At 39.6% G+C, this 288,358-nt stretch overlaps 1 long non-coding RNA gene across 1 annotated transcript; it reads right to left on the bottom strand.

Moving 5' to 3' along the window:
- Nucleotides 1-27,293: 27,293 nt before the first annotated feature.
- LOC117063378 lies at nucleotides 27,294-28,305 on the bottom strand. Its single transcript, XR_004428887.1, has 2 exons — nucleotides 27,991-28,305; nucleotides 27,294-27,877 (listed from the first exon to the last, which is right to left on the bottom strand). It is a non-coding gene; the product is annotated as an uncharacterized LOC117063378 (long non-coding RNA).
- Between the last annotated feature and the right edge of the window lie 260,053 nt (nucleotides 28,306-288,358).

The following is a 288,358-nucleotide window of genomic DNA, read 5'->3' on the forward strand; positions in this document are numbered from 1 at the left end:
ATGATCCTGACAGATGCACATGAGCTTTGAATGAAATAATTGTCTCTTGAGGGTGGGACCTAGATCTCTTTTTCTCATTATTGCCAGTCACCAACAGAGTGCCTGGGACAGAGCAGAGGTATGTAAATGTCACATACAACAGAGTTCACTGACGTTTATATCCTGCTGTATAATACTATAGCTTGTCTTAGCAAAACACATTTTATTAGCAACCTGCATATCTGCTAATTTAAGCAATTCTGATTCAGGATTCCATATTATCTTCATTTTCCCATGAGGAAAGGACCCTAGTGTATCATGACAAGGTGGTTATCACAGAATCCCCACTGGATCCACCTCTCTTCCATTAGGCCCAGTGCGTTTCCTTCTGTCTCATATGCCCTCTCGTCAACGTTCGAAGCTGCCAGGGGTGTCCCTTTTCATGGCATTGACTTCGGTATTCTCAGGAGAATTTCACTGTAATGAAAAATACCTTATATCAATGTTTTACGTGGTATGGTATGTGAATTACACTAACCTGCTCGAGTTTTAAAAAGAATGTATACATATTAGGAAAAAAGTGCAGCTAGCATACAAAATCCAGGATATTTTACTAGATACTATTTTGCCAATATTTTATCAATATGTTATCAATTATACTAATAGTTTTCCTGAGGCTGACGTGGACAATTAGATTTCTAAAAAGTGGTCTGCTTTAAGGAATTATATTAAGAAGTAATAATGTGGGTGTCACTGCCATACAAAAGTTATGTGAATGTTTATGTTGGGGAAGCATTGCTTTGTATGATAAACAGTAATATTGTGTTTAGACAACATGGTCTTTAATACGGCTTAGTAAGTGGTGGGTTGTCAGAGAACATGTACGTGATTGACAGTTACTTACTGAGGAAGGTCTAGATTTCCAATATTTCTTGAATTGTGTGTGTGTGTGTGTGTGTATGTATATATGCGTGTGCATGTGTGTGTAATTTTCCTTTGACTTCTAAGAGTTTGTGTTATAGAAGCTTGATGAAATAGCCATGATTAATTACAACCCTTTTTATGAACAGGATTTCAATGAAGAAGCAAGCTTTCTTTTCTTCTCTTTGTTTAAAGGAAGAGATTTCTTTCTAAGATCAAGACAATATATTCTTTTAAAGTGGTATTTCTTGACATTTATAGTGCTGGTGACAAGGTCATAATTTCCATCGTAATGAGATGCCTTTTAATAATGCATAACCCCTAATGTAGAAAGCAGCGCAACATCTCACAGGCTGTGTTCGTGGTGAATATTTCCTGCCGAGGTCTGGGAGAGTCTGAGTAGGTCACATGTTGACTTAGCAGCTCCAGTGGCCTTTCCTCTATGGTGTGCCGTAATCCAGGCCTCTTCCAACTGTGTTTGAATAGACCGAGATGCTTTGAGCAAAGAATTCTGGATTTTTCTGCTTTTATTTCAGAGAATGGTTAACTGTGAATAAAGGCTCTCAGTGAATTCTCATGAGTTTTTAATGGTCATAGCTGAGAATGAGGAGGAGGTGATAGGATTGGATTTTGACTTTAGAAACACTCAGGTTTTTGTTTCCCCCAGTGTTTGAATAATATCTCATGCAGAGGTATTGCCACTGCCACAAGGGGAGAAAGAAAGATTTCATCCAGTTATATGCGCGCGCACACACACACACATACACACACACACACACACACACACACACACAAAGTGATTAGGAAGTAATGCATACATATAGTAAGTTTTTAAATACATAACATGTTTAAGAAGGAGATGAAAACAAATCACTCATTCTTTCGTGGCTGGATCTGAGCCTCTGTGTGTGTCACTGCACTGGCTGTGCCTTCTGAGGACATTATCGCTCACCACATTTGTACCTGGCGGCGTAGCTGGAGTATTGTACTAAGTGTTGTCAAATATTCTTTTCAAATGAGGTTTTAATATTCTGCAGATAGGAATAACAAAGCTTTCCTGTGAGTTTCTAAAATCCACTCGAGTCTGAGGTTGACTTGGTGTGGATAAAGCCGCTGAGATAGTATTAACCTGTCTTTTAAACACATACAGGAGCTACAAAAAGTGCAACTTGGAAGTGCCCAGCACAATGATGGGAGGTCATAGGGTTTCATTTGTATTTATTAAATAACCACGAAAAACATCATTGTAACAGAATAATTGACACATATTATTGGTCAAGCTGTGACATAGTACGCATATTTTAGGTAAGCACCTTCTATAATGTAAAAGGAATGCAGTTATTACTTTAAGATGGCCACAGTAACTAAAGCCAGTCCCTGTTCACGTCGTTGCCTGCTGCTGTGATTTAAGAGATTGTGTACTGTATGATTTGCGTTACGGAACCACTTCTCTTTCTAATATCTGTAGCAGATTTGAATTATACAATAAATTTTGCTAAATCGCCCTTGTCTCTCCCACCTATGGCTGTACTTTCATGTTCACTGGCTTTAAAACGTGAATGATGAGAGGAAAACTATGGTGCCAAGTATCTGCCTCCATTTGTCAGCGTTTACATTCTCCGTTAATTACTGATGTTGTGCAGTCAGTAATACACAGCACCGGAAAGAAACATAAGCTTTGTTAGAATAGAACATCTTTTTTTTTTTCCCCTGTGTGTTTTCCTATAGATTTGCTAAACATCTTCACATCTTCAATCCATTCCATGGGATGTCATTTAATTTGGTCTTCGTGTTTGTAGAACATGCATAGCATAAAGGTGTTAAATGTTTTTTCTTTGCAGCTGTCACTTTGTGTTTCTTATTTATTTCCTTGGATAGGTATCTTCCCCCTTGCAGATGTTTCTTTGTGTTTCTTCTTGACTTTGTTTTGTTTCTCAGGCAGATCATCATTTCCTTAGCAGAGACGGAAGACAAGATCTGTCTTGAAGCCACTCTGCCTTTGCTCTTCCTCCCTGATGGGTCTGGCTTCATGCAGCTGCCCGTCCCTTCTCTGATGCAGTGATGGTTAACTTGAAGGCGCACAGCTGCCCAATCTCTTTTGATGTTTCCTGCTTCACATGGGGACTACTCTTCTTATTCCTGTTTTGAGAAATTTAAGCAAGACCTGCCATTGAAGCAGCATTGTGTAACCTGATTTATAGTAGGGGTATTGTTATCACTTCTCTGGAAATAACCTCCAGTTCTTTTAATTAAATTAGTGACTAACTTCCAGGAAATAACCCAAAGGTCATGATTATCATTGCCGTTCTAAAGGCGTATGTATAAGGAAAAACAAGTCAATTATCCTTTTGGGTTTCAGTTAATTTGATTCACACATTGCTCTCTATAATGTTGTACAAACAAAGGAAAGCAGTATTTGTTCTTCACATAATGCGGATCTCTGTTCATCCCCATTGCTATGGATAAAATGTCCTATGCACTTAAAGCATCAGCACACAGTACATAAAACAACAAAACCCGAAAGAGGTAAATTTTGATATTGGCTTTATCCCTTTGACCTTCGACTCATTAACTATTACTCAGTTCCTCTATCTCCCAACATAAATATATATATGTATATTTTATTTATCTATTAACATACATACATTTTTTACATGAATTTCCAACTTTTCTGGGAGAATTATTATTTGAGACTACTCTGAAGCTTAAAAGTGCTGTTAAAGAAGTATTTTCATTTATCATGAATATGGTTTTAAGTCCTTGCACAAGGAACAGAGGTAAATGTACATTTAAACATTCCTCCTAGGTATTGTGAAAAAAAGAGTGTTATTTCAATTCTGCAAAGCAGAAAAAGTGCTCTAGCTTTCTGGGAGTTTGCAGTTTGAAACTTACACTTTTTCAATCCATTCTGAAGTCCCCTGCAGGCAGAGCTGTGTCTGGGTATTCAGCTGATAGCAGAAGCATTCTTCCCTGTCATCCTCACCATAACCAGACCCTGTTGGGTCTGGTTCATAATTTATCTCAAGTTAGTCCATTTGATAGAACTGTCTCTTCTAATGCCAACCAGGGAAGGTCATGAATCCAAGTGAATTTGTTAAGGCCTGGACAAGACAAGATCAACAAGGAAAATCTTTGCTATCTTACCAGCCCCCAAACTTTACATTTCCTGAGGCCACTTTGCACAGTTCAGCATGCTTTCACCAGTTACAGCTGGGAATATGAATTTCTTTGATAACACAGGACAGACATGGGGACACCTAAATGGGAGGGTCATTCACACGCAGCCTTTCACCTCCTTCACATCTATCTGCACGACAAAATACTGAGAAAGTGGAACCTGTTTCCACAGGGTTTGGTTCTATTATTTCTATTTGTACCACCATCAAATTTCAGATATGTTAGGAAGTTCTTTCATGTAATTCTGAGACATCAAGTCCTATGAACACCACAGCACTATTCCTGTGGTCCTCCCTCTATGGGAAATACTTTCCTAGAGCTCAGAAACTGGTCTCTATGGAGACCAGATCTAGAAATGATTTATCTTAGCATAACACATTTTTAGGACCAGACTTTTCCAGCTAAATGCATAGTTATTTCATATACCCAGCAATAGAAATGTTTCCAAAATAGTACTTCCAATTAGGTAAAAATATTAGAATAACGGAGTGGTTAACCTTGTATTTATCAATATATTTTTGTCACATATCAGTATCAAAAGAACTATTACTTCAGTGGGAAAGAAAATTGTCCCATTGGCAATTTGGGTTAAGATAGAAACAAAAGTGTTCCTGACTTACTTGGGAACAAAAGATATTCTGTAGATAGAGCTGAACCCACAATGATTATACCAGTGCATTTTACCGTAAAGTTTCTAGTTTACTTCTCGATTATTCCTTTGAAAGATTTAATGTAATAATTCCCATATTATAGGTGAAATAAGGAATAAGAGTGACATCAACCTCTTTAGTAATCATAGAGTAAATTTCTCATTGGCCTCACTCATATGTAAAGCCATTTTCAGTCCTGGAGCATAAGAAATATCTCTCTTAGTATTAATAAAAGAACATGAGTTACAGAGAAAACAATGGCTTAGCTCTCCAAGGGATGCTGAAATAATGAAAGGGATAATTTTTATAGGATTGGGAGTATAAAAAAATACAATAATGCAAGGAGAGTAGAGAGACTTAGAGTTTACGACAAGACTACAAAATCTGTCTTTTTCCTTTTTTTTCACTTCTTGCAATGTATCGATTATATCTTTGTGTGGCGGTGATTTGGGTAGAAATGGCAGTTTCAGTGCCTTTTCTGTATCTGTTTCCAATTGATTGTTGCTCATACTTCCTGGGGTTTTGCTGGAGTCTCTCTGTCATGCGGCAGGAGGAGAGGGAAGAAACTCGCCTGGTTGAAATTGCATTTACTCTGCTCTAGGAAGAAATGAAAAGATCCATCTAATTGCTACTATGCAATTGTAGGACTGCCCATCTGGCCTGAAATATATAGTATGTTTTCATTTCGCCACGAGGCTGACTCCTGAGGGGAATTAGTTTCCTGATGAAATTATAGCCCCTGCTCTTATAGGTTTTAAAGCCGCGCTGAAGTAAATCTAAAGCGCTAGCCACTGAAACAGAGCCTCAGAGATCACTGGAATTAGGTCAGCTTTCCTAGGTTCATTTTGAAAAATCAGTTTCCAAATTGAGATTTGTGGACCTGGAAAAGTCCAGTTTGTTCATTTCCATAACTTTAGGAGAATCCATTCAGTTCATCGTCCTGGATAAAAGCTCGCTTTACCTGCCTGTGCTGCAGCTGAGCAGGGGCCATGTATTTTCCTAGAAAGAAGAACGCAGATGTTATAGCTGACTGGTTTTCTTTTCATGAATTGTATATTGATTTATATTTTTAATGAAACTTTGGCCAGTCTACTAAATGTAAGTTTCTCAGAGACAAGATGTTAATCTGTATTTAATGCATGTATCATAAGGTTAAATCTGGCATGAAAGGCAATTGAGATTACCGCAGTTCTTTGGTTCAGTGCTTTACGGGAGAGAACAGAAGCACAAATCTAATTTTACAAGGAAATTGCTGAAAGAATTGATGTAATACAATGGGTATAATAGAACAAGGTATTTAAAATGTGCATGCTCAGGTGGGTAATAAGCGCTTACAAATTATCGGAGGCCACTGAAAAAGCACAGTTGCTGAAAAGACCCTACTGTCTTTTGATAGCCATATGTCAGGTTATTAACTTTGTCTTTTTTCAATTTGATTTTTTACTATTAAGGTGACTTCAAGCATATTTTATTTTGAATGATCCAAACAAAAAGTGTATGTGTGTGCATGAATTTGAATATATAATTATATATATATATATATATATATATATGGCACTGTGCACAGGTATACAGCGGAACACTGCTGGAATGCTGGTGTTGGGTGAAATGGAGCTCCAGTCAGAGCCTGTGACTGTTTCAATGAGAAGAATGTTTTACAGATGGGCAGCACTAATAGGCAATTTAATCACGTGTATATATGTGAATGTGTGTTTATAGAAAAATAAATACAAATATACCATTTTATTATAACATTAATTAGAAAGGGCATGCATTGCCATCCTTGGAATTTCCTTCGCATTTTAAAATAAATTTTTAAGGAGGGAGAGAAGGAGTTGAAAGTGATTTACAAAGTTTAAAAAATGCGAAGTTAAGTGGAGGTGGTGAGACCAGCATCCCACTGAGAAGCGACAAGAATGACAGTGGTGTCTGCTGCTGGTCTTTTGGGCAGGTGTGGCCACACTTTCCCCACTTTTCTGATGCCACCTGCTCATGGTCCATTTGCTGTAGTGGGTTAGATCCTAAGAAATAAGGAGCAAAGTAATCAATGACCCAGGTAAGCCCCAGAGACTGCAGGGTGACAGAGGAAAAAGATAATCGGGAACCAAGGCTCTGATGGAGCAGAGACCACCTGTGAGATGGCCTGTGTGGAGGGACTCATTTTGTGGATTTCTGGATGAACCCAAAAGCAAGAGAGGGCAGATCGATTCGATATTATAGATAATTACTTAACTATCTATACTCTCTCTGATTGAGCAGTCTGGGTTTTGCAGTGGGCATTAACATTACATTTATGAACTTAATATCAGTGATCATTAGAGAAATGCAAACCAAAGCCACAATGAGATATCATCTCACACTAGCCAGAATAGCTATAAGTAAAAAGTAAAAAATAACAGATGCTGGCAAGGTTGCAGAGAAAAGGGAGCCCTTATACACTGTTGGTGGGAGTGTAAATCAGTTCAATCATTGTGGAAAGCAGTGTGGCAATTCCTCAAAGAGCTAAAAACAGTTCTTTGAGCTGTTTGATCCAGCTCTTTGATCCAGCAATCCCACTATTGGGTATATACTCAAAGGAATATAAATCATTCTACCATAAACACACAGGCATGCAAATGTTCATTGCAGTGTTATTCAAATTACCAAAGACATGGAATCAACCTAAATGCCCATCAGTGACAGGTTGGAAAAAGAAAATATGGTACATACACATCATGAAATACTATGCGGCTATAAAGAAGAATGAGATCATGTCTTTTATGGGAACATGGATGGAGCTGGAGGCCATTATCCTTAGTGAACTAACACAGGAACAGAAAACCAAATACCACATGTTCTTACTTATAAGTGGGAGCTAAATGATGAGAACTCACGAACACAAAGAAGGGAACAACAGACACTGGGGGCTACTTGAGGATGGAGGGTGGGAGGAGGGAGAGAAGCAGAAAAAAATAACTATTTGATACTGGGCTTAATACCTGGGTGATGAAATAATCTGTACAATAAACCCCTGTGACACTAGTTTATAGTTTACCTGTGTAACAAACCTTCACATGCACCCCTGAACCTAAAGTTGAAAAAAAAAAAAATAGCATAAATTCCAAAAGGACATTTGCAGAAGGAGGTGCCTTTTTTTTTTTTTTTTTTTTTTTTTAGATAGAGTCTCGTTCTGTCTAAAAGTCACTCTAGCACTTCAGGCTGGAGTGCAGTGGCATGATCTCAGCTCACTGCAACCTCCACCTCCTGGGTTCAAGTGATACTCTTGCCTCAGCCTCCTGAGTAGCTGGGATTACAGGAGCCTGCCACAACAACTGGCTAATTTTTTTGTATTTTTAGTAGAGATGTGATTTTACCGTGTTGGCCAGGCTGGTCTCAAACTCTTGACCTCAAGTCATCTGCCTGCCTTGACCTCCCAAAGTGCTGGGATTACAGGCATGAGCCAAAAGATGTCCTATTTTAAAAGCAGTATGTAAATAGCATTGGAAGAACAAATTAAACATCAAGAAATACAGTGAATTCATTCCTAATAATTTATAGAACTTTCAGTGGTTAATGCACAAGAAGAACATGTGTTGTTCTCTATGCTTCCCCTCACTACCATCAAAGGCCACTGACAAGATACCTTTTTAATAATTGTATTCTATTTCTTGCTGTGCGTGTAGGCTTATGCCTGTAATCCCAGCACTATGGGAGGCCAAGGCGGGTGAATTACCTGAGGTCAGGAGTTCGAGACCAGCCTGGGCTATATGGTGAAATCCTATCTACCAAAAATACAAAAATTAGTTGGGTGTGGTGATGCATGCCTGTAATCCCAGCTGCTCCAGAGGCTGAGGCAGGAGAATTGCTTGAACCTGGGAGGTGGAGGCTGCAGTGAGCTGAGATTGTGCCACTGCACTGCAGTCTGGGTGACAGAGTGAGACTCTATTTAAAAAAAAAAAAGACAAAAACAGAGAATAAGGAGGAAAATTGTATTCTATTTCCTAGAACTATTTTAGATGATGACATATAATCTGCTATGGTCTGAATATTTGTTTCCCTCCAAAATTCATGTTGAAACTTAACCCTTACTGCAAGAGTGTTAAGAGATGGGGCCTGCGGGGGGTCATCCGGTCACAAGGGCTCCACCTCATGAATGGGACTAGTGCCCTCATAAAAAAGCTTCAGGCCGGGTGCAGTGGCGGACTCCTGTAATCCCAGCACTTTGGGAGGCCAACGCGGGCGGATCACAAGGTCAGGAGATTGAGACCTTCCTGGTTAACACAGTGAAACCCAATCTCTACTAAAAATACAAAAAATTTAGCCAGGTGTGGTGGCAGGTGCCTGTAATCCCAGTTACTCAGGAGGCTGAGGCAGGAGAACGGCGTGAACCCGGGAGGCGGAGCTTGCAGTGAACCGAGATCGCACCGCTGCACTCCAGCCTAGGTGACAGAGTGAGACTCTGTCTGAAAAAAAAAAAAAAATGCTTCAGAGAGCTGCCCGGCCTTTTTGCCGTTTCACCATGTGAGGATACCCAGGCAGTGCCATCTGTGAGAAATAGGTCCTCATCAGATGCTGAATCTGCCAGCGCTTTAATCTTGAACTTCCCAGCCTCCAGGACTGTGAGTAACACATTTCTGTTGCTTATAAATGACCCAATCTCAGGTATTTTTCTATAGCAGCAGGAATGGATCAAGAAAGAAACTTTATTTTACTTGGTGACCCTGACATTTTGCACCAAAAAGGGAGTGGGCCTAGGGATTTTGTTTAGTAGATGAGTCCTTCAAGTGGCAAGGCTAAAATTCTGTTTGAGATCCCAGCACTTTGGGAGGCCGAGACGGGCGAATCACGAGGTCAGGAGTTCGAGACCATCCTGGCTAACACGGTGAAACCCCGTCTCTACTAAAAAATACAAAAAAGCTAGCCGGGCGAGGTGGCTGGCGCCTGTAGTCCCAGCTACTCGGGAGGCTGAGGCAGGAGAATGGCGTAAACCCGGGAGGCGGAGCTTGCAGTGAGCTGAGATCCGGCCACTGCACTCCAGGCCGGGCGACAGAGCGAGACTCCGTCTCAAAAAAAAAAAAAAAAAAAAAAAAAAAATTCTGTTTGAGAATTAAAAGGTCCTAGATTCTGTGAGTTCTGAATGCAGAGTTGATTGTCAGAACCTGATAATAGTTTAGCTCTGCGTCCCCACCTGAATCTCATCTTGTAGTTTAGCTCTGCGTCCCCACCTGAATCTCATCTTGTAGTTTAGCTCTGTGTTCCCACCTGAATCTCATCTTGTAGCTCCCATAATCCCCTGGTGTTGTGGGAGGGACCCGGTGGGTGATGATTGAATCATGGGGGCGGGTCTTTCCCATCCTGTTCTCGTGATAGTGAATGGGTCTCATGAGATCTGATGATTTTAAACATGGGAGTTTCTCGCACAAGCTCTTTCTTTGCCTGCTGCCATTCAGGTAAGATGTGACTTGCTTCTCCTTGCTTTCCGCAGTGATTGTGAGGCCTCCCCAGTGATGTGGAACTATAAGTCCAATACCTCTTTCTTTTGTAAATTGCCCAGTCTTGAGTATGTTTTTATCAGCAGCGTGAAAAGAGACTAATACAGAACCTGTCTCCAAAAGGAGTCACATGAAAATGAAAATTCCAAGCTGCCCAGTTCCCTCTGTCAAAGTGCACAGGGCAGGTCTGCCAGTCAAAAGCACTGCGTGTTCTGTTGTGGACCTTCATGCATTAGCTCCTTCAACCACTGTCACCACGATTTGGGGACCTGAGCTGGGGTGGTCACTGGTACCTTACATCAATTACTATCCAAGTGAAAGAGGACTACCACGGCCTTATCATCTACAGTCTCAGAAGGAATATAGCTCACATCATGGATACCTCATGGCAGCGAATTTTAAGAGTTGACTAATTCTTTTTTTTTTTTTGAGAGGGAGTCTCACTGTGTCACCCAGACTGGAGTGCAGTGGCATGATCTCGGCTCACTGCAGCCTCCACCTCCCAGGTTCAAGCAATTCTCCTGCCTCAGCCTCTGGAGCAGCTGGGATTACAGGCATGCATCACCACACCCAACTAATTTTTGTATTTTTGGTAGATAGGATTTCACCATATAGCCCAGGCTGGTCTCGAACTCCTGACCTCAGGTAATTCACCCGCCTTGGCCTCCCATAGTGCTGGGATTACAGGCATAAGCCTACACGCACAGCAAGAAATAGAATACAATTATTAAAAAGGTATCTTGTCAGTGGCCTTTGATGGTAGTGAGGGGAAGCATAGAGAACAACACATGTTCTTCTTGTGCATTAACCACTGAAAGTTCTATAAATTATTAGGAATGAATTGGGTTCACACCATTCTCCTGCCTCAGCCTCCCGAGTAGCTGGGTCTACAGGCGCCCACCACACGCCTGGCTGATTTTTTTAAAATTTATTTTTAGTAGAGACAGAGTTTCACCGTGTTAGCCAGGATGGTCTCGATCTCCTGACCTTGTGATTCGCCTGCCTCGTCCTCCCAAAGAGCTGGGCTTACAGGCGTGAGCCACCACGCTGGCCCTAGGGTTGATTAATTCTTAAGGCGGGTGGGTTCTAAGGAGTATTTGACTTACCTGTAGGAAAATTTGGCACATTTCAGGCACCAGGGATGACCTGAAAGAAGATTTTGATACAACAGTAGCAAGGCAGATGAAATGGCTGGCAGCTGGTGCTGTGTGGAGGTGGTGGCCTGGGCCTGTGGGTTAAAGGTTCTAGGAAGACGGCCCATTCCTTTCCTTCTCCCAAATTTCTCAGCAGTTAGATGCTCACTTGTTGGAGTTAAGAAATCAGGGAGGACAAGTTTGCCTCTAGGCTTTTCAGTAACACACGCTGTGGGTTATCAGACAGTACAGCTGTGAAAAGCAGGTTTTAATGTTGGGGACAGTTCAAAGTGGGATGCACAGAATAAACCCTGCTTAGGAGGACAGGCCCAGGGGAGGCCCATGTGCAGAGAGGTGGTGAGTCATTGGGAAGATGCTAGGAACTATGGCAGTTGTATTAGTCAGTGTTCTCCAGAGGGACAGAACTGATAGGATATATGTATATAGGAAAGGGAAAAATAATAAATTTAGGGGGAATAATTTAGGGAGAATTGGCTCACACAATTACAAGGTGAAGTCCCACAGTAGGCCGTCTGCAAGCGGGGGAAAGAGAAGTTGGTGGTGGCTCAGTCCGAGTCGGAAAGCCTCAAAACCAGGGAAACTGATAGTGGAGCCTTTAGTTTGCAGTTAAAGGCCTGAGGGCCCCTGGGAAGCCACTGGTACAAGTTCCAGCATCCACAGGCCAAAGAACTTGGAAGCTGAGGTCCAAGGGCAGGAGGAGTGGAATCAAGCCTCTAGCACAGGAAGAAGAAAGAGAGCAAGAAGACTCAGCCAGCAAGCTTCTCCCGCCTTCTTCTACCTGCCTTGTTCTAGCAGCGCTGGCAGCTGATTCAACAGTGTCCACCCACATTGACGCTGGGTCTTCCTCTCCCAGTCCACTGACTTAAATGTCCATCTCCTCTGGTGACACCTTTGTAGGCACACCCAGAAACAATGCTTCACCAGCCATCCAGGCATCCCTGAATGCAATCCAGTTGACACCTAATATTAGCCATCACAGCAGTGAAATGAACTTGATTCCCTGAGCATCTCAAACTATGTTATGGATGGAGTTGCACTTGCCACAACTTCATATGTTGAGGTCCTAACTCCTAGAACCTCAGGATGTGACATGATTTAGAAATAGGGTTCTGGCAGTAATTAGTTAAGATGACCTCATACTGGAGTGGGGTGAGTCTCTAATCCAATATGACTGGTGCCTGCATATAAAAGGGAAATTTAGGCGCAGGCATGCCCATGGGGAGAGCGCTGTGTGAACATCCAGGCAGAGATGGGGTGAAACTTCTTCAGGCCAAGGAGCACCAGACATTGCCAGCAAACACCAGAAGCTGGAAGAGGGGCGTGGGACAGATTCTCCCTGCAGCTCCAGAGGAACCAGTTCTGCAGACCATGAGCCTCCAGAGCCGTGAGAGAAGGCAGGGTGTTGTTTAAGCCACCAGCCTGTGTACTTTGCTATGGCAGCCCTAGGTAGGACATAGTATTCAAACTCAAGCTCATGGAAGTTTCCTATGTTCAAATCTTCCTTTCTCCTCACGAGCTGTGTCGCCCTCTGAAAAATGAAGGTGATAAAGCATGCACTTCACAAGGCCATTGCAAGACCAGGATGAGACACTACGTCGCTAGGGTGCTCTCCGGGACCAACCTGAGAAGGATTTAACAAACACTGGGTGCTGTTGTGAAGATTTTTGCTTGATGACTAATGTTAAATGTGAGAGTTCAGGGCTCTAAAAGTTGGCATAGTTTAAGCAAAAGCTATTTGTATGTTTGTTTGTTTGTTTTTGGAGACAGGGTCTCACTCTCCCCTAGGCTGGAATGCAGTAGTGTGATCATAACTCACCGCAGCCTCAGCCTCCTGGGCTCAAGTGATCCTCCCACCTCCTGAGAAGCTGGGAACTATAGGCATGCACCATGATGCCTGGCTAATTTAAAAATTATTGTATGACAGGGTCTTGCCATGTTGCCCAGGCTGGTCTCGAACTCCTGGGCTAAAGCAGTCCTCCCTTGGTCTCCCACAGTGTTGGGATTACAGCGCGAGCCGCCACACCCAGCCAAGCAAGAGCTGTTTGAGTTTCATAAGCCTAGTTGTGTGTATAGAGGGCCCAGTGGGGTGGCTAATTTAAAAACTGGGTTTATAAATCAATTGCTTAATAGTGGTAAGTTCACCATGTGTTTTGAGTACTTTTTTGTAGACGGGCCTGTATTTCAGCATCAAGTAGGACCAGTTAAAATGCACAGCAGCCATTTCTCCTGTTTCAAGAGGCTTACATGGACCTTCACTTGATGTATCTGGAAGAATCCCCACAAATGCATCTCCAGAAACAACTGCATATAGGCTGCTTGTTGCAGGCATAACAGCCACCTTTACCAGCCTCCTTGTAGGGACCAGGAGCTCAAATCCCACTGCCTCTTCAGATTACCTAAAGATTTGCTGTTAGAACTTTAACATATGAATGGAAAATGTTGTTCTGTAAAATGTTGTCAGTAACACTGACTCTGAGCTCAATATTCGTGTGCCTCTAGAAAACCTAGTTGCCCTTTTCCATTAACTAATCGAAGGATCTTTTTGTGTGAAGAAGAGAAGGGAGAAGAAAAGGAAAAAAGAAGGAAGAGAAAACGGAGGAGGGGGGAAATGAAGCTTGTTTTAGTTTGCAAACGAGAGGACAGGCAAGTATGAAAGCCTGGGGATTCAAGCCTTCTCTCTGGGAGATTTGAAAGCAATGGAAAGAAAAGAGGATGTCATCATAACTTGTCTGGACACACAATCAGATAAAGCCAGGGCCCACCTCCAGCTTGCAAGTACCTGGCTGAAATGTCCTGCAGGTCAGTAAAGATTATTCAGAAAATGTGTCAGCAGAGCCAGCTCATCAACTGTGTAGATCGTGGTTCTGATGTGGGAAAAGGTGAAGGTTTAAGAGGGCAAAAGGTTTAAGTCTCGCTGGTTAACTAAGAGTTCCTTAAATCTAGAATAAAATAAAGATGTGCTGGCTGATGGCTCAAGAATTGAACCTCCTCTATAATTCTATAAAGTAATTACATGAAGTAACGACAGAAATCTGAATGGGGATGTCTGCAAAAAGGGAGTGGGCAGTGAGACCTTTGCTCCCCTTTGCTGGCAATCCGCTTGCATTCATGGTGACCTGGTCTTTACAGCTCCTTGGTTCGTCTTAAAGGATCAGTGGGGAGAGGTCTGGAGTGTGGGTAGTCATCACCAGGTGCCTTTCTTCTGGTAAATTTTGCAGAATTGTTATGAAATAGTTGAAAGAGAAGGTAAAAATATTCAAATTCAGTGATGCATATCATTTTTTGTTTCTTGAATTTAGGGAAGATCATGGAAAAGGAAACTTGTGAATGGAGTCTGAAGGAATGCAAGTCTGGGAAGCAAATGACTTTTGAACTGAGGTAAGTTGGCTCTGTGTATATTCTGTGTATATTACAGATGGTAATCCGCCAATCTGCCCAATGACAAGAAGCAAAACATTAGTTCTTGTACAATGAAAACAGCTGCAGCAAAAATTCTCAGGACTTCCTTCTTTTATGGAAATATTATAAAGAAACAATTTGCAAAGTATCTTTATATACTACCTTTAATATCCCACTTTTATTTGTCCAGTGAGTCTTTCAAAGTTTTAAGCCCAAATGAAAATGTGGCTGTTTGTCAAAGTACCCCTGTTCTCCCCACCTTTTCTTTTGTAATTCAATTCCTTTTCTTCAGGAAATTGCTGTGTATTGGTTTTCAAATATTTTGCAATGTGTTTGTCCTGTCCATAACTAGAATGGAGCTGTTTTTCCCCAAACCTGAGTTTCTGTTTACACCCACCTCCAAAGCTGTCTGAAGCAGGGCTCCACGCCCAGTTTTGTCTGACTTCAGTTTCCTTGGATTTCCCTTTATTTTTCCCCCTTAAGCCTTTCCTGGCTTTCCAGATTCTTCTTCCAGCCCTGACGACTGTGTCTCAAGGGTCTGCAATGGGGAGCATCACTTTGCTTTCATTCCTACCCATCCAAGTGCTGGTCGGGCCTGGTGAGTTGGTGGGTGCAGAATCCTGCTGGAGGCAGCTCTTAGCCCTTTGGAACCATGGCTCTTACCCCACTTCTTCTCCTTCCCCTTCCACAGAAAGACCTTAGTTAAGGTTATTAGTGTGACTGGCAATAATAATACCATTATACCGGTAAGGATGATCCAAATGGGCTCAGGAGGTAGAGGGTATGAGCGATTTGGATGAAAGGAGACAGCTGACGAGGAATGAAAACCTTCCCTGTGTAGATATGAGAGAACATGGGCCTAGGGACAGCAAAAGAGCCTTGAGTGATGGAAATAACAGTGTGGAATCTCAAGTTGCAGGCCTGAATAAATATGTGGCAATGTGCAGAGACCATGAGCGGATGCAAAGAGACATTTATAATTGCGTTGGATTGTTCCTTCATTGCAGAGGAAAGCATGTTTAAATAATAATTTTTAAAAGCTCTTGAGACTCCTTCTTGGCTCTTTAATTATTAGAGTCGTTGTAAGAGTGTAGAAGGTTGCCTTCTCTGACAACGTTAAATTTATAAATTTCACTGCTGGGAAACTTAAAGATTTTTCTCAGCCTTTAAAAAAGATAGCAGTGAGGATCACATTGTGTTAGCGTTTGCCTTTAAAATACAATTCAGCAAGTGCATGGGCATATTTGGATTAAGAAGCTGTCGTACCTGTATGATCTACTAAGTATTTTTCATAAAATTAAGAGAGAAGAAGATTGAAGGGGCTGGGGAGAGGGGATTTCTGCCCTTTATTAGAGTGAGCATATAATTTATCTTCCATACCTGTTCATCCTTTAACACATTTTATTTTTAAATAATTTCTAACTTACAAAACCTAGGTAAGTATCAAGCACTCACACATCTCCTTGACCCAGTGTGGTAAGATGAATAATAGCCCCCAGTGATATTCGGGTTCTAATTCCTGGATATTACCTTACACAGCTAAAGGGACTTTGCTGGTGTGCTCATGCCAAGAATCCCGAGATGGGGAAAATCTCCTGGGTGGACTCTAGATGTAGTTAAAATGGACTTATTAGCAGGTGGCAGAGGGAGATTTGAGACAGATGAGGAGAAGGTAATGTGGCCTCAGAGGCTGAGGTCGTATCGATGCACCTGGAAGATGAAGGAAGGGGCCATAAGCCAAGGAATGCTGGAGCCATTTGACACTGAAAAGGCAAGAGAACAGATTCTCCCCTTCATGCCTCTAGAAGGCAGTCCAGCCCTGCTGACCCTTGACTTTATTCCACTGAAACAGGCTTCAGACTTCTTATCTCAAGAGCCGTATGAGAATACATCTGTGACTGGGCTCAGTGACTCATGCCTATAATCCCAGCACTTTGGGAGGCCAAGGCAGATGGATCCTCTGAGGTCAGGAGTTTGAGACCAGTCTGGTCAACATGGCAAAACCCTGCCTCTACTAATACTACAAAACTTAGCCGGGTGTGGTGGCATGTGCCTAAAATCCCAGCTACTCTGGAGGCTGATGTGGGAGAATCACTTGAACCCCGGAGGTGGAGGTTACAGTGAGCTGACATTGTGCCACTGTACTTTAGCTTAGGCGACAGAGTGAAACTGTGCCTCAAAAAAAAAAAAAAAAAAAAAAAAAGAATATTTTTGTTTTAAACCACTACATATGTGGTAATTTGTCATAGCAGCAGAAGAAAACTAATAAACCCAGATTCACCAATTTTTAGTTTTTGCAACGTTTGCTTTTTCATTCTCTTGTTATTTCTCCTCTCTCTTTCTGTGCAGTTTATTATTATCATTATCATAAAATTATTATTATCACAAACCATTTGAGGGTAGTAAGCCAGGATATTTCCCATAGTGAAAAGAGGAATGACAATAAGTATAAGCCAGGACTGTCTTAGGAAAACCAGAATCCTAGTCAACCCCAATGCTATTCTTGGATTTCTACCACTGGGACCAAACAGAGACCTTGTCCCAGCCGCATGAACCCATGCTTCCAAGTTCTGCTAGTCCAGGGCTCTGCACATTTCCCTTGCGGGATCTGCAAGCACACACACTCCTCAGTCTACATTGGCTAAGTGCCTACACATCTCTAGGCTGTGGCCCGGACCTCATGCTCCAGCCTGATCTTGCATCATTTTATCTGGGTGTCTTGGTTTTCTGAACAATCCAGCTCCCTCTCCCTGCATCTCCCATTCACCCCTGCTCGTCTGCCTACCTGGCTAACATCTCCTCACCCACTGGGCCTAAACCTAGATTTCATTCCCACTTGGAAAGCCCACCTCTGCACCCCCAGTTTCCACCCCACTAGCACGGGGGTGCAGCTCCCCCTGCTTTCTGCATTCCCATCCCCTTGTGCTTTTCATAGCATCTATCACAATTGCAATGACTTGGCCATTTGTGTGCGTGGCATTCTGGTGAGATGGAATTTTAAAAAATTGCTGAGCTCCTGGAAATCTGGGGGTGGGCAGCAGGTCACTGTGAAGAAGATCTTCCTAATTATGGGACTTCCTTCTGTTTGCCTCGTGGGGGTGATGCAAGTAACCCTCTTGACTGGGCAAGTGAGAGGAGCTGACTCCCTGCATCATCTTTCATTTTCTTTTTCTCTGTCTTCACAAAGGCTATTCTTCTCTTGGGAATCCATAATGCTGGGAAAAGGAGGCAGAGATTGCCATAAGGAACACGAGGATGTTTTGGGAGGGGAAAAAATGAAGACCCTTACAATAGCCTCTCTTTTTAAGTGAGAGACTCTGGAGCAGATAAGTTCTGATGGTAGGCCCCCAGGAAGGTAGGAGATACTGAGCTGGCATAATTTTTGAAAATCACCAGTCACAGTTTGGCCTGAAACTGGACCTATGCATGGGCCCGGCCACCTGGACCTGGATTCATGCTTGGGGGATCAATGACTGGGTGCAGAGTGTGAAATAAGAGAGACGTTGTGACCTCGGGGTCCAAGGCTGGGGGCTCACCGCATGGGAGGGGCTAATGCTAGACTTTGTGGGTAAAAAGACATGTGGGTGCTGATGTGTTTAACTGGGAAATGTGAGTGTTACAATATATTTGTGCCCCCACCTAGTAGATCATACAGATGGATGTGTGTACTCGCACAACAGACTGAACTTATCTTCAGGGCAGCGACTGCCCTTACTTGCTTGAGACACCTCCTAGTCCTAGTAGGTGATGCTAGGGATGGTGCTTTGTTAAATGAATGAATGAAATGACATTTTATCAAGTTGAAAATATCCATTCAAACATTAGCTTCTCCATTGAACTTCACAACTAACCTAACTACCTGCATTCAGTTCAGTAAATATGCAGGAAATCTATCCAGCTCTCTGTCTATGTATGTGTATGTGTATATATTAGAGTCTCCATATATATAAATGTCTGTTTTCAGTATTATTTTTAAGTCCCTCATATTTTCACTATTTTTCTCCTGTCAACTTGACCTGCATCTCTATCAGACGACCAGTTCCTTAATGAGGCCATGCTGTTCTTTTTTTAAAAATTGCACTGCTTCACAACAGTTTCACATAAAAACCTCTTATTTTAATGGAAAAATTAAATGTCCAAGACCTCGCCTCCCTCCCTCTCCATAGGAACTGTATTCTCAGTGTCCTTTAAGAAAACAGATGCAAGCTCTGAAGCTGCAAGGGGTTCATGGTTCATTATTTGGGAAGCACCATTTCAGAGGAACACCTTGTAGAATTTTCTACTTTGGGACCGCCCTTCACGTGAGGAGACTTGGCAATAGCTTCCATCATGTAGTGTTGGCTGCATGGGAACTCCACCCCCAATACCTTCTTTTTAGCTGGGAAAAAATCTTTCGCTCCATAATTAGAAAAAAAAAAGTCCCTAGCCTACATTTGCTCTCTGTTGTAGATGACTGCCGTGCTGTGCTGGCATGACAGGAGTTACTCGTTAGTGGGCACAGGGATGACCTCTTCATGAAAGAGATATTGAAGCCTCAGGAGGGAAAAAATGAGCTGAGAAAAGAAACTGGGTGGTGCCATGGACAGAGTTCACCAGGTTCACAGTCCTGAGCAGGGCGAGGGCTGTTTCTCCCACGCCGAATGCTTCATCATTGTTTTTGGTGGACTGACGTGGAAGTTTGCATCAAATAGGCTTACTTAGTAAAAGCTGACCTTGATCTTTTTCCAGGACCACAGTGGAAATTTTCAATAGGAAAATGTCTGTTTAATAAATATACTTTGTAAACATTAAATCAAATTCACCAAAAGTTTCTTTTATTTGTGTGCAGCTTTGCACAATAAGTTCCATCTGGGAAAAGCCACATTGTCTGGAGGTGGGAGTGAATTTCTTCTATTTTCTTCCCAGGAAAGTCTGTGAAATCACCAATCTCTGGTTCTCTTCACCAGAAACATGAAACTTCAAGAAGTGTCTGGGGGAGGTGGGACTCCTATAATGAATAGTTTGCAGTTTCTGCGTGAGTATTCAACGTTCAATACCATGAACCCACTTTTTAGCCAGAGAGAGCCTACTGGCAAGTAGAGAGCCCTGAAGCATGTTAATGATCTAAAGTTAATGTTTCCACCTTGCAATAGCGTTTAATTCTCCATATGTGTTGTCAGGAAATGCTAGCCTCTGAGGGTGGGTTACACTCCTTTTCACAGCATAAAGGGCACATCAGGTGGGAGGAGGATCATGAAGAGCGTCCAGGAAGCGCGGCCTCTTCAAGGAGAAACGCTGTGTAAAAAAAGAAAAAACAGCAATCCCAAAGCACTAGCTGTAAGTGAAGCCGCAAGGAGCAGGTGCTGTTTCTCGGGTCTTATTTTCTCTGCATATTGGTAAAGAGAGTACTTCTGAGTTGCAGCAATTCCACAGCATCATTCTCTTGGACTTATTTTGTTTTCCCAGTGACAGAAAAATATTCACATCGATATCCAGACTCACAAATGGAATCCAGAAATTTACTGGAGCCTGAGGAAAATGCTCGATGGTAATAGCCAGGCCTCCAATTGTGGGAAAGGCAAACATCTCTTTAGCGCATAAAAGGTTTAGTGGTGTTCGAGGCAGGAGTTGTGTTGTCTGTCCATTCCCCTTCTCTATGATCCCACATACAGCCTCCCTGTACGGTGAGAGTATTTATACTAATATGTGAGCAAATGGGGCCCTGGCCCACCTCAGAGGCCTGATCACTGCCACTTCTAATGCCCCGGGCACTCCATTCAGCCCAGAAGACTTAAGAGATGGGATAACCCATAGGGAATGTGCTATTTACATATGAATCCCGGTCTCTGAATTCTATCAAAGCTGTAGGAGTTGTTTCTCAAACATGTAACCTTGTGCCCAGCCACCTTATCCTCAAGTGACCAAGCCAAGGTCTTGCTCCTGATCCCAAGTCAGCCATCCTGAGGCTGACCTGCGGCCAAGGAGCGGCCAGGCCTTAGACTCATAGGTGGCTGAACAACTGGACCCTTGTTCAGGGACCGTGACCTACTCAGTGACCCATGGGGAGGGAATTAGGAGTTTTCTAACACATAATAAACACCCAGAGAATACCTCAGACTCTGTAAGCCCTGTTTAGATGTGCAGCTGCTTTTTATTCTTTAAAAAGTTTTTATTTATTATTATTACACATAATAGATGTACATATTTTCAGGGTACATGTGATAATTGAATACATTCATATAACGTGTAAAGTTAAACTCAGTATAATTGGGATATCCATCACCTGAAATTGTCTTTTCTTTATGCTAGGAACATTCTAATTATTATCTTCTAACTATTTTGAAATATACAATAAATTAGTATTAACCAACTGCAGTTAACCTACGGAGATCACTTTTCTTCAAAAACATTTTCTTGACTTTTCTGTGTGTTTTATCTATTGTTGTACATTAATCTATTGCGACATTTAGTGGTTTAAAGTCATATGATTTCTCTGGATTCTGTGGGTCTGGAATCCAGGCAGGATCAGAACCCCTGCTCCACTGTGTTCTCAGCTAGGCTGGCTGATTCACTGCATTCAGCTGAGTGTTCAGCAGAGCTGTAAGTTCAAGCAGGCCTTACTCACATGTCTGACACCTCAGCGTCCCCCTCTTTGTGTAACCAGCTTGGACTCCTCACAGCTTGCTGGTTTCTGGGCAGTCAGGCTTCTTGCATGGTGACTGGCTTCTAAGTAGGACACAGAAGGCTTGAAGTCTAGGCTTGGAACAGGTCCAACTTCACTACTGCTACATTTCACTGTTGAAAGCAAGGTATGAGAGCAGCCGAAATATAAGGGAGGAGAAAAAAGGCCCTACCTCTGGTCATGGGGCACAGCATATACACAAAGAAAGGGAAGGAACTGCCAGCCACCATCTTGGTTGACTGGCTACCACCCAGTGCATTTGTGTAACAATAAACCTCGCCAACCAAGGTATCTTGAGCACACCTCTATTCCTTGCAATTTGACAGTATCTGTCTAAGTCATTAGCTCCTTTAGCTGGTCATCCTTCCTCATGACCAACACCTATTCACTGGAGCCCTAATACATGCAAACATTCTGGGGAGGATACACCAGCCAAAAAAAGATCATGCTCTAGTTGGGGATACATGAATACAAAGATTTAAAAAAGTTCTATGAGCTAGCTTTTGAACAACAACGCCTAAAAGTAGGGAAGGAATGAACAAAAAAAGAGGAGAATAAATTCAAAACATATAAAGTCAAAGTTTCCCGAGAGAAAGCTAGGAGGATATCTCATTGTTTATCTAATGTGTATTAGGGAAAGCTCTTTTTGAATTCCTTTTCAAGAGAATGAATTTCTTAAGAGACCAAGAAGGTAGGACTCATTTCTTTTGAGGCTGATCAATACGAGTCTCATAGATTCAGTGACTTGCTGATTCTTGGTTCAGAGTGCCTTCTAAGGCCGGCCCTATTCTTGGCAGTGGGGGCACCCTGCGAGTAATACACGTTGTAACAGGTCCATTCTCACACATTGTATTGGAAGTTCTGAAGGAAGGCACTTTTCTTCTGTTACTGACTTGGCTAAATCAGTGGAAACTCCATACTCTTTGTCTTCATTCTTCTTTCCTCGCCACTTCCTGCAACATCCCAGGTACACGAACCCACAGCCCACAAACAGCCCTGTGCCACCCACCAGGGGGAGATGAAAACAACTCTGATGACACACTCCCTTAGCTCCTTCCCCCTCTCACCCCTGGGCTCACTTGTCACCAGCTACTTCCAGCTGAAATGCATGGTGCCTCTCAGCAGGTGAGTTCTTCTGGCTTTATTTGAGGGTGAGGGCTTTTTGGTTTATTTTGTTTTTGTTTTGAAGACCAGCTCCCGTCTGGTGGCCATATGTAGCCATCTGGGCTTCCCATAAACCACCATAATGACAAGGCAGGACTCATAAAATCATTTTCGTTTTCCATAGACGGGCTAATTTGAATTTAAGATACGGTGTGTTCAGCATGTTCAGAAGATGGGACCTTCAAGTCAAGTTAACCTACTGTTAGATTTTTCTGCCATTCATCCACCCCGGGAGATCTCTCTGCTCCTGACCCTTTCAGCACCTCCTTGTCCCTGCGGTCCTAATTTGGGGGTAAGACTTGGCTCCCTCCAGGCCGTCTATCAATCATTTTTGCTCCTTATGCAAACACAGACAGTTTTGTCATTATTCTAAAAATAAATGCTTTTAAGGAGGCTGGGAACCAGTTTCTCTTGTTCTGTTCTATAGCCATTTTTACTTGTAGTGGCAGTAACCAGCCATGCCTACTGTTTTTCAATGTGGTAATACGGTTCTTTCTCTGATATAAACAACTCACCTTTTGGCCTTGCAGTTGACTCGCCGGGGAGCATGATTATTTTCTTTATTGCCTTGTAAAATAGCTTGCCTGTCACATTATAGCTTAATTGGGAACACAAAATAATAAATAATTTAAAACAAGGAAAATCGCTGTCTATATGGGGAGCTGAATAAAAACACGGCCCCGGCATACGTCCCTCCGGTGTCACTCAAGGGTTCTAGAACACAGGGCTTTAAATCATATTTGGCATCAAGCACGCCTTTGAAACTTTTCTGAACTTGTTTTTGCCTCCAATTTCCCAATAAAAATGGTTCAAATTATTTTGGGTTTTTTTCCAAAGCAGATTAAACCTTTCTTGTCATCAGATTTGTCCAACAGCAAGGATGCTAACGTTGCTCACCGTTGACCCCTCTGTAAAAGAGGGGACAGAATAGTAACTGCATGTCTGGGTGGCTGAAAGGACTGACAGGAGGAAATTCATGTAAAGTGCTGAACAGAAGGCCTGGCACAGAGTAAAGACTGCAAAGATGTGAAGAATAGAGAAAGTCTGGTGCTTTTTTACACACATAAACATTCGGATGCAAATAGAACCAATGCCCTTCCCTGAAAAGATGGGTTTGACCACTTAAAGAGCTTACCTCTGGGAAAAGGAAGGGAGGGTCTGGAGTGGGATATGGTCCCTGTCTCATTATTTACTCTGTGATGGCTCATTTCATGTGTCAACTAAAATTATGGGTAGGCTATGGTGCCCAGCTGTTTGGTCAAACTCTAGTCTAGATATTGCTGTGAATGTATTTTTTAGATGTGATTAACAATTACATTGAGCTGGTTTGAGAAAAGCAGATTACTCTTTACAAGCTAGGCCCCTTCCTATCAGTTGAAGGCCTTAGGAGCAGACACTGAGGTTTCCTGGAGACCAGGAATTTTGATTTAAGACTGCATGCGTGAGTTCCCAGCCTGCTGGCTGCCCTTCAGATTTGGACTCTGGACTGCAATATCAACGCTTACCTGAATTTCCAGCCTGCTGGCTTGCTCTACAGATTTCAGATTTCCAGCCCCCACAATCCCATGAGCCAATTCTTTAAAATAGGTCTCTCTGCAGATATACATATAGATACACATATACATCCTATTGGTTCTATTTTTCTGAAAAATCTTGACTAATCTGCTCCCCTTTTGTTCTATTTGAATTTATTTTTAACCATATTATTTCATAAAAGAAGATATTGGATTTCAGGGTACAGATGGATGTGGGGCAAACTCTTTGATACCTCCTCATTCAATCTCTGAGCCATGCAATCATGGGGACTGCTAGTAACACAGACAGTTTAGAAGCCACTGGAGTATGTCACCTTGTGGCTTCCAGCCAGGCATGTGCTAACTAAACTCTAATTCCAAGAGTTGCTATTGGCTCCCAAATTGTGTCAGTTGTCAAAATTTAAAATACCTTTTAGTGATAATCTGGGGCCTATCATATATCATCAGGAAATCATTAAATTGCTGTAGTGTAATATGTGATATTGTCTATACAAGCACTTAATCTTCTGAAATGCAGAGATGATTTTGGGGTCTCCTAAGCAACTGTTTAATCTGAGTCATGAGTAGGGGTAGATCTAGCTACTTAAGAGCTGTCTCATTCTGGCAAATCCCCTACCTTTCTGGGCCTCATTTGTTCTTGAAAATGAGAAAGGTAGAAGTAAATTGTCTTTTAAATTTACTCTCAAGTTCCACTAAGTAAAAAGCCCCATGAATATTGCACTGCCTGGTTCAGCTGCTGTTATACACCCTTTGCAGCCAAAACCAACTTTTTTCCTAGGAGCTTAGGCTCATGGGACTCACTTTGCTGAAGACAATGGGACATTGGCCCAGTGGTTCATTAATCCAACATTAAGTGGGGAAACAGAAGAGCCCTAAGGTTGGGGAACTTGGAAAAATGCCAAAATGTTGAACATGAGCAAAGTACAGATTAAGAGGAAAGCTTCATGTAAGAGGAAGATGGATTTCTAGACATCAAATGCCAGCGTGATGCATAATTGGCAGTCTGTGCCTTGATCTGATGAACTTTGCTGATTGACACCATTATGTTGGAATCTACGGTAAGGCTCCTATCTCCATTCTGTGACTGTTTTGTTTTAGGCACATGCATGCATTATTTTACTGAATCTTTACAACCAAGCTATGAAGTTGGTATTATTTTCCCTTTTTTTTCAAGTGATGATAGGTACTGAGGATCAGACTGTTAAGTAACTTTCCTAGGGCCAGATTATTAAACTGGTAAGTGGTGGAGCTAAGATTCTGTTTTTTGCAACCCCAAAAATCCATAGATATTCCTTCGTACATCTGTGTGATGAATGATTGCAAAAAATGAATGAGTGAATGCATAATTTGATTAGCTTGTTTGATAATTTGCAGCAATAAATTACTCTATTGTTTGTATAACACATTTTATAATAATTTTCAGAACTGTACTTACATGGATGAGGAGGTAGTCCCCAAAATGTGAAACTTTGGTATTGTAGGTTCTCTGAGGCCAGAAAGCGCGCAGAGCCAATGTCGTCTTTTTGAGTCTGAGAATTTGGTCAAAGAAGGGCTGTTGTCAGAGAGATCACAGGGCCACCCATACATAAATGTTCATTACTCTAAATTCTTTGTTCTGGGAATCCATGGTGAAAATCTCTCCCTTGAGTGTCAAGCTGTCACACTGGGTAGATGAGATAAGTCACATACACTTGCGTCATTGCAATTGTCTCACAGTTAGTCATGCATGCTTGTTTTTAGGAATAGGTATTTGACAAAAGAATTCATGACCACAGGGCCCAACTCAGGAGTAGGCAGGCAGAGGCTGAGGAGTAGGCAGGGAGAGGCTGCTGCAAACAGAGGAACCTCATGGCCACACCAATGGGAAAAAACAAAGTACTCCCAACCCTCTCCCCCACCCAACATCCTCCTCCTCCTCTTCTACTGAGAAAGCCTCTTTCTGAGAGATAGAGGAGGGATGTTGTCTCTAAAGAGTCATTGTTAATTACACAGTTTTTCCTAGAACAACACAGGATTGTGAGGAGTGAGTTGAACAGTGTCTTAATCTGTTGTGTGCTGCTATAACAGAATATCTGAAACCAGGTAATTTACAGTGAGCAGAAATGTATTGGTTTATAGCCCCCAAAGCTGGGAAGGTCAATAGTAAGGTGCCACCATCTGGCGAGAGCCTTCTTGCTGCATCATCACATGGCAGAAGGTGAGAAGGTGAGAGAGAGGTGGGGGAACTAAACTCACCCTATTATACCAGCACAAATCCCAACCATGAGGGGGGCCTGCATGGTCTTATCACCTCTTAAAAGTCCCACTTTCTAATACAGCTTAAATTTCAACATGAATTTGGGAGGGCACAAACATTCAAACCATAGCAGGCACCTTCCATTCTAGACTTTTGTTAGCATGGATTATTTTATCAAATTACATTATAGAATTGTACCGAGACAAGGGCCCTAATGATTAACTGGGTACAGTGTTGCGGGTGGAGCAGAAGAGCTGGGCAGCAGCAGAGAGCAGCATTAGGCCAGGTCCAGTGCACCAGTTGGGAGCTGGGCAAGAGTAGCCCAGAGTGTGCATAGATCCTTGGGCTTTTCCCAACAGGAAACCTGGGCATTCAATACTTTGGATAGTTTGAGGGGAGTAGCAAACTAAGGCAAAATATGTTAAACATTTGAACTTGATATCCATTAGAAGCATAGTGATCCTAGTTTTGAAAAACTTCAATCAAAATCATTCAGGTTTTTTAACAAGTTCTAGAAATACATTTTCTAAATGAAATATGAATTGGATGTAATACAGAAATGGCAACCACATGCCTCATCTCTTCCCATCTGCTGGGTTTTCTGCAGCGTGATGTGGTAGAATGCAGCCTGGAAGAAGTGTCTTGGGTCATGAGTCCCCCACTCACTTGCTGTGTGGTCTTGGGCAAGTTTCATTTTTCTGAGGCTCAATGCCCTCATCTTTAAAATGAGGAGAGTGAATGGATGATTTTTCAGTTTTTTTCTAGGTCTAAAACTCTGTAATTCTTTCAGAAGTTTTTTTGTTTGCTTGCTTTGTCCCTGCATTCTATTTCAATAGGAAAAGGGGACGAGGAAAAGCAGAAAGAAAGAGCAAAAAAAAAAAAAAAAAAAACTTAAAAGAGACCCAAATGTTAAATAAGCCTCAATTAAGTATCAAGCACCCTAGAATTAATAATGAGAAATTACTAATTTCCGATTAATTAATGACATTTATTAATCCTGATCATAATGTAGGAAATACACAGTGTTACCGTCACCATTTCACAGGTGTGGACTCCAAGGTTAAACATTTGACTAAGGTTAAGTAGATGTCTTAGTCTATTTGGGGAGCTATGACAGAATACTTTGAAGTGGATGGCTCAGGAAAAACAAACTTATTTGTCGTCATTCTGGAGGCTGGAAGTCCAGGATCAGGGTGCCAGCACAATTGGGTTCTGACGAGGGCCCACGTTCTGACTTGCAGGTGGCCTTCTCGCTGTGTTCTCCACTTCACATGGTGGACAGTTCAAGGGGTCTCTCTGGGGCCCCTTTTATTAGGGCACTTACGTGATTTTGAAGGCTCTGCCCTCATGAGCCACTCACCTCCCAAAGGCCCCATCTAGTCATACTATCTTATTGGCTATTAGGTCTTAGCATATGAATTTGGGTGGGGGACATAAACGTTCGTTCTGTAGCAGTAGCTAAAGTGATCATTTAACACAAATCGGGGTGACTTCAGAATGCGTCTTCTTTCCCACGCTGTCTTTGCCACACTGTCTCCCGAAAGGGGTAGAAAAAAAGAGGAATAAAGTTAGACAGTGGGAGTGGAGAGGGAAGAAGAGATGTTGAAAGATCAGAGGAGACACATGTGACACGGACTACTCACAGTGATTCCAGCAATTGCTACACAGACGCCTCCCACACAATGGTCGTAACCTTGGTTCTCATCCACTGCGTGGGAAAGCTGCAACATGCTCCCCGCTGGCCAACGGTGGTTCATCCAGGGTGACTCTCAGCAGAGAGGTGTGCGTGCTGGGTCCAGCAGCGTCCACCAGGGACACGTGTGGAGTTTCATAACAATGTCTGGGTACCTCTGATGTCCTGGCTGGAGAAAGTTTAGAGACATAGCAAGGGAGACAGATGGATTAGGGAAGTGGGGGAGGACCAGACAGGTCTTTATTTCCCTACTCCTCTCCGTTATATGTCTCTAAAATTAACACTGCAGGATCTATGCTAAGAAGCAAGCTTTTATGTTACAAGGATTAGAGCCACCAAATCAACCTTGTGCACATGGCACTTCCATCACCTCAGGCTGTGACCTCTCGTAGGTCTTGGTCCCCCAGGTTTGAGGAGATGAGTCCCCTTGGCTGAGGCATTTCTAACAGGGCTGGAGGATTTCTGCAGGAAGTGGTTACCGGTGAGTCAGGACCTGGCGCTCATCCCTCTGAGTCAATAATGAGCCGATTTCTCAGTGGGTTAGGAACAAGTGGAGGTGGAGTCTTAAATAAGTGGCAAACCTGACCGCGAACTCTCCTGGCACCTTCTCTCCAGGCAAGGAGGTTAATGCCAACGTGTTTCCTTAGTCCCAATTTGGGTCATTATGTTTTTAATTATCTCTTAATTATCCCTATAGATTCAATAGGATTCATTATCTTCCATTTCCTACCTTTAACTTGAAAGCACTGATGTGCTACTCAGGCTGGTGACTAATGAAGAAAGCCACATCTCCAAACCTTGCCTACCCTCTTCTCCACTCTCACGCAGAATTCCCTCACCTTTTCTCCTGACGTCTCTCTCTTGAGTCGTAAATAATGGCCTTAAAGAAAGGCAAATGCAGCAGGGCACAGGGACTCGTATTTGTAATCCCAGCACTTTGGGAGGCTGAGGTGGGTGGATCACTTGAGGCCAGGAGTTTGAGACCAGCCTGGCGAACGTGGCTAAACCCCTCTCTACAAAAATTAGCCGGGTTTGGTGGCTCATGCCTGTAATTCCAGCTACTTAGGAGGCTGAGACAGGAGAATCGCTTGAACCTGGGAGGCAGAGGTTGCACTGAGCCGATATCGGGCCACGGCACTCCAGCCTGGTTGACAGAGTGAGACCCCATCTGAAAAAAAAAATTGGAAAAAAGAAAGAAAGAAAGAAAGAAAAGCAAATGTGACTGGGCGCGGTGGCTCAAGCCTATAATCCCAGCACTTTGGGAGGCCGAAGCGGGTAGATCACGAGCTCAGGAGATCCAGACCATCCTGGCTAATATGGTGAAACCCAGCCTCTATTAAATATACAAAAAACTAGCCGGGCCTGGTGGTGGCGCCTGTAGTCCCAGCTACTCCGGAGGCTGAGGCGGGAGAACGGCGGGAACCCGGGAGGCGGAGCTTGCAGTGAGCCGAGATCCGGCCACTGCACTCCAGCCTGGGCAACAGAGAGAGACTCCGTCTCAAAAAAAAAAGAAAAAAGAAAGGCAAATGGCGGGTGTTGATCTCCTTAATGAATTCATTTGCCTTTTGTTGGTTCCTGAAGAGAGGGAGACAGAGGTCACAGAAAGAAAACCGGGAAGGGGAAGGCTGCGTGTCCCCTGCTCACCCTCCCTGCGTCCGGAGGGAGCGGAATCCGGAATCCCTTAGTGAAAGGCGGCACCCCCAGGACTGGCTCCCAGGGCTGGGGCTGGAGGGGACTCGGTGAATGACTGCTCTCTGAATCCCCTCCCTGCTTGAACTCGGGCCCTCCTCTCCTCTTCACGTCTCCCTGGGAAAGCAATACCAGGTGGAAAGGGAGAGCACCTCTGCTATCCGTGCACAGGGATTCACCCAAACCCACATTGTCCTGGCAGGAAGAGGCGAGCGCTGGGGTCCGGCCTGCTGGAAGGGAAGAATGGAGAAGAAGAAGGAAAGTCCAAGGAGAAGCCTCACCCTCATAACTCATTTTGGGAAAGCCGGCCTGCCCTGCCACACAGAGGTGCTGGGGAAGTGTGTCCGCTGAGGGACCCTTAGGGAGACCTCTGGCCACCGAATGAGGCTCTCAGCTGACTCCTCCTTAGCTTGTTGGTGATCCTGTCCCAGGGTTAACATAGACAGGGTCTCTCAACCTCAGCGTGATGGATGGTTCTGGGCCAGGTAATGCTCTACTGTGGGGGCTGCCTCAGGCACTGTGCCAGGCACAGCGGCACCCTGGCTCTACCCAGGACATGTCCTGAGCACCGCTTCTCCTACGGTGACAGCCAGAAGGGTCTCCAGACGTGGCCAGATGAGAAGCACTGATTAATATCTATTTCTAGGCCAGGCATGGTGCCTCACGCCTGTAATCCCAGCACTTGTGAGGCTGACATGGCAGAACCACTGGAGCCCGTGAGTTCAAGACCAGCCTGGGCAGCATAGTGAGACCCTGCCTTTACAAAAACGTAAAAATTGGCTTGCTGTGGTGACGTGTGCCTGTAATCCCAGCTACTTGGTCAGCTGAGGCTTGAGGATTGCTTGAGCTCGAGAAGTAGGAGCTTCAGTAAGCTATGATTGCACCACTGTACTCCAGCCTGGGTGACACAGTGAGACCCTGTCTCCAAAGGAAAAAAAATACAACAAAAAACAAAAAGAAAAAAAAAACACAACAACAACAACCAGAAACTAAAGTCCAGCCAGAAAAGAGAATTATTGCTTCCTTTCTAGACCACATGAATGGACTTTTCTTATTTAAGATGTATGCAAAGCAACTGTAACCATTCAGACCACTCTTCACTTACACAGAGAGGGATTAAGGACTTGCAAAGAAAAACCATCAGACCCGACGGCCCAGGGCTTCCTAAAGCAGCCTCTTGGGGCAGGGCCTACAGGTAAGCAGACATAAGGAAATGAGGCCCAGAGAACACATTCAAAGGGTGACTAACAGCCCTGGTTTGCCTGGGACTTTCCTGTGTTAGGCATGGAAGTCCCTTTGTCCTGGGAAGCCCCTCTGCCTAGGGCACATGGGGACAGTGGTTAGTGGGTAGGCTCTGTGTTTGGCTTCATTCAAGGTGGTTTTGGCTGCTTGCTTGTCATTCTGAGTGTGGGGACACACATGTTATCCCGGTAGTCAGCAGGTGAGAAGGGGACTTTGATCAGCTTCTCGCTGGATTTAGAGAAGATCAGATGCCCCAGGCTTGTAGCTGCCATTGCCTCTCTCTTTCGGAAAATGAGAGTTGCTAAGAGGTGAGGTCAGGTGAGCAGGGACCTGTTCTTGACCCTTGCTGAGATAATGCCTGGTGTCTGCTCATGCTGGGACCCAGGATGGCTTCCATGGGTACACAGGTCCACATGCGAGAACTGGTGGCAGGACGGGTGAGGAAGGCCAGCTGTGTGTGTGTGTGGTGTGTGTGTGTGTGTGTGTGTGTGTATTTCACAGGAGAAAGTTGCTTTGCCACCTGGCACAGGTGAGGCTGTGACTCCTCCTTGCCCTCCATGTCACTGAAGATGTGGTTGCAGAGGTCCCTCGGGGCTTGTGAGCTGCTGCAAGCACTTCAAGTCTGGGGACCGTCTGTTTCCTGTCTGCTATTTATGACCCAGAACATTGTCTCTAGAACTAGGCTGCACTTCAGTCCCGCGGGGAGCATGCTTGCCACTCATATCTTCCCTGCGCTATTTGCAGTTTTTGTTTGTCTTAAATATAAACTTTTCTTGGTTCTTTAAGTTTTAAAGAAAAAAGTATTCTCTTTCTTGAAGGAGAAAAGATTGATTTTTTTCCTCCTTAAATTATGTAGATAAAGATATGTCTGCACTTGGTTAGTCTCATGTGTACCAAAATGTCATTACTTATAGGAGAGCCTGGGATTTTCAAGAATAGTAACATGGTAATTTGTCTTTCAAATACTGTTTTACTTATAGCAGCAATAACAGGAAATGTGTACTATTTTTCAGTGTTATAATCTGATTCACCCTTTGATATAAACAGCTTTATCTCATCTCATTGTTTATATCACATTCCTATTCCTCTGGAAAGAACAATATTTTTCTCTTTGAAAAGTAATATATTCTTGTCTAAGGATGGCTTAAATAAGTAACAGATGGTCCTTTTTGTGTGAGTGTCCCCTACCCCCACTCAGTCTCAGCATTTGATCAGATAGGAAAATCAGTATTTATTTTGAACATTTCGTGTGCCTGAACTTACAGGTTTGTTACCAACCTGATGTCTTTTATTTATGTGATGGTGTTGTTACTTGGATAGTTTTAGAATATAGGCAATTAAATAAATGTATTTGTGCTTGTCAAGTGGAATGTGCTTGAACAAATCTCTTTCCTGGTTCATAGTTACCCAGGTCAGGTTAGTCATGGAAAAGATGGACTGGAATGCTCGGTGTGTGCCACATGGTCTTGGCCATAAAATAGAATTCACTGTACACCAGGCTCTCACCATGCAACTTATTTATAACATAGTTCTATTGTTAAAATTCATACTGGGACCAGGACTAAATGTTGCTTGTCAAAAAATAAGTTTCATTCGTTGGCTTGGTTCAGGGGAAAGGCATACAATTAGAAGCCGGGACATCTCCTTTGCTGCCTTGCTAGCTGGGTGAGTTAAGGCAAGGGCACGTGGCCACCTGGGTCTGTTTCCTGTCTACAGAAGGAGGACGCCTAACTTACCACAAGGGCTATTGAGAGTGTAACATGGGGTAATAGTTATGAAAGTGCTTTGAAAGTTCAAAAGCACCTAAAATAGCATTTTTTAAATATTAAAATCAAGCAATTAAATACGTTGCATAACAATAGACTCTTGTCTATAACATCATGGTTGATAGGTTGGCCTTGCTGTCAAATGAAATTCTTTGAAAAGACATCTTTTCTTTGTAAAGGGAGCTTCAAGGAAAGAAACACAATATGCATAAGAGCCCTACTGCAAACTTGTATAAACTGCCACTCTGACGGGGGAATGGTTTAATTCATTTTTGCACTTGAGCATCAGAGGCCTTTGAGCCTAGTAGGCCCTTAAGTATATTTTGAACAAAATCATGATTATTGTTGTGGATAAGCTATTTGTCCTCTCCGTAATTGTTAAAAATGATCTTTTTTTCCCTACTAGATAGAAAGTTGAGAACATGATCTCTTATGTTGACATCTACTCTATCTGCTTGTTTTTATGGTCTGCAAATGACATTTTTTGCATGCACCATTACAAAGTATAAATGTGATTATTGTTGAAAATTTGGGCCAGGCACAGTGGCTCATGCCTATAGTCCCAGCACTTTGGGAGGCTGAGGGTGGATGGATCTCTTGAGCCCAGGAGTTCAGGACCAGTTTTGGCAACCTTGTCTCTACTCAAAATACAAAAATTAGCCAGTTTCATAACCTGATCGCAAAATAACTAACTAACTAAATAAATAAATAGATTAAAATGTAAAATGCAAGAAAAATTGAAAAATAGAGATGTACAGAAAATAAATAAACACCCACTATCCTCCAGGTGTCATAGAGTCAGATCTCCAACATATATGGTAGTGTAGAAAAAGGCAAGTCACATAACAATATTTATTATGATAGCAATTACATAAAGAAAATATATGTGTACATATTTATACAGATTCTTATGCATCTGTATCTGTATGTGTATGTCTATGAATGGATAATAAACATATACAAAGGATCCATCAGAATGCACAGATTAAATCCAGAGAGAAAGTAGACAGAGACATTCAGAGGAGACAGGAATCCTTGCAGGCAGGAATATGTGGGAGCGTTATGGAGGAGGCTGCATTTGAGATGAGCCTGGGAGGACTCGTATGACTTTGATAAGTACAGAGGGATGGAAAGCATCTTCCCATCAGAGCGGTATATGAAGAAAGCGTGGTGTGAGGCCTCTGTGCGGCGTGTTTGAGGGTATATGAGTAGTCCAGTCTCTCACTGCACATGTAGAGAGGTGAGAGAGCCTCTTGAAAAGCTGGACTAGAGAGGCTGGAGGAATGGGAAAGCCAGTTTAAAGCAGTGGGAATCAACCTTTGAAAGCTTTGGGTGAGTGAAATGAAAAATTACGATTTTTTGAAGACCAATCAGGTGCTATTTAAGTAGAATGAATTAGAGTTGGTGGAGATGAGAGGTAGTAAGGAAAATAAGAAAAGGATTGATAATCTGGGTCTGAAATGACTGATCACTGGAGAAAGATAAAGCCACTGGAAACAGAATGGCAGACATTATGAAGAAGTCATCAAACTTGGTGCCTGGTAAGAAAGAGGTACACAGAAGAAGAAAGGACCTAAGGAAGGTGTGAGCTACAGCATTTTAAATCTAAAGGACTCTTTGATATGATGTTGCTATTGCCAGAAGCAGGGAAGACAGAAGTTGTATTCTACATAAAAAATGTATTATATTTTTTACTAGAAAAGATCTAAATGTCAGGAGTTGGTATGTGGTTTAAATTGTCAAGATTTTAGACTGCTGCTTCTTGGAAGTGTGATAGAAAATGCTGTACTGTGGTCTGTTGCTGTAAATTAGGTTTATTGATTTGGTATTGTCAAGAAATATAACACCTCAAAAATAGGCAGACTAGAGAAAAGGATACCTCTCTGGCAGGTGTGGGTGCCACTGTGTGATTTTCTGGCACCCAAACGCACAACAAGCTAGCAGTGTTGGTGGTGGTGCAGATTACATGGAAAGCAGCCTGTTGTTTTCCAAGCCCATTGGATGGGAAATCTATGTCCACCTGCTGTCCGCACCCTGACTCTGGCCATTTATAATGCATATGGTGATTCTTCATGGCATGTGGGAGAATAGATGACCGTCTCCATTTTTTGGTTTTTTTTTTCGTCAAATGGGTTTCACAGGTATATAATAAGATCTTGATTTACCTTTTTAAGGAAAAAGAGGACAATAATAAGAGGCTGTGATTTGAGGGTGAGAACCAAAAGGGCAGCCCCAGGGAGGGTGAGTCAGGAATGACCAAGAAGAAAGATCTGGAAATCTACTGGTTTCCTGCAGTGCTTGTGGCTTATTGATCCTGGCTCCATAGAATCTTCAGACTAACACAGCTGTCCTTTCATGGCAGGAGATGTTTGAGAATCTGGTGGGCAATTTTGTTTTTTAGTACACTTCTGTTGTTTGAGGCAGCTTGCTTCCATTTTTCTATCATTTATGTAGCTGAGATAATGTGAAATATTTTTCATCAATTAAATTAATATATACTATGAAACAGATACAAATTTGACATGTTTAACAATGAAGTATAGCTTTAAAATATCTTTTAAAAATCACAAGTTAGAATAGTTGTGATCACAATCAGAACTAATTTTTTTTACAGTAAGAATAACTAATATATTTATTGCTATTATCATCTTTTCCTGAACACAGATATTGGCCCTTTAAGAATTATACTTTAAAATCATTAAGATGAAAGTTGATTTCTTATCTTTTGGTATTAATAAAGAGAGTATTTCTGGAATTGTAAGTAGAAGTAGGCAAGGAATATGTTTCGATTTTTAAAGTATTTTGTATGATTTTATCAGTTACCAAAAAGCATGTGCTTTTGTTATTAACCAGTTCTGTTATTTCATTTATACACAATAGTAACATTCTGAAATTGTACCTGCAACAAGCCATAATTGACAACCTTAAGACCACATTAGGGGCATTATTGGATAAGAAACAAAAGTTGCTTTGAGTCCTCAGCTCTCAGCGTGCTGAGTTTCCTTTCCTGTAAGCCTGAGGATTGGCAAATCTTCAGCTTGACTTAGAGAGATACTCTTCCCACAGCTATCTCCCTTCAAAGCCCTTTCTTAGCGGAGCTTCTGTCATCCGGATTCTTCCTCTTAGAGCCAATGTCCTCTCTTTTCAGGTTTTCTTTCTCTTTTTCTCTATATTGAGTTGACCCTCAATTGGTGGCTTGAGAAAATACCAAAGATCTTTTTTATTTTTACTGCAACTGGATCATGAATACTGTTTTTCCATGTACAAACTGGCTGTGTGGGGCTGGGCGCGGTGGCTCACGCCTGTAATCCCAGCACTTTGGGAAGCTGAGGTGGGCGGATCACGAGGTCAGGAGATCGAGACCATCCTGGCTAACACGGAGAAACCCCGTCTCCACTAAAAATAAAAATAAAAAAACTAGCCGGGCGCGGTGGCGGGCGCCTGTGGTCCCAGCTACTCGGGAGGCTGAGGCAGGAGAATGGTGGGAACCCGGGAGGCGGAGCTTGCAGTGAGCTGAGATCGCACCACTGCACTCCAGCCTGGGCGACAGAGCCAGACTCCGTCAAAAAAAAACTGGCTGTGTGTGCATGAGTTTGTGGGGCAGGCTCTGCAGGATGAGTCGCCACTGCTGATAGCAGGAATGTGTACATGGGGAAAATCTGAGGGAGCAGTCCCCCCTTTTTCAGAAATTGTCCTTGCTGTTGACCTTCACCTGTCTGGGAGGGGCCTGAAGAACCGAGGTCTCCAGGTGACGCCTCGGGAGATGACAGGCTACACGTTTTGGTACAGAGTAGAAAAGAGGTCTCTGATGGGTGGTTATCATACACACCGTCCTTCGAGCTTCAGAATCCTATGCCTTGGAAGGAAAATAACTTTGGTTTTGGATGTCAACCAGAAGAGACAGCCAGGGACCCTTACTGTATCTGCATTGTTTTTTACTGACCAGTCCATTTGCTGCCCTGCCCAAAGACAGTCATAGCATTTAGTGAGATAAATGCCTTAGAATTCAGACAATCCTGGCAACATGCAAGAAAGCTTCTTAAATAAAGCAATCTCTAATGTGACATGCACCGGTAGTCACAGAAAGTGGAAAGGACTTTTCCTCAGCATGTTGCAAGGTTGTCACTGCCATTGGCTTAACTCTTTGAAAGATATTCAGATCTCGCTCATGTACATTTCAATCTGCTATCATTGCCTATTTATGGAAGAACATTTCGTATAAGAGGATTAATATGTACTTGTTTTAATTACATGTTAAACCATGTGAATATATACAGGATTACTATGTAGATTCTGAATAAATAAAGGATAAACTAAAATTATTCTCGTTAACCCAAGGTTCTAACCCAGAGTTATCACAGCTAATGGAATGTGTTGGGCTTTCCCAGTCATTCATCAGTGGGTAGAACCACCATTAAATTCACTAATAGCTTTAGTTTTAAGCTACAAACTAAATTAGGTTCAAACTAATTAGGCATACAGCCTTTTAAAAATTCATATTTCTTTGTTGTTAACTAATTTTCTTCCTAAGGATCAAAATAGCAATATCATTCATTTACAGTGGTTTCCCTCCTTTAAATAAATGATTTTCTAATATACCTCAAACAACTTTAATTTCTTAGCTTTTACACTCTTTTCCAAATAAATTCTGGGAAGTTCCCTGCATCCCTAAATATGAAGAAGCAATGATGTAATCCCAGAGAGTGTTCTCTTTGGCCATCATAGGCCTAGCATCTTACTGTTAATCTTTCCTAAGAAAAACAAGTCTTTCCTCTTGAAAGCTTGCGACTTTAAAAATAACAACTGTAAAGTGTTTTCATGTGGTAAATGCTCATCACAAATTATTATTTTTTCCCTGAATCCTACTGTGTTCCTTCTTGAAGAACGGGAGAAGGGGCAGAAGTTTGTTCTGTGGTCCACCCATTTAGGACACAATCATTTGCACTAATTTAACACTTCCTGGGGAGATGATACTAATTCTTTATTAGATGATCAGTTACGAAGACCATTGTTAAAAAAACAAACCTCTCATGGGAAATACAGCCCTGCTAGGCTGAAGCAGAAAGAAAACCTTAACTTTGTTTAGAATCTGGACACTTTGACCTGTGAACTTTAAGTTCCTTTCCTGTAGGGTTCTTTAAAGCCATGGTGGCTGAGATAGATTCCCAGTGCTATGCCTGAGTACAAGCAGCTGCAGGTTGACTTTTGAGAAGCTGGACTATGATTATGCTGCTACGAAGAAATAAAAAACAAAATTTCCCTGTGGTACATAACAGAAGTTTTGTTGGTGGTCTATAATTCAATTATTCCTGTCCAAATTATTCTGTTCTCTGATGAACAAAGACCTTATCAAGGATCTTTTCACAATTAAAAGCTCACTGAAAATAAGAGAAGGGCTAATAATATACAAACACACATATGTAGATACCATACATACATACACACACATACATATATACACACACACAAGACACACAACCTACAGCCATACGTAAATGAAGTTGTGTTTTTGCACTTGCTATCCTTGGCTACTTCAGAGGCTGTGGAATTCTATACCAAGTGATGAAATGGTCTTCAACTGGTAAAACGTCTATTTAATGGGCTTTGGGGAGCAGAGACAAAGATCATATGTGAGATAGTGTACGAGTACAATAAGAATGCCTTCTGCTTACTTGATTTGTTGATATTAGAGTCTAATAGTTCTGTTAGCTTAAATTGTGGAAATATCCACTTTCTCATCTACTCTGGGGGTCTTCAACTGAGCCAGGGTCAAGTCTAGACTCCCTGGGAGGAGCAGAAAGCCCTTGTGGTAAAAATAACATGCAAGCCAGCACTCTAAACTGAAAACAAAAAAATATATTAAGCTAACCAACTCAGTTTGCTGATTTTGTGCTCCGGGTCCTGGAGATAATTGTACTAATATCAGGGGAAACTGAGGGTTTTCCAGGTGTGCTCATGCAAAGATCGTGCAGACCATTAACATTAACTGTGAGGTGTGTTCACAGTTGTTTTTGGAAAACATATGTGAGTAAGGAAAAGACAATTTAAACAAGATGTCAAAATTGGAAGTCATAAAAGATGCGATCGATTAGACTCAACCAAAAATTTAAACTCCATTACAAAACCACCACAATGTCAACATACAAAAGGCAAACTAGAAACCAACATTGAAACATGATAGAGAACAATTACTATTTATGATATGCAAAGAGGTTTTAAAACGCTGTGATAAAACCTCCAACAGAAGAATGGACAAGTGATACGAGCAGGCATAGAAAACAAGAAATAAAAATACACAACATGAATATGCCAAACCTCACAAAATCTAAGTCAATACAAATGACATTTTTTTAAATGAAAAGGTAAATATTAATCTATAAGTTTGATCATTCTTTATTGTGGGTTTGGGGAAACAGACACTGTCATATACTCTTGGCAGGTATGCAAATTAGTACAAGAGGTTAACAGAGTAATTTGAAGAATAATACGACTTAAAACGTTCATAACTGAACTACTTTGTCTATTCCAATTCTAGGGATGATTCTATAGAAACTTGTGCAACTGCATAAAAGAGAATATATAACTTGCAGTAACTGTTTGTAGTGGTACAAAAATTAGAATCAATCCAAATATCTATTATTGCACAATATACAAAAAATGTATATTGGGATACCATATTGTCATTTACATAAGATACAGACCTTCATATAATAACATAAGAAAGACTTAAAATAAATTCTAAAAGATGACTTCCAGGGGAGTAAAGATCCCATTTTTCCTTAAGAATATATTTTTATATATTATACCTGTCCATTTTGGAGAAAATATTCCCAGCTTCAAATCACATCATCTGCAAATAAGTATAATTTTCCTTTGTCCTTTTCACTCTGTATGCCTTCTATTTCTTTTCCTTACCGCCTTGGGCTGTGTAAGACTTTCAGGGTGATGCTGAAGAGCATTGAGAGATATCCTTGCTACATCCTTGCTCTGTGGCTGCTCTTTAGGGGGCAAGTATTCAGTCTTCCTCATGCAGTGCAATATTAGCTAAAGTTTCATTTTTTTTGATTTTTTGATGTGTTTTTTTGTTTGTTTGTTTGTTTTGGGTAGGTGTCCTTCATCAGACATTCCTTTCTGTTTCTAGTCTGCTAGCAGCCTTTTTTTTTTTCTTTTTAAATTGTAAATGGATGTGGAGTTTTGTCATGAACAGTTGTCCCTCAGTATTTTGGGGCTATTGGTTTCAGGGCCCCCATGGATATCAGAATCTGACAGTGCTCAAACCTCACAGTCAAGCCTGCAGAATCCCAAACACAAAGAGTCACAAAGTCAGCCCTCTAGGTCGTGGGTTCTGCATCCCACAAATCGTGTATTTTCCACGGAGAGCTCTGTGTTTTTCTCTATCAACTGATGTGATCATGTGGTTGTCTTCTTTAGATGGTTAATATGGTAAATTACATTGATTGATTTTCTTTCTTTTTCGTTTTTGGTTCTTTTCAGTTTGATTGATTTTTTTTTAAATATTAAACCAAACTTGCATTCCTGCAATAAACCCACTTGTTTGTGGTAATATTCTTTTTATATATTATTGTATTTGATTGGCTAATATTTTGCATCTTTTTTTTTATGAAGTATACTGCAGTTTTCTTCTTGTAAAAAAAAGTTGTCAGGGAACTTCTGGCCTGTTAAATTGTTTCCAGATTTCCTTATTACCAGTAATCCGTCTATGAACTGTTTTTGTATGGATCCTTGGGGCACATAGATATGGACTCTCAAAGTAAATTTGAAAAATTCCTCACTAAAAGAACTCCATAACTCTACGGTTTGTGGTAAACTGTTGGCTGCCCAGCTGACATCTATTCTACCCTTTTTCCTTTGGTGGAAAACCACGCTTTTGTTCAAGAGACTACGATGTCCACTATGACACACTTACAAATTCATCCTCCCTTTAGCCACAGGTGACCATATAACCAGTTTAGGCCAACGAGATTCAAGTGGAAGTTTTCGGGGCACAGCTTTCAGAAAAACTTTTGTGATATTGACCAAAGTGGAAAATTCGACCAGGAAGAGCCTTTTCTAGTTTCCCTTTCCACCCGTAACTTATTACTGAAGCTTGGAAGTGGAGTGGCCACTTTTAACCAAGAGGATAAGGGTCTCCTTCTAAGGACATGGCAGTAAATGCCTGGCTCATGGGTGAGCAATTGGGCCAGCTGGGTTTCTGCCCCAGGACTTGGGTTTTGTGAGAAAATAACTCTCCATGTGCTTACAGTCCTACAATCAGATTCTACTCCATGAGGCCAAATGCAATGTCCTGCAGACACCAGGCACACTTTGACTTTTTTCTTTCTCTGAATATCTCTTAGGACAGTGCTCTATAGAAGAGGGTAGTTTAATTAGAAAGGGACTTGGAAGTCACCTTGTTCTTGATAATGTCTCTAACAAAGACACCAACATTAAGTGACTTGCTCAAAGTAAATAGTGAAAGTTGGAAAGAGAACCCACATGTGCTGATACTAAGTTACTTTTCCACCCTCCTGTGTGATTGTTTATGTTCACTTCCTGGCATCTCAGTGCCTTATTTATAACACATAGAAAATAAAATTTATCCTACTTCCTCATAGGGTTAATGTGAATGTATACAAGAGATTATTTTCCTCATTTTTAAAAGCCTTTATTTTTAGTAGAAAAATCAATAGACATATTGTGACTTGAATTAATATTAATTATCCTCACTGGACAACCATGAAGTTAGTAAACTATGCTGGCTTTCAGTTTAAAAATATTGACTGGAATAGCATCAGGTGGAAAACACTGTGCTTAGCTCAGGGGATATAGAGGTCAACCCAACAGACGAAGCCTGCCTGCCCTGGTGGGTACGACAGTCCAGAGGTGGACACAGATGTGAATCAATACATTGAGCAAACAATTACTCCATTATGATTGTGAGAAATAATGAATGACATTTTATCATATTGTTTCCCTGAAGACTCTTGAGCAAAGTTACTGGCATAGACAGACCCACGATCTGCTGTGGGCCCCAAGGGCTGACGCTACTTCTGGACAGCATTTTAAAGACACTGAAACTTCATGGGGACGTCATTCTAGGAAAACCTGGGATTGTACCAGGAAAACTAGAAATAATACTTCCAGCCTCAGAAGGCATCCACATATTCTCAAATAAATTAATCAAAAATTAACATTTTCTTAGCTTAGGTTTACCCCCAAATAATCACAAATATATTTGAGAAGCAGCATTATTTAGGTTGACTGTTTCTCCTTTGTTTTCTCCGTACTCTGTACATTTCTTCATGATTTTTTGAGATGTGGGTCCTGGGTGCTGACACCAGTGTTTCTTCTCCTCACTAAAAGTTAGTCTATTTTTCCTTCTGAAGGACTAAAATTGAAATGTACATGATCAGGGTGATGGGATTAAAGAATTTAATGAATTACAGAAGTATTCTATTAAAGAATAGAGAACATTCTTATAAACCATGAATTAATTTTTATGAATTAGGTCCAAAGAGCTTAAGTAAAAAGCTAATATTTCATAAGTAATTCCAGCCCTCTTTAATAGTACAAGTCTCTGGTGTGTAATATTTAGGTAATGATTATCATAAAATAGACATCTTTTGAGGGCAATTATGTGTTCTCAATACTTCTTTATGACAGAGCTGGGAGGAGGATGTCATTACATTTGACAGTATATTTATCTCACCTAATAGTCATGATATTCTGATGGAAATGCAGTTGTCTTACTATATGCGAGTGTATTTCTGGATGCACCGAATACTGATTGTGCCACTAAACCTGTTCCGACATGAAAGATGGCACATCTCAGTGCTCAAAGTATAGGCTGTTTCTAGCCATGTGGAGTCAGTGGTTTTGTTTATGAAAACAAAGCTTTACATCTGTGGGGTAAATTTTCCTGGGGGCAGACCCAGGCAGGGAAGGAGAGAGAACTCAGAGAGAAGAGCAGAAAGACGGCATGTCCAGGAAGTGACAAGCCTATTTGAAGAGAAAGGGGAGGATTTGTGCACTGGTTTTTTTTTGGTTTTAAGGAAATTGGGATTGACTGAGACAGGCCTCTAGGAGAAGCAATGAGCTAACCACATACTTCTACCTACATCTACATTTTTTAGTCTTGTTTTTGGACTAATTTAACATGGAGGATATGATAGTAACTTATATTGCTATAACGTTTTTAGGTTTTCACAACCATTTTGGAATATTTTATCTGAACCTCCCAATATTCCAATAGGATAGTGATGACTGTTCCTCAATTATGCAGAGCAAACAGAGGCTTAGAGTAGAATTCAGTTAGTGCAAAATGAAACCAGAACCCAGAACCCCAAACCAGGCTTCCAAAATCCAGGCTCTGCCATCGGATGACAGGACCGTGTCTGAAACATCCTGTGGACTCAAGGGATTGACTCCCATCCTGACTCCTGGGCTACTCATTTCTCAAAGCCTAAGGGGTCCAAATGGAAAAGTTACTGAGTCAGCTCATGGTTCGAAATTATTCTGGTTTCTGCTAGTGAACCCATTAAGTCAATTATCCAGGTATGAAAGAGTTGGAGTGGAAGGGGAGAAATGTGAATTTGTTTTTTTGTTGCTTTTTTTGTTTGTTGGTTGGTTTTTGTTTTTCTCAACTCAGGAAATAAGGCCCGTAGAATCCAGAAAGCTAAATATTTGCAATTCTAGTCTCCCTCAGTGAGGCACAGCCTCGAGAAAGCCCTTCATCCTTCACCTTCCTTCTTAGTTGGCGTTTGAACTTGATGGCTGGAGGTGGAGCAGCTGTCTTGTGATTCTGATGCAACAGTCATTCGGAAAAGTTCTAGGGAGTTAGGGAGGCACTAGCCCAGACGCTGAACCAAGGCCAGTAGCCACTGACCTCTGCATGTCGGAACCTGATTATGGACGTTCTTGTTAATCATGCAGTCTGTTCCAAACTGATACATGTGTCCAAAGTTTTCCTAAGCATCTATCTTTTTGATGATAAAGAGATACACTAGATAAGATGAAATAAATTACGTTAAACTGCATTTTTCAAAAAATCATATAGTTCAAGAACTTTTTTAACTCTAAAATTGTCCAAAATTCAATTCTTTTTTCCTTCTATTTTAGATTCAGACAGATGTACTCATTTCTTTAGTTGTAGTTGCCCTGTGAATGCATTACTGTCAATTGGTAGTGATGCGCCTCATTCAGTATTCGCATCAAAAACCACATCTCGCCGGGCGCTGTGGCTCGCGCCTGTAATCCCAGCATTTCAGGAGGCCGAAGCAGGTGGATTATTTGAAGTCAGGAGTTTGAGATGAGCCTGGCCAACATGGTGAAACCCCTCTAGTAAAAATATGAAAATTAGCTAGGTGGTAGTGGTGGGCTCCTGTAATCCCAGCTACTCAGGAGGCTGAGGCAGGAGAATCACTTATGCTTGGGAGGCAGAGGTTGTAGTAAGTTGAGATCATGCCACTGCACTCTAAAACAGAGTGAGACCCTGTCTCAAAAAATAAAGAAGCACATCTGCTACCAGAGACAAAGGATGAAGGCTTTCCTGCCTAAGGGAAACTGATATGGTTGATACGGTTTGGCCGTGTCCCCACCCAAATCTCATCTTGAATTGTACTGACATAAGTCCCACATGTTGTGGGAGGGACCTGGTGGGAGGTAATTCGAATCATGGGGCAGTTTCCCCCATGCTGTTCTTGTGATAGTGAATAAGTCTCACGAGAGCTGATGGTTTCATCACAGGTTTCTGCATTTGCATCTTTCTCATTTTCTCTTGCTCTGCCATGGAAGAAGTGCCTTTCGCCTCCCACCATGATTCTGAGGCCTCCCCAGCCATGTGGAACTGTAAGTCCAATGAAACCTCTTTTTCTTCCCAGTCTCAGGCATGTCTTTACCAGCAGTGTGAAAACAAGCTAAGATAGTCACTCAGATTAATCGTCCCACCTGGGGACAATCACGTGGGCCGCTTACCTTACTTGTGATGGAGGATTTTCTATTCCTAACGAATATGAAAAATATGATGTACTTTTACTCTGTACCCTGAGTTCTCCTCATGAGCCTGGGGAGATGAAGGAGGTCTCATGAAGAGTAACGATTCGACTTGGCAAACTTGTTTCCCCAAAGAGGGGGCACTGGTAGCTCACAGCCCTCCCTTCCCAAATCCCAGAGTCCTGTTTCTGGGAGTTATTTGTGGCGTTTCGCAGGGGACCTGGTGCAGTCCTTTCACCCTCTTAAGTTTTATCTTCCCTTACCTGTTATAAAGTGAACGCCTATGATGGAACAGAGCTGCATCCCCCACACCACCGACCAGAAGGTGGCAAGCAGGGGGCGGCTGCCTCCTGTGTGCATCTGCACGTGCTCCTGGGCCCTGTGGCTCCAGGACCAGGCTGAATTCTGGGTACCAGTGGAGAGATCCTTTGTCACCTACACTCCCTCTCTGAGTCTAGATCCAGGTTGGGACCAGTGTGTCACTTAAAATAATATATGCAAATAATAAATTGCAAATCAGATACAATTTAAAATACATGTTTAAACAATGGTATACCCTTGCACCCCAGTAGCTCCTCACCAGCAAGCAGCACCCCATTCTGTGGGGACATGGGATATAGGGCTTGTCCCCACCTGGGGATAATCAGGTGGGCTGCTCACCTTACCTGTGAGGCCAAACTTCAGTGGAGGACACCCAAGGGAAGTCGGTCAGGAGTTCTCAGAGATTTTGCTGATACAAAGGACCTCCTGAGGATACGGCCTACCCTACAGCAGCTTGTGGAGCGTGGAGGGTCCACCCTGACTCGCTGAGCCCTGTACAGCAGGTGTATTTGGCACGAGGGGCATAGCCATTTTAACATCCCCTCCCTGCCCCCACATACATACACTGGACACATATTTTTCTGCTATAATGATATTCACTTACAATCATATTTTCTTGATTTGTTCTTTAGTTTTGAGGCAACTATGATTTAAAAAATGGAGTTTTTATTTTAAAGAATGTATTCAATATCAGTAACATAGTTCATGTATGAACTAAAGTTTGCACTTACCAAAGAAAAATATTACACTTTTAGTTTGTACGATTTCACTGTCATAGATTTTAAACTTTCTCTAGATCTCCAAGTAGACTGAGAGAATTGAAGCATCTCTAACTGTGTCATCTACACGGTTGCTATGCTTTTACAGCTTATTTCAAAGCCACTGTTTAAATGCTGGAATATTTCCTCCCTCAGGAACTGGGGGCATGAGCTGTGGCTGAAGTGAACGCAAAGAATTCCACATTTTTAGGAAGTCACTGTTGAAACTGCCATGTGTACCGATTCCAGGTACACCAGGGGCCAAGCAGAACCAGGATTTCTCTGAAACTTTATTTATTAAAGGATAAGTAATAAAATGTGCTAATTTGAAGCTTATGTATATTACTAACACTTGACACTACTAAGTAATTGCTTAGAATTTACGGAACGGAAGTTTGTGTCTGGGAGGGTATTATTGTCACTGATACTGTTCAGCTTTGCAGACACATGGGAATAACCAAAAGCAGAGTTTCAGCTGGTTTTATTATTGTTTCCACATTCACTACAGACAGTATCCCCGTAGTTATTCCCTGAACTGGGTGGAGATCCCCCACCTGCAGGGTCATCTCAAAGTCCTGGGGAGCACAGCTGGCCTGAGGAAAAGGCCATCAGGTGCAGGGAGAGAGAGAAGGAGCATGGTTTCCTGTGGATTTTGTTGAGCTCCTGGAGGAATCAGGCCTCTCTTGGGACCTTAACCATGAGATAACACGTTTTCTTTGTTGGTGAAGTCAGGGTATATGGGTCTGTCTAGTCCAAACCACTTGACGTTTTAAGATGAGATGTGCTTGTTCTTCTTTGGGTCTCCTGCCCTGCCCTGTGCTCTATGAGGCTGACTCTGTGGATCGAAGCACCAGACTGTCTTGCCCTCTGGCTCCCAGCGGTTTTGACCACTGGGGAACACTGGGTGGTTTTGGAGGATGGGAAGGGCAGGGAGGAGGGGGTCACACTCCATTCACTTCCTCATTGCCTCCAGGGTTCTGGTGGATGCTGCCTTTTGCCCTGCTCACTCCAGCTTCAACCCCAGCCATCTTCCTGGTCCAGCTCTTGCCAAACTCTGCTAAGACCACACTCTCCCCTTGTATTAGTCCGTTTTCATGCTGCTGATAAAGGCATACCCAAGACTGGACAATTTACAAAAGAAGAGGTTTATTGGATTTACAGCTCCACATGGCTGGGGAGGCCTCACAATCACGGTGGAAGGTGAAAGGCAAGGACGAACAAGTCACGTCTTACACACGATGGCTGCAGGCAAAGAGAGAGCACTTGTGCTGGGAGACTCCCATTTTTAAAACCATCAGATCTCCTGAGACTTATTCACTATCATGAGAACAGCATAGGCGAGACCAATCCTGTGATTCAGTTATCTCCCACCGGATCCCTCCCACCACACATTGGAATTATGGGAGCTACAAGATGAGATTAGGGTGGGGACCGAGAGCCCAACCATATCCCTCCTCATCCCTTCAGGGATAGGGTGGTGACCTCTTCCCCTGACTTTGCTAATCCCTGGGTGTTTGAGCACCCCTGGATGTTTCCCCAAACCCTGCCTACACCTTCCGAATGACCTCTCCATTGTGTATGCTTCAGATGGATCTTGTGTTATGGAGCCTTTTGTTGCTGCAAACCTTCCTGATAGATCAGTTATTTTTCAGCCGATTCAGAGATCTCTTTTTCCACAAATCCTATCTTATTCGAAGACCCTAATTAGTAAATTCAGTATTTTTCCAGGTCTCTGTACATTTTAACATGATGTCAAATTCCTTGAGAATTTTAGCTTTTCTCTGACTTTATACTAAATTCCCTCTGACAATTTATTATCAAGATCTGCTAAAGGTATAACGTTTAGATCATCACTTCTGAGATTGTCCTCTTTTACTCTCTGCTTCCAAGGTAATTTCCCGTCAGACTTCAGGTCTATAACCCACTGCAGGCTGGCTGTCCTCATTGTTACAACTCCGAGGCCAATTCTGTTCATCTGTTTCTCCCCAGGGCCTCAGGGATGTGACGATCCTTCGCTCCTTAACTGCCTTCTTCTCTGTATTCTTCTCTCTCCAAGTCTGCAGCAGAGCAGGAGACACACTCCCTCCTTCTTTGCCCAAAGGTCTCTCATACAAGACACAGAGGTCTGTCCTGGCTGGGGATAACTGCAGGGGAGCAGACGGGATTAGCACAAATAATAAACAGGGAGAGGGTTAAAGAGGCAAGACATCCTAGAAAGTATTAGTCATAGCTCTTTTGTCTTCTTCCAAATAAAAATATCTTTGTTTGTAGCTGCTTTTCCTGACTCTCTTTACAGGCTTTCCCATGGGAGGATGAGTCTTGACTGGAGGGAGGTTTAGCCGGTGTGGTCAGGTCAGAGGCTGAATCAAACTGCAGAGGTGGTGACCAAAGTTAGAGTGGGGTGGCCCAGTGACTGGGGCAGGTGGGGGTCCCGCATTTTACAAAAATCTCCCTTGTTTATTGTTAGTCAGACTCTCGGCCCTGCAATATTATCAGTGTGAAAAGTGCTTCTCTTTTTGGTCTCTAAATTTTTCTTTCCTGGGCTTTAGTCCATCTCGGACTGGTGCCTGGTACTATCAGCCTTCGGAAAGCTGTATCAGTCTGCCATGCTGCCAGAACAAAATACCACAGACTAGGTGACTTAAATATCAGAAATTTGTTTCCCACAGTTCTGGAGGCTGGAAGTCTGAGATGAGGATGCTGGCAGGGTTGGTTTCTCGTGAGACCTCTCTCTTCAGCTTGCAGATGGCCACCTTCTCCCTGGATCCTCACAGGACCTCTGTCTATGGGAATCCCTGGAGTCTCTTTCCTTTTGTAGAAGAACACCAGTCCTGCTGAATTAGGCCCCAATCTAAAGGCCTCTTGTTAACTTAATTACCTTCTTAAAAGCCCAGTATCGGCTGGGTGCAGTGGCTCACACCTGTAATCCCAGCACTTTGGGAGACTGAGGCGGGTGGATCACCTGAGGTCAGGAGTTCGAGACCAGCCTGGCCAACATGGTGAAACCCCATCTCTACTAAAAATACAAAAACTTAGCTGGGCATAGTGGTGGGTGCCTGTAATCCCAGTTACTTGGGAGGCTGAGGCAGAAGAATCACTTGAACCGAGGAAGGAGAGGTTGCAGTGAGCCTAGATTGTGCCACTGTACTCCAGCCTGGGCAACAAGAACAAAACTCCATCTTAAAAAAAAAAAAAAAAGCCCAACATCCTAACATCCTAATAGTCACTTTGGGGATTGTGGCTTCAGCGTGTGAATTTTGGAAGGGACACAATTCAGTCCATCACAGAAACTCATCCCTGATGTCCCTGCTAGTCAGGTTAATTAGGTCATGTATCAGCAACAAGAATCACCAACATCTCAGATATGTACATGATACTGTGCGTTTTTCCCTCACTCTCCACTTGGTGCAGTTCTAGAAGATGCACCAGGGTAGCTGTCCTCCCCAGGGTGACTCAGAAGTCCAGGATGACTCAATTTTAGGGGCCACCAAGGTAGCACAAGGCCCCTAAGTCATGGCAGGGAGCAGAGAGTGTGAAGGAGTCACACCGGCTCTTCTGGGCTTTGGCTGGAGGCACTGCATATCACTTGCTGTCTCCGTCCATGTGACAGACTCGTGGTCTAGACTCGTGGCCGTGCCTAACAGCAAAGCACAGAAAAGTGAGATCATATGTGACTGTTACAGCAGCAAAAATAAACTAAGACACTGTGAACAAAGGGAACCTGTTCATATATTTATCCAACTCAATGAAAAGATTTTGCTGGACAGAATGACAATCTTCATCCCCTGGGAACACTTATATCAGTTACCTTTATTGATACAACCTGAAGACATGAGGCCCCTTCAGCCTTCTGATAGCAAATACGGTGGCTCAAGCCTGCATCCCACATAACAGAAGGAGTGAAACACAGGCCTGTGGGCGTATAACATTCAGAAAAAGTGAATGTTGGTGTGTACAGTCATGTCTATCACAGCCTCCTGGATGAGAAAGATAATTGTAGTATCAATTGCTATTGGGTATTGAGTGGCAAACACTGTGCTCAAAAAGTTATAAAATACTCAGTGTTAGCACTAAATTAAAAAAAAAATTACTTACTTCTTACAACAACCTATGATGAGGAACTATTAGCCCTAAATTTTGCAGGAACAAATTGCCCCAGCAGGAATAGTAAGGATGCCAGAGCTTTTATGCACATGGAATCAAGTGCCTAGAATTTTTGAGCCTGCTGCAGTCACTTTGTGAAGGAAGCTCAGGCTTAGAAAGGAGGTGAGAGAGCAAGGGATGGCAAAGGAGACCCTGAACTACAGGGAGCTGGTGGCAGCTGAGCAGTTGACCAGTGAGGCAGTCCCGGGGGTGGGGGATGGTACATACATTTTTAGTGTGCCTTCAATCATATGTGCAGTAATTTCCCTGCCTGTGCAGTAATTACCTGCTGTTATCCCAGGTCTTCGACAAAAGCCTTTTCTAGTGCGCAGAAGAGCCTTGTGTTAGTTTTGTGGAAGGAAGGAAGGCGTGGCCAGCAGTTTTGCAGGGGAGCCAGACCAAGGAGCATCTCATTGGACTGACTCACAACTGATGAAAAACAAACAAATAAAGGGAAAGTAAACAAAACACATTTATTTTCCAAATAAACTAGAAAGGTGGTCTCTGTTAGGGGTGCCTGTGCCCACACCCACAGAGAAGTGTTTCGCTTCTTCGGTTATGTGGGATGCAGGTTTGAACCACTATATTTGCTACCAGAAGGCTGAAGGGGCCTCGTGCCTTCAGGCAGTATACCCAGGTTGTATCAATAAAGGTAACTGATATAAGTGTTCCCAGGGGATGAAGATTGTCATTCTGTCCAGCAAAATCTTTTCATTGAGTTGGATAAATATATGAACAGGTTCCCTTTGTTCACAGTGTCTTAGTTTATTCTTGCTGCTGTAACAAAATGCCCGGGATTGGGTAATTTGTAATGAACAGAAATTTATTTCTCATGGTTCTGGAGCCTGGGAAGTCCAAGGTGGAGGTGTTGGCATCTGCTGAGGGCCTTCTGGCTGAGTCATCCATGGTGGAAAGGAAAAGTTGGGGAGAGAGGGAGAGAGTGTGTGTGTGTGTGAAAGGGGACTGAACTTCCCCGTTCTAAAAAGTCCTGCTCCCTCAGTAACCAAACCCCCTTTGAGATAACAGCATTTGTCCACTCATTCTGCCTTTACAACTTACCCGTCTCTTATTAGGCCCTACCTCCCAATACGGTTGTATTGGGGATTAAGTTTCCAACATATGCTTTTTGGAAGACATATTTAACCATAGCACAAATGTTTTTCCCTGCCACCAGTTAATGTTAAATAACGTGGAAATCCTCCTGCCTTCCCAAGCTCCAGGTTCCCACCTCTTCAATCTTCTTCTAGGTCAGTATCTGCTGCTTCGATCTGCTCATTACGTTTTTGCTGGGTGGTAGCTACTTGCTATAATTTTAGCTATCGGTGTACTTGTTTTAGAGGCAATTTCCCTTACTAGCAGAATGAGCAGTTTCAACATCAAATTAAAAATAATTCAGTTAATTTTATTATAATAAAGCAGATGATATGGTCTATATCAGTGGTTTTTCAAAAAAGCATTTTGGCAGCAAAGTCTTTTTTTTTTTTTAACAGAAGAAATTTTACTTGGAACTTCAATATGGAAAAATATAGCAAGTAGGATATGTTTTGAGCACCTTTCCAACTTGGGATGGTGGCTGGGAGTGGCAAACACACACAAAGTGGTAACCCCTGGGGCCCCTCTGCCAGACCCAGGTCTCCATGTAAAAGCCACTGGAAGTTCCTGCCCTGGGTTGTTATTAATGTTCTAGCAGCAGATTGGACAGTGCAGGACACACTGATTAAGGGTAATGAGGGGTCAACCTTAGAGAGATGGATAATTCATCATTGAATAGAATGATGGGGTTAAGAGCATTCTTGGTAAGGTTGTGTCTACAAAGTAATCAACTGTCAAAGCTGAACTGATTTAGTAGGGGCAAGTGGAAGGAATCTAATTTTGCTGGAGTTAGACTGGTAAAGGCAGGTAGGATATTGAAACATGTGTTCCTTTCTATAGACTATAAATCTAAACAAGTTTTAAGGTCTGAATCACTTATCTCTCTAATGCTAATCATTAAATAATTTATTGAAGGAAAATAATTAATGGTTACTCTGATATCCAATCAGAACAAAAAATATCAAAAAAATGCTAAGCTATTGAAGGCATATTTGTGGAATGACACTCATAGACACTTTCAATGACATTTTAACCCATTATTAGTATGCATTTTTAAGACTATTATTGAAAAAATATTAATACACTTTATGTGTAGAGTGGTTTCGGGTTTATGGAAAAGTTGAGTGGAAAGTGCAGGGTTCCCACGTTCACCCTCACTCCCCCAACTCCAATTTTCCCTATTATTAACATCTTGTGTTAATGTGTGTTGTTTGTTACAATTGATGAGCCAATAGTGATACATTATTATTAGCTAAAATATGTGGTTTACATTAGTGGTCTTGCTTTGTGGCTTTGCGGTGTACATTCCATGGTTTTGACATATATATAATGTCATGTATCTACCAGTACAGTATCATAGAGAATAGTTTCACTTTCCTAAAAAGTCCCCTCTGCTTTACCTATTCATTCTTCATCTTATCTTTCTAAACCCTGGGAAAATGATTTTTTTTAACTGTCTCAATAGTTTTTTGCTTTTTCCAGAATATCATGTAGTTGGGATCATATACAATATGTAGACTTTTCAGATTGGCTCCTTTTGCTCAGCAATATGCGTTCAAAGTATCTCCATGTCTTTGCATGCCTTGACAGCTCATTTATTTTTATCCGTTGTATGGATGTACTACAGCTTGCTTATTCATTCCTCCACTGTACAATATCTTGGTCGCTTCCACTTTTGGCAATTATAAATAGAACTGTTAAAAACATTCATGTTCAGGTTTTGTGTGGACATAAGTTCAACTCATTTCGGTCAATACTAAGGTGCATGATTACTGGTTCTTACAGTAAGAGTATGCTTTGTTTTGTAAGAAACCACCAAACTGTCTTCCAAAGTGGTTTTTATTTTTTTTGTGACTTTTTTCATCAGTGTAGTTATAAGCCCTGGTCTTAGTCTTTTTAGTAGTCAGGTGCGTGTAACATCTATGAGTGTTCTCTTAGTTCTCTTATATATACAGATTGTGTATCCCTTAACCAAAGGGCATCACAAGTGTTTCAGAATTTGGATTTTCTGGACTTTTAGAATATTTGCATTATACTTAGCTGATCAACCCTACTCTGAAAATCTGAAATCTGAAATGTTTCAGTGAACTTTTCCTTTGACTATTGGTGCTCAGAAAAGTTTGAATTTTGAAGCATTTTGATTTTCAAATTTTTGAATTAGGGATATTCGACCTGTATTTTGCTTTGTTAAACAGAGAGATTAGAAAAAAGAGAGAGAAAGATAGGAGATCTTAAAGAATATATATAATATTACTCCTTTAGGAAACTTTATATATATATAAATATAAATCTATATATAAATAAATATGTATTCTTTAAATCTTAAAGAATAATCTTAAATAATATTCTTTAATATATATATTCTTTATATATTCATTATTTACACATATAAAGAATATATATAAAGAATAATATATAAAATATATAATACAGAATATATAATATATGCATCTTCTAAAAATAAGAACTAATTTAAGATGAGAAAAACCCAAACACAAGAATTAAAATTTTATGCATAGAGTGATTGTTTATTTTAAATAAATGTAAGTTTAATTAAACATTTAGATTTTTTAGACATTGTTTCAAAAGTGCTTTCCAGACTGCTGGTAAGCATTTTCTATTTGTATTTTTTTCTTTCTTTTTTTTTCTTGCTTTACATGCTTGGTTAAGGAAAGACGATGAGAGCAAATTTTTCTAGTTCTCTGTGTTTAACATGATTGTCAAAACTAAGCCCATTGGTTTACAATTTGGCTGCTAAAACTGTGTCTAGACTTTGGGACTCCAGTTTCATTTTTTGGTACTTTATCAATTAAACTCCCTCGCTTTCCAAAAAGGAAGCTATCAAAGGTATATGTATAGTTTGTTGAATGCCCTATTCCTGATCAGAGGGAAGTTCCATTTCAGTCTGATAAAGTGTTATCTGGCAGAGAAAAACAGAACAACCAAGAAATTCGAATGATGAGATTAGCTGCCCTGCTGAGGAGATTGCTAATGATTTGCTAAATCTCTGAAAACTGTTTAGTGACGGGGTTCATCTCTCCTTGATCAGCGATAGTGATTTCTGCTCTGCTTGCGTGGGACCGTACAAACACTGGGTGGGCCAGTGGACGCCAGGAGTCTGCAATTAATCGACTGTGATCACCAGGGAAAATGGAAACTTTTTCACTTCCCGGTGATGCATTAACTTTGGAAAAATTTTCGGGATTTAAAGGTTGCTTTTTGCTAGAAACAGTTAACGTATCTAGAGAAAAATGAGATGTCTAATTTTTTCAAGAAAAGTTCAGGCCCTGATGACAACATATAAATAACATACAACTATTTGTTCCACCCAGGAAAAATAATAAGAAATCTACCAACGTGGTATCATCAGGTCTCAATGAGCTAAGTTAGTGAAAGGCTAGAAAAGGGGCAACAACAGGATCAGAGGATTCAGGCGTTTGAAGAATCCGAGTCCAAAAGACAAAGAGGTACAACCATGAGATTTGTGGTGAGCTAGGAAAAGCAGTTGCAGAATGACTTTGCCATCTGGAAAATGGAGCCTGACGACTTCTTCTATCTATTGTTTAATCTTTTGTTCTAAAAATTCAGAAATAATCTGTATTGCGTATCTTTTGGGATGTAAGTGAAGGTGGCTGTGAGTTTCCCAAGCGAGAAGCTGCCAGTGAAGTCTCAGCTCAATGGTGAGAGAACCCCCTCTCCACCCATTTACTTGCCATAATTGATCCCGTTTGTCAGTCATGTGAATCAGAGAGTGTGACTAAAACGGTTTCATGGGCAGCCTATTGATTCTGTGTAAGAATCCATGATTATTTTCTAAAAAGTATATTTTAAAGCATGTCAGGGAACAGAATTGCCTGATTGTTTTCCCAGAAGGCGGAGACTGAAGTTCCCGGTCTGGTGACAGCTTTTCGGTATTTTTCACTTCTGTTTCAGGGAGGCAAATGCATGTGCTTTGATCAAGTGTCAAATGTAGTTGGTAAATCTCACTTCTAAGAAGCCTCCCTTTATGTACTTTTCAGGCAGCCTGTGGGGTGGGGCGTGGAGGTGACCAAGCTCTGTTCAAGGTAGCACCTCCAGTAGGTGCTCATTAAGTCAGGGCTCACACACCAATCATAGGAAGGGAGCGTTGCCCAGCTTCCACTGCCTTTGATATAGATTTTGCCACCATTGTTCCAGTTATTGCCTGAGAGAGCTTATTTCCATATGTATAGAAAACCAATATACTTTCTCCTGCCAGTTAAACTGTCACCTAATGTATTTTTAGAAATATATAATCTAAAAAAGACAGAGGATGAGGCAGAAAGTTCTACAGTAGCGCCATTTGAACGTCCTCTACCACTTGAAGATGTTAATTAAAAAGTATCTTATTCTACTTGTTTTAATTGCCAAGCAACGCAATTTTTTTTCCTGACAAAAATTGACTTTAAACGAACTGTTCTTGTGTATAGCCTGTTTTGTCTTCTGCTAGGTATGTGCCTAATGAAGACATCGGCCTCCGTTCTGTGTAGGTTTAAGGAATGCCCCCTCCTCTCTGTGTAATCATTTGTAGTGTCAGTATCTTTCTCTCCTTCCAACAGCGTCAGGGATGCTGAATGGAGATGCATGTGGTTGTCAGAGAAACACAAGGAACATATTATTAGATCTTTCATAATTAGGCATTGCAGATATGTGCCAAAGATTTAGAGCTTAATCAAAAAGTTCTTATCACATGGGCTTCTGCTAGCAAGGGACTGGAAAGCCAACAAAGGCAACCCTGATGCTTGCTTTGCACGATAACAAAGGGAAGACAAAGGCAGACGTTTCTGCCCTAGGTTTATCACACGCTTTTTTTTTTTTTTTTAATCATATGAGTCAGGCAATTGTAGGGGAAAGGGGGTTAAAAAGCCCAGCTTCCCCGTGAAGCTCAGAGCCCCTCTTGATCCTGATGGCTTCCTTGTGTCTGAGTCATTTCACTGTGCAGGTGCTGACTAAGGCTGAGGGCTGTGGGAACCTGGGTTAATGTGTCTAGCAAGCCTTTTCCAGGTAGCGCCTGGGCTCCCCGGGGAGCGCTCCCGGTCCCTTCCTGTGCCATATCATCCCCACCTCACCGGGAATGTAAAAGAGGAGCTCTCCAGCCCTTAGATAAACCTGGCCGTGTACATTGGCAGCCAGGACCGGGGGCTGCGGGAAAAGCGAGCGCGCCGCGCTGATGGCTGTTTTGACAAACTGTTGTGTGTTTTTTCTGTCGAGTATCTGGCAGCGCAGGTGAAACATTGTGCTGCTGGTATCTTGGCTCGCCACTCGCTCTCAGGCTCTGCGGGGAGTGTCGGGCCATCCCTGCAAATGTTCCGGGCAAAGCTGTGAAAACAAACGAGGCAGATTAGTTGGACAGGCTCACCAGCTTTTGCGTGTTAACTGCCCTGGCTGCCCTGGCTTCTCAACCCTTTCCCATTCTTTTATTGAGCCGTGCACTTATCAATTAACACAACGGTTTCTGAGGTATTTTTTCTTCTTCTTCTTCTTGTAGTTACACAGTATGAAGCAGGATCTCTCCTCTTTGGACCTGAAATGGATGCTGTTTCTCAGATTTTAATCTCCAAACACAATATATGATATATTCTTTAAAAAAAAAAAAAGTCAATTTTCCTTATTGTTTTAGAAAGCAGGGCGTGCTTACCATAGAGATATTAGCGAATGCAGATAAACAACAGGGATAGTTTTGAAGTATACACATTCTGTGCCTGGGTTATTTCACCTGCCCATCAGAGCCGCACATGATCTATGCTACAGTATTTAAACTAAAATTCTTCTGACTTAGTCTCTGGCAGGTAAGGACCCTCAATTTCTTTTTTAAAAAGTATAGTTTAGTATGTGTAAATATCCCTGAAGTTTCAAGCATTTGGGAAGAGCCTTCACACTGCGGTAACTTTTTAAAAAATAATCTTTGGTTTGAATTAAGAGCCAACCTGGGATAAAGAGAACTTGGGCGTCCCTTTTGAGGTGAAATTAGAGTGAATTAAACGAGTGATTACACCCTTCTTTAATCAAAGGCTCCAGAGATGATGTTTCTTTTAAAAAAGAAACATCAAGGAATGGGCTTTGAAAATTACTTTCATATTTTCTGGAGCATTTCAGAGCTAGAGCACTTTTTAAGAGTTGTCATTTGTTCTTAAATATCAGACTCTAGTATCAGCCTTTTGTCTGCGCCTGTCCTTCAGTGCATCAGAAAGATTGAGCTTGCCCTTGCTTTGTTGTGAACAAGAAGAAGCTGTCAAATGACTAATGCTCTTGGAATCTCACGGAGGCATTTATTCTGCCTCTGTTGCTATGAGCCCTATGGTCTCTTTTGTGGCATGTAACAATATAGGTAACCTATCTCAAGTATGGACCTGGCAAAAAGGGACTTAGTCATAGCATAATGATTTTGCTTAAAATAATAATAGTACAATGACTACCTATACCACTAAACAGGCCTGCCATATACCCTTGGGTAAGTTGTACACTGCACAACGCTAAGATCCATTCTCATTTTAATCTGTGTGAACAAGTTTAATAACAACAGTATCTGTATGCTTGTAATTAGTCATGTGGACTAAGTACTTGAAATAGTGTTAAGGCAGTGAAAGAAAATGACACTCAAATTCACACAGCAAGTGTTTATCCAAACATTTCACAGTTACTAGAGGGAAATAATACTCCTTTAGGGAACTTTAAAAATAAGAACGACTTGCTTGAAATTATTTAATTAATTGACATTAACAGTATTACATGCTGAAATCCTTCACATGATTCAAAAATAAATAATCCAAAAAGAAAGGTGTCATCAGTTCTCAAAATTTTTAGCTTGGTAAATAGCTCTTAAAAATAAACATCTCCTGTCTATTTTCAACAAATTGATTGGCTTAACTCTTCACAGATATCAAGTCTGGTCCTTTAATTTGATGAATAATAGAAAAAGGAATAAAAAGTGTATTTTTGTCAGAAACTAAATGTGCGCTTGTTTCTTACTCTGACACATAAAAATTAATAGAAGCCAGAATCAATCAATAGTGCTAGATTTATATTATTATTGTTTTTTAGGCTCTTATTTTGCTTGTTTGTGCCCGTTCCAGTGAGAAAATAATACAATGACACTATTAATTTTACCTGACAAGCTCTGTTACAACTGCAGTGTTGGCATTTGTGGGAAGTGGGACTGGAATTTTTTTCTAGAGTAAGAATTCTTAAAGGCTAAAAACCATATTCCTCTTTGACTCTTTACTACTATAGATTATTGAAAAACCTTAAATAATTAATTTTAAAAAGAATACTTGAGATTCAGACTAAAATTTTTTCAGGTCCTGGGGAACTACAAGGACTTTGAAGTTAAGATAAAATATGACCCTCTTATTTCTTATTTGATATTATGCTGTTTATTTATCGGCCAACTTTTAAGCTTAAGCATTTTAAATATAAAGTTAACATTCTCCACTTCTGAATTTTTAAAGAAATGGTGCAAACTCCCGCACAGTTGTCAAAAGACATTTGTTAGACTTGCTAAGATGAAGATTAACATTTTTTAAAAATTAGGTATGAAAAAAACTAAATTTGAACCAAATGCTGCTATCAATATGGTTTCAATGAAACTGACCTATTCATCACTTTTATCAAACTCTGTGTTATTTTTTACAATTTTGATTTCGCTTCAGCTCACCCTTTCACTACTTGTATGTGAGATTTAATTGCCTTTCAACAAAAGACATAAAACAGCAACTTATAAAATCTGGGTATGAACTTTCCTAAGTCAATAATTAGCTTATGTTTTCAAATGAACTCAGAATTTAGATCTGAATTGTTTTTCTGTTTGTTTGGACATGGAGTCTTGCTCTGTCGCCCAGGCTGGAGTGCAGTGGTGCGATCTCTGCTCGCACAACCTCCTCCTCCCGGGTTCAAGTGATTCCCCTGCTTCAGCCTCTCTGGTAGCTGAGACTACAGGCACCCACCACCACACCTGGCTAATTTTTGTATTTTTAGCAGAGACGGGGTTTCACCATGTTGGCCAGGCTAGTCTTGAACTGCTGACCTCAAGTGATCTGCCCACCTCGGCCTCCCAAAGTACTGGATTACACTGTGCCCAGACCATATCTGAACATTTTTGATACTCTTACTCTTATTTTTAGTATTTCTTAAAGCTGGAGTTTAGATAAAACAAAAAATATTTGCAATTTTAATCTTTTTAATCAAATGCAAGACATTTATAAAGAAGAATTAAGATTCTTGGGCAACTTGATATTTTTGTTGGCTTACTTCTTGGTTGCCATTCCTGGTGTGCGGAGCTGCAGTTCATGCTAGGCTTCATTTTTACATGCCACTGCAAAGTGGATTTAAGGGGTTTGATTGGAGCAGATGTCATGCATATTTCTATAGAATGCTCATAATTATCCATTTTTCTTGACAAAAGTAATACGGTCTGCAATACTCTTTTTGTGTGTGAAACTTAATTCATTATTTTAAAACATATCATTGTATATATTTTAATTTTACAAAGTAACTTCTTAAGTTGGGGCTAACACAGAGTCCCTGGTTATCAATTCAGCTTATTTTATAAAATAAGGTCATTGCATTCTATTGCATTTTACCTGTTCACAGAACTACCTGAAAGCAAGCTGAATGCAAATTTCATTGCCTTCATATAGTGTAAATAAGGGTTAGAACATGTGTTCAAAGTAATTGTTTTACTTGACATTAATGACACGCTAATGATGTTGGAACAGTTCAGGCCTCATAAGTGACTAACTTTTCACTCTAAGTTGATTTTCCCCATGAATTAAACTAAAATAGCAACTATGTGGTGAAAATTATTAGGTGGGTCCACTAAAAGTGTTTTAGTTAACATACTTTCTTCTTTCAGCTATAAGTAAAGAATTAAGTAAATTATAAGAAATTTTGGTTTGGTTTGGTTTGGTTTATTTTGTGACAAAATAGAGTTTGTAAGTACCATAGCAAAGGTTTTCTCAGATTTTCGATGGTAGTCATGGTAAGTATAAATATATTTGTTGCATAAATAGATCCCACAAAATATTTCTCAAGCTTGAGATAAATTAGAATGTGTTTACAATCAAATTTATTTTTAATGTTTGAAAATTTTTAGTTATATTTTTAAGCTTTAATGTATATATTTCTTCCAGCGATAGACATACATTGATGGTGTCACTTCTGAGTTATCTGGTAATATTTTATTGGTGTCACAAAGAAATTTCCAAGGGGGATATACCATAAACTTCTGAAAAATGATCCCTCGAAAATTATCTTTTCCAAAAAAGTGGAATTCCAGATTTCAGGAAATGGCAAGCAATAGCAGCTGCAAATAACATTTAAGTTGAAATTTTGATCATCTTTCTATGAAAATGAACTGAAAAGTAATGTCCAGGTCATGACCAGATTCATTGGGCTTTATTTAGAAAATGGCTTTTCCTGCTGACAGGGCAGTAGTTCTTTATTCGGGTGGATTAATCTGCATTCTCAGCTATTCCTGTAATATTTAGAGGATTTTTTTCCCTTAATAAAATTGGTGCAGTTTTAAAGGAATGGCACGGTCTTCAAGAAACAGCCCTTGTATTGAGATTGGTAGTCGGATTTGTATGGCTCAATATGTTGCTCAGAAATTTCCCAGTGTCTTCAATCTTCTTCTGAAGTCAGGGCTGGGAGGTGGCCAGGAAAGGCCAAAATAGTCTGTTATATCCACAAGATGTATGAGACCAACCAGCCTTCTACAAAATAAAATAAGCCTTATTTATAGTTACAAAAACCCTTGCTATTTTCCTTGTCTCTGAATGCCAACTATTTTATAGGACCTCTCCTTTTACAAATCAAAAGCAGCATTTTTACTTGAGAACTCCTATAAACTCACAGCTGACTACATCTTCTCCTTGAGTCTGTTTTTCTTTACCCAGTGTTAAATTTTTATGGTCTTGGGTGATAACTTTAAAGGCCTATGATGAAATCAAATTTTTGTCATTCTGATGGGCTTCTCTTAGGAGGAAATGCAATGTATTTCTTTTTTATGTAACTTGGTTTTTTTTTTTTTCTTAAATTAGAGCTCATATAGATCCCAGAAAGTTAAATGTGTGTCTGCCAGCCCTGGCTAGACCTGAGCGTGGTCTCAGATTCGGCAAACTACCGAGCTCAGCTTCACAAGTCCTATTCATTCTAAAGTGACAACTTGATGTTTTGATTTTGAGACTGAAAGAAGACTAATATTAAAATGGATTCACACCCAGCCCCTCTTTTCCTTCCTCCTGGGGTTGGTTAACAGTCAGTTGTAGGTATTTGGGGCTCCTGAGGGACCACTGGGCTGAGAGTTTCTGAAGGGAAGGCCAGTGGGGCTACAGTCCTCCCACCTCAGAAGCTTTTCTTATCTTCATTCACGTCAGAACAGTATCTTGCTTACACAGCGAGGATCTGCGGCCACGAGTTTCGGTTGCCTGGCTCTATCTTTATTTCTTGTACCTGGATATCGGTTGCCTTTAAATTGGAAAAAAAGACTCTAATCTCATTTGATAAGGGGATTTTGGACATCAAGCTTCAGTATGCATGAGCTAGATAGATATCTGTGAACGGGACTTGCCCTCAGGGAATAGATAATGGGAAAAATCTACATTTAAAGCAAAAGGCTATGTTTAAAGTCAATAGGATAAGTGGAATTTAAACAGGAAAACTTAGCATCTAAATCAATTTTGTCTTCTATGATTTTTATATGCCAGTGGGGTCCTCCCTGTGTGTACAGAACATAGCCCATCTTTACGTCTCATCTCTTAGAGATCAAAGCCAACTTGAATAACAGCTGATCACAGTGGCAGATTTATGATGCCTATTGCACTTTATTCCTCCTTGTCCCTTACAGTTTTCCAACCTTCAAAGCCAATGTTAAGTTTGAAATAGCACCTTAAAAAGGTGAAGGCACCTACTGTGTGCTTTAGTGGTTGAGAGTATAGGACGCACGGTGGCTCAGAGGTCACCGATGAGCTCTGTGATCCTGTCCAATGTGCTTTCCCTCTCTGTGCCTCAGTTTTCTTCTCTGTAACAAAGAGATGGTAGTAGTACCCACCCCACGGGGCTTAAAGTGTTAGGTTATGCAAAGCACTTAGTGCAGTGCCTCTAAAATCCTAAGCACTCTATTTACGCAAATCATCTCATTTTATCCCTTTCCTACCGTGTGGGGATACCAGCATTCTTACTGCCTGCCTTAGCTCAGGTGATTTCAAAAGCAAAGCCCGTGACAAATAAACCATCAGAGAGAGAGAAAAGGATTGGAAGTGAAACAGGAGTGGAGGGAAAGCCAGTGCGAGGGTGCAGTTTGAAGTTGTCCACTCTGGACAAGGGGCCTTTTGAAAAGGCTTCAGAAATAGATCCAGGAACTGTCTCCTAGGCTGGACGTAGGAGAAATGTTTGTAGCCTTGTATACTCCTGTCAGGCAAGGCGAAGGGATGCTAACAGCCCCACTCATCCCCTTTGAACCTGTCTGTTTTCCCATGGGCACCACACCGAGGAGCTGGAGACCCCTTGACACAGGCCTGGAATGGGATGCTGTCACCTGTCCCTCCTTAGAGCTGATGAGAGCTGGGCCAAACTGCTCTCTTCAGCCATGGCTGGAGTAAGAGGTGAGGCTGAGAATATTTGGAGTCGGGTATCACTTATGTCCAGTACACTCCCATTTTATAGTCATGGAAACTGAGCCTAAGAGAGTAACCAAGACCACCTAATTATTAACTCCCAAAACTAGGTTTTAAATCCAGACCCTATGATCTGTTGAAGCTTCATTTTTTAAAATGATATTCAAGGTTAGTAGAGATGAAAGGAAATTCAATGAAAAGGATGGGAATGTTAGCACTGATTAATTTTTAGTCTGAAATTATAATTACTAAAAAAGTTTTCTCTTTCTCTTCCCCTGTTCTTTGCTCTCTCTAAGGTGTGTGTATTTTCTTGTTAACTAGGGAAGTAAGACTATTTCTCATGGAAACAATACAATTATGAGACTGTTTCTGAAAGACAGGACCGAACCCAATTGCTTTATTCTTGAGTCATGCTAATTTATGATTTTGTTGTAATTTTATATTCAACCCATTTGAGCAACATTTGAGAAAGGATATAACTAACATTATATTGGGTATATCTTTTCCCCAGAAACTCGAATATGAGAAAGTTCTAGAATTATAAATAATAGTGTCTCTGAACTTAAAAAAGTACATAAAAATATGAATCCGTGATCAGATTAATTTATTCATTTGTCCCAAAAACATTTATGGAAAGCTTTGTGCTGATTCTGGAGATAGAAGACAAAAAGGTGTTTCTTGCTCTCCAGATGGTCACTGTGCCACTAAAATGTAGACAATAATTTAATAGTCATAAGGCTCATCATATCCGTATTCTTATAATAGTTTTTTCTGGGACACATTCCTCTCTGGCTTTTGAACATCTTCTCCTCATCCCCAGCTACTACGACCTCTTGTTTTATTATCTTATTCCTGCATCACATTCTACCATTCCAAATACACCTACTTCCAGAAAGATGTTTTTCCTTTAACATTTGTTCATCCCATTTCTTTGCACAGAATTTTTCAATAGTCACGCATTGGATTCAGGGTTAAAGATGGAGCTCTGTGGCTTGCCACATGCTTACTGGTCCTGTCCCAGGTCTTCTCCTCCTGTTTGTTTCGGCACTAGACCATTGGTAGCTCTTCGTGTCCTTTGTATGCCTCTGTAGCTCCACATTTCTGCTTAAAAATGTGTTTTTACAGATGCCTGCGTTCGGTGATTTTGATGTGGAATTAAGAACTGCTCTTTTTCTGGGTTTTGGACAGCTTGAATGTGATGTGTCTAATTGTGGCGTTCTTCATGTTCCTTTCGTTTGTTCATCTTCATGAATGTGTGAGTATATGGTTTTCATCAAATATAAAATGACTTACATTTCTAATAATTTTCTTTGCTTTTTCCAATATTAATATAGTTAATTTAGCTTCCTCTTGATAGTATAGCATATCTTTTTCTATCTTTTTGTTTTAACCTACTTATGTTTTATATTTAAAGTGGGTTTTTTTGAAGGTAGCTTATAGTTGGCTCTTGACTTTTAAAATTCAATTCAACAATCACTCTTTTAATTGACCTGTTGGCACTATGTGTGTGTGTGTGTGTATATATATAAGTGTGTATATACTTATATATACTGTGTGTGTGTATATATATATATAAGTATATGTATATACCTTTTTTTTTTTTTTCTTTTGAGACAGAGCCTTGCTCTGTCATCCAGGCTGGAGTGCAGTGGTGTGATCTTGGCTCACTGCAACCTCTGCTTCCCAAGTTCAAGCAATTTTCATGCCTCAGCCTCCTGAGTAGCTGCGACTACAGATGTGCACCATCACACCTGGTTGATTTTTGTATTTTTAATAGAGACAGCGTTTCACCATATTGGCCAGGCTGGTCTTGAACTCCTGACCTCAAGTGATCTGCCTACCTCAGCCTCCCAAAGTGCTGGGATTACAAGTGTAAGCCATTGCACCCAGCCAGATCATTTATATTTAATGTAGTTATTGTTATGATTGGATTTAAATCTATTATCTTAGTTTTGCTTTCTATTTGTCTCATCTGTTTTTGTTTCCTCTCATTTCCTGCGTTAGTTTGCATCCATTTTGTGTTTTTGATGTATCTGTTTTATCTCCTTTTTGGCTTATAAGCTATAAGTCTCTGTTGTAATTTTTTTGTGGTTAATTTATTGTTTGTGAGTATCTTTAACTTATCACAATCTTTGGGTATAGTACAAGAACCTTGTAACCATCTGCTTACATGTATCTCACCCTGATCTTTGTTCTGTTATTATAGCACAATTTACTTCTACATATATTACAAACACCTTAATACATTGTTATTCTTTTTGCTCTAGTTTATGATCTTTTGCAATTTAAGTAGTTTTTTTCTTTCATTACTTTAAAGACACTGTTCCATTGTCTTCTGACTGACATTATTTCCAGTGAGAAATCTACTGTCTTCCTCATCTTTGTTCCTCTGGACTCAGTGTCACAATGTGTCCCTTTTCTCTGGCAACTTTTCAGAATTTGTCTTTTTCCCTAGTATTGGGCAATTTGATTTTGACACATCTTTGTGCAGTTTTCTTCATGAATTTTTTTTTTAGGCCTTGTGGCTTGCCGAACTTCTTAGATGTATGAGTATATAGTTTTTATCAAATTTAAAAGGTTTGGGGCCATCATTTCTTTGTTATTATTGTTTTCATTTTCTTCTCTCTCTCCTCTTTTCATGAGGACTCAGTCTTACTTTATTAGGAGTCTTGAAATTGCCCTATAGATCAGTGATGCTCTACCCTACAAGCTCTAGCTCCCATGGTATCTGCAGATTCCAGTTTTGTCCATTCAACCCATAGAGTCTTCCAGGCTCAGCCTGGGCTGGCACCTCCTCATACTCAGTCTAGAAACTCTGTCTAGAAGATAAGCTCCCTCCCTTCATTTGTATCCTTTGTCATCACTCTCCTTTGTTGTTTAATGTCCAGTGTCTTAAATATCATTGTTTCCTGGGTATGTTGCTGGTTACTAGTTGTTTCCGGTAAGAGGACAAATGTAGTCTCTGCTGCATTTGATTTCCATTTTGCTTCTTCCAACACTTCTTAATTTTAGGCCATTAGACCAACTTCTGCTAAAATTTTGACAGGTATTGAGGAAAGCTCAAACCAGTGAAGAAAGTGACTAAATTATCATCCTGGAATCAGAAAATAATCTATATTGTTTATTGTTAAGACTGTTTAGTTTGTGTGGAAGAGAATAATGGGAGAATAATGGCTATAGAATTAAACAGAGAGAAAATCAAATTCCAGCTTTAAGTTTCACATTACAGATTTGTAAAAATGTCAATATTCAGTGAAGATACATTAAGATGTTTCTGATCATAATGTGATTGGATGACTCTGTGCTGATGATTATTAAACTAATGCTGAGAGTTAACATAACAGGGTTATGGAGAACATGGCTCTGGACTCAGCCTGCCTCGCTTTGAATCTTTGATCCACCTCAGAATAGTAACGTGACCTGAATAAAGTCATTTAGCTTTAAGGTAGTTCAGTTTCTTCATCCCTAAAATAAGGTTGTCATGAATATAACATGATTTTATTTTGTAAAATATTTAGACAAGTGCCTGGCATCTGATTGGTGCTCTAAAATGTTCACTAACAACAACAAACAAAAGGCAAAGAGCACCCAAATAAATATAATGTTTCATGTTTTGCTGTTTTCAGCAAAATTAGTATTAGGAAACAATGGAGACAGACGAGTTAAAAGGCAATTATTATAGCAATCCAGTCTAGTGGTAACATGGCTGAACTTGCCATAGAAAGCAGGAATAGAAAGGAGATCATTATTGGAAAGACTTTGCCGAGGATAAACACACAGAATTATAAAGATCTGGAGTCAGGATGAGAGGGAGAGGGGACGGACCAAACAACAAATGAAAAGATGGAATCTACTGCCTGGGACAATGTAGGAACTGAAATTGTAGGTCAGAGTTCATTCAGTTTTATAGCTGTAGATACAAAGGACTTCCAGGGGAAATGCTTGGGGGAGCAGGGGAAGCAGGTCTGTATCTCAGGAGAGAGACCACAGAGTGAGAAACACTTATCTAGGAGATGATTGTATGGGGTAGAGAGAGGAGGTCCCAAGAACAACTTGTAGGGAGTGAGGCAGAGAGTTCTGGGAGCATAAAGAAGGACACATTAAAGAAAGAGGAGAATGAGGATAGCAGAATATGACACACTTCCTGGGAAAACAGGGTTTGAAGAAGGATGAAGCTAGTAGACCCAGGAATGACAAAAGGCTATGGCATGTGACTACTGAAGAATCACGGTGACACTCACAAAAATCACTTCAGATAGGTGTCAGTATCAAACAGATTGCAGTGGGCCTGTGTATTAGTCTGTTCTCGCACTGCTATAAAGAAATACCTGAGACTGAGTAATTTATAAAGAAAAGAGGTTTAATTGGCTCATGGTTTCACAGGCTATACCAGAAGCATATCGACATCTGCTTCTGGGGAGGCCTCAGGAAGCTTCCAATCATGGTGGAAGGCAAAGGAGAAGCAGGCACTTCACATGGCTGGTGCGGGGGCAAGAAAGAGAGCAGGGAGGGGCCACACACTTTTTAAACAAGTAGATCTCATGAGAACTCTATCATGAGAATGCACAAGGGGAATGGTGCTAAACCATTCACGAGAAACTGCCCCCATGATCCAATCACCTCCAACCAGGCCCCTCCTCCAACACTGGATATCACAATTTGACCTGAGATTGCGGCAGGGACACAGATCCAAATTGTGCCATCATGTGCGGATGGTGAAGTCATCAAAGGGTGAATAGCCTGTGTTTTAGAAGATTTTGCGCTGATTAAACAGCTCTGGAAAAGCAGATTGAAGGGTGAGTTTGATGAAGGCAAGATTTCTCTCTTCAGTCCTTCAGCATCACACTTGTACAAGAACATACTGAAGACAGAATGTCTAGCTACAGAATCTCAGGCATCAGAGCAGGCTGGTGAGGGAGGCCCCTTGTGCAGCAGGTGGTTTTTCAGCATTCTTTGTATTCGCTGACACATGGGGCCCTGTCAGTCCTGGGCCATCTGTGTTTATATGCTGCAGCAACTTTTTGCTTCCCTATGTGTGCATCAGATTCACGCCGAGAGCTTGTTAAAATGCAGACTCCAGGGCCCCACCTTGGAGATTCTGTTTTAATAGATCTAGGGTGGGGTCCAAGAATCTGCACATAAAAATACTAAGTTCTTGAATAGGCAGTACATTCACACGGTTCAGAAGGTACTAAGGACATAGGGTGGAAAACCACCTTCCTACACGTGTTCCTCTGCTGCTCCATCTCCCTATTCCAAGCCTTCAATTTTATTGGTCTCTGTTATGGTCTGTAGGAATTTAAAAAACGTTTTGGCTTTTTCTTGTTTTTGTTTTCAATGAATGAAGTGGCATGAGCTTAAATATAATTAGAGAGTAGAAGCTATAGCTGAAGGAGAGAATGAACCATATATGTGAGAGAGAAGAAAATCCACGGAGGATTGAACACACAGATATGATTTACAGTTCGTAGAAACATGAAGCAGAACCTCTTCTCTCTAGGCATCTCAGATTTCAAAATGCAAATAGCAATGGAATAGACCTAGAAGAACTTAGTCATCTTCAGATATTGGCCTCCTGTATACATCAGTTCAGGAGCAGAAATCTTGATTCTGTGCATGGGTACCATGGTCAATTGCTTGTGTGTTTCTTCTTTATTGTTAATCTTCTACTTTTTTCTTGATACCAAACTTTTTGAACGAAAAAAGTGATAAAGTCTTGCCCCGCTGGTTCACTGAACATATGAACTCTATGCATCCCTCATGGTTTTATTTTGGATGTCAGGCCATACAGACAGGCCATAGACAACTTTTAATGAATTTAAAAGATATAACTTCACAGCACCAAAATTTTAATAAATGAAGACAAGCACACACTGCTGAATTTCCTCAGTTCTGCCATGCTCTATTTATCTTTCTCACCCTCTGCATTTTAAATAACCCTTCGGTCAACATTGTAGGTATTCAAGTTTCAAATATCGTCTAAGGGTAAATAGCCCTCTCGCTAATAAGTTTTCCTGTACTTGACATAGTTTTTGGCAAAAGATTGTTCTAAATATTGACAAAAAAGAGTGAAGATTCTACGTTTTGTGTGCATTTCTTATTTTGTAAAGTTATTTTTTAAGAGAATAATAATTTTGGAAAGTCTGATTCAAATATCAGTTTAGAGTGAACATTTCTTGCCAACTTGAATTTAAAGTCTTATGCAAAAGCTCAGAATGCCACTAGCTCAGTTAAAGACTATCCCACCAAGACGGAACTAAATCCACCATGCGTGCCGAGCCCTGGGACAGAGCTACAGAATTCCTCTTTGAAAAGTGCTGGGATACAGATTAAGGCTGAAGAATATGCTTTAAAATAACGGTGACTGGATGTTTCAGTGAGAAAAAAGGAGGAGTGGGTGAGAGATTACAGTAACTAAATATGAAAAAAAAATCAGTATTCTTTTGACAGTTTCTTCTTTTGACGATTTCTTCTTTTGAATTATTTTGAAGACAATTCGTTTATTGATAGACACTGTGGCTGTGGATGTGAGCTTTTTTCAGCATGAATTAAGTTAGGTGAGTTTATGTTTCAGAATCTGAAAATGCCCTTTAGGGAGTAGTCAACTTAAGCTGAAGGTAAATAGAGGACGTTATTTCGGCTGACTTGCAGAGATGTATAAGAAACGGAGTGATTCTTTATAACACAGAAAAATGAAATGAATTTTTCTTATTGTGTCTTTGTATTCATTTTGACTTTGACATTTTTACTAAAATTAGCTATATAAAATAAGTCAGATAATAAAAGAAAATGGGTATAAATCCTTTGATAACTTTTTATGGTGATGTTTATTGGTATTATTCATAAATAGAAAAGACTTAAATGGGCATTAGATGGTATTTTAGAAGGATATTCAAAATACCCTAGCTTTCAGTAAGATATGAACATGACTAATTTGAATTGTAAAATGATTTTATTAGGCTGCTGCAAAAGTAATTGCCATTACTTTTAATGGCAAAAACCGCAATTACTTTTGCAGCAACCTAATAGATAATTTTGACTGCACAACTAATAGGTTGGTTGAGAAGTACCACTTCCAATTATATTAAGAAAACATACATGCAAATTTAGAATTCCATCTATCCTGTGTTAAAATATGGGAGGTAAACATACAAGATAAAAAAGTCTATAACTCCAAAATTTATTTATCTATTTATCACCAAAGTTGACAGAAATCCTTAAGAAATAAATGAATTCAAATAGTGTATATATTTAGGAAGAATCACAAAGTTGATACTAATAACTCTTCTTACCTTGCCAATTTAAAAAAAGTTACTAACTTCTGAATAGAAATAATGTGTACATTTAAAAAATGGAAATATGAGGTGAGGTGGCTTACCACGTTTCATTCAGAGCTCGAAAAAGTAAAATCAATATCTATAAAATAGCTAGTTGATAAGAAAAAATAACAAAAACATGTTAGATTTTAATCTGCTAGTAGTTATTACAGAAGGATATAGGTAATCTCATCTTAAATTATAGTCATTGATGGTTTTCAGTGTAAAAATCATGTTTTTTTCTGGAAGGTGGTGGTTATATCATTACACAGTTCCCTGTGATGAGAACGTAAACTTTCAAATGTTTTACTAGGTAAGGAGATGATCTTATGTATTTTAATAATTGTCCCTGAAGTTTAATTTTATTTGACGAATTAGGAAAATGTAAGAAACAAAGTGCTCATGCAAAGACAGGTCTGTACATATTTTTGTTGGAAATTTTTGGATTTGGTTGTATTCAAAAGGCCAAAGAATTACTCCTCAGAGATTGCATTTCAGGTTTCCCTAGGACATCTCCTAGAGTCATCTTTCCTGTCATTTTGCCTCATAGATCACATCAGTCTCATTTGATGGCAAAGATAGTCTTTTCTATAATGATAATATGCCGTTAGGAAGTTTATTTTATCATTTAAGAATCAGAAAGTGTTGGCCAGGTACAGTGGCTCACGCCTATAATCCCAGCACTTTGGGAGGCTGAGGTGGAAGGATGACTCGAGCCCAGGAGTTTTAGACCAGGCTGGACAATAACATGTGACCCCATCTCTATGAAAGATAAAGCAATCAGCCATGTGTGGTGCCATGCACCTGTAGTCCCAGCTACTTAGGAGGCTGAGATGGGAGGATCACTTGAGTGTGGGAGGCTGAGGCTGCAGTGAGCTATGATGGCACCACTGCACTCCATCCTGGGTGACAGAGTGAGACTCTGTCACAAAAAAAAAAGAATGATTCAAAAAAGGAGATGGGGAAGGAATGCAGAGTGGAATTCTGAAGTTCAACATTAAAATAGTTACTATTTAGAATAACACATTTGACATCATTGAGGCTGTCCTAGCTTCAGACTGACCTCAAAACACAGGAGTTGAGGGATTCAAGAATAAGAATTCACCTGCTACTCTTGTCTGGTCCAGTGCAAGAGTCTGGGAGAACTGGAGATCTCCTGGAGAGCAGGCAGAAGTCGTATCACAGCCGGAGATCTCAGTGGTTCTTTCCACTTCTAGGTCCTTGAATTCAGGTAAAGCCTTAAAAGGGCTCAATGGGTTCTTTATTCCTTTATTTACCTAATAAACTTGCTCTCATGTCACAGCAAAAAAGGTGCTCATTGTTTCCTCTAAAGACAGGAGACTGCTCATTGCTGAGTAAATGGAGGACAAACTCCATCTGAATGAAGGAAATTCACACACGAACCCGAGACTCTTCCTTGTCAATGACCATTTTAAAACCCAGGCAGTTACAAAACTTTATTATGGAACAAAGGATGGGTTTGGATAAGAAGATGATGCTTTTAAAAAAGACAATTTAATCTCGATTATTTTTTTTTAACGATGAGACAGAAAATTTTATTGTTATAAATACCAGTCTACAGGACCAATATTAATATTTTTAGATTTGTTTTATGGTGAATAGAAGTAAAATATTATATGTTTAGAAGAATATTTTATGTTTATAAATATTGGGAAACTTTACCTTTTAAAACACCGTTGTTTAAAAAGAAAATTGGAAATGTATTAGTCTATCCCTTTTTGAAAGTGTCACTCATTTCTCATGAAGACTAGTGACTTATTTGGTGTAAACAAACTTTGCCATTGTTCAGACAGCTGTGAAACATGCAAGTTGTTTTTGCTTTTCAACAGATAATAAAATAAATGCTTTGAAATCACTTTTTAAGAAAAACGATTTATTAATAGAAGGCATGGTCTTCCTTGGATATAAAGATGTCATCAATATTTTATGTTTTGTCTTCAATGTGCAAGTTCTAAATTTTTCTTTATGTATTTGAAAATAAATCTTGTGTAAGACTAAGAAAATATTTAAAATATGCGGGCTAAGTCATGACTATTTTACGCGCGTCTGTGTGAAGAGACCACCAAACAGGTTTTGTGTGAGCAGTAAAGCTTTTTAATCACCTGGGTGCAGGCTGGCTGGGTCCGAAAAGAGAGTCAGCGAAGGGAGAGAGGGTGGGGCCGTTTTATAGGATTTGGGTAGGTAAAGGAAAATTACGGTCAAAGGGAGTTGTTCTCTGGCTGCCAGGGGTGGGGGTCACACGGTGCTCAGTGGGGGAGTTTTTGAGCCAGGATGAGTCAGGAGAAGGAATTTCCCAAGGTAATGTCATCAGTTAAGGCAGGGACCGGCCATTTTCACTTCTTTTGTGGTGGAATGTCATCAGCTAAGGCAGGAACAGGCCATTTAAATTTCACTTCTTTTGTGATTCTTCAGTTACTTCAGGCCATCTGGATGTATACAAGCAGGTCACAGGGGATGTGATGGCTTAGCTTGGGCCCACAGGGCTGACAATGACTATTCAATTAAGTTATGTCTGTGTTTATTGGGGGGTAAATTCTCAGTCTTCTGATTCAAGGAACAGTGATTTCTCCCCATATTAAATTGTTTCTCGTAGTTCCACTCCTCATCTTGGAAATGTGCCTTCCAATGCCTTGTAATGTAAAATAGATACTTCTAAAACTTCTGAACTACACCATTAGTTTTTTCCTTTTTTTTCCTCTGTTATTTTTTACTCTGATTAAAGCAAAACAAACCAAAAGAAAAAAAGAAACAACTAAAAGCAACTGAACAAGCCATATTAACAACTCAACTTTTGCACTATTCAAGAAGCCTTCCATTGGTGAATGGCATGAAATGGCCAATTTGCATTAGAATGATCCTTCTTTGGTTTTCTTGTGTAACATGAAAATCACAGCATTTCCTTAGCGGAAGCCCAGACAGTGTATGGTTTGTAAAATTACCACAGTTTGTACAACTAGGTCTTTACTTCTGTATGAATTGGTCTCTTAGAATAGCTTTAGAATAGGCAAAGAAAGCAGTTTTCCCCCACCGGGTGTGTGTGTGTGTGTGTGTGTGGTGATGGTGGGGGGCGGTGGTGTGTGTATGGTATGTGGCGTGTGCGTGCATGCAGGCTTGCTATACAGTAGGATTATTAATAGATTTCTAGAATGTACAGTGTGCATACTGTATGCCTGGACCTGCTACAGACTTCACTGGTAGAGAATGGTAATTTGAAAAATGCTGTAAAATTGGATACACATTATTTAACATAGGAAATCTTTCTTTTTGATGCACATCACATACTTTCTGTTGTGTGTATCAGTAGTTGATTTTTTAAAACCATTGTAGTAAACTATAAATGACATAATAGTTATTATTTTAATTATTTGGATCTGTGCAATTCATTGGCATTAAATACATTCACAATGTTTCAGAAGCCTCATCACTATCTATATCTAAAACTTTTCATCATTTCAAACACAAACTCTGTGCCCATTAATCCCTAAATTCCCCCCACACCCCAGCTGCTGCTAACTTCTTGTCTACTTTCTGTCTTTAGGAATTTATCCAGTCAAGGTATCTTGTATAAGTGGAATCACACAACATTTTTTCTTCTGTGTTTGGCTTCTTTCACTTAGCATAATGTTTTTAAGATCTATTCACGTTGTAGCATATGTCAAATGATACAGACAAGAGACAGGGAAACACTGTGTAGAAGAAGGAGGTTCCCTGGCAAAGGCCTCACCCTCAAGCCTGGAGACCCACGGCCCTAAGTGGGAACAGCACTTTGGTTTTTGTGCCCAAAAAGTTGCTTTTTGGCCCGCCACGCCTCCGTATCCTATACCCATATAAACTCTGAACCCCAGGCTCCAGAAGCAAATGAGCAGAGGAGGAGATGAGACAAGCAGAGGAATGGCAGAACGATGTGGCAGAGAAAGAGAGAAGAGGAACGTCTGAACACCGAGAGGACTTCGTCTGGGGGCAGTTGGAGAAATCGGCTGCTTGACAGCCAAACTCCGGGGGAAGCTCATCTTCCCGCTCCGTCCTCCCTTCCGACTCCTCATCCATCCTGCTGAGAGCCACCTCCACCACGCATTAAAACCCTATATTCATCCTTCAAGCCCATGTGTGACCCAATTCTTCTAGGATGCTGGGCAAGAGCTCAGGATACAGAAAGATATCACACTGGCCCTCTGCCCTTGTGAAAAGGCAGAGGGTCCACTGATCTGGTAAACACGTAAGCTGTCTGCAGATGGCAAGGCTAAAAGCATTGTAACACAGGGGTTGCAGGCATCCACCCTTAGATACGACTGCAGGGCCAGAGCCCAAAGCACCTGCCCCGGCTCCTGCACCTGCCCCAGCTCCTGCATCTGCCCGTCTGTGTGCTCCCTGTCTTGTCAGGGTATGAGCAGCAGCAGTGACACAACAGGCAAGCCACGCCCGTGTCACATGTCCTGCAAGAGGGATCAGGGCACTTTCCTGTTTCTTATTTATTTATTTATTTATTTTGAGACAGAGTCTCGCTTTGTTGCCCAGGCTGGAGTGCAGTGGCGCAATCTCGGCTCACTGCAAACTCCGCCTCCCGGGTTCACGCCATTCTCCTGCCTCAGCCTCCTGAGTAGCTGGGACTATAGGCGCCCACCACCACGCCTGGCTAATTTTTCGTATTTTTAGTAGAGACAGGGTTTCACCGTGTTAGCCAGGATGATCTCGATCTCCTGACCTCGTGATTTGCCTGCCTCGGCCTCCCAAAGTGCTGGGATTACAGGAGTGAGCCACCGCACAAGGCACTCACCTATTTCAAAATTTTAATTTCTTTGTCTGGCTGAATAACATTCCATCGTGTATAGAGGCTACACTGTATGTCCACTGATCTGTTGATGGATACTTGGGCTGCTTCTGCCTTTCGACTATTGTGAGTAATGCGGCAGTGAACACTGGTGTGCAAATATCTGTTGGAGTCCCTGCTTCCCATTCTTTTGGCTATACTAAGAGTGGAATTGCTGGGTCATATGAAAATTTGATGCTCACCTTTTTGGATAACTGTCAAACTGTCTTCCACAGTGGTCACACCATTTTCACAGTAAAAATGTAGCTTCAAAGTCTGGTCAAGTTCTGAACTGAGTTTTTCCATTTCCAAGAGTGCCATCATTTACTTTCCTCAAAATACTTCTTGTGCCTCATGCTCACAGTATCAGAAGCGTTCTGATAGTAGCTGAATCTCTCATTTTCTGGGAAATTCATTTAGATTCTTGCCTAGCTAAAAAGGATTTTAATTTGATTATCCTATGGAGGACATTAGACACAGAAACACAGCTGGCTGGGTCTTCAGTCCTGCAGATTCCCTGCCTCGAATTTCCTGCCTCCCTGCTTTTCTCTGTGCTGCACTGGAATACTGGCTACTTACAGTGACTCTTCACTTTCTACGAAGTCAAACGCAAATCCCGAGCACAGTATTCATTGCCCTGCCCAGGTCCTCTAAGCTTGATCTCACATCTTATTCTTAACTTTGATTGTATGTATAGTCAAGGTGGAAGGCAAACCATGATTCTTGTACGTGGTTTTTGACATTTGGCCTTGCTATGCCTTCTACCTGGAGGAGCACACCTAACCTCTAATGATTCGTTTTTCAAATCTCAGGTGTGTGCCTCGGGATGCTGAGCATCATGGACAGGCTCCCAGGCCTGCAGCTTTCTGTTGGGGATGTCAGTGGGGAGCCCTGGCGGGGGCTCAGAGGAAGGGAACAGGGAGAAGTTAGGGAATTTAGTCCTCAGTGCCTGCTGTGAGGTCACTTCCTATTGGCTGCCTCCCTTGACTAAAGCTTGCTGCTTCTCTATGAGGCCTCTTTCGCCTATCCCCGTTTGCCTCCCCGTGACTGGGAAGTGCTCTTGGTGACACTTGTCACTTTGACCTTTGGCTGTGACGACTCCAGGTTGCTGAGTTGCAGTTGGCTTCCTAACACCCAAAACTCTGTTTACAGATGTCCCTCCATAAATAACCCTTCCTCAGGTTCCCTGGCTTGAGAGTGCCCTCTGCTTCCTCTGGGACCTTCACAGCCAAGTCTTCCTCCATCACACTGGGTGGAAACTGATCTCCCCTTCCCCCAAGTTCCTATAGCGGTTTGTAGTTCTTTTAACACATAACATATTATAGTGTTTTATGTGTATATGGTAGCTCTCATTTTAGATTATCAATTTCCTATGGGAGGATATTGTGTTTTACTTATTTTTACATTTCCTGTGTTCCTTCCTTGAAAGAATAATTTTTTGTGACTGTTATAAAAGCCACACTAAAAAGAATACCGTTAGTTTTAGGTAAAGGATTTTCACAGCCATTGTAGCTCTGATGTGGCCATGGAGTACATTGGAGGGTGTACTTTAAAAGGTTATCTCATTTCAAAGAATGAAAAATGTTGAAGTGTATTAAAAGCAAATGAAAATTATGTTATTGAAATTGCAATGATGACCTTAATTACATAGAGAATTTGAAAATTAATACCTGTTTCTGTACAAAATCATTAATTTTGAAAGAGCTTGAGGTGATATTGTTTTAGGACATAACAGATCTATAATTAAACCCAGAGAAGAGTATTTCTTTCATTGCAATATGTAGGGTGCACATGCATTTCAGACGCAATTTTATGAAGAAATATCTTGAAAATAACTCCATTCAAACTGGTAATTTCAGATTGTTTGCAAATTCTCATCCCCCTCTACCGTCTTACTCCTATCAGTAAACAAACATGGTGATGTCAGTCAAACGGCTCTTTCTTCACCTAAAATACTCTACAACAGAGATTGTCACGTGGAGTCTGCTCACTGTCACCCGTTCCCCAGCTCCTTTTTTTCCTTTAATAAATTCATTCTAACCAAGATTTTTCCCTGCCCCCTTCTCTAAGACAGCTCTGTCAAAATCACCCATAAACATCATGCAAATCTAGCCACCAATTCTCAGTTTTCCTCTGATGTGATATTTTGGAAGCCTCTGAAATCATAGACTAGATTTTCCTCCTTCCTTTCTTTTTTATAAATTTTTGTTTGTTTGTTTGTTTGTTTGGAGGCAGAGTCTCCCTCTGACAGGATCTGTACTCACCGCAACCTCTGCCTCCTGGGTTCAAGGGATTCTTCTGCCTCAGCCTCCTGAATAGCTGGGATTACAGGCATGTGCCACCGCGCCTGGCTAATTTTTGTATTTTTAGTAGAAACAGGATCTCACCATGTTGGCCAAGCTGGTCTCAAACTCCTGACCTCAGGTGATCTGCCTGCCTTGACCTCCTAAAGTCCTGGGATTACAGGCAGGAGCTACTATACCTGGCTGAGATTTTCCTCCTTCAAATATGGTCTGCACTTGACTTCTGGGACACTCCACTGCCCACATTGTCCCCTACATCTCTGGCCATTTCTCCATCCGCTTCAGGGACTCCTCTTTCTCTCCATCAGTTCTTAATGGGGTGTGGCCTTGGTGCTCTTCTTCCTTCTCTCCACTCTGCCTGTAAGTGTTCATTCATCCTGAACCATGGCTGACAACACCAACAGCACTCTAATGACATCGATTTCCAGCCTGGGAACTGTCCTTGACCCTGAGATTGGTACAAAACCCAGCCTGTTCATCAGCTCCATCTGGAGGTTCATAGGCATCTCTAACTGCTGGCATGCAACACGGGACCCTCGGTTCTTACTCCCTCCCACTCTATGCCCACAATTTACCCCTTCCTGGGCTCCCCCATCTTCACTCATGGTATGGCTATTATTCACTCAATTCTTAGTCAAAATGTTTGCATTCTCTTGAGTCCTCTCTCTCTCTTTTATTTCAAAATATTTTTATTTATTTAAAATTTATTTCATAAATAGTAGAAATTTTTTCCCCACATCTTTATTGCTTGCCCAAAGTTCCACCTCCTAAGAGTTAACCACTATGATTTATTTACCTATGCTTCTACAGTCTTTTTTAAATATAATTATAAAAACATGCAAATATAAATTCTTTTATGCTCCTTTTTTACTTCAAGGGTAACAAACTAAAAATGCTCTCTTGTACTTTTTTTGAAGTTGGGTTTCTTGAGGGGAAATTTACATTCAGTCATTTTATTGAACCCTAACCCTGACCCTGAAAATGTGTCTGGTACTATGAGTTTCAACAAATGCATACAATCATGTAAACACCACCAACATCAAGACATAGAATGGACCCACCACTCTTTGAGAGCATTTCTTCGTGCCTCTTAGAAGTCAGTACTGTTCACTCTATCCCAGCTCCTGGCAAGCCCTCATCTGATTTCCGTCTCGATGGCTTTGCCTTATGCAGGAGGTGACACAGATGCAGTCATGCAGTGAGCAGCCTTCTGGTTCTGGCTTCTTTCACTTAGCCTAAGGTGTTAGCTATTCATCCAGGGCTTTGCATGAATCAGCAGTTTGTTCTTTTCATTTCTGAATAGTATTCTGTTTAGAGGTTAGACCTTGTTTTTCTCATTTAATGTATCTTTCCTTGCCAGTCTATGGAAAGCTTTCTCCTTTTCACCGCCGTGACATCATCTACACACGAACGTATCATGCTTTAGTCAGTTTCAAGAGTCATGGCTGTCATCCATGCTTCCCCTTCTCCACCACACACCAGGATCTGAAGCTTTGCCTTCTCCCTCTCTCTGTGTACGCTGACTCTGATCAGTGCTCCCCCAGTGGCCTTAAACCTGTGTCTCAGAGACCTCCCACTTCAGGGGGTCTCACTGAGCAAGGGCCCAAATCAGCTAGGCTTCTCAAGCCATTGCTGTATTTGCCCCAAGACCAAGGACTTGCCCCTCAAGGTCAGCTCCATGCTAACGGTTGAGTGCTGCAGAGCACGGGAGCTGCCCATTCGGGGGACATATGAGATTCCTTGTTGGCATATTCGGCTCAAGGACTCCTTGCAGGCTTTTTTGAGCCACCTTAGATGGTTGAAAGGCAGTTTTACCAGGGCAGTCTAGGATGCTTCTGCCCAGTCCTTTGTTGGGTCAGACTTGCATGTCCCAGCATTTTCCAACTCCTTTCCTATTGCCTTCCATGCAGTCATCTCCCATAATAAAATTCTTGCCTAGTTAATCCCATTTTGGAATCTGTTTTTCAGAGAACTCAGATTAATGTTGTTCCCAATTTCCACTGCAACCTCTGTACTCCAGCTTCCATCACCTCTCTCTGGGTCTCCTAGTCTTCTTGCACCAATCCCTGTTCTTGGGTGTTCTATTAATATTATCGACAGATAATTATCTTCCAAAAATGTAAACTACATCACATCACCTCATACATACACCTAAAGGATTTCCCTTTCCTTTAAGTTAAAACCCACACCTTGATGCCCCTATAACATCTAATCCTGGTCTTCCTCTCCTCCCTCATCCTTTCCCTTTATCCTCATGCTCTTAGAGTCTTAATGGGGCTCTCACTCTTTATTTTTTCCTTTTTTTTTTTTTTTTTTTGAGACAGAGTCTTGCTCTGTCGCCAGGCTGGAGTGCAGTGGCATGATCTTGGCTCATTGCAACCTCCACCTCCCGGGTTCGAGTGATGCTCCTGCCTCAGCCTCCTGAGTGGCTGGGATTACAGGCATGCACCAGCACGCCTGCTATTTTTTTCTTTTTCGTATTTTTAGTAGAGATGGGGTTTCACCATGTTGGCCAGGATGGTCTCCATCTCTTGACTTTGTGATCCGCCTGCCGACTCAGCATCCCAAAGTGCTGGGATTACAGGCGTGAACCACCGCGCCTGGCCCGACTCTCGCTATTTCTGACCATGAAATGCTCCTTCTACAGATTTGCGAATGGTCTGCTCCTTCTCCTCATTCAAGTCACTGCTTAGATGTCACATCCCCAGAGAGCCCTTTCTTGATAACTTCCTCGGCCCACCTGCCTGATACTGTACATCTTTAACCATGTTTTAACTTTTTCATACATGATACAACTCTCTAAATTTATATTACTGATGATTTGTTTACTTGCTAACCCTCTGTCCTCCTCCAGGAAGGTAGCTTCATGTTCTGTATTCCATATTCATCATCATGAACATTGTCAGCACTCAGTAGATGCTCAATAATTATTTGCCAATGAGTAAGTGGATGTATTTTAGGGGCAAATAAAATGACAAATTTGATGCATCTGGTGGATCCTGAACAAGTCTTGGTGATCATATGACTATTCTTTATGCTGGCCATGGTTCAAGGAGGGAGCTGTGAGAACACAAAACAGTGTCTCTGCATCTCACATGAAACAATATTTCACACGACCACAGGATACCATTAAACACATACATTCACTTCTGAGTGTCCTGTGAATTAAAGGTAAAATTCTATCTGTGTCCTCAAGTGTTATCGTGGATTTGATCATGATCCTTTTGGTAGTCACAAATTTGCAGGTACATGCATGAGCAGAAGTACAACTAAGTTCTTGTGAATAGGGGATCCTGGCTGGGGAGCAAAGAGAGCAGGTATTGCTGGAATACAGTGGAAGACACTAGGGCTGGGAGCAAGTGTGCCAAGAATAAGATAGGAAGATAAAAGTAATTTTGCATTTTCAGTGGTCATGTTGGTCTAACAGAATGCCATAAGCAAATATCTGCTTGTTATATGAGGCTTTTTTCTTTTCCTTTTTTAACGATCGTGATGATTAATATTTCTTTATAAGCGTCAGTCCACATCTGCTACAAAGCTGAGTGGGAATTCTTACTCCCACTGATGTAACCTTTAGGTAAAGGGTAATGAATGAGAACTCATCCTCCTCATTTCTTTTTTGCTTTGTTTTGCTTTTTTGTTCTTTTGAGTCAGTAGAGAAGAAGCCAGAAAAATGGTAGCGATTAGACAATTAAACCAACTAATTATAGCTTTTAGTTATAATCCTTTTCTTTTTTCCTAGGATTGCAGAAGATTTTATTTATTAAAATATTTCTGACCCATAATTATATTATGACTTGAAAATTGTAAAATTTTTCTTTAATATTTAGCAATTTTCACAAATAATTTACATTCAAATATGTTCATTAAACTTTAGTTGTTGCTTAAGAACATTCATCTTTAAAAAAAATCATCAACAGTTTTTCCAAAGATTCTTTGGGTTTGAAAATAGGGGGTTTTTCTGGAATTATAATAAATAAAGTTAATTTGGCTTACATATAACATATTTTATATGTCTTCTAATAAATTCAGACATCCCAATTATGATACAGAGATGGCAACAATACATTTGACTCATTGGGGAATTGTATATTTAAATTTATTCCTTCTGCAAATGATGTGAAAAATACGCATGTTGCCTCTCTTAGAAATGCCATGAAGTTAAATTGAAATGTCATAAAAGAAGAAAAACATAGATCTAAGAGTATTATGAATTATCTTTGAGGAAAGAGACCTGAATGTTTCTTACTCTTTAAAAAGTGAGCAGCGTTTTTTTTTTCTTTTTTTTTTTATGTGTCAGTATTTATGCTCAATGTATTCTCTTATTATAACGTGGAACCAGAAATTACGTGCAGGTACATGCTTTCTCTAAACGTTAAAATGTAAAAAAAGATATAAACTTGTTTTTAAAACGATCAAGTCAAAATTAAAGTGTTGAGATGGGAGCAGTGGCACAGAGGCCGAATGCATCATTTTCTGAACTCTTTCTGTGGTCAATTACCTTATGATGCCGCAGAGTCTGGAAAGGCTTTGGCTGGGCTGAGTCAATGAAATATTTATGGATCAAAGGATCCTGGAGATGCTTCCTATGGGAATGCATATAATAATATAGTATTTATACAGTGCCGTCTTTGATGTGCTCAAAGAGTTTTACAGACATTCTGTACTTCATCAGCACCACCCATGAAGCAGGTTGGGGGTAAGAATGAATTTTGTTTACAAATGAGTAAAAGTCATACAGAGCAGAGATTCACAGGGGGTGGAAAAAGACAGAGCAGGAACTCCCTGTCTGTTCAAAGGTGCAAGGAAAGAGATTAGTTTCCTGATGTCCACAGGGATTTGTAACCTCTATACTTGTGATTTCCCTGGACACCCAATATCTTGTGCTTCATGACCTTTAAAGCCCCCTCCAGTTCTAAAATTCCACTGCTGAATTCACAGTAGCAGCTTGCATGGTGGAGGGAGAGAGGTCAGACTCTGGAATGGGATACTCTTGGGTTTGAATCCTGGTCTTGCCACTCACTAGGGAGGTGAACGTGAACAAATAAGTAATTCGTTTGAGCTTCAGTTTCTTCTTCATCCGTGGGATGAACATGTCATATTGGCCTCACGAGGCTGTATGGAGCACCACTTGAGATGGTGTGACAAAGCACTTGTCACAGGATCTAGCACACAGTAGGTCTCCCATAAACTGTGTGAGTTAGTATTTTTGGCAGAGATAAAAAGCAGTTTTTTGTTCCTTGCCTACCCTCCTTCACCAAAACGGAGTGACCTAACCACATGATAGGGTTCCAAATGCATGTGCTCCAGTTCAAGTTAAGTGTTGGAAATTCTGTCCGTTTTTGTTAGTAAATCAGATGTTTGAGATCAGTTTTCTTTCCTAGGCGTTGTTAGTGCAGGGATGTCTGAATTAAACACTTTAACTTTGAAGCCAGCACGTGTTGACAAAGTATGTGGACGGACAGTGCAGAGTTGGTGGAAGTGGCAACTGTGACCACAGTTTGCACGGAATCAGTGGCTGGAGTGAGGTACCATTCTAGGCTAGACCGTTCTCTGCTGCTTCATCTCCCCGGAGGGGCGTGCCAGCTGAACAGCCCCAAGGAAACGTGAGGTAGGAGAGGAGCAAGGACTTGCTGTGATGGGAAGATAAAGAGGGACTCGATCTAAAAAAAAGAGATAAAAACCATAGCCCATGAATACTAAAAGGGACCGTTGAGGTTCCTATACGGCAGGTATTATTTCTTTCTCTAGTAATGCATATTTACTCAAAAGAATGCCAACCACAGCTTATTAATAGAGGAACCAATATATATAATAAAAGACTGAAGGAAGATGGTCACTATGCTTATGATTTGTGATATAAAATATATATCAATTTTTACTATGGACTGGGTGTGGTGGCGCACATCTGTAATCCTTGGGAGGCCAAGGAAGGCAGGTCACTTGAGGTCAGGAGTTTGCAACCAGCCTGGCCAACATGGTGAAGCCCTGTCTTTACTAAAAATACAAAAAATGAGCCGGGTGTGGTGGCAGGCACCTGTAATCCCAGCTACTTGGGAGGTTGAGGAGGAGAATAACTTGAGCCTGGGAGATGGAGGTTGTAGTGAGCCGAGATCAAGCCACTGCACTTCAGCCTGGACAACAGAGCAAGACCTCGTCTATAAAATAAATAAATAAATAAATAAATAAATAAAATAAAGTTCTTACTATGATCATTGACTTAGTACTATAGATGTAGGTATTCTGCCATGTAATTTAACAGTAAGTAAAAATTATTTATTGAATTTTACATTTCCCATGTTTTTGCACTAATGGAAATGCATCTGTGTAACATGTAAATTTTTATATGAAAAACTAACGTTAGTGGCATTTTGGTTTTCTTGGCTATAATGCTATTAGGCACAGGATTGAATAAACAAATAGTGTAAAATTTGATCATCAGCCTCATGAATATTTGTATATTTTGATAACACAGATGAAGTAAGAAAAAATCTCTAAAGAGAAAAAAGAAGTTGTTGCAAAGTTTGCTCATTAAAGTAAATACACTTTTAAGATAAGAATTCATCATATGAATCTCTTAGAGATCATATTTTTTGTGAGTAAATTTCAAGAGGAAGGTGAAAAGGTGCCGGGCATAGGCAATGATGTGCTGAAAAAATAACTCCTCAAAAAGTAACAAAAGAAGTTCTGATTCATAGTCTTTGCCAGTTTCCATTGTGTAACTCCTCCCACCATCCACCATGATGCATTTCAGGCAAGTGGTGAATGTGGGGCATGGAAGAGGCACGCAATGAGCATTCAGGAGCCCAAGAGGTTGTCTCCAGCACAGCCCTGGACCGGTTCCCGTATGGACAATATGAGAGTGAGCTATATTGAGGGAGGAGATAGGAAAACAATAAAAACTGGCAGGAGGCCACAAAAAGCGAAGCATTCTGGAGTCATCTAATATAGGAGCAAATAGAGTTGTTCTCAGCACAAACCCAGCATGATCATTTATCAATGTGCTGAGGCTCTGAATAAAAGGCAAGGTCAACATAGCACTGAGATTGAGAGCTGCAGCACCAGGGCTGACATCCCGCCCTGCCAATTGCTATTTAGTTTTGTGACTTGGTGCTGGTTTCTGAGCCTCTCTGGGCCTCTCGGCTCCTTTTTCTCTAAGATCTGAGGCGCACTGCATCTGACTCAAAATGTCATTGGGAGGGTAAACTAGTTACTACTGGTGAATCATCTGGGAGTGCCTGACACGTAAGGTTATGAGCTAAACTGTGTTCCCCCAAATCCATATGTTGAAGTCCTAACCCCAGCATCCCAGAGTGTAACCCTATTTGGAGATAAGGTCTTCACGAATGTGATTACATTAAAATGAAGCCATTAGGGTGGACCCCCCATGACTGGTGTCCTTATGAGGAGTGAAAGAGACACCAGATGTATCAGGCCATTCTTGCATTGCTATAAAGAACTGTCTAAGACTGGGTATTTTATAAAGAAAAGAGGTTTAACTGACTCAGAGTTCTGCAGGCTGTACAGGAAACGTGGTGCTCTTCATCTGCTTGGCTTCTGGGGAGGGCTCAGGAAGCTTAAAATCATGGCAGATGGGGGAGCAAGAGAACAAGTGGGGAGGTGCTTTTAAATAACCAGATCTCAAGAGAACTCACTCACTATTCTTAGGACAGTACCAAGGGGGATGGTGCTGAACGATTAATAAGAAATGGCCCCCAAGATCCAATCTCCTCACAGCAGGTCCCACCTCTAACATTGGGGATTAAATTTTAATATGAAATTTGGGTGGAGACACACATCCAAACTATATCATTCCACCTCTGGCCCCTCCCAAATGTCATGTCCTTCTCACATTTGAAAATAGTGATGCCTTCTCAATAATCCCCTGAAGTTTTAGCTCATTCTAGAATTAACTCAAAAGTTCAAAGTCTAAAGTTTCATCTGAGACAAGGTAAGTCTCTTCCACCTATGAGCCTGTAAAATTAAAAAAAAAACAAACGTAGTTACTTTCAAGAGATAATGGAGGTACAAGAATTGGGTAAACATTACTATTCCCAAAAGGAGAAATTGGCCAAAAGAAAGGGGTTACAGGCCCAATGTCAGTCCAAAACCCAGCAGGGCAGTTATTAAATTGCAAAGCTCCAAAAAAATCTCCTTTGACTCCGTGTCCCACATACAGGGTAAACTGCTGCCCTGGGTCATGATAGTGTTGGTGGATTCCCAAGCCCTTGGGCAGCTCTGCCCCTGTGGCTTTGCGACGTTCAGACCCTGCAGCCACTCTCACAGGTTGTAGTTGAATACCTCCAGCTTTTCCATGTGCAGGGTGAAAAGCTGGAGGTCCCAAAGCTGCACAGGGCGGTGGGGTCCTGGGCCTGGCCCCTGAAACCATTCTGTCCTCCTAGGCCTCCAGGCCTGTGAGGTTGGGGCTGTCTGGGAAATCTCTGAAATGGTTTTGAGGCCTTTTACCCATTGTCTTGGCTAACAACACTTGCCTTCTGTTTGCTTATGCAAATTTCTCTAGCAAGTAGTTGAATTCTTCTCCTGAAAATGGGCTTCTCCTTTCTACCACATGCCAGGCTGCAAATTTTCCAAACTTTTACACTCTGCTTCCCTTTTAAATATAAGTTCTGACTTATTTCTTTGCTCCCACATCTGAGCATAGGTTATTAGAAGCAGCCATGCTACATCTTGAACACTTTGCTGCTTAGAAATTTCTCCTGCTAGATAGACTAGGTCATCACTCTCAAGTTTAATCTTTCACATATTCCTAAGGAAGGGTCACAATCCAACCAAGCTCTTTGCTAAGGTATAATATGTGTGGTTTTGCTCTGGTTCCCAAGCAGTTTCTCATTTCCATCTGAAATCTTATCAGCCTGGACTTCATTGTTCATATCACTACCATTATTTTGGTCAAGACCATTTAGTCAGTCTCCAGGAGGTTCCAAGTTTTCCTCATCTTTCTGTCTTCTTCTGAGTCCTCCAAACTCTTCCAACCTCTGTCCACTGCTCAGTTCCAAAGTTGCTTCCACACTTTCAGGTAAATATTTTACTTTCAGAGAAGTAAAATACTCATTTCAGTTGAGACCAGGACTTCTCAATACTTAGGGGGCAAAGGAATCCTGTGTGGGACCTTGTTAAAGTACGGACTTGGATTTGGTAGTTCTGGGTTCTGAGAGAAAAGGCTTCTGCATTTCTAAGGAAATGGTGACGTGCTGCTGGTCTGAGGACTGCACTTTGAGTGGCGAGGGTCTAGCAGCTGAGCTTCTTAAGGTCAGCAACTATTGCACTCATCGGTAAACATCCAGCATGTAGTCCAGCAGAAATCACTGATAAGCTGATCAACAAATGCTTGCAGGATGGGTGGATGGATGTATGTAAAGAAAAAAAAATGCGAAATGGAGACAAATGCATTGATTTCCCCTCCATTTTCTAGGTCTCCTGGCATGCTAAGTTCATAGAAACCTAAAAAGCTTGTACCATTCTCAAATTTTCTATGGGTAGAACAAGAACCAACAGTTGAAGGCAAAAATGGAGTTTTCCATTCAAAATAAGAAAGTGTTTTCTAAGAGTAAGAGCTTTCAAACGGAATGGTCTGAGGTCATGAGCTTCCTGACACTGGGAGTGTTCAGATATTGGCAGGACAATCATTTTAGGGGTTTATTATACTGCAGATGTCAGCGACAAGCTGACAGGACTAGAGAACATTTAAGATATCACCCAATCCTAAAATCCTACGGGAAAGAAAGAAGCAGATGGGAGAGGTTAGTGAGGTAAAAAAGACGACTGCTTTAGATTTTAAAACCCTTTGGATGTGGTTCAAATTCCAGCAAGTTACTTTTCTGAGCCTCAGTTTTCTTCTCTGAAAAAGCAGGTAATGATAATGCCTATTTTGCAACTTTGCTGTGAGAATTAAGTGCAATTATCTTTTTATGAAAGTAGCATATCATATAGTAAACACTCTTTTCTTCAACAGAGTGATGTGCTGGTCAATGTTCAGCAATGAATTCTCCTGTCCTCCCAGCCATAAAAGTTCTGGTTTGTAGGGTTTGCTGATTTTCATGGTGTGAATATTCCCATCATGACCTATTTTAAGCTAGCAATACCTTAACAGCTGGCTTACAGGATTCCTGAGAGTCTAGCAGCCAGCTCTTGTGAGCCACTGGTGTGAGTCAGCTCCCTTACACAACTGCTTCTGCTAGCCTCCATCTTACCTTAGCTGTGAGCCTTTGTGATACGGAGGCATAACAGAGCATTACTTTCCAGGGACTTCTATCCCATACTATGAAGCAGATAGACCCAGCATATTAATAATCTCTGCCTCTCATATTGGATGAGGAAGGAAGTGACTGTGGGTTGACTTAATATGTGAGAAATTGCATGAGGTGGATGAGACAAAGCTCCTACAGTGAAACCAGGAGCTGCACACATGTGTCCCTAAGAAAAGAGGGGATTACAAAATACTATGAAATAGGAGAAAAATTAGGATTGAAACCAACCAAAGAGTGGGCAGTTGTATTCGAACAGATGGCTTTTTTGAGTATGTACTCCTAACGTTTTCAATGTTTCAAACTCTCATGTGTTTCTCAGATTAAAGTGCAATCATGAACTTAATTACTCAATAGTTTTTTGTTAAGTGAATTTTGAATTTAAAAAGCTTATTCTTCCAAATTAGCCATTAAATATATGAGCATTTCTATTTAAATTTAATTCTATTACCTGACAAGTGTTAGTTCTTCATCATAATGACAAAAGTGTGATTAGATCATTAAGTTCAACACATCAGAACAATTTTCAAATGACATGCTCTTCATGCATTTGTATTAAGATATGGTCTAATATGAGACCAGAAATCAAATACATTTTAATCTTTGCTGAAAGAATGACATTCTCTGGCCAGGTAGATGTTAAGACATATAAATACTTTTCTTCTTCCACTTATAAAATTAGACAGTAATGGTTAATGGATGCATTGGACAAGTTAATTGTTTAATATAGCAAAAAATTATCTTGTAATGAAAAACACCATTCACCTGGCCTCAACCTTTTACATAAGGTTTTGTCAATCTTTAATTATTAATCCTAGTTTTACATGAAATAAGTGAATACAGTTATCAAATCCCTCTGATTGATTTATTCAAAAGTTGGTTAAGGGCAATTGTTTTACCCAATTTCTAATTATACAGTAATAATAGTACAGCTGTAAATTATAATTCAGTTTTCTCCATTTTGGAGTTATTTATAGATCTGAATCTTTTGAAGGTAATAGCTGACATTAGATAGCTGAAAGAAATTAATGACTTCATGGTAGTGTTGATGCCTTGAATACTCATTATAACCTTTTAAAAATATGTATACATAGGTTTGATTGAGTTTCTTCCTCCTTGAAATTCTATGTGCTGGTAAAGGAGGTGACATTTACTGGTGGAGACAGTCCCACATTAAACCCATTCTCTATGGTTCTACTTTGTATTTTTAATATGGACCCTAGAACGGCGATGGAAGTTGAACTAACTTTTTACTGTAATATCAAATGAGTTTTTTTAAAGTTGAGGTTTATAAGAAAAAAGGATGAGTTGAGAAGAATTTAATTCATGCTCTGAGTTGAATTGTACAGAAATACATAGAGGTTTTTAAGAGCTAAATCATGTGCAAATACTTGAAGAGAATTATCCATAATTTATGGCATAATTGCCCTATGAATCTTGTATTAAACTAGAAACTTCTCATCACTTGGGATCTGAAGCAGCTGTCAGATAGGATGGGCTGGGATTGTGTCCTGATGTGGATTCCCTGCTCTCTTTTTGGTTTTGAGGCACTTCTATTGGTGCCTGGCTTTCAAGAACCTCCATCTTGGTAGTTGAAAAATATCTTTCCTTCTAGACTATGCAGTGTTGTTTTGTTTCTCATGGGTTTTCACAAAGACAATAGTAGTGGTGTCTACCCCCTATGAGATGGTTTAAAACCAGGTCTGTACATTTTCTGAAATGCCTGCCACCATGGGGTGGCAGCGAAGACTCCTTCCTTGAAACTGAGTGGGCTTTTTTTAACGCCTCCCATGATCGAGTTTGGTGGAAGTGATGCCCTTGACTCCCAGAAGGTAGGTTAGAAAAGAACCTGAAGCATCTGCCAGATTGTCTGGGGACACTCACGTAGGAGGAAGGCTTACACCCCTGAGGGCTTCAGGCGAGCAGAGCACGTGCCTGAGAGGGAGCGACACCCAAGGTGCCCCAGCTGCCCCAGTCCCTGGCTGTTTGAGTTTTCTATCAGTGGTGTGCGTGAAGAAGCCCCAGACATCTTCTGACTGTTTTGACTGTGGTTAGAAGACCTGGAGCAAGAATTCAGGAACTACCTGGCTGAGCCCAGTCAACCCTTAGATTGAAAAGCAAACTAAAATTATTGTTTTAGTAACTATTTTACTTCTTTTTGTTTTTTGAGACAGAATCTTAACTCTGTTGCCTGGGAGTGCGGTGGTATGATCATAGTTCACTGTTACCTTGAACCCTTGGTCTCAAGCAATCCACCTGCTTCAGCCTCCCAAGTAGTTGAGATTTCAGGTGCACACCATCATGCCCAGATAATTTTTTTTTTTCTAGAGACAGGGTCTTGCTATGTTGCTAAGGCTGGTCTTGAACCCTGACCAACTATTTTTGAGTGGTTTGTTTCCTGCACTAGACAACCAGAATGCCTTGCAGCTTAAGTCAGATGGTGGGTCCTGTGTTATGTTTCCACATCCAACCTCTGCCAAGGAGAACCACTGGGAAGCTGCTGTTCTGATGGTAAGGTTGCCTACAGATCCACAGTTCCTGACCTTAACAATTCACACAATATCGTTTTTTGGTTCTGCTTCATTATATTTGCAGAACTGAAAGGGTGTCACTCAAAATGAACCCGATAAAATTTTTTTGATGAATTCAATTTGATAAAATAGCTCTTGGTTTCTAACAAGTAAGAGAGGCTTGGGAAGGTCACGTATTGAGGGTACTTTGGGCAGCAGTAAGTTTTGGAATTGGATGTTGTCATTTGACCACTGTTTAGCATCAAATGAGTTTCAAGCAAGTGCTTGGACAAACAGTACCCCTGGCACATGCTCCTCTGTTTTCTGGCAGACTGCTTTCTTCTTTGTGTCAATGGAGACAATATTTTCTGTCTTGTTTCCATTTGTGAAACTCCAGTCTAAGACTCAGAAACTCTTTGCCACAACTGTAAAACTTAATAAGCTTAATTTCCATTGCTATTATTTATGTTCCTAGTCTCTGCTGCATAAACTATATGTAGATCAGTGGAGAGATGTTACTCTTGGGCTCCCTTGGAGTGCAAAAGCTTTCCAAGAGGCATTTTGAATACACTCTGCACTGCGCCTCGGAGGCTGTAGTCAGAGCCCACAAATCTGTCTCACAGTCAAGCTTCCTGAAGGATCTTGCAATATAATGCTAGGTTTCTGGGGGCTTTGTTGTCTAACTGTTTTCATATCTACTAAGTATTGATAATTCTTGTTGGTTTATGACTGCTGTGTCAATACAAAAATGCCACACAAACCTTATCTGGAATAGTTCTGTAAGTGTAATTGATGGCTGTGTAAATAGGATTGTAGTTCCATTGTGCACGAGTCCTTCACCTCCACAGCTTGAAGGGTTACAGCAAAAGGTGCACCTCCTTCCACGTGGGGATGGGCTTCTGGGTTTTTGCATCTCACAAGTCTCCATGTGGTGAGTGGAGTGCCCCTGTGCTCCCGAAGGCTCGCACTGCAATCGCTGCCCGGCTGTTTTAATTAAGATGCTGTGCTGTGCTATGGGATATATAACAAATCATTTAACAGCTCTCCTCTCACTATTGCCCTAGTGAATACAGGACCTGAGTTCATCTCACCCAAAATATCTTCTGCTCAGATGGCAACTGACATTAGCTACCAAATGGCTGCAGAAAGAAAGGCTAAGAAGATACTCAGCTCTTGAGTCTAAAATTGAACTGTTTGGCAAAACAATAGCGTGGTAAAGTCAGCTATTGTTTTAAGAATGGATTTTCCATATTCATTTATTTTCACTTTTGCCATATTAACAACTGGGCTTGGAGACCTTGCTCGATAGAACGCTCCCTTTGCTGTTTAGAAAAGCCATGAAGGCTTATCTGGAGACAAGAAGAAGGCAGGATGTAAGAGAAATAAAAGAAAGGTCTCTTCCTGTTTGCACCAGGAGAGAAAGGGGGCAGAGGGAAGCATAGTAAGCAATGCAGTGTGGCCCAAGTTTCTTCCTTCTCTCAGCTCAGCTTGGGCCTGCAGTGGGGCAGCAGGTGCCACATTGAACCACCACCACCGCAACAAAACCCTGGGATCCCTGGACTAAGAGACTCAAGGCCTTCCTGGCCCGATGTTTCCAAGTTAGCGTCTCCTATCGATGCCTCATAAAAGCTTTTTGACAATGATAAAATTAAGCTTAGGTATTGTGTTCAAACAGGACAAGATTAGGACCCTTTGACAATGTATTAACCGTGATATACATTTTGGTGATTTTCCAGAATACATGAAACAAGCTAACTTCAGGTTCAGTCTCTTCGCTGTATTGGCACCTCGACATCTACCTTATTTAGCTGGTAACCTGTGGCTGCCTTAAAAAGAAACTTGATGTCACAAAATGAAGAGTAACATTAATTTTTTAACTGGTTGTTACAAGCCACCAGGGCCACAGCAGGACATAGAGTTGAGCTCAGAACTGATGATGAGGCTTTAATCATTTAAACTGAGAACAGGTGGTAGGAGTGTGAGTTAAGGAACCAACAGAGGGTGCTGAGATCCCCAGAGACCATCAATAGCTGGTGGCATCCTGAGCTCTAGGGCTGAGGAGGCAGGTGAGGAAATGGTTCACAGCAGGAAGCCTGAGGACAGCCCTAAGCCCACAGTAGTTGCAGAGAAAGGCCCACATTGCTGGAGGCTGACAAACTTGAACTTTACCCAAGCCCTGGGATTCTGGAAAACAGGAAACCTTAAGAAATCTTCTACCCTTCGCATTCTGGGAAACTGCTTACTGCAAGGAACTACCCTTCCCCGCATGACCTAGATAAGAATCAAGGGAGTCCCTCCTCCCCCAGTCACCACCTTGTTTGCCTGTGACAAGGCCAGACACAGACCCCCCAAATTCCCATTGTTGGCCTCATAAATGATTAGCCGAACTACTTGTCCTCACTGATCAATGAGAATAAAACGTTTGTTAATCAAACTTTGGTTAAGCTTTTCCCTTCCCCCAGGTCCCTGAACATAGACCCACCCTCTGTCTGAGCCAGTCTTCAGCCCCTCCAGGGACAAGTCTGGCCTTCGAGGAGAGCATCCGTGAGCCACTGCCCGTCACGTGACCCCTTCATCCCACTCTCCCGTGCTTGTTTTTTTGTAGCCTTGTTTCCTCCTCCCTATACAAGAAAATCTCCTTTTGCCCAACTCCAGAGATACTTGGCAGACATCATCATCAGAGCTTTCTCCCAGTGGGATAGTCTCTGCACCCCGCAATACTTCTTTAGAATAAAATCTTTCCTTACTCAACCTGATTTTTACAAGACACAGCGCCAAGACAGTAAGGAAGAAGGGAAGAAAGACCTTGACCCCTCTCTTCTTGCTGTCCGGTTCCCTGCCAGTGTCCCATTGACTGAAGCCAACAGAGGTCTACAGGGAAGTCTTTCAGGGAAGGCCAGGATAGAGCTGCACGGAGAAGAGGTGGCATGTGGTGAGGGCTGGGGGTGGTACAGGGAGAGGAGACGGCATGCTGTTACTTAGGTCTCTTTTATTTTTTGTTTTTATTTACTTATACTAGGTTGGTGCCTCTAACTGCTTTTACCATCCTGGATTGGTTCTTCCAGTTCACACTGCCTATTTCTATGCCTCAGCTCCTCCTGAAATTTCCTCATACTTTTCATATTCAGAAGTCATCACTGTAAAGAGTGATGAATTTTCCTTCAGATATGTGTGTATGTATGCTGCATGGACATATATACCTAGGCATATAAATAGTTTCTTAACAAAAATAGTATCATGTATCTAGTTTGGCAACTATCTTTTGTAGACTTAATAATAATGTCTTGAATGTCTTTCCATGTCAACATATTTAATTTTAATTTTTCTTCGTTGATAAAACTTTAATTGGTTCCCTTTTTTTTTTTTTTTTTTTGAGATAGAGTCTCACTTTGTTGCCCAGGCTGGAGTGCAGTGGTGTGATCTTGGCTCACGGCAACTTCCACCTCCCGAGTTCAAGCGATTCTCCTGTCTCAGCCTCCCGAATAGCTGGGATTACAGGCGCGGGTCACCACACCCAGTTAATTTTTGTGTTTTTAGTAGAGACAGGGTTTGACCATGTTGTCCAGGCTGGTCTCGAACTCCTGACCTCAGGGTATCCGCCCCGCCTAGGCCTCCCAAAATGCTAGGATTACAGGTGTGAGCCACTGGGCCCGGCTATCAGTTCCTAATTTTTTCATCATTATAAACCATGAGGCAAAAAAAGTTATCATTCACATTTCTTTGCATATTTGTGTGTGGAAAAGTTCTTAGATATGAAATTGTTAAAGAATATGAATATTAAGCATTTTGATAGATGTTTCCATTTTTCCTTCCAAAAAATTAGCTCAATTTTACACTCCCACTCACAGCACATGACAGAACTTGTTTTCCCGTGTTCTTGCCAATACCAGGTATTATTAACCTTTTGACCACTATCAATTTGATAGTTGAAAAATGATGTCTTATTGTTATCTGAATTTAATTATTTGTGAGTTCAATCAGCATTTCCAATGATTAATGGCCACTCCTCTTGTGTCCTCCATGAAATGAATCCTAACACTCCTTGCCCAATTAAAAATGAATCCTAACACTCCTTTCCTTGTTGACTGAGAAGAAAATGTCATAGTGTCAAGGAGATTTGCCTATTGTCATATAGGCTATAAATATTTATTTAGTTTTTTCTTTTACTTCTTAAAGTTTACTTATTTTCTGATGTAGGTAATTAATTTTCTATTTATAGTATTATATATCTCTATATTACATATCTTTATGTACAATAATTATGTTTTTCTCTTTCTATGTGTACATTTACTTTTTACTTTATAGCTTTTGCTTTGAGCTGAGAAAAGCTGTTGTATTTTTTCTTTTGAAACAGTGTCTCTGTTACACAGGTAAAAGTGCAGTGGCATGATCACTGCAGCCTCAACCTGTGGAGCTGAAGTGATCCTCCCTCCTCAGCCTTCCGAGTAGCTGGGACTACAGGTGTACACCACTGCACTCAGCTAATAATTTTTTTTTTTTAATGTGTTGCTGGTCTCGAACTCTTGGGCTTCAAGCAAGTTTCCCACTTCAGCCTCCCAAAGTGCTGGAATTATAGGCGTGAGCCACCATGCCCAGCCAGAAAACATGCACTGTGCTAAAATTATACAAATATGTAAGGGATTTTTCCTTACATTTTGCCTTTCCTTAAAACATTACCTTTAAGTAAAACATTACCTTAAAAGGTAATGTTTTACCTTTAAGTGCTTGTTCCATTTGGACTTGATGTTAGTGTTAGAAGCGTGTTAAAAATGCAGATTTATTTATTTTTCAAATGGCCAGTGAGTTCTGCCAACACTGTTAATAATAAATATCTTTCCTCCCATTCATTTGCAGTCCTGTCTTTATTATGTGCTGTATCTACCTATGTAGTTGTTTCTGATGTGAGCTCTATTTTCTTCTAGCACTGTTTCTCTGCCTCATCACCCTGCCACTTTAATTATTATTTTAAATGCTTTTGTTCTCTTTGTTCCTTAAAATTTTTCTGAGCATTTGAAAATATACCCTTCTAAATAAACTCTGGAACAATTTTACTAAATTCTAAAAATGTTATTTTAGAAATGTGATTATATTCACACTTAACCCAGATATTAATTAATGGAGAATTTTAATCTTTTATAACATTGAGTGCTCCCACTGTAAACAAGTCATAACCCCGTATGTCATGCAGCAACATTGTATCACGTGTTTCTCATCGTTTCTTTAACTTCCTCATAACCTGAGACTGGGGCTATTTATAGAAAGTATTCAGACAAGGCAGCAGAATTGAAACGGACTTGAAGATTTCACTTCTAGCAGTTTGCAATATTTTCTTTGTATAAGGTGGTTCCAAGATGATTTAGAAACGATGATTTTCATATGCGGGTCCACTGTATGGTTTGACATAGAGTTTATCTTGTGTAGGAGTGGTTCCTAAGTGCACTCCTTACCAATCAAGCAGAACTGTTGCCATGGACTCACCAATGTGTTAGCCATATCCAGCAACACAACTTTCTCCCATCCATCATGCCCAGGCATGAAGGAAAGGGTAAGGGTAGCGATCCTCTAGGGAGAAGGGGTTTACTCGGTGGCAAGCTGAGAGATGTGCTAACTATTCCTAATGTAGAATGGAAAGCAGAGAGAAGTTCAATACATAGGAAAATGGAGACAGGAGGACACTTTTCCAGCTACTCAAGACTTAGTGGTCCTTGAAACAGAGATCTGTAATTCTGTTCAAATGTTACGAATCACAAGAACCTCAGACACATGCACATTAAAATGTAAGAGTGAATTTCCATTCCAAATTCAGTTATATTTTGGATTATCCACTGTCTTTAAATATTTCCACAACTTCACTCTACTTCCAACTCCTTCATTCCCATTTCCCTACCTATAATTCTCTTTCATACACAAACATTAAAATATGTGCTCTTTCTCAGAAAAAAAGTTGGCTTAAAAAGGGTGAGTGAATAATTTTTCTTTTCAAGCTGCTCCTAAATTTCTATTGGATTACCCTTACATATCTGTGCCAACCATTTACCAGTGTATCCACATTGCAAAATCCACTACCATTAAAAAGGAAATTACTTTGAAAATTCATTATAAATTAGACATATTTTGTGCTGTCTTCTTTTAGTGTGTGATGATGTAACAGTTCATCTGCTCTTGCTAGGTTGTTAATTCCAAGCCAAAATATCTTGTGATGAGAAGGAAAAACAAGATCATACAAAATATGAGAGATCACTTGAAGGGGTTTCCACACTACTCTGAACCACCACCCTTTTTTGTTGCCAATAACTTTCTTTGCCAAAATAGACTCTGATTATGGCAGTAAATTTGGATAACTTATGTTATATTTTTTGGAGGAGAGAAAATTCACAAAAAAATAGTTTACAAAATTAAGAATGACTTGGAAACCACAATATGAAAAATATCAGAAAGCCTACAAGTGCTATATTTTATATCTCTTGCCATTGGTTCTTGAAAGATTAGTTCCTACAATTTTATCTCCATAATATAGTTTGTGGTTTGCTAGCCTGTAAAGTAATTTAATAATTGTCAAATAAGAAGGATGTTTTAAAAGTAGGAAAAAAAAGAAAATAATGATTTAAAAATTTTGGTGTGTTGTTAATACAGAATAACACAGGCAATGATCTGATATTAATACTTGTTTTTTTGTGTTTGTGTGTATCATCTTTTCTTTGAAGTAATTTTTAAAAATACTGTTTTTCCTTAAAACATGCATTTGGATCCAGATCTTTAAAAAATTGACAGACTAAACTCTTTTATTATAAGAACTTTGTTGCATTCAGAAGGAAAGAAAATTATAGTAAATTCCCAGAAAAACATGTGTTAGTTTCCTCTAGATGTTGTAACAAATCACCAAAAACATGGTGGCCTAAAACAGCAGAGGTTTATTCTTTTACTGTTCTGGACTTGGCTGAAGTCAGTGTGTTACCAGGACTGCACTTGCTGCTAAGACCCTCGGAGATAATTTGTTTCTAGCTTCTTCCATTTTCAGGTGGTTGGTGGTACTACTCAGCTTGTGACCACACCACTCCGATTTTCTTTCTTTATTTTATGTTATTTTATTTTATTTCATTTTGTTATACTTTAAGTTCTAGGCTACATGTGCACAACGTGCAGGCTTGATACATAGGTATACATGAGGCATGTTGGTTTGCTGCACCCATCAACTCATCATTTACATTAGGTATTTCTAATGCTAGCCCTCCCCCAGGCCCCTACCCCATGACAGGCCCTGGTGTGTGATGTTCCTAGACCTGTGTCCAAGTGATTTCATTGTTCAATTCCCACCTATGAGTGAAAATATGTGGTGTTTGGTTTTCTGTCCTTGTGATAGTTTGCTGGGAATGATGGTTTCCAGCTTCATTCATGTCCCTGCAAAGGACATAAACTCATCATTTTTTACGGCTGCATAGTATTCCATGGTGCATATGTGCCACATTTTCTTAATCAAGTCTATCATTGATGGACATTTGGTTCCAAGTCTTTGCTATTATGAATAGTGCCACAATAAACATACGTGTGGATGTGTCTTTATAGTAGCATGATTTATAATCGTTTGGGTTTGCTGGATTATACATCCAGGGATTGCTGGGTCAAATGGTATTTCTAGTTCTAGATCCTTGAGGGATCACCACACTGTCTCCCACAATGGTCGAACTACTTTACACTCCCATCAACAGTGTAAAAACATTCCTATTTCTCCACGTCTTCTCCAGCACCTGTTGTTTCCTGACTTTTTCATGATTGCCATTCTAACTGGTGTGAGATGGTATCTCATTGTGGTTTTGATTTGCATTTCTTTGATTACCAGTGATGATGAGCAGTTTTTCATTTGTCTGTTGGCTGCATAGATGTCTTCTCTGAGAAGTGTCTGTTCATATCATTTGCCCATTTTTTGATGGGGTTGTTTGTTTTTTTTTCTTGTAAATTTCTTTGCATTTTTTGTAGATTCTGGATATTAGCCCTTTGTCAGATGGGTAGATGGCAAAAATTTTCTCCCATTCTGTAGGTTGCCAGTTCACTCTGATGGTAGTTTCTTTTGCTGTGCAGAAGCTCTTTAGTTTAATTAGATCCCATTTATCTATTTTGGCTTTACTTGCTGTTGCTTTTGGTGTTTTAGACGTGAAGTCCTTGCCTATGCCTATGTCCTGAATGATATTGCCTCAGTTTTCTTCTAGGGTTTTTATGGTTTTAGGTCTAACATTTAAGTCTCTAATCCATCTTGAATTAATTTTTGCATAAGGTATAAGGAATGGATCCAGTTTCAGCTTTCTACATATGGCTAGCCAGTTTTCCCAGCACCATTTATTAAATAGAGAATCCTTTCCCTATTTCTTGGTTTTGTCAGATTTGTCAAAGATCAGATGGTTGTAGATGTGTGGTGTTATTTCTGAGGCCTCTGTTCTGTTCCATTGGTCTATATCTCTGTTTTGGTACCAGTACTATGCTGTTTTGCTTACTGTAGCCTTGTAGTGTAGTTTGAAGTCCTGTAGCATCATGCCTCCAGCTTTGTTCTTTTTGCTTAGGATTGTCTTGGCAATGCGGGCTCTTTTTTGGTTCCATATGAACTTTAAAGTAGTTTTTTCCAATTATGTGAAGAAAGTCATTGGTAGCTTGATGGGGATGGCATTGAATCTATAAATTACCTTGGGTCATTTTCATGATATTGATTCTTCCTATCCATGAGTTCTTCCATTTGTTTGTGTCTTCTTTTATTTCGTTGAGCAGTGGTTTGTAGTTCTCTTTGGAAAGGTCCTTCACTTTCCTTATAAGTTGGATTCCTAGTATTTTATTCTCTTTGAAGCAATTGTGAATGTGAGTTCACTCATGATTTGGCTCTCTGTTATTGGTATATAGGAATGCTTGTGATTTTTGCACATTGATTTTGTATCCTGAGACTTTGCTTATCAGCTTAAGGAGATTTTGGGCTGAGACAGTGGGGTTTTCTAAATATGCAATCATGTCATCTGTGAACAGGTACAATTTGACTTCCTCTTTTCCTAATTGAATACCCTTTATTTTTGTCTCTTCCCTGATTGCCCTGGCCAGAACTTCCAACACTGTGTTGAATAGGTATACCACTCCAGTTTTCAAGACCAGCATCTTCAACTCTCTCTTCTCTATTTTCCCATCACTTTCTCCACTGTGTGTGTTTAATACCCCTCCGCCTGTCCTATAAGGATACATGTGATTGTATTTAGGGCTGACCAGATAATCCAGGATAATCTCCCATGTCAAGATCCTTAAACTAATCACATCTTCAAAGACCTCTTCTTTTTTTTTTAGTACATAAGGTAACATTCACACGTCCCAGGAATGGCATGTGGATATATTTTGGGGCACCAACCATTTTTGAGCCTACCATAATACTACTACGTAGATCTAATTGAGGCAGGAGCATAGGGTCTGGAGGCAGGGTCTATAAAGCTGATTCATGCTGACTTCCTAGAACTGAATCCAAAGAAACCGCCCCCCTCCATGCCTAAGTATGGATCAGAGGATCAGAGGCTACTCCCTTTGCAGTCATCCCCCTACTTTTCACTGTGTGGCAGAGGAAAAATGGAAAGTACTTCTTATTGGTCTCCTCCTACAACCAATCAGAGTGGTCTCACGCCACTTGTTCATTTGCGTAGGGTATAGCCAGGTAACCAATGGGAAACCTTTAGGTGGTATTTAAACCCTAGAAAATTGCTTAACCAGCACTCTTGACCCGCCTGATTGAGCTCGCTCCCATTCTGTGGAGTCTACTTTTGTTTCAATAAAGCTCTGCTTTTATTGCTTCATTCTTTCATTGCTTTGTTTATGCATTTGGTCCAATCCTTTGTTCAAAATGCCAAGAATTTGAACAACTTGTAGTTAAGACCCTCCACAAGTAACATAATTTTTGACCATTTGTTTTGCTTTGTAAGTTATCGACAGCTTGGTATTTACCCCTGAATATTTTGGGTGTGTTGCAAAGAAACAAGAATATGTACCTCATAGTCATAATCCACAATGTGGAATTAACACTAATTTCTTATAGCATCTAATATTCAATCCATAATCACCTTTCCCTAATTTGCTCTTGAAATGTCTTTTACAGTTTTTATATCGCATTGGAAGTGGGTTCCTCTGTGCCTCCTTTTTCTCCTTTGACATTGATATGATGAAGAGATCTAAAAGATTTCCTGTATCCTCCTTCTGGATTTGGATGATCAGTTCTTCACGGTAACTTTTAACTTGTTAAACACTTGCTTTTCTGTCCCCCATATATTCAATTGATTGGAATGTAGGTCTATGAGTTTGAATGCATTCATGCTGATCATTTTGGCAAGAGTGTTTCATAGTTGATGGTGTGTATCCCATACTACATCGTGTAGGAGGCATATAGTGATAGTGGCTCAGCATTAATGATGCAAAGATTAGTCATTCCATCTGATGGATTTGTTTTAACTGCATTTCAGTCTCTTCCTTATCTAAGTCTAATGAATAGAATATTATCCTTGGCATCATCTGATTAAAAGATACTTATCCAACTGACTTTAAAAAATAAGTTATTTTGACTGTAAAAGTAATAATAGTTGCAAACATTCAGAGACAGAAAGGATGTGAAGAAGCCATTGGAAGTTCCATGTAATTCCACCATTCACGCTGTTAGTGTTTATTAACCACTGTGTGTGTGTGTATCTTTCCCATAAAGTGGGTGGTTAAATTGTCAAAATTTTTAAACTACCAGCTAACTATGAGTTTTAATCTCATGGATTAGTTCTTAAACATTGTTGACATCAAACATATAAATAATACTTGATATTAATTAGAAGAAGGTTTTTCTTGGTGATACATATGGAAATACATTAATATTAATATTAAAAATCACTCAGCTTTTTTTCTGGAATCAAAAATCCCTTTGGGGTTGTTGCTCTGTCACTTTGAAAAGAGCACGGGTTTGAAGGGAATCATGGTCCCGTTAACATAGAGTATTAAGAACCATTGGGAAGCAGATGCTAATTATGCTGGGGAAGAATGAGGACATGACAGAATAAAGGAGGCAGGAAGAAGTGCCGTTTGAGACAGAGCATAAGGCAAGAGAAATGGTGTGTCCAACTTTAAATGAGAGAATGGCTGAAACGGTCTTTTAGTCAGAAAAAAGTTATGTACAAAGGCAGAAAGATTTTTTACCTTTTTAAAATGTTTTATTAGAAAAAATTCTAAAAAGAAAACAATGTATCCAGCTCCAGTGTATCCATCTCTCAACTTCAACAGTCATCAACTCTTGCTCAGTCTGGTTTCATATATATCCCATCCACTACTAAGTCTCCTCATGCTACTTAGAAGGCAGTCCCAAACATTAGCTCATTTCATCCTTCAATCTTTAAAATGTTTCTCTAAAAGATAATAAAATAAAAAACAAAGCATTATTACGTAGCTAGAGCAAATAACAATTTCTTGATGTCATCAAATATTTAAGACTATTTCCATTTTTATATATACCAATATATAAGGTTTTAAAAAAATTAACTCAGGATCGAAATAAACTCTATCCATTGCTATTAGTCAATATGTCTTTAAGAGCCTTCCTCTTTTTTAAACAGAGAAATAATTACATACAGCGAAATGAACAAATCTTGAATGTGTGATTTGGTTAGTTTTACAAATATATTCACCCTCCTAACCTACACCTGATCAAGATATAGAACCCTTTCTTCAACTGAGAAAGTTCCCTTATTCATATCTGTCTCTTGCCTTCACAGGCAACTACTGCAGAAAACGGAAAAAACAAATCTTTCCAAAAAAATGAGACAGGAAAAACTCCATAAATTTATAGATAAACAGTGCCTCAACTCCTACTTCACAGAAACTTTCTAGGATTAGTGTCTGCACGGTGTGTTAGTCCCATGATTACACTTTTAACCTGTGTCTTCATGTTAAAGTGTGTCTCTTACAGATAGAAAATGACTGGTTTTTGTGCATTCTACTTCCCTCCTCCACAGTCTGTGAATCTTTGCATTTCAGTTGAGTGTTTAGTTCCTTTACATTTAATGTAACTCTTCATATAGTTGGATTTATGTCTATGTTGTGATGTGCTTTCTAATTTTTGTATCCGTTTTTGGTTTTCCTGTTTCTTCTTCCTGCCTTCTTTTGGGTTAACTGAGTATTTTTTAGCACTAATTGTTAATTTCTCTATTAATTTGTAAGCTATGTCTTTTAATGTTATTTTTTAGTGCTTGCTCTTGGGATTATAATATTTATATTTAATACAATCTACCTAGAGTTAATATTGTAACATTTCACAAAAAAATGTAAATTTTTTACAACTATAGAGTATTATTTGTTTATACCATAGTTCCCTTTGTTGTTTATTCTGTTGTCATATGTCTTGCAGTGAAATACATTAAAAGTGCACAGTGCAATGTTAATACTTTTGCTATTAACAATCAATTGTTCTGCAAGGAGTGGGGGCTTAAAAAACCAATTGTCTGTGGAAACAACTAAGAGAAAAAAGTAGTCTTTTATATTTACCCATGGTATTTACATCTTTTGGTGTCTTCATTTTTCAGTGCAGATTCAAGTTTCCCCTAAGCCTGAAAGACTTCCTTTAGCAATTCAGGTTTCTTGGTGATACATTTTGCCAGATTATGTTTACCTGAAAATGTGTTTATTTTATCCTCATTTTTAAGGATTTTTTTTTCTGGATATAGAATTCTGAATTGATAAGTTTTCCCCAATACCTTAAAGATGCCATTTCATTATCTTCTGGCTTTCTTTCTTTCTTTTTTTTTCTTTTGGATGAAAGTCAGTTGCCATTTGTATTATTATTCTTCCATTAGTTAGGCATTGTTTTTCTCTGAGTGCTTTCAAAGATAACCACACTGTTAGTTTGCTGTGGCTGCCATAACAAAATACCAGAGACTAGGTGTCTTAAACAATAGAAGTTTTCTCACAGTTTTGGAGGCTAGAAGTCAAATTCAAGCTGTCAGCAGGGTGGGTTTCTTCTTTTTTTGAAATTTGTATAAATATATGGGGTACAAGTGCAATTTTGCTATATGCATAGATTGCATGGTGGCCAAGTCAGTGCTTTTAGGGTATCCATTACCCAGACTACATACAATGTACCCATTAAGTAAGTTCTCATCATCCGCCACCTCCACCCACTCAGTCTTCCAAGCCTTCACCCTCTGTATCATTAGGGTGAGTTTGTTCCAAGGCCACTCTCCATGGCTTGCAGATGGCCATCTTGTGGTTGTGTTCTCACATCATCTTCCCTCTGTGCATGCACATGTCTGGTGTCTTTTTCGTGTCAAAATTGCCTCTTGTTTTAAGTCATAGTACATTAGGGATACCCTGCAGATCTCATTATACTTTACCTCTTAAGATGCTCTATCTCCAAATACAGTCACATTCTGGAGTACTGAAAAGTAGGACTTCAGTATATAAATTTTAGAAGAGAGCGGATACAGTTTAGCTCAAAACACACACGTAGGCATATTTAGATGGGACTCTTTCTGTTGTTTGCCTTTGTCACGATTAAGAATGCAAAAAACTCATGACAATAAGAAATGCTTATAAAACTTTTAAAAGAGCCACACAAATGTACTTTTGTTTATGCAATGTCATGATAAAGGAATGAAGAATGAATAATTTAATATTTCACCCCCAATCTGTTTCACTTACATAACACCAAACATCACTGTGTTTCAGATTTCTCTCTCCTTCCCTTTCTCTCTCCTCTTTCATATTTATGTGTTGACCAAACATCAAACTGACAGAATATACTTTTTCTTTCGAGATGTTTTGACAATGGACATACACGTCACCAAAACAGGCTCAAATATTAACACGAGACACTTTTCTCATTGTAATTGTGTTCAGTGATGGTATCAATGAGTGAGTAAATTTCTAATTATCCGGAAGCTTGACCATGTGTATTCCAGGGGACTGCACTCTTACAGGAATAGGTGTTCTGTTAGAAAGTCTGTTCTACGTACTGAATAGGTCAGAAATAGGGGGGAAAAAGTCCATAATTTGTTTTCAGTATGTCACAGTAGTGGACATTTAACTGGGTTTGTAAATTCTCTTTTTGAAATGCAATGGTCCTAGGAGGGTTAATCTCACTAGTAATTTACATCTTAAGACATCTACTCTAAAAAGACAGCTTTCCTCCAAAGAACCTTATTGAGCACAACTGCCCTGAACAGAAAAGTTGAGGAAAAGGTGTTGCCAAGAACTGAGTCACTTGCAGGTTGTTGGAAGAAGGCAGGTGTGTAAGCGACAATGTACTGTGCTTTGTATATCCAGATGAAAATATGATGGTTCTGAGTATTTGGAGAAGAAGCAAAGAAATGATTCAGGAAATACTTTTGCCCAGGATCCCACTGTATCTGAAAATCATATTTTGTGCCACTATTATTTGAGACACACCAAACATCTGAATAATTGAATGAGCACTGGAGTTTCCACTGATATGTCTGGCTGTTTGGAGTTTCCTATTGTTCAGAAAGCACTATGGAAAAAGCACTATGGAAAGAAAACAAATAAAATATTTGATTCCTACTCTTCAGGAACTTCGCCTATGCTAAAAAATGGAATCTGGGAAGTTTGTAGAAAGGTTTAACAAATTCAACTGTTTTTGTTTGTTTGTTTGTTTGTTTGTTTTTGAGACAGCATCTCACTCTGCAGCCCAGGCTGGAGTGTAGTGACACCATTATGGCTCACTGCAGCCTCGACCTTCCTAGGTCAGGTGATCCTCCCACTTCAGCCTCCCAAGTAGCTGGGACCACAGATGTGTGCACCACCATGCCCAACTAATTTTTTGTATGATTTTTTAGAGACGGGGCTTTGCCATATTGTTCAGGCCGATCTCAAACTCCTGGGCTTGAGAGATCCTCCTACCTCAGCCTCTCAAAGTGCTGGGACTACAGGTGTCAGCCACTGTGCCAGGCCACATTCAACAAGTTTTGATCTAGCTCCTTTTATGTGTAGTCACTATTTTATACTCTGGAGATGAATTGACAAATAGATAAACATTCCTACCTTTGCAACTCCTATTCTAGTGGATGAGATAGATTATAAACAATAAATAACTAGAATACACAGCATGTTAGAAATTGTTATTTCTATTTAGTATGGTAAAAACTATGTACTCTGGTAGGTGTTGTTAAGTGCTAACAACAGCATAAGGGTAACGGGAATATGCGGTGAAGGTTAGATTCTGTTATTAAGCAGGAGTCATGAAGGGGCTCACTGAAGGAGTGTCATTGAAGCTAAGACTTGATGGAGGTGGGGGAATGAGTGGTGTAGATTTGGAGTGAGTGTAAAGAGCATTCCAGGCAAAGGGAACATGAAAGAAAGAGCAAAGGTCGAAGTATGCCCAACCACAGTAGGACAAGCAAGTTGGCTGATGCTGTGGAGTTGGGTAAGGAGGGAGATAATTGAGAAGAGGTGGTAGCAAGATAATGGGGATAGACTGGGTAGGGCTTTGCAGGTCGTTGAAAAGAATTTGGAGTATTCTCTGAATTAAATGAGAACCCCTCTGGATGGTTTTAAGCAGAGGAATTACAGCAGTGGCCACCAATCCCCTTTTGGCACCAGGTGCCAGTTTCGTGGAAGACAGTTTTTCCACTGACCCAGTTGTGGGGGGGATGGTATCTGGAGGATTCAAGTGCATTATGTTTATTGTGCACTTTATTTCTATTATTGTTACACTGCAATATATAATGAAATAATTATATAACTCACCATAATGTAAAATCAGTGGGAGCCCTGAACTTGTTTTCCTGCAACTAGATGGTCCCATTTGGGGGTGATGGGAGACAGTGACAGATCATCAGGCATGAGATTCTCATAAGGAGCATGCAACCTAGATCCTAGATCCCAACCTAGATCCACAGTTCGCACTAGGGTTTAAGTTCCTATGAGAATCTAATGCCATGCTGATCTGACAGCAGACAGAGCTCAGGTGGTAAATTCAAGCCATGGGGAGGGGCTGTAAATACAGATAAAGCTTAGTTGGCTCCCTGGCTGCTTACCTCCTGCTGTGCAGCCAGGTTCCTAACTGGACATGGACTGTGACCCAGGGCTTAGGGACCCCTGAATTACAGGATCTGACGTGTTTTATGAGGCTCTCTCTGGCTGCCTCATGGAGAACAGAGGGTGAGGAGACAATGACTGGAGGCAGGGAGACATTAGTTGAAGGCCATTGCAGTAATCCTGGTCAGAGACTATGGCACCCAAGGATTGCGGCAATGAGAGAGAAGACAAGTGGTCGTATTTCGATATATTTTCAAAGTGAATTCAACAGAATTTCATTTGGTTTTGGCTGTAAAATAGGAAAGGAATTGTGTAGTCAGTGGGGATTCCAAGGAAGCTGAGGAGATGGAGTTACTGTAAATTGAGAGGGAATGTTCGGGGAAGCAGGACTGCAGGTCAAAATCGATGTCACATGAATTTTGTTTTTAATATCCATGTAAGAAGTGATTTGGAAACAATCTCAAAAGAACTAAAAGTAAGGAAAATGTGGCCCTGTTTGCAAGCAAATACATCTGTGTTTGGGATATAGTGAGCTATCTTTTGATGCATCTTGATCTGTGGTATTCTCTGCCTAAAACCTCAGAGTGACGCTAAGGTCTTCGTGGTCAGTTATGAAATGTTTGTGCTTGTCGGATTTATTTATCCTAAGAAAACACAAAAACATATTAAATTGAAGGTTATCCATTCAGTGGTAATAATTCAGGAACTGAAATTTTAAATTTCAGTATTTCAACACTTTATAATCTCTATGAGGTCACGGCAATCTGTTGAGTTCTGATAGATTTTTTAATATCTGCATTTATTTCTGTTTCAAGAATCCCTCAGAGCCCTAATTTTGTGCCCAGTTCCTGTAACTCTCCTTATACTCACCATCTGCTCTCATCTTTCATTATCTGCTCTGCTCCATGGCCTCTAATTTCCATCTTTACCATTCAGAAGATTATATATGCACATCTGAATTTCAGCCATTTCCAATCCTTTGGAAAAGTCGGGTTAAGTTGAATAGAAATGTTGACAGTGTATCCAACGTGTGTCATGAATAACAGGCTCTTTGGGGTTTTTGCATGCTTCTTATCATTAGTTTGGTATGATTAAATTCTATTTTCAAATCAGGGACCAAACTATACATTGAGATGAATTTCTAATTGTGGAAACACCGCATTCCCCGGGCTCCTCGGGATGTGGTGCTGGACGGGCAAAGGGACTCAGGGATGGGGAGCTAGAAAGAGGGGGTGGATTCGTTTTCTAAGGGCCGGCATGATGAATACTATAGACTTGGATGATAGAGACTGACTTCTTCATCATCCTTGGTGTCAGTGGGGTTGTTTCTCCTGAGGTCTGTCTCCTTGGTTTGTGAGTGGCCTTTTCTAGAGTTTTCACAGGGTCTCTTCTGTGTGTGTCTCTGTCCTTACCTGCTCTTCTTATAAGAGCACCAGTCACATTGGATTAGGGTCCATGCCTATGCCCTCATTTTAACTTAATTATCTCTGTAAATATCTTGTCTTCAAATACAGTCACATTCGCAGGTTCTGTGAGGTTAGGACTTCCACATGTACATTGTGAGGGGACATAATTCACCCATAATATGAGGGAATAGGCATGAAACCTTTCAGCTTCAGTGAAAAAGAGCCCTCGGAAATGAAAGCCCACACAGCTCCAAAGAGGAGCACACGACTTTAGCATTGTCAGGACATGTTCCCTGCCCTCTCACGCCTTCTGACACCAATTCTGAAATCAGCAAATCAGGGCACTTCAGTCCATTTTGGAGGGACCTCTTTTGTGTTTAGATATCAGAAAGCATAAAAAAAATTCAGTAACAAATGAAGCTAAGGGATTGATGACCTTGTATTAATGCCAATAACAAAAATTCATAATTGGTGAAAAATGTGTTTTGTTTTGACAGTTTGGCATTATATCTGTGATTCCTCCTTCAACATTAGTGGCACATACACTGTCACTGTTTATACTTTCCCCACGATTCAAGTAATATGATATTTTTAAGGGTATAATGATCTAATCTTAATTAAAAAACTACTTCCTAAAACAAAAAGTTCTTAAGAAGAATGACATTTTTTACATTTCTGCACAACTTTGTAATGTTGGGCTTCATTAAAAGGCCACTGAATTCCCACATGTGCTTCGTCAATTTGTTGCAGTGTGTCGCTTTGGTTGAAGTGGATGAAGAAAATCCAGCCTCACAAATGTGTGGTGGGAAGGAGGATTACAATGCCTTTCCCGGTAGTTAGGGAGTGTCCACTTTGATACTACACCAAAACTCAACAAGTGGTTGTTATAAAGATTAGTTACAATGTGGAATCTGAAACTATACGAAAGGACTTTTGGGGAGTTACATCAAAATCCACTGGTCTATCTTGTGAATGAATCTTTGACCCAATTTAAAAGTAAAAGTTATTTTCCACAAAGAATACTAAGTTAGTACACTGCTTTTTCATGAGACAACCGTTGTATTTGGGTATGCAACAAAAGTACTGTGTGCACACTTCCCATTTTGCCATATGGAATATTAAAAAAGGCAGAACCAGGGGTCAAGATTTAGAAAATTAATAGTTGTGTTACTCGATTAAGGCTATCTTAAAATGAAACTGGTGTTTTTCTTTTATTGCCAATGCATGCTGGTGAGGAATGCCATGTCTGCTAGCACTCTAGCTGTAGGTAGGTCCCACTGGCTTAATTCAGGCCAAGATGTTAGCAGTTTTATCCATCATTGTTTTTGGTTCATCAGAGCAAATACCAACACAATGTGTATTAGTCTGTGCTTGCATTGCTATAAAGAAATTTATAAAGTAAAGAGGTTTAATTGGATCCCAGTTCTGCAGGCTGTACAGGAAGCATGGGCAGCATCTGCTTGACTTTAATCATGGCAGAAGGCAAAGGGCAAGCTGGTATTCCTTACATAGCTGCAGCGGGAGGAAGAGAGAGAGAAGGGAAGTGCTACACACTTATAAACAACCACACCTTGTGAGAACTCTGTCATGAGAACAGCACTAGGAGGATGGTGCTAAACCATTAGAAACTGTCAATCACCTCCCACCAGACCCCACCTCCAACAATGGGTATTATAGTTCAACGTGAGATTTGGGTGGGGACACAGATCCAAACCATAGCACAATGGAAAAGATAAATGATATATTAGTATTATTATGAAGACAGTTTTATCTCCTGACTCCCCTAAAAGCATTCCCTGAAAGATGTCCAGGGATCACACTGATTTCTGTAATACTGGTTTACATCAGACTTGATATGTGTAAGGTAGGTGTTGTGCATAGATCACATTATCGAACCTTCAGGACAAACCTAGAAGTCTTCTGCTCTTATGACTTTGCAGATGAGGAATCTCAGGCACAGAGAGAATCTCAGGCATTACTCAAGGTTGCATGGCTCATAAGCGTAACATGTGCACCTGGGATTGGAGTCAGCCCTCTGGTTTCCGTGCATGTGGTTTGCATCTACACTGTCCTTATCTGCCTTTTGCTTATCTCCCCTTAACTAATAACAGCTTATGTTCGATTATGATGGTACATTCTCTCTCAAGCATTATTTTAAAATGACACCTCTTTTCAAAGAAATGAGAATGCTGTATTCACAGCGTAGCTTTTAAAAATTGTGTCCAGGTTTTCTAACCACAATTACTAAGTTTTGCTCTTTTTAATACCTAGTTAACGATGCTCTTTGTATTAATATATTTAGAGAGAACATGTGCTGAACCATTTGCTTTACGGCAAACTACATTTAAACGTATTTGTAAACAGATCACACAAACCCATGAAGAGAAGGTTTGGAATTCCTCATTCCACCTGGAATGAAAGCATTTCACTTGGATGTGAAATAAAAATAAAGGGAACAAGGGTACTGGTGGGAGGCCTGGGTTGCAGCACTCCCTCAGCAGAGAGTTAAATGCACGTCTCAGCAGAAAAGGTGACTACCTTGATGCAGTCTTTTAATCACACATTTCTGTTTTTTAAAGGCTTAAAGATTTTACTTTATTTTTTCCCTTTGGCGTGGACAGTTCCTGAAATCAAAGTGCTCAACCCAAGATCAGGAGTATTAGAAGTTCTTCCTCCTTCAACTGGGGAAGGAACACTGGGCTGCGGGAGGTTTTCGTTGCTTCCTTCCTCTAAGGAGCATCAACAAGGGTGCCCACTAATCCTCCAGCCCTGCAGCCTAATGCGTCACCAAGGTGCTATTGTGCCTGCCGGGCCAGCTTAGGAGGATTGGGCGATGGGGCTCTAGGCTGCCTGGACGCTGAGGAATAATAGCTGCAAATCCTCCTCTAGTGAACTCAGCTTTCAGACATCCTTTAAAAATCTCATTGCATCTTCACTGCCATACAGGAGTCCTGTGCTGAGAGACACCTTCATTTTAAGGACTCAGGTTATCCCTTTAAGTCAGTTACTAAATCCTGCTGCCTGGCGCTATGAGTTTCTCAGCTTACAATGAGGACACGCCCTGGAGCTCCTTTGCCCACATCTGCGGAGGAGATTCAGCTGAAATACTACCCTTGGGCAGGCAGCATGGAAGCACATGGGTGGTGTGGCCCCGTTTGCGGCCTGGCTCTCTTCTGTACACTCTCTTCACTGCTGCTGTGCCCTGCAACCCAGTGACTCCTGCTCTCATGCATGGCCCTGACTCCAGTAAACCTTGAGGTCTGGCTGCTGGTTCTTCACCTTGATGGTGCCCGGAGCAGCGATCATCTTCTTGACTCCTGGCTGCATCACCCGCTCTGTCAATACGGATTATGGTGCTGATGTGTACATAGCTTTTCTCCTGTCTCATTCTTTTATTTGATGATCCCTTCTTGCTGCTAATCATCCACCAGTGTGACACTTAGCAAAATAAAATATGGCAGCATTTTCTGTTAGAAAGCCCGAGGGTATAATGCTAGTGACTCTAATGTCAGTGATACTGATTTTGGTACAGAAAACACTTTTACCCTTTCCAGTTCTTCTGAGATAAGCATATAGCAGGGTGTGTCTGCTCTCACTTTAGGTACACACATATACACACGTGTGCACACACTCACACGCATATCACTTGTTCTATCATTATTGGTAATTATAACTCATCACATCCAATAGAATTTTAACTTGTGATTCAACATAGTTCCTTATATCTTACAGATAAAAAAATAACATAGATTAAATAAGGAAAACAAAAGACCTCTGATCAAAAAGAGTTGATTAATACTGGCATTCTAAATAAGCAAATGAACTTATATAGAAACATGATGGATCTTATCTTCATTTAATCAGGAATCCTTTCAGTCTCGTTTTCCTTTATGACACAAATTCATTTTTGAATTTTATGAGATGTCAAACTTCCTCGAGTGGTGTGAGAAATAGCTAGAAGGTTTTGAGTAAAAGATTTTGGGCCATGATTGACACAGTGCAGTGAGGGCATGCGCTTTCCTGACAAGCTGTAAATTCGGCAGTGAGTTACAGTATACAGGCGCTCCTTAGGAAGGCTCTGACTAGATAATTTGTGAATATCAGTCTATATATCAACGGTGGGAGCTTGCAAATGGCCTCGGTATTGGATGCAGGAGCATCTTTTCTTTGAGAAGATGTGTGTGTGGTTGTGACAATGAATTATAGCAGCCAATGGGAGGGAGGATTATGGATTATGCTGATGAAAAGTGCAACCATCACTCAAACCAGCTTTGACAGAGCCTTCCAATCAAGATTCCACTTCCTAGCCCTGGTGGATAAAGCTTTTAAAAAAGTGCTTGAAGTTCCATTGAGAAGCAAGTCACATCTTCATAAATAAACCTTGACAACAAAGGTGCTTCAAAATATATGCTCTTCAAATTTAACAATGTAAATCACCAGAGAAATATGTCTCTGTGGACTGCAGTGTCCTGTCTGAATGCTGTCTTCTTTTTGTTGATAAGAACTTGTTCTGTTTTATTTTCTTGTTAAATTTAATATTTCTTGCCTTACCAGGATTTAAAATAAGACTGGGTTTCAAATCAAAGAAAGGTGGGGGAGTGGGGCGAGTGGCTTTATTAATAATGTGATTCTAAAAATATTTTCAATAACTTTTTATTTTAACCATTCATATGACAATCTAGTCAAGGTTCTTCCTCCACCTCCCCCAGGTACTTAATTGTATTGTTTATTTCTGTCAATTCTTTGAGGTTTGGATTAGAACCTTTAAAGACATAGTCTATTTTCTCAGATTCTTATGCTATATGTGAAAACTTTTGACTATTTCTTTGTGATTTTCTTTTCATAATTGCTTTCCTGGAATCATATCTAATGAACTTATAACAAGCAAAGAAGATATGCGTTAAAAAAAAAGAGAAAAATTCCAAGGCTGAGTGAGGTGGCATGTGCCTGTAGTCCCAGCTACTAGGGAGGCTAAGGTAGGAGGATCCCTCAAGCCAAGAAATTGGAGGGCATAGTGAGATATGATTGTATCTGTAAATAGCTGCCACACCCCAGTCTGGGCAACATATTGTGACCTCATCTCTAAAAAATCAAAAATTTCCAAAGATATATTATTAGTTGAATTCCCCTTCCTGCTCCCAAGAGGCATACAACATCAGATTTTTTCCATGCAGTATATACATCCCCATATGATACATTAACATACAGTGTGGAGGCAATTAATATTTTGTTTTTTCTTAAATAAAAGCCATATCATTAAATTTAGTTACTTTTGAAAGGCTAATTAAATGTAGGCAAATAACTAAAAAATTAAATAGAAGTTTCCATTATTAAATAACAAGAAGAAAAATATGGTAAACTGTTCATGTATTATAAAAAGTCATTTTTATGTAACTGATTTGTTGCATCATTTTAGAATAAAATCGTAAAGAAAAAGAAAAAATGATACACGGTAAAATCAAACTGCTCAAAATGTACTTAGTAATTTTTATTTCTCTCTTGGATTTTTATATTAAGAAAATACAATGTGGCTCATAAATTTATTTGTTCTGTTTGTATGCATTATGCTTTATGTAAAACAAGTCTAAAAAATAAATGAGGAATATTTAACATGAAACTTTAAATATATCTGGGAACCTCATTTATGAGGTTAGTCATGCTCTGTTACCAATTTTCTCTGAGCATTTATTAAAGAATATCTTTTGTTTTAATTTGGCCCAGTCAAAGCAGTTTAGAGATATTTACAGTGATGAGGAGGGAGCTTCAATTAACTTTCATTGCTGAGATATTTTATGTGCATGTATTATAATACAACAGGGCAATTACCTAATACCTTTCGTGAAAGAATTCTAATAAAGAAAGAAATTGATTTATACATAATAAAATTCAAGCTCTTCATTTCATTTCTTACCTAATTTTTATTATTACAATAATTGTAAACTCTTATTTTGAGACCAGTGGAAAAAGCTTCTAACTTACATATAATATTGAAAAAATTTCATTATTATAATTTATTTTAGGGTGAATTTATAGGCAAGCTACAGTTATAAAATTACATACTCTTCAAAGATATTATATACAATGTGGTGCTGAGCTCTATTTTATTTTCTAAAGAGATTAGATGAAAGATTTTAAAGTTGATTTATATATGTCTAATTGTAAATATTATTGAATCAATGGGAAGATATTTTCTGGACTTTTCTGTTTACTAAATATTAATTTTTAATCTGCCATTTTAAATTATAATCAATGAGCTGCTTTTAGTTTAGTAGGAAATACGTATTTCTTCCTGAAAGTAACTGATGAAAAAATAAAGTAAATGCTTTTAAAATCACTTGAAAGTTTGGAAACCTCAAAAGTTGTTTTGAATTTACGAGAAGTTAAAGTTACTCTCAAGTTGTTCTTCCTTTTCTTCTCTGGCTCAGTGAAGAGCCAATTAATGTCAACAGTGTTGGCTGTATTTGCAGCATGGACTGTTGTCTTCTTGGAGCCGATTGAAGTGAAGGCTACTTTAAGTCAAGACTGTGAAAGAAAAGAGATTTGAACATATTTGCTCTCTCCTCATAGATTTGTTTCTATCTCCACCCCCTCAAACTTCAAGGAAGGTGTGAAGAAAAAGTATATTGTTTATACTGGATACTTCAGAGCAAGCAAGGGAAGCTGAAAATAGCAGCTTAAAAAATTGTGACAGTTTTCCCTTAATGAAAGATATTTAAAAATAAAATTTCCTCACCAGATTTTTATCCTCCCCTATTAATTAAGGTAGAATAATTATTCTTTGTGTTTATTTAATGCTAACAATCACAATATGAACACGCATGCATACACACACATTCCACATCTAAAATACATAATAATAATAATGAAAATATATTATTTTTCAACAAAACTTCCGTTTCCTAAGCACTTATATATAATCAATGTATACAGTGTTGTATGTATATAACATGTGTATGTTATATGCATATGTTTTCATTTGGCAATTTGGCAATTGTATGAGTAAAACCTTCATGGGAGATTCTAAAAATAATACTTGGAGTAAAATTAACATCTGGTTAAGGTTTTTCCACACTGTCTTTTCACGTTGGCAGTACAGCTAAGAATCTGCATGGACTAGAAGCAAAACAAGGAATGCCATGACGTGTAGTATAATGATCAACGGCAAAGAAAGTGGGCATTGGTGCTGACGCAGGTGGCAGAGAAAGCCCCTTCAAAGGGATTAGAGGTGACTTCCTCTCATCGTGCCTCCCCTGGCAGACCACCAAACACCATTGTACTGATTCTTTCTTTTCCTCTCCCTCCTCACCTAAAATACCCCCCTCTTTTTCTGTCTTCTGGATACCAAGGTTTTGTTTTTCTTCTTCCCTCTCTGGGCACTCTTTTTCAGTCCCTTTCATTAGTTCCACTTCCATTGTTCATCTCTGGAATGCTGGTAGTTATTAACTATTTTTCTGAGGGTTATTCCATTACCCAGCTATCCTTTCTCCATGGACAATTCATTTGCTTCATGAATATCTGTAGGCAAACAGCCCCCAGCTCTAAATCTTCAGTCCAGACTTTTTGTCTGAGTTCCAGGCTCTTGTGCTTGAGGGTGAGCTGAACATCTTCACTTGGCTATGTCCCTGAATGTGTCATTCTTCATCCTTCTCACCCCCGCTTCTCTCATATAGCGATGCTCACCACTTCCTGTTGGTTTTCTCTCCTAAACAATTCTTGTATCCGTTCTTGAGTTTTTATTCCCCCAGATGAGCTGTCAGTAAACCCTGACCTGAAGATCAGATCTGACCTGCTTGGCACCTGCTTTTGTGAATAAAGTCTCACTGTAACATGGCTGCATCCATTTGCTTATGTATTGCCTATTGCTGTTTTCTTTCTTTCCTTCCTTCTTTCTTTCTTTTTCTTTCTTTCTTTTCCTTTCTTTCTTTCTTTCTTTCTTTCTTTCTTTCTTTCTTTCTTTCTCTCTCTCTCTTTCTTCCTTCCTTCCTTCTTTCCTTCCTTCCTTCTTTCTTTCCTCCTTTTCCTTCCTTTCCTTCCTTTCCCCCTCTCTTCCCTCCCTTCCCTTCCCCTTCCCCTTCTCCTTCCTTCCTTCCTTTCTTCTTCTTCTTCTTCCTCTTCCTCTTCCTCTTCCTCTTCCTCTTCTTCTTCCTTTCTTTCTTTTTTCTTTCTTTCTCTCTTTCACTCTCTTTCTTTCATTCTTTCTTTCCTTCTTTTCTTTCCTTTCTTTCCTTCTTTTCCTTCCTTTCCTTCCTTTACCCCCCTCTTCCCTCCCTTCCCTCCCTCCCTTCCCTTCCCCTTCTCCTTCCCCTTCCCCTTCTCCTTCCCCTTCCCCTTCTCCTTCCCCTTCCGCTTCTCCTTCCCCTTCCCCTTCTCCTTCCCCTTCCCCTTCTCCTTCCCCTTCCCCTTCTCCTTTCCCTTCCCCTTCTCCTTCCCCTTCCCCTTCTCCTTTCTTCATTCCTTTTCTTCTTCTTCTTCTTCTTTCTTTTTCTTCTTCTTTCTTTATTTCTTTTTTCTTTCTCTCTCCCTTCCTTCCTTCCTTCCTTCCTTCCTTCCTTCCTTCCTTCCTTCCTTCCTTCCTTCCTTTCCTCCTTTCTTCTTTCTTTCTTTCTTCTCACTCTGTTGCCCAGGCTAGCCTCGGCTTATTGCAACCTCTGCCTCCCAGGTTCAAGTGATTGTCCTGCCTCAGTCTCCCTAGTGGTTAAGATTACAGGTGCCTGCCACCATGCCAGGATAATTTTTGTATTTTTAGTAGAGATGATGTTTTGCCATGTTGGCCAGGATGGTCTTAAACTCCTTGCCTCAAGTGATCCACCCACTTCGGCCTTTCAAAGTGCTGGATTTACAGGTGTGAGCCACTGCATCTGGCCCTGTTGTTGTTTTATTGCTACAACCTCTGAGCTGAATTTTGGTGATAGAGAACATGTGGCTCACAGAGCCTAAAATACTTACTCTCTTGCCTTTTAAAGAAAATCAGGGCCGTGCGGTGGCTCAAGCCTGTAATCCCAGCACTTTGGAGCCGAGACGGGCGGATCATGAGGTCAGGAGATCGAAACCCTCCTGCTAACACGGTGAAACCCGTCTCTACTAAAATACAAAAACTGCCGGGGAGGTGGCGGGCCCTGTAGTCCCAGCTACTCGGGAGGCTGAGGCAGAGAATGGCGTAAACCCGGGAGGCGGAGCTTGCAGTGACTGAGATCCGGCCACTGCTCCAGCCGGGGGCGACGAGCGAGGACTCCGCCTCAAAAAAAAAAAAAAAAAAAAAAAAAAAAAAAAAAAGAAAATCAGCTTGCTGCATTCTGATATGGAGAATGCTCACACACAGGGTCACCACAGGGACTCAGTGATTTCAACAGACTCCTAGAGAGACTCCCTGCTTACCTTCCCAAATTCAGTTCTCCAGAATACGAAGAGAGTCATTATATCTAAGTTTCACCATGTCACTCATTAGCCCTTCCATGACTCCCCCTTGCCTTTGGGATAAGTATCCAGACTTCTCAACATGGTCCACAGACCCTTGTAGGAGCTAGTCCTTGCCCTGCTTCTTGCGCACCTCACTGTTCCAACTGCATCAGACCGCTTACCTCTGGACTACAGCACGTATTTCTTTGCTCCAAAAGAGCCCCTAGATCAGACATCATGCCTCTAGAAACCTCCCATGAACACCAGAATCTGAGCTAGGGCCTTCTCTTCTGTGCTTGGACAGCTCTGTGTGGTTCCTTCACTAGGCCCTTCACTCTGAATGGAAAATGCCTGCTTGCCACTTGTGATGGTTTATTTAATGTGTCAACTTGGTTAAAAGCACTTGGTTAAACACAAACACTTGGTTAAACACCAGTCTAGATGTTGCTGTGAAGGTATTTTTCAGATGAGATTTACACTGAAATCAGTAAACTTTGAGTAAAGCAGCTTACCCTCCCCAATGTGTATGTGTGTGTGCCTCATCCAATCTGCTGAATGTCTTCAGAGAAATTAGGCTGGCCTCCCCTGAGGAAGAGGGAATTCCATCTCCAGATTGTTTTGAAACTCCAACGGCAACATCAACAACATCAACTCTTCCTGCGTCTTCAGCCTGCCAGCTTACCCTGCAGATTGTAGACTTACCAGTCTCCAGAATCATATAAGTCAATTTCTTAATATCTATTTCTCTCACTCACTCTCTCCAACCTATTGCTTCCGATTCTCTGGAAAACCTTCACTAGTGCACTTCTAAGCATGTAGAGTATATATTTCATGCAGGCAGGGGCATGTCTGTCTTGCACATTACTAATGCATGCAAAGCTACCATGGTGCCTAGAATACAGTAAATCCATTTTCTATGGGAACATAGTAATAGAAAACATATGGTAGAGAAGAAAAATGGATAAAATGAGAAAAAAATGGATTTATATGTAATCTCAGAGCCAGTAAAGACAGGTCTCTGTGGAGGCAAACTGGGGTCCCTGAATAGACTGCAGATCCCTGGTGAGAGAGGTGCTCCACCAACACGATTTCTCAGGACACAGCCTGAGCATTGGGCCCATGACAGTGAGGAACCATGAATGAAAATCTTTCTATCTCTCACAATATCATGGATGAGAGAAACAGACCTATAAGATGTGGGTTTTGCTCACTGAGTGCACTAATGTGCACAGTGAGGTGGAGGTTTTTTTTAAAAAAAAAAGAAACAAATGAGGTCTTGCTATGTTGCCCAGGCCTCAATCAATCATAAACTCCTGGCCTCAAGCAATCCTCCTGCCTCAGCCTTCCAAAGTACTGGGATTACTGGCCTGAGCCACCAAGCCTGGATGTGATGGAGTGTTTTATTGTTGCAGTTATTGTTATTAGTAAACATGATTGCTGTAACACCATGGTAGGAACATTCGTTGGCAGGTCAACTACTCTCAGAAGCGTTAGTGAGGGGCTCCACTGACAATGGCTGTATTCCAAGAAGCTGATCACCTGGCAAACTGGATTAAATACACTGACACGATGTTAAATTCACATGGTGCCATCGTAATTGTAATTTCCATCATGGGGTGGAAGGGACGTACGTTAATAGGGACACTATATTGAACATAACATATGCACAGTGTCCCTGTTAACATAGTGTGCCTTCCACTCCATGATGGAGATTACAATGAGCATGTGGTCTCTAAAATAAGCTCCCAATTGATATACACTTTTCTGTTTATTTGATTTTCCTTATCTGCTCAAATCTGACCTGCCCAGGTCCTCTTAACAGCTATTTTCCCCCCAGGAATTTAACCAGGGGATTTGCCGTAAGAGGCACATTCTCTGGGGCTCCATTGCCCTAGAGATCATTCTTTCAGACTTTTGCTCATCTGATTTCATCACTTACTTCATTTAATACACACTTCTGCATGGTATTTATTATGTACCAGGCATCGTTCCAAGTATTTTACTAAAGATTAATCAATATTATTTATTACTTAGCAACACCACTAGATAAACACCATGATTATTCACATATAAACGAGAAAAGTGAGGCACATAAAAGTCAGGTAAGTGGTCCAGATTCCTGCAGCCAGTAAGCAGGAGAAGCTGCATTCAAACCGTGGCTGGGAACCAGAGTCCAGGCTCTAAGGAAGCCCCCTAGGCTGCCTTTTTGTCATTTGGCTTCAGCTCTGTGCCTCCTTCCAGCTACATTGCAGCAGATCACCCTTCTAGCTTTGTCTGGGCTGGACTCTATGGACCTTTGTGGCATGCCCGGTAGCCTTAGGCCAAGTCATCTCATTTCTAGGCCTTTCCATTTAGACCTAGTCCTGGCTCTCCTACTTGGCTCACTGGTCAACCCAACCAGCTGGCCACACTCCAAGATAGGGAGAATGGTCCTGCGGGTAGTACTTGGCCATGTCAAAGAAAGTAAGTTATTCTCAAGAAAGACAGAGGGACATGTGATGAAGGAAAATCACCAGAACTTACGTTGAATATCTTGAGTCAAATCACTGAATGAAATGGGGTTCATTTGGAAGTTGAAGTATTTGACAAATCAGGCTGAACAATCACTTTCACGTCTAAGAAAGAGAGAGCCAGAATATCTCTGTTAATGGGTGTTTAATGTCACAAAAACAGAAAAAAATCTCAGCTGATGTAGTGATCCAGTGACCAACAGTGTCCTGCCAGGCTCATGACTCAGACCCACTAAGGGACCCTGACCGCCTTCCTTTCCCCACCGGTGCTGCCAGCAAATCTGTGGCTGCTCGGCCTCCATGACTCCTGGATCCTCCCCACCCTCCCTACCTCCTGCTTTCTGTTTCCTGATGTCTTCCTCTCTCCCAGGCTTCAAATGAAATGTTAAATTGGCTTCTGTTAGGGGAATGAGACTCTGAGTCACTCATTTTTTCTACTTCTCTCAACATTCTGCACTTTATTAGGGGAACATGCATTCTATTTTATAATTACAGAACCACTGGAACACGGCAGGGGCGGTTCAATAAGTCGGCTTATTCTTTGCATCAGGCCGTGTATGTGACCGTTCCCAAATATTTTCAGCAGGAATTCTAGATTATAGATTTCATTGCTAATACTTGGAACTGAAAGAAGTGGAATCTGACCAGTTTCACCAGATTGAACCTTGTTTATCTCCCCTGTCCTGAGCGTTAACTATCTTTCCTCCAGGTTTCTAGGCTTCCCTTGAGAGAGCCTGGTGGAGGGACTCTCTGACCCTGAGACAAAATCCATCGCAGCAGTGCACTGTGCAGATCGCAACATTACAAACACAGCGCTGTGGTGAAATGAGGCGGCTCTGAAGAACTCCACTGTTCGTTTCAGTTTCTCCTGCTGCTTTCAAGAATCCACAGTTTCCTTAGGCTTTATAGCAAAAGAGTGCTGCAGGCAACATCCTGTGGTTTTTTTAAAATATAAAAGAGTCTGTCCACAGAAACATTTTCATGCACTTTATAATTTTTTTTCTTAAAATCAATACTGGGATGTGTGATGTATTTATTGGTTTGCTTGCTCTGCATGTGTGTTACTAAAATGAGAATGAGGTCTTTGTTCACTATTGTGTGCCTGGCACATAATAAGGGCTCAATAAACACACGTGTGTGTGTGTGTTGGGGGGAATTAGCTAATGAGTATAGATAGGCATCAAGTCAGCGCACATTCTCAATGAGATAGCATCAGTTCTTGGGAGGGGAAAATCGTCTGTTGATGTAGAAAGTACAGATATACATACAGTAAATAAATATACAGCATATCTGTGGCATTAACATTTCATGGTGGAAAATGATTAGGAAAAAAATATCTGAAATGGCTCCTTGGGGAGGGGTGAGTGGCAATAATAACAAAACGGTTGAGAAAAACATTGAAATAGGAATTGAGATGAATGTATTCTAATGGCTTTCTTTTCTTGTTAACCTGCAGATGCATTCATACCATATACAGTCTTATTGTGGAAGTAAGAACTTGATTGCAATTTTTAACCAAAAAGTTTGGAACTTTATATTTTCTTTAAATGTGGAGAAGTAATTTTCATTTCAAGGACAAATTAATTATAGATGTGCTATAATTTTCAAGGAGGAGCTTTATTTTTCTTGTAAAGCTCTGGCATGAATTATACCTAGCAATATCATGATTTTAAAGTGTAACTTAAAAGGATGAAAGAGGGGTGTTCTGGTGGCTTCTCTTTCCCTTGTATATCTCTCTCATGCACCACATTCCTATTAAGCACAGTATTCTGAAGATCACTCACTGTTTTCTATTGCAACCTGCAATTTGAGAGTTAAGAAAACGTCCTGTTAATTAATTTCCTAAGCACCTCTTATCAGTACACAGGCAAACTGTCAAGCTCATTTTAAAGAAATATTTTTGTTTCAGCTATTAGTCACTTCATTGATTTCCAAGTGTATCTTAGGGAATGGTGGAGTATGATAACTCTAGTTCTGGTAGATATCTAAGAGGCAAGAAAGTGGATTAGGCAAAAGTGATGAATACAAAAAGAGAAGACAAGTTGTATGATTCTAATTTCATATGTGCACAGAGAAAGAATAGGTTTTCAAAATGGAAATGTAAATGCAAATTAAGTAATGTCATAGAAAATAGGTTCTAGTAGCTTTCTGGAGTCTATAATTTACTTAGAGTGCACTGTCCACACGTGTGTGTGTGTGCGTGTGTGTGTGTACACAGGACTGTGTACAATCAAATGCCTCAGAAGACTTCTCAGGTATCAATAACTCATAAACAGGTGATCTTGCGGTGGGGAATATCATTCTTGCAGTATGCTCTGGCTTACTGATAGCTTCTACTTTTTGTAACTGGGGTAGGTAGAATACTCCCCAAAGATGCTCAGGCTGTGCTTCCTGGAATGTGTAAATATGTCAGGTTACAAGACCAGGGGACGTGTAGACTGTAGATGAAATTAAGCATGTTAATGGGCTGATCAGGAGGATAATCTTATCCTAGCATATCTTAGATTATTCAAGTGGGCCCAATGTGACTGCAAGGTCCTTATCAGTGAAACAGGGAGTAGGAAGAAAGAGGCAGAAGGAGGCTGGAGCTTAGTCATCTGGTGGTAGCACCAATGGAGCCAAGAATCACAATAAGAAGATGGGAAGATGCGACTGGCCATGCTGCCCTAAGGATGGAAGGGGCCTTGAAGCAAGTATCCACAAACAGAACAGGTGGGAAAACAAATTCTTCCCCAGGCCCTCCAGAAAGGAAAGCAGCCCTGCCCACTCCTTGCTTCCAGCTCAGCGAGAGCTGTGCTAACCTGCATGGTTTTGAAGGAGGCTGGAGCTTAGTCATCTGGTGGTAGCACCAATGGAGCCAAGAATCACAATAAGAAGATGGGAAGATGCGACTGGCCATGCTGCCCTAAGGATGGAAGGGGCCTTGAAGCAAGTATCCACAAACAGAACAGGTGGGAAAACAAATTCTTCCCCAGGCCCTCCAGAAAGGAAAGCAGCCCTGCCCACTCCTTGCTTCCAGCTCAGCGAGAGTTGTGCTAACCTGCATGGTTTTCTCAGTGATTCTTCCCGCAAGTCCATGAGGCAAGAATTATGATGTCCACTTTACAAACGTGGAGCCTGAGACAGAGATTCTAAGTTGCTTGTCCAAATACTCAGAGCTGATGTCAGTGCCACACTTAAACTCAGGTGCGCCTGACTTGTGGAATCTGCCTTCTTTCCTCTGTAGGGCACGCTTTCTTAGATGAGGAAGCCAGACATGGAAGACACCATTGGAAGTATGTGATACACACATGCCTTTCTTTGACACCAGTTAACAGGTTTGTTGAGTTGTTTCTTTATTATTTTTCAATGCCAGTTTATAGGGTACTTAAACACAGTAGTTGCTCAATACATGACTATCGGAAGAATGAAAATATAAATAAGTCAGTGAGGACATTCGGTTGCTTCTCCAAAGAGATAAGGTCTTATAGCCAGAATCTCTGTGATTCTCAGGAATCACAGAGAACAAAATGATTGGATCTATGAGTCACCAACTTTCAGAAATTTCCTGAGTTGTTCACTCACGTATGTTATGATAGTTCTGAAATTTGCTGAGTTATTTCTGAAATTTCTTGTGTTGTTCACTCATGCATGTTACGATATTTCTGAAATTTCCTGAGTTGTTCACTTATGTATATTATGATACTATATTTTAATGCTTCTGAGGGAGCTTTGGCTAAACACATATATGTGTGCATCTCCTAGATTTTGAATTCCTTGAGGAACTGGACCACTTCTTCCTTATTGCTGGGTACCAAGTACCTCATATGCATAATATGAGGCAGCATTATAACAAAGCCTTCAGGAGGTATCCTTTGCTCTGAATAACACCAGAAAGAGCATCTAGTGGAAAGATGTTATGTGACTCTTGGAGTCAAAGGAAGGACTGACCAACCAGGCCATGGGAAGCCAGCCAGAGCAGCTTGGAAATCTCGCCACAGGGGCTCTTTGGCTCTGTTGATACTACCACCAGATGACGAAGCTCCAGCTTCTTCCTTACCCCATGGTCTTTGCTCAGCATTCAAATTCCCAGGAGAACACGGCTCATGCAGCTTGGGTTACAAGACACCTCTGGGACCATTGGCTCTATCATGTGGGAGGCAGAAGACATAATTTTCCACGGAAAGTGGGGATACCAGAAGAAAAGGCAAATAAGTCCTGGATAGACCAAAATTACAAATGTTTATTGGAGTATGGGAAATACAGATTCAAACTGTAGCTTTTCTATCCATTATTTGTGTAACTTTAATTTACTTGAGATTACTTTCTCCCACTCTAAAATGAAAATTCTATTAGTTTCTTCCTTATGGTGTTGTTGTGAGAATTAAATGAGATAATAGAGGCAAATCTTGGAGGTACTGTGGGTTCAGTTCAAGATCACTGCAATAAAGGAAATATTGCAATAAAATGAGTCACACAACTTTTTTTGGTTTCCTAGTGTGTGGAAAAGTTTGTTTATACTATACAGGAGTCCATTAAGTGTGCAATAGCATTATGTCTAAAAAACCCAATGTACATACCTTAACTAAACAATATTGCTAAGCAATGCTAATAATCATCTAAGTCTTCGACAAGTCATAATCTTTTGGCTGGTGGAGGGTGTTGCTTCAATGTGATGACTGCTGACTGATTAATGTGGTGTGTGCTGAAGGTTGGGGTGGCTGTGGCAGTTTCTTAAAGTAAGAAAATAATAAAGTTTGCTGCATACATTGACTCTTCCTTTCACAAAAAATTTATCTCTAGTGTTGATAGCATTTTAGTCACATAGAACTTCTTTCAAAATTGGAGTCAGTCCTCTCAAATCCTGCTGTTGCTTTATCAACTATTATACACTTGTGTAATAGAAATTCTTGGTTGTCATTTCATCAATGTCTACAGCATTTTGACCAGGAGTAGATTCTATCTCAAGAAACCCGTTTCTTTACACATCCATAAGGAGCAACATCTCATTCATTTATATATGATCATGAGATTACGGCAGTTTAATTGCATCTTCAGGCTTCACTTCTGATTCTAGTTTTCTTGCTATTTGTACCACATCGGCAGTGACTGCCTCCACTGCAGTCTTGAACTCCTCAAAGGCATCTATGAGTTGGAATAAACTCTCAAAATCCTGTTAATATTGATATTTTTACCTTCTCCCATAAATCATGAATATTCTTAAGAACATCTAGAAAGGTGAGTCCTTTCCGGAAGGCTTTCAATGTACTTTGCCCAGCTCCATCAGAGGAATCACTATCTATGGCAGCTAACGTCTTATGAAATATGTTTCTTAAATAGGAAGACTTGGAAGGTGAAATTATTCCTTGATCTATGGGCTGCAGAAAGGATGTTTTCTTAGCAGGTATGAAAACAACATTAATCTCCATCAGAGCTCTTGGGTGACTAGGTACATTGTCAATGAGCAGTGATATTTTAAAAGAAATCTGTTCCTTAGCAGTATGTCTCAACAGTAGGCTTAAAATATTCAGTAAAACATGCTGTAAACAGATATGCTGTCATCCAGGCTTTGTTGTTTCACTTCTAGAGCACAGGGGGAGTAGATATAGCATAATTCTAAAGGGTCCTAAGATTTTTGAAATGTTCAGTGAGTGTTGGCTTTAACTTAAAGTCACCCACTCTGTTAGCTCCCAACAAGAGGGTCAGCCTGTCCTTTGAAACTTTGAAGCCAGGCACTGATTTCTGCTCTCCAGCTATGACAGTGCTAGATGGCATTTTCTTCCAATATTAGGCTATTTCATCTACATTGAAAATCTGTTGTTTAGGGTGGCCACCTTCATCAGTGATCTTAGCTGGATTTGAATAACTTGCTGTAGCTTCTATATCAGCATGTGGCTGCTTTACCTTGCAGTTATATGTTGTGGAGATGGCTTCTTTTCTTTTTTGAGATGGAGTTGCACTCTTGTTGCCCAGGCCGGAGTGCAGGGGCTCCGTCTCGGCTCACTGCAACCTCTGCCTCCTAGGTTCAAGTGATTCTCCTGCCTCAGACTCCCAAGTAGCTGGGATTACAGGCGTCTGCCACCATACCTAGCTAATTTTTTTTTTTTTTTTGATATTTTTAGTAGAGATGGGATATTACTGTGTTGACCAGGCTGGTCTTGAACTCCTGACCTCAGGTGAGCCACTCACCTTGGCCTCCCAAAGCACTGGGATTATAGATGTAAGCCACCATGCCCGGCTGGCTTCTTTTCTTAGAGCCTATTAACCTACCTCTGCCAGCTTCAGACTTTTTTCTTGCAGCTGCTTCTTCTCTCTAAGCCTGCTTAGAATTGAAGAAAGTTAGAGCCTTGCTCTGGACTGGGCTTTGGCTTAAGGGAATGTTGGCTGATACGATCTGTTATCTAGATCACTCAAACTTTCTCCATATCAGCAATCATGCTTTTTCACTTTCTTATCATTCATGTGCTCCCTGGCATGACACTTTTAATTTCCTTCAAGAACTTTTTCTTTGCATTCGCAACCTGGCTAACTGTTTGGCACAAGAGGGCCGGCTTTCATTCCACCTGGCTTTCGATATATTTTCCTCACTAAGCTTAACTGTATCTAGCTTTCGATTTAAAGTGAGAGATGTACAACCCTTTCTTCCACCTGAACACTTAGAGGTCATTGTAGGGCTATTAGTTCTCCTAGTTTCAATATTATTTTGTCTCAGGGAGCAGGGAGACCTGAGGAGATGGGCGGAGGAGACAGGAACAGCCGGTTGTTGGAGCAGTCACAACACACACATTTATTAATGAAATTTGCTGTCTTATATGGGTGTGGTTCGTGGTACTCCAAAATGATTACAATAGGAACATCCAAGAACACTGATCACAGATCACTCTGCCAGATATCATAATAACGAAAAAGTCCAAAGTATTGTAAGAATTACCAAAATGTGACCCAGAAGAACAAAGTGAGCACATCCCTTTGGAAAAATGGCACCAATAGACGTGATGGACGCAGGACTGCCACAAACTTTCTCTTTGTGAAAATGCAGTGTCTGTGAAGTGTGATAAAGTGAAGGTCAGTAGGACAAGGTCCCCGCATGCCTATGTCCTCGGCAAAGCGCCTGACACTAAGTGTGTGAGCGATGGCATTTTTAAAAAGAGGAGCGTCATCCGTTAAGACGCAGGGAATCATGTCCTTGACGATGAATTGGGGAAAATGACTCCATTGTTTTCACTGTGGTGACTGGTCCTGTGGTTTTCAGTTGGTATGAACAGCCAGTGTTGCCCAGTGTGGGGACAGAGGTAGGGTTTTCTAGTAGCTCCAGGTGGCCTGGGATTTCAGAACCACACAAAAGCTGACGGTGCGTAAAAGATCAGATGGCACTGCTAACCCACAAGTTGGTAAATCTGCCCACAGATAAAATCAAATTGACTGTATTTGCTTTTCATCAGTCTCTTTTTAGTGACTAAAATTTGCTAGCTAAACACTGGCCAGTTTCAACCTGCTTAATTTATGAAAATTGATAAGATCACAGACCATTATTCAGTGGATTCAGTGGTGCAATTTTCTTTTCCCATATTCATTCAAGTTGTTTGAATACCATGTTATTCTTGTCCTCATCTTCCTTTTCATTTTTTTTCTATTGCTTTGTTGAAAAACCAAAGCAAAAGCTTTTAGTTAGCTGATCTTATTCTGTAGAGTTGACAGTCTCATAAGGTTAGAATTGTTTTATTACAAAAGCAAACATTTGAAACCCCAGATATACAGCTAAGAATGTTTGACGGAGCAGGTGACTTCAAAGATGAATACCTAGATATATGTCTACAGTTTTCAGGTTTTATGAAATGAAGTGGAACCTTTTTTTAAAGAGTTCTTTACAATGTTTTTTTTTTCTTTTCCCTGATGATAGGATCAGTATTGCATATCAAAGAACTTGATTTCAAATAGGCACAAACACACATATACCACAATCACTTGTTTTAGTTCCTTTATTCTTTTTGAAGAAGCAAATATTTTATGAGTCTTAAAAGATCAATTCTCTGTGCTCTTGAACCACATCAAGTTGCCCAGGTGGAAGGGGAGTCCCACTGAAGGGTTTATGCAGGGAGGTGGAGATGTTGATTTCAAGGCCTCACCTCGCTAACCATCTTAATTCTGTTGATGCTTTTGTACCTAGGCAACAAATAGAGAACATTTTAAAAGTCTGACTTCTTAATTAGAGGAATAGCAGACTAGATACTTATTACAAAAGCAAAAAAACTACATTATGATTTTTTATTTTTTTGCTAAAATATAAAGACTTACATTTGATTAGCTGCAAGGATGAGACTCATTATCTCCACCATGAAAACAAACTCTTGAATAACAGAGGCAGTGGGAAGAGATTGTCAATGATCTCTGCACCACTGATGGCAGCTGATTGTTCTCTAACAATTATTAGAAATAGTGTGATATGAGACATATAACACACACAGCAAGGATGGTGCTTCTCCTGTAGTTAATCCTCAGTTCACAGGGCTTCTTCATCTAACTTGAGACAAATGTAAAGAGTTCTTTGTTCCGCGGCACAGTTAACCTTTCCTCTGACAACTTGGAGCAACAGGAATGTGGCAACAGAACATCTACAGGTGAGGCACGAAAGCAGAGTCAAGACATACTTAGATGTGGCCAGGGTCTGTGCTGCCTCAGTAAACAAAACAGTAGAGGTATAGGAATATCAGTAGAGTTTGTCTCAAGAATCACCACAGGTATTTTGTAGTATTTGCATCTTTCAATAAGAAAGTCATTCAGATTCAGTGCAAGTTTCCACCTCTTGCTGCAAAGCCTGAGGTTAGCGGCCGCTCTCCCCCGGAGTCTGAACAAAGCTGGCACCTTGCTTTAATCTGCGTATTTCTTACCAAAGTATTTTAAAAGTGCTAAGGAATGTTTAACTGCTAATAAAGGGGAAAAGGCACATAGGGAACATCTTTTTTCCAAGAAAATGTCAAAAGCTAATTCACTTAATTAAAAGTCTGAATTGCAGCACCTAATTTTTTTAATTGAATGAGAATATTACAATAATTGAAGACAAACAATGTTTCTAAGCTATTTAGGATTAATATTAAACTTAGAAATTGAATATTCTACAGTAGAATCTACAGTAGAATTGATCTTTATTTCTGCACTTAAAAAATCTATGTCCTTTGTTTTTTAGGGAGGTTTTCAATCTAATAAATTAAAGTTTATAGGCTACATATGTAGAAAATGACCTGAACTTCTCCATACTAGCTCTTTATAGCTAGGCATTGTCATCCTAAAAGTAATCCTTTACAGTGTTCTGTAGAACATGTGGAGAAACTTAAGTTATTCTTTAGGAGAGGAAACTTTTAGGTAATACAGCTATTCCCATAATGGACTAGATTCTCTGTTGTCTAAAATTCTTTCTGGGAAGTCATTGAGAAGAATGGTAGGCATTGAAAAGTGTATGTATTATGGGCCGAAAACTGCTGAATTGAGTTAGCAGGATGTGGAGAGGTGGTCTAGCCTTCACGCTGCTGCTCGTCAGAGGAAGGTGGTGAAGGGGGAAGAGTTCTCTGCCAGCCTGGAGGGGGACCCAGCAACAGCTCATCTAGTTGATATCTGCAACTTGAAGTAGTAAGTGCCATCCATCCCAGTGGTGAATGGGACTTGAATGTATAAGTATCTCACATGCTAGCCATTGAGACATTGTATAAATTGATCACATTCACAGCTTTAAGGAAAGAAGCCTTCAAAAGTGCCCAATGTGAGCTTTGGAGGTGGTGATGGGTGCTACGTGGGAAGAGAACTCACCAGAAAACCTGGCTCCTTGCAGTCCCCACCCCTTTTTTTCCTAGAGATGAGTGGGAAAAAGAGTCCTCAGCTTGCTTCCTAGGTTTGCTGGGTAGATGTACATACTCATGAAAGTAAAATGTTAGGTCACTAAAAAGGACACAAACTCAGCCCTCAATGTGTAGAGACAGCTCAGTTTCTCCTGTTGGGCCTGGAGGGAGGAGCACTGAACTGTCATCTCTCAGTGTGGGTTTCGGCTGACGACCACCTCATTCACAGTGGCAAGCCACTCGGGTGCAGCTTAACTTCCATACTTGGTGGAGAGGTACGCTAAGAAGAGTTCCATGCAAAGCCTTCTAACCAGGGGGTACAAAACAGCAGGGAGGAAGGAGTTGGTTTCCCAGGGGGCTTTTAGGGGTAATCTTGTTAAGAAACGTAGGAAGATTATTTAAATACCTCTTAAGCAGCAGTTCCTCCCTCTTGATATTTTCAAGGCCGGTAATCTAGTCTTTGTTTTATTTCAGTGCTGCCAGTCCGACTAGTGATAGGGTTGGCATGCAGCTGATATTGGCAGCGTGCTCACTGTCATCAGATGCCAGCTTAAATGGATGCTGCACAGAAAAGCCAGCATCCTGTGCTTCCAGTGCCAGCCCTGATTTGTATGAAACCAGCAGGTAATTTTCTTTGTTTGGAGCAGTGATTTTTTTTTTTTGCCCTTTTATGATTCACAATTAATTTTCTGGCTGGAAAATAATCTCTGGAAATACTGTGTCCATTATACATCGGTACATAAAATAGGCACAGAAGGAGAAAATCGGGGAAAAATGCATTTCAGTGACATTATTTGTGTGAGTGTGAGATTCCATCTATGTAGGTTTGGGTGATTTTGTTCAGGTAAAAATTGAGCCTAAAGGGCATAACGGCAAAGGTTAGTGCTTTTCTTACTGTGTCAGTGAAATAGGAAAAGCTACTTAAATATTTAGTTATGATCTGAAAGTTTTTCTACAATGCATTCCAATGTAGCCCCCATCATGTCCATCAATGAACAGAAGTGTGTGTAATAAATAGAGAATAGTAATTTATTTTTCAGATAGGAGTGAGAATTGAAGGCTTAGATTTGTCTTCAAACAGGTTGACATGACTCACTAGGGTTTGGCGTGTGACTGCTTCCTTCTTAAGTAGTCAGCTGAAAAACCTTGTATTATTCATCATCTTTTTTTTCCCTTTCCAGAGAAACCTGTAAAACATGCTGATTATATAAAGCCATTCTCAAAATACACGGTCATTTTCTTGGAAGAAGTAATGGTATTGGGTTGTTGATTGTGGAATGTGGATTGTAGTCAGTTATGCTAACATTTCATTTAATCCCTTCAAAATTAAATAAATTAAATGCTAATAAAACTCTTTTACTGAGGTGTCTACTAACTGTGAAGGTCTCAGAGGGATACCTACAGCTGCATTTGGGGTTCCAATAAAGTGTAAGATTATTTTCTCAAGTTTCAAGCTTAAATAAGCTGAAGATTTTGTTGATTCTGGGTTGAGGTGGGGGGTGGTTGTGTGAGGATTAATGGAGCCATTTTGAAAACCGTTGCTAATCAGGTTAAAATGAATCACACATTTATAGGGATGTTGGCTTTTTTGTATTTGTGTGCATAGCAGACACAGTACTCTCAGTATCTGCTGTGAACTTATTTAAGTCAGTAGTAATTCCTCGATAAATATCCAAATCTTTGGGGAATCAAGCTGTAATCCCAAATAAACTAATTTTGGAAGGTCACAAGTATCTGACTATTATGAACTCATGTGAAGTGGGTAGCAAGGCGATTAGAGTTTCTACGTGACGACAGCTTCCTATAGACTAACAGTTCCCTGATGGCAAAGCTCATTTTAAATAAAAGCATCTGAGTTATTTTCTGAAGATTTGAAGGCATTTTATTTTTGTTTGAAATATCTGAAGCAAAGTTGGTTTGGAGAAAACACAAGAGTGGCTGCTAAATTAAAAAAGGATATTAGAAAATATTTCTATGTTTTTGAATTTATTACTTTTTACTAGATTTTTCAAGGCATGATGAACATTGTTTTAATGTTGTTACATGTAAAAAAGTTAATCCAGTAATCAAATCGGTTGGGTAGAAATGGCTCCTTCAGATAGGTGCTTCTTTGAGAATATATTCTTAAGAATATATTCTAAGACAAGAATTTCTAGAAAATTCTGTTTCTGTGGCCTAAAAATGGATGAAAATGTTCAAAAAATAAAATCCTTTGCTTGCCAATAGCTGTAATCACTTGAAATAATGTGATACGCTGGCTAATCACAGCAAATGTGAAATATATTTAGTTTCACAAGTAGAATCTGCACTTTAACCACCATGTGTGATTTGGTAAGGAAGCCGGGGCTACGTGGGTGGGGTAATTGCACCCACCCAGCTCTGCTCCACCCTGACTGAGGTTGTGTCCTTACTGAAAGCATGTGTCACAAACTAGCCTGTGTCTCCATTATGGCAGCCGTTACTCTGGTAAACAGTAAAATATGTTATCTTGGTCAATGGTTCTGCATATCTGAGAGACAATTTTAGTTAACGGCTGAGGTAGTTGGATTGTGTACAATTCTTAGACTCTGGGTTGTTTTACACTAAACTGATGTGACTGTGGCTGAAACTGCTATTCAGCATTCTGGGTTAGGAGGCAAGAAGGGGCTGACATCTTGAATCCTATTTAAGCGGGATAAGAGCAATCCAAATAAACTCTAGGCTAGTTTCATCAGTTGGCTGCCTAGAAATGGTTATTATGCCTTATGTTTTCAGTTGGAGATTCGTGAATAAACCTCACATATTTGTTTAAGCCTTTGGGGTGAAGGAGAGTGGAATTTTGCTCTAGATAAAATTTATGCTTAGGTTTGTAGGATAGGAAAACATTTTATAAATTTGGGAGCTCCAGTGTTAGGCACGTATATATTTAGGATTGTGATATTTTCCTGTTGGACTAATCCTTTCATCCTTATATAATGTTCCTCTTTGTCTTTTTTAACTATTGTTGCTTTAAAGTCTGTTTTATCTGATAGAAGAATAACTACTCCTGCTTGCTTTTGGGGTTTCCATTTGCATGAAATATCTGTTTCCGTCCCTAGGATAGGGAAACATAAAGGCTCCCCCTTACCCTGGCTTTTGTAGACATTCAGGAATTTGATGAGAAAATTAAATGAATTTCTGTTCATTGAAGAGATATGGTACCATGCAGTAAAAACCTATCCCAAGGCCCTGGGTGGAAGATGCCTCACTATTTTGGTATGTAGCATGACAACCTTGCTATGTTTTAAAACATGAGTTGTGGGCACAAGCACTCTGGAGAATCTTAAAATACAACTACATGGAAAAAAGTATCTTTAATGGCACAGCTCCATCTCCCTTAACTGCACTGCTATTGTGAATTCAAATTTTCTATTGGGTAGCAGGTCCTTGGCTATGTTGTTAATGTCAACATTTTTTTCCATGTGTCCAACCAGCAGGCACCCTCAATTTTTAAAGTATTATTTTTGAGGTTATTCATACATGTTTGTTCAACATTTAAATTGGAAAATGTTTTAGTCATTCCTGGTCAGTTGTATGTTTTCAAGACTGAGGTAATCCTGTATCTCTAACCATGTGGAAACACTGACTTGGAATAAGACATAAAATAAACGTTGTCTTCCCTAGGACTCTCCAATGCAAATTTGACGATGATCAAATATTGACCATGTTTCCTATTTTTATTTATATTTGAACAAGAAATGATGACAGAGTTAATCTCTAGAGTCACCACAAATGTGACTTTCCCTATGGGTTAATGCCACTGGTACTTTGGTGAATGACTTCGACCATGCTTTTCAGGGTGCATTCCTGTTGGGTGCCTGCAACTTCACAGGGAGTGGGAACTAAGCACAGTCTAATTCTTGTTGCCTACCACTGGATGGGTTTAATCTTGACTACTTGTGTAGTCATAGGGTCATAAAAATCTTAGCTTTCAAAGGGTCTTTGAAGGTAATTTTAGATCAATCCCCTCCTTAGCAGTTCTTTGCACGTTTCTAATAAATATTTTGCATCGGCTGAGGTTGAAGTGTAGTGAGGTTGAAGCATAGCAGGGCTGAAGGGAGCCACATGCTTCAGAGAAGCAGTGGGTGACTATTAGCAAAATATCAAGATTAAGTAAAATGTATCAAAATACAAGTTGTTGAGCACTGAGCAACCCAATAAGAGAGATGGCAAATGGGAACTCAAGTTAAGAGCCAACAGCAGCAGCCTTGATTTCAGGAGGAGGGACCAGAAGATGGAATAGGATTGATTTGCCTTAACTCCAGCATCTTTGGTCTTGGATGGCTTTGAAAGAGTGAGATGAATGTCCTCCTGGTCACAAATTGGACTACTAAAAATGTAGTGCCTTGTAACTGATGTAAAATGCTAGAACTTACTTTCAATTAAAAATAATTATTAAAATAATAAAATGACAATATATCTTAAATAATTTATATATTTATATATTAATATATATCTTAAATATATTAATATAATATATGTTAAATATAATATATATTTATATCTTATAATACATCTTAATATAATATATCTTAAATATATTAAAAATAATAAAATGACAATAATATCTTGTAATGGTATTCATTCTGATTTCACACATTATTTTGTTAAATTATTACAGGTTAATGAGAAAGTCCTTTTCCTTCAGAAAGTAGAAACTTACCAAATAATGTTACATCCACACATGTGGTTTATTTATATGGGCATGTTTACATTTACAATAACAATTAAGAATGACTGAAGTTTAAAAAATTATGTGTTTTCTCTTTGGCCAGAAAATATTTGCTATCAGAAATTGTTCTGAGAGATTTTGAGATCTAGAAGAAAAAAGGGCAGTCCAAGTAACTGAGAATAAAGGAATTCAAACTAACATTTTAAAGAGAAACTTCGTGTGAATGTGGAGAAGATTGTGGTGTTTAACCATTCAACATGTGTTGGACTGCCACTGTGTTTTGATTGTAAGAAACAGGTGAAAGATTTGCCAGTAGAAAATCAGTCAAGAAACATTAATAGAAAGTTACAAGGAATGTAAAGATTGATGAATTAGGGAATGGAAGGGGGGAAATGACGACCGAAAACTAGCAGTGTTTTGTTATTTCTGCTTAGCTACCTTTGGATAATTTTCTCCTTGTGATAGTAAAGCTGCAATAGCACTTGATCGCACAGATAGCTGACGTGGCTACAAATTACTTGATAGTGTTTGTCAACCACTGAGCATTAGACAGTCTTTCCAGCCATGCCCTCGTTCACAGACTGTGATCTCCATGAAATCTTTGTCTCTGAAAATGCAAGCTAATGTGGTTACGGTAGATGTCCTTTCATCTATAGCTAGTGCACACTTGAGACTCATGAATTGCTTTTTTTTTTTTTGAGACGGAGTCTCCCTCTGTCCCCCAGGCTGGAGTGCAGTGGTACAATCTCTGCTCACTGCAACTTCTGCCTCCCGGGTTCAAGCGATTCTTCTGCCTCAGCCTCCAGAGCAATTGGGATTACAGGCACATGCTACCATGCCTGGCTAATTTTTGTATTTTTCATAGAGATGGGGTTTCATCATGTTGGCCAGGCTGGTCTCAAACTCCTGACCTCAGTTAATCCACCTGCTTCAGCCTCCCAAAGTGCTGGGATTACAGGCGTGAGCCACCATGCCTGGCCTATGAATTGCTTTTGTAAGGACACTTTGTTCAGGGGAAAGGCTGTCCTTGCTCTCTGAGGTGCCAAAGCTCTCAGGCACGCAAGTGTCCAGTGGACAGATGGTGAACCCAAGTTCTCAGCCAGGAAGTGCGTGTGGACAGAGGAGTTGCGGGTGGAGTTCCCGTGGGCTGACTATGCTGCTACAAACGGCGCTGCCCCTGTGTCTCTGGGGCCGTTGGGCCCCCGGAGGGAAACAGGAGGACAGCCGATCCTGTAGCTCCATGTTTCCACTGGACCTTCTGGAGGAACTGCTTCAGCTCAGCTTCCAGGTGACCCTGCTGCCTCATCTCTGGCCACATGATTGTTCTTTTTTTTTTTCCTGTTTCCCCAGGCCACTGTCATTTAGACCTAGCCATGGAGAAACAGGCTTTAAAAAAAAAACGTTGTGATTTTTTTGAGACAGAGTCTCTGTTGCTCAGGCTGAAGTGCAGTGGTGCCATCTCGGCTCGCCGCAACCTCTGCCTCTCAGCCTCAAGTGAATTTGTGCCTCAGCCTCCCGAGTAGCTGGGATTACAGGTGTGCGTCACCACACCCGACTAATTTTTGTACTTTTAGTAGAGATGGGTTTTAGCCATGGTGACCATGCTGGTCTTGAACTCCTGACCTGAAGTGATCTGCCAGCCTCAGCCTCCCAAAGTGCTGGGATTACAGGTCTGAGCCCCTGTGCACAGCCTGACTCTTGAAATACATCTCTGAATCCTTCTGCCTGGAGCAGTTCTCACAGATTCAGTGTTTCCACAGAGGATGACCAAGCCTGTCGATGAGAAGTGGTGATGTGAGGAAGAGATACACCTAGAGCGTTGTCTGTGGGGTAAGGAGGGGAGAATGAGCAGTGAAGTTGGTGACAGCTGATCCCATCACATGTCCATTTATAGAAAAAATTATTATTTTCCTTTCTCGTGTTACAAACCCACACTCACGTATTCAAATGACTGCCATTTTTATATCAAGATGACAGTATTTCTACTAATGTGTGGAAATGTTTCTGAAAAAACTGAAGTGTGCCTAACATTTCTTTTGACAGTATACATTTGCAGATGGTTTGTTAGTTTGTGCCTGTAGCCACTGTTTCGTCGCACTCTGTAATGTCAAAACTTCCTTTCTTAGGCTCTTTTGAATGCTACATTAACTCATTCGAACACAGAGTCTGTAAAAATAATACAATTGACACAAGTTGAACACTCACTGTATATCAGGCACCGTTGCAACTTCTCTTCATGCATGAATCATCGTAGTGGACTTGTCTTGTCCCCATTTCACAGAGGACCAACTGAGGCACAGCTAGGAAATGATTCTTGATTCAGGCCACACAGCTGTTAGGTAGCAGGGTTGGGATTTGCACCCCAGAAGATTGGCTGTAAAGTTGACAGCACTTACCAAATACTATGTTGCCCTTTAGTTTGTCAACGGGTATCCCAATGGTCAGCCATAATTAATACTACTCAACTGGAGTGAGAACCAATGTTTAGTCTACTCAGCACCTTTCTTTTCTTGAAAATTGTCTTCCTTTTTTTTTTTTTTGAAGAACTGCCCTTTTTATCCTATGAAATCTGAATGGGTGCTAATAAGCTTTCATGATAGTACAACGGTAAAGCCTCTGCCCTCACTTGCACCCTGCCACTATGATTGGGAACCGGACATAGTTGGATCAAATGGAATGCTTCCCTGGAAATTGTGGAGCAGGGAGTGAGAATGAGAATCCATTCTTTCTCCGCCAGGCTCAAGTGGGAACCGGCACAACTTCAACAGTATCAGCACCATGTCTGCTGCCATGTGGACCAGGGAAGTGAGGTAGGGCAGCCTGACGAGAGAGAAAAGGCAAAACCACGGCCAAGGTGGAGAAGGGCAGAGCCAGTGCTTGCATCCCACATTCTATCCTAATGGTTCTGAAGTCTCAAAATCTCCTGGATTCCTGAGAGATATTTTTGTATCCTTTCACAAATATTCTGTCTGACTAACCTAGGTTGAAATAATTTGTTACTTTCAATCAAAATAACTCTAGTTAATAGAAAAACATGAAATAATGGCACTGTATTCATTCATTTATTGAACACACATTTGAAGAGTGTCTACCCTTTGGTGCAGGCAGTGGTGTTGAGTATACCATGGGAACAAGACTGACAAGGTCCTTGGTCTGAAGAAGTTCACATCTGTACCCAGAGAGCCCAAACAAAGAAAGAAGTAAGTAAAAGGAGAATGTTTCAGAGAGATAATAAATTAACAGAGTGAAATGCTGAAGCGTGAATGGATAAGGCTAAGGTTTGCTGTGTGGTCTTGGGGTGGTTTTGTAGAGGAGGGGATATTGAGGTTGAAGTTTGCATGACCAGAAGGGAGTGGCTTCACAAGTTCTGGCTTCTGGAATGTTCCACGTTAAAAAAAAAAAAAAAACAGTGAGGGCAGAGGATCTGAGGGGAATTTGTTTGCCATAGTCAAAGTGGAAATTGGATAAAGAGTTGCAGAGATTGACTGATGTCAGTAAAGGAAGAGAAGCTGAGAAAACCAGATTTTGCCCAGAGAGAAAGATAGGCTAAATAAAAGAAAACAAAACAAGTAAAGAAAGAAAAAAATTGGAAGCTTTCTCAGCTCATGTGATTGGAGAAGGAATAGAAAAAGATAAGTAGTACATGACCCCCAAAAGACTATTTTTTTTCTGAATGAGAAACAAAAATGAAGGGCAGTAGGGCTACATGGGCTGTGATCATAGCAGCTGGGGTGTGCTTCGGGTCAACTAGGACAGGACATTATGCTAGTTCTTTTCTATAACGAGAGAATTAGGCTTGAAAGAGCTGCCACCACCTTGAAACCATGTTATGTTTTAAACGTTTGATTGTAAATTGACAAGTTATAATGGTATGTATTTATGGGGTATGAAGAGATGTTATGATATGTGTATACAAAGTGGAGTGATTAAATCAAGCTAATTAGCATACTCATCACCTCAAATGTTTATCATTTTTTTTAGGGTGAGAACATTTGAAATTTATTCTCTCGGCGATTTTGAAATATACAGTATGATACTATTAACTATCATCCCTAGGCTGTGCAAACGATCTCAAAAAACTTATTCTCAAGTGTAACTGAAATTATGTATGTACCCTTCGTCCAACGTCTCATTCCTCCTCATGATGGATAACAACTAGTCTCCTCTCTGCTTCTATGAGCTTGGTTGTTTTAGATTCCACAAGGAAGTGAGAACATGTGGGATTTCTCTTTCTGTGCCTGGCTTGTTTCACATAGCATACTGTCCTCCAAGTTCACGCATTTTGTCACAAATGACAGAATTTCCTTCTCTTTAAAGGCTGGATTGTATTCCATTGTGTTGATATTCCACATTTTCTTTAACCATGTATCCATTGATGAACACTTAGGTTGACTCTCTAACTTGGCTATTGTGAACAGTGCTGCAATGAACATGAGAGTGCAAATACCTCTTCTATATGCTGATTTCAAATCCTTTGGGTATACACCCAGAAGTGAGATTGCTAGACCATGTCGGGATTCTATTTTTAGTTTTATTGTGGAAAAATACTCCATACAGTTTTATACCATGGCTGTTACATGTTTTAACTGAACTTAAGTTTCCTTCTCTAGCCTAATCTTCTTTACCCTGCCTTCGTCGTTGGTACTCTCTTCCATGAGGTAGAGAGGTGACTCTCAGATCTATCACATCAAAATCTTACGGAGGGCATGTTAGAACACAGACTGCCAGGTCCCATCTCAAGAAATTTTTACCCATTAGATTTGGAGCTGAGAATTTGCATCTCTATCAAGTTCCTGGGCTGTGGCTGCTGGCTTGGCCACACTTTGAGAACACTGACGTAGAGAAGGCTTGCTAGGGCTCATGTCAGCATCGCCTGGGGTCTGGTCTGGATGGAAGAATGCCTACTGATGTAGGCCTTGCTAGTAACTAAACTATTCTAAAGTCAATTCCTGATAGATTTAGTAAAGCCAGCCAATGTTACATTCAAGAGCAGCTTGAGGAGAAAGTGAATTATGAGGCATGCGCAAAAGCTCCAGTGTCTTTAGTGAGTAGGTATTGGTGGGAGATGGTGATGGTCATAATTCCTCTCAGATTGCTCTGTGGGAAAAATGAGTTTGCATTTTCAGGAGCATCAATTTGACACAATTCAAAGCGTTGGCTTCACTAAATCACAGCTATATTTTCATTTTGAGATCTTGGATTTACATATATTATGATCTTAACTAAACTCCTAAATTTATAACTTATTTTTCTTCTTTCACCACAATGGCAGTCTTTTAATCACTTTGTTTTTGTAAAAATCTGTTTAAAGTATTTTGCATGAAAAATTATGATTATGTAGTCTCCGCTGCAAATTTTTTGTGCTAAGTGAAATGATTTTTTACTCTAAGGACTCAAAAAAATACTTGGGAAGCATACTAAATAGTTTCTTGTGTCACACCACAATAGCACACAGTTTTAAATTTGCAATTAATTCATAGGTAACAAGAATGCTATTCAGATTGCACATTTCCTATTCTAAGAGATTTACGTTTAATATGAGTAACTGGCATACACTGTAAATGAAATAGCAAGTTTTCTTTATATTTGATAATAGATCCATCTTATGCTAAAGAAACATTAAAAAAAAAAAAGAGGGGGACCAGGTGCGGTGGCTCATGCCTGTAATCCCAGCACATTGGGAGGCCGAGGCGGGCAGATCACCTGAGGTCAGGAGTTCAAGAGCAGCCTGACCAACATGGTGAAACCCCCATCTCTACTAAAAATACAAAAAAAATTAGCCGGATGCTGTGGCACGTGCCTGTAATCCCAGCTACTTGGGAGGCTAAGGCAGGAGAATCACTTGAATCCGGGAGACGGTGGCTGCACAGAGCTGAGATCACACCACTGCACTCCAGCCTGGGCGACAAGAGAGAAACTGCATCTCAAAAATAAAAAAAAGTGGGGGAAAAAGGGGCCCAAATGATATATACGTTATACCTTTATGCTGAAGCAGGGACTAGGATTATTTTCTAGTATATTTTATAGTTTCATCAGAGAAGATAAGAATATGTGCATAATTTTCTAAAAGGTTGTATTTATCTACTTACCTAGTTGTTCTACTAAATATTCCACTAAATTCTTACACTTAGTATTTCATGTAGAGGCTCTGGCTTTGCCATTTCTTATGCATGGCTGAGGTTAGATACACACATCATGGCAGATTCAGAGCCTCCCTGTCTTGAAATCCTGGAAAAGGCTTTCGTCTCGAGTGAAGGGCCCTGCAGTGTGTTTACAGAAAGAAACAAGCAAGTTCCAGAAGGAAAATATAATCATATGAAGGGGACATCTCTCCTAGCTACCCCATGCTCATATGTGAGGCCACCTTTTTATCCTCACCCCTCCCCTGTGGCTATAGATGGAAGCTGCACACTCAGGGTGCAAACCTGTGGATTGCATTTCTGCTGTATGGTTGCAGCAGTAATTGTTTGGGGTTTTTGCTTTACAAAGAGTTATGGGATGGATTTAATCCTATTGTCTCACCTGGTCCATGGCTAATGTCTTTGTGCACCTATGGCCCTAGGCCTTTTGGCCAACTGGAAGGCCATCCTTCCTTCTGGGGTTCATTTTTCACAATGTGAACAAATCAGTGAACTTCATGCTTTGTTTGCTAATTGGTTGGTTAATACGATGTAGTCCATTTTCTCAGTTATTATCACATCCTTAGGCAGCTTTCCTTACGGTATAGGCAACATGTTAAGAACCAGGTACACTTCCTATTTTTGACTGGACAAGAACAATCTCCTTTCCCACCCCCCCACCCCCCCATGTAGTGTGTCTCGGATTCCTACTGCTTAAAGAAGTTGCCAAATTCCCCTTTGGCCAGAACCAATCTCTTCTTACGTTCCACCTACATTTAGGTATATCTCTTGTTTTATGTTCATATTGGCTGAAGGATTAAATTTTGATTTACAAGTTATAGTCGTGAGAAATCTATGTGTTAAACTCAATTCTTACCAAAACTTGCCATTTTTTTTCACTTTCTCAGTACTGTTAAAGCTTTCTCTTCTCTTACTCTTGAGCAGTTGTTGTTCTTTCCCTTATCTTAGTTAAAAAATAAGTAGACTGAAAGAAAGAAAGGCAGCAAAGAAAAGCAAATTGACTGAGTGTCTTATTACTTGGGCCATTTAAAGATCTTGTGCTAAATTTCCCTTGAAAAGCTTACCCTGATTGAATTCTAATTTCAGTTACTATCTCATACCTAAAATTCCACAATGACAGCATATCGATTTTGTTCCTTTGTTTTATTTCTACATGAACTTATCTGATCCAGGGAATAACATCAGCAACTCACCAATCAATAGAGCTTTTCTTTGGTGTATGTTTCTTATGAAGGAATGAGGGCAAATACAAATTCATTTTTAACAGGTTTAAAATCCCTCATTATAAGCTAAGTGTTGCCTGGATGGGAAATGTTGAGGTTTGTCTAGTTTTTGGCTTTTGGATTAAAAGTCCTTCTTCATTTGGTGTCAGGCTTTGCTTTGAATGGGCATAATAAAATCTTAGTTTGCAACTTACTTACTTTTCATATTATAAATCTCCTAGCAGGAAATAAACAGATTTGAACTCATTTATTTTACATTTTAGTTCTATGACAAGCATTTAGATAAAAGATAATTCTCTTCTGAATATTAAAGATTGAGTTGACTCATATATTATTGATGAAAAGCACATGGAAAAACCAGGAGTAAACATCCCTGAAATGTAAATTGTAGGCTATAGATTATTTTATATATTCTTGGTAGTAAAGGACTTATACTTTTTAAACTTATTGTATTGTATTATTATTATTATTATTATTTTGAGGCAGGATTTTGCTCTGTCACTCAGACTGGAGTGCAATGGTGCGTTCATTGCTCACTGCAGCCTTGACCTCCCTGCCTCTGGAATAGTTGGGACTACAAGCCTGCACCAGTATGCCTGACTAACTTTTCTATGTTTTGTACAGACTGGGTTTCTTTATGTTAACAGCCCAGGCTCATCTTGAACTCCTGGGCTCAAGCTATCCTCTCTCCTCAGCCTCCAAGTGCTGGGATTACAGGCTCTAACTGTAAATCTGTGTGACTCTGGAATCCTTCACTTTGGCAAGTTTTATTTAGATTTGTCAGCAGCTAATTGCTAATTATAATTTCAAAAAAACCTCATTATTTATATTAAATGCACATTAGAATAATGAAGACAAAAAGAGAAGTACTTCAACTTTTCACTTTTAATAATGTAATTTATATGTTTAAAAAAGACCAGTAGGTATCTTCCATTAAATAATCCTCATGAATTTTGTCTACTTGCCCAAAAGTAAATTAAGAAAGGGGATACTTTTATCCCCCTCGGTGAATACATTTCATGACTTGTCTTGAGACAAAAGACGTTTTTTTCCACAACATCTTTTTCACGTACTGAGGGTTACTGCAGAGTTCAAGCCACGGAATGGAGGACCTTGGATGGGTCACTGCCATGGCCAAGGTATTGACATGCTTCGAGATCATGCTGAGGGATTAATTTTTAAAATTACGATTGTTTTCATTCCTAGATTTTAATTAAATATGCTATCTTTTAGAATGCATCCTGAAAAACAAGCAACACACAAAGTAGAAAAGAACAATGAAATGCACACATCCAGTTTTATAGAATTGTTTCCCACTAGAATGAAAACCTATTTTGAAGTATAGAAATATTTGATAAACATTGATATTCTAGCCATAGTCTTCCCAAAGAAACTAATCAGATAAAACTAGGGTTTGACTGCTTACTGTCCCTTTGAAAAAGACTGGACCTTAAAAGAGAAAACTTCTGTAAAGGCTGTGGCCACAGCATTAAATACAACTGGACCATACTTTGTGGAATGCATTGTGCACAATGGAAAGTAGAATAACACCTCTCTACATTGCAGTGCAGTTAGAATGTGTTATTCCAGTCAAATCGTCTCATTTTCCTTGGCACCTCCTTAGAAGTTTGAATAAGTTTCTGTGGTTTATTAAACCAAATGAATTGCTATAGAATGTTAGGCTCATAGATTGTGGAGAGGTAGTGAGTCTCAAGGCATGTACCTTTCTATTTCCTGTGGGCGTGTCATGTCGGAACAACGAGCTGTCCGTCATAGGGGGAGTGATTACATACTTTTCCTTCCCATCAAATGTAATTTCTGTAAGGTTGCACCAATTGAAGCATACAGCTAGGAACTTATGTTTTCCCCACTCTCCCCCTGCCATGCTAATTCCTAGATATGCATTTTAACTGCATATGATGCCAACACTGGCAAAAGCAAATGCGTCAGTAAAGTGAGCTGATGGAACCCTATGAGTAGTATTTCTTAAGGAAGCTCCTTGAGTTCTGAGACAAATATGTATTTTTGTTCAGATCAATTCTTGGCCTAACTTTATAGTTTTTCTTATATTCGTGTGTTGCTTTTAGTTTAATGGGAGACTTTTGACTAGCTCTCAGGTGGTAACTTCAGTGCCTTAGGACAAGTTGGAGCAGTATGCAGTTTCTAAGAGTCTTCATGATTTTTAATGGGCTAGACTGGTGAATAGTCATAAGACTTAGTAAAACATTTGGCAGGAAAAGTTAGAATTTCCCAGGGAGATTAATGACCATTGCATTTTTTCCTTGGATTGTCCCAGATGGTGCCTCTGGCTTTAATGGAAACCAAGTGAAAACTTTGAGCCAAAGTCTAGAATCATTGTGAGTGCCTTTTTTCATGTGGTCAAAGAATTCTAATGCAGATTTGAGGATCTACTTCTTTCTGTAGTCGATTAGTTTGTTCATTCATCCACTGAATAAACACACCTATGATGTACCAGGCAAGAGGATGCAATGAAACATAAAACCATAATTGTCCTCTGATATCTCATAGCTACAAGGAGTGACAGGTGTGTAGACCCATGGCCACACCACAGTACAAGTGAAGACAAAACATGGTGGAGATTCAAATGGAAAAGGTCAGTTTTTCTTGGAAAGTAGAGATGACTTCACTGAGAGGGAAGTTTTTGAAGCCTCAGTAGGAATTTCCTATGTTGACTGAGCATGAAAGAACATGTCAAATAGAGAAAAGTGTTTGAAAATGCATAAAAGCAGAAAACAGCCTGATGTGCTCACTCACGATGAAGGGCTTGATGTGGCTGAAGTGTGGAGTGCAGGGGTCAGGGCCGTGCAAGGTGGACAGTGGGAGATGGACCCAGAGGAAGAGGAGAGGCCGGGTGGTCACAGCACTGAACAGTGGGTTAAATGGATGGAAGTTTCAGAGCCTCTGCAGGCCATGAAAGCATATTGTGATATAGTAATCGTACATTTTTAAATATCACTGGGGCAGAAGAGTAGAGTGGATGAGAGGGGCTCAGGCCAGAGGCAGGGAGGTGAATTGAGAGGAAAATGGAAGGAACCAAGAGGAAAATGAGGACACAACACAGTCACCTTTGTGACTTGTGCTCTGGCAGCACAGAATACTTACTCTTGAGGTGGAAGGTGGAAGGTGGAAGGAACCATGGCTCATGGGAGGTGGCGAGCCTGAAATATTCGAGGGCTCTTGGAAGACAGAGAAGCAGCTCTTCCCCCTATCTGGAGTTGACATCTTTGAGCAAAACAAAGTGAAAAAATATATGTTGAATTATTAACACCATTTGCATGGGCCTGTCAGGCTTAGCCATGTCACTCATCAGGTTTCTCACAGGAGAACAGAAGACTTCTTAGAAAAAGAACATTGGCCTGGAATGAAGAATAATACACTATTAGAGCAGCATGATACTAGTAAGATTAATTAGGTTGGTGAATATGTACACTGTAAACCAGCATACAAATATCAGATGCTACTATTGTTTTCCACATGTTAATAGGATCCAGATATTAGCCCCAGTCACTGTAAGGTATGGATGTATTTTTCTCTTCCACAGCTATAGAATTTAAACTTGAACAAAATAATAATCTCATCAATGCATCATTCCAAAGAATGTGTCTTGTCAAGAATATGGCATAAGCATGATCTCCATGTATAAAGAACAACACACAAGGAATTTGATAAACTTTCCTGGAGTCCCTCCATGTCTTGGGTAGAGTGCTATCTCTGGGAATCCAATAGTAAATGAAACCCAGACCTTGTTTTTCCTCATCCTTACTCTAGTGGAGGAAACAGCAGCTTAGAGGGCAAATTCAAGTACAGAGAAGACGAGGGAAATCCATGGTATCCAGACTGCTGGGTACCTGGGGAGGAAACGGCCAGGCTTGAGGATCCAGGAGGGAAGCCGCAGCTAAGGTGATGCCTGAAAAGAAATAGACTTTGGTCCAGGAACAGGAGCTGCCTGCTTGGCACAGAGGAAGCAGCACGTCTGGACAGAGAAACAAGTCACTGCAGAGCTGATAGAGTCTTGCATGAGGGATAAAGGCAAGGGACACTGGTGGATAGGATAGAGAAATTTAGGAGGGAGCAGTGGCATGACTTGGTGATGGATGGGATGAGGCAACCAAGAACAAGGGAGGGGCCAAGAGTCTCCAGATTTGTGCTTTTGTTTTTTGTTTGTTTTATAAAATGGATTATTCTGCCTATCATATCCTAAAATTTACTATTTTTTTTTTCTGAACAAATGTATCAAGAATTTCCTTCCAAATATTGATAAATCTACCTCAATCTCTGAAGGCCTGAAGAGCGTTATTCCAGAAGTAGGCACCATAATTTGAACAACTGAATCCTGCTGCTGAGCTTCAGGTTGGTTCTGGTTTGGGGTCATTACCAAGAAGACTGGCGTGAGCAAACTTATCCATGTAATTCACAAGATGGCACTTTGATTTTTGAAGGATAAAATAAGCAAATGAATAAGAAAAATAAAAGTGATTCGATATATGTATAGGCAAAAAGACATGATAAGGGTAGTGATAGCAGAGAAATTGCAAATGACAAATACGTTTCTGAAGATGTTCACGTCACTGATAGGGGTAGTTACAGCAGAGAAATTGCAAATGACGAATACATTTCTGAAGATGTTCATGTCAGTAGCCAGAGAAATGTAGACACACAAACCCAAACAGGAAAAAAAAAAAAAAAAAAAAAAAGAAACAAAACTCCCCAAATACCAGTTTCACCAATTGGCAGAGATGAAATATATTCGTAATACCCTGTGGTGGCAAACGTGTGGGGGAAATGGCGTTGTCAACCATTATCAGTGGGATTGTAAGTTAAGTTTTTGAGAAACAATTCATCTGTATTTAATGCAATTAAGCATGCATAAACTTTTGACTCAACAACCCTACCCCTGGAAATTAAACTGGGATATTTTCACAGAATGTCTAAAATCATTCAAGAAATGGGTGCTATGGGGAATGTGTTCCCAACTATTTTTACTGATAAAAGGAAAAGCAAATTTCAGTAGCAACTTAGGGCAACTGGGAAGAGACACAGTGAGCTATTGTCTCGATATATCAATATTGATCCTACTCTGCAGACATTTCCACATCGTGTTTAATAACTCCTTTTGGAAAAAATAAATTGATATGTACTGGAGTTTTCTAATCTGTTCAAAATGCATGCATGAAAGGCATCCGTTACTTCTAAACCAACCAATTAAGTCTTACTTCAGGTAAAGAGGCTTGTGAAGCCTTCTCTGCAGCTCGTGGAAGTGCTGCAGATGAGGCCTGGGGTGGGGTGGGCAGGGGCCAGGATCACCAGACTGCAGAAAGAGCTGGTTCTCCATCCCAACCTCAGACTCTGGATTTGTTTGTAATCTAACTCGTAAATCTAAGTCTATAATTTTCATTATACCTGAGGACATGGCTCTCAGGGAGAAGTGGCGCTGTGCAGGCCAGAGGGACACTCAGAGCTTTTTTTTTTTTTTTTTTTGAGACGGAGTCTCGCTCTGTCACCCAAGCTGGAGTGCACTGGCCAGATCTCAGCTCACTGCAAGCTCCGCCTCCTGGGTTCACACCATTCTCCTGCCTCAGCCTCCTGGGTAGCTGGGACTACAGGCGCCCGCCACCTCGCCTGGCTAGTTTTTTGTATTTTTTAGTAGAGACAGGGTTTCACCGTGTTAGCCAGGATGGTCTCGATCTCCTGACACTCAGAGCTTTGTGGGCTCAGCGAAAGGCCGGCTAGGAGGGCCTCTCACTTAGGGAGGTGCTCACCGGGTTGAGACGGTGCGTGGGGGCTGCGAGCAGCCAGCGGGGATGAAGGAGACACAGGCAGGAAGGCTGCATACTCTCCCGATGGCAGGTGAGTGACACCGGAGGCAGTTTCGGCAGACGTGGCCTCAGGTGGGGCCATGAAAAGTGAGCCGCAGAGCAGATGTTCTGGACAGAGCCACCTGCAACGTGCGTGCTGCTCTCCGGGCAGAGTTGGGAGGTCTTCCCTGGAAGGTCCTTCTGAATCTCCAGTTCAGAGCAGAAAACTGGCTTGTCACGGGGACTAGACGTAACAAATTTAACACACCCAGCTGTATCATTTTCCTGTGCTTGCTGTAACTAACTGCCACAAAATGGGTGGCTTAAATCAACACAATCAATTCTGTCTCAGTTCTGGAGGCCAGAAGTCTGAGTGGGGCGGGCCGTGCTCGCTCTCCGAGCTTCGGTGGAGGACACTGGCGCTCCTGACCTGCAACTGCGTCACCGCAATCTGCCTCCAAGACAGGGCGCCTTCCCCACATCTGTGTCTTCGCGGCTGTTCTGCTCTCTGCGGGTTTCTGCATCTTCTGATGACGACTGTAGTCACTGGAATAAAGCCTCTCTACTCTAGTATTTTCTCATCTTAGCTGATATTCGAATGACATCTGCAAAGATCCTGTTTCTGAATAAGGTCACATTGATAGGTACTGGAGGCCAGGACTTTACATATCTTTTGGGGCCACAATTCAACCCTCACCGCCACACCAAGCATGAAATCAGTAGTGCCTCTTAGGTGCTGGCCTGCTCGGGGGTGGTCATGATGATATAGAAAGGCTGGGCTCCGAGCTAAACCCACCCTTAAGCCTGAAACTGCAGCCCTAAGTGAAAACAGTCGGCCCCGTTTTTCCATCCAAATGTTGCCTTTTCGGCCTGCCATGGCCCTATCCTGTGCCCATACAGAGACTTCAGCTCGCACAGCAGCACAAATGGCTGAGTGTTGGGGATACAAGTGGCTGAGTGGCGAGCAGAGAAGCAGCAACTGAACTCTGGAGACTACAGATAGATGCAGCTCACTTCAGACTGTGAGGCTTCAGGGAAAGAACACCTTCTTCCCGAACCATCCCCTTTCCAATTCCCCATCCCACGGAGAGCCACTTTTATCACCCAATAAAAGCCTCTGCATACACTAATCTTTAATTCTTTCAAGTGACCTGCTTCTTCCTGGACCCTGGACAGAACCCAGGTGCGGAGAGAGCAGGGGCTTGGACGCTGCTGTGGGGCCTGCACAGAGCCTGCTCCTGCAGAGAGGAGCCAGGGCTAGTTCCAATATTCATTCCCTCTGGTTGCCGCACTCATTTGCTTGCATGCTTCCTCTCACCAGGAGTGGCCAGCGGCGGCTGAGGGAAGAGGCGCTCCAGTTCCTGCCCCATGAAGGGGGTCAAGGGAACAATCCCGTCTCATCAGTAGTGGAGAGACATGTTCTAACAAACATGCTTCTCTAAAAGTGGGGCCAGGGGAGACCTTATTGATCACTAGACATAGATTTTGCAGAAAACCAAGCTCATACAAACAGTAGCATTGGGTTGCCACAGCCAGCAGCTGTTACATTTTATTTCAGGGGAGCAAAAACTTCCACAGAAATGAAATGCAAAGACTCAGTTCATACATATTGTATTTTCTGCAAGTACCCAAGCAATGGCTGAGGACACCACCCTGAAGGAAGAAGATGCATACCAGCACAAATGGCAGTGACCAAGGCAGTGTGAGTCACTCAAGGAGCACCAAAATGAACCGTGCAGAAACTCAGCTCTTACATACAATTCAGGTTTATCACCAACTGCTTAGAAGAGTAGTCCAACGCTGACATGAAAATCCAATAAGTGCCTTTTATGCATCATTATTCACAAAAAGAAATAACTCTATATCTATATTCGTATCTATATCTCCCTGAGTTTTAGACTTAGCCATTTTTAATCATAACTTTTTTTGTCTTCTTTAAAGCTTGTGTAACATCCTTTGCGATTGTTAAATTTAGTACCTGAACTAGGGGTATCCTACTTAACTTTTAAAGTTATAATTCTGGAGCCCAACATGTACAAAAGCAAGTTAGCAACTCGCTGCCCAAATCCCCGCTTTATCAAATGCTATTTTAACAAGTTGCTCTTCTCTTAAGTCATGATACATGTTACACAAAATATGTGCTCTCATTCTGGAAGAAGCAAGAGGAGAGGCAGAAAATGGCAACAAGTATGGCACAGAGAAGCCCAGTTACTAGAACATGGATGCAAGATTAAAGCAATACCAGCAGTGAAAGTGGACTTAGGCATAGTAATCATAAGGAAAATAACAACACCAATGATAATAGCAGCAATTTTTAGCTTGTCAGGTATCTTGTTAGATGCTTGTATATTACTGATGTTACTTACAAAATTTCTGCAACACCAGCATTGTTATTCCCACACTTCAGATAAGAAAATGGAGGACCAGTATCTTGTTCAAGTGTGTACAGCCAGTTAAAAGGAGAATCTGAAAATCAAAGCCAGATCTACCTGACTCCAGAACCCAGGTCTTTACAAGCTCTTGGGACTTGGTTCTAAAGCTGAGGCAGAGAACATCTTGCAGGGCAGAGGGGCAAGTGGCCTTAGTCATGGGCACTGGGGGAATGGCCAGTAGAATATGAACTGGTTTTGCTGGCATTCGTAGAGCATTACATGCTAATAGTTGGCCACTCACAGAAGGGGATGGGAATAATCTAGAAGCAAGAAAGAGAGTTTACATAGCCCCAAAAGGTGATTACTTACAAGAGGATTGAAGAGTAGATGTACACATGTTAATTCATTGAATCCTCCCCACAAATCTATGAGTTAGACTCTGTTGTGATTTTCATTGTATGCACAAGTCTTGGGGCAGAATGGCCAGTAGGAGGAGAGGGTCTGAACATTCAGTGCAATGGTCCCGGTCCGGGGCCTGGATCATAACCATGATGTTCTTGGTCACGACCCAGGGCTTCTTGGAACATTCACCTCTGCTTCTGGTTGGCTTCCTTGAGCAATTCTTCCCAGGTATCCTGTTTACCAGATTTTGAACCCCTGCCTGCTTTGTGCCCGGCTGTGACAGGTCCATTATTTCATTCATGATAGTGCCTTATAGGCTGTGTCCCTACTGTACTTTGTGAGCCTGAAGTGAGATAAGGGATGTAAAAGAGCTTCTGAAACAAATGGGCCAACTAAACATAAACGGCTAATTAGTTAGTGTCACATCTTGGGAACTGGTTTCTTGGCCACAATACCGTTACCTGCCACTCTTCTGACAAGTTCCTTTCTGAAATCCACTGCATTCTGCAGCGTTGGGTGTCACTTATATTTCCAAGTATGTTCACAAAGCATTTTAATGTTTGCTAAATATTTTTACAGTTGGTAACAACACAGAAAGAGAGGTGATAATATGATGTATATGAACCACTCACTTAGGAACTCATAAGGAGCCTTGAAGTCTGGTAGTGGGAGTTCCCCTGGCTTCTCCGGGAATGGAAGTGGAGTCAGGTCTGATGATTCTGTTTGCCTTCACCGATGAACTCAGCTACTTCAACCCCTTCCAACACACCATTCTCTCTTTTGGCTACTGGGACAATTTTTCTCAATTTTTCAATCTTAGGATTCCTCCTCTACCTCTGTCTTCTCTCTGAGCTCTAAACCAGCAGATTTCAAGAGGGTCAAATCATGCAAGATAAGGAAAAGCTTTGAGTCAGAATTTTGCCCACAAAATTTGAAATGAGTTCCATCTGCATTCCAAAGTATTTGCCTTAATTTTAATGTCATTTTAGATCATACTCTCCCAGAGACCCCCTGTAGAGACCTACAGGGTAGCCTGGGGTCCTCTCCGTTTCCAGTGAGCAGATCTAGTGGGGTTGAGCCATTGTCTCCCTCACCGTTCATTCTCTGAACATTAGCCCTGCCATGGAACACTTAGAAGTGGAACTTCTAAATTGTGCCATATTCATGGTAATTTCTATAGCAAGAGTAAGAGGTGTTTGGTGTAGATTTAGTGTCAGCAATAACACAAATCTCTCCCACAGCACTTGCGAGTAGAACTAGTTGATGATATGGAGAATTTATGACTTAGGAGACCATTTATTTCAAATAAAATTAGAAAACCCGGGCACTACTTTGGGATTTTGAAAATCTTTACTGTTCTATTCCCAAAGCTGAAATATTGGAAATACAGAAAGTGTCACTTCACCAAGGAACAATGGATTAATCTGTACCCCTGGATTAGAGCCTGGGGAAAGAATACTGAAAACGAAGAAGTCACTCTTGGGGACTATCAAACCTAGGTTTCTTACTGCTGGAATAAGCACACACTCACCTAGATATGCAAGGCAACTTTGTCATCTTTTGATATCATCATTTTCTAGCCTGCAATGGAGATATATAATAATGACATATATCATTAATTGAGGGTTTACCACTTTGTGCTAAGGGCTATGCTTTGCTTTATGCTACATTGATTTTCTCTAGTCTTCACTATCATTTTATCAGGTGATACAATTTTTAAAGGTGAGAAAACAGGGAAGTTATATAACTCACTCAAGGTCATGTAGCTTGCAGTTCAAGGGCTAGGATTCAGACTCAGGAGTCTAGATAGTTTTAAAGTCTGTGCTCTTTCTAAAATACTGTGACATCTCCCCCAAAAACTGCTATCAGAATAAAGCTTTTTCTGGGCGACATGCTTGGAGAAGGGCATTTACAAATAGGACTACACAGAAACATGAGTGAACAAGATGGTGGCCATTTAAAAACCATGACATGAGAGGAAAAGTTGAAATTGCAGAAGTTAATTAAGTCAGTGAAAGAGTCACATAAGAAGAATGAAATCATTTTTTTGAACTACTTGGAGAGCTTTCATGCATAGGGATGGATAACGTCTGTGGAGCCAAAGGGTCATAGGTGAAAGTTGAAGGAGGCAACTTTGACCCCCAAAGAGCCAAATATTTCTAGGGAGCTTGTCCAACAATGGAATGAGGAGGAAGTTGATGACTGGGGGTGACAGAAATGATTGCTTCTCAAGGTAGTGAAGAGAAGGCTGCCAATTAAGTAGACGGTTGGGCTGGATGATCTTGGGTACATATTTTAGGTCTGAGATCACATAAATGCCAATTCACAGCCGCTTGGTTGTGAAAAAAGTTTTTCAGCTCCTTCTGTTTATGACAGGGCAAGACTTGACAATGTGACAACATTGAATGCCTGGAAAGAAAGCAATCTTGGAGACACTTTGCCTGTTTAACAATTTCACTTAGGATTGACCTCATAGTTACATTTTCCATCAAAAGAGGAACAGAGGAATTCCTATCATTGATTTTCTCAGAAATGCGCTTGCTGAATCTGAAGAAAGATACGTCTCAAATTTCTATAAACCTAATGTTATTCATAATGGATTTGGGAGTTCATCTGACTAGGTGTTTAATGGGTTATGAAGACCCTGGAGTAAGGTTTTCCAGGATGGGAATGTGTGTAATTGAATTGTGATAGGAGATCAGAAAGGACTCAATATATGGGCGATTCCTTGCAGGCAAGAATAACTTTCCCCATGAACTCTGAATGTCAATAATGTGTATATGAATTAGTAGTGTTGCTATATTAACGTGTTGTGTTTTGAATATATTGAAAAAACTGCAATTACATTTGCACCAACCTAATATGTTAGAAAAGTGCATTATTACTGTTTTTGAAATGAATGTTATGCTCGTAACATTTTTTAAAGCCCGAAAGGAGTGATATCCTGGAAAATGTTAAGAAAGTCTTGGCAAGAAGTCAGGTTTAATTAAACTATGGGGACGACATCATTTTAAAGCATGATTTTATCAGATTAAGAAAACCAACCATGGTCCTCCTCTGGGAAAACTGGGGATGATGGGGAGACATGAACTCTCCTAACATTGATCATTTATTCATTAATTTGGCAAACACTTTTAACTGGTCTGACTTGATTCATCAACTGTGGACACGTGATTGCATGGCTCTTTTTCCTGGTTATTCTCTTGAGCTCCAAATGTCTTCCGCCTGCTGAGGTTTCCAAAGGAACCAGTGACTCTTGTCTCCAGATGTGAGGGATGGCTTATCTCTTATGCAGTGTTCTTTGGGGGCACTGGCCCATCCCCAAAGGACTCCCATTTATTACTGCAGGGAAGTCATGGCTTGTTCAGGCACTGGCCAGGAGCTACCTCTCAAGGTGGACCCAAAGATAACCACTCGCCACTTAGCTCTTCTATGGAATTTGAGCCACCAATGCCGATAAACTGGGGAATTTATTCCAGCACTTGCACTGCCTTTGTCTGCCAATGAGTCATGATCGGGGCCACCGTTACCTACCTAAACAACGCATGCAAACTTCACCTATCAGACTAGTGTTGAGCTGGCCCTGTGTTCATTCCACAGTGGGATGCATCTTTTCCTCAGTGGTTAGTTTTGCCACCAATTGATGTATACCTTGATTAGCTAGTAAGAGGTCTGTGACACCCTATTCCTTACCCTATACTTATACTTACGTAAGTCACAAAATATAAATGTTATACAAATACATGCACATAATATTCATGTGAGAGAGGACCATTCAAGTGCTCTTTTCAGAAGTAAAAAGGTATTATTCAAGGTGACTATATATATTAGGTTGGTGCAAAAGTAATTCTGGGTTTTGTCATTAAAATAATTACTTTTGCACCAACCTAATACATAGACCGTGGATGAGATTGGCTTCAATTTTAGTAGCTCCTTTGAAAGGCATTCTACTTCATTTTAGCCTTAAATATTACACATATGTGGCCCCAGTAATACTATCGTTAAACATTTACTGAGTATGTCCTATACAATAGGCTCTACAGTGAATGTTTTCCATACATTAGAGCTTTACAGCAATTAGATGTAGAGACTACTATTCTCATTTTACAGATGGGAAACTAGGTTTGTAGTTGTTAAAAGCCACAGCTATTGTATAAGTCAGGAATTGAAATGAGGCTGCTGGAGTTCAACCTCCCTACGCTTAAGCAATGCTCCCACTCAGCTTCTTTAGTAGCTAGGACCACAGGTGTGCACCACCATGCACTGCTAATTTTTTTTTTTGTAACATTTTGTAGAGACAGGATTTCATCACTTTTCCCAGGCTGGTCTTGAACTCGTGGGCTCAAGCAAACCACCCACCTTGGCCTCCCAGAGTGCTGGGATTACAGGTGTGAGCCACCGCGCCTAGTCACAAAATCAGATTTTCATTAGACAGAAGGTACGTCTAATTTAGGTGATTGGTGTTACTATAAAGACTAGATTCTCCAACTAAAAATTACTGTGACTATTTGAAACTGGATGATATACATACAAAGCTGTATGTTTTCAGTGAAAATATGTTTAATATACCCATACAATACACCAGCAATCATACTTTGTAACAATTATAATTATACTAAAAATAATTTTAAATGTTCACTTAGAATGTGTCAGAGAGCACATTATTTTTCAAGACACGTTGAGGAGGAATGTAAAAAGAACATGGGCAGCACTGGTGAGTTGGGATAGGAAGGCAGCGACCATGGTGGTGGCGGCATTGAGGGGGCAGTACTGGAGTCAGAAACATCCCGTGTTGCAGAGAAAGAGATCTGCAGGCCTCTGAATAATTTGGGGTCTCAGAGAGAGACAAAAAAATAAGTCTGGATGCCATATGCTTAAATTTTTTAAAGTTAGGAAGCAGACTTAAAACATGCTAAATAAAAGATGTTTTATTCTCTTTTCTTGACAAATATATCCTTAGAACGTCAAAATTGAAAAATATGTCCGAAGTTGTGGTTTTTAGACAACTGAATGCTGGCAAAATGTGACTGAACTCCATGATCATTCCAGTGATGTTTGAAGAGTGTAAAATGATGACACACACACACTTTATGCATTTGTTATGTACCCATAATTTTTTGTGCATCTTAAAGTAGGCAAAATCACTTTGTTTTTATAATAAAGATCTTCACAAGGCTTTTGTTCTTTTGAGATTAGTGATTAAAGGATAAAAAAGTGACTGCATTCAAAATGTTCAAAATCTGAACAGATTTTGTTTAAAATATGAAGTATTATAACATGAAAGTTTCAGTTATTTTGATCTTTAAAGTTTTTTCTAAAAATTCAGAATTGCCCATTAAACTAAATAGGAAGTATAAATTATAAGTCATGATTATGAACATTTAAAATACATTTAGATAAAACTGAACTTTAAAAGTTTGATTTTTGAAAACCTTACATTTGCTTTTTTTCAAAAATCTACACCAAAATACACACATATTCAAGTGTAACTTAAATTGTTCCATAACATGAGAGATTCCTCAGCTACCATGTTCAGGTGGATCAAATAAATGATGAACAAGAAAATAGATGACTGTCCCCATCAGAACGCAGCACTTCATCAATATAGTACAATAGACAGCTGTCTATTGCATTCATATGCCATTGCAGAGGAAGAAAGTCATGTGTTATTAATTTGTTCTTCATTTTCCTAAGTGCTTCTGCTGGCTCATTTCTCCCTGCACCTCCAAGCTTTGTCCTTCTTGGATGTGAGCAGAGGCATAACCCACAAGCCACTATGACATTCAAACAAAATTCACATCTCCTTCAAAAACACAGGCCAGAAGTGTGGAAAAGAGTCTCCAGGGAGCTGGAACGGTGCGACTCATGGGGCGAATCCCTGGTAAGGAGCAGCCCACGTGCGTCCCTGTAGAAGTAATCTTCATGTATGTGTTTGTGAAATGCAAGGCCCAGGGCTGGAGAACACTTTTGCCAGGGTTTGAGGGTGGCACTGTTCTCGTTTTCCTTTGCTGGTAGGATAGCTGGGTCTCTGAATCAGGGAGTAGACAATAGAGGGGTTAGGGGTGGTAAAAGAAAACATCAGACAAGTTAAATTTAATGGAGTTTAATTAAGAAAAGAAGAAAGGAAATGAAAAGAAATGATTCGCTAATAGAGCAGCCTCCAGGATCACAGCAGATACAGAGCAACTCAAGGTGCCTCATGGTCAGAAGAAATTTATAGACACGAAAAGGGATGTGACATACAGAAATTGGAAGTGAGGTACAGAAACAGTGGGATTGATTATAGCTCAGCGTTTGCCTTATTTGAACACAGTTTGAACACTCGGCAGTCTATGAGTGGCTGAACTATGGCCGCTGGTTGTGGCCAACACTCAGCTATTGTTACCCGTGCATACTACTAAGTTAGGGTTCAATCTTGTCTGCCTGTTAAGCTAGGTTACTGCTCCTCCATGAGGACTCAAATATAGAAGGAGTGTTTCTCAGGCCATATTTAGTTCACTTTAACAGGAGGCACCTTGTTACTTTTTTGGAGGTTTTCTTTGCTATGGTTACTCTTACTGTGACCTGTGATGAAGGAAAATGATGACATCCCCATAAAAGAATCAAACATTTTATTTTTTAAATTTCATTTGCTTATTTGGATTTTTAGTAGAGACAAGGTCTTGTGATGTTGCCCAGGCTGGTCTTGAACTCCTGGGTTCAAGCAATCCGCCCACCTAGGCCTCCCAAAGTGCTGGGATTACAGGCATGAGCCACCATGCCTGGCCCAAACTTTTTATAGAAAGTTGGGGATTAGATGTGGAATATTTGTTACTTTTTTAAAATTTAGGAGTAGGGACTCTTTAAAGACATTGTGATATTTTTTCACAAGAAATGCTAAAACTAATTTGTAATGTCTTTATTAAGAATGGCTACCGTTATGTTTTATATGCTAATCTGCAATGAAGATTCTCAAAAGCCTTACATTCTGATTATTTCTTATTTGATTACCTTTTTATTGCTAGTCACCAACCTTCAGATATTGCTTTAACTATGAAAAATGGCAGTAAATTACTATGTGAACATGTTAAATAGCATTTAGAGAACTGAGAGTCAACTAACAGGAGTTAGCACGTACTGGAAGAATATCTCTATTTAGAGGATAGTGACTAATGTGAAATAAACACCTCTCAATTGTTTCTTTTTTGTGTCTACTTTGCAGTTTACAGTTTATTATCCATCTATGGTATATATGCAAGAGTCACTTTTAATTCATTTCTGTATGAATTGTTGTTTTATGCAAATATTTTTAGATAATGGCGTTCTAAAATAATAATCTCCACTGTGCAGAATATGTCACCCAATCATTGTGACCCAAATCATTGCAAACAGGAAGCAAGGGTCAATGATCAGTCAATAGAAGGATGTTAGTGATAAGGATGTAGTTAACAAAAATACTTAAACATTTCAGAACATCATTTCATAAACCATTCATATTAAAGATTAAAAAAATTAAGGACTTAATATTCTTTTTGATACAGAAGGAAAGCCTCAGAACTTTGTCAAGTGATCAATAACTGTTCTTTATTCCCTCTCATTTTTCTTTACCTACTAATTAAACATCTTAGAATATAAAAGAGACATGTGATTTTAATCGTGGGTGAAAGAAGACTGAGCCAGAGATGATTAGACTAATAAATATATTTTTAAAAACCCTTCATTTTGAAATGAGAAAGCCGACTCTCCATTTTTTCCTTGAGCATTTAAAGAATGAAATGGTTTCACTGTCCCAGCAGGCTTCCATAATTCAAAAAAAATAAAAAGGACTGTGATTGGCTTTCATGATTGGAAATTGATCTAATTTTTATTGTTTGCACTTAACATTATGATTTAGGACTTTTCTAAGATAAGTCATCCTCATGTTTAATTTTTTCTGTTTGAGATGACTACTTCATACAGATTTTTTTGTGTTATTTTTTGGTATCACTTTCTTTTTCAAGGAGTGTACTGTATAATCACTGAACTCCTCTGTAATTACATGGCAAAGACTATGTAAATACGTAATTATGTTCATGCAGATTACTTGATAATTATACTTCCAGTTACCAAGTAATGAACGGAATAATCATCATGCACTTTGCAGCTCTTAGATTTTCAGCTTGGTCTTTGTTTTAAAGAAGGAGAGAACTGGATAATTACTCTATGGTTACATGGCACTTACATTGTCAACAGCCATGTGTTCATAGTGCTATTACATGGTTGTTTTTTACCTTGTAAAATAAAGCGGTACTGCCTTTTAAAGAAGTCTTTTCCTGCTCTTTTCAGTAGGAAATTCATGTCTCACACGACTGAATAGCAGAGCAGAGCTTCTCTTTTGTACACAGGGTGGCACTGAACTTGAACTGGAAAAGTCTCTGAACTTAGTCTTTGCCAGGACAAAAATAAAAGGAGAAAAAAATATATATGTACATATGTCAAGTTTTCACAGTGGAAAATAAAAAACACAGTTATTAATCCTAAATCCAGAGACAGATTTCCTAGCCAACAATGAATTTTATTTGTTTTGTTTAGCTTATTGACATTACTATTTAGCTGTGGTTCCCTCTGTCTGGAGTATGCGTCTTTCTTTATTTCAAGAATTAGCTCTGTTGGGCATCCTTTGTATGTACCCTTGCTCCTTCCTCTGTCCCTCTGTACTTGTGGCTCTGCTTGTGTTTTGCTGTAAAGACTTTACTCAGTGTTTTCCCTTTCAGGGAAACTGACCTCTTGTGTTTCCCACAGTCTAGCAGAGGGCATAGGTATAAATAGTTTATGAATACATCTTTAGTGAACAGATTAATTCAAAGACATGTTTAAAACATTCATTACATGACTGATTAATGAATTCCCAAATCACTATTACTATCAAAATATTTTGGAACATTTATATTAAAAGTTTACTTTTTCAGAACATCCTTTGTCTTTGACTTTTGAAGCTTAATGAAGTTTCGCATAAAAATATATGGCACTGGGTGGCATGCGATGGCTCACACCTGTAATCCCAATACTTCGGGAGGCCGAGGCAGGCGGATCACCTGAGATCAGAAGTTTTAGACCAGCCTGGACAACATGGTGAAACCCCATCTCTACTAAAAATACAAAAATTAGCCAGGTGTGGTGGTGCACACCTGTAATCCCAGTTACTCAGAGGCTGAGGCACGAGAATACCTGAACCCAGGCAGCAGTGGTTGCAGTGCGACGAGATCGTGCCACTGAACTCCAGTCTGCACAACAGAACGGGACCCTGTCTCAGTATTGAGACCCTCTCTACATATATATATATATATATATATGTACACACACATACATATATATTGAATTCATGCATTCACATAATAGATCTGGCATTTTTGTAGCACACATACAAATAGAAATACACACATCATATTCAGTGTTCTGTGATTGGCACAGAGGAGAGTCAAAGATAAATAATCTACTTTCCTATCTTAACTAAAGTCACGATTCATGGAAGAAAAGAGGAACATCTATCTTAAAATGAATGATGATAGGAGGCAGAAGAAACTGGAACTGTAATACAAAGCAGCAGAACTGTGATTAGGGCTTTCCCAGTGATTTTAAGGAATGTTTTATTTCACTGGCTAATTTTATCTTTCCAAAGCAAATTGACCCATGCATATTCAAAGAAATTAAACTTTCATTTTGCTTGACTCATATATGGAGGATTTACAATTATTTTTGCTAATTCACATGATTTTCTACAAAAAATTGCAAAATATACCATTGTCTTTCTGTGTTAACAAGCATTAAGTGATAATAGCCATTTCTTTTTTTTTTGTGCTTCCAGAAATGTGGACTTGTTTTTAAAAAGTTCTCTATAGTTTTTGAAGCTAATTTTATAATATGATGATTTAATGTCCATTTGGAATTTGTATGAACCCTGCTAGAACCTTTTTGGTGAAATTTTAAACTCAAATGTATTGGTGACATCTCCAGGTGTTAAATACCTTTGTTATTTCATATATGAAAATTAACAAATTGAAAATAAATAACAGCCAAGAATTTGTGCATGAATAAAAAAAGAAGAAAAACTCCAAATAGACATGAGAAGTTAGCATATAAGATCTGCATTTAAATAATTACGAGAAGATAGCAACTTGAAAAAGAATAAAGCTAGATATCAACATTATTTGTGACAGCAATACAAATAGAGCTCTCTTAAATACTGAATGCAAGAAATGAAAATACAGCTAAAGCAAAATATACAGAAGAGCTAATATTATAGTGGAAAAGTCATGTTAATTATGACCATAACAGAAAATTAGAGAAGTTTGATTATATAAATATTCATAGCAAAAAAACAAATTAATTTTTATTGTGTAAAAGCATTATAGCTCAATAAAAAGATTAACAATATGCAGGGTAAAATAAGTTTACGGTCAGAGAGAAAAACACACTCATATACAAAACTGTCAAAGTTGCAAAAAGATCCTTTTAAGCTAGTCAGAGTTAAAAATATATAAACCAAATTAGAGTGTATAGAACACTCTATTGACAATGGTCTAGAGAATCCAGCCATTCATAAACACGTGTTTGGTGTGTAGCATGGTGAGTACTATTCCCACAGCACGCCAGTCTGTCTTACATGGCATCTGATTTCCAAGAAAAGGAAGCAGCTTGTCACCCGAAAGCCTCAGCCCAGAAAGGGACTGTTGTGCTTCTGCCATATTCTGTTGTTTAAAGCAGTTTCAGGGCCAGCCGGGATTCAAGAGATGAAGAAATAGACTGCACTTATGCGTGGAGGGTTAGCAAATTATCTGCAGTCATCTTCCACCTTCTCTCTTCACTTTTTCTTCCATTATATTTTTTTCTATTTTTTCTATTGAGCAATGTTAATAATGTTTGCCTCTGGGAAAAGAGACTGAGAGGCTAGAGATTTGAGATTAGAGGGAGAGGGTTTTCATTTTTTTCCCTTTTATACTGCTTGATTAAAAAATTACAATGCTAAGGCTTTATATGGTTAATTTTTTAAAGATAGCTCATTTTCTTCTTTTTTACTTTATGTCTTAAATTGACATACAATAATAGTACAGATTTATGAGGTACCTAGTGATGTTTTGATACATATAACATACAGTGATCAGATCAGGTGAATTAGCATCCCCATCACCATAAATATCTATTGTTTCTCTGTGTTGGGAACATTAGCTATCGTCCTAGCTAGCTGCAGACTACCTGTTTGAAACTAGATATTATAGTTAGTTATATTCATCCCACAGTGCTAGGTGACACTAGCACTTGTTACTCCACTTATTCCTCCTATCTAGCTGTAATTTTGTCTCCTTTAACAAATCTCTCTCTATCCTTCTTTTCCTCTACCCTTCCCAGCCTCTAGTATCCTCGGTTCTGCTTTTTACTTCTGTGAGATCAACTTTCTTTGGTTCCTCTGGCGAGTGAGAACATGCCATGTTTAACTTTCTCACTTACTGAATTTCATGTCCTCCAGTTCCATTCATGTTGCCACAAATGACAAGATTCCATTCTTTTTTCTGGGTGAATAGCATTCCACTGTGTACACACACACATTTCTTTATCCATTCCTCTGCTGTTAGACATCTAGGTTGGTTCCACATGTTGGCTATTGTGAATAGTGCTACAATACACATGGGGGTGCAGAGATCTCTTTGATATGCTAATTTCATTTCTTTTGGACAATTGCCCAGCAATGGGATGATTGGATCATACCGTGGTGCTAGGTATAGTTTTTTGAGATACCTCCATACTGCTCTCCATGACAGCTGTCTTAGTTTGCATTCCAACCAACAACGTATAAGAGTTCTTTTTCCTTCACATTCTCACCAGTATTTGCTATCTTTTGTCTAAAACGACAGTGTAGTCTACGTGTTATGAAAGCTCTCCAAGATGTACTATAAATTTTAAAAGTAGAAAATACAGTGTAAAATGTGTTTAAGATATACACAGAATTTTTTTATTTATCAAGATTTGGATCCTGATGCCTCATTTGTATACATGTACGTGTGTGTGTGTAAATGTGAAATGGAGTAACACACTGTAAACACGCACACACTAACAAGCAATGGCTATAAGCAAAGTCACATGGGAAAATAGAAGAAAGAACAATGTCTTCTCCATTGAAAGTATCACAAATATGTGAGTGTTGGGCTAAGTCTTCCCCATGTGGATTTTTACTATCTTCATCAAAACTCGTGTAGTGGTTGCAAACTTGTGTGCTGCAAAAGATCAATGAAAGTTTATCTTCTGATGGTGTGTTGTACGTGTACCGTGGAGACCGACAGCACGCAGAACCGGTCTGAGTCAGAGCCACAGCTCATTTACAGCATGGAGATATAATACACAGATACCCTTGGGCACTTTCTACAAAAATGTTAAGTCTGTTATCTGTATTACTGGAAATTTAAGCTTCTGTCTTAAAGTTAATTCTGCTGTCTGTTTCTGGTTTGAGAAGTGAATTCAGGTCAATATAGATTCCTGAGAAATCCAGGTTATACAATTCAATAATGAGGAAGATATCTTCATTCCTGTAATCTACGTCTACAAACTTACCAAATGGACAGTGAAGACAATCTCACTTGCTGAAGGGACTTGCAGTTCTTCCCCAACCCAGACAATTAGGCAGTATCTTTGCGAAGTCTGTTGTTTTAGATCAAAGACGGGTAATTCATTCTGGTCCTTAATCACTGAAGCACCGATACCTGCAGTGCCCATTCAAAGCCAGTTAATACTTAGTTTTAGGCCAAGAAAAGAAAAAAAAAATCTGAAAATATGACAACAATTCTATGCATCTTCTGACACTGAATGATGCAGCAGTTCTGTGGAGACTCCTATTTCAGACACTCACTCCCCTCACCACCACTTCGCACTACTTTTTGTCTCAGCCTCCTTTCTTTAATTGTTATGAGTCTTCTGCCTGTGACGATTCTGAAGTTATTGTTTGTATGGAATTTTCAGATGCTGGAGAATGGAAAGAACTTCTCATTCCTTTCAGGAGCTGTGGATAAAAGAACAGGGTTGACAGAGCTTCTCCCACACGCATTACATAAGAAGGAATATGTGTTTGACAGTTCCATGAAAATGTTCTTTGCCTATCAAATGCTTTGGGTCAATGAATTGTTTAATAAATATTGGTCAGTGAGCTATGAAATCTCCCTTCATGCTGTAGACCCTTAGTAAAAGTGAAAATATCCTAAAATGTTAATGCCCAGGATATACTTGACCGAGCATCTATTAAGGGCTACAGTGAGTCAGTAAGTTTCCAGTGACTATGTACAAAATGTGTTTTTGGGGTTTTAAGTGATTTTTTGGAGCGGGGATCCCTAGTTTTCAGGAACTTCTTAAGCGGGACAGTTGCTCCACAATAGGTTAAAAGCATTTTAGTAAAGTATTTTATGTTTCACTATTATTTTTGACCAAGTGAAATGATAGGCTTTAAAATGCTTGGGCAGAACAAAGACCTAGACACTCTTTCATTATAAGTATTTATGTATGACGTGCATATGTATAGTGGGGAGGATGTGTTATTGGTCCCAAAACTGCATTTCCTTCTTGTGTGCAATTCAGCTATGAACAGTGAGTGCTATTACTTGTTGTAGGAACTATTTAGTGTGGTTACTTAACTCACCCACCACATCTGATGGAATTCAGACATGAAAAAAACGGTTTTGTCCCTTCTGGGAGCAATTTGAATGTAAGACACAGGATTCTTCTTAGCCAGGCATATTACTCATGAGAGTTGTCTCCGTTTGTTTTCACATTTTTCAAATTTTAAACATCCTGTTTGTTTCAATAAATTCATAACTTCTCGATTAAAAATAAAAGGTTGTTTTCACTGGCCATCAAACTTGTTGATACTATTGGGTTGAGAGCCTATTGGAGGCAAAGGGGTCACTAGGCCACATTGCACACATTATTTTTATTTTTTAAAAATGAGGTTATTTTAGTTACAGTGGCATATGTTCAGGTTTGTTACACAGATAAACTCATGTCATGGGGTGTGTTATACAGACTCTTCCATCACCCAGGTACTAAGCCTATAGCCCATAGTTATTCTTTTCTGTTCCTTTCACTCTTCTCACCCTCAACCCTCAGGGAAGCCCCAGCATCTGTTGTTCCTTTCTTTGTCACATGTTATTTTAAAAGTCAGAATACCAAAAGTGCATCAGTCCAGACAGACTAGGTTACGCTGTGATTAAAAATCAACCTCCGATACTTCGTGACATAAAATAGCAGTGATGCTTTTCTCTGTTTTTGTTTTTTTTTTTTGCTCATCTCTATGTCTATTCGAGTCAGCGCTGCTCCATGTCGTTTCCTCCTAGGGATGTGGCTGACAGAGGGTCCCTCACCTGGAACGTTGCCCATCATTGTGGCAGTGGAAAGGGAATCAGCAAATTGTGCGGACTCTTAGTCGTTGCCGCCTTGAAGTGAAACGTGTCAGTGTGCTCACGTTGGATCCATCCATTAGTAACACAGTCACTGCCTCACTCCAGGGCAGTGGGAAGTACAGTCAACCCTATCATGTGTCCAGATGGGTCAAGTGGAGTATTACTGAGCAGCCAAGGAACTGACACTCCTCAAAACAAGATTATCAAATGGCCGAAAATATGAAATTAATTAATTATTTGTCATTTCATATGAATAAATACTCAACATTATTAACTCTTAGAGAAATTCAAATTAAAACAACAATGAGATACCACCTTACCCCAGCCAAAATAACCATTATTAAAAGGTCAAAAAAACAATAGATGTCAGCATGAATGTGGTGAAAGGGAACACTTAGACATTCTTGGTGGGAATGTGTATTAGTACAACTTTTATGAAAACAGAATGGAGAGCTCTCAAAGATCTAAAAGTAGATCTACCATTCAATCCAACAATCCCACTACTATCTACGCACATGAAAATAAGTCTTTCTATCAAAAAGACACCTGCATGCAAATGTTTATCACAACACAATTCACAATCGCAAAGATGTGGAACTAACCTAAGTGCCCATCGACCAATGAGACGACAAAGAAAATGTAGTCTATATGTATACACCATGGAATACTACTCAACTATTAAAAAGAATGGAATAATAATATTTTGCAGCAATTTGGAAGGAGCGGGAGGCCATTAATATAAGTGTAGTAACTCAGGAATGGAAAACCAAATACCGTATGTTCTCAGTTATAAATGAGATAAATGGATAAAATGCACATTGGAGACTCAGACGGTGAAGGAAGGGAAGGCGACGAAATATAAAAACTATATTTTGGGTACAATGTACACTACTCAGGTGATGGGTGCATTGAAATCTCAAACTTCACCAGTATACAATTCATCCTTGTTACCAAAACCTGCTTGTACATCCAATTAAAATTAAATTTAAATTAAAAAAATTAAATTTTTAAGAAACCCTTAGATGCTGTAGGAACTCCACTTTTGCATTTGCATGTGGTTGTGCTTTTGGGGGCTACTGACATATGTAGAACTGTTTACCTGGAAAATTCGTGTCCATGAGAGAGTGTCATTGTAAAGATCTACTAGAAACACTTACTGCATTCTCCTGCTTCTGTTATGCTGCCTTGTTCTACACAAAATTTTCTCCCATTAAGGGAAAAGATAGTTTAGTGGCTTTTTGTGGAGTGAATCAGGTGGATTTAAGTACTGAACATTTTGTTTCGTTTAGGTCTTTAAAAATGTAACATTTGGCACCAAACTGAAAAAAATTTGCCAGAAGGTTAACCTAGGTATTCTCTAATAAATTAGAATTTAGAAAAAAACTTTTTCATTTATAATCAATCTTAGAGCATATGTTATTTATTTATTTATTTATTTATTTATTTATTATTGTATTTTCAGACCAAGTCTCACTCTGTCACCCAGGCTGGAGTGCAATGACACGATCTTGGTTCACAGCAACCTCCGCCTCCCGGGTTCAAGCCATTCTCGTGCCTCAGCCTCTCGAGTAGCTGGGACTACAGGCGCCCACCACCTCACCCGGCTAATTTTTTTTTGGATTTTCAGTAGAGATGGGCTTTCCGCGTGTTAGCCAGGATGGTCTCGATCTTGTGACCTTGCGATCCACACGCCTCAGCCTCTCAAAGTAATGGGATTACAGGCGTGAGCCACCGTGCCCAGCCTATATGATTAATTTTTAAAAGACAGCTGATTTTCTTTTACTTTATTTCTTAAATTGACATACATTCATTGTACACATTTATGAGGTAGCTAGTGATGTTTTGATACATATAACATATAGTGATCAGATCAGGGTAATTAGCATCCCCATCACCATCACCATAAATATTTATTGTCTCTGTGTTGGGAACATTAGCTATTGTCCTAGCTAGCTCCAGACTAGTTAGCTGTTTGAAACGAAATATTATCGTTAACTAACTTCATCCTACAGTGCTAGGTGACACTAGCACTTGTTACTCCACTTATTCCTCCTATCTAGCTGTAATTTTGTCTCCTTTAACAAATCTCTCTCTATCGCTCTTTTTCCTCTACCCTTCGCAGCCTCTAGTAACCTCTGCTCTGCTTTTTACTTCTGTGAGATCAACTTTCTTTGGTTCCTCTGGTGAGTGAGAACATGCCGTGTTTAACTTTCTTACCTATTGAACTTCTTGTCCTCCAGTTCCATCCATGTTGCCGCAAAAGACAAGATTCCATTCTTTTTTCTGGGTGAAGAGCATTCCACTGTGTACACACACACATTTCTTTATCCATTCCTCTGCTGTTAGACATCTAGGTTGGTTCCACATGTTGGCTATTGTGAATAGTGCTGCAATACTCATGGGGGTGCAGAGATCTCTTTGATATGCTGATTTCATTTCTTTTGGATAATTGCCCAGCAGTGGGATGGCTGGATCATACCGTGGTGCTAGGTATAGTTTTTTAGGCGCCTCCACACTGTTCTCCATTGCGGCTGTGCCAGTTTGATTCCCACCAACAGTGTATAAGAGTTCTTTTTCCTTCACATTCTCACTAGCATTTTGCTATCTTTTGTCTAAAACGACAGTGTGGTCTATATGTTATGAAAGCTCTCCAAGATGTACTATAAATTTTAAAAGTAGGAAAACACAGTATATAATGTATTTATGATATAGTCAGAATTTTTAAATCAATCACGATTTGGTGATGCCTCATTTATATAATGTACGTGTGTGTGTGTGCGTAAATGTGAAAATGGTGTAACATACTGTAAACACACACACACTTACAAGCAATGGCTATAAGCAAAGTCATATGGGTAAATAAAAGAAAGAGCAATATCTTCTCCTTCAAAAGTATCACAAATATGTGAGTGTTGGGCTAAGTCTTCTCCATGTGGATTTTTACTATCTTCATCAAAATTCTTGTTGTGGTTTCAAACTTGTGTGCTGCAAAAGATCAATGAATCTTTATCTTCTGATGGTGTGTTGTACGTGTACCGTGGAGGCTGGTAGCACGCAAAACCGGTCTGACTCAGAGCCACAGCTCATTTACAGCATGGAGATATAATACACAGATACCCTTGGGCACTTTCTACAAAAATGTTTTATTTGTATTACTGGAAATTTAAGCTTCTGTCTTAAAGGTCATTGTACTATCTGTTTCTGTTTTGAGAAGTGAATTCAGGTCAATACAGATTCCTGAGAAATCCAGGTTATACAATTCAATAATGAGGAAGATATCTTCATTCCTGTAATCTACGTCTACAAACTTACCAAGTGGACAGTGAAGACAATCTCACTTGCTGAAGGGACTTGCAGATCCTCTTTCCCTCCCCATTGGTGGTCCCAGACAATTAGGAAGTATCTCTGCGAGGTCTGTTGTTTCAGATCAAAGACGGGTAATTCATTCTGGTCCTTAATCACTGAAGCACCTGTACCTGCAGTGCCCATTCAAAGCCAGTTAATACTTAGTTTTAGGCCGAGACAAAAACAATCTGAAAATATCACAACAATTCTGTGCATCTTCTGACACTGAATGATGGAGCAGTTCTGTGGAGACTCTGATTTTCAGACACTGTCTCCACTCCCCTCACCACCACTTCACACTACTTTTTGTCTCAGCCTCCTTTCCTTAATTGTTATGAGTCTTCTGCCTGTGACGATTCTAAAGTTATTGTTTGTATGGAATTCTCAGATGCTGGGGAATGGAAAGAACTTCTCATTCCTTTCAGGAGCTGTGGATAAAAGAGCAGGATTGGCAGAGCTTCTCCCACACGCATTACATAAGAAGGAATATGTGTTTGACAGTTCCGTGAAAATGTTCTTTGCCTATTTAAACGCTTTGGGTCAATGAATTGTTTAGTAAATATTGGTCAGTGAGCTATGAAATCTCCTGTCATGCTCTATACCCTTAGTAAAAGTGAAAATATCCTAAAATGTTAATGCCGAGGATATACTTGACCGAGGATCTATTAAGGGCTACAGTGAGTCAGTAAGTTTCCAGCGACTATGTACAAAATGTGTTTTTGGGGTTTTAAGTGATTTTTTGGAGAGGGGATCCCTAGTTTTCACGAACTTCTTAAGCGGGACAGTTGCTCCACAATAGGTTAAAAGCATTTTAGTAAAGTATTTTATGCTTCACTATTATTTTAGACCAAGTGAAATGACAAGTTTAAAATGCTTGAGCAAGACAAAGACCTAGACACTCTTAAATTTTAGTATTTATGTAGAATGTGCATATGTGTAGTGGGGAGGATGTGCTATTTGTCCAAAAACTGCATTTCCTTCTTGTGCGCAATTCAGCTATGAACAGTGAGTGCTATTACTTGTTGTAGGAACTATTTAGTGTGGTTACTTAACTCACCCACCACATCTGATGCAAATCAGATTTGAAAAAATCTGTTTTGTCAATTCTAGGAGCAATTTGAATGTAACAGACAGGATTCTGCTTAGCCAGGCATACTCCTTAGGAGAGTTGTCTCCATTTGTTTTCACATTTTTCAAATTTTAAACGTTCTCTTTGTTTCAAAAAATTCACAACTTCTTATTTAAAAATAAAAAGTTTTATCACTGGCCAGCAAACTAGTTGATACTATTGGGTTGAGAGCCTATTGGAGGTAAAGCGGTGGCTAGGCCACATTGCACACATTATTTTTATTTTTTTAAAAGTGAGGTTATTTTAGGTACAGCGGCATATGTGCAGGTCTGTTACACAGATAAACTCACGTCATGGGTGTGTTATACAGACTCTTCCATCACCCAGGCACTAAGTGTATGGTTATTATTTTCTGTTCCTTTCACTCCTCCCACCCTCAACCCAGGGAGGCCTCAGCATCTGTTGTTCCTTTCTTTGGCACACGTTATTTTAAAAGTCAGAATACCAAAAGTGCACCACTTCAGATAGACTAGGTTATGCTGTGATTAAAAATCAACCTCCAGTACTTCGTGACTTAAAACTATCTATTGGGTACAATGTACACTACTCAGGCGATGGGTGCATTAAAATCTCAAACTTCACCAGTATACAATTCATCCATGTTACCAAAACCCGCTTGTACCTCCAATTAAAATTAAATTTAAATTTAGAAAATTAATTTTTTAAAAAAGCCTTAGAAGCTGTAGGAACTCCAGTTGTGCATTTGAATGTGGTTGTGCTTTAGGGGGTTTCTGAGGTATGTAGAACTGTTTACCTGGAAAATACATGTCCACGAAAGAGTGTCATTGTAAAGATCTACTAGAAACACTTACTGCCTTCTCCTGCTTCTGTTATGCTGCCTTGTTCTGCACAACATTTTCCCTCATTATGGGAAAAGATAGTTTACTGGTTTTTTGGGAGGGAATCAGGTGGATTTAAGTAATGAACATTTTTTTTCGTTTAGGTTTTTAAAAATTTAACATTTAGCACAAAACTGAAAAAAATTTGCTGAAGTTTAATCTAGGTATTCTCTAATAAATTAGAATTTAGAAAAAATTTTCTCATTTATAATCAATCTTAGAGCATATGTTATTTATTTATTTATTTATTGTCTATTCAGACCAAGTCTCACTCTGTCACCCAGGCTGGAGTGCAATGGCGCGATCTTGGTTCACTGCAACCTCTGCCTCCCGGGTTCAAGTGATTCTCATGCCTCAGCCTCCCGAGTAGCTGGGACTACAGGCGCCCACCACCATGTCCAGCTAATTTTTTGTGTAGTTTTAGTAGAGACGGGGTTTCACCATGTTAGCCAGAATGATCTTGATCTCCTGATCTCGTGATCCGCATGCCTTGGTCTCTCAAAGTGCTGGAAATACAGGCCTGAGACACTGCACTTGACCTATATGTTTAAATTTTTAAGACAGCTTATTTTCTTACTTTTACTTTATTTCTTAAATTGGCATACAATAATTGTACACATTTATGAGGTACCTCGTCATGTTTTGATACATACAACGTATAGTGATCAGATCAGGGTAGTTAGCATCCCCAGCACCATAAATATTTATTGTTTCTCTGTGTTGGGAACATTAGCTATTGTCCTAGCTAGCTCCAGACTAGTTAGCTGTTTGAAACGAAATATTATCGTTAACTAACTTCATCCTACAGTGCTAGGTGACACTAGCACTTGTTACTCCACTTATTCTTCCTATCTAGTTGTAATTTTGTCTCCTTTAACAAATCTCTCTCTATCCCTCTTTTCCTCCACCCTTCCAGCCTCTAGTAACCTCTGCTCTGCTTTTTACTTCTGTGAGATCAACTTTCTTTGGTTCCTCTGGTGAGTGAGAACATACCGTGTTTAACTTTCTCACCTATTGAACTTCGTGTCCTCCAGTTCCATCCATGTTGCCGCAAAAGACAAGATTCCATTCTTTTTTCTGGGTGAAGAGCATTCCACTGTGTACACACACACATTTCTTTATCCATTCCTCTGCTGTTAGATATCTAGGTTGGTTCCACATGTTGGCTATTGTGAATAGTGCTGCAATACTCATGGGGGTGCAGAGATCTCTTTGATATGCTGATTTCATTTCTTTTGGATAACTGCCCAGCAGTGGGATGGTTGGATCATACCGTGGTGCTAGGTATAGATTTTTGAGTCACCTCCACACTGCTCTCCACTTCGGCTGTGCTAGTTTGCATTCGCACCAACAGTGTATAAGAGTTCTTTTTCCTTCACATTCTCACCAGTGTTTGCTATCTTTTGTCTAAAAAGACATTGTAGTCTATATGCTATGAAAGTTCTCCAAGATGTACTATAAATTTCAAAAGTAGGAAAATACAGTATATAGTGTATTTACAATATATACAGAATTTTTTTATGTATCAAGATTTGGATCCTGATGCCTCATTTGTGTATATGTACATGTGCGTGTGTGAATATGAAAATGACATAACATACTCTAAACACACAGACACTGACAAGCAATGACTATAAGCAACATCACATGGGAAAATAGAAGAAAGAACAATGTCTTCTCCATTGAAAGTATCACAAATATGTGAGTGTTGGGCCAAGTCTTCTCCATGTGGATTTTTACTATCTTCATCAAAACTCTTGTAGTGGCTTCAAACTTGTGTGTTGCAAAAGATCAGTGAACCTTTATCTTCTGATGGTGTGTTGTACGTGTACCGTGGAGGCTGATAGCATGCAGAACCGGTCTGACTCAGAGCCACAGCTCATTTACAGCATGGAGATATAATACACAGATACCCTTGGGCACTTTCTACAAAAATGTTAAGTCTGTTATCTATATTACTGGAAATTTAAGCTTCTGTCTTAAAGTTAATTCTGCTATCTGTTTCTGGTTTGAGAAGTGAATTCAGGTCAATACAGATTCCTGAGAAATCCAGGTTACACAATTCAATAATGAGGAAGATATCTTCATTCCTGTAATCTACATCTACAAACTTACCAAATGGACAGTGAAGACAATCTCACTTGCTGAAGGGACTTGCAGTTCTTCCCCAACCCAGACAATTAGGCAGTATCTTTGCAAAGTCTGTTGTTTTAGATCAAAGACGGGTAATTCATTCTGGTCCTTAATCACTGAAGCACCGGTACCTGCAGTGCCCATTCAAAGCCAGTTAATACTTAGTTTTAGGCCGAGAAAAGAAAAAAAAATCTGAAAATATGACAACAATTCTATGCATCTTCTGACACTGAATGATGCAGCAGTTCTGTGGAGACTCCTATTTTCAGACACTGTCTCCACTCCCCTCACCACCACTTCGCACTACTTTTTGTCTCAGCCTCCTTTCCTTAATTGTTATGAGTCTTCTGCCTGTGACGATTCTAAAGTTATTGTTTGTATGGAATTCTCAGATGCTGGAGAATGGAAAGAACTTCTCATTCCTTTCAGGAGCTGTGGATAAAAGAGCAGGATTGGCAGAGCTTCTCCCACACGCATTACATAAGAAGGAATATGTGTTTGACAGTTCCGTGAAAATGTTCTTTGCCTATTTAAACGCTTTGGGTCAATGAATTGTTTAGTAAATATTGGTCAGTGAGCTATGAAATCTCCCATCATGCTCTAGACCCTTAGTAAAAGTGAAAATATCCTAAAATGTTACTGCCACTATACTTGACCGAGGATCTATTAAGGGCTACAGTGAGTCAGTAAGTTTCCAGCGACTATGTACAAATTGTGTTTTTGGGGTTTTAAGTGATTTTTTGGAGAGGGGATCCCTAGTTTTCACGAACTTCTTAAGCGGGACAGTTGCTCCACAATAGGTTAAAAGCATTTTAGTAAAGTATGTTATGCTTCACTATTATTTTTGACCAAGTGAAATGATAGGCTTTAAAATGCTTGGGCAGGACAAAGACCTAGACACTCTTAAATTTTAGTATTTATGTAGAATGTGCATATGTGTAGTGGGGAGGATGTGCTATTGGTCCAAAAGCTGCATTTCCTTCTTGTGCGCAATTCAGCTATGAACAGTGAGTGCTATTACTTGTTGTAGGAACTATTTAGTGTAGTTACTTAACTCACCCACCACATCTGATGCAATTCAGATTTGAAAAAATCTGTTTTGTCCCTTCTAGGAGCAATTTGAATGTAAGACACAGGACTCTGCTTAGCCAGGCATATTACTCATGAGAATTGTCTCCATTTGTTTTCACATTTTTCAAATTTTAAACATCCTGTTTGTTTCAATAAATTCATAACTTCTCGATTAAAAATAAAAGGTTGTTTTCACTGGCCATCAAACTTGTTGATACTATTGGGTTGAGAGCCTATTGGAGGCAAAGGGGTCACTAGGCCACATTGCACACATTATTTTTATTTTTTAAAAATGAGGTTATTTTAGTTACAGTGGCATATGTTCAGGTTTGTTACACAGATAAACTCATGTCATGGGGTGTGTTATACAGACTCTTCCATCACCCAGGTACTAAGCCTATAGCCCATAGTTATTCTTTTCTGTTCCTTTCACTCTTCTCACCCTCAACCCTCAGGGAAGCCCCAGCATCTGTTGTTCCTTTCTTTGTCACATGTTATTTTAAAAGTCAGAATACCAAAAGTGCATCAGTCCAGACAGACTAGGTTACGCTGTGATTAAAAATCAACCTCCGATACTTCGTGACATAAAATAGCAGTGATGCTTTTCTCTGTTTTTGTTTTTTTTTTTTGCTCATCTCTATGTCTATTCGAGTCAGCGCTGCTCCATGTCGTTTCCTCCTAGGGATGTGGCTGACAGAGGGTCCCTCACCTGGAACGTTGCCCATCATTGTGGCAGTGGAAAGGGAATCAGCAAATTGTGCGGACTCTTAGTCGTTGCCGCCTTGAAGTGAAACGTGTCAGTGTGCTCACGTTGGATCCATCCATTAGTAACACAGTCACTGCCTCACTCCAGGGCAGTGGGAAGTACAGTCAACCCTGTCATGTGTCCAGATGGGCCAGTGGGACATTGCTGAGCGCCAAGGGACTGCTGTAGCAAAGGAGGGATTGTTTTGTTTGTTTCACACATGTTGGAGCTAAAGAGAAGAGAGCTTCAGTAACGTGGGTAAGATCAATAGCCGGAATGTGGACAACATGTTGCATTATGAAGAACTATTGCTATGGGGAAAGGATTATTGGAAAATATGAAAATACTATCAAAGTTCCAATTAACTTAATGACCTAGAGGATACTTAGGAGGACATTGAATTGTTCAGATTTCTAATGCAGTAATGGTCAGTCCCAGAGCCTATGATAAGGTCCCTTAGGACATATGAATGATTGACCCCTTTTCCCCCTAACTTCCTCCCAAGTAGTTCTGTCATCTTGGGGAATTGTCTAACTTTGCTGAGCCTTAGGTTCCTCCTCTTGGGTAAAAGCTGCTGGGTTTGCAGCTTTCTACACTGACAACTAAATGTACTCAGTTGAATGCTTGGTTTCCGATCAGCTTTGAATTTATATAAAGTTTATGTGTGTGTGTGTATATATATATGTGTGTGTGTATATATATTTATGTGTGTATATATACCTATATATGTGTATATATGTGCATATATGTGTGTATATATACATGTTTATGTACGTATATACATGTATATATATATATACACACACACACCTATATATTTGTGTATAAATATATTTTAGACAGAGTCTTGCTCTATCGCCCAGGCTGGAGTTCAGTGGCACCATCTCGGCTCCCTGCAACCTCAGCTTCTGACTTGGAGTCCTCCTTTTTCTGTTTGATAGATGTTTCTGTTTGATAGATGAACCTGAGACCCAACAAATGGATTCTTAATTTAGACTTATTCGAAATTCTAACATTACTCTTTAGAACTCCAGGTTTTTCAGATAACCTAAAGCAGTTTCAAAAGTTTCCCATACCTCAAAGTAATCTTCCTCTTCAATGATTTTTATAAATGCAATTCAAAATTAAGCTACTGTTTTTGAAAGCACTTAGTCATTATTGTGACATGATATGCTGTTCAACAAGCAACTTTTGAATATCTCAATATGTGGAACTACCATACTGAGTGTTGGATATGGACCACTTTCTATCCTTAAGGGCCTTGGTTTATCATGCAGAAATTAAGACAAAATTTCACAGAGTTATCACTTACTTGGATAACAAAACATTGCCTTTTGAGTGAAAGATTTTAGATTTAATACAGAATAAAAGCAATTTTGAAATACACACACACACACACACATACACACACACACACACACATCTTCGGTTTTCACCAAAACATTTTTAAGGCATAGTTTAAAAAGATATCTTATAGAAGCAAAATAAACTAGAGATAAAACATCAGAGCAGAAATGATTATGAGTTTGGGTTATCTTAAAGTCAAAATCTAAGAAGAGTGTAATACAGAATTATGTTTGTTTTTTTCCACACTTCTTTACAGCAAACATCTTTATCGAGTCAGTACTGCACAGCCTGATAGTCGGTTTCTCCCACTTTCATTTGGAAGAAATAATGGTGAGAGTTTCTTCTGCTGGTCCATTTCCCTATACTAGCGTCCATAGAGGAGACCTCAGCCCTCATCACCTGGCAGGGGATCAAGTAACTGAGAGCCTCCTGGTGGCCTGCCAGAAGGTTCTGAGTCATGCTGATGCCTTTTACATTAGAGTCAGGACCCTTCTGTCTTCATCAGCAATGATAGATAGCCCTGGGTAAGCATCACGTGTTCTGGGGAAATGCACCAGGAAAGCACAGTGCCTCGGACAGGCAACTTTTCAAATGGCCGTGCTGGATGTGCAAATTCCTGAAAGCTCATTGGAGTTTTTACTTTCAAGACAATATCAGAAAGTAATAGGGCAAGTTTTTTGCATTTTGCATTTTTAAACATTCATTTCAAAGACACTACACAGTAGCACAATGGCCAATCCAAACACATTAAGATCAGAATTAAGACTAAATGAGGTAAATAAGTGAAAGTGCTTAGTAACTTTTGAATGCTACACAGCAGTTTAATTTTTAATTGTTATTTGATTTACAGTTTTGGTTTCATATCTCTTTAGAGGTGACACCCTTTGGCTGCAAGCAAAGAAATTTTTCTCAATGTGTATAAAGGGCTACTCAAGAAGCTCACATCTACTAAAGTAAAAAACAATGTATTGTCCAAGCAAGAAATATCTTTTCAGAGTTGGCTCAAAGAACAATTTTGTCATGATTGTGGTTAACAAACTCAAGTTCTATCGCTCCCTCTTGTTGCTATTACTATTCCCTTGTCTTCACAGAGAACTCTAGAGTTCACTAAGCAATTTCCTATCTGTGGTTTTATCTGAGCTTCATGATAATATGTTAAGAAAGATGGGGCAGATGCTGTTATCCCCATGTTATAGATGAGGAAATTGACTCTTGGTGAAGCCAAAGGACGAACAAAGATCGTGCAGATACTAATGAGTTGGTAGCAGGTCAGATTCCATTATCCTGAACTCACAGCTAGTACTCTTTCTAGTAAAAGACTGGTGAGCCATGAGGACAAGCTTCATGAAGACAAAGATCATCTGTCTGTTTTCTTCTTTGCTGTACTTCCACAACTTAGCATTTGACCACTCAGAGAATGCATTGTGTAAATGTGAACTGATTCATTGATGATGTTCAGATACTTTTCTTTCTCTAATTCTATAAAATTAAATATTTTTGAGAGGGAAGAAACATCATCATTAGGGAAGTACTTATTTCCAGGGAAATACTCAACTTATCGAAAAAGGTGCTGGCACTCCAATACATTGTAGTTTTTTATTCCATCAGATATTTTATCATCAAGATATTCCGTTGAAAAGGGGCTTTTATACTGCAAAACCCAGGAAATAAAAAAAGTATCTCATCTGTCACTGAAACATAAAATCAAGCCTGAGTTTCAGTTCACATTTGCCACTTTAAAATGTTCCTGAAAATAAATAAATAAACCAACAATTACATGTAAAGATGAGAAACAGCTTAAGTTTGAGGAAAAAATAAGCATGTGTTAGGAATTTGGATTCACTGTCTCCTTCTTGACCTATCTGGATCCTATCCCTCCCTCCGGGTCACCTTCTTGCTCTAGCCACAGCTGTTTATCATTTATAAGCTCCTCCGACATGCATTGTCTACACTACATGGTAGGCCGGAATTGAGACTATATGTGGCTGGGATAAGCTAAGCCTATTTTCCGGAAGGGAAAAGAGCAGAAAGTTAGAAGAACCTGCGCCACCGAGAATATGAGGAGATAGAGCCCACAGAGCCATGATTTCTAAGCCTGGGATATAAAGCGAGAGCTTTTTTCTTTTTTTCTTTTCCAGAGAGATCAACTGCTGAGTCTGTTTCTGGGGACTAGAACAGAAAGTACAGGAAAGATATTCTCTCTTTCTTCCAACTTGATCTAACTCATTGTGGAGATGCTGAGGTCCCGCACTGGGACTTCCTCATGTTCCTGATTGAGAAATGAAGGCCCTGGAGCCAGGAGGCAACGGCGCGTGGGGAGGGGCAGCGGCGCGTGGGGAGGGGCAGCACGGATCCCTGAGGATCCCAGAGGTAGATGCTTACCAGGGCTCTAACCTGTACTGGATTTGGGACACGCTGGTGCCTGTCACAATAAAACCAGCCATTTGGTAAAGCGAGGCAGAAGGCGAGGGCCTGAACTTACGCCTCCAGCCCTCTTGCAGTTGGCTGGGATCCAGGAGCTCATGGTCTTTGGGGACAGTTGTGTAAAGCAACTGATGGTGCTGGTTGGAGAGCTTGCTCGGGGCATCACTATAGTCACAGAGCATGGGGCTTGTGGGCTAGGGATGGCATGAGATCTCAGGCAGACTTGGGTGTCTGCAGCAGGGCATGCGAGCCTTCATGGGGGCTGAGCCAGTGGGTGCCCAGCTGATTTAGATCCGGTCCAGAAAGAACAGGCCAGAACTCACAAACTGTAGGCATCCCCAGCACGTGCAGGCAGACAGAGCCATGACCACAGCACCAGGGACATTTTTCCTTAAAGGCCAATGAGGGCCGGGCGTGGTGGCTCATGCCTATAATCCCAGCAGTTTGGGAGACCGAGGCAGGCAGAACACGAGGTCAAGAGCTCGAGACCATCCTGGCCAACATGGTGAAACCCCGTCTCTACTAAAAATAGAAAAATTAGCTGGGCATGGTGGCCCGCACCTGTAGTTCCAGCAAATCAGAAGACTGAGGCAGGAGAATTACTTGAACTCAGGAGGCAGAGGTTGCAGTGAGCTGAGATCATGCCACTGCACTCCATTCTGGCAACAGAGCAAGACTCCATCAAAAAAAAAAGAAAGAGAGAACGAGGGAAGGAAGGGGAGGGGAGGGGAGGGGAGGGGAGGGGAGGGGAGGGGAGGGGGAGGGGAAGGGAGGGGAAGGGAAGGGAAGGGAAGGGAAGGGAAGGGAAGGGAAGGGAAGAAGAAAGGGCAGTGAGGACACAGAGAAGAACATGCATGAGACTCCCGGTGGTGGCCACAGCAATTGCTGCCATTGTTGGGAGCTGTGGAGGGGTAATGCTTTAATGCTTTAAGATATTGAACCTGTGCCTGAAAGGTTATAAAATAAGAGGAGATGGAATCAGAAGCCTGAAAGCTATGACTAACTGGCAAATTTGTTTCCTTGCCCTCAGTGGAGTGAGAGCACGCAAGGAAGATGAAATCAATTCTAGAAAAAACACATAAACCTCACTTGCTTTGTGCATGTGAGTATATTAAATTCATTTGCATCATGTAACATGTGTACTCCTTTTGAATTAGAAAGTGAAATGAAGGATTTTGTTTTAAACCTTGAAAATACTATCCTTAATCCTGTAAGATCTCAGAGGACTATTAACCCACTTTACAGATTGTACCAATGACTAAAAGAGCACTGGGGCTTGATGGTTTGTTTACTTTTCTATGGTTTCTGGAAAAAATATGCTTCACACATGGACTGCCTGTGCTGAATGTCTGGGAACTAATCAGTCTACTATATGTGGTTATATTTACATTTGCATAGCTATTGTATATGGTAAAAGTATTGAACAAGAAGGTATAGCCCTAGAGCAGAACTGAGACATTTATCACCAGGGTCGAAAAGCTGTACTCTGGTGCTGTTTCCGGAGTGCCCTCTGCAACTGGATGTTACACCCATGTCTGCTTTGTTCTGTCCACTTCTCCTGTTCACTGCTTTATACTCTGGATGGTTAATAAATTAACAAATTCTAATTAGGTTAATTTAGGCACACCAACTAAAAGAATCATAATTTCCTTCAAAATAATAGAAAATGTTATTGATTTGCAATGTCTTTTAAAAACTCCAACTTATTAGATGAAACAGTAAATATCTGGTATGTGAGAGGGAGGACCTACATATTGGAGAGATTTTTGATTGATATTGATAAATGCTACTACCATCATCATGGATCAATACTTATGGTTTGCAAATGAAAGTCTGTCTATACCAACTTAAGGTAAGTTTTGCACCAGTAAAAACACAGTTAAAAGTAGTGAATAATTCTGCTTTTACCAATCAATCCAGTTTGCAGGCTAACTAGCCTGAGTCACTTGGTTAGATCAAGTCACATCATTCAACTGAATTAGGATTCCTATTATAAGTAGAGATATCCCTTCGAATGCCTTTCACCAAAAGGCTGCTTTATTCATATTGGGGTGACCTTTATTTTCCCTTCCTTTCCAGGAGAGAAAGAAATAAAAGAAATACAAGTTGGCTTATCCATTCTGCCCTGGTGGATTGCTCCCCATTTGCTGTGAGCTGGAGTGCTGCCCTCGCTCCAGCACACCAATGCCTCCGTCACACAGAAGCAAGGCCAGGCAGGGCAGCGTAAGTGAGTCTGGAGATTAGCGAGGGATTTTTAAAAGCACCAGAGAGGTGTTATTAATCCTTTGAAAGTGTGAGCCTTTCTGATATGGCAGCCGGACTCCTGGGAGAAATTGCACAGGCTTCTGTGTACTTGATAAGGAGCACATAAAGTAAAATGCGATGAACTTAATGACCCAGAAATTATTATTAGAGGAAATTAATACCATCTTCAGGAGATTTGTGGCACTTAACATAGCATTTTGAAAGAAGTAAAGATTCTTTTATATCAAGCTGCCTTTCATTTTAAGTATAAACATGTGCATTTGCATTCTGTAATATGAAGATTAAAGATCTGGCTTGGAATTAGCAAAGACTATTTAGCGTTGGGAAAGGAGCTCGCAGGGCAACTGTGGGGTGGGTTTCTGAGATACGTGTGCATTCTTGAGATCTTCTCTGGTTCTCTTCTCAACAACAATTTTATATTGTTGGCTATACTTTTCATTATTTCCAAAGATTTTTTTTCAGAATCAGACTTTTTTTTTTTAACAGGAAAGAAGTTTTAGTCGATTACTGTTCTACGTGGCTACTGCAATGCAGCACAATACACACACATCCCTGTCCCTGAAGCCCATTCGTCCCCTCCACTCAATGTCAGTTCATCCGTTGAGAGAGGTGACTAGAACGGAGGATGTGTAGAAGATATGATTTCCCTTGGCGAGTTTTCCCCTTGTCAATTCCATCCTTTCTGGGCCCTTTCAGTAGCCACTACCACTTTCATTGGGGCTGAGAAATGGAGCTGAACTGTACTTCCATTTTTATCTGCTGGAGATGGAGGCCACAGTCCTGCTGTAATTTTCCAGTGAGTGCTCCCCCGTTGTGGCTGGTAAACCCTCCCTGGCAAACAATCCACCTTATGCATGGAAGCATACAATTTTAGAGCTAGAAATAACCTAAAACATAATTTAGTTGTGGCCCTTCATTGTATAAAAGAGACTTAACCAAGAGAAATTAAGTGAACTACTCAAAGTTACACAGCTAAAGGCAGAAAAAAGAATGAGAAACCAGATTTTTCTTATTCCATCAAGATTTATTATTTAAAAAAAAATTTTTTTCTGGGACTCTACCCTTACTCAGTTTCAATTAGCCTTTTCCAACAGGGTGACTGAAATTATTTTAAAACGGTAGAGCTATATGATGTAACAATTTTCTGTTGTAGAAAATTATCTTGCATTTCTTCACTTCCAAGAAACAAGATGGTGGTCAGGGGAAGGAGCGGCAATGAGCATCAAGAACAGTCATAGGTCCTGAAACTCTTCACCCAAGAGACCCAAGTGTCTTTTTGCTGTGAAATCCACCATCTAATTCATTTCCTAGAGGCCTTCATTCAGAGGGGAGATTAACAAACCCCAATGACTCTTCATCCTTTTTTAATTCTAGCATAGCTAAGACCTGCAAGTCTGATGAGAGGATATGGGTCTATTTATTATACAAATTAGCTAATTTCTTCTTCATGGAATTTTGTAGATTCTAGGAGTGAACTCACATGGAATAGAACCAAGTTTCTTGCTAAGGGGTCTGAAGAGTGTCTTTGTCAAACAAAATTAAGCCAACATATAATTGTCATTTGCTTTATTCTTATGGAAATTGAACATTAGCATGTGCATAATTGATCTGAAGTCCAGACACATCAAAGACATTAATCTATGTATGTGTCTATATGTTTTTAATCTAATTATAAGGAGCTCCATATGTTATTACTCAAAACTTGCTTTTGCTTATTTTATTTTATTTTTTTGATTAAAGGAAATGTCTATTATTCTATGCCCCTGTGTCTGGCTTTTAAAAATCTCTTTCCTTTTTTCCTCAAATGACCAGAGCTGCAGTCGTCAGCCTCTCTAGGGCCCTTGAACTGAACACTTATTCTTTTAAAAATCATCAACACTGGATCTGTTGCCAAGAAGAGAAGCCAATTCTTGTCTCCATACTCTAGGAAGTGTTTTCTTTGTAGTGCTGTTGGCATGGAGGTGAAGAGCCTGGAACTCGATACTGAAATCTCAGCAAGAGAGCTGCCATTGGGTACAGTTTGTTTTGGAACTAAAGCAAATATATCCAGAAATTATACTCAGGATATTCAAATTTAAGTAATGAAACATTGTAAATGTAACCACGACTATATCTTATGGGAGATCAATAGAGAACTAAGCGTATTTGTTCTATTATCACAAAGTATACATAGTTACGCTACTATATCAGTAATTTTACCAAAGTAGGAAAGACTATTCAGAAATTAGAACAAAAAATTAACTGTAATTGACCATAAACTATTTTAACTTCATAAAACCCCATATATTATCAGACCTAGTTAGACATTTGGTTCTTATTTCTTCTGATGATTACAGATTAAACAAGAATTCTTATTTTAAAAAGATAATCAGAAAGAGAGATGTATAAAAGAGGGGCTGAAGAGAGTTCTAATTTAACCTGAAGTGTTGTGGGTTCTTTTATATATTTGGTATGTGTGTAGTTCTGTGTTTTATGTATACATGATGTAGAGAAAGTATACATTTCTTTCTTTTTTAAATTAATTTATTTTTTTGAAAGTATATGTTTCTAATGTTACCTGTTAGTGTTCAGAAAAAAGTGTTACAAAATATGGCAAAACGTTCTTGCATATGTATAATTCTGCAAAAGGTGAACAGATACTTGTTTTTGTAGATTTTCCCTGCTTTTGCCGCTTTTAGCATAATTCATCTAACCTGCTTTTTGTTTTAATAGATGTTGCTAAAGTTTTCTAAGATAAGTGAATTAGTATTTTCTTTTTCTATATGGATGTTAAAGCTGTCTTTATTTGAAAAGGAAAGGTTTATAATTGAGGTATGTTACTGGAATTACAGATGAGATGTTTTAGGTTGTGTGTGCTTGGATGTGTGCAGAATCCTTTTTGCTTTGGCACCTAGGCAGTTGTTGTGTATTCATGTATGTGTGCTTATGTGTGTGCATGCATGTGTGTACATGAATGTGTAAGTGGAAGAAAGAAAGATGTTTCTTTCTGGGACCATATGCCAAGAACGATTTTAATGATAGCTTTTATATGAACATTTTGCATTCTTACAACGAATTTAAAAAATCTGTGTTTGATCCCCAACTGGATCATGCTGTATGAAGACTTTTTTAGTAAAGTATTTTTAAAGTTTAAACCAAAAAAAAGTTTGCTACCAAAAAACAGTCTGTGTAGCCAACTGTCTCTTAAGAAGTCTTATATTACAAACCTAAAACTTCAAAAATAGGACACTTGATTCCCCTACAGCCTGATCCTCCTGTAATCTTCATCATCTCAGGAATGACACCAGCACATTGTTCATATGCATTTTTAAGTATACATTTTGTGTGTGTGTGTGAAGGGGAATGATCTGATGCACAGTTACTGAAAGTTTATCATAATGTGGGCACAATTTTCACTATGAAGTTTCTCTAAAGGAAGGTCTTTGTGTGAAGACAGACTACTAGAAAGTTTTTCATGACTGGTGGTACTGATTTGCATACTTTTGTGTAATCATGAGTACAAAAATATTTATTGATGGCCTACTACGTTTCAGGCACTCTCCTGAGTACTGGGAATATATCTGACAATGGAGCTTAAAACATACTAGCTTTGATGTAACAAAACCAAATGAATGAATTTATACAATCTCACTATAGTCAACCTTATTACTACCTTTCATATTGAGGACACACCAAAATATTGCAAAATCCCTTTCTATTATTGAGAATGTTTTATTTTGAATAGAATAAACTTAATAAATTTAAAACATTAAATGAGTAGAAAATAATCCAAAGCAATCTGTAAACAAATATAAGCTAGCATGGTTATGCAATATATCTATATGTACACGTGTCAGGAATTCAGAGTAAATCCAAGAAGATGCCAAATTGGGAGTCATTCTTTAAACAAACATATTGAGAGTTGGTTTTCTACACTACATGCATTTTGGCATGCCTACCTGTTGGACATAGTCATGACAATTTCTTGTTTCTTTCACTCAATACATGTTTATTGAGTGCCTATGGCGGGCACTAGGCAAGGTGCTGGGAAGAAAGGTTGGGTTATACACGTTCTTGCCCTCTGGGACTTCATGCAGGGGTTGTTTGATTTCATTATAGAACCATTTTATGGGTCATAATCTACTTTTCAGAAGCAGACATTTCCTGTTGCTTGTAGGATGACCACCTCATATGCGCGGTCAAAGTTACAAGTCATCATCCACCAAGCTCAGGACAACCATCTCATCACGCTCCATCTTAAAAGAAACTGTGAGAGCCCTGGTCTTGTGAGTTAGCTGCCTCTTCAGCAAGATCTCTGGTCCTGATCCTGAACACTGGCCTCACTGGGAGGTGTTGTGGGTGTTCTGCTCCTCCTACTTCTGAGGCTCATTTGCCTGGATTCTCAGAAAACCAGGCCTTAGGCAAGATGCGACCCTGAGCTGTGCAGCCTTACAGTAGCAGCCCTTACCTTGCCAGGATTTAATGTCCTCCTGTGTCCAACAAAGAATTTAAGGCATTGTAGGGATTCCTAGGTTCCTTAAAAGGCACTTCCTGTCTTTCAAGGAAGTGAAAGGAAGATGCAACCCTGTGAAGCTAAGACGGTTTCCAGAGCCTGGGAGCCAGGCGTGCGTTCCCACGCTGCCTTGTGTCACATGCTCGTGATGAGGAAAGTGTGATATTTTCACCAAAGCCCTTTCCCACCTCACTGCTAGGCAATGAAATGTTCTACTTGAGTTCATCACAGCAAGAGCAAGAAGGGGTCTTAGCAATTAATCATTCATTCATTATTTGATAGACGAGGAACTTGGAGTCTAAAGAGATTCAGGCAGAATAACTTAGCTTTTGACAACCAATCAGCCTTACTAAATTTAAACAAATAGGCTAGAATTTTTAAAGTGTAAAATAATTTATGGAAATACCTTTAAGAGTGTTATTCTCTGCCTTGTTTCTTAGATCAAAAATTAACACACTTGCTTATTTTTGGTATCTCAGGGATATTCTGTTATGAAGGAATGTGGTTGTGAATGGTACTGTCTCTGGAGATAGAGCTGGGTTCACTTTGTGGCTGTATCACTGATTAGTTTCGTGATGTAGGCCACAGTATTTAATGTTTCTGAGCCACAGCATCCTTGCCTGCAAAATGGAGGGAATAGTGATTGGTATCAATCTCAATGGGAAGTTGTGAGAATTAAGTGATACAATGTGCATGTGAAACAGTAGGATGCCTGACATGTAAGGGGGATTGCTATTGGATGTTTTTAATTGTAATTACTACTATTATAATTTGGATGTCACTTGGAACTTCTCTGCCTCTTGGGGATTTAGTTTGAAGATTTAATTTGACAGCTAGTGGAAGCTGAAGTTTTTCTCATAATTCCTGTTTTATTCCAACCCTACACTCCCTCCTTAAGGTGCCTCTGTTTTTTCTCTTCTATTGATGGATACCATCTTGTTTGGTTTGAATTTACCTTGTGCACATTCACAGTGAGCCAAGACTTTTATAAAAGGGTCCCTTTACTGAAGACGTGGAAGTTCACAGAAGAGGGATTGTATCACATTGTGTGGGTCATGACTTTCTTCCTTCCCACTCATGTTCTGCTTCTTCCAGGGCCCACATGCCAGCATGTGCCTTAGCCACTCCATGTAGTTCCTGAACGGGTAATTTATTCCCTCTGTCTGACAGTTTTCCTCTTGAAGAGTAGACCTAACCAGCAGGACTCTCTTTTGGTCCCCCTGGAATGCTGGTAAGTAAATATTTCCTGTTGTTGTCTTCAGTTCTGTCTTTAGACTGCACTGCACTTCAGTGAACCACATTAAACTACTCAGAACATAGTGGCTTCCATATTGGCCCCTACTCCAAAGAAATGCCCTGCTTCTATCTCAGGAATTTTCTTTGTCCTCTGTTACTATCAGCCAGCTACTTGTTGATGTGAGTGTGCCATCCCTTGGGGTGACCCCTGCTATCTAACATGATGCTTTCAGCCTTTGGGGCAGCAAAAGTCGAGAGCATTAGCAATGTGCATAAAGCTCTCTGAGTGGGAGCTTCTGCTCCCTTCTTCAGGACAGAATAAATAAACCTTAGTACCTGGGTTTTATGGCAATTCTTTTGTTGGCTGAGTCACAGTTTTTCTTTAATTCCTGTTTTTCTATATCACTCCAGCTAGCGAAGGTTGACAGATCAATGTGGTGTTAAAGATATGTAACGACATTTGTCTGGCACTATTGGAAAATGAAGTGTTTTCTATAAATAAATTTTCCAGGTAATGGGAGCTCATCATTTTAGATACTGAAACCTTTAAACATTTTAGGAATGTTGGGTGGAGTGTTAAGACATAATATGGCTTAAAATCTAGAAAATAATTGATCCATACAAATAGGAAGGCAGAATAACAGTGGATAAGAATACAGACTGGAGTCGAGCTTGATTCACAGGGTTCTGTCATTTTTCCATCCCAAATTAAAGGCACAGCATTGAGCCCAGTAATACATCTCGTTTCATATGATTGATTTGAAGATGTCATGCCCCTAGATGCAAAGTCTTAGCATAGTGCCAGACCCTCTTTACCCTAAGTTGATGCTTTTCCAAGTCTTCTACATACCACAGCTAGTTATTAGAATGTGATAATCTTGGAGCCAATATATTGAGGTAAGAATTTTTTTTTTGAGATTAGAGTATTTCAAAGTCAATATCATTACCATATGTTGTAGATTATACTGTGAAATCTTTCTCCTGGTTACTGCATCTGTCTTGGTAAGAGACAGTATGATTCCTAAGAGCATTTCCTTATCCAGTTGTGTTCTGTCTTCACACTTTGTTTCTATTGAACTGCATCAGGTTGACTCGCATTACAACTGTTTAGAAAAGGTGCCAAGTGTTTGTTGACTCTTTCCAAAGGTTCTAGATATTTGGACTCAAAGTGAACCCTAATATCATAAGGAGATCTTTCTCGAAAGTTGCTTTTAACATTTGAAGAAGCTAAGCATGGGAGCAGGTCGTGTTCACAAACAGGAAGGCTCACGATGTCCCAGTGATGATGGTGGCTAAAAGAATGTGAGTCCATTCTGTGCATTTGGCCTTGAAAAGTGCTTCTTCATGTTTGTTCTTGAAATTTAAAAAAAGTCAATAATATAGAATCAATTTACTTCATTAATAAATCGTGAAATTCAATATCTCACAAGAGAGCCTGACTCTTGATTATTAGACTGTTTGTACCACAGTTAAGTCATCTTCAGGAGTCTTGATATTACATCCTTGACAGTTTTTGTTATATTTTAACTTTAAAGAGATAGGTTCAGACTACTAAAGACACTGAATACATTAATATGTTGCTGGAGCAAATGCTTGACATCATAGAAAAGATAATAAAGAAATGTTTTGGTTTCATTATTTGCTTAAAAGATTGGTGTGAGCACCTTGATTGCAGATAGCAGATCTGCTTAAAACCAGAGTTTCTCGTAGTTGATTTATTCATATATTAAAAAGCAAAGAACAACTGTGCATTGACTGGCTAGATTGTATTTTGAATTTTATTGTTTTCTCCAACACTGAGATTTATTTTTGGATCACTGTCCATCCTTTGTGAATGGTAAATACTATGTAGATTGATATTTGATCCAAAACGTCTATGCATGAAACAGTGATCTTCCTTAGACACTTACGTTTGAAATTCAGTTGTAGCAATCATAGCATATTTTTTTCTAATTTGTACCTTGGCCCGTAAAGGGAACTCCCATTTATAAAACCATCAGATCTCGTGGCTTTCCTCTGCATTAACTAAACGAAATATCTCTTCTCATGCACTACAAGCATTCACTGATAAGGTGAACAAAAGTTTTGAGCACTTTTCTCTCACATATTTGCTACACATAGGCTCTGACATAATTCGTAATCTACACATCGGTGTGTTCACCCAATTATGAAGCAAAAGGTGTACAAGCATGTCATGAGAAAATTGTCACTCTTTTGCCTTAAATGCTATTGGCCTCATGTGGCTTTCGACAATATCATGTAAATGAGAAAGCATGCAGTGGTTCCCTCTGCTTTCTCTCTGAGCATGTTTGTCATTAACTTTGTTACTGGGTCTTTGTGTTTCTCTTCGTTACATATTTTTTTCCGTTTTTGGAGAAAACTGCAAATTCGAAGGATGTCTGTAATTTGGGTCTCTCTTCTGCTTTTAGCGAATGAGTCAGTTTCATACAGATACACATCATTTTATATCCGTTCTGCAAAACCTTGCTTGGCTTACTCAAGATGTCACTCTGAATTTATTTCTCCTTTGAAATTAGCAAGAAAAGTTTCAGTGATTTCATGTCTTTATTTTAAATGTCTCTTAGCAGGTAACACACTAAGTAGTGGGGTAAAGATATGATTCCACAGGAATTCCCATTCCTTAATCTCTCTTTCCTTTTAGTTGCTTTTAAAAATCTCACCTGTTGATTTACTTGTCCTAGTATATTGAAATTTATACTTCATGTTCCCACTGGAATTTATTCCCCTTTTATGCTTATGACATTGTTTTTAGTTGTAAAACCAATGTTTCTACTTCTATTGGTACTTGTCAACTTTAGTTTAAGCCACTGATACACTCAATAAATACATTTCCATAGTAACAATTAAATGCAAATCTGAAAAATATAACATTTATATGCTAATGATATGAGATGTTAAGATGAGATTATGTGCTTTATACACAACATTAGTTAAGATAATTTAAGCGAGGCCATTTTTGTAGTATATGTGCCATATACATGTGTGTGTGTGTGTGTGTGTGTGTGAGTGTGTGTGTTTATAGCTTTTAAAAATGTGCTGATTTTAAAGAACTTAAAAGAATTTTTGAGAGAATGATAATCATTGTTGCATTGATTTAGATTTGGGAGGTATATACATATAAAATAGGGTTTTCTTCTGCATCTGCCAAACCACCTGCAAATATTTTTCACAGGCTGAAGGCATCTGTGGTCACCATGCCAGAAGCAGCCACCAGTGTCCTGTTTCCTTTCCCCCATCAGTTGTCATTTTCAGTTGATTGCTCTTCATACTGATTGCTTTACTTCCTTCTAAACTTCTATTCTGTATCACTCAATGAAAACTCAAGAGATAGTTAGCTATCTGAACTCATAAGTCGTATTTTATATAACAAGAGAGAGTATGCTATAACTAACAAGTACAGCAAAACTTGCATGAGGCATGTACCACATATGCGTTGTGCCTGCCTTTTTTTTTTTTTATGATGCTCAAAGCCTACGTAACTTTATGTCAAATGCCGGATTTAATTTCAGTTACCTTTGCTGGAAAGCTGAATTCCAGGAAATGTGAGTGCCGCTCTCTCTTTGTGAAAATGTGCCTACCTAACATCCAACTGTTATTCTGCTAAACTTACCCTTCATTCAAGTATTTACTTCTCAAAAAACTATACTGTTTACCATTGTTTTACAGGTGTTAGCTCATTTCACTACCAGAATAAGCCTATGAAGTAGGTACTGTTATTTTGACCATTTTACAGATGAGGAAACTGAGGCATAAAGATAGTAACTAATTTGTGCAAGTTCATACACGTAGTAAGTGAAAGAACAAAGATTTGAACCCACACACCGGCTACAGAGTACATCTTTTTTTTTTTTATAACTATTATTTAATGTCGTTTATTTAGCAGACTTTTTTGGAGGCTATATAGTTATACAAGTAAATGAGCAAAAAATGAGAAAAATGATATAAACGTATCAGTCGCTAAAATTCACTGAGGTATAGGACATGAATCATAACAAATACGACACAAGTAACTGGAGAAATGTAGAGTTGGAAGGGAATGAAAGGATTAGGGAAAGTTTTGGAGTCTGTGAGGGCCATTGGCATTGCACGGGATTTGAAGTCTTATGCAAGGGTGATGATAAAGCTAAGAGCCACTGTCAGGACATATATTGGACGATCTTATTTCCTCTGTTTTTTCATTAACAAAATAATGACCTGCTTAGAGGCTGTCAGCCAACACACACACAACAGTTTCTAAATGAACAAGTGGGAAATCTGTTCTTAGCTGATAATGTGTCCCTGCTACTGCTGCATTTGAGCCGTCAAACATCGCAACTCCATCTTGGGATCCACAGCAGCACAATAAATGCCTTTACCCCCAATAATTGAGATAGCTTGTAATAATAAAAAGCCTCATTTTCTAAAAATATTTAAAAATTCAACTTCAGAATTGTTAAATTGACAATATTTCTCTTTTGATAAGAATCCTTTATTTAAATATATGTTTGTATGCGTGTATGTGTGCCTATTAATTGCAGAAAGACTCTGAAAGAAGCTGTGAGGAACCAGTGCAACCTATTACAGAAAACAGTTTTGACTATAATAAAATCCTGTTAATTGAAACCCCAAAAAGTAACTTTTATTTTACCAGCTTGATGTTTTTGTATGAAAATCAAATAAAGAGATCAATTTCATTTAGAATCATTTAGAATTTCATTTAGAATCACAATTTTATTTAGAATCAAAATAATTCTATAAAATGATTGTGAGTAGATATGTCCAGTGTGTCATTGGCTGCATGAGCTAGAAATTCAGAGAACTCTGGGCTAGAAATATGAAGTGAGTGGTCCCTGGTATGTAAATGGCATTTTGAGCCATGTGAATGGATTAGATAACTCAGAAGGAGTGCTGCCAGGTGACCCCACTGCATAAGTCAGATTGAACCAATCCTCCAATGTTAAGTGGACTGGCTCAAAACAGGTCTACCTTTAAGGAAATATCACTGTCATTGACTTCAAAATCTGTAATTTTCATCCCAACTAAATAAGGATCACAGAATATTTAAAAGTTTGCCAAGTGCTTAGCATTCTGAAAATGGCTGATATTTCCAGTGACTCGAGAGCTGGTATTGTTCACAATGAGGGGCAGACGATAAAAAACTCGCTCATTTTCATTTTTAAAACCACATTGCCAATAAAATGTGTAATCTAAGTGGTGTTTAAATTTTCAGGTCAGTTCTATAACTAAATTATACACTTCTAAATGTGTTTACATATTACCTAACACTTGTGATATTTACACCTGCGGAGAGAATGAAGCTCAGAATTTACCTACAAATGCAATAATAGATGAGAATGTGCTTCCAATATGACAAAGTGCTGTGCAAAGGTATTCTTATTAGCACTTTACTCATAGTTTAGAGCATCTCCCTAAAGCCCGTTGGGAAAAGTCATTCTGATTATTCATATTAAAATGTCCTTTTGTGGTACACAGCATGTCATCTGTTGACTGTACAAGATCAACAGTGTATTTATATAGAGTTATTTGCAGTAAGTGAAAAAAAAAGGATAGCTTGTCTAAAGAGCACTTGAACCCTGCTGAGCAATAAATGAAAACCAAGGTGAGACCTTGCTATTCTGAAAACAGTGTGAGGGAGAAGAAAGCACAGGCGTGCGTTAGAAGCAAGGTGCATGGAGATTCTGCAGTGGGATGCAGTGTGGCCCAGAGGGATCTGTACCTTTTCCTGCCTCCACGCTGTTCACCTGTGAGACACTCCCAGTGGCAGCAGCATCACTCATTATGAACCCTGGCACTCAATGCTGTGACTGTGCAGAGTGGCAGAGGTGCTGGGGGAATCATTGATGTGAGAACATTGCCTTGCTCTGGGTGCCAGCCTATATTTTAAAGTGTGAATGCAAACTCGTCTCCCTGTTTTTTTGTTTTGTTTTGTTTTGTTGTTTTTGTCTCTGCTGCATTGCTGTTCAAATTTGAAATGCCTTTAGCTTGGAATTCAAGTTAGCCGCATGGCCCCAAAGGTTGGAAAGATAAGCCTGCCTTCTTCCTGAACTAGGGAAAATAGTGTGAGCTTTGTATGAATGTGGGCTATGGCCCAAACGGAGGTCAGCTTAGACTGAGGGCAGAAATAAAAATTAAAATAGATATTTTTTAAGGAGCAAGGCCAAGGAGAGGCTAGGTTCTAATGATTGGGTGGATATGTCTAGTGCTGAGGAAACAGAGAATGATGTGTACCCTGAAAAGCCCATAACCCATGCATACTTGGTTTTCTGCATTCTGTGTGTGGCAAAGCCTTAGAACTAAGAAAGGGTTTGAGGGAGATTCAGATGTTATTTCTGTAGGTTCCAGGAAGCCATCTTAGGATATCTGCCAGGTGGTGGCAGGAAGTGGAGAAAGCCTGAGATTTGTTCAAACCTCTGAGAAATTCTCATGTCTATCAGGGAATGCTGAAAAAATTGCACAGGAGACCAACTCACTCCACCAGCTAAATCGGTTTGGAGGCACTAAAATCTAATAAAAAACACATCTGAGTATCCAATCCTGGACCCACTGCCAGGAAGAGAAGAGACCTTGGTAAGCCGTCCTGTATTACCCTTCCATTTTCTAATCTAAAATGGGAGTAATACCCATTCCTTCTTACTTTGTGAACACGTTGTGTAGATTACCATGATGGAGTTTGAAAGGTGTTATTTAAATATAATATGTCATTAAAGTATTATCATTCTAGTTGCTGGTGATTATCTAGAAAGCTTTAAATCACCTGGTTATTTCCGGGATTCAATTTTCATTGTCGGGTGCTATTTTTCCTTTCAAAGACGTAATATTTCTTTGTCAGATAGCAGAGACTTTACAGTTTTGAGTTTTGGACTTGTGATTACAATTCTATGTTTCACTTGAATGCATTCAGAATTGGGGTGGCGGGTTTTTAGATACAGATTGTGTCATAATTTGAAACAGAGAATATAGGGCATCTTAAAATGAGTTTTCACCTCGTCTGCAAATTTTTATTTTGGTAGGACAAGGTAAAAAATTTGGTCAAGGCCAATTTAAAGTATCACATCATCATTTAGCCAGGGGTACAGCGAAATATGAAAATCCAGAGATTTGCAACATAGCAATTCCATATGCCTGGCACATGTCTGCCTACATTTTCCCCATTGGTCTATTTATTTCCCAACTTTTTATATTACATGCCATTTCCCAGAAGTTCTCTTTTCTTTACTGTTTTCTTTACAAATATTTCTCATGCAGCAACTCTGACCCAGATCCACTTTTTTTTTTGTCACAAAACTGTATCTACAATCAGTAGAAACCCCCATAGTCAAGGCCATATAGAAATCTTTGTAGTCCATGTGATGCAAATGTTGCTTTTTCTAAACTTCTGTTGCCTTTTGACCCCTGTATAATCAATACTGAATTGTTTTCACTTTAACTTATTTGGTTGTTGAAAGAAATGTGATTGAATGTCTGTTTACTTCCTGAGCCGAGATATTTCTAGCCTGTTATACAAGTCAGTGGTTAATGGAACATGAGGTAGGAGATGAAGTGGGGATGGAAAATGATAGCAGTTTTTACTGGGAGTTTTAGAAAGTGTTTTTAATAGTAAAAGTTTAGAATAGTCTGAAAATTTTTTCCTTAATTTTACTATTACATTCTTGACAAAGAATCAAAAGAACATTCCCACGTTTTGACTTTAATATCCACAGCTGCTATTCCTAAAAGTATCACTGCATAGCCTTCAAAAATGCCAGCTACTTTTCTCCCTCCTGGAATCTTTAATACATCTTGAAACTCTAGTCACTTTCTTATCATTTGTGATGACTTAATGACTTGCTCAGCAGATGTATAATTTATTAACTTTGAGAGAGCTCTGTCTTAAAAGCGCTACTTTTGTGATTCTGCTGCTTGGTCCATGTACTTGTTGACAATTTACAACTAATGTATTTATTTAGGAAGCTATAAATCCAAAAAATGATTACTTTTCATTATTATATACTTTTGCCTTTTCATTTTAAACATACTTATGCATCCTTTCTTTAAGCAGAGCTCTCACTCTATTAATAACTTTACATATAAATCACTTTAAAGAAGGTTTTCCACTGTATGTTTTCCATTAAAAATTATTCTGGCTTTCTGTGCTAATTAGGGTAAAAGAAAAAGAGAATCAGGTTTTAGTAGATATCTAGAGTGCTGTTGCTTATACAGTGCTTGAGACAGACAATGTTGTGGACAACAAAGCAAATGGTGAAGGATTGTGCCGAGCACTGTATAATTGCACCCCTTCTTACCTGTTGGGCAGGTCCTTCCTGTAGGGTGGAATTGTGGGCCTGGGCATTGGGTAGCATTCTCACGCTGCTTCTCACATGAACAGGGGAACTATGATACATTCTCTCTTCTTCTGTAGCTCACTTTTGTTTTCTACCCTGGTATTCAAGTTCCTACCATGCCAAAGTTTTCAGTTTCTACTGTGAGTAGAAAAGAAGAAAGCTGAGTATTACAGCTATTGTGGAAAGGTTTAAAATGGCTTATGGAGATTAATTTGAAATGACACTGTGGAGCTCAACAATTCATGATGGCTATTTTCATTTATTGGACAATTTTGCATGCTTCTTGCATGAAAAGTCTTCCTTGGGGAATGACCCTGTTTTATTGATTGTTGTTCTAAATGAAATAAATGTCAAAGCACATGATGAGTAGACTCTAACTGAAGTGTAAATTACTATGCCAGGAACGTTTTCAGTAAGCAATTACTGGTGAATAAGCAAGAAGTGCAAACTTATAAATGAGGCAATATTCAATCAGTAAATATTTTCCCATTATTCCTTTGCAAACTATTTTTCCTTTCCATGTGAAAATACCATGTCAATGAATTCACACTCACTATTTGATTTAATTGGCATGCCCACTTACCAACTGTTGCTCATAAATTAGGATTCATGGAACGTTTCTAAAAACCTGTCAAACTCTCCATTTTTAGCAGGCAAGAGTTTTTTGAGGCAAACTCGAATGCTCAGTTTACTATGTGAGTTGAGACACAGAAAAGCTGGTGTAGTGTCATGCCAGCTGCTGTGGGCTGCTATTTATTAGAAAATTGTGAGGATATGTGTGCTTCGAAAACTGTCTTTTTTCTTTTTAAAATATACTATTATTTAAAAAAGAAGTACTTTATACCCTCAGTGCGAACGCTTTGTCATCTTAATATGCGACAACCTATAAAATAAGTAAACCTACACCATTTCTCTTGCACGTCCTTGAATCTCACCTCACTTCTTTCTCTTCCACATTCTCTATTCAAAATACGGATCTTAAAATGTGGATTCCAAAATAACAGTTACCCACTATTTTATCACAATAGCCCACCAATAAGTTATGTTTTGTTCCTTCTAGCTGAAATGGTAAGACCTAAATAAAAGATTTTTTTTTAAGTGTCACTCAGTTGTTTTTTTTGTTTCCACTTGATGCCAAATATCTAGATACCTGCTATTACATATACAGTCTGAATGAGTGACACAATTTTTCATTTCATCTGGACATCAAGGTTAGAGGGAGGGAGAGCGAGAGCGCATTTGTGTATGGGGATGCCGGCCCCTCCGTGTGTTATTCTTAGAGGCCTCATCTTGTTCAAGCAAATTACCTCATCCCTTCCTTGGCTTCCTGTCTGTTCTTTTCCATCTCTTTGATGTATTTTATTATCTTTTCTGGAAAATCACTGAATGATCAATCAATTAACAAATTCCAATTGCTTATTCAACCTCTACAAAATGCATAACACCGTAGAAATCTGTAAAATGAGGAAATCCTGACCTGGTGAAGTTTATATTTTTAGAATACAATTATTGAAACATCAAATAACTCAATAACTTGAAAATATTGCATATTTCTGAATGCAAAAGAGTGTAACTTAAGCGAATACATAAACACAAATATGGAAGAAGTTTGGTTTAAAACATTTTTTTTTAACTTGGAAATTACAGTAATCGTTGGTTAAAGGCAGCTGAACAGTCACTTCGGGTGAAATTGAATTTTCAGTCCCTAGAAGTTGGATTGAATGATTGTTATTCAGAGGGAAAAAAAGACAAAGGGACTGAAGTGGTTTTAATTCTTTTCTTTGCTAGAGTGTGCAAGTAAAGTCTATAAAAGTATCGATCATGTTAATTATCTGATCCAATAATATGAGTCGTTTACCAGTTTGCTGAATGTCTGTAGTCACGGAATTGGATAGAACTATCAGTACTTTTCTCTTGTTACTGTTAGGAGTCCAGAAAGAAGTATGATTTGTTGTTATTGTTGACTATCTGCTCTGAGAATCTTAACACAGCAATATGGAGTGAAATGTATACAGTGCCGGTGAACCAATCCTTCGGGCACCAGGTTTCAGGGTTTTGTTTTTAATATCAGTTTGATGCAAAAGTAATTGCAGTTTTTGCCATTAAACTTTTCAAAGCTCCTCCCTCTTTCCTTCCCTCCCATCCTCTTTCTCTCTCCTTCCCATTCGCCGTCCCTTTTTCCCTCTCTCCCCCCCTCCCCACTTCTTTCCTTCCTCCCTTCTTCCTTCCTTCCTTCTCTTCCTTCTTCCCTTTCTTTTTCCCTCCCTCCTTCCCTCTCTCTCTTTCCTTCTGTTCCATTCATTTATTCACAAATGAACCGGAGCAGAACTCATCACTGAATACCACCTCCAGCCCTTTCTTCCACATCCCTCAGCCTATTTTCACAATCAATTTCAGTAGGAACAAAAGCATTGACAAGTTGCCAATTGGGTACTTATTTTCAACAAGGGAAATTTTGTGATAATTTTATTCTTTAAGTTAAATAGAGAGTGCTCATTTTATCTTGCCTAATGTGTATGACGTATTAAGTCTAAGAAATGTATCTCATATGTCTGTGGTACTTGTCTTGCAATTTGAAAACATTTTATGGCTCAGTCTTTCCTTAAAGGACAGAGCAAGTTATTTTTAGCTGTCAGCAGCAATCTATATTGTAATACTTTAGATACAATAGTCTCAACTCTTTCCTAACATCTCTCATCGTAGCGGTAGGCGTTGTTAGACACTGAACCTGTTGCTGGGCAGAGGAGTGGAATTTCCTTGCCCAATGACCTCAACACCTCACCGACTTCCCTGGAAGTAGGAAAATGTCCTGGATGAAATCTAAGGGGCCCCTTTTCTTTGGCATTCTTTACATCTACTTAAGAAAGTGAAATCCAATCAGAACTTATACTTATGATCAGTCTGTCTTCTTCATTTGGGACCATTCAAAGACTTATCTCTTGGGTAAATTATAATGACAAGGATAAAGGTGGCTATTCTCTCTCTCTCTCTCTATATATATATACGTCCAATTATGTTTCTGTAAGCCCAATCCTGTAATCCTAAACACCTTAGTTGAGTTACTATAAACAAGATTGTAATTTCTGACATATCAAAGTCTATTAAAGAGTGGTTCATGTTGAAGACCCTAAAACATGCTCATGACTCTGTTTCCTTTCCAGTGATCTCTTGTCCAGAAAGTCGTGTCAACACCTTGAAGATCTACCAAAACTGGTGGTTTTGTCAGTACTGAGAAAACAGAATCTATCATCTATCCATCTGTCCGTCTCTCTTTCTCTCTCTCTCTCTCTCTCATCTCATACATTTGTAAAGGGTGAATCCGCCTAACCATTCTTATCTAACCAAATGAACACTAAAAAACACATTACAAAATAAGTGGATACATGCTTTTATTTTCCAAGAATTAATGTATAAATTTCTTCCTATAGAGTGGGAGAAATAATTTCCTAAATTAAATATATATTATCTGTAATGCTGTGAAATACGAGGTCGGCTCATTCCTCTAGGAAAATGATGTGTTGTGTTAGGACGACAATTTGGATAGCTTAGATTTGATCATATGTGACCATAGGGCAACTGTATAGTTTTGTGACAACCTTGTTAACTTTTTCATTCAAAGGGAGAGTTGCTGGCTGGTGGATTATGGTACAGATTTATTCTCTGTATGCATACAGAGAAATGAAGTGAAAAAAACAAAATGAAACACCTGAGGATTAATAGATCTCAAAGGCAACAGACAATTGACTCTGCATTTTACTTTCTTTTGCTTTTCTTCTGACCTTTCTTCTAACCACATTGTGCAAAAGAGTGAAGAATCGTTGATAGGACATAAATTAAAAGCTTCATAAATAAGTTTGAGGGAAGATTTACAGGAGTTTTTCAACAGCAGGGGTGACTCTTCTAACAGCAGAACATTTTCGGTCTTCTTTGAGTTACAAGACTATAGAAACAAACAGATAATCTTTGTTTTAAAAAGCTGTGGGATATCCCTTTTAGCTAAAGAAAATAATGCATACAATTATTGACAATTCCAACTCTTACATTTTATAGCAGAGTAAATATATTTATAATTTGAGGAATATTATCTTTTTCCATTCAGAGGGGTGAGTTTTGAGAACTTAAAGTTTGAATTATGTGAAAATGAAAAATTGATTTCTTTATTATTTCTTTCTTCTTAGTTTCTCCTAAAATGCAAGTGGATTACAGGGTAGGGAGTTATTGGTAAAAGAAGGCATAAATACATTCTTTGAAAGCTATCGCCTCACAGTTTGATGTCAGACAGCAGCACGTGGCCCTCAAGTACATTGTGCTGGTTCATACCACAAGGAATTGTCCCTGGGGTTCATAAATGTTTTATTATTGTGGTACTGACTGCCCCTGTTCAATTTTTACTGAATTTTCTATGGAGACATGTATTTCTATATATCTATAGCCATCAATGTAGATAGCTATATGTTGGAATATATATATTCCACAATGGAATTTTGACCTTTATCATCATTCTTCATTGAATTTTACCGGTACTTGATAGCACAACCGATTGGTATTTCATTTTACAGCTGGAGAAAATCCAAACAACTTTCAGACTTACCAGGAAAGCCCCAGTTTAATGCTTATTGTTAATGAACACTCCTGTGCACCTGGTTTTATGGTTGGTAAGAAATCATTTCTCTCAAGGGTCCAATTTCTGTAAACCTCCTTTAAACTAGTAAGAAGATAGTATATCGACAAAACTCAAGTTACTCCAAATATTTGGTCTAGAATTTGCTTTTGAAATCCAGAGGATATGAGAAGTAAGAATTTGAAGTCCCCTGGGTACAATTGGTTACTATTAAATCTGTGAATGTTTGAAAAGGGTTTAATTCAGATAAAAATCCTTAATTTTAAATTCATATCATAGACTTAACCTTAAAAGGTTAACTGAATTACACCATGTCCTTGACCATTTGAAAAACAAAATGCATTCTTAAACAGTTTTTTTAAACACAAAGTTTAATAATGATAACATCTGCTATTTGGAGTGGGGATTCCAAAAAGCGATAGGTTGAATTTACTGTCGAGCTTTATTCTCTCCAGTTGATTAAAAAGTGCTTCTTTCAGTGGCAGATGAAGCTCAGCTAGAGAAGTACAGAAGAGAAAATAGCTCTTGGCCCAGCATGTCCCAGAAACCAACTGTTCGCCTTTTAAAAGAAAGTTTTGTGGTCTTTGGTTCAAATTAATGCCCCATAGGTAGGGGCTTACATTTGTTTTATTTTTGGTTAAATACAGCTATCAAGTTTGAAATACAAAAAAAATTCCTGAGAAAAACTTGTAAAATCCTTTGGGCAGTGCTGTTCCAGTGAATCAGAAGCAGATGGGTTCAAATTTCTCTGAAAACACATGGCTCTATGTGTGTGAGAGGGTAATGTGGAGCTTTGCTGAACCCCAAACTAGAGCTGTGTGGCTTCGGGACAGACCTTCAGATGTGTGAGAAGCTTCTCTGTGGAGTTTTGTTTCCTCATCCCTTATAGAGACCCTCATTAGGAAGGTCTGGTTAATATTTCTCTGTTTGAGGGAAAAAGTATGGTGTGAATTTATTTTTCATGCCACAAGTGGTCTTGGTGACCGCCACAAAAATTTGGGATTAACCAATGTTGTGCCCTATCTTTCCAGTGGTGAAATATTTCCTGCTACATTGAGCCATTTGGTTTTCCAGGGATTTTGCAGTTCACAAAATGAAAGATGCAATTTGTTCAATGGGCCTGTTTCCTATTCTGTCATGAAATGAATGAGCTATGCTTGACTACAAAGGCTGGTTATGATTCAAAGATGGTGAGAATAATGTTTCAGATGTAAGACGGTTGTCTTCAACTTATTTTACTATTAAATCAGTAAACAAGCAGTGCAGAAACAAATAGAGGCATAGACAAAAGTGAATGTATGCTGCTGTAAGATGTTCTTTTCCCTCGTCATTCTTAAAGAAAGTGGTCACGAAGTTTGTAGTTCTAGCTTTTGAAGAGGGAAAAGCTCCAGAGACGAAACAGGAACTTGCTGCTTTTCATAGTCACCTGATGGGGATGGAGGGGCACAGCCCACACCAGCCATCAGTGAGTGGTCCATCTTATTCCCACATATGAACATTCCTGCTGTGTCATAGTTAGCTATTTCACATTTTATTTCTTCCTGTGTCAGAGAATCTACCCAAGGTCTCTGTGTAGCAGGTTCTTCCTTGGTCTACTAGGGTTTAGATTACATTTTTAGAAAATAAAAGTAAGTTTCTTTCCAGATTTAAATCCCGAATATACCTGAAATTATGTCATACTATACCTCCTGAAAGCCTCTTAGTCAAAAATCATGACATTCGCCCACACAGAGGCAGAAAAACATGTTCCAGCAGCAAGCTGGAACATGTTTCGGTGGGGGTGGGAGGTGGTCCTTGCTCCCAGAGCTCCCAAGATGGTGGTGGGTTACTACCAAGATGGTGGTGGGTCACTTCCAAAATGGTGGCAGGCTACTTCCAAGATGGTGGCAAACCTCGTGTTTTCTGACCTGGGGTTCTTGGCCTCACAGATTCCAAGGAATGGAATCTTGGCCCACGTGGTGAGTGTTACAGCCCTATTAGATGCATGTTATAGCTCTATTAGATGCTATGGGTCACGGAAGAGAACCATGGAACCCAGTGACTAGTGTTCAGCTCTACTAGGATGAACCCAGGCACTTAGCGGTGCAGGAACAATGGCAAGCCTTTAGCCCCATCGGGAGTGGCAATGGGCGCCTCACTGGATCAGGAGCACAGCGGACACCCTGCCAGATCTGGAGGGATGGAAGTCAGTGGCAGGTCTGCGATGGCGGCAAACAGCAGTGGTGGACTGTGAGTGAAAGCTCAGCTCGAGCTGTAACAAAACACGGACCAGAAGAGTGTAGTTGCAAGATTTAATAGAGTGAAATAGAGTGAAAACAGAGCTCCCATATAAGGGGAGGGGACCCAAAGGGGGTTGCCATTGCAGGCTGGAATGCCTGGGTTTGTATCCTGATCATTGTCCCTCCCACTGTGCTCTCAGGCGACAGATGATTGGCTATTTCTTTACCTCCTGCTGTTGCCTAATTAGCATTTCAGTGAGCTCTCCTTACTACCTGTTTGGTCGTGAGTGAGCTAAGTTGCAAGCCCCGTGTTTAAAGGTGGAAGCGGTCACCTTCCCAGCTGGGCTTAGGGATTCTTAGTCGGCCTAGGAAATCCAGCTAGTCCTGTCTCTCAGCGACATTTGCATTTCTCAGCAAGCTGGCAAAATGTGATTCACTGAATTCTGAGTATGTTTTCAATGGAATGTCTCACTGGAAGGATAATGACACTTGGTAAATTTGCCACAGAAGAGGAATTGAGGTGCTCCACAGAAGAAATTTCTCAGATTACTGAAAGTATCATCACTTTTCCTTTTAATTATCTGTAGGAAAGGTTTTTCTGAATGGATTTAATGCTTCTATAGCATCTTTAGTAGATGGAGCGCAGCTTGGATTTCAACTTGCCAGGGTCACGGTTACAAATATATTGAAAATCTGAACATCTATGGAAATTATTCAGTTATCTCATTAGGCCGGTGAAACAATACAGAAACTCAAGCTGGACATGGCGGCATGTGCCTGTATCTGTGATTCCAGCTACTTTGGAGGTGAAGGTGGGCAGATCGCTTGAGCCCAGGTGTTGAAGGTTACAGTGAGCTATGATCATGCCATTGCATTCGAGTCTGAGCAACAGAGCTAGACCCTGTCTCAAAGAAGAAAGAAAGAGACTCAGAAACTCATTCTAAGTTTTTCTTTGTGGTTTCAGCAAAAGTTCTTCTGCCCATCTTGAGGAAGAATGAAAATGTTTATTAGGAAGAATGAAAATGTTTATTTTCTTCTCTGAGGAGGAGAAACTGGTATTTGTGTTTGCTATGGTTTGGGTGTTTGCTGTGGTTTGGGTGTTTGTCCTCAAAACCTCCTGTTGAAATGTGATCCCCAGTGTTGGAGGTGGGGCCTAATGGAAGGCATTTGGGTTGTGGGGGCAGATCCTTCATGAATAGATTAATGCCCTCCTGGGGAAGGCGTACTTAGTGAGTTCTAGCTCTATTAGTTCTTGGGAAAGTTTCCCTGAGGGCTGGGAACAAGAACCTGGTCCTTTCCTTCTGTCTGCAGCTTCCTCTCTCACCCTGTGATCTCCGCACATGCCAGCTCCCTACCACCTTCCTCCATGAGTGGAGGCAGCCTGAGGCTTTTACCAGTCGCCCAATCTTCCAGCTAGCAGAATATTGAGTCAAATAAGCCTCTTTTTCTTTATAAATTACTCAGTCTCAGATGTTCCTCTGTAGCAACACAAAAAGACTAAGACAGTGTTTCTAAGGTTGTATATTAGAAATATAACATCATTCAACTAGATTAGCTCCTAAGATGCTCTATCTCCAAATACAGTCATATTAGCGATTAGAGCTTGCACATGTGGACCTGGGGGGTAGGGGGCGGGCACAATTCATCCCAGAGAAGGAATGCTGTTCTAGCCTTTCTCCAGCACAGGAAGTGCTGGGTCAATAGGAACCCTGTACAAGGCACAGTGCAAATGTCCAGCGGTTATGGTGGGTGGAAGAATGATCCACGCTAGAGTGCAGGTATTACTTGTGATGGCCAGCTGTCGGGCAAGTGAATAGGTGTAACCCTGATGGCCTCCAATAGCCAAGGCATTGTGTGGGTGGGATCAGAGTTCTGATTACCCTTTGAGTTCTTGAAAGACTCAATATTGTGAAAATGACCATACTGCCCAAGGCAATCTACAGACTCAATGCAATTTCTATCTAAACACCTATGTCATCTTTCACAGACTTAGAAAAAAAAAAACAAAACCTAAAATTCATATGGAACCAAATGAGTTCAACTAGTCAAAGCAATTTTAAGCAAAAAGAACAAGTCAGCAGGTATCACGTTACCTGACTTCAAATTATACTACAAGGCTATAGTAACCAAAACAGCATGATACTAGCATAAAAGTAGATAGGTAGACCAATGAAACAGAATAGAGAACCCAGAAATAAAGCCAAATACTTACAACCAATTGGTCTTCAACAAATCATACAAAAACATAAATTGGGGGAAGGATACCCTATTCAATAAATGGTGCTGGGAAAACTGGCTAGCCCTGTGTGGAAGAATGAAACTAGATCCCCATCTCTCACCATATACAAAAAGCAATTCAAGACGGATTAAATCCTTAAATGTAAGAGCTGAAACCATAAAAATCCTAGAAGAAAACCTAAGAAAAACTCTTCTGGATATTGCCCTAGGCAATAAGTTAATGATTAAGACCCCAAAGCAAACGTGACAAAAATAAAAATAATTTAATGGGACCATATTAAACTAAAAAGCTTCTGCACAGCAAAGGAAATAATAATCACAGTAAACAAACAACCCACAGAATGGGAAAAAAAATTCACAAACTGTGCATCTGACAAAGGACTAATATCCAGAATGTACAAGAAACTCATATCAGCAAGAAAAGAACAAATAATCCCATCAAGAAGTGGGCAAATACCATGAATAGACACTCCTCAAAAGAAGATTATCAAATGGCCAAAAAATATGAAAAAATGATCAGCGTTACTAATTCTCAGGGAAATGCAAATTAAAACTACCATGAGATACCACCTTGCCCCAGCCAGAAAAACCATTATTAAAAATCAGAAAAACAATAGGTGTCAGCATGGCTGTGGTGAAAGGCAACACTTAGACATTGCTGGTGGGAATGTATATTAGTACAACTCCTATGGAAAACGGAATGGAGAGTTCTTAAAGAACTAAAAGTAGATTTACCATTCGATCCAACAATCCCACTACTAGCTATCTACCCAAAGGAAAGTCTTTCTATCAAAAAGACACTTGCATGCAAATGTTTATCACAACACAATTCACAATTGAAAAGATGTGGAACCAACGTAAGTGCCCATCAACCAATGAGTCGATAAAGAAAATGTAGTCTATATGTATACACCATGGAATACTACTCAGCTATTGAAAAGAATGGAATAATAATATTTTGCAGCAATTTGGAAGGAGCTGGAGGCCATTAATATAAGTGAGGTAACTCAGGAATGGAAAACCAAATACCATATATTCTCAGTTATAAATGAAAAGCACCAAGCTATGGAGAAAATGGATATTGCAGACTCAGAGGGGGAATGGAGGGAAGGCACTGAAATATAAAAACTATATGTTGGGTACAATGTACACTACTCAGGCGATGGGTGCATTAAAATCTCAAACTTCACCAGTATACAATTCATCCATGTTACCAAAACCCGCTTGTACCTCCAATTAAAATTAAATTTAAATTTAAAAAATATAGTTTTGTAAAAAACCTTAGAAGCTTTAGAAACTCCAATTTTGCATTTGAATGTAGTTGTGCCTTTGGGGGTTACTGAGGTATGTAGAACTGTTTACTTGGAAAATACATGTCCACGAGAGAGTGTCATTGTAAAGATCTACTAGAGAATCCTACTGCATTCTCCTACTTTTGTTATGCTGCCTTGTTTTACACAAAATTTTCTCTCATTAAGGGAAAAGAGAGTTTAGTGTTTTTTTGTGGAGTGAATCAGGTGGATTTAAGCACTGAACTTTTTTTTTTCATTTAGGTTTTTAAAAATGTAACATTTGGTACAAAATTGAAAAAAATTGCTAGAAGGTTAATCTAGGTATTCTCTAATAAATTAGAATTTAGAAAATTTTTTCTCATTTATAATCAATCTTAGAGCATATATGTTTGTTTATTTATTTATTTATTTAATTTTATTTTCAGACCAAGTCTCACTCTGTCACCCAGGCTGGAGTGCAATGGCACGATCTTGGTTCACTGCAACCTCCGCCTCCCGGGTTCAAGCGATTCTTGTGCCTAGCCTCCCGAGTAGCTGGGACTACAGGAGCCTGCCACCACGCCCAGCTAATTTTTTTGTATTTTTAGTAGAGACAGGGTTTCCCTATGTTGGTCAGGCTGGTCTCAAACTCCTCACCTCAGGTGATCCACCCGCTTTGGCCTCCCAAAGTGCTGGGACTACAGGCGTGAGTCAGCATGCCCAGCAGGAGCATATATGATTTAAATACTTTTTACAATAGTTGTTTGGGTTGAGCATGCAGGACATTTCCATGTATACTTCTCTATGTGTCAGCTCATTTCATGTGCTGGCCAGTTATATGTAAATTTGTCTGCCCAACTGGAGCAGGGCTGTGGAGAGTAGGAGGTGCCAATTAAGTCTAAACTCTGTCTTGATATTCCTCACCACCTCCTCTATTGAAATGAAATGGCTTCAGACTTCAGTGTCTAACATTGAGTCATTGATTCCACTGTCTGTTTTTTCTTTTAAATTTTTAATACCTCTGAAGCCTTTGAATAATAAACCACTGATTTTCCCAAGAATGTTTCCATAGAAATTATACAGAGGACTGGGTTGGAGGCAATCTAGGAATGTAAAAGTGAATAAAAGCGACATTAACTAGATACATACTATTTTTGTGGTGGTGACTCTCCTAACAGAACACCACACAATTTTCTTGCCAGATTCATTTTTTTTTTCTGTAAAACCCACTGACAGATATTTCTGGTGTACCAATTTCTACCTAACAATATTGAGTCTCACCCTAGTTGGTCCTTGTACATTTCAGTCTTACCAGTTCAGCGGGTACCTGGTTACCAAAACTCCATTGTTGTTTGGTAGCCTCCACATTTGGTAAAGCTAGTTGTACTTGGTTTGTAATTAAACAATACAATTAAGTAGGACATACAATGATGAAAAACAAGTGCAGAAAGAAAGCATTGTTGTTATGCAAATCAAGTTGAATGCTTTACAACAATTCAGTAAAAACTTGTTACTAAAAATAATTCTTGCCAATTGATTGTAGGCAAGTTAAATGAAAAAGGAAAGTCATAAAAGTCTAGAATGATTCTGCATTTAGATGTCTTCACAACTATCTTTGCAATCTCACTTGACTTGAAGAAATAGAAACCTCTAAATCACAGGTGGTGTGTTAAAGGGAGTTCTGAGTGAGAAAGGTAATGTTGGATTTCACCCAGAGGATTCATATTCAGAGAATGAATCTTGGCCCTACATTCATTGACTGGCAAATGAATATGCATTTGTATGGTTTTAGTTACAATGGTTAGAATGTGTCCTTTTCTTTTCTTTTTTTTAGAGCCAGAGTTTCGCTATTGTTGCCCAGGCTGGAGTGCAACGGCATGATCTCAGCTCACATAACCTCCACCTCCCGGGTTCAAGCCATTCTCCTGCCTCAGCCTCCCTAGTAGCTGGAATTACAGGCATGCATTACCACGCCCAGCTAATTTTGTATTTTTAGTAGAGATGGGGTTTCTCCATGTTGGTCAGTCTGGTCTTGAACCCCCGGACCTCAGGTGATCCGCCCGCCTCGGCCTCCTGGGATTACAGGCATTAGCCACCACGCCCATTCTGAAAGTGTCGTTTTCATCCTACTCTTTTTAAATCAACTTTTTCAATTAACTCACCAAGTGCGGGTACCAACCATATTAAGTAGGAGTGCTTCTTCTGTATAAAAGATACCTATATTGTTTAAGCAGGAGAGACAGTTTTGCGGAAGAGGACATTAGAAAAATTCAAAACTATATTGTTAGTCTGGAATTACTGGCTAAAATTTAATAAAGTTACAAAAACAGCGGCATAATAATAGGATAGCAAAAACTAGCTTCCTATCTCTGCAGTTGAATATTTGCCAAAAAGATGGGATCTTGGGTAAAATACATTATGAACAAAGAGGCACAAAGGTGCATGGTAGTTTGGGGAAGCAAGGAGATTTGATCAAGGGGGTAGCTCATATTGGCTGTAAGTGAGATAATATATAAGTAATTCTGCAGGAATAGGAGATGATTCTGTAGGAAACAGGAAGTAATTGAAAACATCCCTAATAAACTTACCAAAAGGTTGAGTTCAGTTCAATTTAAGGACATATGTATAAAAGCTGTTGGGGAATGCACAGACTTATGAAATATTAAGTCACTAAAGAGAGTCTGCATCAGGAGTTTTTGACAGATTTTTCTTCCCTGCATCCCTTTTGGCATACTCTTTTCAAAATTATATTATTAGATGCATAAAATAAAATACTTAGCATTTCAAAGAAAACAAATCCTCTTTTATAATAATTATAAAAATAATTTAAAAGGCACATTTTGACATAGTATATATGCTACGTTGTACATCCACTAAATAGCAACGTCTGATACTGGGTCTATTTGATGAGCACGATGAATATTTAGAGATGTCTGATATGAAAATACAGGTAATTTCAATTGATGACAAGTATCAGGTAGTGCTAGTACAACTTTGGCTCGTTTAGATTCATCATTGAAGGAAGCGAAAGAAAGGCATAATTTTATATTTTCCCGTAAAATTTCAAGGATTTCCTGAATTCCATCCATTGTATCGGTTACATTAGGGCTTATGTGATTCTGTAAATTACCGTGAAATGTTTTGATCGACGATAACTAATTAGAGGCATTCAGAAGATTCATTAATATATAGAGAGATAATAATATATACTTTTTTTCCCCCAAAGTTTTCAGCTAATCTCAGGAGAGAGTGCTTATGAGACACTTTCTCTTTCTGAACATACATTTGTAAAATGTTGAAATTTTTACAATGAGCATGTATTATTATAAGAAGAAAATGCATTTTAAAAATACTGATTTCTAATATAAATAAAAGGAAGGAAGGAAGGAGGGAGGGAGGGAGGGAAGGAGAGAGGGATGGAGGGAAGGAGGGAGGAAGAAAAGAAGGAAAGAAGGAAGGACAGAAGGAAGAAAGGAAGGAAGGAAGAAGGAAGGAAGGAAGGGAAAAGGCAAAACAGAAGACACAACCTGCCTTTCCATCAGTAGAGAAATGGTTAACTCAGTTACAATCATTTCTACCTATAGAATACTGAATGTGTTTGATAAGATTTAAAAAAAATCTTAATGATATATACATATTCACTGAGTACTACACTTGAGGTTTTTTGTGCTTTATTGTATGTACATTATACATCAATAAAAAAGTTAAGAACAATCAAACTTTGATGGAAAAAACGTCAGAGGAGAGCAACAAGGATGGCAGGAGATCTGGGAATTGAAACCAGATGTAAAAAGACAGGAAGAACTAGAGAAATTTTATTAAAAAAGGGAGAAGAACTAAGGTTTACAGGATGGTGTACAAAAATAATTGAAAGGTTATCTTGTAGAACAGGTGGAAAAAATTAATGTTAAAGACCCGGGCAAACATATTCCAATGTAAAGATGACAATTTATGCTAAGTCAGTCAGTTTTCTATCAAAGTAATGATGATGTAATGAAATAACAAGAAGTATGTATTTGGTCCTGGCATAGAGCTCTGAGAGTCCTTGAAATTTCTCCATGATAGGGGTGAGAGGAGCATCTTTTGCTGTAATATTTGGTCTTAATCTCCAGTTAATGACACAAGAGCTTCTAACACCTTTGGAATCTCCAGAGTGATAAGTGTCTTTTTGTGCTGAGATGACTGGTGGCTGGGGGACCCTAGATAGCTGCGAGATGGGAATTGGCTGTTAAAAGAACCAGCCCTGTGAGTAGAGGGTTAAACCTCTCAGCCCCATCCCTGGACCTCTGGAGAGGGCAGAGGGGCTAGGGATTGAGTCCAATCACCAATGGCCAATGACTTAAACAATGTTTTCTACTTCATGGAACCTCTATACAACTCCGAAAATGACAGGGTTTGGAGAGTTTCCAGTTTGGTGAATACACTGAGGTGCTTGGAGGGAGTGGCCCAGAGAGGATGGAAGCTCTGTAGCACTTAGCCACATGCTTTTTCGGTGCATCTCTTTTTTTTGGCTGATCTTTGAGTTGGGTCCAAATAAAAGTGATTTCCTGTGTTCTCTGAGCTGTTAATAGCAAATTACTGAACCTGAGGAGGGAGTTGTGGGATCTGGCATCACCACCTGTACGTCAGAAGTACAGACAGCCCAGACTTCCACTTGGCATCTGAAATTGGGGAAAATGGGTGGGACTGGCCCCTTCACTTGTGGGATCTGTGCTAATTCCAGGTAGTTTGTGTTAGAACTGAATTAAATTATTGAATACCCAGATGGTGTCCAGAGAGTTAGAGAATTGGTTATTTGAGTGGAAGAACCTCACACATTGGATATCAGAAGTATTGGGAGTATAAATGTATCATGGTAATAATCAAGTATTCAGGGAGAGGCCAGAAACTAAGAGTAACAAGTTTCCAATGTTCCTTTTAGATGGAGAGAATCACTAAGATTCTTTCCACTTCTAGCAATCTCTGGTTCTTTGGTGATTGGTGTGAACAGTAAGAAATGCTATCGGGGGCTTTGTTTTCTTAAAAAACCTCATGGTACTCTTAGTATTTGAATTACAGCTTGATGTGTGAAAGACCATTATAGTAACACACCTCTGACTCCCAGGCTTGTGAAGAAAGTCAGCAATAGCTGTCTTGAAGTCTTGCAGATAGTAATCTTTAAACAAATATGTATTAAAATGTGAATATAAAATAAATCTCCAAAATTCAAGGAAATTCAGTAAAGCTTGATAGTCATCGTTAAGCATTTAGGAATTACCAAGCATTTGAACATATAATTCTAATAATTGATAAAATCCAGTGGTATAATCATTGTATCATAATCATAATTAAAGGCCGAAATGTTTCCTGAATGTTCATACCAGCAATGAGTTTCCAAAATTTTAGGCTAGAGATTTATAAAGTGGATATCCAATTGTTTGATACCGTATTTAAATTGGTTTGACTAATTTGAACTATCTGGTGTCAGTTACATTGCATGAGACTCAGAACAGGTTATATAGTCAAATACACATGTCAAACATTGAATTAGTTACCTCTTAGATTTGAACAACTGGTTCAAGTTTTTGATGATTTGATTATAGGTCTAGGCATAATAGTGACTTATTTGGGTTAGACATTGATAGATAATAATATAAAATCTTGAAATTCTACTAATGACTGTTTTATTTGCTTATTCATTTAGCTTCTTCAGTAATAACTTAGTATTAGTTCAATAGTATTCAGACTATATTAAATGCAGGCTGAAGAGTAAGGTCACAAGGCTGAGATTCAACATGTGTCAGATATAAAACCATCAGGAATTTGGGGAAGATGAAAAACCAGGCTTTTGATATGACCTGATGTAACTGAGTAACTCACAAAGTCACAAGTCAGCCTCTGACTATAAAAGAGACATCTGATCAGATTGTCATGCACTATGGTTAATGGAGTGTTGCAAGGACTTTGACACAAACCATTACCCACTATTTACTTATTCAAAGCAGAAACTTACTGGAAAATTGAGTGAAATTATCCATACTTTAACAGTTTTGAGCAGATTGCATTATTATCAACATTTCTACAACACACCCTTCTGAACACATAGGTATTAAGCATTACTGCATTCTGTTACAGTACTTTAATTGTCATGTTTCACAAGACTGTTTCTATCCTCAGAATATGAAGAAACATTGAATAAGTGTGGGAGAATTTAATACCTACAGTTAGATCTGGGATTCATCAGTAGCTGTGCTATTTGGAAGGATGTGATAGCCCAGAAAGTAGTTTAACTTTCACACTCTTCTTTTCTCGGCAGTCCTGTTTTATTTCCAGATTTCTTTCTGGTTTTTTTTTTTTTTTTTTTTTTTTTTTTAGACGGAGTCTCGCTCTGTTGCCCAGGCTGTAGTGCAGTGGTGAGATCTCAGCTCACTGCAAGCTCCGCCTCAGGTTCACGCCATTCTCCTGCCTCAGCCTCCCGAGTAGCTGGGACTACAGGCGCCCGCCACCACGCCAGGCTAATTTTTTGTATTTTTAGTAGAGGCGGGATTTCACCGTGTTAGCCAGGATGGTCTCGATCTCCTGACCTCGTGATCCGCCCTCCTCCACCTCCCAAAGTGCTGGGATTACAAGTGTGAGCCACCGTGCCCAGCCTATTTCCAGATTTCTAACACTAGTTCTTAATTTGGGTTCTTTGGACAGAATTATATAGTAAACCAAACATAAACTTTCTTGTGCTTTATGCTAATTGAAAGAAACCTTTTCTAATAAGAGATAACTCTGAAACTCAGTGAATAGTTTGGATATTATTATATTTTAAATTGATTGTTAACATTATATGGGACTGGGTGCAATGGCTCACACATGTAATCCCAGCACTTTGGGAGGCTGAAGTGGGTGGATCACTTGAGGTCAAGAGTTTGAAATCAGCCTGGCCAATATGGTGAAACCCATTGCTACTAAAAATACAAAAATTATCCGGGCATAGTGGCACACTGGCTGTAATCTCAGCTACCCGGCAGGCTGAGGTGGGAGTATCACTTGAGCCCAGGAGGTAGAGGTTGTAATGAGCCGAGATTGCACCATTGCACTCCAGCCTGGGTGACAAAGCAAGACTCCGTCTCAGAAAAACAAAAAACGAAAACAAAAAAACACATTATATGGGAATGTGTTTTTCCAATTTCTATTGTGGCCATTAAAGGTAAATTAGAGCTGAGTTAAAAATTGTCTTTTCAAGTCCTGCAAAGTCATAATGCACAACTAAAATGGGAGAAACTGCCAACAAATATTAATGTTAAAATGTAAGAGTACTTAAACATACTAAGTAAATGTATTCCAAAGCCTCTTCTTTCTTAATTAGTGTGTATCTTTTTCTTTTTAACTGACATGTAATAATTGTATATGTTTATGGGATACAGAGTGATATTTTGATGCATGTGATATTTGTATACATGTATACAAATGCAATGATTAAATTAGGGTAATTGTGATATCCATCACCTCAAACATTTCTATTTCTTTGTGTTGGGAACATTCAAAATCCTCTCTTCTAGGTTTTGAACATATATAATAAATTATCATTAACTGTATTCATCCTACAGTGCTATAGCACACCATAACTTATTCCTCTTATCCAGCTATAACTTCGCATCCATTATCCTCTCCATCTCCTTCCCTTCTTCCCATCCTTCCCAGTCACTAATAACCATAATTCTCTCTCGATTTCTATGAGCTCTTCTTCCTTAACTCCCACACAGAGTGACAACATGTAATATTTATGTTTCTGTGCCTGACTTATTTAACTGAACATAATGTCCTCTAGTTTCATCCATATTGCCGTGAATGAAAAGATTTCATTATTTTTTATGGCTGGATAGTATTCCATTGTGTATATATACCACATTTTTAAATTTGTTCATCCATTTTTGGAATACTTGGATTGATTCCTTTTCTTGTCTATTATAAATAGTGCCGCAATAAACATGGGAGTGCAGATATGTCTTCAACATACTGATTTCATTCTTTTGGACATCTACCCAGTGGTATGATTACAGAATCATTTGGTAGTTGTAGTTTTGATTTTATGAGGAGACTGTATACTGTTGTCCATAGTGGCTGTACTAATTTACCTTCCCACCAATAGTGTGTAAGTGTTCCCCATTCTTCACATCCTCCTCAGCACTTGTTTTATCTTTTTGGTAACAGCCATGTAACTGGAGCTAAGTGGTATTTCATTGCAATTGCAATTTGCATTTCCCTTGTGATAAGCGCTCTTGAGCATTTTTCCTATACCTATTAATTATTTGCATGTCTTTCTGAGAAATGTCTACTAAGGAGTTTTGCCACTTGTTATTCTAGTTATTACTTTTTCTATTAAGAGTTTAATATATTCTTGATATTACCCCTTGTCAGGTGCATTGTTTGCAAATATTTTCTCCCATTTTTTCAGGTTGCCTTTTCACTCTTTGTTTTCTTTGCTGAGCAAAAGCTTTCTGTTTGGTGTAATCCCATGTGTCTATTTTTGCTTTTGCTGCCTGTCTTATTTAAAAAATTCTTGCCTACCCCACTATTGTCATTTCCCCTATATTTTCTTCTAGTAGTTTTATAGTTTCATGTTTTATATTTAAGCCTTCAATCCATTTTGAGTTAATTGTAGTATATGGTGAGAGGTAGGGGTATAGTTTTATTCTTCTGCATGTGTATATCCAATTTTCTCAGCACCGTATATTGAATAGACTGCCTTTTCCCCAATGTGTGTTATTGGCATCTTTGTTGAAAATCAGCTGTAGGAGCATGAATTTACTTCTGGGTTCTCTATTCTGTCTTACCGTTCTGTGTGTATGTTTTTATGCCAGTATCATGCGTTTTGGTTACTGTAGCTTGTAGCATATATTGAATTCAGGTAGTGTGATTCCTCTAGCTTCATTCTTTTTGTACAGGATTCCTTTGGTTACTTGGGGTCTTTTCTGGTTCTATATGAATTTTAGGATTTTATTTCTCTGAATTTTGATAGAATTACATTGAATCTATAGATTGCCTTGGGTGGTATGGCCTTTTAATCAGTATTAATTCCTCCAATCTATGAATATGGGATATCTTTTCATTTATCTGTGTCTTCTTCAATTTCTTTCATTAATGTTTTATAGTTTTCAGTGTGCAAATCTTTTATGCCTTGGTTAAGGTTATTCCTACATATTTAATTTTTTGTAGTTATTATAAATAGAATTATTTTCTTCTGTTACCATATAGAAATGCTACTGATTTTTGTATCTTGATGTTGTATCCTGATTTTTTACTGAATTTGTTAGTTCTACCAGTTTTTTGGTAGAATTTTTAGGGTTTTCTATCTATAAGATCACGTCATCTACGAACAGGGACAATTTGACTCCCTCATTTCTAATTAATTTGCCTTTAATATGTTTCTCTTGCCTAATTGCTCTGTCTAGAATATCCAGTACTGTGTTGAATAGGAATAGTGAAAGTATACATCCATATCTTGTTTCTGATTTTAGAGAAAAAGCTCTTAGCTTTTTTCTTGTTCAGCATAATGTTATCTGTGAATTTGTCATGTGTGTTCTTTATTGTGTTGAGGTACATACCTTCTATACTAATTTGCTGAGAGTTTTATTACAAAAGAGTGTTAAATTTTGTCAAATGCTTTTTCTGCATTTATTTAAGTGATCATATGGCTTTTGTCTTTTTGTTAATATGATGTATTACATGTATTAATTTGCATATGTTGTACTGTCTTCTCATTCCTGGGATGAATCCCATTTGACCAGGGTAAATGATGTTTCTAACGTGCTGTTGAATTAGGTTTGTTAGCTTCTTGTTGAGAATTATTGCATCTATATTCATCAATTATATTCTTATTTTTCTCCTCTGCTTACTTGTTTGGTTTTGAAGTTACTGGTCTAGCTAATGCTGGCCTAGCAAAATGAATCTGGAAGTATTTCCTCCTCTTCCATAATTGTTTGAGAAGAATTGATATTAGTTCTTTAAATGTTTGGTAGAATTTAGCAGTGAAGTTATGAGGTCCTTCACTTTTTTTTCTTTCTTTTTTTGATGGAAGATTTTTATTACTGATTAAATTTCTTTACTGCTACTGGTCTGTTCAGATGTTCTCTTTCTTCATAATTTAACCTTGGTTGGTTTGTATGTATCCAAAATTTATCCATTTCTTCTATGTTCTCAAAGTTGTTCATAGTGTCTCTTATGATCCTCTGTATTATGTCTCCTGTTTCATCTCCAATTTTATTAGTTTGGATCTTTTTTACTTTTTTCTTATTTAGTCTAGCTAAAGATTTATTGATTTTGTTTACTACTTCAAAAACCGTATCTTCATTTTATTGATTTTTTTAGTCACTATTTTATTTTTTTCTCTGAACTTTATTCTTTCCTTCCTTTTAGCAATTTTGCATTCAGTTTATTCTTATTTTTCTAGTTCCTTTAGGTACATGGTTAGTTTATTATTATTATTATACTTTAAGCTCTGGGATACACGTGCAGAACGTGCAGGTTTGATATATAAGTATACACGTGTTATGGTGGTTTGCAGCACCCATCAAGCCTTCATCTACATTAGGTATTTCTCCTAATGTTATCCTTCCCCTAGACCCCCGCACCCTGACAGACCCCGGTGTGTGATGTTCCCCTCCCTGTGTCCATGTGTTCTTATTGTTTAACTCCCACTTATGAGTGAAGTCATAGTCTTTGGAAATAATCTTCTGAGATATATGCTAATCATCTAATGGTGATTCTCTTACGTGTGACTTGATGGTTTTCTATTGCAGCTTTTAGAATTCTTTGTTTTTGACCTTTGACAGTTTGATTATGATGTGCCTTGGAGAGGATTTACTTGAGTTGAATCTTATTGGGAACTTTTAAGCTTCTTGAATCGGGATGTTCATGTCTCTCCCAAGACTTAGGAAGTTTTCAGCTATTATTTTGTTAAATAAGTTTTTTGAGCCTTTCTCCATTTCTAACTCCTGTAACACAAACATTTGTTTGCTTAATGGTATTTCATAAATCCCAGTATCTTCATTCTTATTCTTCTTTCTTTTTTTTGTTTTTCTCTGACTGGATTGCTTCCAAAGACCCATCTTCAAGTTCAGAAATTCTTTCTTCTGTTTTATCTAGTCTGTTGTTGAAGATCTCAATTATTATTTTTTATTTTATTCATTGAATTCCTCAGCTCTAATATTTCTGTTTGACTTTTCTTTATGATATCTACCTCTTTGTTAAATTTCTCACTCAGATCATTAATTGTTTTTCTGATTTTATTGTCTTGTTTGTCTGTATTTTCCTGTACCTCACTCAGTTATCTTAAGATCATTATTTTGAATTACTTTTCAGGAATTTCATAAATATTATTTCCTTTGATGTCTGTCACTGGAGACTTATTGTATTCCTTTGCAAATTTCATGTTTCCTTGTTTTTTCATGTTTCTTGTGTCCTGACACTGATATATGTGCATCTAGTGGAACAGTCATTTTTTCTCATTTTATGGAGTAGCTTTTGTAGGAAGAGACTTTTTTTCTGTAGATTGGAATTGGTGTTGATTGGGAATGGTGTATTGGTTGGGTGTTGATTGGGAGTAGGGTGTTGACTGGAAATGGTATGTTGGCTTTTGTTCTGGGTGGACTTAGTAGCATAGTCTCCATGCAGATTGTTCAGTTGTAGTCTTTGTCTGCAATGTCTGTGATTGTCTCAGTGGCCTGGGCTGCTGTAGTTTGTAACAGCAGTGGCATGATCCAAAACCTCTTTTAACCAAGAGAATTAAATGTATTTACTGATGAATGTTTTATGTGTATTATGTTATCCATTAATTAATGAATATAACAACAGACTTTGATTACGTTTTTCTGTTTTTTTTTTTTTTAAGTATTTCAAACAGGATAGATGTTTTTCTTTGCCTTAAAATATTTCCAAAGAGGAGTTTTGCAAAACTGAACCAATTTAATAATAAATAACTCCCATAATCTAAAATTTAATCCTGGATATCTTGATCTTTGTCCTAGAACAATCTTTTGATTCTAGTTTTCTTATTAGTTGAAAGTATGGTACATATTGTAAGATAAAATTAATTCTTTCATCTTACAGTCTAGTGGCATTAAGATGAGGCCTAATGTTAAGCATATCAGTCACATACCTAATGAGAAAAATTCCACTGGAAAGCTTTTTAAACATCAGCAATAACATCTGAAGTAATTACAAAGTTCAAGCACCAACTTAAATGAAAGGCTACCTCCTTTATTCACTAGTTGAATATTATAATGTTAAAAATCATTAAAGTACCTGTAAGGTGAATTAATAACATAGCATTTTATTGATTACCTATATATTCATTGAAGAATTATATTTTCGGCCCAGAGATTTTTACGGAAAGATCATTTCTAAAAACATTGTATGCAAAATTCCGAAAACTACTGCTTCAAAAAAATTCGCTACTGAAAGGGCAATGAATTCTGAAGGGCCTATAAGTCTTGTTTGAAGCATATATTCTGCTTCTAAAATTACAGTCATAACAAATTCCTCAGACAATGCCACCTAACGAGCCTTCACATGGTCACTAAAGTCATATTGTGATTCCATCATCACTCTAGTAGATTAAAAATAGACTCTTATTTTAGAAGACTGAACATGAATAAATGAAATAAGTTGAAATATGACTTCTATTGGTAGCAAGGTAAGATTTTCACATGAAACAAGTTGATGGGTGTTTAAGGGATATGTAATTTTATAATACCGTGAGCAAACAAACTTCTTTTATCCTTTTAATATAATAGACTCTAGCCAATGGTTGTGTTGCATTTTGTGCCTTGACTAGTGAGAATAGGACAGATGTAAAAAGGAAGACAACTGCAGGCAGAAATTAAACTATAAAACAGGGAAGAAGAAGAGTGAGAGGTACTGCTTTAAAGCTATGATTATTGTTGGAACTGTGCTATGTAAATATATACCTGTCACCTTTACTGTGTCTTGCATTCCTATCTTAACCAGAAGCTGGGAAAACACCCTTTTATTTATGGCTTGCTGACTGGTGCTACCTTGCTTTTGGTTCTTGACTGGTGTTGAAATTATAATTCAGAAGCTATACTTTTATATTATAAATAATATTTGTCATTTTCTGATTGTGAAAGTAGCATATGCTGAAAATTCAATAAATTAAAAATGGTCAATGGCAAAAGAAAATTAAATGCAACCACGAACCCACCACCAAGGGTTTCATCTTGTGGTAATTCGTCTACATATAAATTTACATGAAATAGTACTTTTAAGAATGTGTTGTTTTGAGTTTACTAAAAATATTTTGTCTCTTTCGAACAGTGACGGAGGCAGTGAAGGAACTTCAGTATAGGAGATGGCATCTCATTTCTTCACTGTTCTCACAAAGGTGACCAACTGTGTGACAAATCCTCTAGAATCTGGAGCTGACCCCTGAGAGGTGAGTTTCGTTTTTATATCGGGAAGGTTTGTGCATTTGTTAAAATGCTTTTAACTATAAGTAATAATACTTGATTAACTGAAATGCAGACAAAGGCAGCTTACTTTTCTGCACATAAGGAGAAGGCCAGCTATTCACCAGCTATTCATCTTCAGTTGGATGGCTCAGGTTTCTGACTTCTCTTTCAGTCTTCTCCTGATGGTCTTAAAATGGCAGTTGCTGCAAACATCATAAACTTTGATAATCATATCTAAAGGCTGAAAATCATTGGGATGTACAGGAAGGGATGTTTCTGGGATGGGATGGCAAGTTCCTTACCCTGTGGGTCTCTTTTTATTAGAAAATAATATTTTTCTTTTTATTATTTTTGTTTAATTTCAATAGGTTTTTGGGAAACAGGTCGTGTTTAGTTACATGCATAAGTTCTTTAGTGGTGATTTCTGAGATTTTGGTGGACCCATCAGCTGAGCAGTGTACACTATACCCAACGTGTAGTCTTTTATCTCTCACCCCACTTTCACCCTTTCACCTGAGTCCCCAAAGTCCATTGTATCATTCTTGTCTTTGCATCCTCGTATCTTAGTTCCCACTTATAAGTGAGAACGTACAATGTTTGGTTTTCCATTCCTGAATTACTGCACATAGAGTAATGGTCTTCACTTCCAGGCTGCTGCGAATGCCATTATTTAATTCCTTTTTATGGCTGAGTAGTATTCCATGATATATATTTACCACAATTTCTTTATCCACTTGTTGACTGATTGATGGGCATTTTTGCTAGTTCGATATCTTTGGACTTGTGAATTGTGTTGTTATAAACTTGCATGTGCAAGTATCTTTTTCATATAATGACTTCTTTGCCTCTGGGTAAATACCAAGTAGTGGGATTGCTGGATCAATTGGTAGGTCTACTTTTGCTTCTTTAAGAAATGTCCACACTGTTTTCCATAGAGGTTGTACTACTTTACATTCCTACCAGCAGTATAGAAGTTTTCCCTGTTCACCACATCCACTCCAACATCTATCATTTTTTGATTTTTTGATTATGGCCATTCTTGCAGGAGTAAGGTGGATCATGTGGTTTTGATTAGCATTTCCCTGATTACTAGTGACATTGAGCATTTTTTAGGAAATAATATTTTTCCTGGAAGATGGTCAAATGATACCTGCTTAAATTGATCAAAATGGGATCACATGCCTGATCCTAGACCAATAACTGGTTAGGTAAAAAAGAATTACCATAATTGGCTTATCTTACTTTTCTTTCATGCTTTGAGGGTATGAGAGGAGCACACATCCCACCCCCCAATTGGATTTCATTAGACTAAAGGAAAAAGAGCAAAAGTGAGCCTTATAGAAAACTGATAGTACCTACCACATCTCTCCATTTCAGCTTAGCAATTGGGCATCACAATCATGTCAGGATTTCTGTCCCTATCATGTTACCTAATCATAAAGCTCATAGTTCAGTTTCCTGGTTGATTTTTCATGACAAATTAGAAAGATCTTCTGAAACTTATATAAAACAATTATCTGTTTCTTTATAGCTTTACATTTTACAACTGTCCTACTTATTATTTAAAAAAATAAGAATGAATGATTGAAAGACTGAAAGGAACCTCTTATTTCAAAAAAGATTTAAGGTATTTTAAAAGATCTGTGTGGATTTGTATTAAGTCAGTCATTCTTGCATTGGTATAAAGAAATGCCTGAGACTGTATAATTCATCAAGAAAAGAGGTTTAATTCGCTCACGATTCTGCAGCCTTTACCAGGAGCATGGCGTTGGCATATGCTCAGCTTTCTGGGAGGCCTCAGATGGCTTACAATCATCGTGGAAGGCAAAGGGGGAGCAGGCACATCACATGAGAAAAGCAGGAGCAGGTGAGAGACACAGCCAGGAAGGAGGGGAGGAGATGCCACTCACTTTTAAATGACCAAATCTCATGAGAACTCAGAGGGAGAGCTCACTTATCACCAAGGAGATGACCCAAGCTATTCAAGAGGGATTCGCCCCCATGATCCAAATACCTCCCGTGAGGCCCCACTTTCAACACTGGGGATTACATGAGATTTGGATGGAGACAAATATCCAAACGATATCAATATTTTATACAATAAAGTTAAAAATTAAAACGATACGCAAAGAAATGTAATAGTTTAAAAGTAAAATACTACTAGACACAAAAATAATGTCAGAACACAAAATGTGTGTTATAGACTCCTATATTATTTGCTTGGAATGTGCCATACATTTTGCTCTAAATTTATTAGAAATGGATGCCTAGAGGGTTGTCCTAATTAGTTACAAGATACACAGTACACATATTTAAATAATTAATAGTTTGATACTGAGATTGGTATGATATCTCCCATGGGTTCTCACTGAGCCCACACTGTAGACAATGAACTTCATTCTTGAAAACCTGTGTAGAATGATCCTTACTATAAGTCCCTTTCTTAAGACATCTCCTAAAACGGGGGTTACCAAATCCTCCAAGTAGGAACCCTTTTGAAAGAGAAACAGTGACATCAACACAACCATAAATTGGGACTGCTGTCAGCACATCGTGACCTACAGCTGCCCTTCTAGGACCAGTGATGACATCACTTTAAACAAATTTCCAGTCAGTTTTTCTCTCTTACACCCCACAGTAGCTATTTCAATCCTTTGGTATGCTCTTTTAACTCCTAGGTCTTCATCCACCTTGTCATTTTTGGCAAATAGCCTCATCTCTAACTTCAAGTGTGAAACTAAATTTACTTGGCTGAAGCTCCTTTTGCCAGCTTCCCCATCCTCTGAGCTGTCCTGTTTAAGTTTCCTTGTATCCCTCTCTCCCATCACATGTGAATGAGCCTTCAACTACTGCCATGTTTTTAAAGAAACTTGGCTGTGAAGGGAAGAACAGAATTTTCTCTGTTTGTCATCTTCATTTCTTCACTTCCGTTTCTCCACTCTGTCTACTTTCTTGTGGCTTTTGCCTCCAACCTTGCACAGAAAAGACAGGAAGAACCCACCTATCTCTGCTCAAGGGCCACTTTTCAGCCCTTGATACTCATGGCCCCTCTCTGTCTTGTTGCATTCTTGGCCACATCCTCCTTAAAATCCATTCTTTCTCTTCTTTTGTGATACCACACCCTCTGCCTTCCCTCTCTCTTCTCTGATGTTTTCTTTCTATTTTCTCCCTTGGATTCTCTTCTGCCCCTTACTTACTTATGTGTGGTGTTCAGCACACATAAGGGATAGTACAGCCTGTGGTTAAAGCTCGGCCTCTGAGTCCAGATCACATGAGTTTGATTGCTGACCATGCCACTTACTATATCTGCACCTTGGACAGACTACTTCGCTTATTTGGCCCTCAGTTTCTTCAATTATATATTTAAAAAGGTAATAAAGATGTATTTATCTCATATGCTTGTTACGAAGGTTAAGCAAATTAATATACATAAAGCGTACAGAGCTCTACATGGCCATTAACCTAAGAACAAAAGAAACAAAACTCAGGTTTCCCCACTTAATTATGTTTCCTTCATTGCTAGTCTTTCTAGGTGAACTAATTTACTCTAATGGTTTTTTCTATCAACCACACACTGATGCACCAGGCCACCTCTCTCCAGCCTGCATCCCTCTCCTGAACAATAGATTCAAGTTGATTAATGGACATCTTCATTCACTTCAGATTCAGTCATCCAAAGTGAACTCATCACCTTCCTCACCAGAGCCCATACTCTTCTATTTTCTTTCTTGCCAAAAGGTGTCCAAATGTACAAACTGGGATCCTGGGAGTGAGTTTTCATTCTCCCCCCTCCCAATATCCAGTTAGTCATGAAGTCCTATCAGTTACTGACATAGTATCTCTAGTACCTCTTGCCTTCCCTTCATTCCCTGGACCTCTCTTAAATTGGGACACTTATCATGCCACTCCTGGAGTACCGAGTCAGATTCTCATTGATCTGGCCTCTGATCTCATTCCTTCACAGAGTTAGGAAGGGATTTGACTTGATTGGGTTCCTCCCATTCTTAAAGTGATTCATAGATTCCCAATACTCCTCAGGATAAAGTCCAAAGCCTTTAGCATTGCATGCTTCATCCTTCATAATCTATACCCTCCTAGGCCTTCATTTTTTGAAACTTCTTCCCTTGAAATATGCACTTCAACCATATTGATGTACATGTGGAATCAATATGTTCTAATCCTACTGAGTTAACCTCAAGATGATTTTTATTGAGAGAATGTTTTCTCTACCCAACACGGTAAACCAAATTATTGCTTGTCTAAATGTTTATGTAGCACAATTGCTTTATATACAATTTAGCATTTTGAAATTTTATTGAAATAATACCATTAGAAAAATGTTTGTGTTAATTTTATATTTTAATTTTATTAATTAAACATCTTTCTATCATAATACTTGTATTAGTCCATGTTCACACTGCTGATAAAGACACACCCCAGACTGGGTAATTTATAAAGAAAAAGAGGTTTAACGAACTCATAGTCCACGTGGCTGCGGAGGCCTCACAATCATGGTGGAAGGCAAAAGGCATGTCTTACATGGGGGCAGACAAGAGAGAAAATGAGAACCAAGTGAAAGAGCTTTCCCCTTATCAAACCATCCGAACTCGTGTGACTTATTCATTACCAAGAGAAGAGTATAGGGGAAACTGCCGCCAAGATTCAATTATCGCCCACTGGGTCCCTCCCAGAGCACATGGGAATTATGGGAGCTACAATTCAAGATGAGATTTAGGTGGGGACACAGTCAAACCATATCAATACTGAATGCACTATTTCACAGTATTAACATTCTTAATTCATTTTTATTCCATTTTAAGATTTATATTGTACCTGCCAATTCTATCAAGCCTATTTCATTGTGGGTGAAGTTTTGGAGATTAAAATTTTACCATATCTAGTTTTAGCCCTTATTAAGGCTTTTATTTTGTTCACTATATTTTTTAATACAGTATTACTTCTTATGAATTGGAAGAAAAACTGATCACAGGCATCTTTATTTATTTCAGAAGATGATAAAAAGCAATTCTGTCTGGTATTCCAGGATTGTCCAGAATGGTTAGAATAATCTATTGCATTGACAACTTATTTATTTTGTATATGTCTTACCATTTTGGCTACCACATACTCGCAGTCTGCGCTCTGGCAGAGTACAGAGCAAGTGACAGGGTTAAAACGGCAGTCTAGGGCAGCAAGGTGGCTTGACTGGTGGGACCCTGACAGCTCTTGTTCATAACTGCTGCGTCCTCACTGTGTTACATTCTTGCCACCAGTGTTGCTCCCTTTTTAGAATGCCTTCTCTGCTAGTCAAGACTCATTCAGTTGTGAGTGAGCAAAACCTGGTTCAAATAAACTTAAGCAAAGTCTACATTTATTTGTCAACACAGGTCCTTTTCTCTCTCAGCATCTGTGGAAAAAACTCTCAAGGAATATTTATTGACCAGCTTGGATCATGTGCTTATTCTGGACCAATCATAGTGGCCAGGACAGTGAGGCCTTGTGATTGGCCCACCTCAGGTCATGTGCTCATTCTTGACCAATAACAGTGGCCAGGAAGATGGGGCCTTGTAATTGGCCCACTTAGGTCATGTGCTTATGCTGGACTAATAACTGCAGCCAGGAGGATGGGGCCTTGTGATTGGCCTTTCTTGGGTCACATGCTCACCTCTTTAGGCAGGAAAACAAGAGGTGGAAGTGAACCTCCCAGAGATGAGTAACTCTGCAAGCAGAGAGGGGTGTACGCTCCAGGAAGAGAGAAGGGAGACTGGAGGCACAGTAACAATTTGCTGCACATTCTGCTGTCTCGCCCATTTACTCTCAAAACACTTTATGCATTTTTCTCATTGCTCTTATAGAAATATACTGTAATTCTTTTAAAACTTGGTTCTCTCTTCCGTGAGATTGGGCCATTTTTAATGATGGAGAAAATGCTTTGCTCAGTTTTATGCACCACTGTTTACCTGATGCTCAACAAAGAGTAAGTATAAATAAGGCGTGTGGAGAAAGGGGATGAAGTTGGGATAGGTCTAGAACTCATTATTTAATATTAATTTGTGTCTGACTGCAAAACTTATACAAATTAACGAGCTGTACTTTGGAAATCTTTTTCTTCACCTCAAACTCATGTGGTGCATTTGCATTTAATTTAAAGGTGGGGAGTAAAGATGATGATAAAATGACTTAAGATAATAGGAAGAAAAATTAATAAGTAAAGAAAAGTCCTAACTTTGGTAATGTTTGAGCATCAGCGGGAAAGTAACAAAAAAAGATGCTGCAATGAAGAGAACAGAAGTTATTTTTCTTTTCATTTGGTTGAAATATTATGTACCATGATGATACAATCTTTTTGAAAGATAGTCTAGTAAAATACTAAATTTGTGAAATAAATAGGGATAAATTATCACCAGGGTTGATAGAATGCAATGATTATCAGCCATTTTAGACAGAGATAGCATTTTTGCAACAATTTTAAGTCTGTGCCACACATAAGGCAAAGCCTCCCATGGAAATCACAGAGAAAGGAATAAACCTGCCACACTGCAAGATTTACAACACTGCCAAGCAAGGAACTCAAAGGTCACTCCTGAATTAAGTTACCTTTGTATGACTTTCTGTTCTGGGTGTGAAAATACACAGAATGGTGAAATCCATTAAACTACAGTTGACAGCAAGAGGGGTTCATTAATTCCGGAGTGGGAGGAAGTTTGCCTTTCTACAAAAACGTTGTGGGATTTCTATGGGCATGGTTTGATTCTTAGAGCCAAATGGAGCATTAAAATGGAAGACGGCTCTGGGAATAAAACTAGGGACCTCTGCCTAAAAATAGTCATTGCCTGAACGGGCCATGTGGTAGCCAGGGAGAAATCGCATTTGTCACAATGCATGAGAGCTTTGTGGTAATTACATGATGAGAGGAACTGGCAAGCCACTCCCAGAAGACACTGGAGACAGACCCAGGCCAAATACAACGTAATGGAAGTTGGTGCCATCGCCCCAGGTAGTAAACGAGCAAGCAGTTGAAGCTGGTGTGGCTTTGTTGTGAGGCTGCAGGCTGCATCGGGCAGAGGACAGAGTTCCTCACACCGAGGAGCAGTTCATTACTCCTTGAGGCCAGAGATTTGATAATAGCATAAATACGTCACTTTCTCCCCAAAGTGGGATTACATTGTGCTGCCTCCATGGTTTTAATGTTTTAAGAAATAGGTTACCAATATCAAGAAATCAAGAGGCTTCCAGCTGTCACTGGTGACAAAACTGATCCAGAAGGAGAGGACGCAGCCTTCCTTTGCTCATAGACCAAGTCCCGTTTCCCGTGGGATGCTCTGGGTGAAGGCGGATAGCAGTGTTCCAACCTGAAAGTGGGAGAACTGGAGTAGGAGGAGTGAGGACTCACCTTCTGGGGACACCTTCTTGTGAAGATATAACTTTCTTTTTCCTTTTTGTTTTTTTGACGGAGTCTCGCTCTGCCGCCCAGGCTGGAGTGCGGTGGCGCCATCTCGGCTCTGCAAGCTCCGCCTCCCGGGTTCCCGCCATTCTCCTGCCTCAGCCTCCGGGTTAGCTGGGACTACAGGCGCCGCCACCGCGCCCGGCTAATTTTTTCTATTTTTTAGTAGAGACGGAGTTTCACCGTGTTTGCCAGAATGGTCTGGATCTCCTGACCTCGTGATCCGCCCGCCTCGGCCTCCCAGAGTGCTGGGATTACAGACGTGAGCCACCGCGCCCGGCCGAAGATATAACTTTCGATGTGCAGTTCCTTTGTGGAGTGTTACAGTGGTCCTGACCTGCAAGAGCTACTTCTTGAATGTGCATCATGGCTTAGCACATGGGCCTGTTGGAGGTAAGGAGTCTGGGGAAAGGGAAATCTCAGAGATCTACAATCTGGAGTGTGACAAAGAGGACCTAGGGGAGAAAGTTATCAGGTATTTTGTAATTAGTTACGGCTATACCTAGGGTAAACTTTATCTGTAAATACAAACTAGTATACTTGTTTTAGCCTATTGTGCTTGGTTTGGTTCTGGAGAAGGTAGACAAGATGAACAGAATAAAGCAGAGCCTCTGATTTCTGGACCTGCCGGGCCTCTGTTGGCTAGGCCACTTCATTGGAAAGATTTTTCCCACCTCCTTCTGAGGCCAGTCCCACAGTTCCACTATGGCCAGCATCTCTCCGAGGGCTCCAGATCTTGTTCCCTCCTGGTTTGAATCATCTCCAGCAACTTCACCACTTCCTGCCTCCTCCGAGTCCTGCTGCTCAACACTCAGACAAGTTTCTTTGTCTCTCACTTGCAAAATCCTCTCCTTCATTCTGTTCTCCTTTTCAACTACTGCCCGTCTGCTCAATACCATGAGGTTCGAATGCTGCTGACACTTCCCGCCCTGACAGTTATTGTGTGTGTGTGTGAGAGAGAGAAAGTGGGCACATTTTGAAGTCTCAGATATAATCCGTAACTGTCTGCCATTGAAAAAGATGTTAAACATATGGAAATGCATGTATCCTTCATCTTTGAACATTACTCTACCCATTCCTGGCAATATTTCATGCAAATCACTCTGGACTTTTTCTTTCATAAAACATACAAATGTACATAGATGCATATCAATGCAAGCACACTTTAAAGACTCCATGGACTTACTTTATACATAGTATTCTACAACTGTCTTTTTTACTTAAAAATGTATCATGGATGTCTTTTAATGTCAATAATGTATATCCAGTTCATTCTCTAAATCTTTATTTACTGTGGATATTTATTATTACTTACTAAATTGGGGTTCTTTTCAATTTTAACTATTACAAACAATGCTACAAAGAACATCTTGGTTCCTCTGTATGTATACATATATATGTGTATGTGCATATATGTGTACACAAACATTTCTTTTGGCTAAAGTATTAGAAGCATATTTGCTAGATGGAAGGATATAGGAATTAAAATTAAAAAATCACACAAATTGCTCTCTATGAAAGTAAATACAAATTATACTGCCACTATTAGTTGATAATGGAATTGATTTTTTTTTCAGGCATCCTCTGAAACTAGATTTATCAGTCATCTTAATTTGTGCCAATTAGATGGAAGAAAACAGTTTTCTTGTTTGCACTTCTCTGTAGCGTGAGAGCTTCTTTTTATAGGTTTGTTTATTTTTATTTTTCCCTTGAATTGCCTCTTCATATTATTCCTTGTTCACTTTTTTTTGTATTGAGTTCTTTTTCCTTTTTTATTTTTTCTCTGTATGTATGTATATATGCATGTCTGTATTTATTTTCTGAGACAGAGTCTTGCTCTTTCACCCAGGCTGGAGTGCAGTGGCACAATCTTGGCTCACTGCAGCTTCTGCCTCCGGGGTTCAAGCGATTCTCCTGCCTCAGTTCCAGAGTAGCTGGGATTACAGGCATGAGCCACTCTGCCTATTTTTGTATTTTTAGTAGAGATGGGGTTTCACCATGTTGGCCAGGCTAGTCTTGAACTCCTGACCTCAGGTGAGCTACCTAACTCAGCCTCCCAAAGTGCTGGGATTACAGGCACGAGCCACCGCACCAGCCTGAGTTCTTTTGTTTTTTTAATTGACTTGTAGCCATCATCTATGTAATATGAATATTAATTCTTTCTGTTTCATATTCAGATGTATACACACATACATACATATGTGAAAGTAAACATATTTGGAAATGTGTGTGTGTGTGTGTGTGCGTGTGTGTGTATTTATCAATGATCTATTGTAGGATAACAAACTACCCCCAAACTTAGGGGCTTAAGTCAACAAGGAATTGTCTTATACAGCCCTGAGGGTTGCTGGGCACAGGTGTAAGGTTCCAGCTCAGTGTCTTTCGTGTGGCTACAGTCCATTGGTCACTGGTGTAGTCTTCTGAAGCCTTCACTGGGTTGAAAATCCAAGAGGGCTCCTGCATATGGTGGCTGTGGATGTTCTCCTTGCATGAGAGCTCAGCTGGGGCTCTGCTGGGGCTGTCAGCTGGAGTGTCTACATGGGGCCCCTCTATGTGGTTTGGGTCTTACAGAATGGTGGTGGCAGGCTTTTTAGAGCAAGTTTTCCAAGGAACAGGTTGTAGAAGCTAGCAGGCTTCTAAATTCTGGGCATGGAAAATGGCACAGCATCTTCTGTTATAATGCGTTGTTCAAAGCAGTCAGAGAGTCCATCCAAATTTAATGGAGGAAACAGGAAGAATGTTAAAAAAAAAATTGAACCTCTTTAATTCACCACAATTCATTCTCGTACCACAAATTATTTATAATTTGCCCCATGCAAAATTTACCTTGTGTATCCACCTCTCCTTACTTCCTAACACACCCTCCATCTGAAGTTCCATACCCTATGGCTTTAAGATCAAGTTCTATGGTTCAGGGTTTTATTGTCTAAATCAGGTCCAGATGTAGATGAGCCTTCTCTGGGGTGGGTCTTCTCTGTTTGATGACCTGTGAACCAAAGAGACAAGTTATCTATATGCAGGCACTTGACATAGAGTGTTGGACAGCCATAGAAAAACCACAGATGACATTATCACTCGAAAACAAGGGAAATGGAAGACACATGGCAGTCATTGGTCCATAGCAATTATGAAGTCCAGCTGGGCACACATTGCCAACTCTTTGAGTTTCTCTGTTTCTGAGGAAGGGTTTTTCATGGTTCTTGGCTTGTATCTTGGTTTCTCATTTCTTCCATCAAGTCATCTTTCTTTTTCCATAAGATATAAGCTGTTAGCATCTGAATGTTTCCTCTGCTTTCTTACTGCTCATTGTAGTTTAGGAGGGTAGGTGGGGATCCAAAACACTTTTTCTTTTGTACTATGACCTCTTCAGTCCAAGCTGATATAATCCTTTTAAAAACTTTATAGATTCCTTGTCTATCAGATTATAATATACTTCATGACACAAAAGACATATTCACAGTTTACCTATGGAGGATCTTTGTTTAAGCCAAGAGTCAGGGCACTGTGCGACCACACCCTTAAGATCCTCAGAAGCTTTTATTTTAGCTGGAAGAGTCTTGAGGCGTGCACGTAAGATTCTTATAGTACCTGTTAGCTAAGAGAGAAGGTCTAAAGGTGATGACCTCGAGATTCTTTGAAGCCCTACTAGGCACACACTTAAAACATACTTAACATCATGTCCTCCAGTTAAAGTTCATATAGCCACACCCTTAAAATCATCACCCTGAAGCCATGCTCTACTGAGCATGCTCGGGGTTTGACATTTGCCCTGACATCATTTCTTATTTTGTGGGTCCTTTGCCCTCTGGAGCAATGGAAATGAGAAATAGTTTAATTTTTGATCCCAGTAAATATTGCCTTCAATTTACTTTCTTGAAAATTATCTTGAAAACTGAACAGTAAAATAGCTCAGCTATCTATCCTTTTCATACATGACAGTTTTTAAAAAAAGCAGTTGGTACATTCCATGTTCTTATTAGAAATGCCCTTAGTCAAAACCATCAGTGTGTTAGATATATATTCTATTTTTCACATTACCACTGGTGACAGTGTTATCAAACATTCTGCTTCTTTGTAATAGGGGCTGCCCTTTCTCCAGCCTCCAGTGAAATGTTTTCACTCTTACTGAAGCCCTTATGAACAGTCTTCTCAGGATCTTCCATCTTCTGTCCATTGGGCCCCAGAGCCAGTGCCACATGATGTAGAATTTGTTACCACAGGATCTCATACTTGGTGCCATATTGTGTTCCATTTATCTTTTCTTTTTTTTTTTTTTTTAAATAAACTCTAAAATTTAGTTGTTTCAAACCACAAGTTATTATCTTTCACAATTCTCTGGATTGCCTGGATTCCCATGGGTAGTTCTCATTGGTGGTGGTGTAGTCAGCAGCTGGGATTGGAATTGTCTGAAGGCTTGATGGGCTGGATGTTCGGATGGCATAATCCCATGGCTGGCATTGACGTTGTCTGTTGGTTGTGGGTTCTTTTATGGCTATTGGCCAAGGCATCTGCAAATGACTTTTTAATGTGGTTTAGGTTTCTCACACAATGTTAACTTATTTCCAATAGCAGTTATTCTAAGCTTAAGGAAGTGGAAGCCACCATTCTCTTAGGGCCTAGACACACAAACTGGTATAACATATTCTAAAGTGTCCTAGTTTTCAAAGTAATAACAGAGCCCTCCAGGATTCGAGGGATGAGAAAAGGGGTCATAGAATTTGCCTTTCAAGAGAAGAAGTGCTAATAATTTTGGTCATCTTTAATCTGCCACCAACATTAATAATACTTAATCTCAAACTGTGCATTCCATCTTTTTAAAGAGTGGCTTCAGGATTTTGTGTTTTCTCAGGGACTTATCCATACGTTGAGATTCTAAAGAAAAATACTCTTGCAGCTTTCACTAATACACGGATTCCATTTTTCACTCTGTACCTCATTAATCCATTTGAAATTTGTTTTTGTGTATGGTTTGAAGTAGAAATCCAATTAATTTTTCCAAAGAAGTAACAAATTATCCAACATCACTTACAGGCAATCTGTTTTAAAATATTTTGATTTTCATGTGATACAGTCCTTTGCATGTAGATCAGTTTCTCACCTATTCTGCTCCATTGATTTCTTATTCCTTTACCAATAGTACATTATTTAAATTTATATTGGTTTATATTTCATTTGATTTCAAATAAATCACCCCTTCCCGTGGCCTTTATTAAAAGTTATTCTTCCAGATAAATTTTAGCATGTTGCCAAAATTTGTAAAAAAAAAAAATGATGAAAAGTTTTGAAAATAGTGATTATTATTAGATTTACATTGGATTTTATAGATTAATTTATGGAGAAAAACTGCCTTTAATTTTCTTGTCTGCTTGCTGTTATGATATTTTGCATAGGAATTCCTTCTTCTCTGATCTTAAGTTCAGATAATGTTTTTCTATTTACAATAATTTTTTTTTCCACGTTTCTGCCCATTCTCTCCTTTTAGAACACTGCTTGGATGTATGGTTAAACTCCTGGGTGTAATATTTTTGTTCTTAAACATTTCTCTCAAAAAATAATTTTATATTTTCAATGTGTTTGGGAAGAATCACCGTTTCATGTGCTTCTGCTTACTTACAGTTGTATGTGCTAGAGCTTTCCAAGCCTGAGAATGATAATTGTACTTATTTTGAAGATTTCTTCTGTTTCTTTCTTTAACACTCCTTCCAGGAATTATTTGCAAGGTATGTGGTTAGCAAATATTTCCTGTTCTTAATATATAAATATCTAGTGGAAATCAATACTAAGAAGAATTTTCAGAAGCAAAGTGGGTAAAATGAATGAATAGACAAATATATCCAGAAGAAACACAAAGAACCAATAAGTAAGCCTATGAAAGGATGCCCACATCAAATGATGCACGTGTATATACATTCTGACAATGACTGGTTTTTCATACAGCTGAGCATGAATGAAAAACATGATAATCCTGGACACAGAAAGGGTGTGGTAGTCACGTATGTTTGTGTACAGTAGGCAGCAGTGTGTATTCTGTACAGCTTTTCAGAGGACTGTTTGACAATGCGTATCAGTAAAGTTTAAATGCTCTTTGACTCATTAATCCCACTTACAGGATTTTTATCTTACAGAATTAATCTGATGAGTTCCAAAAGAATGTATGCGCCTGGGTAGACAATGCCAGCCTGCCAGTTAAATTTAGAAATGAAAATAAGAAAGAAACAACATAAAATCCCATAATAAGAATTTGGTTAAATATATTTTAGTCTGTTCCTTAAAAACATTAAAAAGATGAAATAAAGCCTCACGTACTGACCTGGAAAGATGTGTATAGTATTTTGTGACATAATCCCATTTAAAAAATATACCCCTATATGAATATGAATACAAACTTGTGGGTTTATAGAAATCACATCAATTATACTGGTTATTTCTGAGAGTTAGAGTAAGAGAAAACTTTTACTTTTCATTTTAGTAACTTGTTTTATCCCATTTGATATATTTGTCAATAAACTTACATTATTTTATAATCAGTGAAATAATCTATTTCCATTAAAATCTCAATACATGCTTATTGAAAACGTGTTCAGAAAGTATATATGAGTATAAAAAAGAAAGTGAAAATGATCATCATTCTATCTTTTTAATGGCTTAACACTAGCTTGATTTATTTTCTGATGCATGCACACATAAATATATATTTACCAGAAGAGCACACAACCAGAAGATCCTTCTCCCCTTTTTTTAAGTCTGTGTGTTACTTAGTGGTGTGTGGTATAGGCTGTACATGGTTTCATGTCAATAGAGGCAAATTTGTGTCTCCATAAGGTTAAACACATCGTTGTGATCATTTTTGAGGACTGCGTGATATTTTTGTTGTCTGTCACAGCCATGTGCTTCCCTTTATTTGAGCACTTCCGTCTTCTCCCCTACAGTATTGGCCTCTTTGCCTCCGCACCATGTTACAGTCATCCCTATCTCCTCCCCAAGTCCTGAGGGCAGTGCCTGATACATAATGGATTCTCAACACTTCCCGTGGATTGAATGAGCGAGCAAATGAATGAGTGACTCAATCAAAGCCCATTTTACTGAGCTCACAGACACTCACGTGCCTTTGGAAAGATCATACATTTCTCTGTGGTTAGTTGTCCATCTGGAAGCTGAGAGTAATAAATGCCACATCACAGGAAGTTTAAAGGGATGAAAGAGATAATATTTATGAAATACTTAACTTCTTTAGAAGGAAAATCCCTGCCAAGTCCAATGTGTATACTATGATCACTGATTCTCCCCAGCCCCATCCATCACACAGAGGATTCTCTGGCTGCGTTTTCTCTTGGCAGCTTCGCTTCTAATTTCTTTTCATCACAGTATTCTGGAAAGTTAAGATGAATACAATTCAGTGTGAACGTCACACCTTCCTTAACATTGCAGAGTGTTCTACACTAATTAAAAAGGTGATCGTTTTTAATCCTTTCACATCTCTTTGAGATAGAGGAGGGAAGTTGTTATAACTCTAATTTTGCAGCTGGGGAAACTGACACAGAGAGACACTTACTCAGCATTAGATCTCAGATGATAATCCAGGCAGAACTTGAATTTGAATCTTTTGGTTTGCATCCTTCAGGTGATGTCCAGCACACAATAAAATCACCTTAGAATGCAGTAAGCTTTTTGGGACTGTGGGAAGAGAAGTCTTTTATTTCCCTAAAATGATATTAAGTTTTAAAAATAAAATACTGTCAATAAAGCTGTACAGACAGTGGTTTTCATCAGCGAAAGTGTCTGGTGATACTGCCTTTACAGGAAGTAGGTGGAAGAATGCGAGGGGGCTGGTGGTCTCCTGACCTTTGGAGTTTTCAGTCTGGAGTGAACTCTCAGAACATGTGTGGTGCTTGGGATAACTATATAAGACAGAGATCATACTTGCTCCAAATGCTAGCACTGAAGCACGTACTATTACCGGCAAGTAATATTGCTCTGTTTTTCTGTGATTGAAGCAAATGGCCTGCTAAAACAAGACCAATAGAATATGGCTGATTTTTTTTGTTAATTATTCCAACATTTATTGGATGTTGGAGATCCTGAGGTAGGAAAAGCCAAGTGCCTTTCCTCATGGAACCTACATCAGTAGGAACAACAATGAATAAATAACAAAAATAATTAGTTTATTAAAAATCTAAAATACCCAGAGTGATAAACGCCATGAAGAAAATGAAGCAGGTTGAAGTTCAGAGAGGGTTGCAAGTGGGCCAGTATTTAAACAGGGTGGCCAGGGAATGGCTCCCTGAGCAGGACCTTTTGAGCAGAGACCTGAGTTTTTGAGACGAGAAATCCACTGTCCAAGATCTGGGAGGAATATTCCAAGCAGAGGGAAGGGCAAGTGTGATCCGGGCCATTCCCCTGCCTGAGGGGCTTTTCTTTTTCTCATGCGTCTCCATTTCTGGTCAATAGTATTGTGAACTTTTCCCTTCTTGGTTTTTTTTTTTTTCAAACACAACTGCTACTTGTTCCCCTTTTCGGCTTCTTTTCAATTGTTGAACGTAGTAGCAGGCTAAGGACTGCTCTGCTGAGGGCTTTTCTGCAGCGCGAGCCCCTCATGGGCAGGGGTTCAGAGCATATTCCTTGTGTTGTTGGTACCTATTAGAGAGGCTGACACATAGAAGCTGCTCAGTAGAGTTGCCCCAAGAACATCCTTACTTTTGGGCCCATGCCTTTTGCATCCTTGCTGATACTGTTACGTGCCATACAAAAGGCTTGATAAGAGATGAGCTGTCTAGCTGTTGGAATCAAGCATTCCGACAGCTTCAGTAGTTTTTATCTTGTTTTATTTGCCTCATTTCTGTTTGGCACTAAGTTGAGGATGGGACACAGGCAACACCTTACCAAAACAATGATTTCTTCCTGAAACGTCACTGATTTCTGGAATCTGCTCTTGGCACCATCTGGGGACTTTTCAACTGTGGGAGGCAGATAAATTCTGTTGTATGCTCTCAGGACATAGCCCTCCCTTTCTGGGTCTCAGACACCTAAAAGAATATGGGAATTAAATTGCATTTGTCTCTTTGTGTGCCAAACACCAGTTGCTGAACCACAAAGTCAGCCAATTCTTTTGTAAGGCTGTTTTTAATTTCTGCACCTCCCTTTACCATTCTGGTTTTGTTTGGAGAGTAAAGAAAGTTTCAAAATATTTTGAACCCCGGGGTCTTTTGTGGCATTCTTGTGTCTTCTCTCCTTTCGCTGAAACATAAAACAACCCACAATTGTTTGCTTGTGTAACCCTTTCTCTTTTATATACATGCCATAGGATGAAGCATAATTTAACAAATCAGTTCTCTCCCAGCTTCTGTCACATTCTTTCTGATGTGAAAGGGTTAGAATCACCACAAGAAAGTTCATTTAAACGGAGTCAACCCAGATGAGTTATCTCAAAGGGTTAGCATATGAGAAAGGGTGCTGGCTTAATATTCAAGTCAGACAGGGTACAATTAGGAGCTCCCTCATTTGCCTCCCACGTCCCTAATAAATATTCCTGGTAAGTGATAATTAAGTTGTGGCTTTGAGGCACTGTGGTGTGACTCTCACAAATGGGCCAACTCGTTTTTTCAAAATTCTATCCAAATGACTCTTTGATCCCACCTGTAAGCCACACCTGTTGCTCTCTGGCTCAGCAGCCTGCTGGGGTGGTGCAGAGCTTCTTCTTGCTCCTTGTGCCCAGGCACACATCCACCTGCTGCCCTGGCCCATGTCCCCTGGCTTTGATCTCTAGGCATTGTGGAAAGCATCAGTTGTGACAGAATTTTGGTTAAGCCTCATTGCCTTGGAATGCAGTTCTCAAGGGTTCTGCCCCTGGGAATTTGATAATGAGGTAGTACATGTTACAGGAGGTAGGCTGGTGTGTTGGGATATTTCAAAGGAACAATTCCATAACTTCACTCTTCTAGCAGACTGGCCAGTAATGATGAGTAGCCCATCACTCTTGAAGTCGAAGAATCTTCCAAAGGATAGCATGAACTCATTCCCACACTCAGATCCGTAACTGTCTGTATACAATTGCGCTTTGCAAAGGCAGCTTGAATCCGTCTGCTTACCTCCCTCTCTGCAAGCAGGTGGGAGATCTACATAAAAGTTAAGGTTTCGGGCATTGTAAGGGGCTAGGAATATTTTTTACAAGAAAAAAAACACAGTTGACCCTTGTTTAAATCAAATCGTTCTCAGCATACAAAAGGCGAATGCTTTCTTATTTTTTTAAAAGGGCCACCTAAAATGTATCAGTTGTTAGCCAAAAGCCACATCTGACTCAAATAAGCAAATCTGTTGTATATAGCCTGTGCATGTAAAACAAAATCCAAATGCAAGCATACATGCTTTTATGTTGTTCAGCGACGGCAACCCGTATCTTATTTGTGTGTATCTTTGATGTCTATTATGTTATGTCGTCCGAAGTGATTCCATTGCTTTTATTTAATAAAATTTTTTCAAGTTGTTTTATGTTTCTGAATGGAAAGACCAGAAAAAAAAAAAAAAAAGCTGAATTCTTACTTGCTGCATCTCAGCTTTTATGTTGGAAGCAGCTTATGTTGAAGTTCTTAGTCTAAACAATTTACAGTTTTCCGGATTAAGATCATGTGGAAGAAAGATGAAAATCTTAAAAGCATCATTATATAAATGCTCCTGATACTCGGGTAAATTAGACATTTGTGAACTTGAGCTGCTGGGAATGATGGGAATTTTCTGAAGAGGGCAGAAGCCAAGTCTTTGGGAGAGTTACTGGAGGAAAGAAGATTAAATCTGCTCCCCAAACCTGAATGCCCACGAATGCAAATATATCCCTGCACAGAAACAAGGAGGGAACACAAAGCTTTCAAGTTATTTGAGGGAAAACAAACTCATTTCATGCCCATCTTTTGATAGGGATGGTAGGAAAGGCCTGGGCTGCTGACAGAGCAGTTCCCCATAAATTTGACTATTATTTCAGGTTTCTATTTTTTCCTCTTTGGTAGGAAGATATTAAAAATGAGTTTCTGGCAAAGAGTACAGAAAAACATAGAGTCTCTGAAATTGCAACTCATATAAATTCCTGGCCAACAATCTTAGTTTTTACTGCTTGTCATCAATGAGCAGTTTACAGAATCTACTTTCTTAAAGTATTAGGAAACACTGGACTCGCAGAATATTTCAGGAATATCTTAGAAGCCTAGAAATTTGCTAACTCTAGGAGTACTTGTTATGTGCCGAGAAGAATTTCATATGGACTTTGAATATCAGGGATTCCTGTACACATAGAAAAGCTATCCTTTGCATGTGCAGAAGCCACTCTAAAATTTTGGAGAACTATTGTTTGCATATTTATTTCTGATAGGATCTTCAGGTTATAATTTGCCTGGTGTCTTTGCTCAAAAAGTTACCTCTTCTTTTTTTGTTTTTTAAGACAGGATGTCGCTCTGTCACCCAGGCTGGAGTGCAGTGGTGTGATCTTGGCTCACTGCAACCTCCACCTCGTAGTTTCAAGCAATTCTCTTGCCTCAACCCTCCAAGTAGCTGGGATTACTGTCTCCTGCTGCCACACCCAGCTAATTTTTGTATTTTTAGTAGAGACAGGTTTCATCGTGTTGGCCGAGCTGGTCTCAAACTCCTGGTCTTAAGTGATCTGCCCATCTCTGCCTCCCAAAGTGCTGGGATTACAGACATGAGCCACTGTGCCTGTACCTTTTCTATTTACTCTTCTACTACGTGTTGCATCTGTCTGGCATACATTCATTTCTACATTGAGATAAGTTAACAGCTTAGAATAAAAAGGTAGATGTAGTTAATCTGAGGTATGGAAGACCAAAAATCAATACAACTCACTTTTTTCTCCTATCAAAATATTTCACGGATCAGGGCTTTATTTGGAGGATGAGTGGGTGGTAACACAGAAACACTCGTGGGATTCAAACACTTTAATTTACCAAAGGTTACGATCAAGGTATAGAGGCAATCATTCTTACGTAATGCAGTGAATAGGAGAAATATTACTTGCTCCTATTCCAAAAAGTGCCTTTTTGTTCTGTCCTTATTTATTAAAAAATATTCAACCTTTGCTTTCATCATTTCTCACCTGAAAAACTCAAACTGAGTTTTCACAGGTCTCCTTTCATTTACCTTCTCAAATCCTTTTAAAAACTATTTCACTGTCATCAGTGTGCCTTTGTTACAAACTAAATCTCATGTTGCTATGCTTCTGAAGGGGAAAAAAACTCAGTGACTTCCTCAGAACCTTCAGGAATGCCCAAATGCCTGGCTCTGCAAACCCCACTGGGCTGCCTCCAGCCATCTTCCTCTGGGGTTCTTCCTTCTCAATGTACTCTTCTACCATGCGGAACCTTTTATGGAAAGCCAGGCCCTCCCTAGCATCTAAGAACGCTTTCTTTTTTTCTGGAACACCCATCCCAGACCTTTGTGAACTCCTGATGTGCCTTCAGGTCTCAGTCCAGCTGTCCCATCATCCTCTCCCTATCCCAGTCCTTATCTTTCTTCCCTGAGAAGCCTTCCCTGATCTTCCTTGTCTAGACTAAGGGCTTCTCTATCCTTGCCTGATGCTCTGGGCATATCCACATGGAGTATGATACTATAAATGCTAGTTTACTTATCCGAGACCTACACTAGATTAGAAAAACTCTGTGATCAGCTACTGGAGATAACATTCTTTGCATCCAGTGTTTAGCATTGGCCTGTCACATAGTAGGTGTTCAGTATAGAGTGCTTGCCAAGCATATACATGGCATGTGTATAGAGATATTTGTATAGAGATGTATATCTCTAATCTCTTCAAGAAGTAGTGATTTTGATAGTTGAACACATATAATTTTATCATACATTGGTTTTTATTTTCATGTTTGAGACAAGAAACGGGGTATTCAGGAAGAACAAGGCCATTTTTGAGCCTGCTTGCAAGTTTCACCAGGATCCTGCTATGACCTGGTGGTGCTTTTTTCTTCAGAGACAACACTGGGATAATTTTGGGGCTTTCTAGAGGGAACTAGGAAGTCCTTGCACAAATCACACACTTAATGGAACAGAGCAGTCTCCGCACAGGTGATGCTGGGATGGAAGGTGAGCATCCATGCTCCATGGCTGGTTAGGAGATTGGGCTCTGCACCCTGAGTGTGAGTTACTTAATATTTAGGGCCTATGTATCCTGATTTATAAAATGGCACCAATAACAGTGCCTACTATGCACAGAGCTGCTGGGAGACCTAAATGTGTCAGTCCACATCAAGTTCTTGGGTGCCCGATGCACGGTAAACACTCAGGTGAGTTATCATCGCTGTCATCACCACTTTTCAGTCAGCTTTGCCCTCTTTCAGTACGGCTCTTGCCTTTGAGGGCATGGCCATCTTTCTCCCTGGTTTTTGAGTGTCTTCTCCTCAGTCTGATGCAGACTCTGGTGAAGAGCCTGTATTCATATCACTCCCTGGAGGTCCACACCCCACTGTCTCCTGCCCGTCAGCCTTCTGGGCACTTTTCCAACGTGATTTTGGGTGTGGAAACTTTCTGGATGGTGCTGAATAAAGAGTGAATGAGAAGAGGCTGAGATTAAGTGGTGGATTAAGTGTGGTGTCTCTTCTTGGCTGTATATTTCAAAGGGGTTCCACATAGCTCAGAACAGCTGCAGAACTCACTGGCTCAAAGGAAGAGGGAAAAACCAGGTTTGCAAAATTGAGTTTTTTCATCTACAAGCACACAACCAGCCTGGGGAACTTTTTGTAAAATCTGTGGAATGAGATTGACATGAGTTCCTTGTATCATTTTCTCAAGGGTATATTAATGGGCTAAGTAGTTCTCATGAGGGAAATTCCTACAGGGGATATCAGATGAGACTCTCTTGATGAAATTCTATTTTTTTTTTTAAACACAGAAGCTAACTCTTCTAATGCACCCCCCATAGAGGACCTCTCCATATTATAGAATTATTAGTTGTGTTAGCTGTGTGAAGGCAGAGAATAAAACAAGACCAAGATGAATTTCAAGAGACTTGCTACAAATTTTTGCAATCACAAACATTCAGAAAAACTGAATTATGGTTGCAATTGTGAAAAACAATTTTGGCTTAAAATTTGGAAAAGAAAAATATAATTTCAGTAAAATAATTTTCCAGATATTTTTATGTGTATACACACACATATACATACATATATATACACACATATATACATATAGACGTATATACACACACACATATACTATATATATATCTTTGGAACATATTAAATATATACACACATGTGGTTTATATGATAACGTATGTATACATTTATATATATTTGAAATTTTAAGAGAAATGGCCATTGCTAAAAACAAATCTGCATGAAGATTACCTAAGTGGTGTAAAACCTTGAACTCTGCTGTATGATGTAGTTTAACACAGAGATAATATTATCTGCATTTTCCCCTAAAACTAAGAAGAAAGTTAGCTTGAAACGTGTCTTTCAGAAGTTCATTAGTAAAATAGGAATGCCACCAACTCTTGAAATCCATAGTAGCTCAACCCTAAGGCAATGCTGGAAAGTCAGGGGCTGGGCTGCTGAATGCAGGCAGGGTGTTACGGATGGACCCTGTCTGTGGAAGACAAGCCAAACTGGCTGTGGGCTGCCTCCTGAGATGAGATAGTCAGTGTGAGCTCCACCCAGGTTAGGTTTAATCGCCAAGAAGATCTGTCAGTGTTAGAGGCCAAGGGCAGCAGGAGAGTGCTAAATTATTAAATTAGTTGGAGGGTTGGGAGCCAGACGGGAGCCAGCAGCTGGTAAGACAGAGAACTGGGCGTCCACCCAGGTGTGCTGAGGGCTGCAGGTCAAGGCAGCCTCTGCTGCTTAGTACTGGGGACTTGTAATACATGCAATAGGCCACCTTAACTGGGACAAACCACTCAATGTTAATGAAAGGAGTAAGATTAGTAAAGAAGCCTTAAGCTCACTGAACTTGCCTTTCCAAGTATCAAGTTATGCTTTCAACCAATGTATATCAAACATGTGCTATATGTCATGCCCACTACTGGTCCTGGGAATATGGCAATGATCATTGCAGATGTGGAGCTCACAGTCTAGTGGGAAAGAAAATGGAATATTCCCATGAATGTGTGGTGCAAACTCTGTCAAGTCCTCTGGAGGAAAATGACAGGGTGTCTAAGAGAGTATAACAGGACTATCTAGACCAGGGAGGTTTCTTATGCAGTGATGACGTTTGAGCTGAAAGACATTCAGGAGCAAGGCTGGCATGGAGATGGGGAGAGGGAGGGTAAAAGGTTTTGGGGAAGAAGCAGCTATGTGCTCAAGGCCTCCTTGAGGCTGAAGGGAATCTGGTGCTTTGGAAATGGAATGAAGAATGAAGGAATGAAGCGTGGCCAGGACTCAAGAGGACAGGGGCATGAGTTGAGCTGGCAGATGGAGGCAGGGCCAAATCACGTGGCAGGTGGAAGCCACCTTAGCCACACAGGTGTTCTGGGAAGAGCAATGGTGCGAGTGAACTAGCAGGCAGTGTGAGTGGTGGTTAAAGGCATCAAGAGTGCAGTTGTCCAGGGAAGGATATCAACCACCTGTGCTGGGGCCAGCAGCAGAGATGGACAGAAACTTTGAGCTCTTTTGGGGGTAAAGGGTTTAGTGCTTCCATATTTGTTTGTATGTGAGGTTGTATGGTAGAGGGAGATGTTGACAATGGCATAGGCTTGAGCCCACGTGCCTGAAGGGATAGGAGTGCCTTGTGGAAGGCACACTGGAGAAGTATCAGGTCTGAGAGAAGTCAGTTGAGTTGGGACCTAGTGCGTTTGAAGCATCTTTGAAATGTGTGAGTAGTGATATGGAACAGAGCTCTGAGCTATAACCAGCTGGAGATGGAAATCGGGGACTCAAGGTCTAGATGGCAAGGGAAAAGTCACAGGGTGCCTGGGAGACAGGACAAGATGAGAAGAGAAGGGGCTGGGCCAAGAATTGCCCCTCACTATCTAAAGTCTGTGTTGAAGAAAATAGGCCAGTGAAGGAAAGTAGGCAGAGAGGAAAGAGGTGAGGCAGGGGAGGGTCATTTCAGAATCTGAAGGAGAAAGGTGTTTTCTCCAATCATTGGGTGGTTCACAACACTGACACACTGAAAACAGCCCATTGAATGTAGTGACCTAGAGATTATTGGTCATATGGATCATCTCAGTGAAAACCATGTGTCATATGCTGGGGTATAGGGAAACCATCTGATTTTAGACTTTATCACTGTTATAGTTGGGGTTTCTAAAGAAATGAGTTAACAGATACAAGGCCAGATTACCTCCCTATCTCTGTGCTGGGCTGAAAATGGTACAGTGTGACACAAATATTGAGTGAAAAGGAAAGGCCAATTTTGTGAATGTAGCTTCAAACACAATAGTAAATGTATAAATTTTTTTTTTTAAGTATAATGGTGTCTATGCTATTGTTTTTAGTGAACCTGTTCATTCAGATCCTTTTCATTATGAATCTAATAGTAATATGTTTACTATTTTCTTGGGAACAAGAAGAAATGCATTATTGTAGGAAGCTAGTTTGAATTGTAACCACATCACAATTTATAGATAGAGTATCATATTTTCTAACAGATAATAGCTGTGAGACAATGTGTGAGACTAGCGTAAAAATAATGTGAGTAGGAGGTAACAGTAGCAAATGTGGCCAGATAATGAAAATTTAAGTGGACTCTATATAGTTGAGGTAGGCTAATTATGATCATTTTTTATTTAAGAAGCTATAAAGCCTGCTAATTCACGTACATCATTGCATTATGGTATTAACCTCCTCACTAGTGGGTAAATGCAGACTTCAAGGTCAATGAATTGTAGCTCTTTCACTTGTTAACTGTGGGAACTTGTGAAAACTGTTTTCATTTTTCATGCCTCAGTTTCCTCATCTATAAAATAGTATAAAATAAAACCTATGTTGCAGCATTCTTGCTAGGATGAAAAGTGCTGACCTATATATCACTTAGAATGCCTGGTGTATAGTAAGCATATCATAAATCAAGCTATTATCATTATGTCATTATTATTCCATGATAAGTCTATTTTCATAAATCTCTGGCAACTTTTCTAAATTAGATATACAGCATTGGAATTACTAGGTCAAAGTGTAAAACTGTCATTTTGTGTTTACAGTTTTTGCAGTTTATTTCTTTAAATAAAAGAATACTTTGCTTGTGAGATGGGTCTCCTGAACACAGCACACCGATAGGTCTTGGCTCTTTATCCAATTTGTCAGTCTGTGTCTCTTAATTGGGGCATTTAGCTCATTTACATTTAAGGTTAATATTGTTATGTGTGAATTTGATCCTGACCTTATGATGGTAGCTGGTTATGTTGCCCGTTAGTTGATGCTGTTTCTTCATGTTGTCAATGATCTTTACAATTTGGTATGTTTTTGCAGTGACTGGTACCGATTTTCCTTTCTATATTTAGTGCTTCCTTCAGCAGCTATTGTAAGGCAGGCTTGGTGGTGACAAAATCTCTCAGCGTTTGCTAGTCTGCAAAGGATTTTATTTCTTCTTCACTTATGAAGCTTAGTTTGGCCTGGATATGAAATTCTGGGTTGAAAATTCTTTTCTTTAAGAATGTTGAATATTGGACCCCACTCTCTTCTGGCTTGTAGGGTTTCTGCAGAGAGATCCACTGTTAGTCTGATGGGCTTCCTTTTGTGTGTAACCTGACCTTTCTCTCTGGCTGCCATGAACAGTTTTTCCTTCATGTCAACCTTGGTGAATTCCACGCTCATGGATAGGAAAAATCAATATTATGAAAATGGACATACTGCTCAAAGTAATTTACAGATTCAATGTTATCTCCATCAAGCTACCATTGACTTTCTTCACAGAACAGAAAAAACTACTTTAAATTTTGTATGGAACCACAAAACAGCCCATACAGCCAAGACAATCCTAAGCAAAAGGAACAAAACTGGAGACATCATGCTACCTGACTTCAAACTCTCCTACAAGGCTATAGTAACCCAAACAGCATGATACTGGTACCAAAACAGATGTATAAACCAATGGAACAGAATAGAGGCCTCAGAACTAATGCCACACATCTATAGCCACCTGATCTTTGACAAACCTGACAAAAACAAGCAATGGGAAAAGGATTCCCTATTTAATAAATAGTGTTGGGAAAACTGGCTAGCCATAGGCAGAAAACTGAAACTGGACCCCTTCCTTACACCTTATACAAAAACTAACTCAAGATGGATTAAAGGCTTAAATGTAAGACCTAAAACCATAAAAATCCTAGAAGAAAACCTAGGCAATACCATTCAGAACATAGGCATGGGCAAAAACTTCATGACTAAAACACCAAAAGCAATGACAACAAAAGCCAAAATTGACAAATGGCATCTAATTAAACTAAAGAGCTTCTGCACAGCAAAGAGACTATCATCAGAGTGAACAGGCAACCTACAGAATGGGAGAAAATTTTTGCAATATATCCATCAGACAAAGGGCTAATATCCAGAATCTACAAGGAACTTAAACAAATTTACAAGAAAAAAAAAAATCAAAAAGTGGGCAAAGGATATGAACAGACACTTCTCAAAAGAAGATATTTATGTGACCAACAAACATACGAAAAAAAGCTCATCATCACTTGTCATTAGAGAAATGCAAAGCAAAACCACAGTGAGATGCCATCTCATGCCAGTTAGAATGGTGATCATGGAAAAGTCATGAAACAACAGATGCTCGAGAGGATGTGGTGAAATAGGAATGTTTTTATAGTGTTGGTAAGAGTGTAAATTAGTTCAACCATTGTGGAAGACAGTGTGGTGATTCCTCAAGGATCTAGAACCAGAAATACCATTTGACCAGCAATCCCTTTACTGGGTATGTACCCAAAGGATTATAAATAATTCTGCTATAAAGACACATGCTCATGTATGTTTATTGCAGCACTGTTTGCAATAGCAAAGACTTGGAACCAACCCAAATGCCCATCAATGATAGACTGGATGAAGAAAATGTGGCACATATACACCATGGAATACTATGCAGCCATAAAAAAAGAATGAGTTCATGTCCTTTGCAGGGATGTGGATGAAGCTGGAAACTATCATTCTCAACAAACTAACACAGGACCAGAAAACCAAACACTGCATGTTCTCACTCATAAGTGTGAGTTGAACAATAAGAACACATGGACACAGGGAGGGGAACATCACACACTAGGTCCTGTCGTGGGTGGGGATTAGGGAAGGGATAGCATTAGGAGAAATACCTAATGTAGGTGATGAGTTGATGGGTGCACCATACCACTAGGGCACGTGTATACCTATGTAACAAAACTGCTTGTTCTGCACATGTACCCCAGAACTTAAAGTATAGCAATAATAAAAAAGCTATTTGTTTTTAAAAAAACAAGAAGAGAATTCCCATACACATTTACAATGTCAAACAGTGACTTAAGCTTTGTCTCTTTTAAATAAATGGATATTAAGTTAAAAATATATATGCTCGATTGGATTTCCCACTATTACACACTGGGATGGCCATATTTATTGATATTTATTGTCAAAAATCAAAATTCTTCTCTATCAGTGTGAAATAACTGCTGGACAAGCCTCTCCTCCAGTACCCCAGGCCATCCTGTTCCTTTGTGGGAATTATCAGACTTCCCCAAGGCCAGGAACTGAATCATAGGAAGAGTTCTGGGACCTTTGCCCCACCTCTGTGGCCTGTGTCCATTCTGATTGGTCAGGCTCATACTAAGCCAGTTATTAAATAACTTGGACTTCACTAATGTGCATTCTACCTAATAATGCCATAACATATAATTTTCAGTAAATATTCACCAGTATTGCTTAGTGTCATTATGCAAACAAACTCTTTGCTTATTTGCTAGCCATTTAAAGAATGCATTGCAATTTACTTCCTATTTCTTCCATCTTCATTAGTTGAACATTTGCTTACATTTGTTTATCATCCATTTGTATTTCTCCTTTGTAACTTCCATGCTTGTAATTTTGCCAGTTTTTCCATGTGAGGTCTTACGATTCTTTTTAATGATTTATAAACGTTCTTTAAGAATTCAAAATATTAACCCATTTATAAATAATGGATTTTTGAAATGTATTGTGCATGTAGTTTCTAGTTTGGTAGTCTTTTAATTTTGCTGGTGATCTTTTTGAAATTTATTTTAAAATGTCAAAAAATTTTAATTTCTTACGTTACCTTTGTGCTTAGAAAGTTTCTCCTCTACAATAGAGGTCAGAAAAATATTAAAACATATCTTGCAGCTTTTTAATTTAGAAAATTAATATATGTTAAACTCTCCAATCCACCTGTAATTAATTTTAATGTATGATGAGGGATAAGGAGCTCAACATATTTGGTTTCCAAATAGCCAGTTTCCCCAATTTTATTGATTTCAGTGTCTCCTTTATTTGACATGGGTTATGACTGGTAAGTCAATTTTTAGACTTTTTAGAAAAAGAAAGGTGGTCCTATGATAAGTTTTTCCTTTTAAATATTATTTAGTATCTTCTTTAAACATTTTGGAAAAAGAAAGATTGTCCTATGGTAAAATTTTTCCATTTAAATATGATTTAGTGTCTTCTTTAAACTTTTTGGAAAAAGAAAGGTGGTCCTATGGTAACATTTTTCTTTTTAAATATTACTTAGTGTCTGCAATTACTGAACAAACATGATGCCTTTAGATTGTAATAATTTGCTGGTCAGTGTCATTTTTCTGAGTACAGGAGCAGGAGCAAAGCTCTCAGGTGCAGTGAGAATCACTGTTTCAAGAATGGGTCTCAGTGGAGCTACTCACTACTCTCAAAAATAGCAACAATTTGCTAGAACTTTTTGTTACAGCCCTTTGAATTAGGACCGGAATACCTTCTTAGAGAAAATGAGGTGAGAAGATGTATTTATCAGCTCTGACTTCACAGACATTTGGATAAGACATAGTCTAATCCGGACTATCAAGCTGTGTTTTCGTATAGTAATTTTGCAAAAAAAAAAAAAAAAAAAAAAAAAAAAGCATGAATTTCCAAGGATTAATTTTCACTGACGTCATAAAAGAAAGACCCTCTGAATGAAAGGGATTCTTGGATCAAAAAATAAATTCAATTATTTCTTCAACCTCTAATGACAGTACTTTTCTGTAATTTTAAAAGTACTTTGAGTGAATGTTCCTTTTTGCTTCAGTATCAAAGTGAGGGCAGGGTACAGGGATTGTCCATGGAGAAACAAGTGTCACTCTGTTCCATTTTCCATGCCTCAGTAATTCCAGGTGAGCCGTTCCTAAGGTTATAAAATCTCTTCTCTGGTATCATTGCATACTGATATTACACCAGCCCCAAACTATGTCTTTCCGATTGCTTAGCTTTTAACTTATCATTTGACATTGAAAGGTACTCTACACAATAATTTGCCTTTTTCTCCTGCCTCCTAGCACTGCTTCTCAACTGATACAAAGCCGATGAGCATATTTCAAATAAATTTAAAGAAACGTACAGTAAAACAACACACAAAATTAGTCTATCTGAATGTTAGAGAGAAAATTCTGTTAAGTATCTTTAGAACTTCATCACAATACAATTTACAATTACAATAGATAAAAGATTGTACCTCGCAAAGTAACTTGGTATGTACTAGAAGAGCTAGCATACTTAGTACAGAAAACTTACCACAAGAAATGTATCTTACTTTATTTTATGGTGAGAGAATAATTAATAATAGCATAGCTTGTGTCACTGGTAACTTATTTTCTATTTCATGTCTGTGAGGTTTCAGGGGAAAAAATGAAGGAAAATTTAAATTTTAAACCTTATTTTAGAATGGATTGTAAACTATGTTATACTGTTAATATGTCAGGTTTTTTTTTCTGTTAGCCTATCATTTTTAAAGAAACTTCAAGCAAATAGCATTTAGAACTAATACATAAATCTGTCGGTATATTCAAAAGTACTATAGTGTTTCAAAGAGAAAAGCATTGTTCTTAACTTGCCTGATATAGCAATGAAAGTAGGCCAGGCTGATTTCGGGCAGGTTTCCACAGCGGCAAGTCATGTCACTAATGCTAAAAGCCCTTCACTTACATTTTCAGAAAAAAAAAAAAAATTATAGAATTAACTATCTTTGAACTAGCAAGACTACTTATTTCAGGAAGTTATTATTTTGATCAGGCTGTTGGTTTCTGAAGTCTCTTGGCAACAATACAAAAATAGCTTTCTCTTGTTAATAAAGAACAATCTGCAAAAACAAATTAGAAATGTGTTAAGAACAAAATAAACAGGCATTTTATTTTTTAAACTTGGGGGCCCCTGAATTTCACAGACTTCTGGAATCTGGGGAGCTCCACCCAACTGCTACACATTTTATTGCCCTGTTATAGGTTTGGCATGAGAGAAATAATTTTCCAACTGTTGGAACAATGTGGATTCACATTTTTCCAGAAGGAAAAAAAAAAAAAAAAACCTCTCTATCTTACATATTAAATTCCAAATAGAGAAACAGTGTCTGTATCACTCTTCCTATTTTATGATGGAATTTGAGAACTAAGGGAAAAATTATATATATGAAAATGGTGTATCTAAGTGTAGTTAAAACCTACATCTGGTAAAAGAATTTTTAAATCAGTGTAGAAAAGACAATTCACAGAGCAAAGCTCCCGTGTTGTGAAATTTCACTGCTAACAGTCACTTGAGGCCAATCACCTGGGATTTGTTGAAATAACTGCTGTCTAGTTCTTACTGTCACATATTATACATGCATTACTTGCTGCTAAAGAGAGGTTGGCATAAGTCTGGCTAAGAAATAGTTCTTTGAATACTTGCTTAGTCTAACAATTTATTCTAGGTGATTAGAAATTGATATTGACTCAATTGCCACTGCAACCAACACACCTATCTGGGTGGGGTGGGGAGAGATTGATGCTCTAGCTATTTTAAAAGTATGAAATAGCAAATTTTCATATTTATATAAAAGGATGATATTTTACAAACATGTAACAGAAAGCGATTATTCCACGTTTTTCCCCTACTCTGTGGAATGGGTGGAAAAAAATTTAGAACTGTTTGTAAGATCTGAAGGAGCTAATTTTCTCAATTGGAATTAATCATGGCGTTAGGTACCACAGGTACAGCAGGGGATATTTTGCTCTCCTAAATTTAAGGCATGTTGCTGGAGCAAAATGAGAAAAGTACAGGCAGAGGAGATGAATGGCTCATTCACTGGTCAGTTGGTAATATCATCACACCAGGATGCACAAAGCATGCAGGTGTTTGCTCTTGTCAAAGAATCAGTGCCAATAAGAATAGTGTCTATGCATTTTGGACGGTTCTTATCTCTTTTGCTCAGACACCGACTTAGTCAAGCTCCCTTTTATTATAACCGTCGTGTTCCCATCCAGGGATGACATGCTTGCTGGAATGTCAACCCAGAGAGCTGTGTTTTTTCTGGCTTGACGTCCCGGCTTCCTGATGTCTGAGTCCGTGCTGGTCCCATGGCTACTCCTTTGCTCTTACTGTTCCCTATCCCTGGTTTCCACCTGCCCCCAGTGCTGACTTTACCTCCCCTTTGTCCCTGACTGTTTCCCGCTGTCCACCAGCTGCCTGCTGTTGTGCCTGTCTGGTGGAGAAGGTTCCTTCTTAGTCCTCATGCACACAGCCCTGGCTCCAGCGCCCCTCCCAGGTCGATGAGAAGAACTTGGCTAGGGATCATTGCAGCAGCGACACAGCCAGTTTGGAACAGGGCTGCATTTCCAGGCTCTCTGATGCACACCATGACAGGTCCCAGAACTGAATGGCAAATGGAGGTAGGGGAGGTTCATGCTCTTTATGACTTCTGTCTCTGGAGAGGCAGGTAAAGGTAATATCATAGCGCTGAGAACTAAAGCATCCCAAGAGGCTGTCTAGTCTAGCTCTTGGCTTTCAGCTGGGTGAGGTTTCGTTACAACGGAGAGGCACCCAGGGCCTTGAGAGGTTAAGTGATCTGCCCAAATGTCACAGCTAATGAACAGTGGAGGCCTGTGTGTGTGTAGGTGCGTGTGTGTTTGTGTGAATGTGACACAGACTAAAGTGTTGGCTGCTTTCTTTTAGAGTAGATTTGTTTTCATTTGGAGAAATGTGAAAAACACAGAAAAATGACAAAGAATAATATAACAATCAACTATATTCTCACCACCCACATTTAAAACTGAACACATTATGTAATATTTGTTGCCTTCCTTTTTTTTCTATGTGTATTTTTTCAAAACTATACGGAAAAAGTGTATGTGTGTGCTTTTCCTACGAGAAAAAGGAGGCACACGAAAAACAAAACAAACGCATTTATTCTTTTAACAAAAGGGCAGAAAGGAGAAAGGAAGTAAACCTTGTAGACAAAGCCAAGCTCCTTTTGACCACCACTGCAATATTATTCCTCTCCTTTCTTTACCTCTTGAGAATCAAACAACAATCAATTTGAGTTTGATGAGCTGTTTTTCCATATTACCTGTGTACTGATACCCAAAAACAGTGTGCAGTGTTGTCTTAAACATGTTTCAATGTCAAGTGTGATGGGTCATCCTGACACTTGACTTCTTCACTTACCATCATTGGATGAGACAAAACACACAGCCCTTTAGTTTGGTTTATTTTGTATGTGTGTGTGAGAGACGGCGTCTGGCTCTGTCGCCCAGGCTGGAGCTCAGTGGCGTGATCTTGGCTCACTGCAAGCTCTGCCTCCCGGGTTCCCGCCATTCTCCTGCCTCAGCCTCCGGGGTAGCTGGGACTACAGGTGCCCGCCACTACACCGGGCTAATTTTTTGTATTTTTAGTAGAGATGGGGTTTTACCGTGTTAGCCAGGATGGTCTCAACCTACTGACCTCGTGATCTGCCTGCCTCGACCACCCAAAGTGCTGGGATTATAGGCGTGAGCCGCCGCCCCCGGCCTAGTTTGGTCATTTTAACCATCATGCAGTGAGACATGGCATGCACAATCCACATGTTTTCTGGATAGTCCCTTCTCAAATGTTCGTTTATGATTTGGGCTCTTCCAGAGGACACCATGGTAAACATTCTTGTGCATTTTCTGAGTGTTTCCCTAGAGATGAAATTAGGCATGATCATTGATCATGCACATTTTCAACCGTCCTAAATATTGCCAAATTGCTGTCCAGAGTGGCTGTGACTAATACATCCCTGCCAGTTTGCCTGGGGGCTTCTGTTTCCGTCAATCCTTCCCAGCAATCAACAGTGTTACTTGTTTTAATTTTTCCAGAGCTGACCAAAATGCAGCTCATCCTTTTCCAGTGCAAGGAAAAGGTAAGAGACTAGGTGGGTGTTTAGAACATTTCAGCGTATCTGGAATTATGATGGTGCGCAGAGGGAGGTGGCCTGACCCAACTCTACCACACGCAGGGGGCCCTATTTCACCACTGCTGCCTCCTTGGCACTGCTTTTCGAGGCACATTGATAATTTAGCTACTCTGTTAAGGATAGCGATATAGACTGATTAGCCTGACGTAAAAGAAAAAAAAAAAAGCGTTTTGCAAATACAACTCTATGTAGTCCATATTTGAATATTTTTTCACAAGTCAACTGCTTGATTACATAGCTAAGAAAAACAAAAGGCCAGAGAGTTTACATGACTTATCCAAGATCTCTTCTGTTTAGGAAAATAAATTTCAGGAAGGTTGAACAATTGGCAGAGAAACACTGAAATAAAAATCAATGACATTGATGGGGCTTGGCCTCAGAGGGCCTTCCGCTGGTTTTTACCTATGCCCTGTACCTCTCAGAGGCCCTGTTTCTGCAAATGACGTTCACTTGCATGGAGGACAGAGCCTGGATTATAGAAGACGCTAGATACATATTGCCTTAATTGACAATTGAGTTAAAATGGGGAGCATATCAAAATCTATGTGGTGTGTGCATGTATTTAAAACATATCCCAGAAAATCAAAATATTGTGCCTCGCAAGGAATCATACACCTATGCTCCCCCTCCACTTTTTCCTCTCTTCCCTTTCCCAGGACCTATATGAGAGTATTAATTGCAGACTGACCCCAATAAGGACAGAGTTTGAAAAGAAATACAGTAGTGTTGTGGATACACTGATTCTATGGAAAAATGTTCAACAACAAAACAGGGCACATATGTTATAAACAACATGGGATATGGGTGGATAGACCATTTGTTTAAAGTTTAAGACAGATATCATCACTATAATGCACAATATATCATTGGACAAATTATTTTAGGCTTTATATAAATAGAGGCAATGATATAGGAACAACGTCTTTAAAATTTACCAATAGGACATGCTCAAGAACATTAAGCAAAAATTAGTCCAAACTGTGGTTATATAAAATTGAAGAGAGGTAATTTTGATAGGGATAAATGATAAGCTATTGATAAAAAAGAAGATTTTTTTTAGGTAAGATATCGTGGTCTAAGAGTACTGTTTGTGAGAATAGATGACTGCTTTCATTCAGAAAGGCAACATGGCGTTAAAGGTAGTTCTTTCATGAGACCTAGCAGAATAGGTTACACTGAGACCAAAAAATACATTCAGTGAGTATCAGCGTAACAAGCAATGAACAGACAGAAGAAGACACCTTGAGGAAAAGAGGTGCCCTGTGAGCTTAAGAACCGGACCATACTGCAAGTCACCATCCCTCAGTGTTCTCCAAGGAAGGAGATGATGCACTTTCTTAACTCCTGTAATTTCTATGGCTGTGACTCACTGGGCTGGTGTAAGAGAACAAGTATTCACATCGCTCTTCTCAATCAGCAGTCAAGCTTTGAAAAAGGAAATAAGGAATAACTTTCCCATATTTGGAGGTAACAAGTGTAGCAAGATGGCACAATCCCTCCCTCTCAAAGGAGCTATGAGGTTTTACTAATAGTGGCTGTTACTCATCCAAAGGCCAGCGCCTCTGCCAGCACAGGGTCCCCTTATACTTCACTGGAGAATTTTAGTTTTTATCATAGAGCATTGATGTGTCACATTAAAAATGTTTACGAAGCATTTATAATCATTATTTACTGCCTTACATAGCAACCCCATGCTACAGTTCAGTCCTGCCTTTTAAACAGCATGAACCAGCTACTCACACATAGGACCCAACTCCAAAAGGCTCCTCTTGACATTTTTGGCTGAGCTATCATTTAATCTGGATCAAAGTTAAATTTTAGAAGTTGTTGTGGTCAAAGAAAAAAGGATAGATAATTTAGCTTTCTTTTGTGCTTTTAGGATTACGATGATAGCAGATTTGTAAGAAAAGAAAATTCCTTTAAAATTAAAGGTCACGTCTTTGACTCTGACAATTTCTCTTTGTTCAAAAATGACTAAGAAGATATTAAAGAAAAATATACAAGCACAAAAGGAGTCATTAAAATTTATTTTTCAGGCTATTTGTTGAATGCAATGTAGAAACGAGTCAGGAACAGGACATTTTTTACACTAAAGGGATTAAGCAGAAAGACCAAAGCTAGTTTATGCCTTTTAAATCAAATTATTTTCAATGTTTACAATGTAGACTGCATTTATGACATGACATTTATTAAAAATAGCGTCAGTTAATTTTTCAATTTTTAAGGAATTCAATAAAATAATGTCTTAGTTACACTTGAAAGTTATGTTGCAGACTAGACCATGGAAGAATTGTATTAAGTTAATTTAAGTTGTGGCTGATATTAATTCATATCTTAAAGAAAAAAACTGTTCTTGTGATTCCAGCAAACATGAGAAATAGTCTGTGAAACAGAATTCTGGGAGAACTGCTACATGACTTGAGTCATTTTAAGCTAGATGTTCAACATTCAGGAACATCCCTTGGGGAATTTCCTGAAATTGACAATGAGTAAGACACCCTAGGAGAATCCCTTTCCATTTTGGAGGTGATTTCCCATGCTCCCTGTCTTATTTGTCTGTCTTCTGATTGAAATAGAAACCCCAGCATGTGTCTACGACCAAACGACCCTGAATGTGCCCAGTCTCATCTGATCTCAGAAGCTAAGCAGGGTCGGGCCTGGTTTTTACTTGGATGGGAAAAATTCCAACAAGTACTTGTTTTGTCAGCGCATATTTTATGATACGTGTGCACCAGTTACACAATAAAATAATATTTGTCAAAAAATATAAGCAGAGAGGAGTATGCGGTTGTTACTCAAAAGTAAATTATCAAGTAGACAAGTTAATTCGCAACTGATTCAAGGAATTTTTTGGATAATATTTTATTTCATTGAATAAAGAAGCATCATAAAATCTAGTGTTATACCTCTTTTTCCAAAATTGAAGTGAAAGTAGTAATACAATATGGAGCTCTGAAATTTATTCTAAAGGATACTGTAGCTTATGAGTGGTCATGGAGCTGATTAAATAACTGTTGTTTAAGCAGTTACTCCAAGAGTGAATACAATTTCTCCCATTCAGGGTATTTCCCTTACAACTATTGTATTTTTTTTTTTTTTTAAATTTTGGAAATCACAACTGGCCTTGTATGTGTTGTCGTTATGGTATCTCCCAAGAGATAGCAGCACTCCTACAGGGTTTAAGTGGAATTGATGCATTTATGTGCGTTTATTTATTTGCTCCAAGACATGGTGTTTCCTCATGACTATGGCCAGAACTAGGAACAGAGCCTAAGAATTTGGTGTCTAGGCCTTTATTCTAACTAACAACAACACTCAATCCCCCTACAAAAAGAAAAAAAAAAGTAATCTGCCACGTCAGAAAAAAAAGCGGGGGGGCCCTCAGCTCCAGTAAATTGCAGGGTTATACTTTAAAAGAAAAAAAAAAAAAGGAAAAGAAAAGAAAGAAAAAAGTAAGGCAACTTTCATTCAAAAGGTTTAGGATTCTAGTACGACATACTGCTTTTATATCTTTGAGTAATGCTCAAAGATTTCTGCTGAAGTACTATGCAATTTTCTCTAAGTGCATAGAGAACTCACATTCAAGTTTTTCTCTTCCTCTTCCCCCTCCTCTAAGAGCAGAACAACACTTTTCCCCTTTCATCCTGTAGTGTGCATTAGTGGAAAGGGCAGTGTTCTTTCCAGAGGAGAAGGAAGTTGATCTGAGAGGGTGAGCTGAGCCTGGGCTCCAGGCAGCCAGTGCTTTCTGCTGCCCTGGAATTATGCCCCCTCTTTATAATGGGTTGAGACACTGACATTTTGGCAGTGGGTTGTGTTTGTGTGTGTTGTCACATTGCTATCGGGCCTTACTTATTTGAGCATGGAAAATGTTTCCTGCAAATAGTTTTACATAATTTCTTTTTCTGATGCTATGAAGGTTAGGATTCCTGTATGATCTATTTTTATAGTGAGACAAAGTTCTTCAAGAATTTTGATCTCTTCCTAGTCTTCAGCTTTTGGAGTTCATCACATGCAAATCGTTTTCAGCAGGTTAGTGCCTGTCTGACTCAGCCTTTGTTTTTGTACCTAGGTATTTTGTTGTGTTAGGCTATAGTTTAGAGATGGAGTAACTCAGTAGAGCTTTCTGCACTATTTTGAAATATATATGTATTTTTGAAATAGGTGTGTGTAATTTCTACTTTGTATATAGTCATTGCTGGAAGATGGTTGTTCTGATTTTTGTCAGTGTAGGATGAGCCAAACCATAGTCTCAATAATATGTAATATCATTTATGGTAATATAAAAAAGGCAATGACATACGTATCTAATGTATTACTTGAACTATTGAATTTTTTTTACCTGGGTTACCCAGTGAAACAGTCAGCAACAATGAAAATAAGTCACTGTTAATGTCAGAGACTCAGAACTCAGTTCTCAGGACCCTCTTCTCTTCTGTCTTCATGTATCCCCTCTGTGGCCACAGCCCATCTCCTGGCACTGCTTGCTGTTTATATGCAGAAGACCCCCAAGTTTATATCCCCAGCTCAGAACTCACTTTGGAATTACAGACTCATAGTCAACCGCCTCTGATGTCTCTACGTAAAAGTCGAAGAGACAATGAATTCTTAGCAAATCCAACTTCTGCTCTGTTTCCAAAATGTGCTCCCCTGTAGACTCCCTCATCTTTGTCAGTAGTGACTCTGAACTTCCAGTTGCTCTGGCTAAAAACATAGGTTCATCCTTGACTCTTTCTTCTCTTTCCCTCACGTGCTGCATTCAACCAGTGAGGAAGCACTGCTGACTTTGCTTCTGCAGCTCTCTGGAAACGCTTCTCAGCACCTGTCCTTCTCCTGCCTGGGTCTGAGCCCCCACAGTGCTTCACCTGGATTGCTACAAGACACTTCTTGCCACCTCCTGTGGTCTGCTCTTGTCCCTACCATCTCGTCGCAACCCACAATCAAAATAATTCTTCCAACACACAGGTGGGGTTATGATGTCTTGCCTCTGTTCAAACCCCTGCCATGGCTCTTCTTTGGAGATAGTAATAAAAGCTACAGTGGGTACAAGATTCCATAGGACCCTTCAGGGTCTGACTCTCCACAGCCTGTACCTGGTCTCACTTCCTGCAACTCCTCACTACTTTTCCACATGGTCTTACCTGAAGTTTTCAGAATGATAAAATGATACTGTTCCTGCCTAGTGCCTTTTGCATTGACTACTACCTTTTCCTGGAAATATTCCCATGGCCAGTTCCTTCCCTTTCATCGTCTATGCTCAAAGTATCAAAGTATTTTTCACAATGAAGCCTTTCCTAAATTCCTCTTTAAATTGCACCCCTCAGCCTCACATTCTCCACTACCTTACCTTACATTCTTTTCTCCTCACAACTGTCTACTACATCATTAGCTCATTTATTATTTTGTGAGTATTACTGACTTTATCTCAGTCCTTCTTTTCCATGAAAGATTCCCACTGGAGGGATCATTGTCTGTTTTATTCTGATGTATCCCAGGCACCTAGAACAGTGCAGACATATAAAAGATGCTTGGTAGGTATTTCTTGAATGAATGAAATCTTATAGGTATATAAAGTCAAATAAATTCTATAACAAAAAAAGAAAAAAAACCTCATCCCTTAAGGTGCTCAGTAAACTAAGGGAGGGAGAGGAAGCCCAAATGAAAGACTACAAGGGTTCAAACCCACAGAACATCTCATTAAACGAAAAGCACTAAGAGCCCTGAAATAATAGGGGCAGCATCTAGAAAAAATATATTCAGGAACGACCATACATAGTATTTACCTCACTGCTCTCATTTGCAGATGATGAAGGCTTACTCTGACCAGACAGCAGCTAGTTCCCTGAGAACACCTTTTATGTGGCCCAGTGCAAATGCTACTAGAGGCAGTGGCTGAGTAACCTTCTTCCTCTGTGGCTGTCCTACCTCTGAGCCTTTGTCCAAGCTGTTCCTTCTGCTTAGACACCCGTTTTAGTCCATTTTCACTGCTATAAAGACATACCTGAGACTGGGCAATTTATAAAGAAAGGAGATTTAATTGACTCACAGTTCTGCATGGCTGTAGAGGCCTCAGAAAACTTACAGTCATGGTGGAAGGGGAAGTAGGCACATCTTACATGGCGGCAGGCAAGAGAGAGGTGTAAGCTAAGGGGAAAGAGCCCCTTATAAAACCATCACATCTTGTGAGAACTCACTCACTATCATGAGAACAGCATGGGGGAAACTGCCCCCATGATCCAATTACCTCTCTCCCTTGACATGTGGGGATTACAATTCAAGATGAGATTTGGGTGGGGACACAGAGCCAAACCATATCATTATCCTCTCTCTCTCTCCCTCTCTTTTACTTAGCCAACTCCAGTTTAGCTTTGGGTCTTGGTGTGAAGACCACTCTTCTAGGGATCCTTTCCCAACCTCTTTCTCTCCCACGGGACGGCTTCCTCTGCTCTGTGCTCCTGTAGCTCCTTCTTTTCACTCTGTCCTCAGACTGGCTTTTGAAAGCTTTCTTCCTGACCACTCTGTACATTCCTGAGGGCAAGGAAGCTCTTTGTCCCATTCCCAGTCACAATCCTGATGATACCCAGCAGCCACAGAATGTTTGTGGGATGAATACCATCAGCCACACCCTGGACCAGGCTACATGAGCAATTATCACTGACAAAGAACCTGGAACTTGACATTGACAGGGCTTGGATTTCCCAAGCAGACTGTCTCCCTGCACCACTGTACCAAATACCTTTTATCCATAGAGGAATGACTCATAAGAAATACTTTTCAGAAGAGAAAGAAGGAGTATAGAAATTACTATCTTCTTACTTTCCGTGATTATTTATCTATTTACCACACGTTGAGAGCTTGATGGGATACACAATTACAAAAGAATTTTCCTGCTGATAAAGAACTCAGAGCCTGATTGGGAGGAAAGATAGTACAACATATTTAAAATACTGAAACAAATTTTTTTAGAGAGCTGTATTAAAGAGGCTATGACCACACAATGCTTGGGCATGGAAGGCTCCCAAGACTGCCTTAAAGAGCAGGTTGGAGATAAATAAAGTAAGACTGTAAGACTGAAGCAGAATGGCAAAGTGTGGCCTGTGGGCCCAACCAGATCCACTGCCGCTGCCTGTTTTTGTGTGACATGGGATCTAAATATGGTCTTATATATATTTAAATGGTGGCGAGAGGGAGAGAACTATTTCATGACATATGAAAATTATATGAAATTTGAAGTTCAGCATCCATAAATAAAGTTTTATTGGAACACAGCCATGTGTATTCGTTTATGTCCAACAACAGGGTAGTGTAACAGAACCTTTATCACTCAATTGCCAAAAATATTTGCTATTTGTCCCTTTACATAGAAGTTTTCTGACCCCTGAGCTAGAGAAAACAGCATGTGCAAAGGCCCAACTGCAAGCTGTTCTGCTTGATTGGAGTGAGATGTGTGTGAGCCTGTGTGAGTGTGTGTATGTGTGTGTGCCGTGCATGTGCAAAGCAGGGTGGGATATGTAAGGATATAAATTTTCTTTTAAAAGGCATGATGCAATCTTGAATAGATTTTTGTTATTTGTTTGTTTGTTTGTTTTGAGACAGAGACTATTGCCGGGGCTGGAGTGCAATGGCACGATCTCAGCTCATTGCAACCTCTGCCTCTCATGTTCAAGCGATTCTCCTGCCTCAGTCTCCCAAGTAGCTGGGATTACAGGCATGAGCCACCACATCTGGCTAATTAATTTTGTATTTAATAGAGATGGGGTTTCACCGTGTTGGTCAGGCTGGTCTTCAACTCCTGACCTTAGGTGATTTGCCTGCCTCCCCCTCCCAAAATGCTGGGATTACAGGTGTGAGCCACTGTGCCCGGCCTCAAACAGATTTTGGATGCCATGCCAAATGCCTCTACCTCTGTTCTGTAGGCTGTGGGGAACTAACTTACAGATTTAAGCAGAGGAGTAAACCTCTTAGACCTCGGTGTTACCCAGCTAGCCTTTTGGTCATTTGTGTATGTGTGGCCTGGTAGGAAGAAATTGTAAGACTTCAGCCAATGTGATCATTAATCCTGTCACTGCCTTAAATTATTCCACTATTTATAACTCCACCCAGACTGCACCCAACTATGGCACTTATTCTTTTTTTTTTTTTTTTTTTTTTGAGACGGAGTCTCGCTGTGTCGCCCAGGCTGGAGTGCAGTGGCCGGATCTCAGCTCACTGCAAGCTCCGCCTCCCGGGTTCACGCCATTCTCCCGCCTCAGCCTCCGGAGTAGCTGGGACTACAGGCGGCCGCCACCTCGCCCGGCTAGTTTTTTGTATTTTTAGTAGAGACGGGGTTTCACCGTGTTAGCCAGGAGGGTCTCGATCTCCTGACCTCGTGATCCGCCCGCCTCGGCCTCCCAAAGTGCTGGGATTACAGGCTTGAGCCACCGCGCCCGGCCGGCACTTATTCTTTCCTCTGTTTTTTTTCCAGAAATACTTTCAAAACTGATACCTTATTCATGAGGATTAACTTGTTCTTTTAAGACAATATACCTACGTATGTGTGTATATATATATGTTTTCTTTCTAAATGTATATATCTATCATCTATATCTATCTGTAGAGAGTCTTTTAGGGTTTTCTTGGGGAAAATGCTTCATTTAAGTTACAGTTGTGATTCACCATCTTTTTTGTGTGTTTGTTTATTTTTAGAGCAATTTTCCAAGAGTACCTCCAACCTATTATTCTGGAACAATTTCCCTCAGAGCTTTTTTTGACTTCAAAGAAGTCTACTTGTAGATGGATGGCAGGAGAAATAAGCCCCAGATGGGGATGTTATCAGCACCCACATGTTTCCATCTCTGGAAATGTTCACATTTTAAAATTGCAGAGTTAGCAGGCTCTGGTCACCTTTTTGGGGCACTCTTTGAGGTGTATCATTCAACTATTAATTTTATACTTCAAAGAGATTTCAGTTTATGAATGCAGCTGCAGAACGTTGAAAATATTATCCCCACCACTGTGGTTTCCTCCAGTTTTGTCTTTAAAATAACAATGTCAACCTGTGGTTAGAAATAGTAAAGGCAGTAGCATTTACTAGATACGGAAGGCCATCTATATATCATGTTTCTTCTAAGAACAGGCTTCCCCTTGCTTTTAAGTTGTATTTATAAGACTTGACTTTGCTCTCATTCAGTAAACTGTTCATGTCGATGAGGAAAAATAGGTATCAGTGTCTTTGACAGATATAAAATATGGAAGAAAATATATTACCGTTTTCCCTTCACATTCGTTATGAGTTACACTGGTTTGGAGGAAATAGAAGGTCAAGCTTTCAAATATTCTTTTTGTTGCTTTTGCTAATATTTTTTCTCTACATCCTTTATCTTTTGCTTACTTCAAAATGACAGTTATTAATGACATAGCTACAATTTAAGAGGCATTGAATACCATTTTTAAAAAGTTGTATGTATTATTAAAGCTGTATGAAAACAAATGCTATATAAATGATGACATTCTATTTTGTTCATTAGCATCAAATAATGAATTGTAGTCACTGTTCACATTAATTAATTGATATTTTCTAGAATAGGTCTCTGAGGGGCTCAAGGACTTTAGACATTTTGTTACTATTGCCTCCAAAACGTCATGCTTCCAATATGTGCCCTCGTGTTGCGGTTGTGCAGGTAATGTTGGTTTCCTTTCCCCTGAGTCTGAAAAAGCAGTGTGGTCACCTGACCTTGAACAATAACAAAACATTGGGAACATATAGATAGGATAATGGTCAAAATATATGGCTTTTTTTTTTTTTTTTTTCTTTGAGACATGGTCTCCTTTTGTCACCCAGGCTGGAGTGCAGGGACATGATCATAATCAATCCTCCTGCTGCAGCCTCTTGAGTAGCTGGATCTACAGGTGTGTGCCACCATGCCTGACTAATTTTTTTTTTCTTTTGTAGAGACACGGTTTCTCCATGTCACCCAGGCTCGTGGTAGTTTAATAATTTTAAAGTTCATATTTATAGTAATTATCACTTAGGAATAAAACAGAAATGATGAAATACAAAAGGGTAGTATTGATAAATTTAATAGTTAAGATCCTTTCTGTAAATTAAACAAAACCTAATTCAGATTGGCTTAAGCAAAAAGGGGATCCGCTGGCTCATTTGAGTGTGAGCTGTGTGGTCTGGGTGCAGGGGCTCAGAAGACATCATCAGCTTTCAGCCTTTGTTTCTAATTCCCAGGCCTTGATTTCACTTCTGTGGTCACAACATGGCAGGATCTAGATTCTAAAGCAGGTCACATAATTTATCTTTCTCACTGGGAAGAGAACAAGGGTCTCCTTCTTGGTACTCCCTCTCAAAACTCCTACAGCATGCAGTGCTCCTATCATGGAAGGTGGCATGGCTGGAGCTGGGGCTTGGGGGCTGGGCTGCATGATCCATAGTGAGCCAGGCAGACAGCCACTGGAGGGAAGTGGCCTGGGGGTGGTGCACTGGGGGATTCCTAGAGAGGAATCTGGTGCAGCTGCTAGAAGACAGCTCTGGATGTGCAGACTAGGCACGTACTTAGAAGATTTTTGACAACCTCTGATTCAAGGCTCACCTTGAAGGGAGTGACAAGGTTTAGGACATTCTATTCCCAAGTAGGGCACCTTGTCCATATGAGGAAACAACACAAACAGGAAGCCCACCTTCTTCTCGCCCTTTGTTACTGAAGCATTGCCCATAAGACCCTTATTCCAGAGGAGTCCTCTCCCATCTACACCTGAAGGAAAGGAATGAAGACATAGAGATGCCAAGGAGACTGATATGGTTTGGGTCTGTGTCCCCACCCAAATCTCACGTTGAATGGTAATCCCCAGTGCTGGAGGTGGGGGCTGGTGGGAGGTGATTACATCATGGGGGTCATTTCTAATGGTTCAGGACCATTCCCCTTGGTTGCAATGTTGAGTTCTAATGAAAGCTAGTCATTTAAAAGCATGTAGCACCTGCCTCTTCTCTCTCTTCCTTGTGCCTTGGCCATGTAAGATGTACATGGTTCCCCTTCACCTGCTGCCATGATTTTAAGTTTCCTGAGGCCTCTGCAGTAGCAGAAGCCAGTATGCTTCCTGTATGGCCCGGAGAACAGTGAGCCAATTGAACCTCTTTTCTTTACACATTTACCAGTCTCAGGTTTTTTTGTTTGTTTTTTTTTAATAGCAGTGCCAGAATGGACTGATACAAAGACTCTAAACAAGTAGTTTATTACAGTTAGCTCATATCCCCCTCTGTCTCATTCTACTTCTGCATGACTCTGTCCTCTTACTCCAACCTAAGCAGAAACATACACAGGTTGCTCTGTTTCTTTCGAGTCTTCATTTCTAAAGGCTGCCACATCTGTAAAATTTAGATTAAATCAATGTGTTACGCTTTTCCCTATTAATCTGTATTTTATTATAAAGGCCTCAGCCATGAACCTTGAGATGGGTGAGAAAAATACTGTTTCTCTCCTACAGTAGCAAAGAGTGATGTTGGTGCACTCAAATCATTCTTCTTAAGGAAAGTTAATACTTACCATTTGCCTCCTCAATCCAAAGAGAGGGCATGGGGGATTCTCCTGGCTCTCTGCTTACTGAGCAGGACTCCAAAGGAGCCACTTATGTCTTAGGAGACATTGTGGAGTGGTATTGAAGCCCTGCCAGTCACAGAGTGAAGAGCTGGGCCTGAGACTGTGCAGTCACACACTGCTCCACACCCAGACGGCCACACCTCGTTTAATGGTGTGTTGTCACCACCTAGAAATTCTTAATAGTGTTTGAACAAGAGGCCCTGTATTTTTATTTTGCAGTGGGCCTTACAAGTCATGCAGCCTGTCCCATTGAAGGCCATAGCTACATTGGGAGCTAGAAGAACAGAGGTGAGCCCTGGGGAAGGCACCAGCTGGAGGTCACTGTCACAGTGACCCCATCTGGAAGCACACACTTACTGATAGCAGAAAGAGCTTGGAGGGGTGTCACTGATACAGAACCTGAGTGGTATGTTAAGTGGCAGCCAGAGAAAGAATTTTGACATCATTAAAGGGACATAATGGGACACCTGCATTGAGGTGGTGTCTCCAGATAACACATAAATACATCCCAAGACAAAAAGAGTTATCCTGGAAGAATCCCAAAGTTCAGAGAGTAAAGTCCAGAGAGCATAGAGGTTTTCTATCCACTCCCCTCTTCTTCTTCCCCAAGCCCACTCCAACCCAGGAAGAGCCGTAAGGCCGCCTAGTGGGGATAGGGTAAAGTGAGAAAACGAGAAGTCTTTGAAAGGGAGAAGTTTTCGCTTACAAGAGGCAAATGGAAAGTTTCCCTTTCACCCTGAGGAGGTTTGCTAGAAAATCAACTCACCAAGGGCAGATTAATGGGAGAAGAACCACAGACATTTATTTGATCATAGTTTTGGGTGACAGGAGCATTCAGAATGAAGAAGCTACCTCCCATTGGGGTGCAGAAGCTTATAAACCATCTTGAAGTTACAGAATGAATGGGGGCTTGGATCTTGGCCAAACAGGTTGTAGGAGAGGGGAGAAGAGGAATTCTGTTGAGGGGCAGTATGTCATCCCTAGGGAGAATTCAGTGGGTTTGAAGAACCTACGATGGTCTGAATCAAAGTCTGTTGGGCCCACAGAGTGCACAATGGTTTGTGACACAAGTCTGTTCAAGTTCGAGAGACTTCAGTCTTCTTTCCTGTGAAATTAGTTCAGTTAATGAAAACTTACGGAGAGGACCAGAGGTAATTTTTTCTTCTTTGGCAGGTCTGGACTTTAGGCAGATAAGGGAGCTTCAGAGAATGACTTCATCCTACGCTTTGGGAGAGATGGTTGGGGATGAGGGAAGGTCAGAGAGACCTCGAGGCTTCTTTGTCAGTTCAGCATGTATGAAGCACCATATTTTGGCAGTATTGGTTTCCCAGCCCCAATGCACTGTAGGTCTCCACAAAGCAGGCCCAAGGGGTGGGAGGGAGAAGGAGGGAAACAAGAACTCCAAGTGAAATTCAGGATTTTGACAGTTGCGTTGGTTGGACAATAAAATTGCTGAACCGGGGCTATTAAAAAGGATGGGAGGACTTTGCTTATCTAAGCAGAAACACCATGTGACCCGTTTGAGCAGCCACCTAAGGATCAAAGTCTGTAGAGAGAGGTTTCAAATGGACAGGAACGAGAAAGGGGAGCCTCGCTGTTTCCTCCTTGTCACCAATGGAATCTCACCCTCTCAACTTAACACAGAAGACTGCGGAAGATCTTTTCTTGTAAATCATAGCAGTAATTTTACACAGAAGGTATCTTTCTTGAACCTGTTTTTGAAACAATAAGGATATGGAAAGCTTTCTGAAAGTTTTGTTAATTTTATGAAATACATTGCATGTTAGTTAATATCAGGAAAAATATTTTATGAAGATGTCACTTCTGAAAAACCCCATGCATGGTGATCAGTGGTGTTGGATAGTGAAGGAAAACCCACCAGGCTTGGGACTAAAACTAGAGCAATATCTCTCCATTTGGCCATAATTGAATCTCAGTTGTGGTAGCTTAGCCTATATCAAGGTCATACTGATGTTGTTAAAGAGAGGAAGTTAAATGCACTAACCAGAAAGTCTCAGAGTACACTCAGAGTACGTTAAGGTTGTGTCAGAAACTAATAATGAGGAAATTCACAGTTTAAGCTGATCTCCCATCCATGGACTCAAAGGGCCATATAAAGGAAGTGGTTTAAAAGACACCCTGTGGTGTCTAGGTATTGGAAGTCAGCCTTAACTATAAATTTCCTTGTTTTCATTAGCTTGGGTTACAACAAGCTGAACATTTTCTGAATGCCCTCTTAGGTAAGGGAACTTCCTTTTTTTTTTTCTTATAAGTTCCATGGTAAGAGAACTTCTGTAATCAGTCATCACACATTTTATTCCTATTTTATATACTTTCACAATGAAAGACAAACTTATTCATGATCTCCTAATTACCTATCTTGTCCTGTATAACAATCCGTTCTTTGTATCACAAAACATTCTTCTAGGGATTTGGTCAAACCGGGTAAGCAGGTTTCCCTGTAGAAAAACCCAATTCAAACAGTAGCTCACAAATGGAATCTCAAGTATTTATTTTTACATATGAGTAGGTAAATATCAAATACATAACCAGCAACATTTTTTTGAACATTCAAAGGTAGCATTAAATTCGTGTCTGAGAATAAGACAAAATACCTCAGGTATTTAGTGATCAGTCAAAACAGGGAAACACAGTGATGTAAATCTCATGACAGAACCCAATGACCGGAGACTGCAGTCCATTTTGATGGCAACCTTGAGGTTTACTTGTGGCCAATAGGGCTGGAGGCTTTGGCTCTATCTTATTAAAAAGCAATCCAACTGACTCTTTCAAAGATTAGTGTGTGAATATTATTGAATTCATTTGTTGACTAAATTACATATTTCCTTTAATGACTCAAGTCAGTATGACATTTCTTTCCATTTTGCCTTCATTGGCGTCAATGAAACTGAGAAAGAAATGCACCCTGTGTTATAACACTATAATTTATTTATTTTTATTTTTATTTTTTTACTATTAAAGTGGGAAAAAAGGACATTTTATTAGTTAGATAAAAGGTAAAAGTTTAGGGTAAAATTCTGCAGCTCCTTTAACCATAAAATAACATTAGATCAACATCATTAAATGCTAGTGTAACTCTTATCCCAAAGCCTCTTCCAAGTAAACAATCCCTCCAGGATATCGGTTTTCTGTAGCAATGTGCTTAGAAAAAAAACCTTAGTTTCTATGCCAAGAATAAAATTCTAGCTCTCAAATATTTGCATAGGTAAACATTTCCAAATTCATATTCTATACACATGCTAAACCTCTTGGTGTTTATACATGCTTTTGTGATTAGTCTTCAAACTTTTTGTTGGCCAGATATGTAAAACCCAGAGCTAGAAGTTGGATATTAGAAGAAAGAATAAAAATAGCAATAAGGAAAATTTTGTTCATTATTAGCTCTTAAAATTATGCTTAGCTCTTAAGAGGGAACTATAAAATACTGAAGACCCCAGGTAGAAGTATTTGTAATTTAAATTTTACCTGTTTTTAGGTTTGTACCTCAAATTTGTCAGGATATCTTAATTTGGGAATAGGGGAGTCATTGGCTAAGACATAAGGTAAAAGGTGCACCATCTTGATGGGATACAATGATTTTCCTTTTCTCTCCAGCTGAGGCAAACTCAACTAGAGTTTTTGATGTGACATGAAGTCTGAGACATCACAGGCCAATCAGTGGATGTGCCTGTGATGGGTTAAAAATGAAGGCACGTAGACATACCTAATTATATATATTTCACCCTAAGATATTCAAATTCTAAATATTGGGGAAATACAAGAACTTTCTAAAAAGGTGCAATTTAGCTGTAGCAAGAAAAAGGATTGTTTCTAAGTTCCATATTACTTTGGTGCCTGTGAATTTCACTACACAAATAATTTATAGGAAACTTACCTTAATAATTACCTTGAAACGAAGTCATGAATATCAGCTGTTTCAAAGATTGAATCAATTGTTTTCCATGATCCCAGAGAGTTGCAATTATCATACATTTTCTACTCCTTTCTCAAATGTTATTTTTTGGTTCTCTGTACTTATAGCCCATTAATTTAGTCACCCAAGCTACAAACTAGCTTTAGTACTTCTCTTTGACCCTTGGGGGATCTTTACAGGAATCGGACAAGTATGAGAGAGAAGCCAGGCAGCTCTGTGCTGATACTGTCACTGATTTTTCCCCTGTACATTCTTCAAAAATCTTCCTTTTGACAGCAAAAACAGTTATTTCATTCTCTGTCATTCTTTAACATGTAGTGGGAGACATGGCTGATTCATTTTTTTAAAATCAAATGTTGATTGAACACTTACTCTGTGCCAGGTATTTTGTTGATTCCACGAACCCAAATAAAGAGAATACGCTCACCCTGAAAGAGCTTATAGTATATTTATATCTTAGTCTGTTTGGGATGCTGTAACAAAACACCATAAATCAGGTGGCTCATAAACAACAGAAATTTATTTGTTATAGTTCTTGAGGCTGGGAACTCCAAAATCAAGGTGCCAGCAGTTTTAGTGTCTGGCGAGGCCCTACTTCCTGGTTTATAGAAAGTGCATTCTAGGGGAGTCCTTAGGGCCTGGTGTAAGGGACAAAGCTTTCTGAGGACTCTGTCCTCATGACCTAACCACCTCTTAATACCATCACCTTTAGGGTTAGAATTCCAACCTATAAATTTTGGGGAGACACAGGCATTCAGAGAGTAGAAATTTATAAATGTTAATATGTGTCACATTCACACATTATTATGCATACTTCTAGATATAACCTTCACCAGGTAACTTACCATCTTTATAAAGAAGACTTCTAATATTTTGATTTGCTTTCACACTTAACATAATAGATATTGGCAGATAAGTAAGTTAACTCATGGTATTGTTGTTTAGGTCCAAGATCTGGGCTTCGGTGCAGAAGATAAAGACATAACTCTTATCAATTGGGGAAGTAATGATGTTCTAGAGAAAAAGAATAGCAGAAAAAGAGAGAGGTACAGATACCCTGAACAATCAAAGAGGTGTGTGAAAGGGATACAACTGTATTTTAAGGGAATTGAAACTTATTTGTGGTTGGCAAGAAAATAAATTGGCACCCCCATTTTTTAATGTATCTCTTAAAAGTCAATCAGCACCTATTGACACCTGTCAACCCTTTTAAGTTTTCTTCTAATAGGAGTTAGCTCAGTCACAAGCTCAGTGGGCATCTATTGATTTAGTGTCTTTGAAAATGAAAGTTTAAATTGGTGTGTTGGGGAATCAGTGTTGAGAGGCATGTGAGATGGTTGGTTCTATATCTAAAATAAAGCCCTGCACTTCAGGAGATTCATGTTGGCCTCCTTTAAAGGAAAGAGCATTCTTTGGCACAACTCCATGTAAAGTTGGTTCAATATTCCAATGACTTTACTTATTTATTTTAATTGTGGATTTGGTGTAGATTTAGGTGATTGATGTTTTGTTTTATTTTATTATTTTATTTTTAAACAGAGTCTCACTCTGTTGCCCAGGCTGGAGTGAAATGGCACTATCTCAGCTCACTGAAACCTTTACCTCCCGAGTTCAAGTGATTCTCATGCCTCAGCCTCCCAAGCAGCTGGAAGTATAGACTCGTGCCACCATACCAGACTAATTTTTGTATTTTTAGTAGAAATGAAGTTTCGCCTTGTTGACCAGGCCAGTCTTGAACTCCTGGCCTCAACTCACCCACCTCAGCCTCCCAAAGTGCTAGGATTATAGGTGTGGGCCACAGCGCCTGGCCAATATTCCAGTGACTTCAATAGGAGCCTGTTAGGATCTATAAGGTATAAGTCCACTGTTTTAGGAGAACAGCAGTTGTCTGAGGAATCAAACACCAGCCCCAATTTTCTAATTTAGCTATTCAGAAAATGTTGTGGTTTAAATGTATGTGTCCCTCCAAAATTCAAAACTTGGAACTTAACCCCTAAGGTGATGATACTGAGAGGTGAGACCCTTGAAAGGTGGTTAAGCAATGAAAGTCCTACCCTGATGAGTGGGATTTTAAAAGCCTTATGAAAGAGTTTGAGGGAGTGAATTTTTCCCTTTTAGGTCTTCTACCAATTGAGGACACAGCATTCATCTCGATTGAATGATGCAACAACCAGGCATCGCATCCAAAGCAGAGAGCCAGCCCTGAACAGAAATGGAATCACTGGAGCCTTGATCCTGGACTTCCTGGGCTCCAGGACTGTTAGAAATAAATTTGTATTATTTATACATCACCTAGCCTAAAGTAATTTGCTATAGCAAAAGAAATGGACTAAGACGGAAAATAATGACAATAATAGGCTGTGTGCGGTGGCTCGCGCCTGTAATCCCAGAACTTTGGGAGGTTAAGGCGGGTAGATCACCTGAGGTCGGAGGAGTTCAAGACTGGCCTGACCAACATGGCAAAACCCTGTCTCTACTAAAAATACAAAAATTAGCTAGGCATGGTGGTGGGTGGCTGTAATCCCAGCTACTTGGGAGGCTGAGGCAGGAGAATCGCTTGAACCTGGGAGGCAGAGTGAGCCAAGATGATGCTATTGCACTCCAGTCTGGGAGACAGAGTGAGACTCCATCCCAAATAATAATAATAATAATAGAAATAATACATCTCATTATTATTGAGATCTTATAATACTTTGGGTATTAGAAGAGAGCCTTTACAAACATTATTTGAACATTCGAACAGTCATGAATGGTGGGTAAAATCATTCTTATTTTAAAAATTCGGAGCCTGAGTTTTGGAAAGATCAAGGAATCTGGGACTCTACAGATTGAAAGTGCCAAAATTGGTGTTACAATCAAAATGTGTCTCTAAAACCTTTGTCTTCACCATCATTCCATGTTGCCAAGGAGGAGACGGACTTTATACTATAAACTACGTAGCTGGACATTTTTAGACATGGAGTTTGTTCCCTATTTCTGATATTTTCTTATGTATTGAGTAAACCTCAATAGTAATAATGAACTATTTAATAGCTTTAGATGGGCTTCTCTGTATTGATAGCAGAAAGACCCGCAGTGTCTTGAGTCACAGGGTGATCATGCTTTATTGCGATGTTATTCATGGTAGCACTTAGAGATTTTGCTAGTTGGCTCATATCTAGGAAATGTGGGGGCAAGCTAAGGGTAGATCAATTTGTTTCTCATGGAATTGTCAAGACAAAAGGTCATCTGAGGGAGCAGAGGTGAAACTCCTGAGCAAAGGCTTAGGTCTGTTTATTTGCTGCTCTAATACGTTTGCCAAATACTTTGTCCTGAGTGTATGATTTCTTGATGATAACTTGTGAACTGCTGTAAAATGCTTTCAGAGCCACAGATAAAAGGAATTGTGTCAGAACTGAGCTGATAATGCAGTTGCTATGTTTGAAGTTATAAACACTTTTATTTTTGATATTATTGTCCTTCCCTGATATTTTAGCGACTAAATTTTGTCACAGTTGCCTTTGAATGATGTTTACTATGAATTGATGTATTAGTTATTAAGTTTTTATAGCCACATAAAAATTCCCATTTACTCAAGAGAAGGACTGTATATAAATCAGAAGTGAATATAATAATGGTCTTAGTGGCTATAATTTATTAGTATTATGACTTTAATTAACTTGTTCATAATAATGAATATGTGACTTACTCATGGTTCTGCCTGACAGATATATTAGTCAGTGCTTGCTCACCTTGAGCATGTTCGATAAACATCAACAATCCCAATTCAGTGAACTCCAGTATTCCCATATTTGTGAAAAAATAAACTTACATGCAAAACAACTTTCAATTAAGTTTTTCCATGATGTGTAAGAGAATCATATTAGAGATTGCTATATGGTTTGTAGTGTGACTTCCTCCTCCCAACTTTTATTGTACTGATTTAAAATATAATAAAATAGATTCATTTTAAGCATGCATATACATGTAGAGTTTGATACATTTTGGCGATTGATACAGTCAGTTAATCATCACCACAGCAAACACATGGAACATTTCCATTATCCTAAAATGTTTCTCCTGCCCTAGCCTCAGGGAACCACTGATATGCTTTCTGTCACTACTAATCTCTTTTTTTAGAATTTCATGTAAATGAAATTATATGATATATAGCCTGTTATTATTCAGGGTTCTTAGAGAATTAAGACAAAATGAGAGTTAAGACATGTATGTGTGTGTGTATACATATATATACACACATATGTGCATATGTATATATATGTGCATATGTATATTTTAAGGAATGGAGTTATTTGATGGTGCCTGGCAAGTCCAAAATCCGCAGGGTAGACCAACAGGCTGGACATTCTGGCAAGAGTTCGTGGTACAGTGTACTTTTGAAACCAAAGGCAGGTGGAAGCAGAATTCCTGCTTTTTTGGGGGACCTCGTTCGTTTCTCTTAAGGCCTTCAAATGGTTGGCTGACCCTTCCCACATTATGGGTGGTAATCTTCTTCATTCTAAGTCTACTGATTTAAATGTGAATCATATCTAAAAAGAATTTTTCACAGAAACATTTAGATGGGTGTTTGACCAAACAACCACGCACCGTAGCCTAGTCAAGTTGACACGTGAAATTACCTAGCACACAACCTTTCTGTGTTCAATTTCATTCACTTTAGTGTAATGCTTAGGATCTTCATTCATGCTATTGCATGTATTATTAGCCCTTTATGCCTTCATATTGTTGAGTTGCATTCCATAGTGTGACTATCCCACACTGATCTATCCACTTAACCAGTTGATGAGTCTTCGGGTTTTTTCTAGTTTTTGTCTCATATGGGAAATGCTTCTATGAACTATGACAATCAGATGACTTCTAATATGACTTTTTGACTCACATTAAAGTATTATCAATTTTACTCTATATACTGCTACATACAAATGGCTAATGTTTATATGGGGCGACTTCAAAAAGTTTGTGGAAAATGTGTATTATGAAAAAACTGTGCATGGATTTCGATTTTTTTTGCACCAAAATAAACTTGTTCTAAGTTAATTAACAGCAGAAACAATAGCCAACACCACAGACATCTCAATTGTTTTGGCTTACGCAATTCTGAATGAAAATTAAAGTTGAACAAACTTTCCATTTGACGGGTGCCAAAACCATTATGCCTAGATCAACTGCAGACAAGAGCAGAGCTTTCCGTGGAAATTGTAAACAAGCGGGATCAAGGTCCTGATGCATTTCTTTAAAGAACTGTAGCAGAAGATGAAACATGGCTTTACCAGTACAATCCTGAAGACAAGGAACAATAAAAGGAATGGCTACTGAGAGGTGGAAGTGGGCCAATCAAAGCAAGATCAAACTGGTCAAGAGCAAAGGTCATGGCAACATTTTTTTGGGACGCTCAAAGCATTTTGCTTGTCGACTTTCTGGAGGGCCAAAGAAAGATGACAATTTCTTATTATGAGAGTGTTTTGAGAAGGTCAGCCGAAGCTTTAGCAGAAAAATGCCTGAGAAAGCTTCACCAAAGAGTCTTTTTCCATCGAGACAATGCTCCTCCTCATTCCTCTCACCCACCAAGGGCCATTTTGCAGGAGTTTCCATGGGAAATCATTAGGCATTCATTTTACAGTCCTGATTTGGCTCCTTCTGACTTCTTTTTGTTTCTTAATCTTAAAAAAAATCTGTGAAGGACAACCAGTTTTCTTCAGGTAATAATGTAACTAAAACTGCATTGACAAGTTTAAATTCCCAAGATCCTCAGTTCTTTAGGGATGGACTAAATGGCTGGTATCAGCACTTAGACAAGTGTCTTGAACTTGATGGAGCATATGTTTTTATATTTTATACTTTAATCTTTTAATTTCATTTTTCATGAACTTTTTGAAGCCCCTTGGAGTGGCCCTTTAGAGTTTACAGAGTGTATTTGATTTTTCCTTTATTAAATTTCCACCATTAAATTATTCTAATAATAGATACGCAAAACAGTGCTTTACCAAAGTTTTAATATATACTACCTCATTTATTATTTACAACAATTCCAAGATTTAAGTATTTTAGTTCCATTTTGCAGATGAAAAAGTTGAAATTTAAGAATAGATAGGAACTTGCCAAAGGCAACTACAGTAGAAAGTTAAGGAATGAAATTCAGAGCAGGATGTTCTGACTCCAAGCCCAAGTGACCCTATTCACCAGTGACAATCAAGGGCACACCCAGAAAATGGTAAGATTGCAATAAAACATTGGAAAGAGTCATGGTTAATGCCCAATCAATCTGAAAAAATTTACTAATTGAGAAAAAACAGTCTTTACCAATCAGGCCACATTTTAGTATTAAAAAATTTCAATAAGTGATTTCTTGGAAAGGAATTAAAATGAAATGGTTGCCTTCCCCATATAATGTTGGAATAAATAGCCTTCTCATTGAAGAACACTCTGTGTTTTCTTAAAATGATACACAGATTGTCCCCGACTTGACTTACGATGGTTCGACTTAATGATTTTCCGACTTTATGACGGGACCAAAGCAATACGCATTTAGTATGTCTTCATTTGCAATAGGGTCGTGTTCTGACAAACCCATTATACACTGAGTATATTGTAAGTTGAAACCAATATACAATATTTTAGCTTACAATGTATTTATCAGACATGACCCTATTGTAAGTTGAGGGGCATCAATAAATAAATCATGAAGAAATTGCTGGTGTATAGTGTTACTTCATGTAGGGCAGTCAATGCCTTCAGTTATCCCTGCAGTTCTGTCAGATGATCTGCCTAAGAAAGTTCCTGACCCTTGACATTACTGCAGTCGGTTCATTATAAACAGTTTCTTGCTGATACTGGAGGAGTTTCTGAATGTTGCTATTGCTTGGTGATATTGCTGAATGTTGATACTCACTGATACGTTGTTATTTGCTGATACTGGAGGAGTTCCTGAATGTTGATATTGCTGGGTGAATATCTGGGGCAGATGACTTTTAATGTCTCAACATAATTTAATATTTGCGTGATTTCATTTCATGGCTTGAAAATTCAGACTATTCAATCAAAAAATGCTTATTGAGCATCTACTGCATAGTATGTTATTATCAGAAACACTTATCTCTTATGTACCTATATGTTTTGTAAACTAATTTTTGACGGCATTTAATATTTAACAGAGTTGCAAGATAATATGTGAGAAGATATAAATGATGAAATATTTGTTCTATTTTGACAGATGTTGCATGTACTATGTTCTAGGCATCAATCTTCTTTAAGGTAGGTGCTCATATCTCCATTTTACAAATAGGGAAAAGTGAGGCTCATTACAATGAAAAACTTTGTGCCAGATGGCATAGCTCATACGTGGTTGAGTTGTTATTAGATTTTATGTCTGACTCCAAAATTAGTCCTATAATGTAGGAGTCAGGCAACTTTTTCTGTAAAGTGCCTGATAGTAAATATTCTGGGCTTTATTGTCTGTAAGTCAAAATAAAGGCTATTGTATAGGTACTGATGTATCACAGTGTCTCTGTCACAATTACTCAGCTTTGTGCTTGTAGCATGAAAGTAGTCATAGATGGCATGGAAAGGGGTGAGGCAGCCGTGCTTCCGTAAAATGTCATTTATAAAAACAAGAAGATGTGGCCTGTGGACTACAGTTTGCCTTCCCCTACTCTAAACTATACTGCTCCCTTTAATGGAGAAGGGAAGTGTCTTTTAGCATTTTAAAGTTATTGGATAAGTGGAAGATTTTAACGTGGTCCATTTGGAAAGTTTAATGCAACTTTAATAAAATGACATTGAATAAAATTTTGTGTTAGTGCCTCCTGTTTGTGGAGTGTGAGAAGATGGACAAATCGTCATCTTAGATAATGTGGGCAGGCCTAAGATCACAGAACACTGAGTTAGCTGAACACAAGGAAGAAAAATTAAAACATGGAAATAAAAGTTAGGTCATGTAATAACTTCTAATTTTCTGAAAAAGACACTATTCCGATCTCTGTCCATATGAATGTCCAGTTTGTGTTTTTATTCTGTGAGCACTTCATCATACCAATTGTATTAACTTCCTATTGCTGCTGTTGTACATTATCACACACTTAGTGGCTTAAAAAATGCAAACTTATTGTCTTACAGTTCTTGTATTAGTCTGTTCTCATGTTGCTAATAAAGACATATCTGAGACTGGGTAATTTATAAAGGAAACAGGTTTAGTTGATTCACAGTTCCACATGGCTGGGGAGGCCTCACAATCATGGTGGAAGGTGAATGAGGAGCAAAGTCACATCTTACACGGCAGCAGGCAAGCGAAAGAGCATGTGCAGGAGAACTCCACTTTATAAACCATCAGATCTCCCGAGACTTATTCACTATCATGAGAACCACATGGAAAAGACCCACCCTCATGATTCAGTTACCTCCCACTGGGTCCTTCCCATGACACGTGGGAATTATGGGAGCTACAATTCAAGATGTGGCTGGGGACACAGCCAAACCATATCAGTTCTGGAAGTCAGAAGTCTCAGTGGACTAAGAACAAGGTGTCAGCAGGGCTGTGCTTTCTCTGGAGGCTCCAGAGAGACACTGTTTCCTTGCCTTTTCTGGCATCACAGGCTGCCCACATGCCTTAGCTCATGGCCCCTTCCTCTCATCACCCCAACTGCTGCTTCCATTGTCACAGCTCCCCTGACTTTGATCTCTTGCCTTCTTTCTAAAGAACCTTTGTAATGACATTGGGTTCACCTGGGTAATAGAGGCTATTCTTCCCTTCTCAAAATTCTTCCCTTAATTCCATCTGCAAAGTCTCTTCTGCCTGTAAGAACATATCCAAGGGTTCTGTGACTTAGGCTGCCTTTGGGAGAGCATTATTCTGTCTACGCCAACCATGATGAGTGGTAGGGTGGGGAGAGACCATCTGAATGGGCCTGTTCCTGCAGAGGAATATTGGACTGTCTGGTTTGGGGAGCTTTCTTAATAAGCAGTCCTGTCAACTTTGACCTGTAATTTTACCCCAGAAATAAGTGTAAGCATCCCTCTGCTGAGCATATGTGAAGTGACAGTCACACTGTCTTCATTTGAGTTTGTAAGTTTACCAGTATGCTGGCTGGCTTGCTCCTTGTGTCTTTTAGCCAAGTGATTTGTAGCATTCAAAACGTACTATTGTTAAGGAAATGATTTAAAGATGATTCACATGTTGATGGTATTTAGCACCTACTGAAAGGGTTTGTGAAATTTTCTTGCTTGCAGAGTTGCATGGAAACATGCAAAGGCTCCCTTATAAATAGATTTACATAAAAATGCCCGATGTTATTACGGCTGTAGAACCAAACATTACAAGTGGTATTTATTTGCCAATTGGATGGTTGATGAACACTGCAGTGCTGGTTTATAGATATTAGTTCTTTCAGAATTTTGTGAAGAACACCAGTTAAGGATATTCTCGCTGTGAAAACAACCAGCTGATGATACTCCCCTGGTTTACACCAGAGGACTTTGAAACAAACAGAATAATATTCTTTGCACAGGCCCATTTAGATGAACTGAAAACAAATAGTGAGCTGGACTCTAATTCCAAAGGCTTCCCAGGAGAAATTCCAGGGACTTTGTGTGAAATAACTATCCACACAGTGCTCTGTTGAGCTTCAAAAAGAGTTGGCATGTGTAAGCATCTCACCACCACACTGAGGGATTCACAAAGTAATGATTACTGTATTCTATATGATAACGTAGCGATTGCTTCTCTGAAACGTGCTGGCTGGACTGAGATTAGTATGGAGTTGAAGTTAGGTCTCATGGTTGGATCTGAGAGCCAGATTGGTCTCCTCAGTACATTGCAATATCTTGTGGCTATGTCTTTGGCTGTAGAAGATGTGAGTAGTGGAATCATATTTTTGAAAGCATCAACCTTTAGCTATTTCCGTGTGTCGTTAATCACTGGCAGTCATACCTGGGTTGATGAGTAACACTTTAACTTTAAAATTGCTTCATAGAAGGATATTCCCCAACGTAAACACCAGGAAGCAGGATTGAAGTTAGACTGAAAAGTTCGCTGACGGTAAGGTTATGAAATGCTGAAACTAGTTATTGAAGAAGGTGTTGAAGTCTTCTCTGCAGGTCTTCAATAGTGGCTTAGGTGTTGTCTTGCCTGAAGACAAATTATATTTTTAATGTGTTGAATTTACATATTATAATTTTGGGACCATCTTTAAGAAAGTTCTTAAGATACTCTTTGGGGCAAAATAGATCTATGCAGACCTAGTGATAGTAATACAACTGTATTCCTTCTCTCTGAATAGCCAGTCATAATTCAGAGGTGAGATGCTTCACCTCTGTCCTTTGTTTGAGGGGCCGTAAGAAAAAAATCAAGTCTGTTTTAGACCTTTTCAAGGGCTCTAGTTAACAGGTATTACATTTATAGCTGAGGAGCAAGGAAATTCAGAAATTCCTCCAGGTTTCGACTCTGTTCTGGGATCCATTCTTACCCGACATTAAACTGAGGACTCCTTGGGCCCTTAGGACAGAAGCATTATTGGTCCTGCTGAGATCCGAGCTCTGTGGCTTATAGAAAAGTTGTAGTCTACCAAAGAACAATAGAATCCCAAGCTTTTTAACCCATGTTGGAAAGTATATGCAAGATAATCTAGGAATGTCAGTCTTGCAGCAAGGAACTTGTTATTGAGCCTTAAACATACTGGCTTATGGAATGTTATCCCAGAAGGAGGGAACAGTTTCTCCTGAGGGAAGGGGTCCTAAATGGGTGATTGTCTCTCAGAAAAGAAAAGAGTGCCTGTGTTTGTGTGTGCATTGAACTCTTTCTTCAGTGATTGCTGCCTCTTTGGGCCCTCCTTTTGCTCATTTCAGCAGAATAGGCAGCTGTTTGTTTCTGAGGGCTTCACTGTCAGTGGAGACCATAATGTGTTTCTCATAGCCACGTGCTGTTTCGTGTTCGCATTGATGTTTGACCAAAGCTGAAGAAGGCACGCTTACATTTGTGGGTTGCACAAAACAGGGAGGTGCTAATCCAGTGGATGGCTAAATCAGAAGGTGGAAAAGATGTATAAATAGGTACAGTGATAGATCAAAATCAGAAATATAAAATTTAATGCCATTAAGTGTCATGTCTTATAATTTAACTTCTACAAATCAATTACATAATATGAGGCTCTCATTATCGTGTTCCCTGTGAGGTCAACACTATAAGCATGGAATAAGAAGAGGGGTTGCTTTGTCACAGGATGAGGACAATTAGTAGATACTCAAAAAACATTTACATAAAAATTAAATACAACACTGATATGGTTTGGTTGTGTCCCCACCCAAAATTTCATCTTTAATTGTAATCCCTATAATCCCCATCATCCCCACATGCCAAGGGAGAGACCAGGTCGAGGTAACTGAATCATGGGGGTGATTCCTCATGCTCTTCTCATGATAGTGAATGAGTGCTCATGAAATCTGATGGTCTTATAAGTGTTTAGTAGTTCCTCCTGCGTTCCTTCTCCTCCTGCTGCCTCGTGAAGAAGGTGCATTGTTTCTCTTTGCCTTCCACCATGATTGCAAGTTTCCCGAGGCCTACCCAGCCATGTTGAGCCGTGAGTCAATTAAACCTTTTTCCTTTATAAATTACCCAGTCTTGGGCAGTCCTTTATGGAAGGATGAAAACGGACTAATACAAACATCTAAATAACAGGTTTCCTAACACTTCTTTAACATTATTTCTTTATGCTCTTCAATAATATGCGTTTGCATTTCATAAGAGAGTTTCTCAGAGTCCCTCTCTGTACCTGTTGTGCTTTTGTGTATTTTCCAATTTTATAGACATGTGATTCATGCATGGAGTTAAGAGAAGAGAAAAGTCCTTCTCTTTTTTTATTTCTGTGGTCATTAAATAGTATAATACCCAGCTCAACCCCATAGCTCTACTCCACAACTCTATCTCCTGAGGAAATTTTGTTTCTTGAGAAAATATTTCTAGATGTAATTCCATTCTAATACGATTATTCCCAATTTTCTTCAGCATACACAAAATTATATGTTCATTTTAAACATGGCTGACATTAATCATTGCATTTAGTTTCTGGATTGTTCTACAATGTTTTACATTTGTTGATCTGTAGCTTTATAATCTCTTTATACTCTTGCTTGATTTTGTGAGGAATAAAATACAGAATAGTCATATTCTGAGGAATATCACATTGTTATTAATGTTATTTATTTATATTCCTCAGATTTTATTAATTCATATGTTATTAATAAATTGAGTTTAGTGAAATATTACAATATTGGGAGGAGGAGGGAAAAGAAAAGAATGATTCCAAACTGAATCATATGTTTAACAAGATATTCTGAAACTTGATAACATGACCTTGTTTCTAGACCATTAGACTTAAGTGCTAGCCACTCTGGCAAATATCACATTTGCCACAAATGTGATAATAATAAAGGCATGTGTTGGCCTGTACAAATAATGTATTGTGATCATTGTAGCTCTTTGTAGACTGTCACTGGTACACTAATAGGTAAACAAAGTACGTTATCCAAGAGCTCTGCCCTGAAGGCTTAGAATCTGAATCATTTAGTCAACAAAATTTAGACATAAATAAATATTGACACTCTGAAGGGATTGCCTAGCTGCTCTCTAGGTTATTGCTGGGAATCCACAGAGAATATGTGAAGTTAGCCTTTAAAGATAAATCACTTGAAGTCTGAGGAAAAAAAATCATTACCGTATACACATAAGCTTACCTAAAAGGCAAACAAGGAAGTGGAGGAAAAATGAGAAGTGGTTTAGAAAAATAGAAAAGAAAAAGAACCTTTGGGTTGATTATGGAGGTCACGGGAGTGCAGTTTAACCCAGGAGTTAAATACTGCAGCCTGGAATGGATCTGAATGGCTAGGTCTGTGTTGAGGACATACTAGATGCGAGGAATTGGGCTAGTCACTCTGGATATAGAGTTAAATGGGACAATGTTTGCTGGGAGAGCACAATAAGCAATGACTTACTACGCATCCCTTACAGGTAAGCCTGGAGGACTCATTGGAATGCAGAATGGAGCTACCCATCCCAACCTCACAGGCTCATAGGAGGGATGTGGTAGCTAGATCCTGAAAGGTCATAGGAATTAGTCAAACAATGGCAGTGGGGTGGACTTAGGTAAGGGAGAAGGTGCTTTCCAGGCAGGGGACTAGTGTGTGAAATAGCCCATGGATAGGTGTGGAACTACAAGTTAGGTTTGAATTGTGTGTTTGGCAGAATCGTGGTCATACAAAAAATCTTGCGGCCATATTAAGTTACATATTAGGCAAAAGCAGATTTATGTCGCAGATGGAATGGTTGCTAAGCAGCTGACTTGAAAATTGTGAGATTTTCCTGGATTATTCAGGTGAGCTCAGTAAGATCACAGGAGCCCTTAAGAGTGGAATAGGGAGGCAGAAGAGGGGATCAGGGGGATGTGATGTGAGGACTCATCCTGTTGATTCTGGCTTTGGAGATGGAGGAAGGGGCCAGGAACCAAGGAATGCAAGCAGCATCTAGTAGCTGGAAAAGGCAAAGAAACATTAGATTGGTGCAAAAGTAATTGCAGTTTTTGCGATTACTTTTAATGGCAAAAACCGCAATTACTTTTGCACCAACCTAAGCGATTTGCCCCTGGAGCCTCCAGAGTGGCACATGTCCCTGCCAAAACCTGGATTTTAACCTAGCGAGACTGTGTTGGGCATGTGACCTTCAAAACCCAAAGACAAATGTATGCTGTTTTAAACCACTCAGTTTGTGGTAATTTGTCACAGCAACAACAGATAATTAATACACATGAAGAACTTATTGAAAGTGCAGGGATAGTAGCAGTGAGACTGGAGAGGCAGGTGAGGAGAACACTTTATCCCCTACTCTGTGGTGTGCGTTTTATCCTCATGGTCATGGGGAACTCTGGGTGGGTTTAGGTAGGGGAGTGATAAGCTTTTGCGTTTTAGAAGTGTCACTCAGGAAATAGGAAGGATTCGAGGCTACACGGAGTTCAGAGACTGTCAGGAAGGAATGCACTGACTTGGGAATTTTAATTAATCTGAATCAGCGCAATTCGCTGAGTGTTTATGTGTTGAGGAGGAAGAAAGGGCAGCATCAAGAATGTGAGCTAGGTTCTTGACTGGAGAGTTGGCACATGATGGAAAATTCACTGATATAAGACACACAGTAGTAGGTAGGAATGAGTTTTGCAAAACGCTGGTAGAAAGTTGATGGGTTTTTTTTTTTTTTCTGGTGGTCGCTTAATTCTCTGAGAAGTAGGAGGTAAACTCATCTATTGAAAAATAGTGGGTGAGAGGTGTGAAGTGGGAATTCTAAGGAAGAAAATTAAGTTTGCATCATCTTCCGTGAGTAGGAGTTAGAATTTCTGTTCACTGTGAAAACAGAGGAATTAACAGGCAGCTGTGAAGGCTGCAATGAATGTTGGGCCTCTTGAGCACTTTATTTCTTATGACTGGAATAGGTCCCTTATTCTTAAACTCTTTGTCTTTGTCTTAGCTTTGAGATGATCCATTAAAAAATTTTCTCTGGTGAGGATATATCAGCTGGTAATAAAGTGCCTAAATCTGGGCTCTTTGAAGCCCTGTATCATGACCCCAAAGACCTTTTGAGACAATGGCTAGCATGTTGGGTCATCACTTACACTTTTGGATGCATTTCTTCCTCTCCGTAGCTTTTTGGAGAATCATGTAATCTCAATTGGAAAATAACACTTGTTACCTGGGCAAAGACCTTGACCTCATGCCCACATCCTTCCAGGCTCTTCCTGGTTGCCCAGGTCAGGTTGTCCATTTCATTTTGAAAATTTCTGGTGTTGGAAAATACATCTTCTGATGACAGCTCCTTCTGTTTTCAGATGGCTCCAATCCGTAGATATTTCTTTCTTATATTGAACTAAAACCTACCTCCCTATAATTTTACAAGGTTATTTGATTTCTAGAGAATTCATGGAGAATTTAATCTCTCTTAAATCTGACAACCTTTTCAGTATTTGAAGGCAGCTCACATGTACCTCTCTAAGTCTCTTCTAGGCTAAGCAGTCTCAATTTTTTACCATCACCAGTTTTTCAACTGTTCTTTGCATGTCAAGTCTCCTTCCTTTCACTATCTTGGCTGGATTTCTCTAAAACATCATATGCTGCCATATTTGTTTGTTTGTTTGTTTAAGTATGGGGACTCGGGTTGGAAAAAAGACCTCCAGGTATTGTTTGAGCAGCAAAAAGTAGAACAGAATATCATCTCCATTTTCTGTAATCAGTGAGAATTGCTAGCAATTACCCTCCTAGGATACCCTTTTTCCTATAAGCTCCTCTCACCAACCTCAGCTTAGCCTTCCCATCTCTTACCTTGGTCTTGTTATCTTGACAGATTCATTCCTTCAATACAAATGTATTGGGTATGTTCTATCTGTTAGGTCATCTGATGCGTATTGGACCTACAGAAGGGAATAAGTTCGCCTCTACCATCAAGGAGAGCAAAGTCTGATTAGAGTACAATATAAGCAAACAATATTGAGGGGATAGATTGATCAGAAGGAGTATCTATTGTATTGGAGGAAGGAAATATATGAAGGTTAGTAGAAATAAAATGTATTACATTGATGAATTCTTTCATTCAACCAATGAATATTGAATTCATGGCCAATTGCTCTTGCGAGCACTGAAGTTACAATAGTGAACAAAAATATGTGCATTGTCTAGTGGAGCTTTGATTCCATAATGAGAGATCAGAAAAAACCAACAAAACCAAACCCAGATAGCAAGTAAACATGGAATAGCCTTTATTTGGAGCAGGGGTCTGCAAACTATGGCTTATTGGCAAAATCTGGTCTGTCACCTTTTCATGTAAATAGATTTGCGGGAACACAGCCACACTTATTTGTTTATATATCGCCTATGGCCGTTTACACGCTACAGTGACAGCCTTGAATAATTGCACGCAGAAGTCATGTGGCCTGCAAAGGTGAAAACATTTGCTTTCTGGCCCTTTAAGGAAAAGTTTGCTAGCCCTGATCTAGACGAGTAAAGCAGGCAAGGGAGGAGTGATGAGCCCTGTGGAGGGGCAGGAGGACGGATTCCTCTTTATAGAGGTTGGTCAGAAAAAGTTGTGATGATGGGGTAACATTTGAGTAGAGACCTGAGGAATTGCAGAAGCAGCCCTGTGGACACCTGGGGGAAGAGCACTCTAGACAGGAAAAGAAAAACAAAGGCAGAGCGCCCGGGGAGGGATTCGGCTTGGTGTGCTCCAGAAGGTGCCCGGGGAGTGGGTGCCCAGGCAGTGAGTGCCCTGGAGTGAGTCATAGGAGAGGAGGCCCATCACACAGGGCATTGCCAGGCCCAGAGGAGAGCCCTGGCCTTGGCAGGGTGAGGTGAGGAGCCACAGGCAGGATTTCAGCAGGGAAACCATCGCAATCACTGCTGGAGGGGAAGGAGGAAGAAGGGCAGATGAGAATCTGTTGCAAAAGTGGGGCTCTGGCTACAGTGTCATCATGGAGAACACAACGAGAAGTGGCAAGACCCTGGGTTCCACCTGAAAACAGAGTCAACATGATTTCCTGATGACCTGGGTGCAGATGAGAGAGGGGAGTCAGGTGTAATTCCTCTTTAAAATGGTTTTTATAAGGAAATAATTTCAAACTTACAATAGCTGCCAAAATAGTTCAAAGAACGTCAGTTATACCCTTTCCTAGATTCACTTGAGGACATTTTACCCCAGTTGCTTCATCATTTCTCTCTCTCTAGAGCTCTACACACACACATACACATACAGAGCTATACATATATATGTGTGTTTATGCAGTATACACACACCAAGATGAACACACATGCATGTAATTCTGAATCATTAAAGGATAAATTACATTTATTATGGCTCTTTACTCCTAAATATATCATATTTTCGAAGAATAGGGATATTCTCATAAATAATCAAAGAACAAATGACTGATTTCTCTCTCTCTGTTTATGTATATGTGTATGCATTCTTTTTTTTTTTTTTTTTTGGTTTGAGCAACTGGTAGGATGTACTTGCTAATCACTTGAGATGGGGGACATATTAAGAGAAAGAGTTACTTTGGCGTGTCAGGGGAAATTGGGAGTTTCATTTTTGACTTATAAAATTTGAGTTGCTTGTTAGAGACTCCAGGAGATGTGTAAATAGGCACTTGGACAAGAGGTTTGGAATTGTGGAAAGAAAGCTGGTCTTATAGATGTATTTAAGGTGCTGAGCCTCCTCAGGGGGGTGAATGTAGGCAAAGAGGAGACCTGAGGACTGGGTCCTGGTTCTCCTGACCATTTAGATATCAGGGAGATATGGATGAAAAGCAAGGAATGCTTAAAAGGACGTTTGCTGTGAAAACGATCATGGAAATAACCCAGTAGCTGAAGGGAGTGTGAGAACACTGGAGTTTTTATTTGTTTTCAGGTTGATACCTTACCTGTGCATTCTTCTCCCGATAGAAAATGTCTAGTATGGAAATGATGATGCAGTAAGGAAAAGGCCTCCTAGGGTGATGTTTTTGAGTAGGTGAGAGGTGTGGGATCTAGGACCCACGTGGAAGACTTGGCCTTACATTTCTAGAAATGCTCATCCTTTGTTACAAAAATGAAGGCAAGTATGTGGGCACAGATGAAGTGGGTTGTAAATTTGGTTGAGAGTGAGTGGAAGTTCTTTTCTACTTGCTTTATTTTCTCGTTGAAATAGAAATCAAGGATGCACTGAAAGGATGGAGGAGTTGCAGTGCTAGGCATTTGAGGACAGAGAGGATGAGAATTGTCATTTAGGAGTTGGGATAAGAGATGGACCCAGGAAATGTTGAGGATCCCGACAGTACTTGATCTTAGTGGTCGTTAATGAACACTCAGACCAGCCACCTTCCTTGTGTGTTTTCTCCACTTGCCTTCACTATCCTGGCAAAGAATGACAATTTGGATTGACCCGGGGTTGAGGTTTGGCCAAGTCAGAAGAAGGAGGACAGCAAGGGAAGGGTGTATGCAAAGAAGTGCCTGTCATGGAGGAGCTGGAACCTGAGCTGAAGAAGGAGACAAGTGAGGGCTGCAGGGACTGACTGAGCAGTGGTGAGACTGGCGGACTGTGGTTCCAGGTGGGGGTAAAGGAATTTTGAAGACAGGCTGTCAGAGAGGTGGAGAGGGAAAAGTGCTGCTTAAAGGTGGGTTCCTCAAATTGACCTGCCTGCAGAGGATCCCATTCAGGTCACAAGCACAGTTTCAGTGTTCCAAATGCTGTAGTGTGATGAGTGGTATTTGAGACATGCAGATGGCATGGTCATGCATGGGAACAGAATGTAACCCCGGCACAATGGGGCAAGGGAAACGTGTTGGAGAAAGCTTCTCAATGTGGGCCACATCCCAGTGAAGGCTTGATGATCACCTTATAAGATGCGTTTGAACTTGAGGGTTTCATGGATCTTGCTATTGCCTCTGAAATACACAGAGATGAAATTATGTGCTTTTTTCATTTTATCAAGTGCAAGTACTTTATTATTTTTAAATGTTATTAAATAGCTCATTTATGTTTTGGATTTCTTCAGATCTTTTCTTCAGTTTTCTACTTGTCCTAAATTTCAAATTTTACATTTTATAATACATCTATCTCTATCCTCAAGTCTATTGGTATTTCAGTGTTGTTTGTTTATTGCAGAAGAATTATCAAAATGTGAGGGGTCTTTCTAATCTTCTTCTATAAGATTCCTACTTATTTGAATAAAATTAAACACGGCATTTAAGTTACTTTTTAAGGTGATATTACGATCACAAATGCTAAAAAGAAATTTTTTTTTTTTTTTGGTTGTTGAGACAGGGTCTCACTCTGTTGCCCAGGCTGGAGTTCGGTGGCACAATCATGGCACACTGCGAAGCCCCCATCTCCCAGGCTCAAGTGATCCTCCCGCCTCAGCCTTCTGAGTAGCTGGGACTTCAGGGGTGCACCAACATGCCTAGCTCATTCTTTATTTTTAGTAGTGATAGGGTCTCCCTATGGTGCCCAGACTGGGAGTTTGGTCTCAGACTCCTGAGTTCAAGTGATTCTTCTTCTTCAACCTCCCAAAGTGCTGGGATTACAGGTGTGAGCCACCATGCCCGGCAATAAATTATTCTTTACCAAAGGAATAAATGTATGATTTTAAAAGTTTGAAAGTTTATATGCCTCAAATTTGAAACTATTAATGACGTTTGAAAACTACACACACTCTCAAAGTGTCGGAGCCTCATAGTGACTACTTTGATCTTCTCTGAGTAGTGGTTAACCAATGTCAAAATTAGACAGCTTTATATTACTATGTTCCACTAGATCATAGAGAACTTTATTTCAAAAAACGTTCAGTTGAGTAACTGAAAAGAAAGTTGGACGGGGAGTGGTGGGGACTTGGTTTAATTTGTTAATCCATTCTAAAGAACATAAACGAATGTTATCATTGATCATAGAGAATAAAAACCAGGGATAAGATTCAATAAATACACATTTACTACCAATTACCTGTGGGTTTTAATTTAATTTGGGTCTTTGCTTGAAGCCAAACTTTGTCCCAAACTAATATGTGGATACTTTATTCATGAAACTTTTAATTACGTGGCAGTTCTCTCAGAAGAGAATCAAACTCATGTTTCTTTGCCTCTCATCATAATTTTTGGATAAAGGAAGGCAGGATTCTTTTGAGAGATGAGGCTTTTGAAGGAAAGTGTATATGTAATTGGTTGTGTGGTTTGGATGAAGAGGAAAGAGATTTAAAATTGGTGGGCTTCATTTAAGATTTAAAATGAAGATTTAATCAAGCACAGATCTTGTAAAACATAAGGGTCATGGCCAATGATTGGTTATAACGTAGTTCAGAGAATGTATGTCAAGTGTGACACATTATCTTTGGAGTTCTTTGCTGTAGCCAGATTTAATGTTAACTTAATGCTGGAAAAAATATCAATTGAAACATAATACATTCAGCTAAGGTGTTCTTTCCTTTGCACAAAAATGGAAATGACATACTGAAATATCCTGATTCTAATTGCCCATTTTTCCCACAAAATAAATAACATACTCCCATAAAGCAATGTCCTTTATTATTATTAGTTTATATAATGAGTTATTGTCGTCTTTAGAGCAGAAACTCTGAGTCATCTTTTGCAAATCAACTAAGATACCATCATCATTTTATTTCCTTTCATGAGTCTATAATACATACATAAAGAATGACCTATTCATAGTTATTTCAAAGTGCCACTTTGAGATTTATGTTTTCAAGTAGCTGATTCTTAAGGCATAGAACATTACCTCATTATGTATTCAATAAACATTATTCAATAAACATGCACTGAGCATTTGCATTTCCACATCCTGCGCTTGATATTAAGGATGATAAGGTAAGAGAAACAAGCCTACAGTTTGCAGTAGAGTTTCTCAACTGGGGGTGATTATCCCAGGGGGCATTGGGCAATGTCCCAAGATATTTGTGATGGTCATGACTTGGGTTGGGGGACGTTTTTACTGGCATCCTACAAGGCACAGGACAGGTCCATACAGCAAATAATTACTGGCATCCTACAAGGCACAGGACAGGTCCATACAGCAAATAATTATCCAGTCCTATTGTCAATAATTCCAATGTCAAGAAACCCTGGTCTAGAGGGAGCATATCGCTCACAGTTATAATTCTATAAAATAAGCCCCAAAATAAAGCTCTGGCACACAGTGCTCTCTCGCAGCTCACAGAAGGCAGCACCTAGGCTTGATGGTGGTGGATGGACGTGGGTTGTGTGTGGGAACCTCCCTGAAAAAAGCATCCTCTCCTTTGAGACTTAAAGGCTGGAGAGGAATTAATCTGGCAGATGAAGAGAGGTCGGTTTTCTAGTGGAAGGAACCTCATATGCAAATTCACAGAAACAAGCTTCATCTTGGAATGATTGGGGTACAGCATAGTTAGGGTAGCTGGGGTTTAGATCCATGCGAGAGTCATGAGAAAGAAGGCTTTGAATCAAGTTGAGGGGTAGGAGGGTGAAAAGCCTGGAGTAGGTGGAAAAGATACTGAACCATCTCCAGGACCAGGGGAGAGCCATTGAGGGGTGATAAATAGGACGGCAACATGGGTGCATTGCATGCTACGCCCTTCACACAGTTGTGTGGAGCATGGCTTGGAACTAGGACTGTCAGGACCAGTGAATTGACTGGAGCAAGTTAGACATGATGAGATGCTTGAGGATGTTTGAAGATACACTGAAGGTAGAAATGACAGGTCTTTAACAAATTCACTGTGATGAGTGAGGAAGAAACAATGCTGATGTTTTTGACTTAAGATGCTGAGTGGATACTGGTGTCTTCATGTGAAATGAGAAACCATGCTGAGAAAGATGGTGAATTTAGGTTTGGGCTTAGCAGTGCTACCTGTGGGTCATCTGGTCAGGAAGAGAAGACATTCTGGGGAAGGGAAGGACACTGTGGTTGACCTTGAGAATGCTCAGGGTAATTGAATATATGTAAAAGGAGTGAGATTCCGTGTCAGGAATCTTAGGAACACCAAAACTCAAGGAGCAGACAGGCCAGGTGGGGCCATGGAGGAAACGGAGGACTTAAAGGAAAAAAAAGGCAATAGAAAATGTAGCCGGCCAGATGCAGTGGCACACACCTGTCATCCCTACACTTTGAGAGGCTGAGGTGGGAGGATCGCTTGAGCCCTGGAGTTTGAGACCAGCCTAGGAAACACAGTGAGAACCTGACTTGACAAAAAATAAAAATAATTGTCTGGGAGTGGTGTCACGTCCCTTGTCGTCCCGGATACCTGGGAGGCTGATGTGGGAGGATTGCTTCAGCCCAGGAGATTGAGTCTACAGTAAGCCGTGATGGCTCCACTCCACTCCGGCCCAAGTGACAGAGCAAGACCCTGTTTCAAAAAAGAAAAAAAAGAAAGAAAAAAGAGTGTCAGGGATTCCGGTTAAGGCAGTTTCAGGAATGGTATCCTCATCAGTGTCAAAGAAAGATAGAAGGTAACTTGCTTAGAGCCCATTGGGTTGGGCTACACAGAGGTCACTCAGAATCCCTAAAAAAATGGGTGGTGGCAGGGCCTGTCAGAAGGCAGTGGGATAAGGAGACTCTTGGGAGGGTGAGGATGTGAGGCAGGGAGTGCAGTGATCTCTTTAAGAAGCTTTGCCCGAAAATGGAGAGCGCTAGAGGGAAAATGGTGATGCTTAAAGCTGGGATTAGAGTTGGCATGCTTATCTGTTGAGCACGCAAGGCCAGCAGTGTTTTATGACTTCCTCTGAGCATTTATGGTTGCTGATGTTGTTATTTTTGATATATTATAATTGTTACCAAGACTGTATGGAACCATCAACCTCTGATAGACATAATATCAAAAGCATGAAAGGATGTAGACTTGATTGAAAACATTCAACATTTTTCTTTAAAACAAAAGGGACATTCCTCTCTCGGGTGGGAAAGTGGTTCATGGTCGGAGACAAGCAGCTGAGCAATGTGTGGGTGCAGTTTGTTTTGCGTGGGGGAACACAGAGGGACAAAGAGGTCAGCTCTGAATTGCACTGCAGGCGGCAAAATGGAAAGGACGTCGTTTTAAAACCAGCAAATGAACAGAATGAAAAGCAGGAGCGCAGCCCAGAGAGCAACTTCCTGCCTTGGCATGCTGAAAACTTTTAATTATAAACGTTTGCTTGGCTGTGGGAATGCTGTCAGATAGGACGTTCAGCGGAAGCATCTTCACCTTAAGTGAAAGAGAAGTGGTTGCATGGTGGGCTTTGCAATCATGGGCTCAATGCGCACACGTTAAAGAGAATGTTGCGTGGTCCTCTGCAGAGGATTTT

This window comes from Trachypithecus francoisi, unplaced genomic scaffold (assembly GCF_009764315.1).
Source record: "Trachypithecus francoisi isolate TF-2019V2 unplaced genomic scaffold, Tfra_2.0 Lachesis_group18, whole genome shotgun sequence".
NCBI classification, from domain to species: domain Eukaryota; kingdom Metazoa; phylum Chordata; class Mammalia; order Primates; family Cercopithecidae; genus Trachypithecus; species Trachypithecus francoisi.